This window comes from Papio anubis, chromosome X, assembly GCF_008728515.1.
Source record: "Papio anubis isolate 15944 chromosome X, Panubis1.0, whole genome shotgun sequence".
Classification (NCBI taxonomy): Eukaryota; Metazoa; Chordata; class Mammalia; order Primates; family Cercopithecidae; genus Papio; species Papio anubis.
Window position 1 is genome coordinate 130001819 of NC_044996.1, and position 252300 is coordinate 130254118.

Genomic DNA, 252300 nt, shown 5'->3' on the forward strand with positions numbered 1-252300 from the left:
GGAATCGCCATACTGTTTTTCCATAATGGTTGAACTGGTTGCAATCCCACCAACAGTGTAAAAGTGTTCCTATTTCTCCACATCCTCTCCAGCACCTGTTGTTTCCTGACTTTTTAATGATCGCCATTCTAACTGGTGTGAGATGGTATCTCATTGTGGTTTTTGATTTGCATTTCTCTGATGGCCGAGTGATGATGAGCATTTTTTTCATATGTCTGTTGGCTGTATGAATGTCCTCTTTTTGAGAAATGTTCATCTTTGCCCACTTTTGATGGGGTTGTTTGTTTTCTTGTAAATTTGTTGGAGTTCTTTGTAGGTTCTGGATATTAGCCCTTTATCAGATGAGTAGATTGCAAAATTTTCTCCCACAGTCACCAGCAGGTTGCCTGTTCACTCTGATGTAGTTTCTTTTGCTGTGCAAGCTCTTTAGTTTAATTAGATCCCATTTGTCAATTTTAGCTTTGCTGCCTTTGCTTTTGGTGTTTTTAGACATGAAGTCTTTGCCCATGCCTATGTCCTGAATGGTACTACCTAGGTTTTTCCTCTAGGATTTTTATGGTATTAGGTCTAACATTTAAGTCTCTAATCCATCTTGAACAATTTTCATTATAAGGGTAAGGAAAGGATCCAGTTTCAGCTTTCTACTGATGTGTAATTTTCCCAACATTTGATAAAATGGGGAATCCTTTCCCATTTCTTGTTTTTGTCAGGTTGTCAAGATCAGATGGCTGTAGATGTGTGGTATTATTTCTGAGGACTCTGTTGTTCTGTTCCATTGGTCTATATCTCTGTTTTGTTGCAGTACCATGCTGTTTGGTTACTGTAGCCTTGTAGTATAGTTTGAAGTCAGGTAGCGTGATGCCTCCAGCTTTGTTCTTTTGACTTAGGATTGTCTTGGAGATGCGGGCTCTTTTTTGGTTCCATATGAACTTTAAAGCAGTTTTCCAATTCTGTGAAGAAACTCATTGGTAGCTTGATGGGGATGGCATTGAATCTATAAATTAGCTTGGGCAGTATGGCCATTTTACGATATTGATTCTTCTATCCATGAGCGTGGTATGTTCTTCATTGTTTGTGTCCTCTTTTATTTCACTGAGCAGTTGGTTTGTAGTTCTCCTTGAAGAGGTCCTTTACATCCTTGTAAGTTGGATTCCTAGGTATTTGATTCTCTTTGAAGCAATTGTGAATGGAAGTTCATTCATGATTTGGCTCTGTGTTTGTCTGTTATTGGTGTATAAGAATGCTTGTGATTTTTGCACATTAATTTTGTATCCTGAGACTTTGCTGAAGTTGCTTATCAGCTTAGGAGATTTTGGGCTGAGACAATGGGGTTTCTAAATATACAATCATGTCATCTGCAAAGAGGGACAATTTGACTTCTTCTTTTCCTAACTGAATACCCCTGATTTCTTTCTCTTGCCTAATTGCCCTAGCCAGAACTTCCAACACTATGTTGAATGAGATGGTGAGAGGGCATCCCTGTCTTGTGCCAGTTTTCAAAGGGAATTTTTCAGTTTTGCCCATTCAGTATGATATTGGCTGTGGGTTTGTCATAAATAGCTCTTATTATTTTGATACGTTCCATCAATACCGAATTTATTGGTACGTTTTTAGCATGAAGGGCTGTTGAATTTTGTCCAAAGCCTTTTCTGCATCTATTGAGATAATCAATGGTTCTTGTCTTTGGTTCTGTGTATATGCTGGATTATGTTTATTGATTTCGCGAATGTTGAACCAACCTTGCATCCAGGATGAAGCCCACTTGATCATGGTGGATAAGCTTTTTGATGTTGCTGAATCCGGTTTGCCAGTATTTTATTGAGGATTTTTGCATCGATGTTCATCAGGGATATTGGTCTAAAATTCTCTTTTTTTCATTGTGTCCCTATGAGCTTTTACGGTATCAGGATGATGTTGGCCTCATAAAATGAGTTGGGAGGATTCCCTCTTTTTCTATTGATTGGAATAGTTTCAGAAGGAATGGTACCAACTCTCCTTATACCTCTGGTAAAATTCAGCTAATGAGAATCCATCTGGTCCTGGACTTTTTGGTTGGTAGGCTGTTATTAGTGTGCCTCCAATTTCAGAGCCTACTATTGGTCTATTCAGGGATTCAACTTCTTCCTGGTTTAGTCTTGGAAGTGTAAGTGTCAGGAAATTATCCATTTCTTCTAGGTTTTCCAATTTATTTGCGTAGAGGTGTTTATAGTATTCTCTGATGGTGAGGTTTTGTATTTTAATGGGGTCATTGGTGATATCCCTTTATCATTTTTAATTCGTCGATTTGATTCTTCTCTCTTTTCTTCTTTATTAGTCTTGCTAGTGGTCTGTCAATTTTGTTGATCTTTTCAAAACCAACTCCTGGATTCATTGATTTTTTTGGAGGGGTTTTGTGTCTCTATCTCCTTCAGTTCTGCTCTGATCTTAGTTATTTCTTGCCTTCTGCTAGCTTTGGAATGTGGTATGCGCTGCCTCTAGTTCTTTTAATTGCGATGTTAGAGTGTCAATTTTGATCTTTCCTGCTTTCTCTTGTGGGCATTTAGTGCTATAAATTTCCCTCTGCACACTGCTTTAAATGTGTCCCAGAGATTCTGGTATGTATCTTTGTTCTCATTGGTTTCAAAGAACATCTTTATTTCTGCCTTCATTTCGTTATCTGGGCATGTTCTTAACCTTGGCAAAATAAACTTGTGAATTGATTGAGACCTATCTCAAATAGTTTTTGGTTTACAGGGTCATATTGGTGTATAAAAGGTGGCTGAGTCTATTCTTGAGCAATGAGGAGGCCTCACAGGATATTGGAGGGGGTGGTGACATGATCCAAGTGGTATGAAATAAATTTGGGAACCTACTGAATAATGACCCCTACACCCACCTGAATGAAAATGTTCTTGCTAAGTTAAAAAGGACCACCATCTCATTGCCAAATGCAGTTCTTATCCCATTGGGCTATAGCAGCATTAGACAAGATTTACGAGTTGTCTTTCAAATGCTTTTTTTTTTTTTTTTTTTTAACCAACTTCCACATTGTCATACTTTTCCAGATTTCCTTGAACCTCTCTGACTGTACTTTCTCCATCTCCTCTGAATAATCTTGCTCTCCCTACTCCTTAGGTACTTGGACCTTCTATAGGTTTATCTTCGGTCCTCTTTTCTTGCACTCTATCCCTGCTCCATGGCCCATCATATCTACTTCCCAACTTACATGCTAATGATTCCCAAGTTTCAATTTGCAGCCCCTTCTACTATTTCTCTATCCTGGCAATACCAAACAGCTTGCAGTGTCCTGAATGCCACATTTCCATCCCTCTGCCCCTAAGCCTTTCTCATTGAGCACTAGGAACGTCAAGTTCTGTGCCTTCTCCCGGGCAAACTCCTGCACATTGATTAAGGTCCAAATTGCTCATTGCATCCTCAGTCATGCCCTTCTTGGTGCTTCTAGAGGACTGTGCCTATGTTCACTCATTTTTATGCTCAAGGCTGTGTGTACTGATCATTTATAGAGTACTTGCCTCAGAGTTCTTGTAGCAGAGAACTCTGCTTATCTGTCTTCCTGGTAGTCTATGAGCAAGAGAACAGGATTCAGCAGTGCCTATTGCTTTATATTGAGCAACTAGTACTGTTTCTAGGACATAAAAGGTGGGTACTCAAGATTCACTGGTGAGGCCGGGCGCGGTGGCTCAAGCCTGTAATCCCAGCACTTTGGGAGGCCGAGATGGGCGGATCACGAGGTCAGGAGATCGAGACCATCCTGGCTAAAACGGTAAAACCCCGTCTCTACTAAAAAATACAAAAAACTAGCCGGGTGAGGTGGCGAGCGCCTGTAGTCCCAGCTACTTGGGAGGCTGAGGCAGGAGAATGGCCTGAACCCGGGAGGCGGAGCTTGCAGTGAGCTGAGATCGGGCCACTGCACTCCAGCCTGGGCAACAGAGCAAGACTCCGTCTCAAAAAAAAAAAAAAAAAAAGATTCACTGGTGAATAAATCTTGGAAAGATGATTCATGCTACCAAAACCCCATACAACTCCACTGTAATTGTTAAATGAAAGTCAGTGAGATTCATTTTCATCTTGTCCATTTTCATGCAGGATCATTATGTGCACAAAGGTGACAATGGACGACTTCCTGACAGCTCATCATGAGATGGGGCATATCCAATATGATATGGCATATGCTGCACAACCTTTTCTGCTAAGAAATGGAGCTAATGAAGGATTCCATGAAGCTGTTGGGGAAATCATGTCACTTTCTGCAGCCACACCTAAGCATTTAAAATCCATTGGTCTTCTGTCACCTGATTTTCAAGAAGACAATGGTATGGACATTTTCTCATGGGTTGTTTTGGAGGTTCTTTAATCTGATACGGGCAAAGGTATCTAATATCTTATGTAGGAAATATTTACTTTTTGCGGCATAAGGTATAAGGTATTTACGGCTAACTGGAAGTTACTACTGGTGAAAAATTTTAAGTATATATCAGAACATGTCAACTTTCGGTTTTGTATTATTGAAAAGGGAATAAGAGAGGTAACTGAATGAATGGACTTGGGATCCTGTGAAACATCTAACAGAAGTTTTTTTTTTTTCTTTTTCTTAAAGATGATGAAACAGTCTCACAGAACTGAAATGGCTTGTCCAGTTAGTGTTCGGCATCTTTTTTTTTTTTTGAGATGGAGTTGGCTTGTCGCCTCGCCTCTGGAAGTGCAGTGTGGGGAAGGCAGCGATCTCGCTCACTGCAAGCTCCTCACCTGGTTCCTCCTGCCATTCTCCTGCCTCTGGCCTCCCCGGAGTAGCTGGGACTACAGGCTCTCGGCCACCTCACCCGGTTTTTTTCGTGTATTTTTAGTAGAGACGGGGTTTCACCGGCAGGAAGGAGGCATTCTATCTCCTGACCTCAGATCCTCAGCCTGCCTCGCCTCCCAAAGTGCTGGGATTACAGGCTTGAGCCACCGCGCCCGGCCTAGTGTCTGCATTCTAACTAGACCCCTCTGGTTATAGGTAAAAACTTCCCAAAACTTTAGAGTTGGAATAGATTCTAAAAACCATTCTATAGAGAAGTAAACTGAAGACAAGAGAGGGAAAGTAGCCTGAAGTCAAAATGCAATGTAGTGGCGGAACCAAAACAAGAACCTTAATCTGAAGCCTTTTCCATAATACTATGCAAAGCAAAGTATAGCTTTAAATTTTTGAATTCTTAAAGAACAGGTGGTTTAATATCAACATTAGAAGGGATTGAAACATTTTGTTCATCCTGCTGAAGCGTGAATTTCCCCTGTAACACCCCCTTAAATCTGTGCTATCCTTCAACATTTCTGCCTGAGGCAGCCCATTTCCTTTTAGATGGCTTGGACTTGATGGAACATGACAAATGTTCAGGAGATGGAATTTCTTCAGTGAGGATGCCATGGCTTTTGCTTCTTCCTCATAAAAGGAGGACAAATAAAGCCTAATACCTTCTTCTCTTCCATGTATTCTCTCCTCTAATTTTAGTTATTTGTGACATAAAGATCAGTTCCTCTGTCTGGAGCATTTGGTCGATGAGATCAAGGTCATGAGCTCCATCCTTGAGTAGACAATTCACTTTGCCTTGATCTCTGGTTCCAGATCCTTGGTGATCCCACAAGGGCCTGGGAGTAGGCCAGCGTAAAGCCTGTCATCATGTTTGAAATAGTTACTGTAAGCATAGTCCTAGTGGCTTACAGACCAGTAGCAGCATCCTCCCATGAAGAGAGTAACCAAGGTAGTTAACAGTAACCACACTTGCTTCCTAATTTTAAAATATCATTAATTCAAGTCAATGAACAGATATTTTATTATTTTAAAATATTCCCTGACAGCAGGTAAAAATGGTTGATGACTGTTTCTTAAGATGGTATTAGATCAGTGATGAAATAACCTGTACAACAAACCCTGTGACATGAGTTTACCTATGTAACAAACCTGCACACATACCCCTGAACCTAAAATAAAAGTTTTGCTTTTTTAAAGATGGTATTAGACATGATTAAACCACTGGTTTGGAAAACTCCTGCTTTTTTTCTTGACTCTGCCCCGATTTGTGAATAATGTTAAATAAATTCCTTTATTCCTTCCATTCCTCCCTCCCTCTTTCTCTTTCTTTCTTCTTCCTAACATATTTATTGAGCACATACTGTGTGCAAGACATTTTTCTAGACACTAGAGACACAGTGATGTGAAAAGTAGGTAACATCCCCTGCTTACATTTCAATACATTTCCTTTGTACACTAGAGATGAACTCCACTGCCTCTTTATGTCACTGATAAAGGATAAAATGAAATAACATGATTTGTTAAAGCCTTTTAAATTCTTGGTAAGGAAGATATCCTTATATTTAAAGTACATTGTACTTTCCACCATCCAGTGGATAGTGCCCTCCTGGGGGGCTCTTTTATTTCCCCTCCCTGATTTACAGGCTTTTCACTGAATCTGTTTAGCATTTGTTTATTTAACAAAGACTCACAGAAGGCATCACATAGCAGACGTGGGACTAGGTTATACAGTCTTAAATGAGACATTAACAGTCACTGACTTCATGGAGCTTTCCAGAATAAACAGTGTGACTGGGAAAGTGGATGAAATAGCTCTAATGAACTCTGATAAGAGGTATTTAAGGGAGGAAACCGAAACTAATGAAGAAAATGAGGATTAGAAGTAACTTTGGGTTTTTATTTACCTGTTCTGTTTCAGGGCTTCAACTTACTCCAAATCCCTTAGCTGAGAAAATAAATATATACATATTATTATGTATACTGTCAATTTTTCTCATGTATCCTTATAGTAAGTATATCTTGAGGAATAATATTTTGAGGTTAGGAAAATTATCTTTAACACAAAACATCCACTGTCATCTTCATCGTAATATTTATCAGTTTCCATTCTACTTTCAGAAACAGAAATAAACTTCCTGCTCAAACAAGCACTCACGATTGTTGGGACTCTGCCATTTACTTACATGTTAGAGAAGTGGAGGTGGATGGTCTTTAAAGGTGAAATTCCCAAAGACCAGTGGATGAAAAAGTGGTGGGAGATGAAGTAAGTCAATGAATATGTAATCAGTAAAATGTTTCTAATGAGTTTGCTGTGTATTTAAAAGCATTTGACTGGCGTGTACACACACACACACATACACACACACACAGAGGCACACATTAACTCCTTTTGGTATTTTTAGTTTGTTATATTTTATATTTTAGTCTCCATTTGGATGCCATCTCCTCAGATAAAATTTCCTTGGGTCAGATGACACTACTTCATACTCTATATTCTTAAGTATTGGCTTACTCATTAAACTATGATATTATGTTGAAAGTGATCAATTTATCCATTTTACATACTCTTTTATCCAGCCTTTTAAACAAAATGGTGACCCCACATTTTAGGCAAAGCACTGGGGATACAATGCTAATAATTTCAGGTATGGTCCTCAACCTGAAAAAACATTTAGTTTATGGCAGGGTGTGGAAAATTAAACCACTGCAATGTGTAGTGTTGTGATGGAAGGGTACAGGGTCCGTTAATGTCCAGGGGAGATCCAAAGCCCAACTGGGGGTGTCAGATGAGGAGAGGCACTTAAGCCCTGAGAAAGATGTAGGTGTATAGGGGGAACACAGAGAATTCCAAGCTAGAGAGAATCTGACACATTTGGGCAACAGTGACCATTTCCATAGTTGTAGCACTACATTACTCATTGCTGTGTCACAAGTGCCTCACACTGTGCCTGTCACATGCAACTATGAAATAAATAAGTTTTTGGATGAAGGAATTTTAAGAGAAAAAGGAAAGGAAAAAAAGAAAGAAGAGAGGGAGGGAGAGAATGGAAAAAAGAAAGAAATCTATCTTCTTTTTACCATCTTAGACCCTCGTCAATTATTTCTTTGTTTTTCTTATATTTTCTTTTTGAAGTGAAGATCTCATGTGTAACAAGCAGTTCCACATGCACAGGTTTAAAACAGTACACTTCTTCTGTCAAGATTCTCTCTGTTAACATACATCTTACGTGGGAGGAAATATGCAGCACCTATAAGAACTGTTTCTAGTATTTAAATATTACTGAAGTTGTGTCTACAGTGATCCTGCAGTTTTAAAGGAAAAATGTATTCCATTTAATCAAGGTCAAATACATGATTTTGCTACCTTTTTTTCTGGCTAGATTAATCTTTTGATCCCTCTTAGCTGATTTTAAAGGCACATGGAATCAGATCCTTAGAGTGATTCATTAATGCATCAATTGTTCCTTTGTTCAATAAATATAAATGAATTCTTTCCGCAGTGACAGGCACCATGTTTGACACTGGAATTAGAGAGAAGACCAAGACACAGCCCCACCCTCTAGGTACTCAAGTCTCTAGGGCAAGAAGTTACTATAGGTGAATAACAACAAAACGGGAGATAAATGGCAAAGGAGGCACAACTAGAGAAGGCTAAAGGAGATTGGGGGTTAATTCTGCCAGAAGGTGGATGGGATCAGGGTCAGGCTTCACAGAGGAGGGAACACTTGAGCTGGGTAGGCGTGGAGAGTAAGTAAGATTTCAATTTTATTAAATTCTCTCTGCCAGGAGTACATGAAGTGTGGTGCCTGAGAGGAATTATTAGGGCTTTCACTGTACACTTTTGGCCATGCAATGCACTTTATGAATTTTATTAAATTAGTCTTTTGAAGACATAGCTATTTTCTAAGGGTATATTCTGGCTGAATTAATTAAAACTAAGAGATAACCACATAATGAGCTTTACTCTGATTTTTAAAAAATTTTTATTTATTTTTTATTTTTGTAGGTGATTTTTTTTACATTGTTTCTATTTCACTCGACAACCATTTCTAATATAAATACCATTGATTGACTGGACACGGTGGCGCTTGTAATTCCAGCATTTTGGGAGGCTGAGACGGGTGGATCACTTGAGGCCAGGAGTTCGAGACCAGCCTGGCCAACATGGTGAAACCCCGTCTCTATTAAAAATACACAAATTAGTTAGATGTGGTGGTGCACATCTATAATCCCAGCTACTTGGGAGGCTGAGATGGGAGAATCGCTTGAACATGGGAGGCGGAGGTTGCAGTGAGCCAAGATCGTGCCACTGCACTACAGCCTGGGTGACAGAGTAAGACTCTGTCTAAAAAAAAAAAAAAAAAAAAGATTGATGAAACTGCACTAGTTATGCCCACCTGCTTGTGATGGGTGATCCACAGCTAATATATTGTTTTCTTTTCTCCCCAAAGGCGAGAGATAGTTGGGGTGGTGGAACCTGTGCCCCATGATGAAACATACTGTGACCCCGCATCTCTGTTCCATGTTTCTAATGATTACTCATTCATTCGGTAAATTACAGTTTTCTTGTTTCTGTTTAACTTCTAGGGTTTGTGGACAGCTGTGCTAATAATGACAAAAAGTAGGGATAAATGAAGTGATAATTATAATTTTTCCACCCGTAACTACCAAGCTCAATACAGATGCTCCTTGCTTTACAATGGGGTTACGTCCCAATACACTCATCATAAGCTGACAATACCTTAAGAATACACTGAATACGCCTAACCTATGGAACACCAAAGCATAGCCTAGTCTACCTTAAACGTGCTCAGAACACTCACATTAGCCTACTGTTGGGCAAAATCATCTAACACAAACCTTATTTTATAATAAAGTGTTCAATATCTCATGTAATTATTTAATACTGCACTGAAAGTGAAAACCTTTGGGTACTTACCATTAGCATACACAACTGAAAGCACTATTGTAAAGGCAAAAAATCGAAAGTCCAACCGTTGTAAGTTGGGGACTGTCTGTATAGATGATCGATTTCAATTCAATTTAAATTAACACAATTTATTGGGTTCAATTAAATTTGTGTGAGATCTTGTCCCTGTCATCAAGCAATCAATAGTATCACTGGGAGAAATAAAAAGTAGTTTTGTTTGTCTTCTTGTTACTGGCAGTTTACTGTGCATTGTAACAGAAAGAGAATTTTTAACTTGAAGTCCAAAAACATATGTTCTTCACCTAGTAACCCCAGTCCTTGAATTTGCTGGAGCTCAGTTTATTTGTAAAATGAAAATAATATTATTGACCTGTTATAAGGATGGATTCGCATCATTTATATGAAAGGGCTATTAATCTGTAAAACACAAAACAAATGTTAGCTAACATTTAACAGAGTAATATTGCCATGTTTATCAATGGATACATAAAATGCAAATAGGTTATGATGAGGGAAGAGTTCATGTCTGGAGAAAGAGATTCGATCAGTATCTCTTTGGTTACTTGGGCCCCATATTTAAATATATGCTCTAATCTATAACTCTAAGACAGTAAGTAAACATAGTACTGCTTTTTTGTTTTTGTCTCTTGTGCAGATATTACACAAGGACCCTTTACCAATTCCAGTTTCAAGAAGCACTTTGTCAAGCAGCTAAACACGAAGGCCCTCTGCACAAATGTGACATCTCAAACTCTACAGAAGCTGGACAGAAATTGCTGTAAGAAATACCTCAAAATGTTGAACCTCTCCTAGTATTCAATATTACTCATTTCCATGCCTAGGTTTGAATTTGATTTCTTTGTTCTAAAAAGAAAATTTTATGGCCTCAAAATGTCCTCATTTACAAACCAAACATTTAATTTGTGGTCACACAGGAACCTAGACCATACAACAATTGGATGGGCCACCTCTTTTCTCCCTATTGTAACTACAGCCCTCTCTTTGTGGTAATTGGAAGGAAAGAGCGGTTGAGGGAGGAATATATCCATTAATATGCATTATTTTCTTATCTGCCAGAAGCAAATTTAGCCAAGTCAAAGAGAAGAAACCATAGATCATAGATGTAAATATATGTATAGCTGGAACCCCTCAAAAGGCCCTGAACCCCCTCTTTTTTGTGTAGCAATATGCTGAAGCTTGGAAAATCAGAACCCTGGACCCTAGCATTGGAAAATGTTGTAGGAGCAAAGAACATGAATGTAAGACCACTGCTCAACTACTTTGAGCCCTTGTTTACCTGGCTGAAAGACCAGAACAAGAATTCTTTTGTGGGATGGAGTACCGACTGGAGTCCGTGTGAGTACACCCAGTTGACAAGTTTCACACCCATTCCTTGTCTACTTCTTCTAGTCTCCTTTGGCCCCAGTCTCATGAGGACTTGTGACACAGCTGAGAATGTTTTCTTTCTCTATAGTACCTGCTTCTTTCTCTGCTGTGGCGACAGCTGCCATTTTATGGCAGAAAAATCACAACTGTCGAGCACCTATGTATGAGACATAGTGAAAGTAACTGTACAAACACACACAGATGCATACACATACAAGAGTGTGTACTCTTTCAAGTCTGTTTTATTAACCTCATCTTTAAAATACATATTATAACTTTCTCCAACCAATTGTACTTGAATCCTGCTTTCCAAAGACAAATACTTTTTTTAAAAAACAATTTTAATGCTGTTATCTCTTCTTTCTGGCAGTCACTTTCATATTTCTAAATAATTTTCTTATATTGCTATTTTGTCATTGCTCAGTTTTAAACCTTCGCTTTGGTCTACTCTTCCACTTCCATTTCTTGCTCTTCCAATAAGGCCTTATAATGATTTTTGGTAAAACAGTTACCAGTGTTTACATCACTATGCCTGAAGAGCCAAGTAATATACTATTTTGTGTCCTTTCTTATGTGGCTTGTTGTCTAAAAGTTTCTACCTGCCTAAATTTTTTGGCCTACCTAATTTGCTATCTACATTGTATTTGTTTTTCTCCCAAATATTTCAACATATCTATTCTTTTCAGTCTCATTTTTTTTCCCCTAAAGACTTCCCTCTTGGAATCTTACATCCTCCTGTCCCAACATTTGTTGTTCTCCTGGGTTGAATCCACTGCTTCCTAGATTCCATGTCTTCTTTCTTGGATTACCTCTTGTTTTTCTGGAGCACAGCCTCCAACTGACTGTCTAAGCAAGGGCACAACAGATCAACTGTTCTCCAAAGTGGTTTTAACCACCCCCTGACTTCCATTCCTCTTCTTTTCAGCCCAGTATTATTTTCCCACCCTCACCTGTGCTTGAATTCCAAACCTCTTTTGGATTTTTTGGCTCTTTGTGGGTCTGTGCTCCCTCTGTGTACAAATTAGGTCATGGCTTCCTGTCCCTGAGAAAGCAGTTACCCCTCTCTCATCATTTCTCATTTTCCAAAAGTCTGTCGATACCTTTAAAAGATCCCTTTACTATCACTTTAGTGGGATCTTGGGAGGAAAAGGAAATAAGCACATGTGGGCAATCTGTCATCTGTAACCAGCAGTCTGCGATTTCTCTTTAATCAGATGCTGACCAAAGCATCAAAGTGAGGATAAGCCTAAAATCAGCTCTTGGAGATAAAGCAGTGAGTATTCTGGACCGTGAATTCATTATTTTTGAGTGCACAGTCTTCACATTAAATAGGACACAATAAACCCTTTTCAGGGTGATCTGAAAGAGGAGAGGCCGTGTGGTTCTTTTCAAAACTGTAAGTTCCAGATTCTGGCCTTTGGCTTTGGGTTTTTAAAGTAACACATTCCTTATTGGATACGCTATTCCTACTTTTTATTGCCTTGAAGGTGTTGTGAACTTCAATGAGAAAACATCTGTATCAATCCTTAAATATCAAATACCAATCCTTTCAATCGACTCTTGTCACCATTACTTTTATTCTAGAAAGATAACATAGTTGTATTTTGAAAGGTAGTTTGTTTTTAGAAGCAGTACAGTTAGGTTTTTTAAAATTTGTTTTGTTTTAGTCAATCATCTGTATCCTGGCTTCACTCAGGGTGTGCCCCATGGACCAGCAGCATTTGAATCACCTGGAAGCTTGTTAAAAATGCATAATTTCAAGCCTAGCCCTGGACCACTTAATCAGAATCTGCATTTTAGCAAGCCTCCAGGTGATTTGTACATACAATCAAGACTGGGAAGCTCTAATTTAGAACACGGCTTCTCAAACTTGGCTGCACAGTGGAATCACATGGGAAGTTTAAAAAATATTAATGCCTGGGTTATACACCTCCAGAGATTCTGATTTAATTGCTCTGGGGTATGGACTCAAGAGTTGGGCATCAAGAGTGTTTCAAGCTCCCCAGGTGATTAGTCGCAGCAAAGTTTGAGAACCACTTATTTAGAGAAATACATTTTGGGGGTAACAAAATATTTTACAGGAAATTATGTTATTTACCCCTTTATGTGAATTGTTTACTTAGCTATTGCTCTCTCCTTAACACCTGTCTCAGGTGATCCAGTCTGAGGAAGTAGTAGCTTTGATTGGGAAAGAGGAGAGGAAAGAGTAGTCTCAGGTAGATGGGGCTCAAAAGCCTGAGAGTGGGCATGACACCCTGAAGGTTTTGCAGGGTTAGAAGTCAATCTGGGACTATTGGATAAAATGGTCCAAGATGCTACAGCAAATTGTTGTCTGCATCGGACAGATCCAAAGATTGTGTTTCTACCCCCTTACCTTTCCTGAAAAGTTACACATTGTCCAAGATTCAACAACACTTTTAGCATAATTTTCATAGATAACACATCAAACCATAAATAACTCAGGAGTAAAAAGATGAACATTCAAGAAAGAAAAAATGAAAATGGAAGTGCATTTCTTTCCAATCATTAAGAGTTCAAGTTCCTATTTCTTAATAATCATTGGGTGATTGTGGGACTATTTCTCTGTCATATTTTTATTAGCTACTTCCTTGGCTTAATAAATTTTAATTAGTCTCGGCAGATCAGGACATTTTTCAATTATCTTTTTTTCTTGACATTTATACTCATCCTCTTTCCATGCAGTGAGGGTTGGTAGTGTTCAGCGGGTTTGATGCTGTAATGTTCTGAAGCCAATTCACCAAGCAACAATCTGTTTTGATGAAACGAGATCATATATTTAGTGCATATACACATCAGGGTCAGAATATCTGCTCAGTTCAAGCTATTTCATGGTGAATTCCAATCAGATCTATGGCATTATTTTGAGAACTCAGCCTTTAAAATATTTTGTATTTATAGAAATAGTAGCCAGACTGTTATTAGTGACAATATTAATAATGCTACCATTAAAGGAACTCCTCCAGACCTGGGTGAAACCAAGCTGAAGTGAAGGTAACAATTCTTTTGTGAAATATAATTTTTTTAAAGGGAAAGGAGAAACATACAACTAGTGCCATTCATTGATTCCTACTGCCAGCTACTGGAGGAAAGAGTGAATGCTTTCTTTTAAGTCTTTAAAAGCTATGCAAACATAAGCTATTTGTTTAGCACTGGAAAACAAGAACAGAGTAGTTTGCTGTTTACAAAGTGTTATTTTTTATTTGAACTTCAAGTTTTTCTTTTACACTTAGAGATAAGTACATTTCTGAGAACTTACTGTAAAAATAGTAAAAACTGATTTTGTCCACAACGTACAGACATTTTGCTGCAAAACCCACAACTTTTGTTTGACTCCCATGGGTAAACCTACACTCAAAGTGTTAATTTCAGTTTACATCAAGCTAAAGAAAAAGGACCCGTGAACCCAATGGTTCCTAAAGCATGGTCGCCTGACCAGCAGCATTACCACCACCTGGGAGTTTGTTAGAGATGTAAATTACTGGGTTTCATCTCAGGCTTCCTGAATCAGATGCTCTAGGGTTGGACCCAGCACTCAGTGTTTTAACTAACCCTTCAGGTGATACGGATGCACACTTACGTTGACGTCACTGACGTAATAAATAGCAGGAATCTCTGGAATATTAAGAATAATTCTTGAGGAGTATCAGATTATAAATGTGTCTTATGAGTCCAGCTGAGCAGTGTCTTTCTTCTGAATTTGCAGTATGAATGGAACGACAATGAAATGTACCTGTTCCGATCATCTGTTGCATATGCCATGAGGACGTACTTTTTAGAAATCAAACATCAGACGATTCTTTTTGGGTGAGTTGATTTGCTGGGTTCTCAGGTTACTCCAACTAGGATTTCTCTTGAGTCTGAGGAGATACTCTGCCTAAACTTTTCTTCAAGTGAAATTGATAAAAATCTCCTAGTAACTTATACTTACTTGGTGTCGTGGAATTTGGGCGACTCCACGGAGGGCTGATCGTGCCTTATTTGACTTGTAGATTGCAAGAGTATTGTTCTTACTAAACAGCTGTCACTCTCCTCAGAATGCTGTCACACACCCTCAGCACTGAAAGAAAAAAAGGCAGAACTTCCTGCCTTCATTGACCTATATTCTAGTATGTACGTTGTGTGTGTGTCTATGTGTGTAATATGTAAGTGAAATATAGTAGAATTACAAGGTACTAAGTGCTAGGGAGAAAAATATAAGAGAAAAGGGTCTGGGGAGGGCTGGTATGTGTGTGTGTGTGTGTGTATGTGTGTCTGTGTGTGTGCTGGGCAAGGGGTATGTCAATTTTAACCAAAATGGTCGGAAAAGACGTCACTATTATTTGAACAAGTATATGAAGCAGGAGAGAGAACGAAAGAGAGAGAACGAGAGAGAGCGAGAGAGAGCGAGAGAACAAGAGAGCGAGAGAGAGAGAGAGAGAGAGAGAAATGCAGACAATGGGGAAAGTGTCTCAGCTGGGGGAAACAGCAGGTGCAGACCCTGAGGAAGGAATATCCTCGGCCTGTTAAAGGAACAGCAAGGAGGCCAGTGTGGCTGGAGCAGATTAGCAGACAAGTGGAGACGTGGCCAGGATGATGTTAGGGCATAGAGGAAGAAGGGAGAGACAAAAGGTCATGTGGGCCTTGAGGGCCATTCTAAGGACTTTGGCTTTTATTCTGAGTTAGATGGGTAGTCACTCAAGGGCTATGAGCCACATGATCTACCTTATTTTGTGCTAGGATCACTTGACAGCTATGAGAGCACAGTCTTGTCACATCATATGGTAGACCCCACTCATTACCTTCACCCATGGGTGCAACACGACGTTTTCTGCTGAGTAGGACCAGGCTGTGGGTGTAAATCTCTGTGTGTGGTACTGAGCCATCTCTGCCCACCACATTGTTTGCCACAATCCTGGGCCACCAATTATTCCTTGTTGATTCTCCTGCTGTTTTCAGTTTGAAAATTTTCTATCATTGAAAAAGATGTGGGTTTTATATGAAGGCAAACAAATAGTGTCAAGACTTGATATCACATTTTTATGTAATTGATTTCAGGTGCTTTGGGCAGCATTAATTTTTTTTTTGACAATTACATCCTGCCATTGTTTGCCCTCCCCCATGTCTCTCTACACTGTGATCCTTTCTCTAATCTCCTTTTCACCCTCCCCCATGCCTCTCTACCCTGTGATCCTCTCTCTAATCTCCTTTTCACCAGCAGGGGAAGTCTTCATTCTCTTTATTGTGTCCTCTGTGCCACAAGTGAAGATGTTTGTTTTGTTTCTCTACAGGGAGGAGGATGTGCGAGTTGCTGATTTGAAACCAAGAATCTCCTTTAATTTCTATGTCACTGCACCTAAAAATGTGTCTGACATCATTCCTAGAACTGAAGTTGAAGAGGCCATCAGGTGACATTTTACTTTCATCTAAGGGCGAGGGGGTTAACAAATACAGCAACAATAACCAGTATTTTGTGCGTTCTTCCTGTGTGCCAAGCATTGTTCTGAGTCATTTACATGTGTTACTTCATGCTACAAACTCCATGTAATTCCAGAAGGATCCCACAGCAAGGGAATAATCTTGATTTGAGTTCCCCTAGATGTAGGCCCTTACAAAAGGAAAGGAAAACTGTAGATTACATGTTATCAAGCAAGTTACCACTACGGGCAGCTAGAGCTCAGTCCTGCTGGGAAATCTGGACAGACTGTGTAGAATGTGTACCTGAATTGTCCCATCAGAGGGCTGAGGAAGCTGGGGTATTTATTTACCACCTCCCATCAGTTATTGGCTGAGAACTGCTTCCAGGTGGCATTAATTCCCCAGCATTTCCGCCCTGCAGGCAGGGCAGATCTTGTGGTCTGAGAATGCTCTCTGGTAAAGGGGAGCAGGTGCTGGTTAAAGAAAGTCTGGCTAGAACTCATGGAAAATAGTAAGTGCAGAAGGGACATGGACAGGTATTGCCATCATTTGCTCTAGGGACTTTGATGTAGGATTCATTTAACTGCCCAAAGCCTGAAACAAGTTAGGCAAGTACAGCATTCCTTACATATTGCTTGACCTCTACGCTAGGTGAGGGACTTGCAATGAATGTTTAGAAGCACATTTGTTTGTCCAATTTGCCTCAATTGTTTCCCGCAACAGACAGCAGGAGTGAAAAATGGATCAACCTTGCAGATGGTTTCCTGTCATTATAAAAAGGCATAATATACCTCCTGCTTCTGGGCAACTCACTAGGTGGCCCTCTCGAGCTGCATCAGAGTCCTGTTTAATTTTGGAAGCAGATCTAAGACCTGCTGGGCAGGGTGTGCCTAGAAAATCTGGCTTGGTTGGAATGTATGACCCAACTGTGCCCAGAGACTCACTTACTGCCTCCAGAAGACTTGTGTCTGTCTTAGGGAAAACTTCTAGCTGAGATCTTTATGAAGAAGTTCAGCCTTCCTGGATACTCAGCTGCAAGCTACAGGGGACCTCAAACTCTCTGTTTCCAGGATGACTCTTTTCAGATCTTTTCTGGCTGAGGTTGCCAGGGGTTACCTGACTAATTTTGCGTTGCTGTCTCTCCCTCTCTGGTGGACTCTGACCTCCTGACCTGGGCTATACCCAAGGGTAGGAAGATGAGATGCCAGACACTTTGGTCTTTGATCCCCAGAATGTTCTCCATATCACTGTTTTGTTTGTTTGTTTGTTTTTCTTTAAACAATCTTTATCCTTTTGCCTCCATAAAAGTCAGCCATTTCCCATCCCAGTGCTGAAGAAACTGGCAAAGGTCCCTTTCTTATGTGCCTCCCCAGTGCTACCTCCAAATGCCAATACCTTTTATTTGGAAAATATTACTATAGAGATTTGGTCATAGGACCTGATTCATTTGTATAATAGAAGAAGTATATCCAATTATCCGTTTCCATTCTTTGATATAAAGTCATCGTAGATGTATTCTGACAGAAGGGAAATTCTTGCCAAATATGCTAACTTTGCCCTTAAACACAGCAGTCACAAATGAATAAATGCCAACCATTTATACATTTCCACACTTGCAACTCAGTTTTCCAATGGAGCTGTTGATGAACCTGATCTAGGTTGCAAGGCATGAAAGATGCATAATTGTCAAAGACTTATATATTTAATTAGACCTTATTTACTTTGCTACTGTTATGATTTTAGGTGTATATTCCTTTTTTTTTTTTTTTTTTTTTTTTTTTGAGACGGAGTCTTGCTCTGTCGCCCAGGCTAGAGTGCACTGGCGCAATCTCGGCTCACTGCAACCTCTGCCTCCTGGGTTCAAGCGATTCTCCTACCTCAGCCTCCCAAGTAGCTGGGACTACAGGCACGTGCCACCACACCTGGCTAGGTGTATATTCTTATGATAAGTTCTATTAAATCCTTTCAGGAACAATGATATAAAGAGTAAATAACTACACGCAATTTTATTTTGTCTAAGTGTCCCCTTTGCTATGTTTTGCTTTTGCAAATAGGATCTCCAGGAGCCGTATCAATGATGCTTTCCGTCTGAATGACAACAGCCTGGAGTTTCTGGGGATAGAGCCAACACTTGCACCTCCTTACCAGTCCCCCGTTACCACATGGCTAATTGTTTTTGGAGTTGTGATGGGAGTGATAGTGGCTGGCATTGTCGTCCTGATCTTCACTGGGATCAGAGATCGAAAGAAGTAAGTGGACTTTCCTAGACTTAACTATCTGAAAATAGAAAGATTTACAGAACAGTAACTGGAAAATTTTCAGTAAGTAGTAGATTGTATAGGCCAATTACTCAGTTGGACAATTTTGCACCTAAATACTCTGATGCATTCCCTAGAAATTTACTAGATGTCATCAGCAGTTCACCTTCCTAGTAAGCCCACACAGTAAGTATCTGGCCTGGGATTTATTAGCATGCCCTAGTAAACTCCATCCCAGCCACAGTGTCATTTCCCTCCTACAAAGAGGCACTGCAAACTCAGCAGGTGTGGTTGGGCTCAGGGAATGGTTCTCACTGCTCTCACTGCTGAATCCTTTTCAGTCTAAAAGTGGGGACTAGATTGTTGGAGACTGGATTGCTGATGGGTTTGAACCGTGAAATTGTTCAAGAATGGGCTGTGAGATTTCTTTCAAACTGCTACTCTTTTTTTTTTTTAATTTTTAATTTTTAATTTTTTTTTTTTTTTTTTTGAGACAGGATCTTTTGCTCTGTCACCCAGGCTGGAGTGCAGTGGTGCAGTCATAGTTCACTGCAGCCTCGATCTCCCAGGCTCAAGTGATTGTCCCACCTCAGCTTCCTGAGTAGCTGGGACTACCGGGGTGCGCCACCACACCCAGCTAATTTTTGTATTTTTTGTGGAGACAAGGTTTTGTCATGTTGCCCAAGCTGTTCTTGAACTCCTGAGTTCAAGCAATCCACCTGCCTCGCCCTCCAGTGCTGGGGTTACAGGCGTGAGCCACCGTGCCCTGCCCAAACTGCTACTCTTTACTCACCTTTATTTCTCATGGGGTAGCTCAGACTCCATATCATTCTCTCAGTTCATGGTTAGGCATGCTCTAATTTGTTCCTGAACTGAATATCAAAGCTCATTGAGGATTTAAATTACTAGAGACCTGATTTCTAGTCTTGCTTTGCTACTAGATGTTTTTCTTCTGTCCTTAAGAAATTGACTCTTGCTGGGCTTATGAAATGAAGGTTAATATTTTATAGCACCTAACAAAACTCTATGCACACCTCAGGTTGTTTAAACATATTCTTGATTGAATCTCTATATGTGCTAGTCTATTTTGCTCAATTTTCTTCACTATAGAGATTTTTCGGTTACCCACAATAGCTTCATCTAAAAAATTAGGCATAGAATGTGTAATACATTCATGTAGTTAAAATTAAAAAATACAAAGGTGAACATGAAGAGTCTTCCTTATCACCTTTTGCCTCCAAGTTCTCTTCCCAAAGCCAAACAAAATTATCAGTTCCTTGGAGACACACACACACACACACACACACACACACACACACACACACACATATATAGAGTTATATATATATAGTCTTTTTTTCTTTTTTCTCGGACATATATATATGTATCTGCTTTTTAGTATACAAATATATACTTTTTTAGTGTATATTGTGTGTATGTGCATATGTATATCTTATTTTTTAGTATACAAATGTTAGCAGGCTATAAATAATGTTCTGCATATTTTGTTTTCCACTTAATGGTTTTTGAAAATTTTTGTTTATATAGGAGTGATCCACCACACCCAGCCCACTTAAGGTGTTTTAGAGATCATCACACATTCGTTGCACAAAAACCTCCTTTTTTCTGGCAGTATAATTTCCCACTTCACGAATGGATTGTAATTTTGTTAAACAGTCATCTATTGATGAACTTTTATGTTGTTTCCAAATATTTGTGTTTACTTAAAAAAGAGTTGTGATGGCTTCATATAGGTAATTTCCTGTGTGTGCCAATATACCCGTAAGGTGAATCCTAGCAGCGGGAAAGCTGCGGCAAAGCACACGTGCAATTGCTGATTTTGATAAATATTGCCACATTGCCCTCAATAGCGGCGGTACCAATGTATACTCACATCAACAGTTTATGAGATTTCCTGTTCCTCCCACCCAGCCTCCTTAACACAGAGTGCCCTCAAACTTTTTGATCTTCATCAATCCGATTGATTTTAACATAAGTATATTAAGGCAACCTTGCTCTATTTAACAGGAAAAATCAAGCAAGAAGTGAAGAAAATCCTTATGCCTCCATCGATATTAGCAAAGGAGAAAATAATCCAGGATTCCAAAACACTGATGATGTTCAGACCTCCTTTTAGAAAAATCTATGTTTTTCCTCTTGAGGTGATTTTGTTGTAGGTAAATGTTAATTTCATGGTATAGAACATATGAGATGATAAAGATATCATTAAATGTCAAAACTATGAATCTGTTCAGAAAAAAATTGTCCAAAGACAACATGGTCAAGGAGAGAGCATCTTCATTGACATTGCTTTCAGTATTTATTTCTGTCTCTGGATTTGACTTCTATTCTGTTTCCTAATAAGGATTTTGTATTAGAGTGTATTAGGGAAAGTGTGTATTTGGTCTCACAGGCTGTTCAGGGATAATCTAAATGTAAATGTCTGTTGAATTTCTGAAGTTGAAAACAAGCATATATCATGGGAGCAAGTATTGGACCTTGTATGGAATATGGATGGATCACTTGTAAGGACAGTGCCTGGGAACTGGTACAGCTGCAAGGATTGAGAATGGCATGCACTAGTTCACTTTCATTTAATCCATTGTCAAGGATGACATGCTTTCTTCACATTAACTTAATCCAAGTACTATGGTGATTTGCCTACAGTGATGTTTGGAATAGATCACGCTTTCTTCAAGGTGACAGGTCTAAAGAGAGAAGAATCCAGGGAACAGGTAGAGGACATTGCTTTTTCACTTCCAAGCTGCTTGATCAACATCTCCCTGACAACACAAAACTAGCGCCAGGGGCCTCTGTGAACTCCCAGAGCATGCCTGATAGAAACTCATTTCCACTGTTCTCTAACTGTGGAGTGAATGGAAATTCCAACTGTATGTTCACCCTTTGAAGTGGGTATCCAGTCTCTTAAATCTTTTGTATTTGCCCACAGTGTTTGAGTAGTGCTGAGCACAAAGCAGACACTCAATAAATGCTAGATTTGCACACTCCTTATGCTTACTTATGTGCTGGGGCTTCTTTACATTTTGTCTGCTTTTCACTTCTATGAACAAAGTTATCATCTGAGTGTCTGGGGCTCCTGACCTCCCAAATGTCTCGTGATATATTGCAAATTCTCAGATCGCTTTATAGTACAAAGCAATTGTAAAATTAATCCCAAAAAAGTTGTGTACAGAGTGTATACACCACCAGGTTGGGAACCAAACCTGATGCTGCTTTTATATTTCTCACAGTCACTATCCCAGTGTGAGCACAGAATTTCTTAGATACCTGAAGATTGATTAAAACTAGATTAAGTAGATTAACATATCCAAACTCTACCCATTAACTCATTCTGTGTGGTGACCAGCATAGTGTTAGAATGACTTTGTACTTCATAAATTCTCTGTGGTAATGGTGGATCAATTAGCCAAGTCAGGGGAAGATGACTTTCATAATCTATAAAATAGCCTCAAAATAAGGATCATTTGAGGCTCTTTGATGTCTTAATTATCTGATACCCAGGTAGCAGAGATAGAGTTCTTTGTTATTTTGTGAGATACAATCAACATTTCACATCGCCATCTGTATCATCCTGCCATTCATTGGGCCCACAGCATAATTTACTCCTTGGCAAAGCAACCATTTCATAGACAGTTTCTTTCTTTTGTCTTGCCTATGTCCCATCTTCTCTAATATATCATGAAAATCTTCTTTCAAGCTACTGCTATCTAAACATCCTTTGTAGTTGCCACATGGTCTTTATGAAGTTCTCAGTCCTTGTCTTGCTTCAACACAGTGCAAGAATAATTTCTGCAGGAACCACTTTCATCATCTAACACCTTCAAAAGAGCCTCCTCAGACATGGCAAAGGACCCATGTGCATGTCACATAGTGTCCAACTGTAACACAGAAAGAAAAACCTGCTTATTTCCTTAACTTAATTTTGCGGTTTTCTCTAGAACAGTCCTCACTGTGCCCACCAGGTAAAGCTTGTGGTCCTTTTCCTGTGTAGGAGCATCCTCTGAAAGGATGGAGACTCTACAAAGAGGGACCGGTGCCTGGGCCTAGGATGGAAGTTGGCAAACAATGACCCAGGGGCCAAATCCTGCCCACCACCTTTTTTGTGTTGTTCTGTTTTGTTCTGTTTTGAGACGGAGTCTCACTCTGTCACCCAGGCTGGAGTGCAGTGGCACAATCTCGGCTCACTGCAACCTCTGCCTCCCCGGTTCAAGTGATTCTCCTGCCTTAGCCTCCCGAGTAGCTGGGACTACAGGTGTGTGCCACCACACCCAGCTAATTTTTTGTAGTTTTTAGTAGAGATGGGGTTTCACCATTTGGCCAGGCTGGTCTCGAACTCCTGACCAAGGTGATCTGCCTGACTCGGCCTCCCAAAGTGCTGAGATTACAGGCGTGAGTCATTGCACCCGGCCACCCCACCACCTGTTTTTGTCTGGTCTGTGAACTAAGAGTGATTTTTACATTTTTAAGTGGTTGAAAAAAATTAAGATTTCATGATAAATGAAAATGATATGAAATTCAAATTTCAGTGTCCATAAATAAAGTTTTATTGGAACCCAGCGACACCCATTCATTTTCATATTGTCTAGAGCTCCTTTCATGCTACGGAGCAGAACTGAGTAGTTGAAGTAGAGACGGCATGGCCCACAAAGCCCTTTACAAACAAACTTTGCCAAACCCTGGGCTATAAGGAAGCAAGGATTAAATGAAACTGCAAATGCAAAAGGGCCATTGTGGAGCTCACAGACCAGAGAAACATAGTGATCAGGCCAGAAAGGGCAGATGCTAGCTTCCTCTTCTCTGGTGTCTCTCAATGAACTATTCTTCCTCATTTGAGACCCTCCTCCCTCCACATTTAGGTAAAGATGGGGCCGTAGGTCCAATCTCTCTTCCTCATAAACCCACTCCCAAGATAGAATAAAAACTGAGAAACTCAACTTGCTAAATCTACTGTGTTGGAATCTTAATGAACTCAAGTAGATGTGAGGTGAGTTTTGCCAGACCCTCTTGACTTTGTGTTTGACTTCTGGCGGGTCAGAAAATGCTCAGGAAGACTGGGGAGCATCTGTTGGATTTTACCTAGCAAGTGACTTATTGGAACTTGCTCTGCAGCCTGCCCTTTGGGAATGTTTCTTACCACATAGTCTTCCTTTTTCTTCACTGCCAAAAGAGCGTAGGCAGACTCTTGGTTTAAGATAACAATAATAAATTCTGGATATCACCACTAAACACAGTTATACAGCATTAAAAAAATCATTATGCATGTTTGCAATACTATGAATAGTGTTCTTTTACTTGGCTCCTCCTAGCATCACTGGACTTGTTTTCTGATAAACCTCTAGTGGTACCTTAAATTGTTGCCTGACTTGATTTTTGCAGCTAGGCTTCTAAGCAGGGCTTTGGCCTCTTTTCATAGTAAACAATTCTGTATTGTTTGAATTTTTGCCACAAGCGTGTATTTTGTTATAAAGAGGATTATTTTTAAAAGGTAAATATACAAAAATAAGAAGAAGAGAGGAAAAAAATCTTCAAGAGGGAGACCAGAAAGACCCAGCTTGTGCATGAGCTCATCCTCTGAGTGGGGAAACAGTCTGTGGTGCAGGAAAGGCTGGCACCCCCATCGGACTGTGGGTCCATTGAGACAGAGGGTTTGGGTCACCTGGTCTTTCCTAAAGAACCTAGCATACAGTCAACACTACAAAAAAAAAAAAAAAAAACTACAAAAATAAAATATACAAATGCCCTAGTGATTATTTTGAGTTACATTTCATTATAAATTGAGATTTGTGTGCCTCTGTAAAAAATAGAAGACTTAACGAGTGTCAATTCTCTGTTGAAATGAAGGAATTATTAATGAAATGTCAAGAAACAAATAAGCAAGAGGGAGCATTGAAACTAGCTGGTGGCTGAAGGACAGAGTGGGATGAGAGAGGATATAAATGTCTCTGAGAGATTATTGACTGATCTCTGGAAAATAGCAGCAGGGTATAATTGGGGTGTCTCTTCATTGTAATGGTGCCCTCTACAGAATCGGTCTCTCCCTTCTTGACGTTATAGAAAAGACAAGGGAATACTCGGAAAGAGGTTAAAACCAGTGAGTTCAGTAGCAGGCCGTGACGAAGGGCATCCCCAGGTGCAGTTTTAAAGCTGAAATACTGTTTAGTAATAGGCATGAGAAGCTAAAATAGTACTTCTGTATTTTTATGTTAAGATAGCAGACTGATAACTTCAGTTTTCAAACTAGCCAGAAGCCCCAGATCCCCAAACTCAAGGATTTAAAATGATTAGAAAGCAACAATGTAATTAATTCTAGAAATCATACCTTAGCATCTTAAAAAATTTGCTTTATGTGCAACATATTTAATATATTATTTGCTATTATTTAACTTTAGTTTTATACATGACGTTAAGAGTCATTGTACTAATCTGGATATTAGGAGAGAATTGTGCCATTTGGATTGAATAATGGACCACCTAATGATACCCCACCATGTAATGTGGTCCCCTAGGGCAGTTCAGAACAACTGCTTCAGTAACATCTGGGAGTTTGCTAAAAATACAAATTCACAGGCTGCACTCAGACCTCCTCCGCCAGGTTTTATGGAGGTAGTTTCTAGGAATCTTTTCATAAACTCTGCATTTGATTATCATCATGCCTACTGAAGTTTGAAAACATTGAAATATGAAGACAAATGTCCACATTTCTGTACTTGGTAGTATATTTAATTGTTGTGACAGTGACAATATAAAGAAAAGAATGACTATCCAATAAGTAATTTTTCAATTCTGCCCAGTCTTTACACATGAACGCAGTCTCTATATTGCAATCTGAAAATGTGCTTCTGCTATAGGCTGGAAAGTGTTATATCAGGAGCAGCATAAACAAAATTACTGATTTGATCTAAATTTCAAGGAAATCTTTTGTTTCCTGCCTTGTTCATTTCTAAATAATATACAATACAGAGAACACTATTAAAAACTAGCTAAATTACATTATGCCTTGCTACTTTCCTTAAAATGAATGAAAATGCTGGCCAACATCTATATTCATTCTTATCAGCACTCCTAGTTTCTTCTTCAAGGCTTGTCTTTTTCCCGAAGTGGTTCAATGGAAGACAGGAGTTGCTGAAATGTGGGACGCTTTTCTGGAAGCTAAACAAAAACAACAAAAAAACCAGTGTTTTAGATGATGAAAGTTATGATCAAAGATAAAATATATAAAATATTTACACCTAAGTCCTAAAGCTAGCAACTTTTAAAATGTGGAAACACAATAGACATTTCAATTGAGGTCAGAAATAAGGCAAGGACGCTCACTGTAATAACCACTCTTAACGTTATGTTGAAGGTGTTAACCAATGCAAAACAATTAGAGCCCCGATAATTGGAAAAGAAAAAGTCTCTTTATTTGCAAGCATTTTAGTGTATACCTGGAAAATCTGAGAGTATCAATGTGAGAATCAACTTAAAGAATAAAGGAATTCACTAGGACAGCAGGATATAAAATTAAGATACAAAATCAATAGCCTTCACATATACCTACAGTAACCACTTAGAAGTTATCATGGAAGAGAAAACCCCATTTATAAAAACAACACCACCAAAATAAAACACTAAAAAGTCTCCCCCTCTAAAATGAGGACGACTTTAAAACACTGATGAAAAATGCAAATGTAGACTTGACTATATAAAAAAGCATCCCTGGCCAGGCACAGTGGCTCATGCCTGTAATCCCAGCACTTTGGGATGCTGAGGTGGGCGGATCACTTGAGGCCAGGAGTTCGAGACCATCCTGACCAACATGGTGAAACCCTGTCTCTACTAAAAATACAAATATTAGCCAGCTGTGGTTGTGCACAACTGTAGACCAAGCTACTTGAGAGGCTGGGACATGAAAATCACTTAAGCCTGGAAGGTGGAGGTTGCAGTAAGCCTAGATCATACCACTGCACTCCAGCCTGAGTGATAGAGCAAGACTCCGTCTAAAAAAAAACCAAACAAACAAACAAACAAACAAAAACAAAAATAAAAACTTCCTTTGTCCTAGACTAGGACAAGTCAGTATCATAAAGATGTCAAATTTTCCAACTTAAAATACAAACTAAATACAATCTCCTCAAAAATATGAATGAGTTTGTTGCAAGCTAAACAAATTGATTCTTTATAGAATTAAAAAATATGTAAAAATGGCGAAGAAATTATAAAGTAAGGTGAGCAATGAGGGCTGCTAGCCTACCTAGTATTCAGACATATTATAAAGTCTTTACAGAATCAGAGCAGCGTGGTGCTAGCATATGAACAAAGAGACCAGAGAACAGAAGAGGAAGTCTCCAAATAGATTCAAGTACATATGGAAATTTAGTATAATATTAGGGTGGCATTTCACCACCATTAAGGTGGTATCTCATTCCTGGTGATAAGATGGTCTTTTAATAAATAGGGCTGACAACAACAGAATAGTCACATAAGATTACATATTTGGAGCCATATTTGATACCATATACCATAACAAACACAAACTATATCGGAAACATAAATGGAAAAGAATGCAATCATAAAAGTACTAGAGGAAAATCCGGGTAAAAGTCATTATAATTTGGGCATGAGAAAGCCTATCTATGACAATTTCCAGAAGCAATAAAAACAAATATTGATATATTCAGCTATATTAAGAAAAACTTCTGCATGGTCAAAAAAAAAGAAAACAAAAACAAACAAACAAAAACAAAACCCACCCACCCTCAATCAAATAAAGCTGATAACTTAAAGTATTACTCTCCCTAATTTGTAAAGAGATCTTTAAAACCTGATAGAAAAAAAAGAAAAAAGACATGGTCTACTAGAAAGTTCCTATTAATCACAACACTTACATCTTCCCCTCAGGACAGTCTTCAGATAACCACAGGGGAAAGAACATTATTCAAAGGTGTGGTAGAAACCTCAGTTAACAGGCAGAAGATGAAACCTTAAGAGCATAGAATACATCTACAAATTGGGGAAGAGGGTGACCCTGGCTGGCTCTTTATAAAGGACCACAGTTTCTCCCTATGGACCAATACTCTCTACAAAATCAACTGTGCCTTAATTATTATTTATTTTAAATTACATTTTTATAGAGCTAGGTAGTACCTGATGCAGAAAAGCAATCACATAAGGAAGCATTTATTTGAAGTTTAACATGAAATCATACAAATAAAATGTATATAAACAAATCCACATTGAGTCATAACACAGATAGCAAAGGACAAAGTAAAAACAAAGAAAACTAATTGGCAGCTACATACAGTTGGACACAACTGTGTCTTGTACACTAGAAAGTCTTTTACAAAGTAATCATCTTAGATCAACAGAAGACCAATCTTCAATGTCGTCCTGCAAGATGGCTTACTTTAACATCTCATCCTATTTTCTCCAATGTTCTCCTTTAGTATGGCTGGTAATTGTTTTGGTGATTGCCACCCCCTCGAGATGCCTTGCCATAAGTGCTCTGTTGGCCACTGTAGTCTGCATATCCCTGTCCATATCCATGGTTCCCATAGTCAACATTTGGGGAAGAAAAAGGTGGGGAAATCTTATATACTGTTCCAAATGCCATAGGGTGGGAAATTACAGAGTGCTCATATTCCAGGTGATAATTTAAGGCTAAGCAAAAAATATTGTTATGTGATGCAATCAGCAACTCTTCCAAAGTGGGACTCTAGGCTCCAGTACAAGAGATTAGAAACTATTTAAGTTGTGTGTGACAATTTATTCTTAGCACCAAGCATACTGCCTGGTGCATAGGTGCTTTGTAAATACATATATACACACACACACAATATTAATAACAGACAAACAGAACTGTGTACCGGGCACTGTCCTAAGGACTTTACAAAGTTAATTCATTCAATCCACACAAAAATCCTATGAGGTAAGTATTACATTACAGGTAAGTATTACAGTACAGTGAAGCATAGAGATAATAGGAGGTTTGTACAAGGTCATATAACTAGTAAGTGATCAAGACAGGATTCAACCCAGGTATTCTGATGCCAGAACCCATAGGCTTAATCATTACACCAATTTGCCTTTTACTAGTGAATGAATGAATGCAGCATTAGGCCCTTTGTCATTGAGGAAGTACCATATAATGATTATGAACATGGGCTCTTAGATTAATGTTCTCAAAAGCCTCCTTTTATCATGTTACTGCTCAAAAGTCTTCAGTGGCTCCTCAATGCCTATAACAACCAAAACTCGCACTCGTCTCCTTGTTATTCACCTTGTAGAACCTGAACCAGACCTACTCTTCCAAACTTATCTCCAGCCCTTCCAACGATAGCACCAACCTATCATGCCATGCTCGTTCCTGCCGCCACACCTTTGCTTGTGCTGTTCTCACCTGGACACTCTTTTACAATGTCTCCACTCACATACTTAGGACATTTCGTAGAGATTTCCTGCTTCAGCTCAGGTACCAATGCATTCAAGAAGCTGCTTTATCTCAGGAAGCTGGTTTCTCTTTCCTCTGAGCTCTTCTTGTGTTAGATTGGTGCAAAAGTAATCACGTTTTTTGCCATTGAAAGTTATGGCAAAATCCTTGTCTTTCTAATTCTGGCACATAATTATAAACTGCTAGGTGTTTTCGGTCCCATTGTTTTGTGTGTGTGTGTGTGTGTGTGTGTGTGTGTGTGTGTGTGTATAAAGACTTTGAGTTCAGTAAGGGCACATATGGAGCCTCATACTTCCTTAACAACCTCCGTTAGTTCTATGAAGTTAGTGGATGCTTTGCAAATTCATCCCCTGAAACTTCAGCTCCATGTTATCCCCATAAGATACCCTTATCTTCTACCTGAATGGAATGCTTTTATTCAGTGTTTGGGAGGCAGGGGAGAGAAGACGGAATAGTGTCCATTATGTGTTCTCTACGTGTGGTTAGATGTTTTCTGCTACTCATTTTCTACTTGAGGAGCTCCATAGTGTTGCAGTTAAGAACAGGGACCCTGGCACTAGCCAGCCTACCTCTTACTAGCTATGTGACCTTGGGCAAGTCACTTAACCTTTCTGAGTCTTTGTTTACTCTTCTGTTAGTTTTAGCAATGATAATACTTACCTCAGTGTGTTTCCTGATGCATAAGTAAGTTAATATTTATAGTGTTCTTAGAACACTGCTGGATATAAGTTGTTCAGTACATTGTTTGGCACCTGCATGTTTTAGATTACAAACATTTTAGGGCAGGGGCTGAGAGCCATTTTCTCCTGCTCTGTGCCAGGTGCTTTCCCTCAAAAAAGCTTCATCCCAGTGGTGATGCGGTAATCACCCTGGATGTGCTTGAGACCCCTTCCAGCCCACCCAGAGGATACACTTGCCTCGTGCCAGCAGCTGTACATGATCTGGTAGATGGTGTCCGATGCCAGGTGGGGCCGGTAGAGCCTGTGGCCCTGGGAGACCTTCAGAACCACCTGGGAGTTGTCATACAAGTCATAGGGCTGCTTCCCCAGGCTGAACACCTCCCACATCAGGATCCCTGCACCGCACCAAGAGGTGGCCCAGATAAAAAAGGAAGAGAGCTGTCATCAGAAGGTACAGGGTTTGTGGAGTGAGTTTCACACAACAGGTCAGGAAGGCTATGGGTCAGAGCGAGGGATCCCTGGGAAATGAGTCCCAGCGAAATGAGCAGAGCTTGGAAGGTGAGCCCGTGCCATCGCTTCTGGAGCCTGGGGTTTCTTCCCCATGTTCCCTGATACCTGTACATCTGTGCTTGCTGGAAAATGGGTGAATGGCAAGGGCAGCCACAGAGGAACCGCTTAGGGCCAAGACATAATTCTTGAGCTACTCCTGGGAAGTGGCTGAGATTTCATTCAGCCTCACACAGCCTCACTGCAGCTACCTGTGTAGTGAGCCCCTGCTCCAACCCTTATGAATGAGTGGTTGATGTCCTCACCCTTCTGTCTCTCTGCTTTGGCAGCTGCGTGCAACAATTTCATTGCACAATCAGATTACCTTTCAGTGGAAATTTCAAGAGAAAGTCATTGACAACATTCTCCTTTCTATTGCTGCAGTGGCTCCTAATCTTACATGGGTCGGGGCCCTTTTGGGAATCCGATGAAAGCCACTGGCCACCTTTTGGAAAAGTGAATACACAGCATTTTTTGTGTTCAGTTTCAGAATGTTCACAGTCCCCCAAAACTCATCCAGGAAACTGCAGTCCCCAGGTTAAGAAATCTCGGTTCTGGTCATGGTGGTCAGGAGGGTGGCATTTGGGGTCAGTTAGACATGGCCTTTGAAGTTGACTTCTGTCACTTACAGGCAGGATAAGTTTCTCAACCCCTCTCAGCCTCAGGTTCTCTGTCTATAAAGTGGGGTATTTGCACCTCATGGACTTGCTGTGAGGATGAAATAGGATAAAACACATAGAGCATTTAAAAGAGCACTGAGATGTTTCAAGTGCTCTCTAAATGGTGGCAATTGTGCTGTGCTGGCCAAGGTCAGAAAATTTCAACAATCACCTACTTTCAAATATTTATAATAAAGCAACCTTACAAATTTTACGGCTGCTTTTTTCTTTTAAAACACACAATCTAAAACAACCATCCAAAAGAATGCAGTTTCCTCATAACTTTCTCTTTGAAAGGCTACACACTTATTTCAAACTATCTGTGGGGTTCTATTTTGGGAATTGCTATCAGAGGCCTTGATTCATTTTGGGTATCCTCACTGGGATATACGGTTTAAGAATGAATTTAGTGTTTATAAACAGCTGGAAAATATCTGGGGCCAACTTCTATGGCATACAGTAAATAATCAAGCTGGGTAATACTATTTTTTTGGTCAAAAACAAGCTGTAATTATTAAATAAGGGCACTGATTTTTTGGCATCATTTATAATTGATGCACGATTATCAAAACTATTTTTTTTTTAAGACAGTCTCTTGCTGTGTCGCCAAGGCTGGAGTGCAGTGGCACAATCTCAGCTCATTGTAACCTCTGCCTCCCAGGTTTAAGTGATTCTCGTGACTCAGCCTCTCAAGTAGCTGGGGTTACAGGCATGCACCACCATGCCCGACTAATTTTTGTGTTTTTGGTAGAGACAAGTTTTTGCCTTGTTGGCTGGGCTGGTCTTGAACTCCTGGCCTCAAGTGATCCGCCCGCCTCAGCTTCTTGAAGTGTTGGGATTACAGGCGTGAGCCACTGCACTCAGCCTCAAAACTAATTTTGACAACAAGGTACAAAAGTTAATCAGCACAACATGGCATCAAGTATTCACCAAAATGCTATCTTTGTGATTTTTTTTTTCTTTTTCTATGTGTATTTGATTATCTTTTTTCTTTTTTTTTTTTAACAACGAACAATGCCACTTTTACAAAGGGAATAGTTTTAAAAATTGTGTCACATAGAGAAATAAATGACTAAATTTTCCCCTTTTCAAAGGCAATCTTGTAGGTGACAAGCAGTAAATCAAATTACACTTATGAACTAAGGCATGAAATAAGTCTCAGTCACATTTGGATTACTTCTCCTGGGTCCATCTGACAGTGATTGAAAATAGCCTTGATATTCTCACAACATAGAAAAAATATCAGAAAATGTAGTCACAATTTAAGAATTGTTTCCCTTTTCTAATGACCTTTACTAAATTTTAATATAGATATTTTAGTAAAGTAAGAGTCAGCAAACTTACCCTATAAAGGGCCACATAGCATTTTAGACCTTTTGGGACATGAAGTATCTGTGGCAAGTACTCTACTCTGCTGTTGTAGCATAAAATGAGCCATAGACAATACATAAATGAATGGGCATGATTGTGTTCCAATAAAACTTTATTTACAAAAACCAACTGACCTGGTCCTGGGCTGTGGTTTGCCAATCCCAATCTAAAATATAAATTTTAACAGAGAGGAGACTGCTTGAAACTAGGCACGAATCAAGGAAAGTACCAAGTCATGTGTGGTATTTACACTAAGAATTGGTCAGTGCAGAAGGGAATGGCTATCACATTATTTTCATGCAGAAAATAGATGTCTTTTCAACTTTTTGGGCTTAGCAAAAACTCAGATTTAGCTTTCAATGATTCCTTTTAAAAAACTATTTGAAATCTTCACTGGAAAAACTTTCACCCCCTTTGATGTTTCTAAAGACAGGGTCTTAACTGTGTTGCCCCGGCTGGACTTGAACTCCTGGGCTCAAACAATCCTTCCACCTCAACCTCTGAGTAGATTTATCCCCTTTGATTTTATGAAAAAGTGCTAGCAGGATGTAAATTACAAAATGTGTAGAAGACATCCTAATACCAAACCCAAGAAAATAAATCACCTTCTTCAACCGCTTGCTTGTCTCAGGGTATATGTGTAACTTTTTAAGTGTTCAAGGGCCCTTTTAAAATGAACGTTGCTACTCTTGTGGTTTCCTGTTGTGGAAGTCAGTTTACGAAACAGGACCAGGTCGTATGTGGCCATATCCTTACCAAATGCCCATACGTCTGACTTGCTGCTGTATTTGAAGTAATGAAACACCTCTGGAGCTGACCACTTGACTGGAAACTTTGTTCCAACTGAACTGACATACTGGTCATCAAGAACATACCTGCGAGGGAAAACACATCAACACAGACCTTAAGCCGTGGTGGTACAGGCTGATAAAGGACACAGAAGCCACCCAGAATCTCAGTCGATTGCCTCAGTTTTCTGGAACTTTTGCTTCCTTTCAATGTGTGGGCTTAGCTGGAGGCTGCTTATGGTTTGTCAGCATTTAAAAAATAATATCTAACTGAATATAGCAAAACCTCAGTGTAAAATGTTTGGTAAATATAGAAAAACACAGGAGAGGGTGTGGAGAAATAGGAACACTTTTACACTGTTGGTGGGGTTGTAAACTAGTTCAACCATTATGGAAAACAGTATGACGATTCCTCAAGGATCTAGAACTAGAGGTACCATATGACCCAGCCATCCCACTACTGGGTATATATCCAAAGGATTATAAATCATGCTGCTATAAAGACACATGCACACGTATGTTCATTGCAGCACTATTCACAATAGCAAAGACTTGGAATCAACCCAAATGTCCATCAGTGACAGACTGGATTAAGAAAATGTGGCACATATACACCATGGAATACTATGCAGTCATAAAAAAGGATGAGTTTGTGTCCTTTGTAGGGACATGGATGCAGCTAGAAACCATCATTCTCAGCAAACTATCGCAAGAACAGAAAACTAAACACCGCATGTTCTCTCTCATAGGTGGGAACTGAACAATGAGATCACTTGGACTCGGGAAGGGGAACATCCCACACCAGGGCCTATTATGGGGAGGGGGCAGGGGGGAAGGATTGCATTGGGAGTTGTACCTGATATAAATGACGAGTTGATGGGTGCTGACGAGTTGATGGGTGCAGCACACCAACATGGCACAAGTATACAAGTATACATATGTAACAAACCTGCACGTTATGCACATGTACCCTAGAACTTAAAGTATAATAATAAAAAATAAAAAAATTTAAAAAATGGAAAAACACAAAAAAGCAAAAATAAAATTACTCAGAAACCCACCCTAAAGATAACCTGTAATTCTATCACTCCAAATACATTTTCGTTTGTACTTTCTGATCTTATTTCCCACATATATAAGTTGAATAAAATAGGGTTTCTGTTATATTGAGATTTGCTTTTATTTTTCCTTTAATGGTATATCATGAGCATTTCCCCATATGGTTACATTTCTACTGCAGCATCATGTTTAATGGCTGAATACTGTTCCCTCTTATTATTTCTTCTTATGGAAGGAATTAAACATAATTTGTTTAACCAGGTAAATGGCTTCTCATCTTCTGCTGTTATGAATAATGATGAACAAAAATATCCTATGGAGATATCAAAACCAAAATACATGTTAGGATGTTCACTAAACTCTTTGTTTGTAATAATGATAAAATGAAAGCAACCTTAATGTTCCCAATGTTGAGAAGTAATTAAATATATTATGGCACACTAATACAATCGAATAGCATGTAGCCATTAAAAAATGAGATGACTCTTTACCAAAATAAAAAGGTGCTCATGGTATATGGTTATGCGCAAAAGCAAGTGTGTATAATGTGATTTCACTTTTTTGTGTGTGGGAACAAATAGTAAATGTGCATATTTGTGTATATGATTGGATACACTTAAGAATGAGGTCTGAAAGGATACCCACCAAACATCTGAGCAGTGGTTACACCTAGCACTGAAAATGAGGGACGGATTCTGTCAGAGTAGGTAGCTAGGCAGACATGAGCAGGGCAGGAGAGGTCCCCCACCCCCAACCCAGGAATGTTAGGTGACCGTCAGGTAATAGGCAGTTGTTAACCGTCTCTCTAAAATAATAATTGGTCGCAGCTGGTGCCAGGGAAAGGCAGTCTCCCAAGAGATAGAAAATACTTGAAGCTGATGATCAACAGCTTCCTGATATGATCTCAGGAGTTGGGCAACTGGGGTCAAACATGCGCACTAAGAGGCAAAATGACGGAGTTTAACTGGTGTATGACCTTCCTCTAGGAATACCCAACTGGTAAAAGAAAAATGCCTCAAATGAGCATGAGCACAACCTAACTAAACACGCTGTGTGTGCAGCCCTTCCCAAGTGCTGGCAGGCTACTGCTCATGCAGACAGCTCACCCCAAGGGAAGAATCAGGGGAGAAAAGATGCAAATCTTGGAATTATGCCAAGGTATGAAACCCTAAGTCAAGAACCAAACAGGGCAGTTGGATCTCTCAAGTTGCCCTCTTGGCCCTCTTCCAAGTATACTTTACTTCCTTTCCTTCCTGCTCTAAAACTTTTTAATAAACTCTCACTCCTGCTCAAAAACTTGCCTCAGTCTCTCTCTCTGCCTTTTGCCCCTCAGACGAATCCTTTCCTTTGAGAAGGCAAGAATTTGAGTTGCTGCAGACCTTTATAGATTCACTGCTGCTAACAATTCTACTTTTTACTTTATACACTATTGCTATTTTTCTTATCATAAGTACATATTATTTATGGTATTGATAAAAGAGAACATCATATATTTGCCCACAAAAACCACAACAAAAACAAAAACATAATGACTCTTAATTAGAGAAAATAAAACAACAGGAGTTATGGCAATTGGAATTTTGGATATAATTTACACACCAAATGTTTTAGAGATCTCACTGTAATTTAAAACAGCTGACTGGGAAGATCATTCTTCTAAATATTAACAATAATATTAATAAACTACACTTTCATAGGATTACATACAGGACATTCCATACTTTTCTCCCCAGAACCCCTCAGTTCCCCAGACATTACCAGACACCCAGACACTGCCCTGGCACTCCTGGTTTGGGGATGCTTGTGGCTTAAACCTTCCTTCAAGCTAGTAGGAGCAAATGAAGTCACAGGCATCTAATTGATGTGGCCACAGAGCTTCATAAGCAACAGGGCTGGTACATGGCTTCCAGGATCTCTTACTCAGAGCAAGATCTCTTGTCTCCCTTTTCCAAAGCTACAGAGAACGTGACAGCATGTTCCCTGGATGCTGACATAACAGCCAATATTCCTGCTTTTAGAGTAAAGTTCCCTGGACCTGAGAGCTTCTCCCTGCTTTAAGAACCTGTCAGCAGATTATTTTTTCTTGCCCTTGAGAAAGCTACATGTTTGGAGTGTCAGTGTAGGGAACTCAGTGTATGGTGGTTGGAGTGATGGTAACTAGTACACAGCTAAAAGGACATCTTGCCAATATTTAGGGCTCCCAGAGGAAATACCGTATCTTCCATGGTATGTGCCACAGGGGTCAAAAAGCATCCCCTAACACTGAATTTTGGAGAAGACATTAAAAAAACAGATCCTCCTATGGCATTTTAGGGCCATGTTTGCTAAATATTAACCTGGCCTTGGTCAACTCTTCAGATCTCTTTTAAATGCATTATTCACCTTCAGAATTACATGTTGAGTCAGCATAACTTTATAGTTGTATCTTGTCTCAATGTCAGGGATATCTACTTACCCTCTAGACTCAACTGTGGTCATTTTGAGGGCAGGGACTATCCTATTCATATCAGTATCTCCTGCAGGACTGAGGTATTCAGTAGGCACTCAATAAATGTTGAATAGAAAGGTCTATGTATATGTCTTCATTTTCTATGTAAAACTATGAAAATTTGCTCTGAGGCTTAAATAGTATTAGGATTCAGGATAAAGGTAAAAGAAGACTTTTAAAAAACTATCATAATCAAAATAATTGTTCCAAATCATCAAGTGGTGGTAGAATGCCCATCAAGAGAATCTCAGAGTCTAGTTTTATGCCTTACTTTGTGATGCAGAAAATCTAATGATGTGACAACAAAAATTTTCCTAGCGTGAATGCTCTACCCATTTGAACATCAGGTTTTTTTTTTTTTTTTTTTTTTTAAATAACAAACAAAAAGAGCTAGCAGATCCTTGATTGAGTTAAAAAATTATAAATATTTATCCATTCTTTTTTAATGGCTGAGTAGTACTCCAAAGTACTTGAGGGGCTGGATACCCCATTCTCCATGATGTGATTATTTCACATTGCATGCCTGTATCAAAACATCACATGTACCCCATACATATATACACCTACTATGTATCCACAAAAATTAAAAATAAAAAAATTTAAAAGAAATTTTAAACATCCAATAATGTGGCTGTAACATACTGTATTTAAATTTAGGATCTTTCTGGAACTTATTTAGAAGTATAGAAAGTATCAGATTGTTGAAGGAACTAAAAGTGACTTCAGATAATTTCTGAAGAAGAATCCCATCTTATAAGCGAAGGAATGAGGCGAAACATGTTTCACAGGTAGTTAGAGGCAGTATGGGAGGGACTTAGGTTTCTAAGCCCCCAGTTCAGAGCACCTTCTATATCCCCACAAGGCCTTCAATTATGATGGTGTTCAAATGTGAATGGAAATCCCCCTTTCACTGGTTGCCCTTTTGGAATTGGCTTACCTTGTCATTCCAAAGTCAGATACTTTCACACAGAGATCGCTGTCCACCAAGCAGTTACGAGCAGCCTTTAAAGGAAAAACAAAATCACCAAGTAGTGAAAGTGACCAAGAATCTCCTGACATTTTCCTCCTCTTCAGTAGAATTCTCAGCAAAATCTAAGATTACCTAGCACAACCCCCAAATGCTCTAAAGTTGTCTTTTCTTTCCTTTGCAATTTTCAATTTTTCAAAATAAAAATATTCTCCCACGAGTACTTTCAACCAAGCATCCATCCTTATCAAACGACATGAAAAGGTATTACACTTTAAACACAGAACCTTAGCTTATCAAGGAAAGATGAGAAATTTCTAGAATCTGCCTTTCCACCACCAGATACTGTGCATGCATTCACAGATGCTTTGAAGGCATAAACGCTGCACCTGTGACTTAGGGAACATACGGGCCTGGTGTGAATGCAGGTCTACTGTTGAGTGCAAGAACATCTCTAAAGATAAATCCCAGTGAATACCAAACACAGCACTCCCCACTCCCATTCTGATCCAAAGACACACAAATTCTGTTTCCTTGTTTTTTTTTTTTTCATTTTCAGTTATTGTATCAAATGCCTGCTTTAGCACTAAGCCCTTTCTGAAATAAAGGTCAACTTGGGTTTAATGGTTTTGAGAAACACTAAATTGGCCAAAGTCTTTCCTTTCCATCTGTTCTCCTTCATACCACAACACAGCTATGTAGACCTTAACAGCTTATGTTATTCTCACTGTTCTTTCCACACTTCAAATATTTTTACATTGATTTTTGTAAAAATGTCATTTGCTTAAACAAGTCACAAGTGAGCAAAGCAAAAGTGATGGTGCCCTTCTTGCCTTCCCCACCAGTGACCCCATCTCCAGCAGTGGGAGCCATGGACTGCTTTCCTTTCTTTGAAATTCCAATGGCTTTGCTTACCAAGTCCCGGTGTATGAATTGGTGGCTCTCCAAGAAGGCCATGCCTTCACAGACATCGTAGCACATTTCTAAGAGCTGGGAAGGTTCAAGTCCTTTTCCATGACTCCTCAGGTAATTCAGCAAGCAGCCATTGCTTATATATTCAGTCACTATGTATATGGGGTATTCCTTTGAACACACTCCGTAGAATTTAACCAGCTTGGGATGGCTGAGTTTTCTGGAAATAACAGATTTTCAAAGTTCAATGCTCCACACTCCATTTTCTACATGTACTGAAAAAGAGTTGCTCTCAGATTTCTATTTGTTTTAATTTTCCCCCCTTTCACTTGAACAGAGAAAGAGAGGGAAAAGTTTAGAATCGTATATTGCAAGCACAATTATCTTTGGAGGCAAAAAAAAAAAAAAAAATTCTGCCTCATATCAGACATTGGTGACTTCAGCAGCAATTTAGCAGTTTGTGAATGCTGTATTCAACTTTCCTACAGAGAATCAGGGTAGCAATGGTCTGTTGCACCGGAAACCCTGTTTAGTCTCATGGCATCTTGGGAACGTCCATGACTTATTTAGAGGAAGTCACACCCTAAGAACAATCATTTCCCTTTTATTAACTTTCATATCTAAACATTTCATTCTAAAAAAGTATATCAGAATATGAAGGATGTAGGTTAAATGAAGTCAGATGAGGTTTGATTTTTTAAAAATTATTTTACATTATTATTTTCATTATTTTTGATTAACACATTTATAAAATACTAACCATACGATGTAGCACTTCTGGTAGGTCATGATGGTATGGACACTCAGATTTTTTTTAGTGAGATAATTTTCATGTTATTATGGCAGATGGTTTTACCGTACCTCTTCCCAGCACCCTTTTTAAAATGAGAAAGTTAAGTAGAAGAAAACGGAGCGTAATGTGGCTATGGGCTATTTATTTAGTAATCAGATGTTCCAGATGGAAGTGTTTAATCTTGCCATTGAAGAGTTCTTTAGTGTTTCTTATTAATTTAAGTAATATCAACCTTAAATTTTGTACTAGCCTAGAGCTTAAAAGAAATCAAGCAAACCTTCTTGTAAAGTGTGATTCTCCTACCCTAATTCCCTTTCTCATGATGTCTTTTCTCACCTATCTTGATGTTTTTTTCCATTTGTGAGATGCACAGGTTAAGCTAAATTTCTAACGGAATCTCTAGCAGTGTGCTGTCATATCACCTTCACTTCCCCAAACAGGCTCCCCAACCGCTGCTTTACTCTTTTTACTGTCTTCACGGTTAAGCATAAAGCTTTTGAAAGTACTTAGTAACTCCAATTACTCTTTATTCTCTGTTCTACATTGTATTTCAGTGAATTTGGACACATTTTTGGATTGGCATGTACTTTACTCTTACATTCTGAGCTGACTCTGAGTGATCCATTGTACAAACAAACAGTGCATTCGTATAGTTGTTAATGAGTTTGGAAGTATTAGCCTTGTTGGGGAGATTAGTCTTTTGTCTATAATATGAATTACAAATAATTTTGCCCAGTTTGTCATTTGTCTTTTAGCTTGCATAGGGTTTTTATTTTGTTTTCTTGTCACGCAGAAGTTGATTTTTAAAATTTTATTTTTATTGTACTTTAAGTTCTGGGATACATGTACAGAGCATGCAGGTTTGTTACATAGGTATACATGTGCCATGGTGGTTTGCTGTACCCATCAGCCCGTCATCTTCATTAGGTATTTCTCCTAATGCTATCTTTCCCCTAGCCTCCCACCCCCCAACAGGCCCCAGTGTGTGATGTCCGCCTCCCTGTGTCCATGTGTTCTCATTGTTCAGCTCCCACTTATGAGTGAGAACATGCGGTGTTTGGTTTTCTGTTCCTGTGTTAGTTTGCTGAGAATGGTGGTTTCCAGGTTCATCCATGTCCCTGTAAAGGACATGAACTCATTCTTTTTTAGGGCTGCATAGTATTCCATGGTGTATATGTGCCACATTTTCTTTATTCAGTCTAACATTGATGGACATTTGGGTTGGTTCCAAGTCTTTGCTATTGTGAATAGTGCTGCAGTACACATACATGTGCATGTGTCTTTATACTAGAATGATTTATAATCCTTTGAATATATACCCAGTAATGGGATTGCTGGGTCAAATGATATTTCTGGTTCTAGATCCTTGAGGAATCGCCACACTGTCTTCCACAATGGTTAAACTAATTTACACTCCCACCAACAGTGTAAAAGTGTTCCTATTTCTTCACATCCTCTCCAGCATCTGTTGTTTCCTGACTTTTTAATGATTGCCATTCTAACTGGCGTGAAATGGTATCTCATTGTGATTTTGATTTGCATTTCTCTAATGACAAGTGATGATGAACTTTTTTCATATGTTTGTTGGCCATATAAATGTCTTCTTTTGAGAAGGGACATTCAGTTTTTACAAGCTCATTAGCTTGTTCGTATATGATTAATCTAATTTTACTAATTTACAGGATTATTCTGTAATGTTCAAATGTGTAAAGAAGTCTAAATTTAACATGTGAAGTCTTAAATATTTTAATAAGAATTTATTAAATTTTAAGTTATTTTCTTCCTTCTTAGTTTAACTATACAGACAATGCTTATCATGTCACTCAAGGTGATGAGCTTGGGAGTATTCATCTTTTAGCACTTTTGGAGACTTGCATGGTACTCAACACTGCTCCCTTCAAAGGGAAGGCTTGCAATGGCACAAAGGTCCATCACCCAATAAAGGAATATTCCTTGAACAAATTCAGTCACTGCCCAGGCAGCTCAAGGTAGGGCACCATATTAACTGATACTCCTCACATGGTAGGCTTCAGTTTGACCCCTACATTTGGGATTAGACTTTTTCCCAGTGTGGCACAGTTTGACATCTTTCTTTATGATTAGGTGATGTTTTTAAATGACTTCTTGTGTGTTTTTTTTATGGATACCAGCTTGGTAATGGTAAAAATATGTTTTAAAGTTATACCAAGACACAGGGGTTACACCATGAGCCTGTAACCATGAGAAAAATCTGGCAGAAAGTTCCTATCTGGCAGAAATCTGTCCTACAACACGAGAATATCAAGGGCCCCCTTCCCAGTTTTATGACAGTCCAATCGCTGAAGGCAGAACCAGTTACATAACTGCAGGCACCAATGCGAAATGAAAATGCAGGAATCCTTGTTTAAAAATCACAAAGTATTATTTGAAGATGGCAACAGCAGAGCATTACACCAAGCACAGGGCCCTTCTAGGTACTGGGGGCCCTTGCAACTGTGCAGATCTCATATGCCCATGAAGCCAGCTGGGGTGAAAGGCCTATATTCACATAGCATCTCTGCTTCCAAATAATTGTACAATTATGGTAAAAGTGATTGTTCTGACTTTCCTGGTTCCTTGGGTCTTCATAAAAGAATGACTAAAGAAATGGACCCGAGAATGTCCGCCTGGGTTTGTATCTCTGCTTTTCCACTTTTACTAGTTTGCTGACTCTGGGCAAGTTATTCAACAGTTCTGTGCTTCAGTTTCCTGTAAATCTAAGATAACAATGGTACAACCCTCATAGGTTTCTTATGGGAATTAAGTGAGTTGATATTTATAAAGTGCTTAGAGAAATGCCTGTAAACACTGTACAGTATAACTGTTTAAGTAAAAATTTAAAAAGTGCTCTCAATCTCTAGCAGGTTAGGAATTTTTTTATTTCAACTATTTTTGACCAGAGACCTACTATAACATCATTTTTCATACCATACTGATCGAGTCTCTAAAAGTAGAGTGACCAACTGTCCTGGTTTGCCTGTGGCTGAGAGGTTTCCTAGGACACAGGACTTTCAGTGCTAAAACCTCCCAGACCTCGGCAAACCTGAATGGTGGTCACTCTGCAAAGTCTGATTTACTATGTTGACAAGAAGAGGGAGAATTATATATAACTGAAAGAGAGAGGGAGAGAGAGGGATAGAGAGAGAGAGAGAGAGAGAGAAGACACAGATGGAAAGAGAACACATATGTATTGCCAAGAATTGAAGGCTGTTGTGCTGGGAGCTGAGACACATTAGGAAGAGTATTAGACTGTATTGAAGGTAGCAAGATGGAAAAGGATATTGTTGGTAGAGCATTAGTTTTCAGTACTGCATTAGTTCTGGGTGGTAGCCCCACTCTGTTCTTCATCCCACCGTGCACCTCCCCACAGGGCAAGGAGGCCACAGGGCCAAGGAGGCATGCCTACTCAATTCCTATATATCCCTTTCTCAGCCACCCTTAGAGCACTGGGACTCTGAAATCACACATCCATGTAGTCCTGAGTCCTCTTTCAAGACCTGTGCTGACTCTTCCTTGAGGGGTCTGTCCACTTAAGGGTAAAGCACGCTACCCCTAGCCAAGATTATTAGCCACTAGATAACTGTTTGTGGGAGACAGAGAGGGAGCTTGTGTGTACTGAATATTCTGTCTGCACATAACTACTGAGGCCCCTTATAGTGCAGGACAGAGTTGGGTGTGGGGGGAGAGGGGCAGGGGTGGAGTTTGGAAGACCACAGGCCAGAGGCTGGTTTCTTTGTAGAGTCTTGGAAATTCTAAATTTGAATATGGCCTTTCAGGTTGTTATGAAGGTATATTTGTCAAAGTAGGAGCATAAGACTGATTTGATTTAACAGTGTGTTAGCCCGATTTATAACTTCTAAATATTTATGTCTATGATACAGTATGTGGACTTTTGCTCTAGGCCTTGCAAAGTTAAGAGCAGGCCTATTAGTGCTAATGCCCTCCCATGATAAGGGCTAAAGAGCCATTCCTTGGGAAAAACTTACGTCATAGTCTGGGCCTCCTGAAAGAATTCATCTTCTGACATGGAGCCCTCCTTGATCATCTTAACAGCAACATCATACTGCCCCTTCCACTTGCCCAGCTGGACCACTCCAAACTGGCCACTTCCCAGCTCCTTCAACAAGGTAATCTCTTCTCTTTTCAGTTCCCAGATTCCTAACAAGGCAAGACAGACATTCTTTAGGATGAGCATAGAAAGCTCTGGGGCTAACAGGTTCCCAAGTGATTTCTTCTCCAATGGGAGTTTCACAGTGACAATATAAACAAGACTTTTTATTTTAAGTTGATAAATTAAAAAAAAAAAACCTTAGTGATGTGGTCTTGTGGCTACTTGACGATGGCACCAGGACAACACTATTCTTGAAGTAGCTACAGTTATTTGACAAGAAGGCTCAGAGCAAAAACAATTTGCCAATCAGAGGCATCTTGGAGAGGCTCAGCATCAAAATGTACTCGATGTCCTTAGGTTGGTAAAACATTGTTAGATTTTTTTAAATAAAAAAATTAAACTCTGATCGGGGTGGATGTGATCGTCCTAAAACATAAGGTTGGATACTAGCTCTGCTGAGTGGGCACAAAATCCAGGAAAAAGAAAGGACAGTGGGGTGCTGGAGGCTAATAATGGGGTCTAATAAGAGAAAACAAATTGATGATCTTTTTGGTGATGCTAGAAGCTTACAGATTTAGGTTGAGAGGACAGATTTTTTTTTTTAAAAGAAAATCCTTCCTGATACAATCTGAGCAGAGGCCTCCTTCCTGTCTTTCCTCCTTTTTTTTTTTTTTTTGTCAGTAAATTAACCATATATTATTCAATCAAAAATGATGGAAAATGGAGTTTAAGAGTCCAGGAATGTTTCCATACCATTTCCCAGGGACACAGAGTCTGGGACTTTGTTGGCCTTTGTTGACACAGGGTGGCGGAGCCGTGTGATCATGCCTGCAATGGAATCAGCATCATATCACATCATTACATCATATCCCATCACATTATGTAACATTGGTTCACAACTAGTCTTTCTCCAAAGTGGCTGAAAAAGCAAAGAGTTCAGAATGTTGTAATGCAGAGAGAGAATCCATTCATGTTGTAGTTGTGCTTAACTTGACTAATTAGCTCAATGCAAAGCAAAAATTAGATGACTAAAACACTGTATGTGATTTTTAAAAATCCCATAGAAATTAATTGCATGATGGAATCTTTAAAAATTCTCTCCCTTCTTTTTTGCTATGTCTTTACCATCTTATGCTTAAATATGTATACACACAGCACATACATTTGACAAAAAATTCAAACAATACAGAAGGATAAAAAATAATAAGCCATCTGAATTTTTAAAAACTGAACCTATTACTAAGTTTCATTAAGTGGTCAAGTCATTTTAATTGTTTATATTTAGTTATGGTAAAACTGGGTTAAAATAATTATAAAATTTAATAGTTGCTTGAAAGAACCCATTACAAATATATGTATATATGTTTTTTGCTTTAAATGTGGAATGCTCTCCAAGTCAAGGGACCTATCACACATGTACTTTTCCCCTCCTTCCTTTTTCTATATATTTGTCTGGTTTTTATATGAGTGGTCTCCAAACTTTTAAAATCCTTCACTTTTATGTTTTTTTCTTGTTTCTCTGCTTGATAAAAATCCTTCACCTTTAATCAGCTTAATTAATTAATTAAAATATAAAAATTAGTACGTTTCTATAAAATATATATTTGGTGTGAATTATAAAAATACAATCACAAACAGAAAATGTAAGAGAATGAGATAAAAATCCAAATCTAAATAAACATCTTAATATTTCCTACTGATATCCTGTGAAGTTTCCTGTGCATCCTCTGCAGTGGAATCGTTTCACTTAGAGATGTCTGTTTGTCCAATACCTTTTCCAAAAGGTACTTCTGAGGTACTACAGGTTAAAATAAACATTTGAGGAAATTGGGGCAAAGGAAACACAACAGTAGAAACCAAAATGAAAGCCAGAAGTGAGGCCAATCTACTTACATGCATAGAATCAAGTCATATAAAGTAGCACAAATTTAGTGCTGAGCTTATGGCTTATTTTTACTCACTGTTGGAAATGCACTCAGCCACTGCTCTTAAGTGGAAATTGGAAATTCACTCAGCCACTGCTCTTAAGTGGAAATTGGAAATTCACTCAGCCACTGCTCTTAAGTGGAAATTGGACATTCACTCAGCCACTGCTCTTAAGTGGCACTATTCTAGAAAACAGAGGGTATTTCTAGATGTATTTTCATCAGTTGATTAGGCAAAAATTTAGAAGATTAATAACACCCAGTGTTGGTGAGGATGAGAGAAAATGTTGTTAGTAGGATTGTACATTTCTGAAAAGCAGTTGGCAATCTGTACATTTTAAGTATTCTTAGCCTTTGTCTCAGAAATTCCATTTCTAGGGATTTGGCTATAGAAACCACTCATATAGATGGACAGAGCTATGCATGCAGAATTGTGCACTGAAGCATCCATTATAATGTGAAAATATTGGACATGATCCAACTGCTAATCAACAGAGGGCTAGGTGAATAAATTATGGGGTAACTATGGTAGAATTCTATGCAGCTGTTAAATAGACCAAAGTAAACTCTTTGTATTCACATGGATAAACCTCTAAGACATGTTGAGGAAAGAATGCAAGCTGAGCAATATGTGTAGAACGATCTCATCTCTCTAAAAACGTAATGTATATACATAATATACAATTTCTATTTATATATGTAATGATTAGTAAGGGCTAGTGTCAGCATGCAAAAAACCCTGTCATAATAGACAATTGGTCCATGATCCAATGATATATATGTATATTTGTATAATACTTAAAATTTATAATCCTCTTGCTTCTATACACAGAAAAATCCTACAAATATTTTTATAAAGAGAATTTCTCTTTCTAAGTCACCTAGTTTACTCAATTTCATTCTTTCTGGCATTAAGGAGACAATCACGTTATATTCCTAGGAATGTAAGTTAAAAATTAGGATAGGCAAAAGACTTGAGAGGATTTTTTCCTACTTTCATGGTTCCTTATATAATTAAGAATATTAGGAGGGTCAGTATTATCCAAGAAAATTAATATTTAAGAACAAGGGCCCATAAAAGAAAAAACTAAAATAAGTTACCTGCTGAATTGTGTTGGTGATAATGAATAAGCTTTGGAATGGAATCAAAACAGTAGTTTTCTGCCAGGTATAACTTGTTCTCAGCATTTGTATGCACATGGTAATGTTTGACAGTTCCTTTTTTATCACTAATAACAGAGAGAATGTTAGAACATTTTAAATAAACAATTAAAACTTGATTAAGCAGGGTTAAATAATTATTTTAGATGCATTTGCAAATTTTGGAGAGGGAAGTCAGGGAGGGTTTCTCAGTCTTGGCATCTGGTGTTTTTCTCAGTCTTGACACCTGGTGTAACTATAAAAGTAGTTATGGAAGACAGTTCTTCTCTGAACCCAATGTATCTTTTGGTGCACATATAGAATTCATGTACAGTAAAATTCCAACTTTCCAGGCTTCTCCTCCCTGAGTAAGTGTATAAAACTGGAATCTTTCTTTGATGATCAAGAGGCTTACAGTTCTTCAGGATCATTATTCTGAGCATAAATTATCTTATAGGATAATAACAGAGGTGGAAATGAGGGAGGTAAAGGTGATTAGGCTGTTGGGTATCCTCACCCCAAAACATGGAAGGAGGCTCTTTTGGGGCATGCAGAATGAAGTAGGTGGGGATGTCCTTTAATTCCTCATGTGAACTTGTACCCTCTCCACATAAAACACTTTTTTCTTTTCCTCTGCTTTTATACAATAATGCTGACTTGATGCACGTTGATTTAAGCTAATCAGGAATGATACACCTGTCTTACATTGTAGACAATTACATAGTGGTCAAGAGCCAGGCTTTGATTTTAGTTCTATCACTCACTAGCTACCCTATATGGTTATGCCTGGCATATAAGAAACAGTTAATAAATTGTTGCTGTATAGAAAACTAACACAGGGACAGAAAACCAAATATCACATGTTCTTACTTGAAAGTGGGAGCTAAATGATGAGAACACATGGACACATAGAGGAAAACAGTGGACACTGAGGCCTACTTGAGTGTGGAGGATGGGAGGAGGGAGAGGAGCAGAAAAAATAACTATTGAATACTAGGCTTAGTACCTGGGGGATGAAATAATCTCTACAAGAAAGCCCCATGACAAGAGTTTACCTTTATAACAAACCTGCACATGTACCCATCAACTTAAAATAAAAGCTAAAAAAATTTAAAAATTGTTGCTGTAACATCAACCGAGTAAAAATTGCAAGTGCTAAAGGAGAAAGGGTTCTTCTCTTTGCTGCAAATGTTTAATCAGCTTTTGGTGTCAGCATACAATTCACTGAAGGCCATTGATGAGGTTTCATAAAAGAGGGCTTCTGTATTCATTTGATTCTTTATCTATTTGCTGATTTATCCACCTGGCTACCTTAAAAAATGAATCTGGAGTCAAGAAACTCGACTAGGAGGAAATCTGATACCAGGTTTGGCTGAAACTGCAGGGCCAGAGGACCACAAAGCTTTTGATACTCGGTCAACAAAGTCTTCTCCTGATTCTTACTGGGTTGGCTTTAGCCAGCATCCAGGTGTTACCATGTGAAAAATAATATATGAGATGCACTGGGGACGTGGATTCTGTCATTGGAAAGTGCTGTGGGACAATTCAGGGTACATCCTATTATCTCAAGTGTAGGTAGGCACTCTGTAAAAAATTTCAAAATAAAATAACGTTTTTATTACTTCATTATTATAAATATACATATATGCACTGTGGGGTAGGGCACATGGAGAAGGCACCAAGGCAGATGATCATTCAATATAGCTGCTAAAAAAGAGTCGCACACATACAAATTTTTAAAAAAAGATCCTAATCAGTATTTGACCAGATTCTCATTCCAAAATGTTGGGGGTTCAGTGTAAGCACAGAGGTGTAGGAATATGACTTGGCTATTGAAAGCCCAGCTTCAACTAGTCACTTATTAGCTCCAGGTAGGTCTTCACAAGCTCTTTTTGAACCTCAATCCTCTCATCTGCAATATGGTGTAAATAAAAACAGCTTTCCCATATGCTTTGGAGGATGATCAGAAGGAAAAAAAGAGCTAACTACCAATAAGAAAGTGGCTTGTAAAACTCTGGAGAAGGATTCTGATGATGATTTGCATGAGATGACTGTGGGGTGTCTTTTATGCCCAAGTGTTAGGGTACAGGGAGTGCAGTAGGTAGAACTACTCTTCCCCAGCAGCAACAACCACAATAATAGTAATTACTGTTAGTTTATTAAGTGCTTACTATGTGTCAGGCACTGTTCTGGATATAACATATGAATTAACTCACTCCACTCATGGAACATAACAATCATTATGTTCCCCTTTCAAATGAACAAGTTGAGGCACAGAGGCTGAGAAACTTGCCCAATGTCACAAAGCCCTGAAATAGTAGAGCCAGGAATTGGATCTAGAAATTTGGCCTCAAACAAGAACTTTTAGTCACACAAAGAGGACAGAGCCCTGGAAGGAAGCTGTGTAGAGAACACAGCGGCACTGAGTCAACCTTTCTGCTAACTCCGAACCCAGTGGAAGGACTTACTGAGAACTGGACACTGGAGTAGGCATCTTTGCTCAGCAGGTGGCTAGGGCTGAGAGTATAGAGTCTCCACTGCTATTTTTTTTTCTTTCTAGGCTTAGACCTAAATGAAAGGGAATCACCCAGGAGTCTCTTAATAAACATTTACTGAGGCATGCTGTGCTCTGGGTACTCTGTTACTGCCTAGGGTGGGGCAGGAGAGGATTAGCCAGAGAATGGCCTCTTGAAAGTAGTGGGGCAAGGATGGTGGGGCAGTGGGGTGAGGGTGGTGGAGGCAACTATAAATGGTCACATTCAACAGAAATACTTTGATTTGAAATTCCAGAGTTTAAAGATGATGTCTTATCCCAAAATGTGACTGTGACCAGCATATTCAAAGAATATATGCAGAAAGGTAAAAGAAATAAATCCTTATCATACTTACTTCACAGCCTTACTAAATAAGGACACTGTGTACATTCCCACTTGGCTCGAATTTCTAACCATAAATGCTCCTTCTTTTCCCTAAAAAGGAAGGAAAATATAGAAGGAACAGAAAATATTTTCATTATTCTCGAAAATGATTTTGCATGGTAGGTAGTTGGAAAATAAATCTTTTTGATTGACTTTATATGTCACAAAGGGCACAGGTTTCTCACTCAATCTCTTTACAGATCTTCCCTATGTGTGTGAACACTTCCTCTCCAATTAATGTTTAACGCTATAACATACTTTTCTCGATGTTGTGCTTATGTAAGCCTAATGTTTTCATCTTTAAGAAATGCAATTTCGAACCATGTATCACCGTATCATGCCCTTGGAAGGTTTTAGAAAACCAAACATCCAGAATAAATCAGTTGTTAAAGTTCTATACTCAAGCTGTCTTTCTCAATGACTTGTGCTAATACTAAGCGATGAAGGTTCAGAAAGAGCAGATTATAAACTATGAATGTGACAAAACACCACATGAAGTCATTACATTCTCACTAGCACCCCTCAAAGAAATAAGTGTAGTGTTTAGTGTTTTTATCAGGTTAAACTATATCGAAGTGTCATTTTTAGAAATCAAAAGAGTTTGCTACTGGCATTCCATACTAATTAGTAATAAAGTCAGATAAACATATACTGTATCACATCTGCTATACTCTGGTCTAGGTGCTAATGAGCAGTGACAGAGCTCAGGTTAATGGCTACATTGACAGCCTCCAATAAATCATTTCTTTTATTCATGCTCTGAGCAGTCCCTTCCCATACTGACTCTAGGCTGAGTCATGTGACTTGCTATGACCAACGGGACCTTAGCAAACACAACAAAAGCAGAGACTTGAAAAGTGCTTGCACCGTGGGGCTCGTCCTCTTCAACCACTGCCTTGAGATCACCATGCTGTGAGGAGGCCCAAGAAAGGCACATGGAGAGGCTGCTTGGGGAAGAACTGTGGAACTCCACTTGACTGCCTCAGCTAAACCCAAGCCCCCAGTCAACCCACCACCCAAATGCAGCCACAGGTGTGCCCCTAAGCAAAACCTGCCTAAGAACTGCTGGCCCAGCTGACTCACAGAATCACGAGATATCATAAATCCCGCTGCTTCAAGCCCCTAAATTTAGGAGTGGTTTATTATGCAGCAATAAATAATGGACACAGAAGTAGTGGCTAGACATGAAGAGTCGGGCAACCCACAGACTGGACAAGCCTCACTACAATGACTTGACTATGTAATTAGCAGCAAGGTTTCTATGAGAAATGCATCAGCCTCTGGACCCCAAAATACAAAGAGATTCTGTGAGGCTGTTTTAAAGACAAGACTATTTACCTTTTGTCTGAGTAACTGTTCAGATTGTGATCTGGAGATGTTACCAGCAAACCAGCTGCAAAAGGAAAAAAATTTATATGTGAGAATCAATAAGTTTTAGATTGTATAGCTTGACACTCAACTTTCTAATCTGTAAAATGAGGCATTGGCTTACCTCAGGGGTTTCCAAGCCTAACTGCTCAAGAGAATCATTTGAGGAGCTTTTCAAAACTACAGATGCTTAAGTCCCCATTACCAAATTCTGATGTTGGGGTGGGGTCTGTACATCTAATTTTTAAATGGGCTGGCATTTAGGAATCTTTGGTTTTCTTCTGGGTGACTTCTAAGTTTTCCTACATTTTACCATTTTGAGTAAGGGTTAGAGATTAGACCTATGAAGAATATTCCAAGAGGAAAGTCAGGGCTGCCGAGGATGAAAGCCCTTATCTTCCAGTCATATAATTTCCTTGTAATAATATGATGATAACATCTATTTTCAGATCAAATGCTTTTACTTTATATGTGGAGCTCAACAGGCCAAGAGCTGTTTCTCATGTGAGGGCAACAATGTCTGTGGCCTTTGGGTTTTATACAGAATGTCCTACTTAGGAAATGAGTAAAAGTAGGGCACGGGGTGGGATGTAGCATGGGTTTGGGTGAGTGGGAGGACCGACTGGCTAGAAGATAACATTTGCAGAGGAAAGAAGTACAAGAGGAGGGTGAGGGCAGAAGGGAGGAGTTGTAGGAGAAATTCAATGTAGAAGGTATCTCAGAACTTGGCAGGAATAGATAGGAAGTGATTCTCTGTATAATCTCTGTATGAGTTTTGGGAAGGGATGTAAGCTGGTGGACAGTTCAATAAAATAGAAAGAGCCTTAGGCCACCCAGCTTGGAGGTCTGGGTTCTAGGCATAACTTCCCTATGTGTAATTGTATGACTTCGAACAAGCCACTTGGCCTTGTTTGACCTTGGACTTCCCTGCCCGTAAAACTAGGGAGAGGGTTGATCTTGATAAGTCTGAAAGTCTCTTTCAACTCTACCATTATGGATACTGTATAACTAATACTTGAAATATTAACTGATAGGTTTTCTTATTAGTCAACATTTTAAGGTAATACTAGCTAATCAAAAGGCCCTTCAGGAGCTATGATACAGGATATGTACCTACAGGGGAATAGAAGGAAGAAAACCAGGAATCAGGAGAGAGACCTGGAGAGGCAAGGTGATATAACCTATATACCCTATACATTATACCCCACACACACATACAAACGTTGCCTGTGTCATAATTTTGCTGAGGCCTGCCTCTTATTGTTTTAAATAATATTTTAGTATTTCAATGACAGAGCAGCAGAGTCCTAGGCATAAGGGTTTTTGTTGTTGTTGTTGTTGTTTTGTTTTTTTTGTTTTGACAGGATCTCACTCTGTCACATAGGCTGGAGTGCAGTGGCATGATCTCGGCTCATTACAGCTTTGACCTCCCGGGCTCAAGTGATCCTCGCACCTCAGCCTCCCAAGTAGTTGGGACTACAGGCATGGGCAACCACACCTGGCTAATTTTTGTATTTTTGTAGAGACAAAGTTTTGTCATGTTGCCCCGGCTGGTATCAAACTTCTGAGCTCAAGCGATCTACCTAGCTTGGCCTCTCAAAGTGCTGAGATTATAGGTATGTGCCACTGTGCCTGGCCTGGCCTAGTCTAGTTCATTAACACATGATTTTCTATCTAAATCTCAGTGCTTAGTGCTTCTGTCTTTAATGGAATTGACTGGAATTGCTCATGAAATTATGGCCATAAAACAAAAACTCCCATGACACCGATAGAATAGGAAGCTGGGAGAGCATCAAGCACAATGTGAGGTGACTGAGTCCCAGATCCTATAGCCCTATAATCCCGAGCTCCCTTTGGTATCTTTTTGATTTTAAGAGGACAAGTCTTCCCTGAGAATTTCCTCAATGTCTGTCTCTCACACACCACTTGCATTCAGAAAAGATGGGAATAGAGACTGTCTAAATGGTCATATCTGGGCTTACCCAATCAGAGAAAGATTTCCAACTTATTTAAATGCTAAAGACTACAATCCACAATTAGAGGTTCACTCCCATTGGTTTAAGTCTTTGTGTTTCATTAAAGTGCAATTATCTTTGGAAATGACCATGGGTTGGTCATTCTCAGTCTTTTATGCCTTAGTATGAATTACTCCGTCAATGCTTTCCTGCGAATAGATGTTAGGGAAGAAAGTAAAGCTGAAAGAGAGCTAGAAAGTGGTAAAGAGACCATGCCACAAAGAGGTGGAGGGTACAGCACATCTTCCCCAATGCAACAGGTATGGCTAGGGCCAGGCTGGGTTAGAGATGAGAGGAGGAGTGAAAACAGTAGCACGTACTTTGGAAAAGTTCCTGTTTCACATGTAACCAATAAATCAATAATACAACACTTGTACAAAAACAGAACTGGAAATATGCATAATCCTAGTATCCAAGTGAATTCTGTGCCATTTGGTATCAAGTGTCTGAGAAATGCAATATGCTGTATTATTCCCACCACTTCTTAACACTAATCTTTACATCTAGGAGACAATTATTTGTCCCTGTTTATAGAATGATGGACCCTTAGATTTTGGAAGGAAACTTAGGCCAACCTCCTCAGTATATTTGGGGTGACCACACATTCTTATTTGCCCAGAAGTCCAATTTATGCCTGATGTCCAGGTGTAATTTTTATTTTAATTTTTGTGAGTACACAGCAGGTATATATATTTATGGGGTACATGAGATGTTTTGATACAGGCATGCAATGTGTAACAATCACATCATGGATTATGGGGTATCCATCCTTTCAGTCGTTTATCCTTTGAGTTACAAACAATTAATTATATTCTTTAAGCTATTTTAAGTGTATAATTAGCTGGGTGCGGTAGCTCACACCTGTAATCCCAGCACTTTGGGAGGCCAAGGCGGGTGGATCACCTGAGGTCAGGAGTTCAAGACCAGCCTGGCGAACATGGCAAAACCCTGTCTGTACTAAAAATACAAAAATTAGCTGTGCGTGGTGGCAGGCGCCTGTAATCTTAGTTACTCGGGAGACTGAGGCAGGAGAATCGCTTGAACTTAAGTGGTGGAGGTTGCAATGAGCTGAGATCGTGCCATTGCACTCCAGCCTGGGCAACAAGAGCAAAACTCTGTCTAAAACAAAAAAAAAAAACAAAAACAAAAAACCAAGCTCACCCTAAGAATAGAGATTTGTTGACATAAATATTGCCATGTTCAAGGTGTCATTTGTGCTACCCTGTAAAATTACTGCATCATTAATAACTTCTCCAAAAATATTACTCAATGTTAGTAAGAGCTTTCAAACACCACCTTAATTAGAGGTCTCCAGGAAAGAAATAACGAGCAGAAACATTATATGCTACATCTACAAAGACAAAGTAAAATGAAGGTGATGCTGGACATATGATAAATCCAATGAGTATTTGCAGCCAATTTAGATAATCCAGTTTTGGGGAAAATACTTTCATTGGTAACAACCCAGCTCATTGTCACCTGTCACCTAGAAAAATGACCCAGAACCTTACATGAGTTTACCCATGTAAATACAGCCTCCTGAGACAGTCTCAGTCATCTGTTTTCATGTCTTTGAGGAAAAGAGTAGAAGTATCTGTGTCTAGTTTTAGAAGAACCCATAAGACTTTCCATACTCACTCATAATCATCCAGGTTTGCCTCTTCTTCAGATGAACTTGACTCAGGGAATCCCCTTAAGAAAAGTTGAGAAAAACGTAAGTGCAAAAAAGCACCAAGAAATAATCCAAGTGCCTAGCCATGCAATATCAAATCCCACCCTGATTTTATCCACCTAACATTTAGATTGTTAGGTTTCTCCTTCTGCACCTGGGAAGGTATCAACACAGCAACAGTAAAGATAGAGTCACTCAAAAGTTGGGCTTATGCCAAGTTTTGATGAAAGAATGGTTCCTTGATACAGGAGATCTCCAGGAAGGCCCCAGAGGAACTTGTATTTCTTTTGACTTTTTCCAAAGAGTGGGTTCATGAAATAGATGAAGACTCCTTGAGAGATGGGTGTAGTATAAAGTTAAAAAAAAATTGGGTTGTGTATATAGCTATTCTTATGGAAGAGTTATTCAATTCTAGGTTGCGTTTCTTCCCTCTAGAGATGCCTAGGTCAGGTATACTAATGTCCGTGCTACTACTGGTGTATGTCATGGATGCTGGCTAGGAAAAGTCAGTGCAAGAAAAACTAGAACCCAAAAGTCATCCATTCAGGGTCTAGAGAGGCAAACTACATAGACTTTTTTGCTTTATATTTACCTTAAGTACAAAGCCTAGCTGCAAAATTATTGCAAGTTTGTTAAGTTTTCCTGAAAATGGAAGCATATTCTGGATGTAGAGGAATATCTGAATTTGATTTACCATGAAATCTTTGTGGTGGTGTGATTTACATTTCTTTCTTTTTGGTTACTACTTGCAACATCTTCACTGCTGCTGCTACTGCAAAAAAGAGACATTTTGTACGTTTATAAACATATGTCTACTTATAAATTTTAAATGACAGAAGTCATTTTGTTCATATATGTTTTAGCTTTATTTGACATTTTGACCCACACATTTCACTTGTTTGGGAAATTTAAGCTAATGAGTTACTTTCACATTTTGATTCTTTCAGGCATTCCAATAAAAATAAAAAAGCAGTAGTTTGGCAACATTCCTAAACAAAAGAAAATTGTTAATAATGGCTCATAATGACCCCAAACAATGGAAAATCTGGATTAATAAATCATCTTGATTGGATTTGCCCTGATTTTCTTATAGATATGCAAGCATTCTGTCACTTATATATTTTAAAATAATTTATTTTCCTCTTTGCTAATGTGACTACAATTAAAATTCTTGAAAATGCTGATCTTTTTACTCCTTCTGGACACAGATGGATAAGCAGGATTTTCATCATCCTCTGCCATAGATCATTTTATCTCTTTTATTTGGAGTATTAAGCAGAGCATGAAGAAGTGCCTACCTCTCAAAGTCTAACGGCTGTTTTATCTGGAATGTAGGACCTATTTCCTGTTTGCCTTCATAGTCCAGACTTTTTTTCAAAACCACAGTTCATAGAAACAAGCTTCCTTAGCAAGGAAATGCTCCCCTGGCTCTATTTCAAGGAATGCCTAGATAAAGCCCTTAAACTCTAAAATGCCAAACCTTCCCAAAGAGCCTTGCCCACTAGAATAGCTTTTATTTAGCCTTGTTGTTTCTAAAAACACTTAGAGAATGTCCATCAATAGTGCATCACTTACTTAGGTTTACCTAATAGCTATATAATGAGTACTTTACAGACATTAAAAATAATCAGGTAATTTGCACAACAATGTAAATGTACTTAACACTACTGAACTGTATGCTCAAAAATAATTAAGATGGTAAACTTTATGTTATGTATATTTTACCAAAATTAAATGAAAATGAAATTTTAAAAGTCAGGTGTATCCTCATGTATTCAAATAGGAAAAATGCTGAAGATGTCAAGTGAAAAGAACAAATGGCAAAGACTGTATCATGAGAACTTACTTGCTTTTTATGCACATGGCCACATGTGCATAGAAAACATTTTAGGGGAATGCAAATGGAATATTCTGTAATATTTGAATGATTTAATAGGAGCATAGATTATCTTACTAAACAGAAAACAGATTAAAAAGAAGCTCAGGGGAAGATTATAAGAATGACAGAAAGTTGATAAAAAGTATTATCCCACCATATATGAGCTGAGAATCATGGCTGCACTTTAAAAAGTCAAGCTCCATGAAGACCTTTTAGCAATGATTATAATTCACTCTCAGACACAATGCTGCTCATGCTAAGAGGTGATCAATCAATCCTTTGTTAAAATAACTAGATTCCTGAAGTTCTAGGGAAAATCCACAGTTGGGACCAAACCTAAGGAGGTGCAAATCTAAGGGAGTGTAAAAAGCTCAATAATCAAGATAAATAATATTTTAATGAACAAAATATTGACATTTTAAATAAAGGTTGGATCTGGCAATTTATGAGTTGGTAGCTGGGCAGCAACCCCATGTGAATCAACAGTTCTTCCTGGTTATTTGAAAACAGGTCAGTCAGTTTCACTTCACACCTCTCTCAGTGAATCACTGGAGTTTCTGTCAGGAAGGGGACCTGGAACACCATTAACACGACTTCCACTCTCCTTGCATCTGGGTTTACTGATCCTCTCCTTCCACAAGAACGGTGGGCTACAGGCACACAAATGTAATCCCATCCCTTGGGCACCAGGATTAATACACTAGGATTCTAGTTCCACTTTGGAATGAAAGGGACCATGGCTTATTATACTGAAAAAAAAAATCAAGAAGAATACACTTACATTATTTCAAATTCCGTATGGCCCTGTATTATTGAAACTTTGAGTAATTGGCTTTAGGCAAAAATGATGAGGATGGAAAGAACAAAGGAATAAAAGGACACAGGAAAAATAACTATGAAAAGAGATACATGGTGAGTGAGAGAGATGATCTGTATCCATTGTGGGGAAAGGCAGACATGACTTCCCTGCAGGGAGGCTGACAACCGAGTGAGAAGATGGCAGAGAGTAGACAATGTGATAGGAAGGAGGTCTGAGACAGGAAATAAGGAAGGGAAGTCACTTGACCCTTTCCATATGGTCATCTTGCAATTCAGTTCAGCATTTATTTGGCATCGAGTGTAGGGCAAATTCAGTGCCAGACCAAGAGATATATACATACACAATTTACATGTTGCCTTCAAGGAATTTTCAATTCTGGCTTTAGATAGAATCTTTAGGCTAAAAACTGTGAGAAGACTAATCAGGTCAGGAGAGGCGAGGTTGTACATTCCAAGAAGGCAAGCCATGGCCTTGCTTGAAATGCTATTTGCCATCTGGCTAGTGACACCGAAGCACATTGCAGAAGTAAGCCCATCCTAAGCTCTTTCATATAAAGGATAGATTTCAAAGATTCTGTATTCTGGAATGTGGAGATATTTGCGGGGAGAAGGAGGAGAAAGGGAAGGGAATACAATGATCATTCATTATTGAGATCATTAGATTGGATAATCTAAATGGAAAATTTATGCTTCTCAGCCCCAGTGGGGCCACTGCTTCCCCAGGCTTCTGGCTCAAGCACTGAACATTTTCTGAGAGGACAGCCTAAGGCCTGGATTAACAGCTTTGAGGCTGAGGTTCAGGGTAGCGGGGTAGTGTTTACTCTACATGCTGGGCAGCTGGTCTGAAAGCTGGGGATTACCTTTTCAGTTTTCTTTCTTGCCCCCAGTCAGGGTAGTCTTCTTTTGGAATATACTGCATGTTGAAGTTTGGCTGGGAGCCATAGATTTTCTTTGAGTTGCTGTCATATTGGGCTACAGTGGTACTTGAAGATGGTGGCTGGAAGCCATAGTTTTTCATTGATTCGTTGTCGTATTGGGCTAGAGTGGTACTTGAAGATGGTGCATCCATTTTGAGAACAGGAACTGCCCGAGGTATCTTCAGCTTTGGAGGGGAAGAGATTTTAACACATCACAGTGAGGCACAGATTCAGGTACCGGGAACTGACGATTAAGTATATCAGTTCTTGAAAGAAAGAGAAAGGAAAGAGGGAAGGGAGGGAGGAAGGGAGGGAGGAAGGGAGGAAGGAAAGAGGCAAGGAAAGAAGAAAGGTATGAGCAAGGATATGGAGCAACTGGAACTCATACTTTTGCTGGTTGGAGTATGAAGTGGTACAACAACATTGGAAATTTGTTTGCAGAATCTAGTAAATCTGGATGTGCATCTGGTCATACCCTATGACTCATAAATTATATGTATATATACCCAACAGTGAAACCAAAAGACCTGTAAAAGAATGTTCATAGCAGATTTTAATTAGATAAAAACTAGAAACTGCCTACATGCCCATCAAGAGAATAAAATAATAAACATGTTGTGGTTGTTGAAGGCTGAATAATGGTCTCCCGAACATGTTCATGTCCTAATTCCCAGAATCCGTGAATACCTTACATGGTAAAAGGGACTTTGCAGATTGTAATTAAGTTAAGGATTTTGAGATGGGGTGACTATTCTGGATTTTGTGGGGGTGGGCCTGATGTGGTCAAAAGGGCCCTTATGAAAGGGAGATAAGGTGGTCAGAGATTAGAGAGCTGTGAGGATGGAAGCAGAGATTAGACAGCAGAGGAGCTGCGACCTTCTGGTTCTGCAGACGGGGGAAGGAGTCAGAAACCAGTGAATGTAAGTACCCCTTAGGAACTGGAAAATGCAAAGAAACAGATTTTTCCCTAAAGCTTCCAGAGGAAACACAGCTGTGCAGATCCATTTTAGACATAAGATCTTCCAAACTATAAGAGAATAAATGTTTGTTGCTTTAAGCCACTAAATTTGTATGGTAATTTGTTAGAACAGTAATAAGAAACCAAAACAGTTGTATATTCACACAACTGAATTCTATACAATGATAACAGTAAACTACAATCACATACTTAAAAAAAGGCAAATCTCATAAATTAAAGAAAAGAAGACACACAAGAAATGACTATACACTTTATAATTCCATTCATATAAAAGTCAAAATCAGGCAAACAATCTATGATGTTATAAATCAGGTTAGCAACTACTTTTGGAGGGTAGTAATGACTGAAAGGGAACATCAGGGTGTCCCTGGGATTCTGTGATGTTGTGTTTCTTTATCTGAGGGTGGATTATAGAGAAGTGTTCAGTTTGTGAAAATTCATCAAGCTGAACACTTAGGATTTGTGTGCTTTTCTATGTTCATGTTATACTTCAGGTAAAAATTCACAATGTGTGTGTGTGTGTGTGTGTGTGTGTGTGTGTGCGTGTGTGACAGACAGAGATGCATTTAACATTTTTGTCATGCTGTATTTTACTTTTTCAGAAATTTCATTTACTTGGAGTTAAGGCTTTGACATTCTAGAAATTTTAATTATGCAGGACAGTGTTATTTATGAGCTGTGAAGTGGGCTATCTCCAAAGAAAAATGCACTGGGAAGTTCCTTAAATGGAAATCATTTAAGGAAATCTCTTAGAACAGAACAGCTAGAGAGCTGATTTTTATTTCCTCCATTCAGAAGATAAGCCCTCTACTGAACACTCTGGTAAAAAACAAAACAAAGAAAAACATACTTTACATGATACCCTCTGATCCATGGTTCATCTGGGAAGCTTATAATCAATACAGGCTTATGAACCCTTAGCCACTGATTTGCCTAACTGATAATTTTCACTACATTGGCCAAAAAAATTCCCTGCTGGAGACTAGATGCAATGGTTTCTGGCTCTTAAATTATCTTCTGCTCTTAGAGTTGTCAAAAACAAACTTTATTGGTAATTCATCCTTTTTAAAGTGCAGAATTCAGTGACTTCTGTAAATTTATCAACTTGTATAACCATCACCACAACCCAGTCTTTCCATCACTCCAGTAAGATCCCTCATACCTATTTGCAGTCAATTCCCATCCCTACTCTGGTCCCAGGCAACCACTGATCACCCTTTGTTTTTATAGATTTGCCTAATCTGGGCGTTTCTCCTAGGTGTTTTAGAGGACCATACTTTACAAGCTTCAGGACTGAAACATATTTTCAAACCCAAACAGCAATGTTGCCAATAACAAAGTAAAAACTCCTAACCATTATAATTGTTTCCTAGGGCTTCCATGACAAATTGCTACAAGTCTGGTGGATTAGAACCACAAAAATTTATTATTTCACAGTTCTAGAGGTTAGAAGTCAAAATAAACGTTTCAGCATTGCTGTATTTACTCTGAAGCCTCTAGGAGAAAATCTTTGCTTGCCTCTTCCAGCTTCTGGTCCTTCCAAGTTGCTATGGTTTGGATATTCGACCCCTTCAAATTTTATGTTGACGTGTGATCTCCATGTTGGAGGTAGAGCTTAACGGGAGGTATTTGGGTCATAGGGGCAATCCCTCATTAATGGCCTAGTGCCATTCTCATGGTAGTGAATGAGTTCTCACGCTATGATTTTCCATGAGAGCTGGTTATTGAAAAGAGTCTGCCACCTCCCTTCCCTCTCTCTTGTTTCTTCTCTCTTACCGTGCAATTTCTGTACACACTAGCTCCCCTTCCTTCCTTAGACTGGAAGCAGTCTAAGGCCCTCATCAGATGCAGATGCCAGTGCTATGCTACTTGTACAGCCTGCAGAACGGTGAGCCAAATAAACCTCTTTTCTTTATCAATTACCCAGCCTCAGGTATTCCTTAGTAGCAACACAAATGGACTAAGAAACAGGTGTTCCTTGGCCTGTGGTAACATAACTCCAATCTCTTCCTAGGTCTTCACATGGCCTTCTCCTCTGTGTATCTCTCTGTGTCCTCTCATCTTACTAGTCATTGGATTTATGGCCCACTCTCATCTTTTGTGTGATTTCATCTTGATCTTCAACTAATTATGTCTGCAAAGATCCTAGTTCCAATAAGGTCACATTCTGAGGTTGGTTCTACATGGACATGAAATTTGGGGGACATTATTCAGTCTACTACAATCATGGATTATTTTTGTCTTTCATGTTGATTCACAAAAATTATGTTGCTTTTACTTAGAAAGAGAGAAGTAAGTGTGTGTGAATGTGTGTAGCTGAAAATAAGTACCCAAGACACCATAGATCCAATAGGCGGGTGGAGATATCCCCTTGCTTTCAGGTGAACTTCTAGAGAACCACTGGGAAGCCATTTTGTGTGTATCCTGGCATTTGAGGAGGCTCACACCTGCCTGGGAACCCTAAAAACAGGAGGCTGTGGCTATGAATCTAAGAGAGCGGAGCAAAAAGAGAGCAGTAGCCTGTACTTCAAGAAAGAGCTACATACAGCTTAATTAACCAGAGCAATCAAGGTTTTGTTTGTTTTCTTATAGGCCAACTCCACCCTTGGGAAAAAGTTGGCTGACAGCCATCTTGAAAGGTTGAGGGCTGAAAATCTGAAAATCCAAGAGCTGAGGATCAAAATCTCTCCCCTGTCATAAAACTACATATGGATCTGCCCTTCAGTAGGAAATTCCCAAAAGTCTCCCATGAGATAAAGAATCAGTGCTGGAAAACTCACTCAGATACCACCACCACATCATGACAGAAACAGCTATGTGTGTCTTTTTTTAATTAGACCTCGTCTTCCTTGGAACTAACTCTGTAAGGGCCATGAACCTCAGCCACTCCAAAATCCCTCCCCAAAAGCAGGCTGCCAGGTGATGCAGGCCCAAGCTAGGTGAAGGATGTTTAACTTGGAATGATGTTTGCAGTCATATGATAATAACATTGGGTGGAACAATTCAGAGGCTGTTCTCATGATTACAAGTAATGGGGAAATTTTTTATCATTTCAGAGTGACTGCAAAACTATGGAATCTGGCAAAGACTTTATTTGGAAGCGGGGAAGAAAGCCCACTGAATAGTTTTGAAGGGATAATGGAGGGAAAGAATTATGTTGTTTTCTGCTTTTGTCCTGTAGAGTTCCATTTCAACACCAGGATACTTCCATGAAACAGTCTTGGCCATGTTGATGGTAGGGAAAGAATGACAGCTAATAACAGCTGCCTGTTATGTGTGATGCCATCTTAAGGACATCTCCCACATGTACACATTTTTTTGGTGACTATTTATGGGCTTACTGGCTAGGAAAAGACACAACAATTAAATACAAAAATATCAGATATTACAATGGTTCTATATTTGAATCCACTATTCAATACCACCCATAGCTATTGTCTGGAGCTCATGGTTTTTCTCTCTTTGCTGGGAAGTCTAAATGAATTCCACATTTTCTAGTCTTGAATCTGGCAACTCTTGATTTATTTAATATATCCTGACCATGAAAAACATTTTTAAAATATTGACTTACCACTCTGTCTGGGAAGGTAGGAACTCTGTATTTCTCTTCATTGACTGCAATATGCAGATTAGCATCTGAGCATTAAAACAAAGTAATATCAGAAGGAACTTTAAACAAAACAAAGAGAAACACTCAATGTTATGAATTAAAAGAATGAACCAGCTTGTGTGAGCAATACTCCAGATTAAGTGAATCCAGACACAACATCTGGAGTGATTCTGTAGCTTTCCTATATAAGGCCCAGCTCCTATGTAGGCCATGTATCCTGGAAAAAGGGTGGATCAAGGCATCTTGGACAAAAAGAAATAAAGACACCCAACTTTTTCTTTTAGTTGTTATGCCCATGGACTTCCTGGTAGCTCAGCAGAAGAAGCCAAGGGAATAAGTTGTACTTGGACAGATAGACAGTATTACAGCTGCTCAGGAACTGCAACACCTCTACACTCTAGTTTTCCTCAGAGGCACAGCACCTGTGGCACCCAGAACACATGCCGAGTGTCATCCAGACAGAGCCTAGGAAGGCAATCCCAAGGCAGTGCTCTCTCTGGCCTTTTTCCTGCTCCTTCCAGAAAGTTAGGGCATGGTCAAAGCTGGAATCTGACCTGCTAGGTAATGATAAAAGACCATAGACAAAACCACTGGGGAAAATGATTAACACCATAAGGAGACATTACTCCTCAGTCCCTTACAGTGGAGGGAAGGCCCATGTGCAGCCAATCTGTAGAGTTCATTAAATCACTATAATTCATGAGTATACAGAGCAATGTGATCTATTTGAGATTAATAAATATTCATTGTATAGTCTAATTAAGATGGAAAACACAATGAATACTTATTAATTGATTTTTGGGGGTAAAATGACCAGTAGTAGCATTAACATGATTGTTGGGTATCAATACCGTTATGAAGTGAATTTAAAAAATATTTTATGTGTCTGTATCTTTTCCAGTTCATGAAGTTCTATTCTGTAGCTGATCTCATTCAATTCTGTAAAGCCATTGTAATCCAGGCATATTTTGTCTAGGCTGGTAAAACTGTTACCAAAATAAGTTCTCCTATTTTGTATTTTTTGACAACTTTATGTTAAATAATTATAAACTTTAAATATATATAAGTCCCTCTTGTTTCCCTGGGAATACAACTCTGGATAGAATCTGATTTCACATAAAGCAACCCCTTCTCTCATGTCATTAAGAAATTAACACACATATACAGAATGGCAAACTGCTTTAAAAATATATTTTAAAAGTTGACCATCATTTTAGTATATATGGTGATGAAAAGTGTTACTTAAATTATATCTTTCTTTTTTTTTTTAAAAAAAAAAGAATGTTGTTTTTTCAATTTGTGATTTTTGTTATTTATAAGAAGAGCGAGCTGGTTTTCTTATCAAACTGGAAACCTAGCTGTTTGAACCATGATGACATATCCAACATATTCTACCTTTTTGGAGTTTATCTTGAACCAATAAAAATTATGGGAGGAAATAACAGCTCATTGCTTGATTAATGATTAAAATTTTTAAAATGTTTCTCATGAAATCAAAGAATGGCAGACGTTAATATTGTTATTATCTTAATGGCCATGACTCAATTGACCCTAGAATGAGATTTCATTTGTCACATAGCATCTGCAAGGCTGAATTTTCATGATGCCAACCAATCTGGCACATCTTGTTTTCTGGCAAGCTCTTCTGGCCTCTGGCAGGTTTAGCCTAATGGAGCACTATCCACCCAAGGTCCAGTCCAACAGAGGAATCACACATTACATGCTTCCCAGAGGGTACATCCTGGGGCTGCTTTACAACTCTGCTGGCAACACAGGAACTTCCCGTCCACGAAGAACCCACTATGGTACTTGATCAGCAGGTGGGGGTTACCCCTTATCTCTGAGGAGCAGACAGGAAGAAAACAAGACGTTAGCAAACGTTGATCCAAGAGGAGAAACATATTCAGTAAGTGCTGTAATCACAGAACAATAAAAACCCCATTTGGCCAGCAACCAAGGTAAGAGCAAATGGTTCCAGAAGGATATAGGTCTTTCACTCAACAGTTAATAAGCCAAAAAGAAAAAAGAAAAGTCTAACCATGAGTATGTTGAGAGCAACACAATAACATATAATTTTTGAAGAAAAAATAACTAGTAAAATGCATATACAGATCAGCCTGATGTTAGGATTTTAGAGATATATCTGTAAAGAAAGAGAGTGGGTTATAGCACATGGTGTTTTCTTGTGGCAGAAGGGGAAGGGTGGGGCTAAATTTTAGCAAAAAGTTCTTTAAAAAGGCCCAGATAAACATACACTTCTATCTACTTTTTATTGTGAAAATTTTCAAATGTACAGAAAAGTTGCAAGAATAAAATTAATACAATGAGCATCCATATGTCTTTTACCTAGATTCACCAATTATTAACTGATTGTCACATTTGCTTTATCACTTTCTCTCTGTACATATGTATTATTTTTTCACTTTTAAAATCATCATTATATTGTGCTTAATAATTTATGAGAAAGTAGTAGATTGTATGACCTAAATAATGTCATCCATAAATGCTTCAGTACATAACTTATATTAACAAGGACATTCCCTTATACAAATGTAATACAGTTATCAAACTCAGGAAATTTAACACCGATACAATGTGATTATTATTACTTTTTAAAATTTTTTAATTTTTATTTTACTTTAAGTTCTGGGATACATGTGCAGAACGTGCAGGTTTGTTACATAGGGATACATATGCCATGCCGGTTTGCAGCACCCATCAACCCATCATCTAGGTTTTAAGCCCCCCATGCATTAAGTATTTGTCCTAATGCTCTCCCACCCCTTGCCCCCCATCCCCCAACAGGCCCTGGTGTGTGATGTTCCCCTCCATGTGTCCATGTGTTCTCATTGTTCAACTGTCACTTATGAGTGAGAACATGCGGTGATTGGTTTTCTGTTCCTGTGTTAGTTTGCTGAGGATGATGGCTTCTAGCTTCATCCATGTCCCTGCAAAGGACATGAACTCATTCTTTTTTATGCCTGCATTTATTATTTAATAAATATTTCATCTTTAAAATTTTTCTAATTAGTCCAATAATGGCCTTTATAATCACTCACTTTTTTTCTGATCAAGGATCCAATTCAAAATCACACATGGCACTTTGCTTCCCTTAATTTAGAACTGCTTCTCATCCCTTCCTTGACTTTTGTGACTTTGACATGCTTATACTAAGGAATGAATGGTATATGGGGCTACTTTCCTAGGAATATGTGCATATTTTAAAAAGCCACAGGAATAGGGCAAAGTATAATTCAAATAAATGAAATTTTAATCTATAACAAATTAGCCTCTTTTGAAATTCAACAGAGAAACCTACAAAATCTTAGTATATTTTAAGAAGAGTATCTAGGTGAGAAGGGCTTGTTCTATGTGTGCCTTTAACTCTTTCTCTCTTGACTTAATGTTCGTCTTGAGATTTCCTTATGTTGATCCCAGGAGAGTTCTGCTTCTCCTTTACAGTCCTGACTCAAGGAAGTGTATGGAGATAATACTTACTTTACCGGGTCTTTGGGAGGCTGTTAGATAATGTATGTAAAGCAGCTAGCAGTGTTTGACCCAGAGTAAGTAGGTGTTCAATAAACAGTGGGCTTTAGTGATATCATTCCCTTAATTTAACTTAGCTCAGTTTAGCTGAAAAGCTGGCGTTTTCATGTGGCAGAAATCACAAAAGGCAAAAAGAGTTAAAATTATAAAATGTAAGTTTCTAATTCTGGTTCCAAATGGCCATTGCAATCTCTTGAGCACATTACTTGCCTTCCTACTCTCTAAGCTCCTGGCCTCCGCGTGTTGGGATTCCTATTATTTCCTTACTACATGGATTTGGTTTCCTGGGTAACTAATTCTTTTTCCAACCAAATCCAAAAGTCAACATTGCAACAATCTCACCACCTAATAATGACAATAAGAGGAACTCATATATTCATATATCTATAGGACTTTACATTTACATATTTTCCTTTACACATGTCCTCTAATTTAATCGATTCAAGAGCCTGAGGGGTAGCTATTGTTATTATACCTCTCACACAGTTAGGTAAACTGAAGTGCAGAAAGGTAGTACAATTGCTCAAGTTCACAAGCTTAATAAATAGCAGACCTGAGACTCAGCCTCAGGCTTTTTCTACTACATCACGATGTACAGGTGCCAACTCCTCTGCAAAACCCCCTTCTGTTTTAATTTTTGGAAGGAAGGGCACATTTTTTCCACATCTGGTTAGTTGAATTCAGAACCATGATAGTTGACACACACTCCACACTCCTATGTTACCACTGAATCAGCCCAAACCTTCCAAGTGTAGGTTAACATCTGGAAAATTCTGTCTTAAATGTCTACCTCAGTTTATAATGCTTGAGCCAAATAATAGACACAAAAGTCAGGAGGAGTCATTATAGTACAATGAAACTTTGTAGGGGAGAATATTTGAGCAGGAGAACCTCTTTGTTTTCCTGCAGCAGGTTGGTTGGCCAACTTGAGAGCAAATCCCATGCACCTCCTTTCTCACTATCTTCCAGCACAGAGACTGGAAAAAAAAGATACTGTCTCTAGCCTCCACATCAATGGCCATCAGATATAGTTCTGGATAATGTGACATAAGCACATAAGTTTGCAGGGAGGCTTCTGGGAAGATTTGGAATCTCTCCAGCAGCCTCTAAGGATAACAGAGCAGAAAGCTAGGAGGAGCCTGCATACCTACTGACTTCACTGAGTTGCTGCACTAGCCCTTGACTGACTGCCTACCTTTGCATTTGTTACTGTGGGAGAAGAACAAAAGTGGATTTGCTTCAGCAACTGTTTGATGTCTTTTTACCTGCAGCCCAAAGCATCACTAACTGATACAAACTACTTATTGTGCATAGAGACAAATCACTTATTGTGCATATGGCAGCTGTAGTGATGGGGACTCTCTGCAGTTTTATGAGGGGCTAGGAGATGTGTTTTTGCTTCTTTCTCTGCTCTTCCTTTACATTTCATATGTCTTCACATGAGCTGCTCAGGCACATGAGATCTAGCAGGGCATGACCAAGAGCTGCACATAGGACATAGCACCTACCGCTCAGGAAATTCCACCAAAGGAGACTAAATGGGAAGCAGAATCTTAGGGCTCCTCCTAGAAGCCCTAGTGTAACCACAGTGACTCATGTTTGTGCATAAGATATTTTAATATATTTATGAGTGCCTCATTTGTGGCTCATGACTGCTCTAGGAGAAAAGAAATGTGATCTCCTATTTTACAGGTCAAGAAACTTAAATCCAGAGATGTTAGATGATTTTATTAGGCGACACAGCAAAGCAGGACTTTGCTGCAGGTGTATCTAACTCTAGAGTGGTTGCCTTTCTCATTTCAATGAGCTGGTGGTGGGTAGAGGGAAGCTTCTGTCCCCCAATAGACCACTTGCTACCTGCAGAATGGGTTGCTAAACCTTTTTATGCAAAGGAAAAATTAAGCCCCATGTGTGAAAAGGGTATATTTGCATCAAAGTGGAGTAACTGCGTGTAATTTGAGGTGTACCGAGCAAGAATCATCATCTAAAACATAAATAAAATAAAATAAAATAAAATCTTCCTCAATCTAGGAGCATAATACCTGAAATTTCACAACAAACGGAACAATTCATTTGAGTTAAATATTGTTTTCACACCATTACCCATCTTTAAAATACCACAGAGGGAAATACTATAGTGCCAAATCATTAACAATGATTCTCTCCCTTCTACCAAAAGTTGTTACCAGGGCGGCCTAAACATCACTGAATAAAAGCGTCAGTAAATCTTCAGTTTTGCCTAGCATTTACAATGTATTGGTTAAAAAGTCAGGTTTAGGTAATTGAGTTCTGAGTCCCTCATTACTGTATCTATGACATTGGCCATGTTTTAAAAACTTCACTTGTCTGAGAAATGGAGAATAATATTACCTCTTTCCATAGAGTTGTTAAGAGCGTTACCTAAAAAAAATGTTTTACAAGTATTTGAAAAGTAGCTGGCAAAAGGTAAATGCTCAGTATAAGTATTAGATGTAACTTTCTATAAACATCAAAAGTCTGGTACCTACAGGACTTGACATATCCCCATGATGACCTAGACTTTCCCCCTGGTAAAGGCAAGCATACTGAGTGGAGAGCAGGTGGCCTGGCTTCCCCTAAGCTGCTGGGAAGGCACAATACTGGCTCTGTGCGGGACAGAGTATCCGATCCACAGGCTTCCTTATGTAACAATGCAAATGCAAAAATGAGGATGAGTCTGACACATTCCCTGATATTAGTAGGAAAATCAGTAGATTGTCTCTTGGCATTGAGTCTTTTTACTGCCATATCTTTCCTCCACCAAGCCTCAAAAAACGACTCTCTTTTATGATATTTTTTTGACCTTTCTCTTTCAACATTTCTTTTTTTGAATTACCTTTTTGTAATGCTTTCAACCACTGACTTCGGCTCTCTTCATTTGATGCATAGACATAGAGAAGCCCATCTTTATAGACAATCTGGAAAGGAAAATATTTGGTGTGTTTATATATAATTGCACTTAGTTCACTTTGGTGCACCTGCAAATTTTTTGTCATCCAAAAGAAACCTTGAGTTTGCTTATATAGTATACATCAGCTCTGGAATTAGATGGAAAAAAAATCTGCTTAAAAAAATCCTCCAGCTATCAGTTTGTTTTATCCCAGACACTCCTATACTTTGGAAAATTACAGCGATGATGCACCCAATAGTAGTAGTGAACACTGAGTTCTCATCACGGATGCCCCGGACTATGGACATTAATATGTTAGACATTACACGTGTCTTAGGATTGTTCTGGTCCATTTGCCTACCCAGTGCATGATTTCCTTACAGCCCACTGGAAAATGTTTAACTGCTCTATCTTTAAAAATACCTTCAAGGATGGAATGTTCTTTACTATGTCATCTCTGCCAATATGCATATATTCTGATCATTATACAGTTCACACTTACTTTGAGTAAAAATATGTCTCCCTGTTACTTCCATCTGTTTAATCATGTGGCACCCCAGGAATCCCCAGAATATATTTCTATTTCTTAAGACAAATGTTTGAACATTTGAAGGTTACAATATCTTCTCCAGATCTTTCTCTAGTTTATTCAACTCTGGTTGGTAAATATACACATTTGTTAAACACTTACTAGTTGCTGGGCTCTTTCCTAGCTACTTCAATATTTTAATCTTTTTTCAACTCTATGAGAAATGGAAGTTGAGTATGTGTTTATGGTTGCACAAGTATAAGTGGTGGGACTAGGAACTCTGGGGGGGCTCCAAAGCCTGTGATCTTTTGAGCACCCTGTGCCTCTGTGAGGTGAGTTTGCAGCATCTTCCATGAGCATGACTTCCCCTGGTTTCCCCCCATTGGGTAATTTTTTCGTGAAAAAAATGCTTATGTAGAGATGAGTTCTCACTATGTTGCCCAGGCTGGTCTTGAACTCCCAGCCTCAAGTGATCCTCCCTCTTTGGCCTCCCAAAGTGCTGGGATTACAGTCATGAGCCACTGTGCCTGGCCTGGTAATATTTTTTCCAAATGGGAAGTATGGGTTGTTAATCAACTGGATTATTGTATTTCATTTTTAGCCACAGGTTCCTAATACTAGCACAGGGTAGTCAGGCCATCTGAAAGACAATCCATCTACCTTTAGATCAGAAATGTAACTTTTTATGATATAAGAAAAGTTGGGCATGACTTAGATTAGGCCACTTCCAAAAGGTACTGTCAGCATACACTCCATACCATACCATTGTTTAAAATACTTCAGGATAAAATGAAAACTCCTTAGCATGGTCACCTCTCCAGGCTCATCTCTTTTACTGTCGCATGGACTTTTCTATTCATAGGGACTACTTAGTGCTCTCTAAACATGTCATACTATTTCACTCATCAGTGCCTTGACACCTTGACACCTGCTGCTTCTTTTGTCCCACTGTCCTTCTCATATTTGCTGGGCTGAATTTTACTTGTCCTTCCCAACTTGAGTGTCACCTCCAATAGAATATCTCTCTAGCCTCTTGGAGTGAGGAACGAAGCTTCCACATCCTGGGACTCCATGGATGCGTTCTGCTGACCTCCACCTGAACACGCACCCTCACTGCTTTGTAGTGGTCTGTGTATTAGTTTATTTTGCCACTTCCCTGTCAGTGCCTTGGGGTAGGGGCAGTGTTTCGTTCCCCATAGTATGCCTACTACTGTGTACCACATCAGAGATACTCAGCAATGTGTGTTAAAAGTGATGATCAGACCTGAGGCAGGTCAGGTCACTGCGACTTACACTCCTGCCTTGCTTCCCTTCCCTCCAGAGAAGGCAGACTGTGGACAGAATTTTAGCAAAATGCCCAACTCCCATGTGGGAATATTCCAAGCCTTGTTATTGTCTGAATAGATTATTTTGAAATATCCTTATTTTTCCTGGATATATTGAGTTTACAATAGAAAAATTAAAGGAAGAAGTATCCACCCAATGTAATGTTGTTCTTCCCTTTACCTGAAATGGGTACTGTCTCTCCACAGGCGTCTGCTCCTCGAGATTTACTTTCTCCACACATCTGATTTTCTTAATTTCGATGGATCCTTTTCTGCTGCCCCTTTTCTGAATTAAAAAACAAAATGTAAGATACCTCATGCAATACATCATGGTGCACAAGGAAAGGCATAAAGCTCAAGTCATGCTTGAGAGGGAGATTGGGGTAGCGGGTGGGCAATGGAGAGTCACTTCCCATTATCCCGTAATAGTCAAAATCCAATGACAACAGAATCTATTCCTTGAATCTGGACACAAACACATACATTCCAGTGGTTAATAATCTTGTTTGATTATCTTGAAATGTGTTTCAAATCACCTACCATGTGGTTAATATACTCAGGAAAATCAAGATTTAACTTCTGCAAAGCATCTTCATTTTGGTTCAATCTTATGACAGTATTTCAGTATTTTTACTATAGTAGAATTCTCAACTGCACAGGAATAGTCTTATTTCTAGCATTGTTTTAAGGCACTATTGCCATTTAAGGCTGGGTAATTATTTGTTGTGAGGACTGCCCTGTGCACTGCAGGATGGTTAGCTGCATTCTTGGCCTCTACTCGCTAGATGCCTTTAACACTTACTGTTCCTATCCCCCAGCTGGAACAACCCAAAATATCTCCAGTCTTTTCCCAATGTCACCTGGGGAGCAAAAATGCCCTCAGTTGAGAACCACTGTTCTAAAGTTATAATTTGCCTTAGTAAAGTTAACTAATGTTTTAAAATCCTTTATCTTGAATTCATTATACTTTCATTAAGAAAAGGTCATGTGATAAGTGGATAGAAGTGGCTCTTCACTGTGTACGCTAAGAAACCTGATATTCTTTCGTTATGATCAAGTACGTTGTGGAGACTTAGGAAAAGTAATAAATAGTATAAAAACAATGGAACACATGATGTCTCACCATTTTGTCATATTCATAGTAGGAAAGGTTTGTTTTGGTCAAAACAAAAAGCCGTTCTTTGTAATTATTTGGTGACATTTTCTTCTTTTGCTGTGACCTTTTGAGAAGAAGTTCTTCTAGAATAGATTTTGTATCCATATTATCATCCTAAACAAAATAAATAATTAAAATGAGTATTTGCAGCATCTAGGTAAGTTCTCTTTAACCTTCATATCTTTTCCTCAACTATTTCCTATTAAGGGATAATACAAATGCTAATTTTAAAAAAATGAGACTGACTTAGGATTATAGAATAAATTACACAATAGCTACAGTTTTTCTGCTGCCTTTGCTTCGGATTTTATAAATATGCTGATTTTTAAAAAACACTTTATACATTTGACTCCTCCTACTGTGGATAATAAATTCATCATCTTTGCCTCATTCTCCAGACCACCTTATCAAAATGTTCCTTACTCTTTAAACATTCTATACGTGTTGGTTGAATTGAATTGGATATAATAAAACTTTAAAAAATTTAACTCCAGACAGCTCACAATTTATGAAGTAATGGCCAGTAATTTGACCAAATTACCCAAACCACTATGAGACACTGACATTATTGTAAATAACACCTGCAGCCCCTGATCATGACCAGATATTTAACATAAATTACACAGGTATAATTTTCAATATCTATGAGAATTTAAAATCAAAGTGAATGCCTAAGATAAGATAAAATGAGGAAAATGTATGAGGGCGCAATAACAGATGCTATCAAAAGAGATTTAAAAGAACTGAAAAAATGAGTACATTTACAAAGTAAAAAGACCCTTCCTTTTTATTCCAAAATCATGTAAAACATTAAAACTTAAGCTATTTCTGAAAAATAAATGCATTCATTTTCTACTTCTACTAAGACAGTTACTTCATCCCTCAGTCTGATATCAGGTCTGATCATGAAAAGTAACAATGTTGAGCAGTAGACCAGAGAGACAAACTTCCTTATGTTCTTCTTTGCTTTGCGAAATTGCATTGTTATTTGAATTCACATGCCCAATAGTTAAGATCTTTCTTTACTGATAATCTGAAGGCTTTACTCACCTTAGACTCGCTAGAGCCGAAGTATACGTGTGGTCCTTACCTTTAACTCTCAAGCTCTAAGCAGAAAGTTACTGCTTTGAGGCACCATCACTCATATTCCCTCTGGCTATGCCAGGGTCATGCATTCAAAAGAAGATATTTGCATTCCACTTATCAGTCTTGATCAGGAAGCACCCACACAGGCATTGCTCTGTCTGCATGGAGGTGGGTGCCAAGTGAACCCATCCAATCACTAGAGGGCACTTCTCACTGGCCTGGGAGTATGATGGACCCACTATGGCAGAGAGTGAAATGAAAGGGAGACTAAGAAGTACAGCCTGGCATTGAATAAACCATGGTTGACTCCAGCCTGCTTTCCTCCTAACATAGACCACACAACTCTCAAAGTGGAATTAAGAAAACCAGCTTTTATTATTTACTACATAGAACAAAAGATTATTTATTAATTCCTAAACTGTCCTCCAAGGGCATTATTTGATTTTTAGACAGAAGTAGTGGAAACCTTATCCATTCAATATAATAAAGTCTTGGTTACTTTTTGCTTGGGATATTGTTTTAGCTATTTAAAAAGGATAATTCTTTCACAAAAGTAGAATGGGTTTCTTCTGAGTACAATGGGTGCTATTTGCAATGGTCACTGGTTTCTTTGTCCAGTGATCAAAGACAGGGCAGAGATCAGGGTATAGTAGAGCCTATGGAGGTAGGTAGCATGCCTTCCTTTTATCTCTGCTTCCATTGTGAACTCTACATATCCACCTGCCCCGATAAGCTTATTTTCTACACCCAAAGTCTGTGGCCAGAAGAGAATTTGCTCGGAGACTTATAGAAACCATGAGGGTCTACTTTTTTTGAGTGAAAGCCTCCTTTGGGGAGGCAATATCACACTGCACATAGTCGTAGGGTACTTTTGCCTTTTATATTTCTATATTTTACTAATGAGGCAGAAGGAGAAAGCTGTGAAAACTCTTGCCAATTTTTTATATCCACAGCTGAAATATCATTCCTCAAAGCAGAGTGCTAATTAAATGGATCTGATTAGTTGAATAGAAAATTTACTTTTTAATTTTTTTAGATGCTGAATCAATTTGTGACATTAACAACACTGTTTTAAAAATGTAAAAATCCCGAACAACCTGCTCCTGAATGGCTACTGGGTACATAACGAAATGAAGGCAGAAATAAAGATGTTCTTTGAAACCAATGAGAACAAAGATACAACATACCAGAATCTCTGGGACACATTTAAAGCAGTGTGTAGAGGGAAATTTATAGCACTAAATGCCCACAAGAGAAAGCAGGAAAGATCTAAAATTGACACTCTAACATCGCAATTAAAAGAACTAGAGAAGCAAGAGCAAACACATTCGAAAGCTAGCAGAAGGCAGGAAATAACTAAGATCAGAGCAGAACTGAAGGAGATAGAGACACAAAAAACCCTCCAAAAAATCAATGAATCCAGGAGTTGGTTTTTTGAAAAGATCAACAAAATTGACAGACCACTAGCAAGACTAATAAAGAAGAAAAGAGAGAAGAATCAAATCGACGCAATTAAAAATGATAAAGGGGATATCACCACCGACCCCACAGAAATACAAACTACCATCAGAGAATACTATAAACACCTCTACGCAAATAAACTGGAAAATCTAGAAGAAATGGATAATTTCCTGGACACTTACACTCTTCCAAGACTAAACCAGGAAGAAGTTGAATCCCTGAATAGACCAATAGCAGGCTCTGAAATTGAGGCAATAATTAATAGCCTACCAACCAAAAAAAGTCCAGGACCAGATGGATTCACAGCTGAATTCTACCAGAGGTACAAGGAGGAACTGGTACCATTCCTTCTGAAACTATTCCAATCAATAGAAAAAGAGGGAATCCTCCCTAACTCATTTTATGAGGCCAACATCATCCTGATACCAAAGCCTGGCAGAGACACAACAAAAAAAGAGAATTTTAGACCAATATCCCTGATGAACATCGATGCAAAAATCCTCAATAAAATACTAGCAAACCGGATTCAGCAGCACATCAAAAAGCTTATCCACCATGATCAAGTGGGCTTCATCCCTGGGATGCAAGGCTGGTTCAACATTCGCAAATCAATAAACATAATCCAGCATATAAACAGAACCAAAGACAAGAACCACATGATTATCTCAATAGATGCAGAAAAGGCTTTGGACAAAATTCAACAGCCCTTCATGCTAAAACGCTCAATAAATTCGGTATTGATGGAACGTACCTCAAAATAATAAGAGCTATTTATGACAAACCCACAGCCAATATCATACTGAATGGGCAAAAACTGGAAAAATTCCCTTTGAAAACTGGCACAACACAGGGATGCCCTCTCTCACCACTCCTATTCAACATAGTGTTGGAAATTCTGGCTAGGGCAATCAGGCAAGAGAAAGAAATCAAGGGTATTCAGTTAGGAAAAGAAGAAGTCAAATTGTCCCTCTTTGCAGATGACATGATTGTATATTTAGAAAACCCCATTGTCTCAGCCCAAAATCTCCTTAAGCTGATAAGCAACTTCAGCAAAGTCTCAGGATACAAAATGAATGTGCAAAAATCACAAGCATTCTTATACACCAGTAACAGACAAACAGAGAGCCAAATCATGAATGAACTTCCATTCACAATTGCTTCAAAGAGAATAAAATACCTAGGAATCCAACTTACAAGGGATGTAAAGGACCTCTTCAAGGAGAACTACAAACCACTGCTCAGTGAAATAAAAGAGGACACAAACAAATGGAAGAACATACCATGCTCATGGATAGGAAGAATCAATATCGTGAAAATGGCCATACTGCCCAAGGTAATTTATAGATTCAATGCCATCCCCATCAAGCTACCAATGAGTTTCTTCACAGAATTGGAAAAAACTGCTTTAAAGTTCATATGGAACCAAAAAAGAGCCCGCATCTCCAAGACAATCCTAAGTCAAAAGAACAAAGCTGGAGGCATCACGCTACCTGACTTCAAACTATACTACAAGGCTACAGTCACCAAAACAGCATGGTACTGGTACCAAAACAGAGATATAGACCAATGGAACAGAACAGAGTCCTCAGAAATAATACCACACATCTACAGCCATCTGATCTTTGACAAACCTGAGAGAAACAAGAAATGGGGAAAGGATTCCCTATTTAATAAATGGTGCTGGGAAAATTGGCTAGCCGTAAGTAGAAAGCTGAAACTGGATCCTTTCCTTACTCCTTATACGAAAATTAATTCAAGATGGATTAGAGACTTAAATGTTAGACCTAATACCATAAAAATCCTAGAGGAAAACCTAGGTAGTACCATTCAGGACATAGGCATGGGCAAAGACTTCATGTCTAAAACACCAAAAGCAACGGCAGCAAAAGCCAAAATTGACAAATGGAATCTCATTAAACTAAAGAGCTTCTGCACAGCAAAAGAAACTACCATCAGAGTGAACAGGCAACCTACAGAATGGGAGAAAATTTTTGCAATCTACTCATCTGACAAAGGGCTAATATCCAGAACCTACAAAGAACTCAAACAAATTTACAAGAAAAAAAACAAACAACTCCATCAAAAAGTGGGCAAAGGATATGAACAGACATTTCTCAAAAGAAGACATTCATACAGCCAACAGACACATGAAAAAATGCTCATCATCACTGGCCATCAGAGAAATGCAAATCAAAACCACAATGAGATACCATCTCACACCAGTTAGAATGGCGATCATTAAAAAGTCAGGAAACAACAGGTGCTGGAGAGGATGTGGAGAAATAGGAACACTTTTACACTGTTGGTGGGATTGTAAACTAGTTCAACCATTATGCAAAATAGTATGGCGATTCCTCAAGGATCTAGAACTAGATGTACCATATGACCCAGCCATCCCATTGCTGGGTATATACCCAAAGGATTATAAATCATGCTGCTATAAAGACACATGCACACGTATGTTTATTGTGGCACTATTCACAATAGCAAAGACTTGGAATCAACCCAAATGTCCATCAGTGACAGGTTGGATTAAGAAAATGTGGCACATATACACCATGGAATACTATGCAGCCATAAAAAAGGATGAGTTTGTGTCCTTTGTAGGGACATGGATGCAGCTGGAAACCATCATTCTTAGCAAACTATCACAAGAACAGAAAACCAAACACCGCATGTTCTCACTCACAGGTGGGAACTGAACAATGAGATCACTTGGACTCAGGAAGGGGAACATCACACACCGGGGCCTATCATGGGGAGGGGGGAGGGGGGAGGGATTGCACTGGGAGTTATACCTGATGTAAATGACGAGTTGATGGGTGCTGACGAGTTGATGGGTGCAGCACACCAACATGGCACAAGTATACATATGTAACAAACTTGCACATTATGCACATGTACCCTAGAACTTAAAGTATAATAATAATAAATAAATTTTTTAAAAAATGTAAAAATCCCAATGTCCAAGGAGCTATTCAGTCTTTCCCAGTACTACGTGCTGATATACATATTTTTCTGTCTATAGAACTTTCACACCTAGGCAGGGCACAATGTCTCATGCCTGTAATCCCAGCACATTGCACATTAGGAGGCTGAGGAGGGAGGATTGCTTGAGGTCAGGAGTTTGAGACCAGCCTGGGAAACATAGTGAGATCCTGTCCCTAGAAAATGTTTCTAACAAATTAGCAGACATGGTGGCATGTACCTGTAGTCCCAGCTACTAGGGAGGTTGAGATGGGAGGATCACGCCAGTGCACTCCAGCCTGGGCGACAGAGTGAGACCATGTCTCCTAAAAGAAAAAAAAGAAAGAAAGAAAGAAAAAGAAAAAGAAAAAGAAAAGAAAAAGAAAACTTTTACGTGCATGACACTAAAGGTGAGAATTTTTGGAATTTTATATAAAAAATTAATAAGATGAGTCATAGAGACCACTGACAAATTCACAAAGTTGCCTCTATATAGTGAAAGGAAGAACATTGAGTAAAAAGGAAGGTATTGAGCCCTCAAGCACCTTCTCCAGTAAACCTCCAGGGGTTTACAAGCGTTGTTACATCTGATGAAATATAACTTGTGAAATTTCAACATAATTATTCATTTCAAAATCCTGCCCTTTATACATTTTTTTGCTTTCACTTTAAGATTCATATGCAATATATGTTTATTCTATAAAGCCAAGAGCTACAGACAGGGAAAAGAAAAACACAGCACATCTCTAGATGTTTTTCTTTTCAAATATTTATGTGCATATGCTTATTTTCTCAAAGATGGGTTCACATACTGTGCACTTGAGTCTGTAATATGTTGTTCTCGCGTAACAAACACCTGAAGCTACAGATTTTTGAGGCACCCATCCAAGAGGAACAGTCCTTCAAAGCTCCACTCCCTAAGCTGGGCTACTGAGGCTTCCTAACAATCTTGAAGGACCCCGTCTTGATGACTCAAACTTTTTTTCATTTCCAGATCAGTTTCTTCTAAGATAAAACATGTGGTTTCTGCTTAGGCTTGGACTTGCCTTTCTCCTTCTATTTATTTCTGTCCCTTCCTTATACTTCTCCTTTCTCCTCTACATGGCCTAAATTCTAATTTGAAAACATTTCTGTGGTCTCTCTTGATATAGAAGGATAGTTGGATAGTTGCTGATGATTACTTTTTAGAAATGCAGTATCTTCCCCCCCCTCATATTTTGACAATAAATAAACAGGGCTCACTGTTAAGTCAAATGCCTGTCAACAACTAGCAAACCCTGCTCTTCTTATGCTTATTTAAGGAAAATTCAGTTGGGAAGGTGAAACAAAAAACCTTTTATAGTAAAATGAGATCCTAAACCCAGTCAGTATTAAAAAGAAATCTATTTCCATAGAGGAGCTAGTGGGATTTGGGTGGACTCTCATATTACCACCCACATAGAATAAATAGACCTATCAATTTGCTTACCAAATAGCCCAGGCTGCCTATTTTCATAAACAGATGAAACTAGGAAGCGATTACGGCACAGAGGAGACACAAAAACCTGGCAGAAATCAATATAGTATTTCCTATAAGGAAGCCAGCAGCCATTAGATAACCTCTTACATACATAAAAGGTGTGTGTTAAATTAACATGACTTGTAATCACTATAGTTTTTTAGGATTTATAAGGAAACGATGTCATGAGAGTAAGAAGTTCAAGTCGGCAGTTCTATTTGACACGCTTGATTTTGAACCCACAGTGTGTCCAACATTGAACGACTGGTTCCAGAAATAAAGATCAGCTGTCCGTGGCCCTGAGTGATGATGAACAAGTTTGAGAGATAGGCTGCATAACTAATTAATATGCAAGATTGCTGTGGGGTGGCAAACTTGGAAGGCATGGAGGAGGTTACAGAATTGTCATTTGTAAACCGTGTCACCCTGGCCAAACTCCTCCCTTGCACTAACCTTCAGTTTTCTGATCTGTAAAATGAGATAGGTAACGACTCTCTTACTTTAAGGGAGTTAAATGAGAAACCTTGTGTGAAAGTATTTGGCACATTGTGGGTACCAACTATGTTTTAAAAAAGAAAAGATGGGGAAAAACATGTAGGTGCTAGAGTAGAGTCCATTCACTTTGCTATGAAAGGTCCAAGGAAGACAAAGCTGTTTTTTTTTTTCTTAAGGTAACCAAGTAAGGTATTTTAGAAGGAAGCACATTGAAATTAGACTTTGAAGGACGAGAGTGATTTTGTGATAATGATCCTAGCCACTGCTTAAGGAGGGCTCACTATGTGCCAGGCTGTTTAGAGTTTACTGGTCACAAGTCCTCCATGGGGTAGGTCATGACACCTCCACCTTATGGGGTAGGCCAGAACACACACACTCTATGGGATATTTTGGGATACTCCCAGCCCATGGGGTAGGTTGTGACACAGTCACCTTATAGAGTAAGTTGTAACATCATTCCCTGCTTATAGCTTACGGAGCTGCAATAGATAAATAAATTGCCCAGCTCACACTGCTAGTGGGTGGAGCTGGATTTGAATCCTGGCAGTCTAACTCCACAGCCCATATTCGTGACCATGATTCTAATGCTAGAGAAGGACATGCCTGCTGTGCGACCCTCCTAAACCAGAGACTGCTCTAACCTAAATAAAGGAAGGCGGTCATAGGATGTCAAACCTTATAGGAAACTTAGAAGTCATTTTACAGATGTAACACTGAGCCCCAGCAGCCTAAGTGACTTAGCCAGTACCATTAACAAGTGATCTAAGAGGCATGGCCCTGGGAGCCAGCTTCAGGTGTCATACCTGTACAACGTCCACTCCACCGATGGCAGTAAACAGAGTAGGAGATATCTATGTGTTCAGCCAAACATACTACTGCTTTGCTAAGGGACATAGTTTGGTGAAACTACCCATGAATTTGAGTCTTAACAGACCCGTGCAAGAGACATTTTATTGGATATATCAGAACGATGTTACCTATAATCTTTCAATAGGAATCTCCTGCTGAAAGGCAGTGTTAAATAACAAAATTTGAAGCCACATTTTGAAAATAGGTAAGAACATACAACCTCAAAAGTTGGAATAAATTCTCAGTGGTACAGAAGAGGAGCAGGAGACAGGATACCAAGGGAGATAGGGTTATCTAGTTAAATGTCCATTGGATAGTTCCCTCAACCAGGAAGTGTATTCCCTCACTGGCTCAGCGTGGTGCCTTTAAAGATTTATCCTTTAAAATTCAGAGATAAGGATAGCAATTCCTTACCCTTTGACTTGGTTTAGTTATCCTCTCTTACTTTACATGCCATGTAGCTAAAGATTTTGGGAGGTATCAAGATGTTAAAATAATACATGTGGTGGGAAGGCAGTAGAGCAGGAAGGGTGGGAAAGAAAGGGAAGATGCTCCAAGTGGGGCAGGATCTGGAAGGGAAACTGGAGGGCCCTGTGACAAACTTGATCTTCAAATATTTGCCCAAATGCCAGGTCTGCTTATCTTCCTGCTAAATAACTGAACAAAATGTGATGGTAAGTTTAAACAAGAACAAAATGTTTGACTGATAATCAAGTAAAGTGGTTCCAAAAGTCTTATGATGCTGGCCAAAGACAAATACTGGCTTCACAGAACCTGACAGATCCTTATTTCCCATGATGTTATTCAGGAGAGGGAAAGTTAAAGTTGATCTTGGCATGATATGGACAGAAATCTTTTAACATTGACAGTCAAATTCTCAGCATCTTGGAGCATCACACCTTAATTGATCCAAAATGAGTGTATAAAAACCAGACACTTTGGGAAGATCATTTTCTCACAAAGGCAAGAATCTTAATGCTAGTCCTTTTGGAGCTAAGTTTTGCTTTAGGTGTGAGATTAATCTTCAGTGTCCCATAGAGCTTTTCTAAGTCTTTTCCTCTTTTCACTACCCTCTTTCTTTCTGCTCCCTCTCCTCTGCCTAGGGCACTCTCTCTGGGCACCTTCCTTAGGAGAAAAGCAAAAAGCAATAAATCCATGAGCTAGCATCTCATGCTGAATTAAACATGTTACACTGCTTATGTGATGCAGGTTGGCGTGAGTGAAAGCACCGAGCTGGGTTCGAATCCCTGCTCTGTCTCTGTGCAACCTGTCATGTTACTTAACCCAGCTAAACCTCAGCTTCCCCATCTGTAAAGGCAGTGAAACAATAACCACTTCGAAAGGTTAAGAGTAGTCGAGAAGATGGCAGCCTAATGCCCAACACCCTAGTAGGTGTCCTAAAAACTTATGTCCCTTCTCATTGCTCCATAGGCAAAGTTTTAAAAAAGACCATAGCAAAGTTAAAAAACTAAAGACAATGAAATGATAATGATCCTTAATGATAAAATTTTACTTCCCATCCCTCTGTCCCCAGCTCCTGTGGATAGGAGATAATGGGAGGCAGGAAGACCTTCTCATGTATTGTCATGTCAACACCAGTCCATAGCAGGTTTGTAGCAGACTTTCCAGCTTGAGACGAGTTACCATAAAATGAGGTTGAACCAGCCCCTTATTGACTGTGTATCTGTGCCACATATGTCCTACAAATAAATACTTGGATGTGACTCAAAGTGTGGTCCGTGCACTTGCATCATCCGGGCGTTCATTAGACATGCAGACTCTCATTTCCCACCTGAGACCTCGCACAGCCAAATCTTCATTTTAGCAAGATCTCCAGGCTATCCATGTGCACAGGAAAGTTTGAGAAGCACTTATATGAACCACAAAGTTGTACTCCTTTACAAATCCAATGAAATCATTGTGGCCCACAAAATCTTTTAAAATTATATGGATGTGAGTACAACTGTATGGTTCACCTCCCTCCCATCTGTCTATCTCCATCTAAAATACATAAAGCACTTGATTTAGGGAGACCTCAGGAACCTAAGAGCAAATATTTGTAGCTAAAGTAACATCATAAAAACACAGGTAAAGAAGGTACAAGGAACACTTCTATGTCTCTTTGTAAGCAGTTATGAGGCCAATATGAAAAGCTGTGGAAAGGCAATACCTAAAGAAGAGGATGGAGAAAATTAGCAGAGAATACAGCACAAAGTTAGATAGAACTGGTGGTGATATGTACACAACCTGATAGCTTCCCTAACTGAGATTTTGAGCAAGGAGTGAATTTTTACAGTGAAATTATAGCAGTTTCAGCCGTTGGCCTCCAAATTACCTGGTCCCATCTAAAGTCCCAGAGGAAGCCCTAGTAATTTCATATTCAAAATGTTGTACTATTTTTCTTAAAGTGAGCTTCCCAAAGTTTGTAACTTCAGGCCCCACAACACCGGGAACCAAACCTATTTTCCCCATAGTATATGACACTGAGTAGCCACCTGCCGCTTAAACGCACCATCTCGGCTTGTTCCGTGCTTGCCTGGGTCCGCCGTGGTGGTTGGTCTGCTCTTGCAGGAACACAGCCCCAGCTGTCCTGTTTCCAGAAGCAAATTGTTTCACATTTTCCTGGCTGCCGGGTCAGAAATGGCTACATTACTCAGTGCCCCCAACACATTTATTGTCCTACAGAGCCTTACACAATCCCACAGGAAACCACGCTCAACACTTAGCCAACACTTGTTGATCTGATTGAACGCAACAAAAACGGAGACAAAAGCATACTTCATAAAGGTTAAAATTTTGATAACTATAGCTCCCGCTTTTCCCAGGCAGCTCTCGGGTACATGTGATAACCCTGCCTTTGTTTGTAGAGCTCTGTGCTGGAAAGGACAAGAAAATATCTCGGCAAAACCCGACTGCTGACGCTGACTTCTCTCACACGAGCCAGGAAACCATTAGGTAATGCCAAAGCGCACAGAGAATATGCAATGAAAACTTCAACTCAACATTTGGACAAAGGAAGGCCAGAGAATACGTAAGAACAGTTCATATGATGGAAAAGGAGCTTATTTATATATTTTAAATTATTAAGACATCCAGAAATGGAAAATAGATTGTTTTTTCTAAGGTATGGTACACCCTGATCGCAATGAAAAAGTGTGTCACTTGACATCATTATGACAGACTCACAACTTTTGGCTTCCCCCATTCCACCATTTTCTCTGGTGCATACTGACTGGCCTTTTGTAATAAATCTAAGGGCATATTTTATGTCCTGCTACGGATAGCCAAGAGAAGTAATCATCCTTTTGCCATGCATTGACACACTGTGTTTACTTATAAATTGTTGCTTACTGTAACTTATTTGTAAGTATCTATGATGTGAAGAAGTCTTGGGTTGGCAGAAGAGAGTGAAGCTACTGACTTTCAAAGAGGTATTCTTTTGAGTGTACATGGAATTAGCATCATTTCTATTAATTTGTTCAGTCAGGTCTTATTTGAGAACCTGCCATGTGCTGAGCATTCCGTGAGGGCCTAGAGACACAAGAGCAAACAGAAGAGAAGCAGCCCACATCTTCAAGGGGCTTATGTGTATGTGTGTGGGTGGGGGAGCCACAAGTAATGGTTTAATTACAGTAGAGTGTGGGAAAAATAACTTGCAGAAATATTTTTTAATATTTCAGTTTGGAAACTGGAATTTTGGGAAGGGCAAGGAGTCCTTCACAAGAATTCAAAAGAGTGTAACTTACATTCTAATAGCAAATTAAAGTCACTGATGGATTCCAAATAGCTCTCTATTCTTTAGGAATATAGTAGGTAGTCATTCAAAAAATTAAGGGTGAAGCAGGGCAACAGTAGCATAACAACCTGGCCAAATAAATTAATTCTACACTCTGCTAATTAATTCCCTTTTCCACATGGCGATTGGTATTTACTTCACAACTTATATATGGTAATATGGCAAAAGTTCGATTCTAGAATAAAAAGTAAACTTAGGGCAGGGGAAGGAGGAGTTGGTGATATGGTTTGGCTGTGTCCTCACCCAAATCTCATCTTGAATTGTAGTTCCCATAATCCTCACATGTTGTGGGAGGGACCTAGTGGGAGGTAATTGAGTGATGGGAGTGGGTGTTTTTACCGTGCTGTCCTCATGATAGTGAATAAGTCTCACCAGATCTGATGGTTTTATAAAGGGCAGTTCCCCTGCACACGCACTCTTGCTTGCCACCAGGTAAGACATGCCTTTGTTCCTCTTTCACCTTCCACCATGATTTTGAGGCCTCTCAAGTCATATGGAACTGTGAGTCCATTAAACCTCTTTTTCTTTATAAATTACTCAGTCTTGAGTATTTATTCATAGCAGTATGAAAATGGACTAATATAGTTGGTATAACTGTGGAAACACCTGGGCACAATCTCTTGGGATTTCCATCCCTTCTTGGGGCATAAAACACCCAAGGGCAGCTGGGAGGAGTGGTTTCCTCTAAGGCAAAATGTCACAGATTTATTTACTTATTCTATTCATTCATTTCCTCCGCTACTTCTCCTGACCATTTCTTTAGCTCTGTATTTTCCATGAGTTTCGTTACATCCTAACTTTTGGCAATCTACTATTTCGATAATATGACTTCATTACTCAAATTATACTCTGCATTGTCATCTTTATTCAGAATTTTAGGAATTTTCTCCAAAGCTTGTTCATGCAAGCCTTTAGCAGGCAACAACTAAAGGGACATGGCATGGGATAATTTGACTTCATGATGTGAACAAGCCTGTTTACTTGTGCTTACATTTTTAAAATAAAAAAGAACCTGGTAGAATCCATTGTCAGAGAGAGAGAGAGAGAGAGAGAGAGAGAGAGAGAGAGAGAGAGAGAGAGAGGAAGAAAGAAAATGAGATCATCAGAGTCCTTCTGGCTTGTGGCTGACCTGTATTTTTCTCTCACTTTAAAAAATTCACTTGACTCATGGCTTTAAACATCATCTATATGCTTATGGCAGCCAGGACCTCTTCCCTGAATTCTAGACTCATGTTTGACCGTCAACTTGTCCATCTGTACTTGGGATATCTGATATATATGTCAAAACTTGTCCAAAGCTGACCTCCTGATTCACACCCCTACCCCAAAACTAGTTTTTCCTACAGTCTTCCTCTTCTCAGCTAATAGGAACTCTCCCCTTCCAGTTGCTCTGGCTAAAGAATATGGAGTCATCCTTAATTTTTACCCTTCCCTTGCACCAAACCTTCAATCCTTCATGAAATAAGGTTAGCGCTATCATCAAATGTACCCTGTTTGGCCACTTTTCAATACCTCTACTGCCACCTACTGGTCTGAGTTGCCACCACTCCCGGGGGAATACTGTACTAGTCGCCAGGCTCTTCTTACACTCTTGCCCCTGCAGTCTATTCTCCACTGAGGGGCCAGAGTGATTCTTCAAATGTAAGTCACATCTTAGCACTTCTCCAGTCTGAACTCTTCACTTGTCCCCCCTGTTCTGGTCCCCTAGGACTGTCTCTAACATCATCACATGATTAGTCTACTTCATCTTACCACTCCTAAAACTGGCATCTTTTCTATTCCTCCAATATTCTGAGCAACATCTGCTCCAGGGCCATTGCATTGGCAGTATCCTCTGCTTGGCAAACTGCCCCAGATATCTGACTGGCTCATGTCCTCATTTCCAGGTTCTGCTTCTAGTGGCATCTTCCTAATAGCCCTACGCAGACCACCCTGTTTAATATCACAGCCTCGCCCTCCACCCAGCACTCCAATCTCCCTTCCTCTGCTCTATTTTTTCTTTCTTCTACAGGACTCATCACCTTAGAGCATAATACGTAATTTACGTATTTATTACCTTTATTATTTGTCTCTCCTCACTAAAGAGTAAGACCACAAGGGCTCCAACAGCTTATCTCTGCAGTTTGAACTTTACTCATGGGCATCTCTTTTTTAGGGGCATCACTCCATTACCTCCTGCATGTATTCCTTCTGGTGCTAAAATAATCTGCTTGAAAGTTGGGATCTGATGTGAATTATTCACGCTTACTAGAATTGAAGATTAACATGCCACCTCTCCTAAGGGTGCTTGCATATCAAACCTCAGGTTCAGTGCCAGAACGAACTGCCCTGTTTTTTATGAAAGGAAATGGGTGAGTAGGAGGTGGAGGTAGACACAAAAATGTTTGTTGTTTCTTTTTGTTATCACCTATGTCCTGTCCTGTCACCCATGAAAGCTTTACATAGACTGTTGGCATTTTGTCAATCTTACTCCTATTTTTCTAGTGGAAGGTAAGTATTTGTGGTCTACATGGAGTTGGCGAACTATGAGCTCCATGAGTTTTTGTGAATAAAATTTATTGGAACACAGCCACTATTCCTGCCCCACGGCCTTTGCATTGATGGTACCCTCTACTTGGAAAACTGTCAAGTGTTGTCTATGTCTGCTTTCAGTCTACAATGGCAGAGTTGAGTAGTTGAGACAGAGATTGTATGCTCACAAAGTCTCAAATACTTACTATCTGGCCCTCACAGAAATAAATCACCAACTCATACTCTGGAAGCATCCTGCCAGCTTTGGAAGTGATCTTGCAACTTGGAATTTAGTTTAACAGCTCAATTCAACAGAGAGTCACTTCATTTACTGTGTACAAGGTGCTAGAGTTGGAAGCAAAGAAAGTAGACAAAGGGGTATAATGTTTTGGAATCCTTCTAGTCCTGATTCCCACGGTGACTCAAATTATATTTTTCCTAAGATTGTGTCATGAAACATTTCAAAATATAGAAAAGTTAAAAAAAAAAGTCAAAGCACCAATACACTACCATCTGGATTCTACAATTAACATTTTGCTGTATTTGCTTTGTCATATATCAATCCATTTATCCATCTCTCTATTCATCTACTAGTTCACTTTGTTGTCATTTCTATTATTACTGCTGCTATTGTTATTTTTTGGTGCATTCAAAGAAGTTGCAGACATCAGTACACTTAATCCATAAACACTTCAATGTACATAACATTAGAGGTTGTTATTCAAATTAGTTTTTAATTTTTACTCCAATACTGTGATCTCGAAAGCAGTCTTCATTCAGCCAGAAGACAGAACTTTACAAAAGTTGAACACTGAGAAACGTTATCAGGGTAATTGAGGTAAGTATCAGGGGAATCATTCACCTAAATTTCTCCAGTTTCCTGGTTCAGAGATGAATTGGCCTTTCAGGCCTGAGACTATTTTGCTTGTGATGGATTCTAAGAAAGTTCTGCGGCTCCAATGAAAGGGTCATAAGCTTTTTTTTTTCCTGAGACACTGCCAAAAACCCAAGGAAAAGATAGAGAAAAACACAATTATGAGTTTCATGCAACAGCTGATCACATGTAGCTTCTGGTTGAGAGCACCGGTCAATGGAACAGACCATGCTGTGCAGAATGCTCTCATGAGGGTGGATATGGGAGTCAGGCGTACTCATCTTTTCTGAATATCTTTGGATGTCTTCAACCAGCTAGTGTATTTATGGCCTTCGTAAACTAGCATTTACAAAATAATCAGTCCTTGACTTGGAGCCAATTGATTTCCTGGGTTCAATGAGTCTGAGTCTTTAATATGGAATATTTCAGAGACATTTGTCGTCTAATGAATAGCAGCTACACTGTCCTACACAAAATCTACAAGAAAGAATTTGTGAGTTGATGGTTCGAAGAAGAAAGGAACAAAAATAATGAAGTGTCTAAGATGTCCATGTACTTTTGTTTTTTTTAATTTTTGAGACGGAGTTTCACTCTTGTTGCCCAGGCTGGAGTGCAGTGGCATGACCTCAGCTCACTGCAACCTCCGCCTCCCGGGTTCAAGCGATTCTCCTGCCTCAGTCTCCTGAGTAGCTGGGATTAGAGGCATAAGCCACCACGCCTGGCTAATTTTGTACTTTTAGTAGAGACAGGGTTTCTCCATTTTGGTCAGGCTGGTCTCGAGCTCCAGACCTCAGGTGATCTGCCTGCCTTGGCCTCCCAAAGTGCTGGGATTACAGGAGTGAGCCACCACGCCTGGCCCCATGTACTTCTATAATATGTATCTTTGAAAAGAAATTCAGTAAGTTTTACAGAGGAGGAAAATGAAATTCTTGAATAAAAAAGAAAAAAGTCAAAGTGCGTCAATAATGTGGTTGTCTTTAAAGATTATAATGGTGTTATTTGGAATCATTTAGGGGAGGTTTTGTTCATTGTCATATCAGCATGAGTTTTCTTTATGCTTCCAAGATTCCAAAGGTGATCAACAGTCCATCTACACACTCATATATTTAGCCGCCTGCTCCACATCTTGATCTGGATGTCCATGACAGTGTGAAAAGTGCTCAAAGCTTCATATACAGGGTGACATTTCTCATCTCAAAACAGGACTCTGTTACAGTGAAACATTATACGCCCTTTGTTCATTTGTAAGAATTCTTCCCTCTCTCACCTTTGTTTCTCCTCATTTTAAGTCTTCTACCGTTTTAGACTTGTTCTTTTTTTTTTTTTTCCTGCAGGGGCCTGTAAATGGAATTCCTGCATCGCTCTAACTATGCACACCCTTGGACTTAGCTTTTACCTGTAACCGGCTTCTGAGAGACAAAGAGGAGAAACCTTCACTCCTAGTATACCTATTACAGCTGCAGAGGTGGAGGAGACAGTTGCGGAACTAGTTACAATGATGATAAGAAACAATACTTTGTTATTCCATAGCACTTTTAATGTTCATGTGTATTATCTCAGCTAGCCTTGAACCGCCTAAGTAAGGTGATGAGGACGGGTTTAAGCCCCACTGATATTTTAAAAGCCCAGAGAAAAGTGTTTGTTCCTCTACTAACCTGTTCTTTTAGAGCAGGGATCTGCATATTAAGCCTGCAGCCAAAATGAGTAGGTAGCCCACTACCTATTTTTGTATAGCCAGAGGGCTAAGAATGGTTTTTACATTTTAAGTGGTTTTACATTTTAAGATCAAAAGAAGGATAATATTTCATGACAAGTAAAAATTACATGAACTCAAAATTGTATGAATTTTATGAATTTAAATTTCCATACTCATAACTAAAGTTTTATTGAACTACAGCCACATTCATTTATTTACATGCTATCTATGGCTGCTTTCTTGCTACAAACGCAAACTGGAGAATGTACCTGGCCTGCAAAGTCAAAGTATTTACTATCTGGCCCTTCACAAACAAAGTTTGCCAACCTTATTTTAGGGACACCACTGTCTTTCCTTTCTCAAAACCAGGCAATGAGCCTTCTGGTGTTTAGAGAACAGAAACTGCAGCTATGCCTGTACCACTGGTTGATAATCCTAGTAATGAACTAGATCCCCTCACTGGCTTGTGCCAGCTCCTCATTCTTCTGGGAAAACTCTCCAACGCCGGCCCACTGTTTTCCAACAACATACAAATTCTTAACCCATTATCTCCCCATTAGAGTGTGCCTTCTCTTCAGGCAGGAATAAAGACGTATAGCTGCCCGTCCCCACCCCCGCACTCCCTTTCCCGCAATTCTAACTGACAAACAGCAGGCAACTTATCTATGGAACAAACGATTCTGTAGTGCTTAGAATGTGACAGGCTCGTTTAATTCTCATTGCAGCCCTATGAGGCTGGCACTATTATCATCACCATCCTCATTTTATAGAGTAGGAACCAGAGGCACAGACAGGCTGAGCCACCTGTCCCAGGTCCTGCCAAGTGGTGCCTCCCAGCGGTGGAGGCAGCACTGGAATCCGTGCCGCCAAGCTCCTCGGGTTGAGTGACATGGAGATTCCCGTTAAAAACAGATTTCCCACAAGACCGATTGGAGCACCGATCGGAGCACCTGTCCGGGCCACACATTTCCTCCTGGAACACAGCAAGTGCCCCCTAAATTACCCGATTGAGCATCTCTTCGTGGCACGAGAGGCAGGGAGGCCAAAGGGCCGCCAAGTTGGCCTGGGAGAGGCGTAGGGCGGAGCGAGAGTGGAGTGACATTCCCTAGGGCGGAGCCCCAGGGCCCTAGAGACCAAGAGACTCCCGCCTCCCTCCTCCCGCCTCCTCTAGGCCGTCGGCCGCCAAGTGCTGAGTCACGGTGAGGCGACTGGACCCGCACTCTCTTAACCTGCCCTGCCTGCACTCGCTCGCGGCGGCTCTTCGCGTCCCCCGCCGCCGCTAAGGCTCCAGGTGCCGCTACCGCTGCGTGAGTACCTGGGGCCCCTGCAGGGGCCCACTAGGTGAGGGAATGCTGGCGATCAGTTTGCAAAAGCCTGCCTTCCCCAACCCGCTTTAGACTCCTAAGGGAGATAACAAGAGATACTTAAATTGTACTACGGAATTTGGTGAAAATGGTAGACGGCTTTTCTTTCTGCAAAGCACTGAGATCTAAGTACTTCATCAGTTGTTCACATGCATACAATTTAATTGTAGGAGTCTGGAAGGACCCAGACATAATCTAGATGGGGATAAAGATACTTTCTTGTTGCTTTGGTGTAGGTGATGACCGGCCTGTACTGCTTTGAGTATTAAGCTCATTTCTGCGCCCTACATTCCATCACCCAATAAATATTTATTGATTACTATTCAGGGAGGATACATTTTAGGGTAGGCCTTGACTAAGTGGAGAGTATTGTGGAGTAGAGCCCTTCTGAATAGCAGCAGCTAACATTCTCATAGCACTAACTGCACCCCTTTGGGGAAGGCAGTCTTATCATTCCATTTTACAGATAAAACTGAGCCACAGAGAACCTCAGGTCACACAGCTGGTATGTGGTGAAGCTGAGATGCAAACCTAGGCTGTCTGGTTCCAGAGTCTGCTTTTTGCCAAAACACCTCTCTTCCTTTCAGTAGGAATCCTTGAAGGAATTGGGTACATTTCACTTGAAAAAAAGATTTAAGGGATTGGGGGTACTGTCTGCAAACACTTGAAGTGGAAAAGGGATTGATTATATTCCTTCTGGGATAGTCCATTAGAACCTACACCTCACAAGAGGAAAAGACTTTTGAATAACAAACACTCGCTATAGGTAAGTTCGGAAATATGAGATACATTGCCAAGAGCAGCTGGTCCATGACTTGCCTATGCTCTAGAAGACTTCATAAGTAAGTTGAAAGATTTCTTGCCCAAAATGTTGGCCCTGAACTTCAGGAATAGATGGGTCTTTGAATTCAATGACCCCCGAAGATCCCTTTTAATGCCAAGATCTTCAGCATGTTCTGGTAAGAGTTAGGGACCTCTTTGTTTTTCTGCGTGTTCCCTAAGGTGCCACACAAACCTCCCATCTGTCAGCCTCATTGGTAGCAACTACCTCATGGGTGCTACCAGTGAGGCTGACAGATGAGTGGCACTGGGGAAGGGATGGGACATCGAGAGAATTCAGTGAAGTAAGAAAGATAGAAGTGTTCATTGGAGGTTTTTAGTAAGTGGCCAACAGAGCTGCTAAAGTGATGCTTCACTTAACGATGGGGATATGTTCTGAGAAATGCATTGTTAGGTGATTTTGTCATTGTGCACACATCTTAGAGTGCACTTAGACAAACCTAGATGGTATAACCTAGGTGTGTAGTAGGATATGTGGTATAGCCTGTTATTCCTAGGCTGCAAATCCATACAGCATGTTCCTGTACTGAATACTGAGGCAACTGCAACACCATGGTGAGCATTTGTGTATCTAAACATACCTAAACATAGAAAAGATACAGTAAAAATACGCCATTATAGTCTTATGGGACTACTGTCATACATACAGTCCATTTATTGTTGACTGTGTAATGTTGACCTAAATGTCATTATACGGCAGGCACATGACTGTATTGCTAACCTTTGCACAAGATGACTGTAGGATTACATGAGATAATTGCAAATAATTGGTGGGGTACTGGGCACCTAGTAGGTATGCATACATGTTCACCATCATTATGGTTGTTTTAAATCACCTAACCCAGGCCCTGCACATAGTAAGACATCAACAAATTGTAGCTGCTACTATTTTGTGCATCTAATCTTAATATCATTTATTTTGTAGTCCTTGGATGTTCCCTCCTTTATGACTTCTTTTTTTGTTGTCCTTCCTTTAGCCCTCCATCCTCTACAGCTCAACATCAGAACACTCTCTTTTTAGACTCCGATATGGGGTCCTCCAAGAAAGTTACTCTCTCAGTGCTCAGCCGGGAGCAGTCGGAAGGGGTTGGAGCGAGGGTCCGGAGAAGCATTGGCCGACCCGAGGTATGCTAGTTGGGTGGCCGCTCCTTGTTTTCTTTTCAGAAGGGACTGGTGGGATGTTGATGGTGATTTGGGAAGAGGGGACCAAGATAGTCATGAGCTGGCCTGTGGGGTGCATAAGTGCAAACTTTAAAGTTTGCAGTCGGGGGGCCTATGCAAACCAGCCCCAGCCCAAAGGGGGTTTCTGTAATGTGAATACAGAGGTCTTGGGCAGAAGGTGCAGCTGAGCTTCAGGAAGTGTCTCTGCTTTTCTCTGCACACGGGCGTGCCGCCCTGGGCTGACGTGCTATCTGCCTCAGCATGCGTATCGCCAAACATGCCCACCACACAGCCCCTAAATTTATTTGCCCACACTTCAAAGAACCAGGGAGTAACTCTGATTCTCAATTCCAAATTCCCAGTAGAGGGAATCTGATTGGTTCAGCATAGGTCAGGTCTCCACTCCTGGCCAATCTGCCGTTGCCAAGGATTTAGATTCATTGAGAGACTGCTGGGACCCAACTTGTAGACCTCTGGTGAGGGACACGTGTAGATGGGTGTAGCTCTCAGAGAAGGTGATTATAGATTAGGTAGATGTCTTTCAACTTTAGAGAATGTTTTCATTTGAATATGGGAAATTTGGGATTTGTAAGGGAAATAAGTCTTATATACACAGAAAGGTATCAGATGGTGGTCATAGCCCAGGGAATATAGCCCCTAGTACCATATCAGATCCTCAAAACATTTTCTAATAGAAGAAATACATTACAGAGATGGATTCCATTTTGAAAAGTGAGACTGGTTTGTCCCTCTTCTTAAATTCTACTCTGATAATTTTAATGCTACTTTGTTGCTCAACCTAAGCTTTAAAAGGGTTACTTTCTCAACTTTTCGATCTCTGGGTTTTAAAAAACTCCTGGCCTTCCTCAATGAGTGCTGACCTACATTTTTGATGGGTTCAATATTTTTTAGTTATGTTTTAAACTGACAAATAAAAATTGTATATATTTATGATATACAAAATGATGTTTTGATAGGTGTCTATATTGTGGGATGGCTAAATCAAGCTAATTAACATATTCATTAGCTCACATACTTTTTTTTTGTGATGACAGCACTTAAAGTCTCTCTTAGTCAATTTCAAGTATACATTGTTATTAACTATAGTCACCATTTTGTGCAATGAATCTCTTGAACTCATTCCTCCCGACTGAAATTTTGCATCCTTTGACCAACATCTCTCCTTCCATATCCTCCCATCCCCTAGCTGGGGTAACCACCATTCTACTCTCTGCTTCTATGAGTTTGATTTTTTTAGATTTTGCATATGAGTGAGATCATGCAGTAATTGTCTTTCTGTGCCTGGCTTATTTCACCTAGCATAATGTTGATTGGCCACTAAGGGAGAGGAAAAACTGTCAATACAACTCTCCATCAGCCCCATCAGGCCATTTCTCTTTCCAATTAGCTTCCTATTTACACCTGAATGTCTTTTGAGGTCCATCAAACAGAGTTTTCTGAAAACAAGATTATTCTAATGGCTAAATGCACAGGGAGTGTTGGGGAGATGCAGATGGAGGTGGTATCATATTCTACTAGGCTACATCACCAACAGAACAATTGGAAAGAATTTTGGGGCCCCAAACACACCTGTTAGTTAGCCATTATTATATATTGAGGGTAGCTAACACTTTAATTAGCCCATCTGTCAGGAACACATCTCCTGAGAATTTTATTGTTTTTGTCCTGTGAATCCCTTTGGCAGTTTGACGAAACCTTTGGCAGTTTGATGAAACCTATTAATTTCTTCTGAAAGCAATGTTTTAAAATACATAAAATACATAGAATTACTAAAAGAAAATACATATGATTACCAAGGAAAACTTTTATACTGAAACATGGTTAGGAACAATTTAAAAAACATTTGGTGGCAGTTCTAGTAACTCCTGAATTTCAAAGCTGTGAAGAACATGAACAATATTTTGATATATCTACTAACAACTGTAATGTGATATGAAAATAACTTTGATTTCAATTGGTGACAAAGTCACAGGTACTGGTAATTTACTGTGGTGCATTGACTACATTCATAATTGAAGTTAAATTTCAGTCTGGAGATGACAGTGATGGTTGCACAATGTAAATATATTTAATGCCACAAAACTGTACTCTTGAAATGGTTAAAATGCTAAATTTTATGTTATGTATATTTTACCACAATAAAAAAAAAACCAGAAAAAAAATTAGTAGAGGTTAGTGACAATAAAAGTGTAATTTTTTAGCAGTCCAAGTTTACAGCCCTTCTGAGTTCTATCAGTGGTGCCAGGTAAGAGTCCATGGCTGATAACTTATGCTTTAAATATCCCCATATTTTACTGATTCAGGTCTCCTGTACCCCAGGAATGACTCTACCTTAAGGAAAAATACATGGATAGGAATCATTCCTAATCCCATCAGCCTGGTTTAATTACTATTGAGACAAAGGGTCTTTTTGTTTGTTTCCATATAATTGTATATTTTACCTCATGGGATTATATAGAATAAACAATTTTGTGTTCCAATGTTTTTTTATTTAACAATGGTAGTGTAAGGACTTCCTATGTTATTATAAATTCCTCATAAACATCATTTTAATAGTTATGCCTTTTCCTGTGTATAAGCATAGCATTATTCTCTTACTCGTGAATCTATTTTTGACCATTTAGATTGCTGCCATATTATTTTTGCACTCTACATACTACCAACTTGCCAGAAAGGTAGACTCGCTAACCCTCCCACCAGCAGAGAATGAAAGCATCTGTGTAACATCAAGAGGTTACTTTTCTTTCTTTCGGTTTTTTTTTTCTTTTCTTTTCTTTTCTTTTTTTTTTTTTTTTTTTGTCGTTGTTTCCCTTTTTTTTCCCTTGCTGTTTTTTGGCGTGATCTCAGCTCACCGCAGCCTCCGCCTCCCTGGTTCAAGCCATTCTCCTGCCTCAGCCTCCCGAGTCGCTGGGATTACAGGCATGCGCCACCACGCCCGGCTAATTTTGTATTGTTAGTAGAGACGGGGTTTCTCCATGTTGGTCAGGCTGGTCTCAAACGCCCAACTTCAGGTGATCCACCCACTTCGGCCTCCCAAAATGCTGGGATTACAGGCATGAGCCACAGCGCCCGACCAACAGGTTATTTTTCAAACTCTGCACCAAAGCTTCTGTCTCTAAAGAAATATGTCATAAACTTTGGACCCAGAGCTATTTTAGCTTAGTATCTACAACAGTGCTCAATATTCACAGCCGCAAGTGTTTTGACTCCTTTGACTGCAAATGTGGAGATAGAAGAGGAATTTACAGTGCTCTCACTGAGCCTTTCTGTGATTTAACAACAAGGAAGAGATGGAGTTGTGCTGGCCCACACCCTTCATCACAGTTATACGTGGGCCAGGCTAGCCAGATTGGAATTTGAATGGCTGAGTAGCATAGGTGCTAGGGAGTGGTTCCTCTGTGCTCCCAGCAGGAGGGAAATCCACTACTCATCTGCACTTGCCTCTATGCCCACTCCTGCTACCGGACACTCCTCGGTGGAATGTGATTCTCCGTGGGTCACTCTTATTTTTATTTTCTTAATGAAGAATTTCAATCATCATAGAAAAGTGGAGAAATGGTATAATGAATCTCCATGTTCCTTGCATCCACAATGATCAACTCATGGCAATCTTATTTCATCTATATTATCATCCCTTTCTCACCTCAAAGTATTTTGAAAAGAACTCCAGCCATTATTTTATTTCATTTATAAATATTTCAATTTGTATCTCTAAAAGATAACTTGAAAAAAAAAACACTACAATCTCATTATCACACTTTACAAAAATTTTAAAAATCCCTTAATATCATCAAATAGCCTTGACGAATCTTGGTCTTCACTGATTTAGCCTCTGTAGAAGGTGCTTTTCATTATCAAGGTCTCTAGATATTGAGTCAAGGAAGTGGGCCATAGCGTCACAGCTCAAGTCCATTCGAGGCTATATCTAGATCTCAGTCTAGGATATGTGCTGCGGTTTCCTTCTGCCTTCTCATTGTTATCCCCAGGTTCCAGTCTGGAGGCCAAGTACCCAGAAGGTAGCCGGAGGTGTTGGAGTCTATCTTGAGGAGCCTGTTACTTCAGCTGCTGCCATATTGTCTTGACGCAGGCTGACCTAGAATCTCCTGATTCTTGGCTACTACCACAGGCATTATTGCCCTTATGTCAGTTAGGATTAGGTTCAACTGTGTGTAACAGAAAGCATCCTCCAAAAACAATGATGTACATAAGTAAATTTGTTTGTTTCTCTTTTGTAAAGTGCCAAAATAGGCACTCCAGGGTGGTCTTCCACTCTTATCAGGGATCTGTGTTCATTCTATCTTAGGTCATAATTCTTAGTACATTCTTAGTGCATCATCTTATAGTCCAAGACAGCTGTTAGGGAAATGGGAACCATTTACCCTCTGTCACAGAAGGAGGAAGAGGGGAAGGGCAAAATGATACTCATCTGCTGTCCATCCTCCTCTTATAAGGAATTTTCCTAAAAGTTCCACCCTGCAACTTCTACATTGTAGCTAGATTCAATCATATGGACACAACTAGCTACAAGAGAGGCCATGGACCTAACACAAGTACCCCTCAGTATATTGTAGCGTACCTTTTATGTACACAGAATTATTGTAAGTTCAGTGGAGCATCGTAAAAAAGCATAGCATCGGCCCCATCCTCAAGGAACTATTATTCTTGGTAGTTACTTCCAGTGCTTCCTGATGTAAATAAAATGCCAGGCTTTATTATGGGAGTACTACATGCCTGAGGGTGGTGGCCGCAAGTTTTGATTGACCTTCTCTTTTTTTTTTTTTTTGAGACAGAGTCTTACTCTGTCTCCCTTCGCTCACTGTAACCTCTGCCTCCTGGGTTCAAGCGATTCTAGTGCCTTAGCCACCACGCCTGGCTAATTTTTGTATTTTTAGTAGAGACAGGGTTTCACTATGTTGGCCAGGCTGGTCTCGAACTCACAGTCTCAAGCGATCCATCTGCCTTGGCCTCCCAAAGTGCTGGGATTATAGGCATGGGCCACTGCGCCCGGCCTGATTGGCCTTAAGAGACTAAAAGAGGTAGATTGGAAGCTGCCACTTGAATTCAGCAGCTAAAGGACTTAGAACTATTTGAATGAAAAGAAATTCTCATGTAATTCAAAAACATTAATAGATTGTCAATTTGATATGTAGAGAGAGAAAGATGTGAATGAATTGGGGACTTAGTGAAAACATTTTAGAAAATCGGAGTTTTATAAATTAGGTCTTGTCTACAGATAACACATGTTTATTTTACATGCTATTGAATTCTTGCTAAATGTTTAGAGAATGTGAGGAAGTTTGATGAGGACTAATACCCAGTACTGCAAATAACACTTTAGTACGACAGTCTAATGCAAGATATTCTTACTTTTTTGAGGGAAAGTGTGTCTTACACATATCTCCAATTTTCTGGCAAGATAATCAATTCATCCCTCTGACTCTTACCTCAATCAGCCCCCTAACTTCTTCAGTCTCTTTCTTGTGCTGGCTTTCTTCCTATGTGTGTTCATATTTCATTGATTGGTGACCAGAAGGATCAAATGGGCAATAAATATGACAAATAGTACTGATTTGGTCTGAATCTATGTGTCTTCCCTACTCCAAACCTAACACCCAATATGACGGTATTAGGAGGGGAGGCCTCTGGGAGGTGTTAGGTCATGAGGGCAGAACCCTCAGGAATGGGATTAATGCCCTTATAAATGAGACCCCAGAGAGCGAGCTGGCTCCTTCCGCCATGTGGGGACACAGCTAGAAGGCACTCTGTCTGAACCAGAAAGTTGGCCCCTCACCAGACACCAAATTTGTTGGTGCTTTTATCTTGGACTTCTTAGCCTCCAGAACTGTGGGAAATAAATTTCAGTTGTTTATAATCCAACCAGTTTATAGTATTATGTTATAGCAACTCAAACAGACTAAGACAGAAAATTGGCACTGAAATTGACCATTGTCTTGAACAATAGGTCCTGGTTTCTGTTTTGATGTCTGACAAAGCTCCTTATTAAATGGTGAAATGGTCATCTGGCCACACCCTTGGTATTTTCTCCTGAACATGTTTCTCATTCTTTATAATATAGGTAGGCTGAAAATTTTTCCAAATCTTTAAGTTCTGCTTCTCTTTTGATTAACAGTTCTGCCTTTAAATTATTTCTCTCTTCTTTCATTTTTCTATATGCCATCAAGAGTAACCCGGTCCCTCAACGCTTTGTGCACAAACAGCATCAGCTAAACAACCAATTTCATTGCTTACAGGTTCTACCTTCCACAAAACACTAGGATATGAACACAGATCAGTCAAGTCATTTTGCCACTTTATAACAAGGGTAATCTTTCCTTCAGTTTTCAATAACATATTTCTGTCTAAGATCTCATCAGAATGGCCTTTACTGTCCATATTTCTACCAACAATCTATTCAGGATTACTTAGATATTCTTTAAGAAGATTGAGGCTTGGCACAGTGGCTCATGCCTGTAATCCTACCACTTTGGGAGGCCAAGGTGGGTGGATCACTTGAGCTCAGGAGTTTGAGACTAGCCTGGGCAACATGGTGAAACCTCGTCTCAACAAAAAATACAAAAATTATCTGGGCATGTTGGCTGGCACCTGTAGTCCCAGCTACTTGGGGCGCTGAGGCGGGCGCATTGCTTGAGCCCAGGAAACGGAGGTTGCAGTGAGTCGAGATCATGCCACCACACTCCAACACGGGCAACACAATGAGACCCTGTCTCAAAAAAAAAAAAAAAAAAAAAAAAAAAAAAGAAAAGAAAAAGAAAAAAAGAAAAGAAAAGAAACTTGAGACTCTTTCTACAGCCCTCTTCTTTTCTTTCTGGGCCCTCACCAGAATTGCTTTTAATGGTTCATTCACAGCAATGTAGGCTTTTGCTAGCATGACTTTAAGACTTCTAGCCACTATAAAGTTTAAGCAGTTCCAAGGCTACTTCCAGTTTTAGGTATTCATTACAGCAGTGCTCCAAGTTCTTGATAACAATGAATAAACTACTGTTCTGTGGGTGGTGGATGATGATAAGGGTAGGACTAAAAAGAGAGAACCTTTTGTTCTTCACAGTTTATTTGACAGCAGGGCATATTTACTCATTTAAACTTTTTGATACAAAGAAGCAATAAGTGTTTCTTTATCTCGTCTTTACCCATATTTTAATAGAACCACAACAACATAGAATTTAAAAGTTATCTTAGAGCTCCAAACACTTTGTTTGTACCTGGGGAAGTGATGGCTGTGATATTTATAGGACTGGTGCAGTATAACAGATTCTACCCATCTATGTAGAACCTACAGTGCTTTGGGCACAGACCAGGTGTGCTACATTCATTGTTTTCAATCCTTATAATCTTCCAAGGTATATATTATCATGTGAGGAGAAAGCAATGTATAATAAGGTATGAGAATTCTCAACCTCTCCTCCTACCAATCCCGTTTCTGTTCCTGGACTTTTAATAAGCCGATGTGGAATAATGAATGACAAGACTGAAAGGAAACAAATTTGCTTGGTTGATTTTCACTGGAAAGGGCAGAGACTTACTAGTGGAAGAGAAAAGAGTAAATACAGAAGGTGAGAGGAGAGAAGGAGAAAAGGAAAGAGGTGTCTGCAGATGGTTTGAAGTGATTTGAAGAGTTAGAGTGACAAAAAATGGAATCATGGGAGACAGATGTATACATGGAGAGGGGTAAGAGGGATTTTAAACATATATTTAAATTGAAGCCTCTTTTGGTGTTTTTGAGAGGATTCAATAAACAATTTGAATTTATTTTCAATTACTTTGAAATATTGGACTGGATGAAACACCAGGTTGAGATAGGCTACAAAGTGCCCCAGCTTTATATGGGTTGCAGTCCACATTTTCAAATGAAGAAATTGAGAATTGGTTAGGTTAAAAAACTTGCAGTAGCTTGTTGAATTTATATATTATATATAATATAAATATATTTTATATTATTTTAAAATATTATATTATTTTTAAAAATAATATATTATATATATTATATAATTTTATAATAATAAATATATATAATTTTATAATAATAAATATATATAATTTTATAATAATAAAATATATATATGCATATATAAGATATATAATTATATATCTTTAGTGATATATAATATATATAATTCTACAGCATGCATATATATATATATACTACATAATATATAATATATGATACAATTCAGGACACATGATATATTACACTTATATATCATACATAATATATATGTTATGTATATGAATGTGCATGTTTTTTCATAGAAAGTTAAAATAAGAAAGATAAAACCAGAGACAGTTTCATACTTTCATTTCTAGTAGTATGACAGAGTAGACATCCTGAAATAAATAACTTAAAAATTAATTAGCTGAGCTGCCAAGAGGTTGGTGAAACTCTTAGAGTATAAAAACAATAAGAAAGAAAGAAAAAATGGAAAATCTGAAGTTTCATAGCCATAATGGTAATCGAATGAATATTTTAAAAGTTCATAACAAAGACAACAGGACCAGAAGATTTTACAGACAAATTTTACAAAATATTTAAGGTGTAAGTAATTCTAATAATGCACAAACTCTCCAGGGGATGAAATCTAAGGAAGTGCTCCTCAAATCACTTCATGAAGCTGACATTGCCTGGCTATCGGGACCAGACAAGGACAGCTAATAAAAGAATAACTACATCATATTTATGAAAATGTTTGCAAGAATCATAGAAAATTAACCAACCAAATACAACAATGTATTAAAAGACAATATATCATGATCAAGTTTGGATTATCTGAAGAGAGCAAATTTGGTTTAATGTTAGAAAGTCTATTTGTATATTTTATTAAAATTAAGAGGTTAAAGGAGAAAAAAATCATGTAAGTGTCTCAATAGTGTGGAAAAGGCATTCAACAGAATTCAACATCCATTCATGTTTTAAAAAAACAACAACTTGGTAAACTAGAAGTACAAGGGAAACTCTTTAACCTTATGAAGGGAATTTATAAAACACCTGCATTAAACAACCAGATTACCAATAAAAGTTTATAAAGCAATCTATGTAAAATCAGGGAGAAGACAAGGATGTCTACCACCACCATTTCTACTCAAGACTGTTATAGAGATGCTCACTTGTAAAAATGCAAGGAAAAGAAATAGAAAATATAAGGATTGAAAATAAAAAAAAAATCCCTTCTTATTTGCTAATGAGCGTTGGTTGAAATATTACTACCAAATATTCACTCCTTCTCTATAATAGGATTTTACACCCACATCCATTTTTAGGTACATTATCCATGAGACACACAGGGAGGGATTAAGGGCCCTCCTCCCTGACTTTGGGCTTGGCCATGTCACATGCTTTGACCAATGGAATGTATTAATGTGATTGTGAATGGTTGACCTGACTTGCTTTTTACTCCTGCCCTTGGCTGTGAGAACATAATGCCCTTCATAGGGGCCACTGTTTCAGCTGGAGTCCCAGAGTGAGAAGACATGTCAAGACCAGCCAGGCCCATACAAGCCCAGAGAAATTGCAGTCTGCCACGGCTTTAATCCAATGCAAGACAAAAATTTTTTTGTGAACTATTAAGCAAAAGCTTATTGATACACTGGTGATATGAACATCTAAAAAGAAAACCCAAAAGAAACTACAGATGAATCATTAAAATTAATAAGAGGCAGGGTTCAAAAATCGCGTAGCATGTTTCTAATTTCCAGCAGCAAACTGTTCAAAATATAATGTGCAAATGATGCTTGCAGTAGAATTCCATTAAAAATACAAGTTAGCTAGAAAAATAATTTTTAAATATATGTAAGACCTTTATGGAGAAAATTGCAAATCCTTATTGAAATATGTTTAAAGACCTAAATAAATGGGGATAACCATGGTTCTATTGAGGAAACATTGAGGAAAACTCAATATTATATAAATGTCAGTTCTTCACAAATTGATCGATAGATTAAAACCAATTCCAATCAAATGTTCAAAATTTTTCTTCATAGAATTTGATAAATTTTCTAAAATTTATGCAAAATAACGTGGTCAAGAATAAGCAAGACAATAACAAACATATGGATGACAGCCAGATATGTTTCTACCTCTCATTTGAGCTGAGATTGATCTTTAGTTGCCTGCTAGCCTTTGCATAATATAATGTACACTCAATATTAATAGTTCTATTTATACAGATAACATTTATATGGATATATCAAATTCAGTGTGACTTAAAATGAAGTCACCATAGCTATTTCAAGGTAGCTTCTTCCATTATGTTCTTTAAGTGCTGAATGGCCCTACCATCTTCCCAGACACCATAGTTAAAAATTTGGGAGTCAGTTAATGCTCTTCCTTTTTGTCTCATAAATATCTACCCAGTCACTCAACCACTCTCCATCACTACTGCCATTGCCTTAGTTCTGGCCTTTGCCTTTGCTCAGACTATTTGAGATAAACTTCTAGATATTCTTTGTTTCCTGTCTTCCTTTACCAAGCCATCTTCCATAGAGTGATCCTTCTAAATCTGATCATATCAAACTCTGATGAAAACTCCCATAACCTTCAGGATAAAATCCAAACTCCTTTAGGATTTCTCCTCCATCATCTGCCCATGTATCTCATAATTCCATATGCATCTTTTGCCCCAACAGATTAGTTTCCCTTAGCTCTTTAAGCATGCCAAGCTGATTTTCTGCTTTTCTACCTGTAATATCTTTCCTTCTCCTTTTCTCCCATCTACTTGATTAACTCAACCATGTACTTCAAGACAGAGATTAAGTGTCATATTCCTGAGTTTTCTGACCTTCTCTGATCCCATCCCACTCTCATATTTGTAAAATTGTCTTCCTCCAAAGCATTTATCATCTTGTTGCAATAATTGATTTTCTAGTCTGTTCCCCTGTAAGATTATGAATCTGTTTAGGATACAGAATACATCTTGTTTGTACTTGACTATTTATATCTTAGATGATTATGAAATGTTTGTCCCTTTTTGTGCTTCTTATGAAATGTCAACTCTCTAACACAATCTGTGAATCCTTGTGTGTATGTGTGTGTATTAGTCCGTTTTCATGCTGCTGATAAAGACATACCTGAAACTGGGCAATTTACAAAAGAAAGAGGTTTAACTGGACTCAAACAGCTCCACGTGGCTGGGGAGGCCTCACATTCATGGTGGAAGGCAAGGAGGAGCAAGTCACATCTTACACGGATGGCAGCAGGCAAAAAAAGAGAGCTTGTGCCGAGAAACTCCCATTTTTAAAACCATCAGATCCTGTGAGACCCATTCACTATCACAAGAACAGCACAGGAAAGACCCATCCCCATGTTTCAGTCATCTCCCACTGAGTTGCTCCCACAACACATGGGAATTATGGGAGCTACAAGATGAGATTTGGATGGGGACACGGAACCAAACCATATCAGTGTGTATAAGAAGTTCTTCCTGGCCGGGTGCGGTGGCTCAAGCCTGTAATCCCAGCACTTTGGGAGGCCGAGACGGGCGGATCACGAGGTCAGGAGATCGAGACCATCCTGGCTAACACGGCGAAACCCCGTCTCTACTAAAAAATACAAAAAACTAGCTAGGCAAGGTGGCGGGTGCCTGTAGTCCCAGCTACTTGCGAGGCTGAGGCAGGAGAATGGTGTAAACCCCAGAGGCGGAGCTTGCAGTGAGCTGAGATCCGGCCACTGCACTCCAGCCTGGGCGACAGAGCAAGACTCCGTCTCAAAAAAAAAAAAAAAAAGTTCTTCCTGAAAGCAATTTTCATTGTAAAAAGTTGCTCATTGGCTATGTAGTTTTCAGTGAGGCTTGCTAGATCTGTTCATAAATGTAGCTCTTGGTAGTATGGCTTAAAAGACATACCTAATCTGCAAATTTTGCTTTTATTTCAGTTAAAAAATCTGGATCCATTTTTACTATTTGATGAATTTAAAGGAGGTAGACCAGGAGGATTTCCTGATCATCCACATCGAGGTTTTGAAACAGTAAGTACAATAATTTGATTGCAGAAGTGTGTATTTTGAAACATGCCTCTTTCTTCTAATAGAAAATTCAATTTTAAAAGCAATAAATAATGGGCTCAAAATTCATTTATAAGTTGCAGGCTATTTTACATAAGATATACTCAAATTTAAATATTTACTGTTTTTAGGATTCTTTGAATTTATGCCACCAAAAACATTCCTATTTGAGCAGTTAATAAATTGGCTTATTAAAATATTTTTATAATTAAAATAATGTATTGGGGATAGAATAAACTATTTGTGATTAAAATACTTTTATATAGAAAACCTGTTTCTAATCATGCCACTGCCTGGCAGTCTGGGCAACAGAGTGAGACCTTGTCTTAGAAAAAAAAAGAAAGAAAAAGAAAAAACATGTTTCTATCTTATTTCTACACAAGAATGTTCAGATGTGTGTAACCTCCTGTAATATTATAAACTCCAAAAGACAATCCAAGAAGTATATGAGTATTTATACTAACTTCTAAGGAATTATAGAATCAAGGGGCCTGAATATAACATAGCCTAAAAATTAGGATTTTAAGGACATACATATACATTTACTAGTTTAATTGCAAAATTTAGAGATTCTACTGAACACTTAATGTTCAGTTTTAGTTAGATACAGAAATAAAAATGTGTAACATAATATTGTGGCACTTTCAAAGATTCTCACTGTCCACACACATATATTCTGTGGAAGCTCAGGGATAGTTACTTCCTAGTTACAATGTTTAGCCATCTACTCACGAGAACAACCTGTATTCCTAGGGAAGAGACCAGGGCTTGTTAAAGGCTCAGTGTGTTTGTAAAGCCAATTAGTGAATGAGTAAATATTTATTGAAGGCTAGTGATATGCAGGCGTTGGTGTAGGGTGATCTTTTGTATGTTAGGGTGTGTTGAGTGTTGGGAAAGTGTGGGCAGAAGGCAGATGGAGGGAGGCTAAAGAAGGGTGAGGCATGATCCCTGCTTGCCTCCTATGTAGTCTAGTTAAGGAGGTTAAAGATGTTTGGGAAAGAGGGCACCACCACAGTGTAAAAGGATAATGAAGCAAGAAGTTTCTGGAAGTAGGATCAGGATAGTTGAACTCTTTTCCCTTCCTCATTTAGCCATTCGCCTTCCAGTTCCCTTCTCTGCTAACATGTTGAAGGCGCTGTGGCTTGCTTTGCAGCAGTAATGGAAGCCATTCCTTTCACCTACCCTACACTCGTGCTGGATTCTGACTCTGTTCCTGGAAAATGTCTCCACTCTGTGCTCCTGCTCGAGCTGCTTCTTGTTCACTCCATCCCATAGCTCCACTTACCACCTTACTAATCCTTCAAGGTCTTTTCGGGTATCACCATCTCCATCAAGTTTTGCAGACAATCCCAAGAGGATGCACTTTCTCCTTCATTTGGTCCTCATCGCATTATATTTTTACCAGTCTCATGCACATTATGCCTTTTTGATGACCTTGATTGTATACTCTCTGTCTTGCATTAGAATTAGGGATTGCCTCAACCTCCCCTCACATACCCAAGAGGACCATGAAATCATTCTCTGTGTTCTCTATGTGGAGATACTCAGTAACTACCAGCTGAATTTAAGTGAATAATAAAAAGTTGAAGACAATGAATATATATTTGAGATGGAGTCTCGCTCCATTGCCCAGGTTGGAGCACAGTGGCGCCATCTCAGCTCACTGCAAGCTCTGCCTCCTGGGTTCAGGCCATTCTCCTGCCTCAGCCTCCCGAGTAGCTGGGTACAGGCACCCACCACCACGCCTGGCTAATTTTTTTTGTATTTTTAGTAGAGACGAGGTCTCACCGTGTTAGGTAGGATGGTCTCAATCTCCTGACCTCGTGATCCGCCCACCTCGGCCTCCCAAAGTGCTGGGATTACAGGTGTGAGCCACTGCGCCCGGCCGACAATGAATATATTAAATAAAATGAATGATTAAATAGATTACTTTCATTTTCATTATGCAAAATGCTTTCTGGGGGGGAATGCTTTATAAATTATAAGGTACTCAGCTTTAAGCAACTCCCTGAAGGAGTGTAGCTGTAGAATATTGGTGTTTGGCTCTTTTGATTAAGAATTTTCCTTAAAACTGTAACTGTAATTATTTGTCAGTTCATTTACTTGCTAAAATGTATTGGTAACCCCCAAATCAGTACTTGTGGTGCTTTTGTGGTAATTCGTGGACATGTGAAAGTGGCAAAAATTTGAGCTGCCCGCTGCACACGTTCCCAGCTGAGGCTGAATGAAGCAATGCTCTTTTTTTCTTGTTTTACAAGAAAGTGTCCTTTCACAGTAAGCTTAGTGCCACTTTTTCCACACTTTCGTGCTTTGTGTGGGTAATTTCACTGTTTAAAATGGCTCCCACACACAATGCACTAATGCTATCTAGTGTTCCTAAATGTAAGGAGACTGAGATGTGCCTTACGGAGAAAATATGTGTATTAGATAAACTTTATTCAGGTATGAGTTGTAACACTGTTGGCCTAGAGTTCAGTGTTAATTAATCAACAATATCTGTTAAATAAGGTGGCTTTAAAGAGAAAGACACATAAAACAAAGTCATGTATTGATCAACTGAGCAAAATATTGTGACCAGAGGCTTGAAGGAACACAATCCTGTATTTATCCTAGGAGCAATGGTCTAGTGTTCTCTAATTCAGTGATCATGGCAACTATGTAGAACATTTTTCTGTAAAAAATGATGAGAATCAACTGTATCAGTTTTCCCCAGGAGTGTAGGTAAGCCAGAGACTCACGTGGTAAACCATTATCTCTTAATGTGAGCTTTAAAAGTCTGAAATTTAAAGCCAGGCCCACTTGTAGTCTCTCATCACCTCCCTGGAGCATTTTCTAAATTATGCAGGCTTGTAAATTTTGAAAATGCTGACTAGGATAAAGAACAAATTTAGGATCACCTGTGATGTTAGCGCACCATCCAGAAATAGCTATTGTTTTTATTTTGATATATTTTCGTTCAGTACTTTTTTTTCTGGTACCACGCTATTTATGTTTTGCATCTTTTTGTTAGCTTAGTATTATACCGTAAGCATTTAAAAATATTATTTAAAAAACAATTTTAATGGCCTCATTAAGCACCTGCCATGATGGTTGTACCAACTGCTATTACCGCAGTGCTGTGTTCTGAAGGTTCCTGTTTTCCCTCAACATCACCAACATCAATGTATTTATTTGACTTTTCTTACCTTTGCCATTTTTACAAGTGAAAAATAATGCTTTATGATAGTTTTAATTTATAGAATAGTATTTTCCACATTTCTTCGATCTCTTATTTGAGCGAGGTTGATTTTCTTTTCATTGTAAAACATTCATTCACCATATATATTTAATATTCTTGGCTTTTTTTTTTTTTTTTCCTGCCGGGTTGCTGGTATTCTTTTCATTATTTTATAGAAGCTCTTCACATATTAAGGAAGTCAGATCATTTTCAGTGACAGGAATTGCAATAGTGTTTGAGGGATTGGGCTTGTTTTGTAAGCCTCCAAAGGTAAACTTTTGAATACAAAGCATAGATACAAAATAGAAGGAAGAACTTTGTAACAATTAGTTATGCAAAGATAGAGTAACTAATATAAGCATGCACTGCAGCAACATAAGCGTGTACTGAATGGTCACATACTTGATGTGTTGTCAGGATCAACGTCCTCAAAATAGTGATGTGCTGGAGCTCACATTTATTTATTTTTTAATAAAAAAGAAATTTTACTAACACATGAGTATAAAATGTAACTAATATACATATTTTGAGCGCACACTCACATTTATTTTAACTGATTGAAGAAATGTGGAAAATATTATTCTATAAAATTCTCATTATCTCAGGTGTGACCCATGAACCAGCAGTGTTATCATTTGTAGCCTCAGTCTCCACTTCAGAGCTCTGAGTCAGAATCTACATTCCTACATCATCAAATGACTGATATACACATTACAATTTGAGAAATGCTGGCCTAGATCTTCCAAGTCAGAAATACGATTCTATAAGTAAGAGAGAGATCCCAATTTTACTGAGTTAATGGCTAATCCATTTTTAAACTTAACTCTTAGGTTTGAATAGCTATATATTTTTTATTAAAAATTTGCCTGAAAATTGAGAAGGCATACTGTAGGGAAGAGGCACAGCTGGTGGTCACAAGACAAAAGGAGAAATGCATTCAGTTTTTCCTACCAGGAGTTTGTTTTCTGGGGAGGATTGTTTTTCAAAAGGCCTGAGTGGTAAAGGGTGAAATAGTTTTGCATTTACCCTGTTTCTGGTCAGGCCTGATATTGTGATTTGTTTAGGGCAACTTTAGTTATCAGAAACAAAGAACAATCAGAGACATGGGAAAGTCCTGCTAAAGTTTAGCTCAAAAAAGGAGGTACTTACAGATCAGACTCCGTTGATGAACCTCTCACCTACCCTAGGAAGAAACATGTCTTGTGCCTTTTAAAATCATCCTTAAATGATAGCCTCTGGAGTTTTCAGGTTTTAGCACTGAAAGGCTCCTGTCCCCAGGAACCTCTCATTCCTTAGCAAACTGAGATGATTGGTCACTCCTGTTTAATTAAGCTTAAGAGCGATCAGGAGAAAACCATCCTGCCTGCTTTTCAGGGATATTTTAGGATGACCTTGTCTACTGGGTTCTCAATTAGGCTGAGAAGTGTTTTTAAAGTGTTTTCACTACAAGCCTCAGCAAGTTCTTTGATTTAGTTCACGAGAACAAAACCACCTTGTTTCCAAGGGTGTGCCCATCAGAAAAGCCACGCTCATATTTACTGGTTGGTAGCCGACAGTGTTTGCATGCAATGCCTGAACAATACCCAGGAGAGGAAGGGAAAGGTCCTGATGATTCACACCTAAAACTTATGACCGGATTCAAACCTCCCACCTCCCACATAGCCTGTATTTTTTCTAGCTTGCTGTGCACCACTTTCAAAAGCAAACTCTACCATCAAGGCTGAAAAAAAAGACTTGATTAAATTCAACATCCATTTTGGAAAACTGGGGAAGGATACTTTTTCAATATCATAAAGACTCTCTATTGTTCAGGGAGCATCTTTTGTTATATTTAACACTGAGATATTATATTCTTATTAATATGAAAAAGAAGACAAGACTGTCTACCAGTACCATCACAGTTTAATATTGTTCTGGAAACTCTGAAGCTGTTAATAAGAGTTACAGTGTTGGAAAGGAGGAGAAAAATTATTTGTAGGTAATAAAATAATAATAAAACTCACAGTGGCTTAATGTGGTTTTGGTTGGTGATACGGTTGGAGGAGGAAGGAAGGCTCAGGATTTGCCCTGAAGTTGTGATTACAGCGAAGCACACAAATCTTAGCATATATATTCATTTGGCATGATTTGAGAGTGAAGGTAACAGATATAAGAAGGAAGCTGGCTGGGCACGGTGGCTCACGCCTGTAATCCCAACACTTTGGGAGACTGAGGCGGGCGGATCACGAGGTCAGGAGATCGAGACCATCCTACCTAACACGGTGAGACCCCCCCCCCCTACTAAATATACAAAAAATTAGCTGGGCGAGGTGGCGGGCGCGTGTAGTCCCAGCTACTCGGGAGGCTGAGGCAGGAGAATGGCGTGAACCCGGGAGGCGGAGCTTGCAGTGAGCTGAGATTCGGCCACTGCACTCCAGCCTGGGCGGCAGAGGGAGACTCCGTCTCAAAAAAAAAAAAAAAAAAAAAAAAAAAAGAAGCAAGCTACTCTCAAGACACCCCTTGGCACCACTGTACTAAGAATGTCAACCAAAACCTATTAGTAAATGGCTGGATATAAAATAAGTATGTAAAAATCAATAATTCTCCTGCTTAAAAGCAATAATCAGATGTAATGGGGGGGTGTTAAAACGAACTAAATATGACCTGAGAAGGACTCTGTATTTCTATATTTGAGTCCTTGTGGAGGCACCGTAACCTAAGTTAATAGGTAGACAAGATTGAAAACCTAACTTAAGAGTATGTGCCTGTAACAATAGCTGGGTCTTGGCTGATCCCAGCAGCCATACTTCAACCACTCATATACTGCTGAGTGTTCAAACAAGGCAAACGCGTGTTTAAACCAATCCAGCTGTTTCTGTACCTCACTTCCGATTTCTGTACGTCACTTTCCTTTTGTTGTCTATACATTTGTTCTGACCACGTGGCATCCCTGGAGTCTCTCTGAATCTGCTGTGATTCTGGGGGCTGCCAGATCTGCTAATCATTTATTTTTCTTGGTCCATTAAACTCTGTTAAATTTAATTTGTCCAAAGTTTTCTTTTAACAGGGGAAAGCATCGTACTCATAATGGCCGTAAGAACCCAATATAATTCCCTAGAAAAAAGTTATTCTCCTTTAACCCAGTAATCCTACTTCTATTAATCTATTTCTGGGAAAAATCCAAAGTAAGAAGAAAGGCTTATTAACAAATGTTTATTCTAGTACAATTTTTAAAAAATAAAAAAGAGAGGCTGGGCACGGTGGCTCACGCCTGTAATCCCAGCACCTTGGGAGGCTGAGGCAGGAGAATCGTTTGAACCCGGGAGGTGGAGGTTGCAGTGAGCTGAGATCGCGCCATTGCACTCCACCCTGGGCAACAAGCAAGACTCTGTCTCAAAAATAAATAAATAAAAAATAAAAAATGAATTATTTAAAATAGTAGAGGAGTAATTACATATCTAGAAATTATCTACAAGAAAATTATTATATATTTGAAAGATGGAATGTTATGCAGCATTATCTATAAAGACAAATATTGTAGCCAATTTAAATATTCATCAATCATAAACTGTTTAGATTGTTTTTTCTTAACCAGCACAACTAGTGACTTTTTGGGTGCATAATTCTTTGCTATGGGGGGCTGTTCCATGCATTGCAGGATGTTTAGCAGCGTCCTTGGCCTCTACCCCCTCGGTGCCAATTGCATCTGCCTACACCTAGTTGTGACAATAAAAAAAGTCTCCAGACATTGTCAACTGTCCTCTGGGGGTGTGAGAGAGGGCAAAATCACCCCTGGCTGAGAACCAGTAGTTTAAATACATGTGTCCAATAGCATGGCTTACAGTCATTAAGGAGAATGACATGGCTTGATAGTCCTAATATAGAGCAATCTTGATGATATTTGGAAAGTGACAGAGGCAAGGTGCAGAATTCTTGTGGCATAGTGTAGCATTTATATAAAAAGCAAAAACTATGCCTTTTTTCTTTTTTAAATGACTTATTACCAAATTTATTGTGGGGAAGATGGATTATTATAATAAATGATTATTTCTACAGACCACCCTGATGCAAATCAAATAAAATTACAAAATACATGTTATAGTACCCAAAGAAGATGGTGTTTAGAGAGAAAATGAACACATCATAACAGGTACAAATATGTATTTACAAAGCTTTTTAAAAAGTAGTGGTTTATATTATATTTATAGGATTGTACAGCCATCACTGCTGATTCCAGAACACTTTCATCTGCCCAGAAAGTAAACCTGAACTCATTATCAGTCTTTTCTCATTCTTCCTTCCTCCAGCTCCTAGGAACCACACTTTCTGTCTCTACTTATTTGTCTATTCTATTTCATATAAAAGGAATCATATGGTATGTGGCCTTTTGTGTTTGGTCTCTTTCACTTAGCATAATGTTTTCAAGGTTCATTCACTTTGTAGCATATATATATTTTTATATGCCTGACTAATATTCTGTTGTATAGATATTCTATTGTATGGATAGACCACATTTTGTTATCCAATCATCCACTGGTGGACACTTGAGTTGTTTCCATTTACACCTTTATTCATGGACTTGCCTGGATTATCTCTGAAAGGACCCTCAAGAAACTCATATTGTGACCTCTAGGGAAGGTTAGTGGGTGACAAGGGAAAATTGTGGACAAGATTATTGGTTTTCACTGAACCCTTTTTTTCTCTTTGTACCTTTAGAATGTTTAGTTGTATTTGTTATTTAAGACATTCATGTTTTCAAAATTCCTTCTTCACACACCAGCCATTCAGATATTTAAAGATAAACTGTGCCCTTATGGTTAGTGAAGGTCCTGATGATCACTTGTTCTCCAGGAACTCTTGCTGAGGCCTCCCTCTCCAGATAAAGTGAACCTTACTTGTGTTCTATTCCTGTCAACCAGATAAGCTAATAATATACGCCAATGTGTAGTGGGGATGAGGACTTTCTCTGGAAAACATTTGTGCACCATTAGAGGGGCCCATGAGATTTAAGAGTGCCTTAAATCAAAAACATAACTTTATCCTCCACAACACATTCCCTAGCTGAAAGGAAATTAAAATAGTGAGTGCACTCATGAGTTTAGAAGTGGAGGCAGAGGACTTTCAATTTGCATGAAAGTTAGAAAATAATTAAGGAGGAACAAGATGGGTATAGTTGAAGAAGCTTCATGTTTTGAGGCAGAAGCTATCCCTTCTAACAGAAGGATCTGGGAGGGCTTCAGGGAAAATTTGGCCATTTAGTAAGGCCCTAACCAATAAGTAAGATTTGACTCTCTGGATAGTGGAGGTAGAGTGAAAGGTGCGGTATGGGATATAGTAGAAACAGTGAGTCGTCTAATTGGGCTTACAAATGGGATGTGGAAGGATGGGAGGTGGACGAGTATTATAGGGTCTAAAATTTTAGGTTGGGCCATTATTGGAGAAGGACTTCAAAGCCCAAGCTTGATCTCTGGCTATGGATGAATGAACAATATTTCACATCCTGAAACTGTCAACTTAACACAATTATGTTAAAATAAAACCATCTTTAGCCTAAAAGTTCTGCTTTTTGTGGAGTGCTGTCTATGTCAGTGGTTCTCAACTGGAGGTGATTTGTCCATCTGGGTCATATGGCAATTTCTCTTCCTTCCTTCCTTCCTTCCTTCCTTCCTTCCTTTTTTTTGAGACGGAGTCTCGCTCTGTCGTCCGGGCTGGAGTGCAGTGGCCGGATCTCAGCTCACTGCAAGCTCCGCCTCCCGGGTTCACGCCATTCTCCGGCCTCAGCCTCCCGAGTAGCTGGGACTACAGACGCCCGCCACCTCGCCCGGCTAGTTTTTTTTTTTTTTTTGTATTTCTTAATAGAGACGGGGTTTCACCATGTTAGCCAGGATGGTCTCGATCTCCTGACCTCGTGATCCGCCCGTCTCGGCCTCCCAAAGTGCTGGGATTACAGGCTTGAGCCACCGCGCCCGGCCCATATGGCAATTTCTACACTTGATCTTAGCCAAAAGCCTGAGAAGCGACTCATTTGTTAATTTCTGCAGTCGTTGCTGAGTGTTACAACTGGGGAGTGCTACTGCCATCTAGTGGGCAGAGGCCAGGGATGCTGCCAAACCTCCTGCAGTGCACAGGACAGTTCCCACAGCAAAGAACTAAAGCCTGGTCTGTATTAACAACGTAGGTCACATGAGGGAGAGTAGAAATTTAACTGAAATATTCTTTGAAAGTAGTCCAAATAAATTCCCAACAAATTTCCCTATACACCCCACCCACACCACATTGCAATTACAAACAAAAACCATTCATGTCTTAAAGGCTACATTCCAAGAGTTTTTAAGTAGAAAAATTGAGTGTTGTGGGGGTGGGGGGCTGGGGGTACCAGGCACGGTGGCTCACGCCTGTAATCCCAGCACTTTTGGAGGCCGAGGCGGGTGGCTCACCTGAGGTCAGGAGTTCAAACCAGCCTGGCCAACATGGTGAAACCCCGTCTCTACTAAAAAATACAAGAAGTTAGCTGGGCGTGGTGGTGAGCGCCTGTAATCCCAGGAGACTCGCTCAAACCCAGGAGGTGGAGGTTGCAGTGAGCTGAGATCACGCCTTTGCACTCCAACCTGGGCAACAAGAGTTAAACTTGTCTCAAAAAAAAAAAAAAAAAAAAAAAGAAAAAGAAAGAAAAAAGAAAAATTGAGTGGGGGGAAATGTAATAAAGACCATAAGCCAATTGTTAAAACATTATTTTATGTCATCAAAAATAAAGCTTTTCAAGTGAAACGAGAAATAAGTCCAAAATAAATTTACATAGATCATTATGTGATAAAAAGCTTCATGCAAATCGTCCACATCATTAACAAAGCTACTTCAGAGTCATCCAATCAATAGACTCTTAGAATCACAGGCCTGACTACATGGGATTAAACTTGAAGGAAATTTGCCATGCAATAGTATTAACTGCTGATTTATGAGAAGCTTCATATGTTGATACATTACTTGTAAGCCTCACAACAACCTTGAAAAGTAAGAATTGTTATCCCCCCATTTTACAGATGAGGAAACTAAGGTTCAGGGAGGCGGTGACTTGTGAAATTCACACAGGCCATACGGAGCAAGATTTGGTGGGCCCATATGATCCCAGGCCCACATTTGTCCACTCTATTTTGCCACCACTCTTTCTGGAACAAAGTTCCCTCTCTAATATCTGATATTTTCTCAATACTTTGGCACATTCAGATGATTAAAAGATTTTTAATACCATTAGAAATGAGATTGTACAGGTGACATAGATCATAAAACTATGAATAAACGCCCCATACTCCTTCTGCCACTCACTTAACTGTGGGACCTATGATTTCATGGTCCAGGGATCTGAATTTTCCTACCTGTAAGTGCAAAATAGTGCTCTCACTTGTCCTCTGAACTTCCAGTATAATGAGAAAATGGATTAGGTTGATTGTACCTGGCTATTTAAGGACAATCATTTACCTTGCTTCTTATAGCTGCAACACTGTTCATGATGTGGTGGTAACATGATAATAAATTCATGTTTTAGTTGCTTATAACTTACTACAACCTAATTTTTCCCTCTTTCCATATACATTTTCTTCCCACCCCACTTAAATTTTTTCCCCCAAATTTCATCTTTTTAAGAGTCACCTGGGAGGATTCCTCCTCCACAAATTATTCCCTCATTCCTCTGGATTCTTTGTCACAATCAATCTTTCCTCTAGATTCGCTTGTACTTCTCTTTAGCTTTTATTTCTCTTGTCTGCATATTTTAGTGGTTTATCTTCTGCTAGAGTGGTAGCTCCCTGAAGGTATGGAAGCAATGACCGCTGTGTTCCTTCTAGGTAATTCCTGACTTCCTGTTTGTGAGTTTGTAATGACATTTTATCTTGGGTGGGCCAGAACGAAAGAAAGAAAAAGAAAGGGGAGGGAGGAATGATTAGCAAAGTAGTGGGCCTTTCCTGGAGATACATTTATTTTATTTAAAAGATTGTTCTTTATTCAGATATTGCTATTCTTCCTTGTTTTGGTTGTTAGAATGGCCTTTCTTTTATAAAATGATGACCATAGTAGATAATTTTTACCTTTCACAATCTGAATTTAAAAGTTGGCACCACCACCCACCATTGAGGAGCATTGTATAAAATACTTCACCAGTAGTCTTCACAATTATCAAGCTCATGAAAAACGAGGAAAGAGTGAGAAACTGTCACAGATGGAAGAAACCAAGGAGACATGATGACATGGATCCTGGACCAAAAATGGATATTCATAGAAAAACTGGTGAAAGCCACATAAATGATATACTTGAGTTAATGGCAATGTATCAATGTTGGTTTCTTAGTCTTGGCAAATGTTCTGAGGTTATGCAATATGTTAATGGCAGGAGAAGCTGGGTGGACTCTCCATACTATCTTTACAATTGTTATGTAAACTTAAAAATTATTCCAAAATTTAACTTTTATTTTTAAAAGACTAAGGAAGGCAAAAAATTGGCATCCCTCTGTCAGACCCCTTTATTATAAAATGTTTTATTGCTTCTTGATGTCCAAAATCCTGGGACCTGGGGCCTGATAACATCAAGTACAATGATCACACTCACTAAAAGTTTGAGAAATTATATCTACAGTGAATTGAATCAGGGAGTCATAATAATAATGTGGCCATAAAAATGTGTCAGCTGCTTAATTAAATATAATGAATTTTTAACAAAATATTAAAAGGAAAATTGACATGAGTCTCTCAAACCTATTCCTCTGTAAGACCCCTGTGAGTCCCAAACCTGCCCAAAACCGTATGTGCAAACAAGTGTATTCAGGCACCTCATTCTTAGGTGTCTGCCTTAGTAACTTTCAACTGGAGACTGTACTGAGCAGAAGAACTTCCCTCTACGCCACAACATAGCTGATCCCTTAATGACTAGGTGGCAACCTGCCACAGTGACACACAGTCTTTAAGCAGAGACGACATACATGTGCTGCAAGACATATTTAGTAATCAGCGGATCTATTGGCAAGACATAGATCTGGTTTGGTGAGGTTTGATTTTAGGAAAAGAAGGAGCACACATCATTTGTGTCAGCAGAGGGCTCTCTTAAGCAACAGTAGTTCTGACTACCCGTTTTCTCCCTTAGGTACAGAGAGAACACTTTTGTACGTGGATATTTGGGTAGTCATAGAAGTTAGCAAACCATTCCCTTCAGGCCCCTTCAGTATAACGTGGGAATTAAAACAATGGAAATGAACATCTTGAGCACCATTTTGCCAGATGTAGGTGGTGCCAGTTAAGAAGTTGGGCTGCTGATTACATGGAGACCCAGGCGTAGCTTGTCTGAAGAGATATCCCAAAACATTTATTCCTGATCTGAGTTTGAATGAAAAGGGACATTCCTGGTCCTGGGGTTCTAGAAGCAGCTGGAAGTTTCGCAGGGAGTTTGTAATTCAGCTCTCTTGAGTAGTTAGGTTTGGGAATATGATTATCATAGAACCCTGATGTCTGTGTCAGAAATGTTAATCAGAGTGAAAGAAAAAAATAGGTTTGGGAGACTTGAGAATGGGAACAACATAAAAAAATAAGAGACAAATAAGTCAGTTGTTCTTCTCTTTGTAGTTAGATGTTAGGTAGAACTCTTTGATATCCACACCAAAGAAGGATTTCATGATCGCCTCATCTCAGGATCCTGTAGCTTTGGGATCGTCCATAAACCTCCTCCCTTCACTCAGAAATCATGAGGCCTATTTTCAGCTTTGTGTATATTAGCAGTAGAACCCTTTCTTTGCCTGAAATAGCCAGTTTGCCTGAAGCCACTGAAGTTGGCAAAGTCCTCTTGTTACCTGTGTGAAATCCTTGCAGTTCTGGCTCCTACTGCAATTGTCATGGGATTTCTCCTCTGAAACAAGCCCTGTGCTTCCAGCACGTACGTTACTGGCAATATGCCGTCAGCATTTGTGAGGCAGCATGGGAGTGGGGGAGTGAAAGTAGTTTTATTCTCAGGGACAGAAAATGTTGGTTTAGATCCTTGTTCTGCTATTATTAACTGTAACCTTAATCTCACTAAGCCACGATGTTTTCATCAATAATGTATAGGTGATCGCATATTTCCAGGATCAGATGCTTTGTAAATGCTGAAATGCTATGCAAATATAAGATGCTATTCATCCATCCATCCATCTATTGATTGATCAATTCATTCCTTAATTGAACAAATCTTCAGTGCCAGCTGTATGCTAGGCACCATTGTAGCTAAGTTAAAGAAGTAAGTTAAAAAAGTCCCTGCCTTCATGGGGCTTACATTCTCTTAATGAAGACGGACAATAAATGAATAACAAATAATTACATAATATAGTGTCCCATAGTGAAAAAGCTAGGAAGAAGAAACAAACCATGGTAGGAGGATAAAGAATTGGTTGATAAATTAGACCAGATGGGCTGGTTGGAGATGGCCTTTCTTAGGCAGTAACATTTGAACAGAGGCTTGAGTGAAGCGAGGAGGTGAACTGTGAGACTATTGGAGGGGGTGGGGGGAACTATTCCAAAAAGCATGAATGAAGATCCACGAATGGGATCTCTGCCCCACGGAGCTGTGGTGGCTGTGCCAACTCTAGAACTTACTCATCACCTGTTATGGGCCAGGTGCTTTGCACACATTACTCACTTACTGCTTACCACACTCGGAGACCTCACCTCCCAGGTCTGTTCTGTACATGAGGAGACTGAGCCTCCAAGAAGTGAAGGGAGTTCACCCTGCATACCAAACCGGGTAAATGGCAAACCCGAGGTTTGCACCAGAGCCACAAAGCCCGAGTAGTTTTTGGAGACAGGGCCACACCTGCAGGGGGCAGAGTGGCAGGAGTCTCTGAAGCACTGGTGCTTCTGCAGGGTAGTGGCAGGGACATGTAAGGCAGGACCTGGTAGAGCTTTAAAATACTTGGGTTTGTCCACTGGCCGAATACTTGAACTGTGTTGGTTATCTTTTCCTTTTTGTTAAAACCACCTTTTGGAACTTGTGACGGTGCGTATGCGGGGTTGGGATTGGGTGAGTCAATTTAGTGGGGTGATTTTCCAGGTTTCTACTCATGTCATGAAAACATTTTTATAAAATAACTTGAGTCCTTAATTGTATGGATTCAAATATCCTTGAAGACCAGTTAGCAGCTTCTATTATGCAATATGTTCCTTGCTGGCATCTCTCATCAGCCATGACCTCAACTCGTGTTTTGTTTTGTTTTTCTCTTTTTCCTACCAAGCCACTAGTAGACAAAAAAAAAAAAAAAAAAAAAAGCCCCTATTTTAAAGCAAATGGAAATTAAAGGAAACCATAGTTTTCCCTATAATATAAACATTTAACGAAGAGGTCTTGCATCTTATTCCCAAACACTGAATGAGGTACTCAGACTCTGCCTTCTAAATACCAGCCAGAAAGAGCAAACTATATTCTCCCTTGCTTTGTAATTCTTCAGAATTAATGTATAGCTCTTTGAGGTGCACCTTTCCTAAACTTCACATGGCAAGTGACACTTCTCTTTCATCCCTATTGTGTGTTTTGTCCTTCTGCCCCCAAACACAAACACACAAGGAAACAAGAACTGACAAGGAAGCAAAAAATATTTAGTAAAGACCCACGGAAAGAACTAGAAGGAGGAAAAGAGGAAGCGGGACCAAGAAGCACATCAAGTGCTTTAAGAAAACACCTGTTTCAGATTACAAATTTCTTACTTAATTACACACATGCAACTCTTGAGTTTAAACATAACACTCACAATTCGTCAGCCACCCACGGCAATTCTCCAGGTGTTTGTGATTATGTAATACCCTAAAACATCATCTGGATTGTGTCAACTCTCAGAAGTACTGCTTCAGTTTTTTAAAAAATCCTCTACAGACATTAATTGATACGTAAAGTCTCAGTCTAGCATTTACACTACTTAGCAAAAAAAAAAAAAAAAAAACAAATAAAAGGTTATAATAAGCAAAAGGTCAGTGGTTTCCTTGGTTTCTGATTTTTTTTCCCAAAGACTGAAAGTATGTTTTTTGCTTTAAGTAGTAAAAGGTAGGCATTTTGTATTCAATAAAACTTCATTGACCAGACTTCTCTAATTCAGATTTTATGATATTTAGGATAGGAGTAACGAGGTTTAATTGTATAACCAGGGAAAGGAACATCCACACTGCAAAAGTAGAGGAAAGGGGGGATAACTGTTTCCTGAATCTTTTTAGAAAAGTGTTGAAATTGCTTCCTAAAATCAAATTTGGAAAAAAAAAATCTTGATGTCCACTTAGATTTTCATCCTTAAATGAGTCATACGCACCACAATTTACTTTTTAAAGTTGCTTGACATATTTTTAGATGGTTAGCAACCTGAAAGCCCTTAGGCTTGGATAATTGAAAAATATTTGGGGATGGAAAAGAATATGATTTGAAAGGGACTCCTTTGAGAGCCCAAAAGGGAGCTTCAGCCCAAACAGAATGGAGATTGCCTTTCTCATGCAATTATTTTAATTAAAAATGCATGTGCAGCAGGAAAAGCAAAGCAATTCTAGACACCACCCCTTGTAGTTTGGCTGATGGTTTGAAATCTGGAAGCTTTTGTTTGTCCCCTTAAATTTTTAAGCTTTGTATTAGATCCTAAATGCTTTGTTTCTATTCTGACATAAACGCTGTCTATAAAAAATGCAGGTCTTCCCACACAGTAGCACATGTTAAAGTCGGAGCTGCATTGTCCTACATGTAATGTGGAGTTACCTTTCTGATTCTCAGTGTTTCCCCTTGTGTCTCACTGCCTTTCTATCCAGCCCCAGTTCGCTTAAGCAGGGAACAAGATATTCATCAGCATCTATGTAAAATAAACTATACCACTTACTTTCATCCACTGATTAGTGGCAGCATCTTTGTTTTTTCCAAAATAAAAATGTTGCTTTCATTGTATAAAAGCCAATTAATTATTACAGAAAATTCAAACTATCAGAAAAATGGAAAGAAACATATCTGAAATTCTACTATCTGGAGATGACCACTGTTCACACTGTGATGTATGTTCATCCAGGCACCTCCATCCATACTAACACAACTGGATAGTTTTATTTAAATGAGTCCATTTAAATACATTGTTTTATTTGTCCCCTTTAAATAGAATTGCTGTTCTGTAACCTGCTTTTTCAATTAAATAATATTTCATTTTTTTCCGTGTCAATAAATAAAGATCTATATCACTTTTTAACAATTGCATAGTATTCTCTTATATGGCTACACTGTAATTTAGTTGTGTTACTTATTAACCTATCATCCAGAATGTCCCTGTCTTTTGCTATTACAGTAAATATTGCAGAGAATAGAATTGTGCAGAAAATCTTGTATTTTTTTGTCTCCTTTGATTTAAATCTCAGAAGTGTACTATTTGCATTTAAATCCTTCATCTCTTTGGAACATGTTTTTGTATGTAGTGGGGGATTACTGTCTTTTCATATGGTCATTTGTTCCAACATCGTTCACTGGGAAATACATCCTTGCCCCACTGATTTGAAATTGCTACTCTCATATATTAATTTCGCATACAAATGGGTCTCTTCTATCCCTGTGCCAATGTCGCATTGTTGCCATTACTATAGCAAGTTCCCAGATGGGGGTTTTAGACTTCAAACCTAGAACCTCTAATTTTTGTAGCCATCTGCCTATGGCCTGCTGGGGTAAAGGCCCTGCCTAGGCTATTCTGTTCACAGTATACCTCAATGATATTGTTCTGCAGGATGAAACGTGGAGAGTCCTTGTGTCAGCCAGCCCTGATTTGCACTGTATTACGTGCTCTATAAATATTTTGATTCAAGAACTGGCATCCAGTAAAGTTAGTTCAGGAAGAGGTGAGTTTATTATAAATCTGCAATATAAAACGTCAACAACATGACAGTAGCAAGGCTTTTATGGCTTTTAGTTTAGGTATTAGGAGGCATTATAAATACTAACTTGTTCTCCCAGCCTGAATTCTCAACCAATTGAGAAAATGAAGGAGTAAGAAAGATGGCAGACAAAAATACCTTTATTTCGGATAAAGCTGATATTGGAGAAGGTAACTTATATCTGCAGACAGGTGGGCCTCTGAATACTGCACCTGGAAATAAGGCAGACTTACTCAGATCTCACCAGCTGTGCTAGACCCCTGTTGGCTACCACCATAGGTGCTAGTCACTCTCACGGAGACAGAGAGAGAAAGAGGGCACTTGCTTTCTGTGGGTGGGCTCACTGTCAAGAGGAGGAAGAGAGGAGGGGGCTTGGCTCTACAAACTCAATTTCTACTTTCCAATCTACCAGTCCTACTTACTGTATATCTTCCTCATGAGAATATAAGCTTCATGAAGACAATTACCGTATCTGTCTTCTCCACTTTTTTATCTCCCAACACAGTACCTACAACATTATAGGACTTCAGTGAGCATTTGTTCAATGAATGTTGTTGGTGCACTTACCTTCTCAATATATTATTTTAAAATTATTGTATCATAGCTTTTATATATTTGAATGGATATCTTATGATTATGTCAAATATACAAATGTGTAGGATAGAATAATAACCATTGCCATTTATGATTTTTTAAAACAACCTTTTGAATTTTCATATAAAAAAAGACTAGTTAGGTCTACTTTTTATGCCTTAGGATAAAGCAAAAACATAGACTACAAAAACAATCTGGCTTTGACATATTCGATGAGTGCTTGTATAGAGGAGGAAATAACAATTTTGTTTGTGTAAAACAGCAATATCTGATGTATATGCTGATAACTTCATAAATATTTTCTCTTCTCTTGCCTCCTGGGCATTTTTTGTTTTTCTTTCTTCTTTAAATCTTATAATGTTTCCACTCTGTTGTTTATTGTGGATTTAGGGATTTGTTGGTAAAAAGCATTGCTTATTCTTTTTAAGTACTGATTTAAATTGGTTTATTTGGTTGAATATATTTGAGTGAAAATTAGGTCTGGCTACATAATTACAAAATATGTTGGGATTTTAGTCAGAGACTACATTTTCTGGTTCACTCATTTAATAATAGTTAATAAAATTTTGAAGTAAAGTATCCAAGATTAAGAAGGATAAACACATTAAGTTTTAAAGAAAACATTGAGATAGCTAATATACAAAAATTCATCCAGTAATGATAATGTAAATGTTAGAACTTGTCGCCCTTAAGCTTAAGTTGGGGAGCCACATGTGTTTTGCAGATAAACATGGTTTTGCACATGCCTTTCAGAACTGTTTAGGCTGATTGGTATTTCTTGAAGGAGTTACAGATAAATTTTCCAAATGCATACAAAATGGATGTCGAATCCAAATAGATTATACAAAAAGAGCCCATGTCCTGACACACAACATTTTACGCTTTAAGTGCTAAATTATATATTTCAAATAACAATGTTACCATGTTCCCGAGGTAATTTTAAATTCTTACTAATTATTTGGTATCTTTTAATCTTTATTTGCTAGAGTAATCACAATAGCCTTAAAATGAGAAGTTTAGAGTTGCTTGATTTTTCCCTTTAGTAGAATAATGAAATAAGAAGGGTTTAATTTTCTTCTGCTTTTTAGAGTTGATGCGATTCTTGTTCTACCAAAAGGTACTGTGATTGCAGAAAGTCCTGGGAAGGTTTTTCTATGTACACAAAATGCCTACCATAGTTGACTACTGCTTTTCAAATTCATTCCATCTAAATCTGTGCTATCAAATGGAATTTTCTATAAAGATGGAAATGTTCTATAATCTGCACTATCCAATATGATAGCCATTAGCCGGATGGGGCTTTTGAGCACCCAAAATGTGGCAGGTGCACCTGAGGTGCTGAATTTTAAATTAATTTTTTTAAATTTTTGTTTTTGTTTTGTTTTGAGACGAAGTCTCACTCTTGTTGCCCAGGCTGGAGTGCAATGGTATGGTCTCGGCTCACTGCAACCTCTGCCTCCCGAGTTGAAGTGATTCTCCTGCCTCAGCCTCCCCAGTAGCTGGGATTACAGGCGCCTGCCACCACACCCGGCTATTTTTTTGTAGTTTTAGTAGAGACGGGCTTTCACCGTGTTATCCAGGCTGGTCTTGAACTCCTAATCTCAGGCGATCGGCCCATCTTGGCCTCCCAAAGTGCTGGAATTACAGGCGTGAGCCACCACACCCAGCCAATTTTATTTAATTTTAATTAATTTAAATTTAAATAGCTACGTGTTGCTAGTGGCTACTCTATTGGGCAGCATAGAATTTCTTTCCACTTTTAGATTTAGTATAGACATGTCCCTGGAAAAGTTGACTTTAATTTATATGAATTCATTTAACGTATTTTAGAAACATTTATTGAGCACCTAGCGAGTTTGTGTGCTTGGTGTCAGAAATACGTTTCCTTTGGATTTCCTGAGGCAGCTTTTTGGCGAAGGTGTGGAGACCTCACATATGTCATCCCACACACCTGTGTGAACAAGCCTTGGTAACAGGGACCCTGCTGGTTCAACAGGAGCTGTCTCTCTTTCACCCTCATCTCCAGGGCCCACCATGCCAGGGCCATCATCTGCTGGGCTGAAGGGGTGAGTGGTGGCTCTTTTCACTCAGCTGTGAGCTCTGGCAGGTTCAGGGATGCATCTGCCAGGAGGAAGGGGCACCTAGGTGGAATTCTCTCAAAGACATTTTATGGCTAATGTGGCCCAGTCACAGAGATTCTTTCTCTCAGTTTACTCCACCTAGTTGCTCCTGACACTTTTCTCAACAAATTTTCTGTGGAAAAAGCAAACACATCTTCACAGCTACCCAATACCTACTTTTTCTTTTTCCTTTTTTTTTGAGCTTTATTGAGGTATGGTTGACAAATAAAAATTGTTTATATTCAAGGTGTACAATGTGATGATTGATGTATGTATACATTGTGGAATGATTACCACAATCAAGCTAAGGTATCCATTACCTCACATAGTTACCTATTTTTATGGTGAGAGCACAGAGGATTACTCTCTTAGGAAATTTTAAGTTTACAATACTTACTATTAATTCTAGTCACTATGCTGTGATTTAGGTCTTCAGAACATATTCATCTTGTCACCGCAAGTTTGTACCCTTTGCTCAACATCTTCCCATGTTCCTACGTCCTGACCCCTGGTAGCTATCCTTCTACTCTGTTTATGTGAGATCATGCAGTATTTGTCCCTCTGTGTCTAGCTTATTTCGCTTAGCATAATATCCTCCAGGTTCATCCGTGTTGCTGAAAATTGCAACATTTCCTTCTTTTTTAAGGCTTAATAGTACTCCATTGTGTATATATATCACATTATCTATTTATTGGTCAACAGATACTCTAGTTATTTCCATATCTTGGCTATTACGAATAATGCTGCAATGAACATGGGAGTATAAAACAACTCTTTGAGATAGTGATTTTATTTTGTTTGGATATATACCCAGGATGAGATTGCTGTGTTGCATAGGAATTCTATTTTTCATCTTTTGAAGAACCTCCATATTCTTTTCTACAATGTCTATACTAATTTACCATCCCACCAGCAATGTATAAGGATTCCCTTTTCTCCACACCCTCACCAACACTTGTTTTCTTTTGACCTTTTGTTAACAGCTCTCCTAACAGATGTGAGATAACGTCTCATTGTAGCTGTCATTTGCATTTTTTCTGATGATGTTTACTACCTTTTCATATACCTGTTGGCCATTTGTATGTCTTCCTTGGAAAAGTGTCTATTCAAGTCATTTGCCTATTTTTTTTTTTTTAAATGAAAAGGCAACTCACAGAATGGGAGAAAATGTTTGCAAACTATATTATCCAATAAGGGATTAAGTTCCAAAATATACAAGGAACTCATACAAGTCAGTGGGAATAATTTAATAATAACCCAATTTAAAAATAGGCAAAGGATCTACTTTTTTTCCTGTTTGTTTTTCAAAGGTATCCTACCTCCTGGAAGGGGGCAGCATGGCCCATGAAGACTTCTGTGGACACACTGGTCAAATGAACCCAGGAGATTTGCAGGTATGGCCAAGGACAAGGAATTGCTGGTGGTTTAGTAGTTTTTGAGTGCACATGCTTGATCCTGCCCACTTCCAGTACATTCACCCTTTCCACACTCTCTCTGTTATATTCTTGACTTCTCCCTTTCTACAGATTCTTTTACTCAGCCTGGAAACCACACAGGTCTCTTATATTCTTCTTTCACACTTTCCTTGACCCCTCAATCACTTTTTAGTCCCCACCTAGTCTTTTTCTTACATTTCTCAAATGTTAGACCTAAAACCATAAAAACCCTAGAAGAAAACCTAGGTTATACCATTCAGGACATAGGCATGGGCAAGGACTTCATGTCTAAAACACCAAAAGCAATGGCAACAAAAGCCAAAATTGACAAATGGGATCTAATTAAACTAAAGAGCCTCTGCACAGCAAAAGAAACTACCATCAGAGTGAACAGGCAACCTACAGAATGGGAGAAAATTTTTGCAATCTACTCATCTGACAAAGGGCTAATATCCAGAACCTACAAAGAATGCAAACAAATTTACAAGGAAAAAAAACCAAACAACCCCATCAAAAAGTGGGCAAAGGATATGAACAGACATTTCTCAAAAAAAGACATTCAGGCCGGGCGCGGTGGCTCAAGCCTGTAATCCCAGCACTTTGGGAGGCCGAGACGGGCGGATCACAAGGTCAGGAGATTGAGACCATCCTGGCTAACATGGTGAAACCCCGTCTCTACTAAAAAATACAAAAAACTAGCCTGGCGAGGTGGCGGGCACCTGTAGTCCCAGCTACTTGGGAGGCTGAGGCAGGAGAATGGCGTAAACCTGGGAGGCGGAGCTTGCAGTGAGCTGAGATCCGGCCACTGCACTCCAGCCTGGTCGACAGAGCAAGACTCCGTCTCAAAAAAAAAAAAAAAAAGACATTCATACAGCCAACAGACATATGAAAAAATGCTCATCATCACTTGCCATCAGAGAAATGCAAATCAAACCACAATGAGATACCATCTCACACCAGTTAGAATGGCAATCATTAAAAAGTCAGGAAACAACAGGTGCTGGAGAGGATGTGGAGAAATAGGAACACTTTTACACTGTTGGTGGGGCTGTAAACTAGTTCAACCATTGTGGAAAACAGTGTGGCGATTCCTCAAGGATCTAGAACTAGAAATACCATTGGACCCAGCCATCCCATTACCCATTACCCTTGGGTACATCCCATTACTGGGGATATACCCAAAGGATTATAAATCATGCTGCTATAAAGACACATGCACACGTATGTTTATTGCAGCACCAACAGCAAAGACTTGGAATTCCAACAGCAAAGACTTGGAATCAACCCAAATGTCCATCAGTGACAGACTGGATTAAGAAAATGTGGCACATATACACCATGGAATACTATGCAGCCATAAAAAAGGATGAGTTCGTGTCCTTTGTAGGGACATGGATGCAGCTGGAAACCATCATTCTCAGCAAACTATCGCAAGAACAGAAAACCAAACACCGCATGTTCTCACTCATAGGTGGGAATTGAACAATGAGATCACTTGGACACAGGAAGGGGAACATCACACACCGGGGTCTTTTGTGGGGAGGGGGAAGGGAGAGGGATGGCATTAGGAGATATACCTAATGTAAATGACGAGTTAATGGGTGCAGCACACCAACATGGCACATGTATACATATGTAACAAACCTGCACGTTGTGCACATGTACCCTAGAACTGAAAGTATAATAATAATAATAATAAAAGTAATCAGGAATGATATCCCAACTTCCTTATCTTTCATTCATTTTGCACTTACTGAAATCAGATTTGGCCTCTCAGTAGCCCCTTCCAAATCTTTACTGAAGCTATTCAGATAATGGTCACTTGTGATGTCCCAATTGCCAAATTCAGTGATTGTTTCAGTCCTCATCTTTCTAGACCACTCTGCTGCATTTGAGGTAATGTATTATTTATATTCCAACTCATTTGCAGGGTTAGGTGTTATCACTTAAGACAATGACCTTGAGCCCTCCATCATCCTAGTCTTGTCTGAGATACGTTACAGTTAAAATGCCCCAAAATACTTGGGTCATGTTTGCCAGTTTTGTAAGTCAGAACTCTATACCAGGTACTTTCTGGGATTTTATATATATATGTTTTGAGGGATGATAAATTCACATATTTGAATCATAAGATTTCAATGAAAGTGAAATTTAAAGACAAAACAAAACCAAAGTCATGGCAAAAAGTCAATAGTGACCTCTCACTGGAGCAGAAAACGAAATGAAGACCACTTACAAAGCTAGATACGATGACTGGAAATGTCCTGTTCATGGAAGTGGTGACTTCCGCCATCTGCACCATGGAGCTGCCTAGCAGCCATACATGTGAGACACTGGTCAACACTTTTTCTACCACTATAACTTCACATTGATTAGGATGATGATTGCATAGTGTCTTTCAGTTTATTCAGAGTTTTCATATGCATGATGTCTTTGCGATAAGTATTATTATTATTATCATTTTGAGACAGGGCCTCACTCTTTTGCTCAGGCCGTAGTGCAGTGGTGCATTCACGGTTCACTGCAGCCTCGACCTCCCCAGCTCAAGCGATCCTTCCACCTTAGCCTCCCTAGTCGGTGGGACTACAGGTGCAAAACACCACACCTGGCTAATTTTATTTTTTTTGTAGAGATGGGGTCTCATTATGTTGTCCAGGCTGGTCTCAAACTCCTAGGCTCAAGCAATCCACCTGCCTTGGCCTCCCAAAGTGCTTAGGTTACAGGCATGAGCCACTGTGCCCAGCAAAAAGAAGTATAATATTATCCTCATCTCATTTTTAAAAATGAGGAAATGGGGATTTAAAGATGTTTTTAAAAACAGATACCCATGACCTCAGAGCTAGTAAATGATGAGGATGGAAAGAAAACCCCATTCTCCCCTTCCAGATCCCATATATAGGCCATTTTAAGTAAAGTATTACCAAACTAGCTCATATCTAAAAAGGATAACCACGGCATTGAAAATATAAAGAAATGAACTTTTAAGGGAAAAGGAAAATGCTTAAAAATGGGAAGATGTCTTTGCGGGGCACCAATAGCTATCATTAGACAGAAGAAATGCAGCATAAGAAGGTGTTTAGGTATACTTTATACTGCATTAGCGCAGGGTCAACAAATTTTTTCTATAAAGGGCAAATGAGCTTTGGGGGCCATATGGTCTCTGCTGCCGCTACCAGACTCTGTCACTGCAGCGTGAAAGCAGACATAGACCGTATGTTAATGAATGGGTATGACCAGGTGCCAATAAACCTTTACAGAAACAGGTGGCAGGTTAGATTGGGCCCCCAGGCTGTGGTTTGCCAACTCCTACATTAGAAGGTTTAACAAGCCTTTTCAAATGGGAGTAGAGGGAAATCTAGACTTCATAGAAGAAAAAAAATCTTTAAAGTGTGCATTGGCCTCCTTTCAGATCCTTCAACTAATAATGCTCATTCTTGTCTCAGAGTCTTTTTCACATGCTGTTATCTCTCCGTGGAATCCTCTTCCTGTTCCCCTTCCCCTGGCTAATTCTTACTCCTTGTTTGGATCTCAGCCTGAAGATTGCACCCTCAGATAAGCTGCCTTGAACTGAGCAGGACATTTCATGTGCTCACAGAACCCTGTCATTCTTTGAAGTGCCAAGCACAATTATAATGGCAATAATGATGCATGACATTGTTTGTTTAAGGATTATTCCCCCGACGACGGCTGTGTGGAAGATGCTGTTGATGGCCTGCCTCATAGCCCCTTGGCCCAACTGTGAGTTCAGGTGGCGATGGTCCCCATATGTGTACAGCACCATCTCAAGTGCTGCTACTCTGTCTGAGGGCTTTCTCCAGCCCACGTATTGGGCAGACCATATGTGTCAGTGATTTAACACTCCCATGGGAACTCTTGGTCAGTGAAGGATGGGAATTGGAGTCTAAATACCCTAGCTTCCCCTCTTCTCCATGCAACAATTTGAAAGCACATGTATGGTTCCCAGTGGGATTGAATTCCAGATGTCCACAGATGTAACCTTCTCATTAACAACTCTTTTTGGCTTTCTCCCTTGCCTCACTCTTCCCTACTCTCTCACTTGTGCTTTCTGCATCACTTTCCAAATAAACAACCTGCACGTGTCTTCGTCTCAGGAACTTCTGTGGGAGAACTCAAACTAAGATAGGAAATGCATCTATGATGTTCATACCTTCATCTCCAGATTCCAAGATTTAGGCTTTGGGGCTGGTCCCTAATCTGCTCTTAATAAAGATATGAACAAACACTGGAAGAATCTGCACAACAGTGGAGGCAATAATTGTTTCTCCAAGTAGCGAGGGTTCCGTTACTGGAAGTGAGCAAGTACAGACACAAGTTAACCACCCACAGTATAGTGGATACTGGGGACCTCCAAATGTATTTTTAGGCCCACATATTTATCCTCCAATGTCTGGGAACACTGGCTGCTGATGGCTCACAGCTGCTTCCCTCCCTAGGAACTGCCCTGCTTTCTACTTGGGGATGGCCCACAGTCAATGGTTTGCTGATGTGGGGATGTAAAAACTTGGGTCACATTGTCTCAAGCTGGGACAATTCTGAAGGTTCATCTCAACTCCAGAGCTCCCTGTTGGATTGGCTAAAGCCTCTGTAGTAACTGCATTGCTGGTCGGCTTCTCCCCCTGCCAAATCCTGCTTTTTTCACTTCTTAAGTTGTATCTCCTGAGAACACAGCCCAGTATACTATCTTCCTGCAACTCCGCGTCTTAGAGCTTAATCTAAGACTCAGGGATGTCAAAGACAGGATTCTTCCATTTGTGGGAATTTCAGTTCCGATGTGTTGATTTCAAGTGAGGAAACACAGGAAGCATTTGCAAAACTGGAAAGGGCCCCAGCCATTGTCACTGATGTTTATTATTCCTCTCAATGCCCAGGGGCTCTGATAGCAGCACCTGTAAGACGCCTCACTGCGTGATGGTGTTTTAATTGTTCCACCTGTAGACTTATTAGGAGCTTGGTTACATTTCCTTCTTGTTGGTTTGGTGTTTGCAGTGGATGACTGCGGGCCGGGGCATTCTGCACGCCGAGATGCCTTGCTCAGAGGAGCCAGCCCATGGCCTACAACTGTGGGTTAATTTGAGGAGCTCAGAGAAGATGGTGGAGCCTCAGTACCAGGAACTGAAAAGTGAAGAAATCCCTAAACCCAGTAGGGATGGTGTGACAGTTGCTGTCATTTCTGGAGAAGCTCTGGGAATAAAGGTAAGCCAGGCTGTTGTGTCTGTCTAACCTGAGGCATGCAGTGACATAAGGCTGGCCCCTTCTGGGTTGTCAGCTCTCACTAAGTTTACCAAAATTCATGTCCCATGGGATGGACTTGACTCATAGGTGTCAGAGTAAGTGCAACCTAAGAAAACTCAGAAATTTTTGCTGCATACAAACCCATAGAGTGAGGAAAATTACAAGAAAGCAAGCTCATATAAAGTTTGGTCAAGAGCAATTTTCAAAGTATGTCTTCATGTGTGTGCTGATTTAGCCTAATTCCTTTCACTTATAGTGCAGCTTTATGCTTTAAATTGTAGCTCCTCAGTACAGCAAGGTTGCTACCTTTAAGAAACAACCAAAAAGCAAGACCAAACTCCCCTTCACAAAGATTTATGTCAATTACTTATGCTTAACTTAGTAATGTAAGGAAAGCACACTACTACATTGCAGAAAGTTTATTTTTAAATTTTAACTTGACAATTTGTCTAACCCATACATGACATGCCCTGTACATTCTTTTCAACTGGAACTTTATACTCTTTGGGTTTATAGTCTCACCTTTTTGATCGAATAAATCAATTTAGGCTAAAGATTATGGATATATTTGTGGGAGGAAAGGGGTGGGGCAAACGCCATGTTAATTGCACACCAGAACTGCTTCTGGGGAGGATAAGATTCCTCACACCCAGCAATTTGAGGTAGTGGCAAGCTGGGTAGTGTACTCTCTGAGGTGGGGTTTCCCAGAAGCAGACCCTGAGATGAAGATTCCCATGCAAGTGATTTTTGAGTAAGTGTTCCTAGGAGAACAGTAAAAGGAATCAGGACAAATTGGGGGAGGAAGTGAAGCAAGGCTGCCATCTCAGGCAAAGTCCTGAAGAGGGTGGCTTTACCTTGATCCTGCAAGGCACTTTGGAGGATCAACGTGCCTCAGAGATGTCCGAGCCCATCCCTGGCAATGGAGCTGGGCTTTCATGCTCCCTTACCCAATGGTCATTAGTTATAGCCATTAACTTTGAGGTGGAGGCACAGAAAGGGTTAAAAGGGATCTGAAGGGATCTGGGAGAAGTCCTGACATCGGATACTACACATGGAACCTGGCACTGAGTGAATCAAGATAATGGGAGTTCCTCTGCCATTCTCCCAGTGCACAACCAGCACTTAAAACTATTTAAAACTAACTTCTGTAAATTTTATTTTTTTGATGTGCACCATCAGGGTTAATGGCTTGGCAGTGGCTACTAACCAACCACTCAATGGGATGCATGGGATGGTTAACAGATTGGTCATAGTTGGCCAGGCGCAGTGGCTCACGCCTGTAATCCCAGCTCTTTGGGAGGCCGAGACGGGCGGATCACGAGGTCAGGAGATCGAGACCATCCTGGCTAACACAGTGAAACCCCGTCTCTACTAAAAATACAAAAAATTAGCCGGCTTGGTGGCGGGCGCCTGTAGTCCCAGCTACTCGGAAGGCTGAGGCAGGAGAATGGCGTAAACCCGGGAGGCGGAGCTTGCAGTGAGCCCAGATCATGCCACTGCACTCCAGCCTGGGCGATGGAACGAGACTCCATCTCAAAAAAACAAAAAAAACGATTGGTCATGGTTATTGGTTGGGACTTACCAGTTTTTGTATTTCCTGAACTATAACCAAAGTTTTACTGTTTTTGTTTTTGTTTTTTTTACCTCTACCCTGCCTAGGTATATGGATTGTTTTGTTTTGTGTTTCTAATGCAAACAAAAGTGATTGAATACCATACTTTGCCATTGGAAAAAACCCTTTGTTGTGTTTCTGTGACTCGTTTCTGTTTTGCCGAGCATTGGTCAGTGAGTGCCCTTTTCAGCTGTTTGTGAAGAGTTTCCTTCCCTTGAGCTCTGCAGAAGAGGGTTAAGATCCTGTGAGGACTTCCTGGTGTAGCAGCAAAAGATATTGTTGGGTATAGTGTCAGGCAGAGCGGTCTAAAGGGAGCTGAATTAATACAGATATGAAGCTGCTCACTGCATCTCACATGGTATTTTCCTTCCCTGTTTCCAGGACTCTAAGGTTTTAGGGACATGCCTTTAGGGGATACTGAGATGGATAGTAGAGGGCAAGAAGCCCCCCTCTGTTTCAACCAAAGCACAAGACTTTGCCCAATTTCATATATTGGAATTGTCCATAAGATTTGATTTAGAAAAAGAGTCGAACTGTTGGCAGTTCAAAAGAGAAATCAGACCAGTGATTTAGTAGATTAGCAAAGCCAGTGATATCACGAATCCTTAGAGTTTACAACTACTTCTCATTTACAGAAATTGTAAGGCAATTTAAGGTTGGAGCCAGTAAAGCACTTTCAAGCAGCAGACCGTGTGGTCTTGTAATCACAGCCAAGGATAAGAGACCAGAGGTAATGTTTTAACTTTGTAAAATAATGTCTTAGTGTCTGCCAGCTTCTGTTATTTCTTTTTGTTGAGTAAAATCTCTGAAGTGAATTATATTCTCCTAAGTAAATGATCAGTCCTTCTTATGAGTGAATTTTAATAATAACGCCTCTTGGAACTATGGGCAGCATTAATGTAGATTTCAGGAGGCAGCGTGGTGCAGTGGTTACCAGCATGGACTCTGGAGATAGAATGCCTAGGTTAGAATCCTTACCATGAACTAGCTGTGTGGCTTTGGGGAAGCCAGTTAACTTCTCTGGACCTCAGTGTCTCATCTATTAAATAGGGTATTTTGCAAAGATTAAGTGACTTTTTATACATTAAACTCTCAGAATAGTGCCAGACACATTGTAAGCACTACGTAAGTGGCAGTTATTATTTTGATTAATTTATGGTAACTTGAACAGGAGCTGGGCTGAGATTTATGTCTGCCATCTAAGCTAAAGGGATTTGCTGTGATTTGGGAAAGGTGATTAACCTGCACTCAAGAAAGGACACCAGTAAGAGTCATTTTAAAGATGGGGAGCAACTGGCCATTTCTTTGTGGGTCTCATAAGAAACATCGTTGTGCACATCTGAAGCCTTAATATCTGATCAACAAGGAATGACTGGGTCTTCAAAGGTCTAGACCTACCATAAAAAGAAACTGAAGATTGTTTTGCATCAGGAAGATAATTTTAAGTTAAATGACAAGGTGAGGCTGAGAATATATATTTCAAGAGATTAATGTATTTACAACCAATACAGAATCAACAACTTCCATCTCCACAACTAAAATATCTAGAAAATGGAATTAGCGATCATTTCAACTTTTATATTCATGTGAATTACCTGAGGGTCTTGATAAAATGTAGACTCTGATTCAGCACATCTGAGGTGGGGTCTAAGAGTCTACATTTCTAACAGTCTCCCAGGTGATGCCGATACTGTGGTCTGGGGACCACTCTTTCGAACATGCATAATGGGCATGGGATCCAAGACACAGGAGTTTACCCATCTTGAGAAATCATTTGATTAAGCTCCTATAGAAGATGTCAAATAATCTGGTACTGTGGATTTTGGCAAATCTTATTTAGCTTTTCTGGACCTCAGTCCAGACATCCACAAAAAAGGTGTGTGTGGGGGGTTTGTATAAGATACTGTTGCTTTTATGAGCAACAAAACTGTTTTTTTGATACTACCAAGGGTAGCTGTATGCCTGTTTCCCAGGTTGTATGTGTCTGAGCATTTGTTCAACGCTTGGAAAGCCAAAGCAGAACAAGATTCTGCCAGGACAGCATGGTCAAAAGTGAAGACTGAACAGGGAGAAAAGGTTAAAATGGCATAGTTTGAATAGTTCCTGTCACTTTTGGAAGGTCACAATCACATGTTTATTTCATGAAAGTATGAAATTCTCCAAACCCCATTCCATCTTTATCAGACAACCAATCAGCAATATTTATTGCCAGCTCTCTTTGGGACACAATTCTTTTTCCAAAAACACGCCTCTACTTGCCTCCTGCTACTCTAAATTCTGTTGTCAGAACCAAACCTTGAGGAGGCCTCAGCCCCACTGGGGTTAGAGAAAGGCAATCTGGAACCAGATGGCCTTGGTTCAAGGTCAGCTCACCACTGACTCACTCTGAAGAAATCACTTAAGATTGCTGTGCCTCAGTGTTCTCATCTGTAAAATGGAGAAGATTATAATGACCCAGCTCAGAGGGTTGCTGGGAGAATTAGGTTGGCTATTACTTGTAAAGTACTTAGAACTGGTGCAGAGTAAGCCCTGTATAAGTGGTTGCTCTTTTCACTTCCATACAAAATCTTTGGGCAGTTTTCATGTGGCCTGCAAATGTAACCAAAAGAATCTTTCTTCTGATGGTCAGTCTGTGTATTCATGTGTTGGATGATAACCAAATTTAAAAAAATTTAATTTTCAAAAATGCCTGCTAAACATCTCATGTAATTCACTCAGATCGTACCACTGTGCACTTAGCACCAGAAACAATGCCTGAGACATAAAAGATGATCAATAAATATTTTCAAATGAGTAAATGAAATCATTAAAATATACATGGATGCTGGAATAAGAGAAATGAAGGTAAAGTAGTAAGAAGATAGACAATATAGGGATTAGGAATGAGTGAAATAAGCTTAAAATGAGCTTGCTAAAAAGTTAAGAGAACAATAAAATTAGCTAAACTATATGTTAAAGTAAGCTATTTAAGGGATTAGGAAGTAAGGAAATAAAAACCAGATTGATCTTTTTTTTTTTTCTTTAAATGTGGACTCTTTTGCAGGACCCAAATTGTTCTTGCAGGTTTCTTCAAGCAGTGATAATAATGGTGAACAGAGGTTCAGAGGCTTGTGGTTCCCCTTGGGAGTCCACAGGCAGGTGTCTTCTTATCTGCTTTAGCTTCCTCCATGTGGCTTTTCAGGGCATGGCTTGAGCTCCAGAATAGTGGATATACTTACCAGCTTTCTAGGCATTTCTTGTGGGTATCTCCCCTCCCTTGCCGGTTTAGCTCTACAAGCATTGGAAGACCCCATGTCCCTCGGGCAATTCTTTCCTAGTCAACAAGCAACCTGCCCACTAATCAGCGTCTGTTGGTTGTGGGTTGACAAGTAATTTATAATCAAGCCTATAATAATCCCCTGTGATTTGGAGGGCTGATGGAGTCTCCTGGCTACAGCAAGCCACTGGTGCACACACACGATTTTTCCTGTACCAGAACTAGAGAGAAATAGCTGCCCAGGACATTTTCCAGGTGTTGCTTTCATCCAAGAAACTTTTAGGGGCTGGATATTATTTGAAACACTTTATCACCAAAATGCAATTTTGTCAGTATTCCTTCTACCTTACCTTGATTAAAAATATATTTTATGTGGCTTTTAGGGAATTACTTTTATAGCACATGCAAATGGCAGTGGGTTTTGGGCAATCAGAATACTGGAAGGCAAACTTAAAACATTTTTGCATCTTTGTAAACTCAGAACATTTTCAGGGGAAATTTGACTTCTTTGATTATATTGGGCACATTTAAGGAGCTCCTCCCTCACCTGCCTTCCTGCATTTGCTTCTGTCCACTGTGTGATGTGGAGAGAGTTAGGATCTTCCCATAGGAGGCTGCTCTTTTCTTCTCAGGCTCAGGAGAACATTATTTCGGAGTAGCATTAAAAAAAAAAACTATTATATTGTAGAAACAGGTAACATATACACACACACTTTTTTTGCCTTTGAAATATTCCAGCAAGTTCATGGATCTAGCTAAAAAAAAAAAAAAAAAAAATCACAGATATTCTCCTAATGGCAGAGAGTGTGAGAGGGGCACGGGGTTTCTGACACACGGAGCTTGAGTCAACAGGCTCCAGCTGTCCCAGAGAGCAAGCAAAGGGAAAACAACACTTGCTCGGGAAGGAATTCTCCCTCCCAAAGACCTCTCTTTTAATTTATTGTATTTATAAATCAGAGCGCTCTGTGATACATTTAAAAACTGGATATTTCACAAATGTTCCCTTTGGGGTGAGGGTAGCAGGGATAAGGATGGACCTGAAACTTCTTTCAGTATGTCTTTTAATTTTTACTTTTGAAAGATAGAAATGCTTACATATTTAAAATATCAAGTTAAACCAGAAAAGAAAAAAGAAACAAGTCTTAAAATCAAAAACAAATAGAAACAAGTGAAGAAGCTAAAATTGGTGCAAAGATACTGGCAACATAACCACACAGAGAAAACATTAATTTGAAGGGCTTTTAAACATGATTTCCTGGCTGTACATTTGAGTGGGATATATTCTAAAGACAAAAAGAACAGCAAAAAATATTTTAAACTTTACTCCATAGTTTTTGTTGTTAGTGTTGGTTTTATAATTTCATAACAAGTTAATGTGTATTATGAAATAAAACAAATTAGTAAATTTGTTAATGTTTATAGGAATCAAGATTTTCAGTATAAGAAAAATGGATACAAATATAAAAGAGCTAAGAAAAATACTGTAATATTCATTGTTAAATTCAACATTAAATGGACATTTTAAAACAGTGGATGGCCATTATTTCTTTGAGGCAGTTTCTGGAAACAATATGATTTGATCATTTTTGGAGTCCAAGATTTTTGATGGTGCAATATATGTTTCTTTCTGATAACAACTCCATTCTCCACTGATTATTTCCATTGATTATTTTATGGTTCATGTTTAATTAAATGCTATGAGAAGTGCTTTAAAAAGTTCCACCTAAGAAATTCACAATCACCCTAATGAGTTCTGGTGAAATTCCCCTTTTAAGACATTCTATAACTATATTTTAATGGATAGATAGGGGGAGAAAGTAAAGGAAATATCCGCATGAATCAGAGAGCTTCCTGGTCTCTTTTTGACACAGGGCAAGGGAGGAAGCAGAACATTTTCTGCAAAATACTGTAGAAAAAAGGGGTTGAGGATTTCCCCATCTTCATCTCCTTGCTTCTGTGCACCAAGGTCCAACCCAGGTCCCCTCTCTTTGGTGCAGCCTTCTCAGCTGCCTGGCCAGCAAGCATTTCAACTTCTGCCAAGATCAACACAGCCATTCCGTCTTCATAACTCTTGAGATTTTGGGGCTGATGGCATTTAATTTACATGTCCCATTTCTCCTTAATTCCTATTAGGCACCTGCTGTGTGTACATCATGCAGTTCCCTGGAGATACAATGTGAATAAGATACAACCACTGTCCTCAAAAATGCTCACAGTCTAGCTTGGGAGAGAAACCAGCAAACAACAGTAGTATAATGTGACACAGGAAACACGAAAACAGCAGTATGTGGAAATCTCATGATACTCCAGAATAGGGAGAATCAATTCTGCTTGTGTGGATGGAGCAAGGGAAAGAAAAGAAAGATTGGGCAGGGATCACGTCTTGTAATGGCTTGTATAAAGACTTGGATAGTAAGAGTGCAGTACCTATTTAGGCATCCTGATGCAGGCTGCATAGGCAACCACATACTTGTGGAGTTGTGGCAGGGCAAGAGGAAGGAAATGATGCAAAATATGGGGATGGAGAAAAACCAAGTCTGTCTACTTCTGGATTTTGCCTAAGGCCAATATTTGTTGCATGCATATTCTTGCATCCTTCTCTCACAAGGTTTTAAATAGCAGGGCATGAGGTTAAGGTGCAGTGGCCTCCCGAGCATGCTATATGCAGTCCATCTCATCTCAGGTTTCCTGAAGCAGTTTATTCTATGGGATGTGCCTGCCACAGGCCATGTAGCCTCAGCAGATGATCAGCAACATTCCACAGACAAGTGCAAAACTTGGCTTGGATTCACTGTTGAGAATAGGCACAATTAGGTCTGTTAGTCTTGTTTAGTAAATAGGAAGACACCAAAGAAATGTACCCAGCAACTTCAAAGAACTTGTCTCGTGGTAGGCAGCCATAGTTGGCACTTCATTTGCAGTTAGGAATGTGCAAATAAACAGTGGCCAGGATCTGCTCAAATCAGCTGGACAAAAGCTCGCTCTTGCCCAGGGCAGCCCACTCACCCCAGAAATACCATTCTTGGTGTGTACAAAGGGTGCCAGATGTTCTTATTCATTCACGATGTCCCTGCTGACCTAATCCCTAAGAAGTACATTCCAGTCGTGGAGACAAGCCCTCCCCTTCCAGTGAATGAAGAATGGATAGGTGTACTTTTAAACCAGAAGTAACACCCTGTGCCATTCATACTTTGTTGGCCCTAGTGATCAGGATTGTAACTTAGCAGGGAAATTTAGACTAAGAGTATAATAAAAGCTATTAAAAAAACCAAGGTGTCAACTTCAATAAAGGCTAGTGATCACTTTAGTATATTATTGTAATCACTTCCATGGCCATCAAGACTTGTCCATTTAGGATATAGTACGTCTTTTCCCAGGAACACATTACATATTTTTTCTAACCACAGAAAAAAATGCAGGACAGCTTCAGAGAGCTGTCTTGAGACTCTTGCGTGTTGCATTAAAAACTGAGCTCTTGTGGATATAAATGAAGTGGATGTCAGTATTTTAAAAACTGGTATCAGCGGCCGGGCTTGGTGGCTCACGCCTGTAATCCCAGCACTTTGGGAGGCCAAGGCAGGCAGATCACGAGGTCAGGAGATCGAGACCATCCTGGCTAACGCGGTGAAACCTCATCTTTACTAAAAATGCAAAAACAAAATTAGCCAGGCGTGCTGGCGGGCGCCTGTAGTCCCAGCTACTCTGGAGGCTGAGGCAGAAGAATGGCGTGAACCCAGGAGACAGAGCTTGCAGTGAACTGAGATCGCGCCACTGCACTCCAGCCTGGGCCCTGGGCGACAGAGTGAAACTCTGTCTCAAAAAAAAAAAAAAAAAAAAAAGAAAAAAACAGATATCAGCATATATAAAACTATGCTGTTGATAGCTGCAAACACAGTACTTTATTTTGACCAAAGCAGAAATCCTTTGGATCATGTAGCTTTTGAATAATTTGATCAAGATCACACTCAAATGTGTTGAGCAAATTCAGGTTCAGATAAAATTCTGATTACTGGAAGCAGTAGAAGTTTATAATATGTAAATTATATCTCAATAAATCTGTTTTGAAAAAGAATTCTACTCCTGTGGACAGGTATAGGTACTCCAAGATAGCGAAGTATTTAGACATTTCAACTCAAATGAGCTCTAAATCATTGATAGTAACAATTAAAGGAATAGCATGTTCTGTCATAAAAATCACAGGGAATCTTTTTTTTTTTTTTTTTTTTTTGCCATCCATTACAGATCCAGGGGCTGTTCAGTATTCCTTTGGCTTAGTAAAATGAAATGAGGTAACTGATACTATAGTTCAGTTGAGTTCAGCAAACATTTACTGAGGACCAGCTGCATGCAAGACCCTATAGAGGTATGAAGGAGAAAAGGTGAAAAAATCAGGGGGCTGGATGGATGCAATTGAAGGGACAGACATACAAACTGATAGCATGAGTATACTGTGGTGAGTCAGCACACTAGAAATCATGGCAGGCTAATGGGAAAGCAGAGGAGGAGGCTCAGCCCAATCTGGAGGTCCAAGAAAAGCAGGCCTAAGTCTAAAGGAGAAAACTGACCTGGCAAAGAAGGGTGGGATGTCTAGATCAACTCGTTAGGGTTATTTGAATAACCTCATTATTTGAATAACTCGTGAGTCTTATTCAACTCATGGCTCTGGACAGCTTTGAATATGGCCCAACACAAATTTGTAAACTTTCTTAAAACATTGTGAGATTTTTCTTTGTGATTTTTCTTTTCTTTTAGCTCATCAGCTATCACTTGTGTTAGTGTATTTCATGTGTGGCCCAAGACAATTCTTCTTCCAGTGTGGCCCAGGGAATCCATCTTGGCCACCCCTGGTCTAGATGGTGCAGAAGGAGACAGCATGGGTAGAGGTGTTTCTGCACAGAGGTGTGAAACAGTGTTCAGTGGTATAAACCAATGCTTTAAGAAGGCCTTCAAAACACACGTTCATTTTCTTAAGTATGAAAATCGGAAAAGTTCTTATCTTTCCTATGTAAAATGTGTCTGGTAATTTGTGTGTTTCTCTCTCTTAGTTTTGTAAACTTTTCAAGTTTATTCTCTTTTGTTTTTAGAAGTATCTTGAATATACTGATGACATTTCACCTGGGCTAGTTGCTCGTGTGTGTTCTTTACCTTTTACCTCCCTCCCCGAGCCAACAAAACTAAAACAGAATTCCACAAACACAATGCTCTCACGATGCCATCTATTGGAGTCTTTTGTATCGAGAATATGGCTGTTATGTTTAGAATACAATATGGACTGATTAAGGTCTGGCTCCTCCAGGTTTGTTGAGAAATAAAACAATGACAATTTACCTCTTTTTCGTAAAATCTTAAAGCCCCCTTGCTCTCTTTGTTTTATTATTATTATTATTATTATTATTATTTTACTTTAAGTTCTAGGGTACATGTGCAGAACTGCAGGTTTGTTACATAGGTATACATGTACCATGTTGGTTTGCTGCACCCATCAACTCGTCATTTACACTGGGTATTTCTCCTAATGCTATCCCTCCCCCAGGTCCCCATACCCCGACCAGCCCTGGTGTGTGATGTTCCCCGCCCTGTGTCCAAGTGTTCTCATTGTTCAAGATGATAGTTTTTAACATTATGGAAGGAAACCATGATGGTCATAATTTTTCTACCCTAGATCAACTATAAATAGCAATTGGAGAAATTTAAATTTTTTAAAGGAAGCCATTTTGATGTCTAGAACAAGGCTCTTCTGTCCCACTGCCTTCAGTCACCTGCCTCTGATCCATTTTCTTCTCATCTCTGGGCTCGCTAAGAACAATGCTGGCTTCCCCACCCGACCTCCCACCCCCACGTGTTATTCTCTAGTTACAAAGAAGGGATACACGGGACAGAGGGAGAGCTGGACAGTGAAAAGGAGGAAGAAAAATAACGTGACACCGTTTCTGCACCATCTTGGTTCCTTTAACATTGATTTTTGGGCCTTTCCACCCTGTCTCCACCAAACAGATTTCTTGTAGACTGCTCCCTGCCTCTGTTCCATTAGGTTTTCTGCCAATTGAGTCCCTCAGCCAGATTCTTTTCCTCAGCAGCCTCCACTCCTGGCTGTGGCAGTTCTTCTTGTCAGGAGTCAGTACCCAGCTATGATTTTGTCTGCCTTGGGAGACTTTGAGTGTCTCTAAGTAACTACCAAGACTTGGCCGGTGGATTTTCCCAGCATCAGATATGAATTTGAAGCCATCTGTTACACGTCAGTCCAAAAGAAGTTTTGAGCAAGAGTTCTGCTGACTGTCATTAAGTGTTTTCGTAGGTTTTAACCGACAAAGTCTGTCAGCCCAACAAAAGCAGACCAGTTTATTGAAGAGGGCCTAGAATTCAGTGGAAGCCAAATGTAGAGAGTTGAGGTTGAGAAGACCAAAAGACAACACAGGCATATCCCAGAGATATTGTGGGTTCAGTTCCAGATCACTGTAATAAAGGGAATATTGCAATAAAGCGAATCACACATTTTTTTTGCTTCCAAGTGCATATAGAAGTTAAGTTTACACTATTTTGTAGTCTGTTAAGTGTGCAATAGCATTATATCTAAAAAAGTACATACCTTAATTAAAAAATACTTTTGTTGAAAAATGCTAATGATCATCCGAACCTCCAGCACGTCCTAATATTTCAGGTGATGGAGAATCTTGTCTCAGTGTTGATGGGTGCTGACTGATTAGAGTGGTGGTTGCTGAAGGTTGGGGTGGCTGTGGCAATTTCTTAAAATCAGACAACAATGTTATTTGCTGCATTGATTGACTCTTCGTTTCACGAAAGATTTCTGTGTAGCATGTGATGCTGTTTGATTATATTTTACCCACAGTAGAACTTCTTTCAAAATTGGAGTCAATCCTCTCCAACCCTGCCACTGCTTTATCAATTGAGTTTATGTGATATTTTAAAACTTTTATTGTCATTTCCACAATGTTCACAGCATCTTCACCAGAAGATCCCCTCTCAAGAAACTACTTTCTTTGCTTTTCGATAAGAATCATCTCCTCATCTGCTGAAGTTTTATCATGAGCTTGTAGCAATTCAGTCACATCTTCAGGCTCCACTTCTAATTCTAGCTCTCTTGCTATTTCCACCATATTTGCAGTGACTTCCTACACTGAAGTCTTGAACCCCTTAAAGTCACCCGTTAGTGTTGGAATCAACTTCCACCAAACTCCTGTTAATGTTGATATTTTGATCCCCTCCCATGAATCACAAATATTCTTAATGGCATCTAGAGCAGCGAATCCTTTCCAGAAGGTTTTCAGCTTACTTTGCCCAGATCCATTAGAGGAATCACCATCTACAGCAGCTATAGCCTTATGAAATTTATAATAATTATGATTATTATACTTATAATTAATAAAATAATTAAATTATTGAATATTAATTGTTAATAATATTATAATTAATTACAAGTCTTATCAGACTTGAAAGTTGAAATTACTCCTTGATCCATGGGCTGCTAAATTGATATTGTGTTATCAGGCAACATTAATCTCGCACATCTCCATCAGAGCTCTTGGTTGACCAAATGCATTGTCAATGAGCAGTAATATTTTAAAGGAATATTTTTTTCTGAATAGTAGGGCTCAATAATGGACCTAAATATTCAGCAAACCATGCTGTACACAGAATAGCTTTCATTCAGGTTTTGTTGTTCCATTTCTAGAACACAAGTAGAGTAGATTTAGCATAGTTCTTAAGGGCCCTAGGATTTTTACAATGGTAAGTGAACATTGGCTTCAACTTAAAGTCACCAGCTGCATTAACCCCTAACGAGACAGAGTCAGCCTGTTCTTTGAAGCTTTGAAGACAAACATCGACTTCTCCTCTCTAGCTATGAAAGTCATAGATGGAATCTTTCTCCAGTATAAGGCTGTTTCATCTACATTGAAAATCTGTTGTTTAGTGTAGCCACCTTCATCAATGATCTTAGCTAGATCTTCTGGATAACTTACTGCAGCTTCTCCATCAGCATTTGCTACTTTAGCTTGTACTTTTATGTTATGGATTTGGCTTCTTTCCTTAAACCTCAATAACCAACCTCTGCTAGCTTCCAACTTTTCCTCTGCAGTTTCCTTACCCCTCTCAGCCTTCACAGAAGTGAAGAGAGTTAAGGTCTTGCTCTGGATTGGACTTTGGCTTAAGGGAATGTTGTGGATAGTTTGATCTTCCATCCAGACCACTCAAACTTTCTCCATATCAGCAATTAGGCTGTTTTGCTTTCTTATCATCTGTGTGTTCGCTGGAGTAGCACTTTTAATTTCCTTCAGAAACGTTTCCCTTGCATTCCCAACTTGGCTAACTGGTGCAAGAGACCTAGCTCTTGGCCTATCTCGGCTTTTGACGTGCTTTCCTCACTAAGCTTAATCATTTCTAGCTTTTTATTTAAAGTGAGAGACACATGACTCTTCCTTTCTCCTGAACACATCGAGGCCATTGTGGGGTTGTTAACTGGTCTCATTTCAATATTGTTGTGTCTCGGAACAGGGAGACCCAAGGAGAGGGAGAGAGATGGAGAACAGCCAGTTGGGGGAGCAGTCAGAACACACATTTATCAGTTAAGTTCGATGTACCTTATGTGGGCACAGTTTGTGGTGCGTCAAAACAATTTCGATAGTAACATCAAAGATCACAGATAATAGATATAGTGATAATGAAAAAGTTTGAAATGTGGCACGAATTACCAAAATGTGACACTGAGACGTGAGGTGAGCACATGCTGTTGGAAAAATGACACCAACAGGTTTGCTCAACGTAGGGTTACCACAAACCTTCAATTTGTAAAAAAAAAAAACAAAAACACATATATTTACAAAGCACAATAAAGGAAGTGTGATAAAAAAAGGCATGCCTGTACATCTTTCTTTCCCTCCCAAGTTCAGAACGAACTGAGAGGGAGACCGAGGAGTTGACCAGATAGGGATCCACATATCATCTTTCTTACCAGTAAAATCTAGATAAAAGCACATGACTTATATCTGAGACCTGTTGGGCTTCTTAATACTTCCCGCACTTCATTAACCATGTCCAGGCAGAGGTGTACGCACAGTCCCAGGCATCTTCTTCAGAGGCAGGCTTACCTCTTGACAGAAGAAGAGAGAAAGAGAAAGAAAGAAAAAGAGCCCAGAAGGGCGTGAGCTGAGCATACTCAGTCCCTTGAATTACTCTTACCAGCTGGATCCCACCTCCTGCCTCCCCCTCACCCTCAGGGATTAGTGAGAAAGGCAGAGAACAGCTGGCAGTATTGCCTCATGGGGCTATTAGGGAGGGGTCTGGAGGCTCCTTCGAACATTCCCTGATGTTTTTTTCTATTAACATATTAGAGTCGGACGCTTAGCCATGACTGCCCCCTCAAGGAAAGAGATGAGAAATTTATCAGTGTGAACCCCCTCACATAAAAACTAACTTCTGTTCTCTGAGATCAATTTTACCCCCAGAACGATCTGAAATGTATATGGAGAGTTTTTTGTTAAATTCACACGAAGGCATATCTGTCTTCTAGGCTGCACATTCATTTTATCTAAGTATTAAAATATCACAAATTTGTACATAAACCTCTCCCATCATCAAACTTCTAAGACAAAAGTAAAGTTCTGATCTAAAACCCCTTGTCCTTATAAATCACATTAAAATAAATTAGAATTAAAATTACATTCTAAATAAGATGCCAAAGCATCTTTATCCAATTTTAACCCTGCTTTGCTTGGGTAGAATAAGGATTTTCTTTTTTCTTTATGAGCATCGTAGCCTGAGTTGCCTCCCCTGAACTGGATGTGACTCCATTAGGTCTGCCAAACTTGAATCCATTCAACCTCAATTCTCATTCGTTTCACTTTAGAAATAGTCCCAAAAGGTAATAAAAGACACATTTATCACAATACCAGTTTTGTTTCCGTGAAATTTTATTGCACAAGCAAACCTCCAAGTCCTAGAGCAGTTATATCTGCAGAGAATTGATGTACTTGGTCAGTCCAGAGTATTAACATAGTTGGGGAAACAAAACCATGTATCCATACCATCTCCACTCTCCGCGGGGAGACATTTCTGTCTTTGTGTAAGTTGTATGCTTGTGTTAGTGGTAACTCCAGGCACCAGATCTTAAGAAAATCCTGTACTCAACTATGGAAAGCTGATAAGAATATGAAGAAATGTTCCTTTCATCAATATGCAGAAAAATAGAAATTTGAATAATATGCTGCCACTTGACACCCTTCAAATTAAGAAAAAATACAAAGTTGGGTACTGTGAAGTGCTGGCAAGGATGGAAAGCAATGGAAACTTCATGTTTGGCAGGTGGGTGTAACTGTGTTCATTGTGGAGGGCAAGTTGACATTACTCAGTGAAGCTAACACTGCATACAGGGTATGTCCCAGAAATTTCACTCCTAATATTTATTCCATCAAAACTTCACCAAGCAGACATATGGCAGTGGTCATCCCAGCATTGTGAGTAATAGAAAGGAGTCAGAGTTGATATAGATGTTCACCACTGAGATAATGAATAAGTGAAATATGGTGGTTACATATGATGGAATATAGTGTAGCTGCCAGAAGCAATGGGCTATATTCACTTGCAGTTATATTATTAACTCTCAGGAAAAAAAATGAGGAATAAATCAGAAAAGAAAGCAGCTTAGCACACAATGCTACTCATTTTTCAAGGACACCCATCTATCTAAATAAATACACTGTGGGTAGATTGGAAGGATGTCTATTACATATGCTCAAGTGAGAGCCAATGGGGAATGGTCTTGAGATGGGGGATGATGGGGGAAAATAACACAAAACAAGAGGGGTGCCCATGGATGTATGATGACTCTGTGCCATGGAATATAGTGTACAGCCAATTCAATTCCATGAACCAGGGCCAGAGAGAGAGAGAGAGAGAGAGAGAGAGATTTGTGTCTAACACCAGCTTTTAACTTGGTTGGCAAAGGTGACCTCCTGTGTGGCTGATTTAGGGATTCTAAAAAGTCCAACATATGACAGAAAATCTTCCTGTCACGTTATTAAATCTGTACCATTAGAGTCCATCCTTCAACAGTATGAGGGATTGAAAGGAGCATAGGCTGTGGAGTCAAACACACCTGGGTTCAAATCTCAGCTCTGTTGTTTAATACATCTGTGACCTTGGGAAAATTATTTTGAGCCTTTATTTTCTCGTCTGCCAAGTGAGGATGATAATACACAGTCCTTGAGGGTTTTGTATGGTATTTAATGTGCCTAGCAACATAGAGGGTACTTAATAAATATTTATTTCCTTTTCCCTTATCTTTTCTTCTCCCACATTCCCTTTTATCATTAGTCTTTACTGACAGCAAATCTCTAGAAATTCTTGGGTTGGGAAATGAAAATGGCCAACATCTTTTATGGGCTTATGAGGTGCTAAGTTCTAAGTCAGAGCTGTCTGATAAAAATATAATGGGAGCAACATGTAACTTCAGATTTCATAGTAAACATTTAAAAACTGAAATAAAACAGGTAAGATTAATTTTAATAGCATATTAAATCCAATATATCCAAAACATTATCATTGCAACATGTAATCAATATAAAATTATAATGAGATAGCTCGCACATTTTGTTACCAAGTCTTTGAAATCTAGTGTGTATTTTACACTTGCAGCACATCTGTGCAGACTGGCCACATGTCACGTGCCCAGTAGCCACATGCAGTGAGTGGCAACTGTATTGGACCGTGAAGTTCTGAGTTCTTTATATGTGTCAATTCTTTTAATTCTGATTTAACTTGGGTTCTCTGGAAAACAAAGCCCAAGGCAAGTATTATTTGCAATCCCAGGGCAGTGGGAGTGAAGGAGAAGGGAAGTGAGACAGATGCTTGGCCATGTAGGATGCCTGTTCAGAAAGCTGTACCTCAGAACTTTCTAAGGCAGCAAGAGTTTGTCTGTTGCCCCACATCTTCCATTCCTCTTTGGTCAGTTTGCCCATGGGGAGCTAATTCCCTGCCCTTCTGGTTTGTGTCACCCAACCCCTGCAGACAGCCTCTGAATAGGCCACATGTCCCATTCTATGGCTTGGATCTGTATCCAAATGTGGGCATGAAGAGAGAATCCAGAGCCTCAGTAGGTCGGTTGGGTCAAGCCCAGACTCTGGAGCTGCTGGAACTCCCACCACTGAGAGGACAATCAAGACGATGTCAGAACTTGACAGTCAGCTAGGAGAGGCCAAGGCATCTGGCAATGTCAACAGTTGCAACAATGATGGCACTTACAGGTCTCCATAAGAGGCCAAGGGCTGAGGAGCTACAATGAGGCTGAGTGACTCTGAGGAGGCATGTAAAATGTATACAATTGAATTCTCACAACAACCTAATGAGATAGGGAACTGAAACAGTGAGATTAGCACCTCATATAGTAAATGACAGAACTGGGATTCTAACTGGATGGTCTGACTCAGGGTTTGTGCTCTTAATCACATGCTCACATAGGTCCTTCACCAGTTTGGCACAACCCAATAGAAATCAGATTTTTTGTTGAGAGAAGGTTTTGTCTTGGAAACTTTTAAAGACTGAAAAGGCTTAGGAGGAGAGATACATGTTGAAGCGTTCAAGAGGAAAATCTTGGCCCATCTGTGATTTTGCCAAGGATCTGACCACTCCCTATTTGCACAGGAATTCATGAATGATCCCTGACCTGAATTGAGGATATATACTGATCCCTTGCCTAGTGTTCCAGCCTTTCATCAGATTTGGTCAATTCTTCAATTTTTCTGAGCTGGTGCTGAATAGCAGGGAACTACCTCTCCTCTTGTTTGTGGATACACAGGAGGCCATATTCAATACTTTTAGGACCTATTTGAATACTATATTTAGATGGGTTGATGTGGTATATTTGGGGACTGGGGAGTTGATCAAGGAAGAGACAGTTTCATGAGAGGTAGTAACGTGCAAACTTTATTTGGGCAGTGCTCAGACAAGGTTGCATAAGAGGGAAAGTTCCTCATAGCTGGAGTTTTTCCAGAGACAGTGGCACAAGGCCACCACTCAGAAAGGAAATAGGGCAAGACACCTGAAGGAGTAGGGGAAATCAGAGAGAAGGATTACATGTCTAGGTGATATCACTCAACAGCAAGGTGAGGTTTCTGTGGATTAGAGAGCTCTGAAGGACATTAGCAGTTTGAGGTCTTATAGCTGGCTTGCAGATGTTGGTAATAGTTTATCTTATTTCTGGCTAGCAGATGTTGGGAATAGTTTCACAGTGTATATGAAGTAGGTAGACTCTAAATGGCTAAAATTTTGTTCATTTTGGAATATATTTAAAGCAATTCAATGTGTGAAAATTGGAGTTTGGCATCAGTGTGCTTTGGGATAATGGTCCTATCCTAGTGTAAGGAAGTAACCAACATGGGGGCCATTTTCACCTAATATACAGGGGCTGTCTCTGGCCCATTTATATAGTAGTTGTACAGGAAACTTTCCATTCATTCATTCAGCTCTTCCATTGCCATAATGGTGTGTTAGGATATGAACAAAGTTCTTAGGGCAACACGAATCTAGAATTCCTGATAGAATGAGATGCTTTTCAAAGCAGACCACCACTTACTGTTCCATTTTCTTCTGGTACTTTCATTTGAATCAGAATGTCAGGTAGCAATGGATACCAAAGATAAGCTCTCCAACTCCACCACTTTGTAAATGAGAAAACGGAAACCCAACTAGGCAAAAAGTCTTTCCCAAGGTCACACAGCTCGTTGTGGAAGAAGAACAGACCCAATCAGGTTTCCTGAATTTTTGCCCCATTTTATTTGAACATTTCACCTGCCTTAATCACACCATTCAGCCCTGATGCATAAGTTTGCTGAGTGTATCTATCTCCAGTTAGGGAATGCTTTAGCGCATTTTCATGGAAGGAAGGTTCAAAATGACCATGTCTCTTTCTACACCGAAAGGGTACCTTCAGGCACACGCCTCTGTAAGCAGACACCCCTGCCTGTCTGTGTCAGAACATCCTGCAAATGATTACATAGAAGGAGCCCTAGACCATAATAAAGTCCCTCTTCATTAATTTTAGTCATAAAATTGAAGAATCATATCTATATGAAGGTATCCGTACTCAGAGGTCTATGAAATCTTTGCCAATGAGTTTCCCATGTTACATCTTGATGCACTTTCCTACGAGAACTCTTAAAAATATTTTAGTAAATAGCAAATGTAACTAATAAACATTAGAAGCTTTGTGAGGAATATTCTAGCTTTGGTTAATAGATTTGCTGACTCAGTCTTGGAATACATTACCCATGGATTGAAGTTAACAAATAGGAAGGCTCTGTGTTAGTCTATTTGGGGGCCATTTGTGGTTTTATTATACTGTTGCCTTTATAGGGTTATACATGGATTATTTATACAAGACATAGGAATTTGTTCTTTTTCTGGTTTTAGTTTTCCAAGAAATTGGAACATCTGTAACCCAATTTCAGTCAAGGATGCTGACTCAAAGGGTGAAGAAATCAAAGTCCAGTTTCACAATTAACGTGTCTCTGGTTAAATTTCAGTACTGTGAGTCCCTGTCATCATCTTTATTCTCTTCCCCTTTAGTTCTTCTTTTCTCACTACTCTTCCCATAAATAAAAGGCGAGAAAGAGAAAGACAAGAGTATTACTACTGATTAAAGGGCTGCTTGAAAAAGAATACTATAGACTGAATTTGGCTATGTTCAAAATTCTTGGTCAGCTAGACAGCTTGGTGTTCAAGACTGTCCACAGTCTTTTATGGTTGATAGAAGTTAAAAATGTTTTTTGGCCCTCTCTAAATCCCTCCCTACGAAGAGTCATTGGCATTTTGCCTAAGAGTTCCTTGTCTTCTCTTTGTGTAGCACTTCATGTATATGTCAAAATATGATTACAGAGTTTTAATCCTTCCCACGATACCTTTGGCAGTGGAGATGGAAACAAATCTTTCCCACTGCTTATCAGAATTGTTTAAAATAATCAAGAATTCAGAAATCAAAGTGCTTTGGATTGGATACAGAAGACATCATTTTGTTGAAGAGCATCTGCCTATGCTAAAAATGAGTTAGAAGTTTGCTTTAAACAATATGATAAATCTACTTTTCTCTTCCTCAAAGCCTTACCATCTCCAGGAGAAATGAGAAAGTATGGCTCCCCATGCAGGGGCAATGGGATCTGGCAGTGAGTCTCCTGAGTGTGTATGGTAGTGCAGAGACTAGGTCTGTGCTGATGCATTTTTATCCCCAGTGAAAAGCCCAACAGATCACGGGAGTGGGAAGGTGATAGAAGGAAGATGAGGAAATTGGGAAGTCATAAGAACTGTACTAGATGAAGGCATGAGCTCCTTATGGAATAGATCTTACTCTATTAGTTGGGACTCCTGAGCTAGTAAATGAAGCGGACACTTGGTTTTCCCCATTGAGGCTCTTCCTTGTAAGTGGTAGAAAGAGAATCTACCTGAACTAGACCCATATATATATATATGTATATATACAAACTTAGCGGGGATAAAGAAGATTATCATCAACTGAGGAAAAGAAGAATAAGTCAACTGGGACAATTGGTTAACCATTTAATAAAAAGTAACCAGATTAGAGCTCATGATCTCACAGTTAATTGTCAAAAGAATTCCACATAGATTAAATAATTTTCTTTCTTTCTTTCTTTCTTTCTTTCTTTCTTTCTTTCTTTCTTTCTTTCTTTCTTTCTTTTTCTTTCTTTTTCTTTCTTTCTTTCTTCTTTCCTTTTCTTTCTCTCTCTCTCTCTCTTTTTTTTTTTTTTTTGACAGAGTCTCACTGGAATGCAGTGATGCAATGTCAGACCACTGCAATCTCCACCTCCCAGGTTCAAGTGATTCTCCTGCCTCAGCCTCCCAAGTAGCTGGGATTACAGGCACCCACCACTACGTCTGGCTAATTTTTGTGTTTTTAGTAGAGACAGGGTTTCACCATATTGGCCAGGCTGGTCCCAAACTCCTGACCTCAAGTGATCTGCCCACTTCAGCCTCCCCAAGTGCTGGGATTACAGGCCTGAGCCACTGTACCCAGCCATAGATTAAATAATTTTATTTTAAACATTTTGAACTAGAAAAATATACACAAACATTTATATGATCTTTGGATGGTGAAAGACTTTCTATGTTTAAAAGCATTGGAAGGAAAAGATTAATAGATTAGACCCACATCAGAAGCCTTGTAAATGAAATTAAAGGCCAAAAACAAACTGGGAGATAATAACCTTACTTTACTGGAAAAAAAAAAAAAAAAAAAAAAAAGAAACAAACCTCTCATGTAAATTGATGAGAAGCACCAAACTTCCCTGACTTCATAGCCGCCAATTTTCCATTCCCTCTCACAGTCACACATCACTGAAGATGTGTCTGCACATTTTATCTCCACTTCCCTACCTCCTTGATGTTCTCAACTTGACATCCACCCACACTGGTCTATTGAAACCAGTCACCACTGACTTCCATGTGGCCAAACCTGAGGTGGTAATCTTCTGTCTTCTTCTTCTCCTCCTCCTCCTCCTCCTCTTCCTCCTCTTCCTCCTCCCTCCTCCTCCTCCTCTTCTTCTTCTTCCTCCTCCTCCTCCTCCTCCTTCTTCCTTCTTTCTTCTTCCTTCTTTCTTCTTCTTCCTTCATTTTAGTATTTTCCATCATCCGCATCATCATCATCATCATCATCATCATCATCATAATATCATCATCATCATCATCATCATCATCATCATCATCATTTATTTTATTTTGTTTATTTTATTTATTTATTTATTTATTTTATTTTATTTATTTATTTATTGGCCATTTATCACATTTATTTTATCATCATCATCATTTATATCATATTTACATTTATTTATTTATCATTGTCATCATCATCATCATCACTGTCATCATTCCATCATCATTCCATCATTGGCTATATGTCATTTATTTATATATATATCATTTTATCATCATCGACATATCTTTGCATCATCATCATTTATATATCATTTAAATAAACATCATCGTTAACCATCATTGAGTCTTTACATCTTTATCATTATTTGGCTTCATCATATCGCTTAGGCCATTTTGCCATCGTACTTAATCATTTACATCATCATCATTGTATCATTGCCATTGCTCGTATCTCATTTCATCATTGCATTTATCGTATGTCATTGCCATCCTCCTCCCTCCTTCCTCCTCCTTCTTTCTCCTTCCTCCTCCTTCTTTCTCCTTCCTTCCTCCTTCTTCCTCCTTCCTCCTCCTCCTTTCTCCTTCCTTCTCCTCCTTCTTTCTCCTTTGTCCTCCTTCTCTTTCTTCTTTCCTCCTCCTCCTTCTTCTTTTCTTTTCTTTTCTTTCTTTGGTTCTTTCTTCATGTTACCTCTTCCTCTCCATGGCTTGATTGCTTTGTCTTTCTCCACAGCCTCTCTTTCTTTGGCTTCTGAGATGATACATTCTTGTGTCTCTGGTTGCTCTTTGCTCCTTCTCAGTTTCCTTTCTCCAGGTGACACTGTTTTCTTGGCCAGACCCTTAAACACTTGAGTTCCCTGGATCTCAGTCCTGAGTCTTCTCTCTCATTGAGCATCTGCCTAAGTGAGCTTATTTATTTCATGGATTTAGATACCATGTATAGTCTGACAGTTCCACATTTATGTTCACAGTACAAGCCTCCCCTTTGAGCTCTATGTAGATTAATATCTGCAACTACCAACTTGACATCTCCATTTGCATGGTGCCCAGGCACATCAAATTTAAAACAGCAAAAGTTGAAGTCTTGTTCTCCCCACCCTCACCTGTCTTGACAGCAAATAAACAACTTGTTTCTCTTCCAGTCTTCTCCATCTTAATAAATGGAACTGTCACTCATTGCTCAAAGCAGAAACATGGTGGTCATCCTTATACCCACTGCATCCAGTCCCTCAGCAAAACCTTTCTATCTCCAAATATATTATTTCAAATCTACCTGTTTCTCTCCCATCCCTTTCTGGCCCACTCCAGGATCCTCTTCAGGAGTCTCCTCTCCTCTATTCTTACTCCCTTCCAGTTCTTTATATAGTAGCTTAAGACATCTCTTTAAGATGAAAATTGGATCTGATTGTTCTTCAGTGTGTTCTCATTGTATTTTAAAGAAATCCGAAATGCCATACTATAGTCTATATCTGATCGAATCTTTCCTAACTTTCTAAACTTATGTCATTCTCTCCAGCAGCCACTTTGTGTCTGCCATGTTGCTCTCCTCCCAGTTTCTGAATACTTTAAGCTCTTTATGGATTCATGGCCTTCACACATGCTGTTCTGTTTTTTCTGCCCAGAAATCTCTTACCCTCAACTCTTCTTATTCAAGTCTCCATTTTAATGTAATCTCCCTAACGAGGACTTCCCTTACTCTCCTCATTTTATTTTCTCTCTCTGCATTCGATTTATTTCTTTTCTAGCAAGTACCACATTTTAAAGTTTTATATTTAATTTGCTAAATTATCTTTTTCACTAGAAAGCAATACTTCACAAGGGTTGTGCAGAACTGTTATTCAGCAATATATATGACTAGCGCATTATAGCTTCTCAAAGAATATTTTTTGAATGAGGAAATTAATTGATAAGTGAATGAAAAGTTAAATAGGTTAATGAGCAGATAGTTTACTAAAAGAGAAATGCAAGTGGTCTTAATTAATACATACGATGCCCCTAAAATAGTACCTGGTACATACTAAGCCCTCAACATATTTACTTATTGTTATTTTTATATTAACAGATACTATTATTTTTAAATTAATAATAATCATCACCCAAACTAATAGTCAAATTTAAAGAGTAAGGAGATACCAATTTCTGCTTTTTAAATGAACTACAATGAAAAAAAAAATCATCAACATTTTGATGAGATGGGCACTTTTTAAAGGTAGTTACCAAGTGATTTGACAAAACCAATTTGGATGAAAGCAAGTTAATTAGTATAACAAGTGATCAGATGATGATTTGTTCAAGAACAAATGCCGCTAGATGTGGGTTGTTGAGATAATGGTATTTGTACTGTGGAGGTGGTGCCTCTAAACTTTTTTCTTCAGGTTAAGCTTGTTTCCTTCCTTTTTGTCCGTTTTCCAAAGGTTTTCAGGGGGGTTATTTTTTAACGTTTACCTTTTTTCAGCAATTAATTTTTCCATTCTATGTTTGTGACAAGGAAACAAATGTGTGACCATAGGAGATCAGTTGGAATATGTTAACTTTCTAACAGTAGGAGACTGGATGGGAAAAAAACTATTTAGAGCACATAAAGAGTTGAGGCCGGGTGCGGTGGCTCAAGCCTGTAATCCCAGCACTTTGGGAGGCCGAGACGGGTGGATCACGAGGTCAGATCGAGACCATCCTGGCTAACACGGTGAAACCCCGTCTCTACTAAAAAAATACAAAAAACTAGCCGGGCGAGGTGGCAGGCGCCTGTAGTCCCAGCTACTCGGGAGGCTGAGGCAGGAGAATGGCGTGAACCCGGGAGGCGGAGCTTGCAGTGAGCTGAGATCTGGCCACTGCACTCCAGCCTGGGCGACAGAGCGAGACTCTGTCTCAAAAAAAAAAAAAAAAAGAGTTGAAAGGCTGCCCTGTGGTGTAGCAAAATTACCAAGACTAGGAAAAGCAGTGACTAGCAGCAGACATTTTCAGCAAAATTGCTGTTTAACCAGATGATTATGTTCAACAATTTGCTTTTGGCCACAATGTCTTAACCTTTGCACCTATAATTTCACTATGAAGGAAAAAAATAGAAATGTAATCAAAGATTTATGTGCAAAGAGATTCGTCAAAAGTTAACAATGACACACAAAAACACCATAAAACACAATGTCCAACATTAGGGGAGTTGTCCAAAATTGGGGTGTGTGTCTAGGAACAAGTAGAAACACTGTTTCTTTCTCTTACAGGATATTGGAGATTGCCACTCATTAATATGGTTACTTAGAGTAATTTCCTTAAGCAACATATTATAGTAAGATTGACAATTTGAGTGCATTTCCTGAAGAATAACTAAATCATAAAGAGCTTTTGAATAGTTCCCCCAAAGAATTGTGAATGCATTTATTACAGGTCTGACACATGACACTACATTGCTGCCACTTGCTTTTAGGGAAGGTATAAGATGGCAGTAAAAACAGCAGCATTTGGGAATCAATGGGCAGCAGTTATCTGTCAAAGGAGCAATGGCAAAATTCAGATACTTCCTTTGCCACACTCATAACATAGCAGCATAGCATGCTGCATTCTTTTTTGGGGGGAGATGTTTTTAAGCCACATAGCTTCCATGTGGAAGTGATTTCATCTCCTAATTAAGATCATATATATGAATAAAAGCAGAGGAAGGAAGCCAGCTTGACAAGGGTATCCTACCAAAAACCAGGGTAAATGGGAAGTCTTTGAAGGACATAAGGTGAAGGTAGTTGGAGTTTGGAAGGAAGTGGTTTTATAGACCATGTTTTGTCTTGGTTGTTTTGTGGTCATTATTGGAGTGGTGTCTGAGACTCATTATGGGTTTGGTTCTGACATATTTATAGGGAAAGAGAGACAAGGCTTTCCTGGATTTGGTAGCAGCCCTGTTGTAGGTTAGCCAAAATTTACCCTTAACCTCTTATGAAGAATTGAATTACTTACCTTCTAGAAATATTCCCTGCATAATATTTGAACCATAATATTTTAAGCCATTAGGCTTTTGAAATATAGGCTAAAACTTTAAAGGAAAGTTTCCTAAATACTTTCAACACAGGATTGTGAAATGGAAAGAAAGAAGAAGGGGGAAGAGCTTTGGATTTTAGTGCCTCTGCGGGCATTATTAATCAGAAGTGAAACAGAAAAAAAAGGAAAAAAAAAACAACAAATTCACTGATAGAATTTGAGTGCATTAGCTCTGTGCATGCTGCAACAGATTTATAGGGGAATATTTTCTTTTAGTTTCTTATGGACCAATTTGTTTGACTCTTGTGGAAATAGATTCAGTGATAGCTAAGTTTTAACCAAAAAAAGAATGATTTAATTAAATTATCATTCTATTTTGAGATTCTATTAATAGTTTAATACTATACATAAAAATAAACAAAACAACACAAGAAACAATGTACCTAATAGGAAGATTTCTTTATGGTTGAAAATCAGCAGTGTGTGTAATGGAAAGACGGAATCCAGGTTTGCTCAAGGTACATTTGAAACTGACATTATCACCTTTTTTTTTTTTTTTTTTTGAGACGGAGTCTCGCTCAGTCACCCAGGCTGGAGTGCAGTGGCAGGATCTCGGCTCACTGCAAGCTCCGCCTCCTGGGTTCACGCCATTTTCCTGCCTCAGCCTCCCGAGTAGCTGGGACTATAGGTGCCCGCCACCAGGCCTGGCTAATTTTTTTTTTTGTATTTTTAGTAGAGACGGGGTTTCACCGTGTTAGCCAGGATGGTCTCGATCTCCTGACCTCATGATCCGCCTGCCTCGGCCTCCCAAAGTGCTGGGATTACAGGCGTGAGCCACCGCGCCAGGCCGGCATTATCACCTTTGAGTTAAATGAACATAACTTACATTAGCTATTTCCATAGAGTTACCCTGGATGATCAAAATCAAATAATAAAACTTACATACTTTTCAAAAAATATATGTGTATATGTATACATACATACACCTACACATACACTTATAGGAACATCTTCCAAATTGAGTTTTGTCTCATTATAGATTATTTTAAATAGAATAATATACATTCAGTTTTGGAGGCTTTGGGGTAGTTTATTATTCAACACATATGTTATATTGACACCCTCAATGATCCAATTCCCAATAGGAAAAGAATACTAGAATTGGAATTCTGTTTTAGGTTAAAGATGTTGTAAAAAAACATCTGCAAAATGAATTAAAAGTTTCCTCTTAGACTTTTTCACACTGTGAGACAACAGAATGTATTTTGTGGCTTTATTAAAGTCTCTCATTGGTTTCTGTTTAAAATTTTTGAGATGAATACATAAATGAACATAGAACGTTCTGTGCGAGTGCGAATACACCTGCATGTGTGCTTGTGCCTGTGTAGTTGCAGTCTTAGACAGGTAGCTACTATTTTTTGAACAATATAGATTAGGTTGAGAAGCAAGAGACAGGAAGGAAGAAGGAAAAACAGCCAGCCAGGAGGGCAGACTGATGACTGAAGTTGAGGGCAAGAATACAGCGAGTTAACCAGAGCTTTCCCACCAACTCTCCACAGCTCTAGTTGCCCTCCCTCACCCCAGCCACATTCTCACTTCTCTTTAGCTCTAGTCTGAGAAATTGAAAGGGAATTTAAAAAATTAGAGTGTGGAGGAAAACATTACTTTTCTGAATCAGAATTTCAGAACCAGAAATAGACTTAAACAACAGCAAGTACCCTCACAAAATTTTCAGATGAGCGAATTAACCCAGAAGAAGAAAAGCGTTTCACTGGTCAGCAGAAAAAGCAATACCTCTGGTTGGGCATGATGGCTCACACCTATAATCCCAACACTTTGGGAGGCTGAGGCAGGTAGATGGCTTGAGCCCAGGAGTCTGAAACCAGCCTGGGCAACATGGCGAAACCCCATCTCTACAAGAAAATTTAAAAAAGAAAGAAAGAAAAGAAAGAAGGAAGAAAGAGAGAGAAGAAAAGAAAAGAAAGCAAAGCAAAGAAAAAGCAATACAGCATAAAAGACTCCTGACTTCCAGATCAGGATTATTTTTATGGCCACATTCTGGGAGAGTGCTAGCAAAAATTAAAGCAAGAACCTCTTTGTGATGAATTTCTTCTCTGTTGGAAGGGATACTGTATCTGCCACTGTGGCAGAGGTTGAGAAAGATGCTTAAACCAAACAGCGATCTTTATCTGAAGGACAGCGAAATATTGCCTGAATAGAGGAGTCATTCGATATTGTATGAAGTTTACCCTTGATCTTTTTAGAGGTAATTTTAGAAGTCCTCATCAGACAAAACCAGCCCCTTTCCAGATGGTGCCTTATACACCTAATGATCCTAGAGAATCAGATCCTGTGTCCCTTGTGTGCTGCCCTTCTTTTATGTGCATTTCAAGCTCTTCTGATTGATTGTGAATCTTTGGCCTCAGGTTGCAATTGATGTCACAGGTCTTTCTGGTTTCATTTACGTACGCACAGGGGAATTTGCTTTTCTAGTCTTTGAAGCTGTATTAATGCAGCTTGACCTTGTAAGCCACGCAAAACTCTACCAGACCATTTTAAACCCCGAAGCTTCAATAGGAGACATTCAGAGGAAAGGAAAAAATCTTTTGATAGTCAACATTATTCACGATTCTTTATTTCAAAATTTAATGTACACACATATATTTTGACCATACCAGATTCACCTGTCCTGAAGAGATGCATTTTGCTACATGTAGGTAAAGATGTTGATGAATACCCCATATATATATGTGTATACATACACACACACGCACACACACGTGTGTGTATATATGTATGTTAAATCCCATGTATAGTAATATGGTTATTGACAGTATATAGAATAGTAATACAGTTATTGACAGTATATATATATGTGTGTGTGTGTACTGTACTTCATATATACCTTCATATTACATATATCGACTGTCAGTAACTGTATTACTATACATGGAGTTTTCCATTATGAAACATCATTCGATAAATATTTATTGAACACCTAGTATTTGACAGAATAGTGGGTTGGCCCTGAGAATTCAGTGGTAACAAAGGCAGAAATGTTCATGTCCTCATGGAACTTGCATCATTACTCTCCACAAAATTATGCCTTTATCAAGGAGAGTAAATAATTCTGGGCTCCAGATTCTTTTTGTCTAAAAATGCATGTATTTAATGAATGTAATCTTTTAATTAACATGTAACGTATACACAGAGAAGTACACAGATCAAGTATACAGCTCAAAGAATGTTTACCAAGTAAACACACCCATAAAAGCAGCAGCCAGGTTAAGAAACAGAACATTACCAGCCCCCAGAAGCCCCTTTAAAATCCTTTTCTAGTTACTAACCTTCCCAAGGTAACTAATTTTCTGACTTCTGACACCATAAATTAATTTTGGCTTGTTTTGAACTTTGTAGAAGTGGAATCATATGGTGTATGATCTTCTGTGTCTGTCTTCATTTGCTCAATATTATGCCTGTGAAATTCACCTGAGTTATTGCATGTAGTTGAGTTCATTCATTCTTCTTGGTGTATAGTATTCCACTGTATATTACATTTCATTTATCCATTCTATTATTAAAGACATTTGGGCTATTTCCAGTTTGGGGCTGTTATCAGGTCTGTTACTATTAAGGTACTTGTGTCTGTCTTTAGGTGACTGTTAGGTATACACCTATGAGTTGGAATATTGGGTCATAGATTATGCATATATTCATCTGTACTACACATGGCCAAGCAGCTTCCCAAAGTGTTTATACCAAGTTGTCCCACCGTCAGTGTATGAAAATTCCAGTTACTACACATCCATGTCAAGCTTAAGGTTACGTGCTTTTTCATTTTCATGTGCATTTTAAGTTTAAAAAGTAGACTAGAACCACCGGAGCTTTGTGATAAACAATGAGACATCATAAAGTTTGTAGCAACAGTTCTAATCCCTTGAATTTTAGTCTATGCCAATGATTCAGGATGATATTATATTAAATTAGAAACTCTGCTTAACTCTTGATGGAATAAAAGTTACTGTTTACAATGGAAAATCCTGCAAAAGTTTGCCTTTCTTACATTTGGAGTTGTGGCTTTTTTAAGCGAGCAGTGTCGGACCATTTTTGTTAGCCAGAGGGCCAAGTAAGAAAAAATAAAAAATATGTACAGGTCACATTTTTAAATTTCAAAATGGAAATGGCTTTCTTGAGACATGGGGAAGAAACATACATTTGGTTGTGAGATAACCTACCATATCAAGTGGAAGACGGGAGGTGGGAAAGTTGGAGCAACTATTGGCCAGTAAAATGTTACTATTGGACCGTATTTGAGAACTGGCTGTAGGGAGACAGCTGTCATCCTGAAATTAACTTGTCAACCACACTGTAAAGGTAGGAGGGCTAACTTCCAGACCAAGACCATTAAGAGGGGCTGTTTTAGCAGCCCACCTCAGCTTTAACACTTCCCTAGGAGAAACTATAAATATAATGGATCCAGGCCCAGGCCTATTACAGAAGGGCCTGCTGAAGGAAAGAAGAACCTTATTCTTAGAAAAAAACACTGATGGTTTCCTTTTCCTTTTCAGTCCAAGGTTTACACTCGCACACCAACCTTATATTTGGACTTCAAATTGGACCCAGGAGCAAAACATTCCCAACCTATTCCTAAAGGTATGATGGGTTCTGGGGTTTAGTAGTCATGTCAGGAAAAAAAACAAAAACCAGCAAAGGGCTGTTTTCTCTGGAATGTACTTGTTTCTGAAACTCAGCACAAAGTTCTATGAACTCTGTTTATGTTTAATTGTGTTTAAATTGACAAATACTGCTGGGACCTTTCAAGTTAAGAAAATCAGGAAGAAGCCGGATGTGGTGGCTCACACCTGTAATCCCAGCACTTTGGGAGGCCGAGGCGGGTGGATCACGAGGTCAGGAGATCGAGACCATCCTGGCTAACACAGTGAAACCCCATCTCTACTAAAAATACAAAAACTAGCTGGGTGTGGTGGCGCACGCCTGTAGTCCCAGCTACTCGGGAGGCTGAGGCAGAAGAATCGCTTGAACCCAGGAGGAGGAGGTTGCAGTGAGCCGAGATCGCGCCACTGCACTCCAGCCTGGGAGACATAGCAAGACTCCATCTCAAAAAAAAAAGAAGAACTCACAGTATGTTAGGGCCAGACCTTGTGGGCCATACCTCTCGATTTACAGGTGTGGAAGGCCTAAAACATTGGTCACTTGCTCAAGGCCACCCAAACACTTATTGGATGAGGTAGGGCAAGGAAAATACCCCTGTCTCCTGACTTTCCAGCTCGTGTTGACTCACAGTGTTCCTGAAGGCAAATTCAGACCTGTGTTACTTATACACAAGTGCATACTTGATTGAGATACAGGTTTTGCTTGATATAGGTTACATAACATAACCTTGTTATGTAAAGGTTACCTTTAGATTGACATTTGCATCCAAAGAATAATTAGAAAATTCCCAAGTATTTAAGGCCTATTTTTTTTTTTTTTTTAATTCTGGCTAATTTTTATAATTTTTTTTTTTTTTTTCTGTAGACATGGGGTCTCACTCTGTTACCCAGGCCAAAGTGCAGTGGCATGATCATAGCTCACTGCAGCCTTGAACTCCTGGGCTTAAGTGATCCTCTTGCCTCAGCCTCCCAAGTAACTGAGACTACAGATGTGTGCCACTATGCCCAGCCAATTTTTTAATTCTTTTGTAGAGGCGGGGGTTTCACCACGTTGCCCAGGCTGGTCTCAGATTCCTGGCCTTAAGTGATGCTACTGTCTTGGCCTCCCAAAGCATTGGGATTTCAGGCATGAGCCATTGTGTCTGCTCTATTTTTAAATAATTTTATTTTTTTATTAACACACAATAGATGTACATATTTTCAGGGTACTTGTGATAATTTAATACAGTCATATAATTTGTAAAGATCAAGTCAGTATAATTAGGATATTCATTACCTTAAATATTTGTCTTTTCTTTATGCTAGAAACATTTGAATTATTCTTTTCTAGCTGTTTGGAAATATACAAAGATTGTTGTAAACAATAGTCATCCTACTGATCTATCAAACACCAGTTCTTATTTCTTCTATCAAATTGTATATTTGTACTCATTAATCAATTCTCTTTATCCCTCCCAGACCCCTACCCTTCGTGTCCTCTAGTAACCATCAGTCTTCATGAGATCTTTATGAGATCCGCTTTTTTACTCCCATATAAGAGTGAGAATGTGCGATATTTGTCTTTCTGTGCCTGGCTTATTTAACTGAATGTCCTCTCCAGGTTGCTGCAGATGACAGGATATCATTCTTTTTACAGCTGAATAATATTTCATTGTGTATTTATATCACATTTTCTTTATCCATTCATCTATTACTGGGCACTTAGGTTGATTCTACGTTTTGTCCATTGTGAATAATGCTGCAATAAACATGGGAGTGCAGGTATTTCTTTGATATATTGATTTTTTTTTCTTTTAAATATGTACCCAACAGTTGAATTGCTGGATTATATGGTAGTTCTATTTTTAGTTTTTTTTGAGGACCCATACTGCTTTCCATAATGGTTGTACTAATTTACATTCTCACTGACTATATACAAGGGTTCCCCTTTCTCCACATCCTCACCAGCATGTGTTATTCCCTTTTTGATAACAGCCATTTTAACTGGGGTGAGATGATGTCTCATTGTGGTTTTGATTTGCATTTCTCTGATGATTAGTGATGTTGAGCATTTTTTTCATACACCTATTGTCCATTTGTATGTCTTCTTTTGAGAAATGTCTATTCCGAGCTTTTGCCCATTTTAAAATTGGATTTCTTTTTGCTATTGAATTGTTGAGCTCCTTATATATTCTCATTATTTATCCCTTGTCAGATGGGTAGTTTGCAGATATTTTCTCCCATTCTGTGGGTTGTCTCTTCACTTATTATTATTATTATTTGTTTGTTTGTTTTTGTTTTTGTTTTTTTTGAGACAGAGTCTTGCTCTGTCACCCAGGCTGGAGTACAGTGGTGTGATCTCAGCTCACTGCAACCTCCGCCTCCTGGGCTCAAGCAGTTCTCCTGCCTCAGCCTCCCAAGTAGCTGGGATTACAGGTGTGTGCCACTACACCTGGCTAATTTTTGTATTTTTAGTAGAGATGTGGTTTAATCATGTTGGCCAGGCTGGTCTTGAACTCCTGGCCTCAAGTGATCTGCCTGCCTTGGCCTCCCAAAGTGCTGAGATTACAGGCGTGAGCCACCACACCCAGCCTCATCTTATTGATTGTTTCCTTTGCTGTGCAGAAGCATTTGAGCTCGATATAACATCATTTGTCTATTTTTGCTTTGGTTGCTTGTGCTTTTGAGGTCTTACACAAAATATCTTAGTCCAGTCCAATGTCCTGGAGATTTTCCCCAATGTTTACTTTTAGAAGTTTCATATTTTGAGGTCTTAAATTTAAGTCTTTAATTCATTTTGATTTGATTTTTGTTTATGGCAAGAGATGGGGGTCTAATTTCATTCTTCAGCATAGGAATATCCAGTTTTCCCAGCACCATTTATTGAAAAGACTGTCTATTCCTCAGTGTATGTTCTTAGCACTTTTGTCAAAAATGAGTTCCATTGGTCTATGTGTCTGTTTTTATGCCAATACCATGCTGATTTGGTTGTTATAGCTCTGTAGTATAATTTGAAGTCAGGCAGTGTGATGCCTCCAGCTTTGTTCATTTTGCTCAGGATTGCTTTGGCTATTTGGGGTCTTCTGTGGTTCCATATAAGTTTTAGGATTCATTTCTGTGAATAGGATTGGCATTTTGATGGGGATTGCATTGAATCTGTAAATTGCTTTGGGTAGTATTACCATTTTAGTGATATTAATTCTTCCAATCCGTGAGCACAGAATAGCTTTCAATTTTTTTGTGTCCTTTTCAATTTCTATCATCAGTGTTTTATAGTTTTCCTTGTATAGACTTTTCACTTCTTTGGTTGATTCCCAGGTATTTTATAATCTTTCTTCGTAACCATTGTAAATAGGATTGCTTTCTTGATTTTTTTTTTTCCGATTGTTCGCTGTTGGTGTATATAAATGCTACTAATTTTTTATGTTGATTTCATATCCTGCAACTTTACCAAATTTGTTTATTAGTTTTAATGGTTTTTTTTTTTTTTTTTGGTGGAGTCTTTAAGTTTTTCTTAGTATAAGACCATGTAATCTGTGAACGAGACTAGTTTGACTTCTTCCTTTTCTATTTGAATGCCCTTTATTTTTTTTTCTCTTGCCTAGTTGCTCTCGCCAGGACTTCCAGTATTATGTTGAATAAAAGTGGTTAAAATAGGCATCTTTTTCTTGTTCCAGATCTTAGAGGAATTCAGTTATTCAATTGAATTCTTTCAGTTTTTTCCCATTCAATATGGTGATAGCTGTGGGTTTGTCATAATAAGGCCTTTATTATTTTGAGGCACGTTGATTCTATATCCAGTTTGTTAAAGGTTTTTGTCATAAAGAGATGTTGAATTTTATTGAATGCTTTTTCAGCATCTATTGAAATAATAAGGTTTTTTCTTCTTGATTCTGTTAATGTGATGTGTCACATTTATTGGTTTGTGTGTGTTGAAACATCCTTGCATCCTTGGGATGAATCACACTTGATCATGGTGAACAATCATTTTAAGGTGCTGTTGAATTCAGTTTGCTAGTATTTTGTTGAGAGTTTTACATCTATGTTCATCAGAAATATTGACCTGTGGTTTTCTTTTTTGGTTGCGTTCTTGTCTGGTTTTGGTATCAGGGTAATGCTGGCCTCATAGGATAAATTTGGAAGTACTCCCTCCTCTTCAGTCTCTTTGAAGAGTTTCAGTAGGATTGGTATTAATTTGTCTTTAAATGTTTGGTAGAATTCAGCAGTGAGGCCATCAGATCTTGGGCTTTTTTTTTTTTTTTTTTTTTGTTTTGGTTTTTTTATAGATTATGGCCATTTTTTTTTTTTTTTTTTTTTTTTTTTTTTTTTAATGGGAGACTTATTATGGCTTCTATCTCATTACTAGTTATTGCTTTGTTGAAGTTTTCTATTTCTTCATGGTTCAATCTTGGTAGGTTGTATGTATCCAGGAATTTATCCATTTTTTCTAGGTTTTCCAATTTCTTGGCATATAGTTCTTCATAGTAGTCTCTAATGATTCTTTGTATTTCTGTGGTCTCAGTTACTGTGTCTTCTTTTTCATTTCTGATTTTATTTATCTGGGTCTTCTCTCATTTATTCTTAGTCCAGCTAAAGGTTTGTCAATTTTATTTACCTTTTCAAAAAACCAACTTTTCATTTCATTGATCTTCTGTATTTTTTTGTCTCAATTTCATTTACTTCTACTCTGATCTTTATTATTTCTTTCCTTCTACTAATTGTGGATTCCATTCTGGCTATTTAAGTACAGAAAAATTTTAGATTAATTCACTTAAACATAAGCCTTCACTATGCATGATTTTTATAACAATAAGTATACCTGTATGTGTGCTTTAACCTTTTAGTGCAGTGCTTTTATCTTTTACTTTTGAGTAGTTTTCCTCCAATCCCTTGTCCTCCCTTATCTATGTCCAGTACCCTTGCTATATAGATCACAGGTATATCCTTGAATTGTATCTTGCTGTATCTTTCTCCACACTTATTTTTCTACATATATGTGCATTCAAATATATGCAGATATCAGGTTATTTTGTCATTTTACTAAAATGGAATCGTAGCTACTCTTTTACATCCTGTTTATTTGACTGAAAAAATACCCCATGGAAATCCTTCCCAATTTACTTATATAGTTCCTTTTGTTTTGTTTTGTTTAAGAGACAGGGTTTCTCTGTGTCACCCGGGCTGGAGTAAAGTGGCACAATTATATCTCACTGCAACCTCGAACTCCTGTGCTCAAGAGATCGTCCCACCCCAGCCTCCCAAGTAGCTAGGACTACAGTCTCTCATCATTAACGGTAGCTTCTTTTAACGGTGATATTCTACATCATCTAAATACATGCTATGATGAATTTAGCTACTTTCTATCAATGAGAATTCACTTTGTTCGTAGCGCTTGGCTACAGCTAACTGGTCTGCAGTGAATACCCTTGTATATCTGCCTTCCCATGTGGAAATTTATTTTGATGAGACAGGTTTCCTGGGATGGTCACCAGGTCTGTGCATGCTTAGTTTTAAAAGACATTGTCAGGTTGCAATCCAAAGAGGCAGTCACACTTTCTATTATCACTATATAGAATACCAGTTTCTCCATGATCCCACTAGCAGGAAGTCTATGGTTCGTGTTCATTTTTGCTCTGCTCTCAGACATCACCTTATATTGCCTCCTGAGAGAATGTATATCTGTCAGTTTACAAAGGTGTATTTGCATTTTATTTTGTCATCATGAATTTTAAACCTGAGATTTGTTTTCAAACACGTTTTGTGGTTGTTGTTGTTGTTGTTGTTGTCGTTGTTGTTTTGAGATGAAGTCTTGCTCTGTCACGCAGGCTGAAGTGCAGTGGTATGATCTCGGCTCACTGCAACCTCTGCCTCCCGGGTTCAAGCGATTCTCCTGCCTCAGCCTCCCGAGTACCTGAGACTACAGGTTCATGCCACCATGCCTGGCTAATTTTTGTATTTTTAGTAGCGACGGGGTTTGACCATGTTGCCCAGGCTGCTCTTGAACTCCTGACCTCAGGTGATCTGCCCACCTTGGCCTCCCAAAGTTGGGATTACAGGTGTGAGCCACTGCGCCCACCCTCAAACACATTTTTTTGTTTGTTTGTTTGACATGGAGTTTCGCTCTTGTCACCCAGGCTAGAGTGCAATGGCACGATCTCGGCTCACTGCAACCTCTGCCTCCTCGGTTCAAGTGATTCTCCTGCCTCAGCCTCCCAAGTAGCTGAGATTACAGGTGCCCGCCACCACGCCTAGCTAATTTTTGTATTTTTAGCAGAGATGGGGTTTCACCATGTTGGCCAGGCTGGTCTCGAGCTACTGACCTCAGGTGATCCACCCGCCTCGGCCCCCCAAAGCACTGGGATTACAGTCATGAGCCACCACACCTGGCCTCAAAAATACTTTTATAGGGATACAACAGGAAATAGCTTAGAAATGCACATTTAGCATTGAGCATCTGTAAACCCACTTTAAACAAGTGTGTTATGAACCCAGCTATGAAGCAAAAGATCCTTTCTTTTCCAATACATCACTTTTAGTTACAGTGTTCTCTCTTTCTCAGTCTGTCTGTCTGTACCTCTCTCTCTCCCTCCCTCCCCTATCTCTCTCTCTTTCACAAACACACACACACACACACACACACACACACTCATCCATGCTTCCACTGCATTAGGTGACAAATACAAAGTTCGAAGTTTCTCTGTTTAGTGCCAAACAATTAATTCAAGTATTATAAAGTACTCATTATTTGCAGCTTTGATAGTCCTGGCTGCCTGTCGTGAGATATACTGGATGGTAAAATTATGCTGTATAAATTTTATTATGAAGTAATTCAAATCAAGGTCACCATTTGTCTTTTTTTCCCCACCTTTCCAGGTCAAATTCCATCACAAACTCCAAGGACTGTCCAAATTCTTTTTATTTGGGTGCTTTGTTGTATCAAATATTTTGTGAAATGTGTAGGCCATTGGCTGAGTCCTGGACATGTTTTGTTTATAGTATTTTGATTGTTTTGTTACTCATGGTAAAGGGATTTGACATGGATATCTGGGTTATGTTTGGCTTTTGGCATAAGCTTTGCAGTGTAACTAATTTAATGTTGACTTGGTTGTATCATTACCAGACTAATTGGATAGGAATAGAAGCATACACTGCTACCATCCCATCCCTGATACTGGGAAAATGCATATATCCCAAGGGAAATACAGTTAAGGGAGACTGAACACGTTTCTCATGAATCAGACTAGGTTTTATCTGAATTCCTCCCCATAAATACTATTTGAATCGATTTTTACCATCTCTTTATTTCCTTCAGGCTAGGCACGTTTCTCTTGGGTTGTGCTAATCTTGCAGAAAACAGATGTTTCATGCAGTGATGATTTGGAAGGAAGTATATATCAGGAATTGAGCTGGACGGTGCATCACTTACAAAGAATCTAATTTGTTGAGTCTCTGACAGTACCAGATTCCTTTCTCATTGGTCACACGTTTTTCATATTAGATCTTGGCTAAAATAAGAGTAAGTAGTTTTTTAATGGTGACTTTTACCATCTCTTGCAAGGCGCAAGGCAATCTGAATTTCCTTTTGCTGTAAACTGATATACAGATAACACTGTTTGTTACCATTAATTTTGAAGGACATAAATCTGTATTTCTAGGAAAACATCAACCTTTTCCAAGAAACATGTGCCTTCTGGTCCTCATGTCCCCCCTTGTCTTCTGACTGACTGTATCACAGTTTGGCCCTCAACAGCCACTCTGTTTATTTTCCTTTTTCTTTTACAGCACCTTTGCTTCTAGATACTTAAAGGCAGGATCTGGAATGTTAAAAATGGAGAGCTGTTATGGGAAAAACTTGATTTTACGAACCTTTTTGCTTTTCCTCACCTTATAACTTTTCCTTTACAGTAAATGTAGATCAATAAACAAAATTTCTTTATAAACCATATAGTCTACCCCTCTGTGGTAAGCAAAATAATGTCCCCCCAAAGATGTCCACATCCCAGTTTCCAGAATCTGTGTATATGTTATGTTCCATGGCAGAAACGACTTTGCAGATGTGACTAAGTTAATGCTGCTGAGATAGGGAGATTAGCCTGGATGATGTAGGTGGACCCAGTGTCATAATGAGAATCTAAATAAGAGAAACAGGAAGACGGGGAGTCAGAGTTAGAGAAGGACATGTGACAATAGAAGCAGAGGTCAGAGAGAGTGATTTGATTACTGGTTTTGAAAATGGAAGGTCCCACAAGCCAAGGACTAGTGGCAGCCTCTAGAAGTTGAAAAAGGCAAGAAAACAAATTTCCCCCTACAGCCTCCAGGAAGAATGCAGTTCTGCTTGATTTTAGATATATGAGGCTCATTTTGGGGCTTCTGACCTCCAGAACTGTAAGATAAAAGTTTTTGTTACTTTAAGGCACTAAGTTTTAGAGTAATTTGTTATAGCAGCAATAGGAAACTGATACACCCTTTTAAATGTTGTCAATATATTTTTGCTTCTGTGTTTATGGGGGAAAAAAAAGAAAAGGAGCTACATCTTCCTTGATTAAAAAGTAGATTTTAATGCCATACATACAGTAGCTACTTGGTAAGTCACATTAGTATATATTTAAATAAGTCTTATTGTATTAATGATCTATATGCTGCATAACAAATTACCCCAAAACTTTATGCCTTAGAACAACGTGTATTGTCTTGCAGTGTCTCACAACTTAGCTGTGTACTGTTACAAGGCTGATCGAAGTGTCAACTGGGGGCTGGGCGCTGCGGCTTACACCTGTAATCTTAATACTTTGGGAGGCTGAGGCGGGCAGATCACTCAAGGCCAAAAGTTTGAGACCAGCCTGGCCAACATGGCGAAACCCCACCTCTACCAAAAATACAAAAATTAGCCAGGCATGGTCTTGCGGGCCTGTAGTCCCAGCTACTGGGGCAGTTGGGGTGGGGCGCAGAGGGGTGCTGAGGCATGAGAATTGCCTGAACCTGGGAGGCAGAGGTTGCAGTGAGCCAAGATCACCCACTGCAGTTTTCTGTCTCAGAAAAAATAAATAATTAAAGTGTCATCTGGGGCTGTGGTCATCTCAAGGCTTGACTGAGAAGGATGTGCTTCCAAGCTCACACTCATGTGGTTGTTTTCAGCATTCAGTTCCTCAAGGGTTGCTGGCTAGAGTCTGCTCTCTGGTTTTGGCCATAAGGGGCTCTATATAGGGCAGCTCACAACATGGCCGCTGACTTCATCAGAAGGCACAAGGATGAGCAAGATGGAAGCCAGAGACTTTATGTAACCTAATCTCAGAAGGGACATTGCATCAGTTTTGCTATATTCTGCTAGTTAGAAGCAAGACTCTAGCCACAGCCCATACTCAGAGAGAGGGAATTACATAGGGCAATACGGGAGGCAGGTTCAGGCAGACGTCTTAGAGTCGACCTCCACACTTATGATCTTGGTTGAAAGTACCACACATTTTTCCATACGGTCAATGACTCAAAAACAAATAGTGATTTTTTTCTCTCTCGCATTTGTGACTTTTAAAAATGACTTGAGTAAACCTCGAAAAATGCATAGTGATTTTTCCACAGGCTTCTTGCCTGTTTTTTCATAGTCATTCTCTACTTTTAAGGAGAATGCCCCAAACATGAATGATTCATGTAGAATTTTACATTTTGAGTCTTGTCATAGAGAGAAAAAGCCTATTTAATTCATGAGTGATTTTTTTGCAGAGCTTTCTACTTCCCAGCAGTACATTAGGCTATTCAATCATGGTTCCCTTCATACTTAGAATATATACATAACAATTATGGATGTAAATCTATAGGTCTTCAGAACAGTGATTAACATGAATCAGAGCCTGAAATATAAAATTATTCGGGAAGAAGTTTAACATCATTTTCCTTTGACTAGGTTGTCTTTTTCATATTGATTTGTAAGAGCTCTTTATATATTCTGAATACTAGTCATTGTCAGTTATTTGTGTTGCAAATATCTTTTCTGCCTTGTTTTTTTTTTGTTTTTTTGTTATCTTTCTATACTATGTTTCTCTACTTTAATAAATAAAAATGCTTTAAATGTATCTATTGGCTCCTTAATGATTAGTGCTTTCTGTGGCTTCTTTAATCATCTTTCCCTAACCCAAGATCATAAAAATGTACTCTCTATTATAAGTGCTTTGTTGTTTTGCCTTTCATATTGATGTATTTATTTCACCTGGATTATTTTAAAATTATTTTTTAAATTGGTAAAATTGTATGTATTTATCATATACAACTTGGTGTTTTGAAGTATATATACACTGTGGAATGACTGAATTTAACTAATTAACATGCGTTACCTCACATAGTTATCATTTTTGTGATGAGAACACTTTATATTCACTCAGCATTTTTCAAGAATACAATACATTGTTCTTAACTGTAGTCACCATGTTGTACAATAGATCTCTTGAACTTATTTCTACTATTTAACTGAAATTTTGTATCCTTTGATGAAATTGGTTTTCATGTATGGTAAGATACAATTATATTTTTTAAAACATGGTTTGAAACACAGGAAAAAATGACAAAAATCCATGATGGAGAATGCCATGAACACTTTAAGGGGTTCACAATTCACTGAATCATCATATAGTAATAATAATCATTATAGCTAACATTTATTAAATGCCTATTGTTTGCCAGAAACTGCTCTAAGAACCTCCCCTATCCTTAGAATTAACACCTGCAATCCTCACAATCCTGTGAGGTAAGGATTATGATTATTTCATTTTTCAGATGAGGAAACTGAGGTACAAAGAGATTAAGTAACTTAAGATCAATCAGCTAGTGAGTAATGGGACTGAGTTTCTGCTAGGACTCTTAACTGCCATCTTGTCCTGCACCAAACGAAAACATGGACCTTTAGTGACCAGTACTCTATTAGTAGTGCCTTGGGCATATTGGTAAATAAATCCAAAATTTTGCACATAGGTTAGAAAAAGGACTATTCTTGAAAATGTTTAGATGAGTAATATAATCAGTATGAAATTTGTGTTGTATTTTTCTGTTATGTCACCTTTAGGAGAGAGCAGATTAAATTGATGATCAATGTAAAGTAAAAACCTATTCTAAGAATTTAAATATATTTCTATTTTGGCAGGGGTGTATTTTTTTTTTCATATTTTACAGGGGCTTTTAAAAATCTTTTTCTCAGGCTGGGCATGGTGGCTCACACTTGTAATCCACACACTTTGGGGGACTGACACAGGCGAATCACTTGAGGCCAGGAGTTCGAGACAAGCCTGGGCAACAAAGTGAGACTCTGTCTGTAATTTTAAAAAAAGACCTCTTTCTCTTAAAAACAGTTAGGTGTCCAAATACATCCTGAAGTAATCTTAGGGGTATTTATGACTTTCCTGCTAATTTCAGGTTTCTATTATTTTTTGAATATTTAATCCTTAAAATTCTGTATATTTTAGATCTTAATAGTCTATAAACTTGGCTTCAATCTAAGTTCGAATGCTTAAACTAGTTTCTGTTTTATAGTGCTAAATAGAATTTTATGATTATGTCTACATTATTTGAATTATTTTCTGATTTTTTTTCTGAGCAATTAAAAACCGGTTGTGAATACTGTATATCTGAAGAGGAGACAAGTTCTGTTCAAATAAAACCAAGAAATAGTAATAGCGTATATTACTTTAGTTAAAAATTGTATTAAATGTCTTGATGAGAAAACTTCAATGCGTCATTGTACACTTAGTCTCTAAAGAGCAGGATACAATTATTATGTGTCGATTTTAAACTTTTTTTAAAGAGCAGGATAAGCTTCTAGAGCATTCTAATACATTTTTAGTACTATTGTATTAGCAAGAAAATAATCAGCAGGGTTTACCCTCCAGTGGGCTAGGCTTCATTCTGGGCATGCAGAAGGCTGTATTCTGAGTTTACATTCTAAAGAGCTTATATTGCTTATACATTTCTCATTCAAAATGTTAAATTTCATTTATTTCTCAGCTTTCCTGTTAGCTTCTGATGCAATGAGTGTTCAGTATTATGAATGTGGACCAAACCATAAGACAGGGTTCTCCTATAGGCTACAGTTGTGCTTGCTTAAAATACGGGATCCTGAGGGATGGCTCTTAATGTTATATGCCCATGGCTTATAAGCAGCCTGTAGTGTGATCATTCTGTAATGTAGAAAGTGCATTCTGAGTCTATTTTATTCTGGAAAACCAATTGTCTCAAGTGTTTTGATGTGTATACCATTGGGTTATATAGTTGGGCATTTTCTTACTGGTGTCACTCATCAAATTTGGTAAAATGGGCATTCTCATTTGTTTCCAATGGAATTCCCACAAGTTCAGGTAATAACCTATCTCTTTTCCAGATTGCAGAGTTACAAAGTTGACATTTCTTTATCTTGCGGTTTATGTTCAGTTATAAGATGGTGGTTAAATGCCTATTCTTGGCAAGTTAGTAGATCTTATGGTGCGCTGTCACTTGCTGTATGATCAGGGCAACCCAACTTATGTCACCAATTCTAGACTGCAGTGTTTGGTGGGACACAGACAGCATCCTTAATGCCATGAGGTTCTCGATGAGGATGTTTTGGGAGAAGTCCCAAAATGTAGACTTCTTTTGGGAAATGATGACCCTGCTGAGCTTTGCTCAGCAGTCGAAGAGACTAATTGGCTTGGTGTGAGGGGGGTACAGCAGGGAGCTTGGGGCCATCTCCATAGCAATGACCCTTCTCTGGCCAGGGTCACAGCCTCATCAGAAGTGTGTAACCTCTCCACATGCACAAATTTGAAGGAAAGTGGAAAGAGAAGAAAGGGGCAGGAAAATGAACTGATATTTGTTAAATACCTCCTAAGTGCCTGGCATTGTATAGAGAAGATTAAAAACATGTAACACGCATATGTATATACAGATGTATATGGACATTTATATATGTTTATATAGATATACAATATAAACAGTATGTTTGATGTTTCCCCATTAGACTGTGTTCATCACAACTCTGTGTTATATGTATTCATTCCTTATTTTACAAAGCAGCAAACAGGCTTAAAGAGATGAAGAGTCTGGTCCTAGATCTCCCTGAGGGTGATGCGCTGATGTTGAAACAGAAACTTTCTGCCTGTAATGGTGTGTGCTCGTTTTTGTTGCTGTTTGGTTGCTTAGTTGGTTTGTTTTCCATGGTTCTCCACAAAGCCTCCTTTAAGGTTTGCTGCTGTGCTTTGTTTCCCCGCTCCCCAAGGGGGAGTTGCTTAGATAGAATTAAATATGGAGGCGGGGCAGGCAGAGGGGCCATGATACTAGAGAAATGTAGGACCATATTGAGACGAATCTGTCTGTCAGGAGTTTGGGCTTGTCCTGGGAGAACAGGGAGCCATTGAAGGATTTTAAGTGGAGATTCTAAAAAGGTGCAATTTACGCATGTAGAAAATGGATTGGCAGCAACCAGTTAGGGGACATTTCTTTCACCTGTATGGTTTTTATCTTAAAGAAAAGATAGATATGAAATAAGTATGGCAAACATATGTGTTCATTATTTCCTCCTTTGTGCTCTTCTGAATTAAAAATTTAAGTATTGAAAATAAATGAAAATTCTCTAAATCTAGGAGGGACAGGGATTAGCAAACAATTCAATCAAATGAAGAAACATCAAATAAACCCAAACTGAGGGACATTCTATAAAATAACTGATCTGTACTTATAATGAAAGAAAAAGACTGAGGAACTGTTTCAAATGAAAGAAGATTAGACATGATAACTAAGTGCAGCGTGTGATCGCAGATTGGATCCTGGCCTAGAAATTTATTTCTCCTTTTCCATAAAAGGCATTACTCAGATGATTGACACAATTTGAATATCTGTACATAGATAGTAGCATTGTATCAATGTTAATTTCATAATTTCCATAAGTGCACTATAGTTTTGTGAGAAAATATCTTTGTTTTTAGGAAATACATACTGAAAATTATTTCAAGGTAAAGGGGCTATGTGTCTGCAAATTACTCTCAAATATTTCAGAAAAAAAAAGAATGACATATATTTATAGCGAGAAGAATGATAAAGCATATATGTAAACATGTTAGCTTTGGGGGAAATCTAGGTGAATGGTGTACAATAATTCTCTGTAGTATTTTTGCAACTTTTTGGTATGTCTGAAATTATTTTAAAATAAAAATTATAAAGAATTTTATGGAAGGAGGAGCGGGAGGGAAGAACCAGGCCGGTCTGTGTCTTGTCCTAGGAGGCCAGGGTTGAGGTCCAAGATGAGGGAGTTACCTGCCAAAGCTGATGTGGGGACTTCCGGTGGGGTGGGGGTTGCGGGCATGGGAGGAGGCTCTTAGGAACCAGGGTTGCTTTGGGGTCTGGCAATTAGTGTGACCCAGAGTTTGTGAAGGGTTGCAATCTCTCCTTAGCCCAGTGCCCTTATCTCTGTTAATGGTGTTGGTGTGTCACCAGGCCATGTTTTTCTATTTTTTCTGCACATACAGGTGGTAAGGAATACTTGTAAATTCATTGGAATAATGAACTCTAAAACTGAGCAGAAGGAAAATGACCTGGGTTAAGGCAAGGAATGTAGGCTGAGGAAAGCTCTCACTAGGGACGTTTGCAAGAATTAGGAGCCTCCCTGGAAATGAGAGCAACTGTCACAGAAAATGATTTACATATTTTTTTAAAGTTTTGGGTTTTCAATGTTTGGCTAAAGGAGGTCTGACTTAAAATGCGTTGCTGACTTAACTGTCCTAGGGGGCCAGAACGAAAATGTGACCTCCTTCCCAACTCATTTTATTCGTCACTGCCCAAGGGAAGGCAAGAGCTTTTCGGCTGCAAAGAGACACTAGCTTGCAGACTATATTTGTAGAAGAAAGGAAAATGTAGCGGGGTGTGAACTCTGACAAAGCAATAAAAATTGGGGGATGGCATCAATTCTTGGTGCAGGACATAAAAGTGGGAGGAGAGGTGGGGGGAGAAAGAAAGATGAGAAGGAACTGAAAATCTCACAAGAGATCTCTTCGTTAATGCAATCCTGCTCTTAACAGGGAAGGAATTCTCATAAAACGCGGCTGTTGTTAAACATATAGTAAGCATTCATTAAATTTGGTATTTGTTTTCTTCTGCAGCAGGCTTAAGAAACAAAGCTTAGTGGAAATTAAACAAATTAATAGAAGCAAGTGCAGATAGGCATCATGCTAAAAAGAAAGAAAAAAGTAAATTGCCTTCATTCCTATTCCATGCCCTCTAACACTCTGTGCTTTCCAATCAGCAACATGAATTGTGCTATTATTGGCAAAGATGGACAATATATCCTAACAGAAGACTTTTACAAAGAGTAAAACTATATGAACGCACATAATAAATTGACTTGGCCATTCCTTTAAGCAGATGTTTGGACCTTCCAGATCATGTAAAAAGATAAAAAAGGAAAGAGAACAGACCTAGGCAATTATTTGTGGACCAGATTTCTGCTTGGAGGATGAACAGGAAGCAAAGCAGGTGGAGGAGAAATGAGATTAGAACAATCAAAATGAACTCAAATAAAAGCCTGGTTGAACTATTGAGAGTTTTGAGGTTTTGTCAAATGTGGTAACCATTTTTTAATACCTTTAAACCATGAATAGAGGATTCGTTGTGTAAATTACGACATGTGCTTACAATGGAATGCCATGCGGTTTTTCCCAAGGATGAGTTACTTCTCTATGTTTTGACATGGAAAGGTATCCAAAATAGAATATTGAGTTATTTCTAGTTTTTATTTATTTATTTATTTATTTTTTCGAGACGGAGTCTTGCTCTGTCACCCAGGCTGGAGTGCAATGGTGCTATCTCGGCTCACTGCAACCTCTGCCTCCCGGGTTCAAGAAATTCTCCTGTCTCAGCCTCCCGAGTAGCTGGGATTACAGGCACGTGCCACCACACCTGGCTAATTTTTGTATTCTTAGTAGAGACAGGGTTTCACCATGTTGGCCAGGTTGGTCTCGAACTCTTGACCTCATGATCTGCTCCCCTCGACCTTCTGAAGTGCTGGGATTACAGGTGTGAGCCACCGCGCCGGACCCAAGTTAGTTCTAGTTTTTAAGGAAATAACTTATAGTACATAAAAGAAAAAAAAAAAAAAAACTGAAAGCACAAATACCAAATTGCTAACAATATGTCAGAGTAGGAATGAAGATTGCAGAAAGATTTTCAGTTTAGATGTCCCACACTGTCATATTCTTAAAATATTTTTGAATTAATGTATTTTTTCATAATCAGAAAAAATGAAGCTATTGGTGCTCCGAAAAAGAAACTTAAACAATTGTCCGTGGAGAAATTTTTGAAAAAGCAGAGAAGAAATGAGTTTGGTTGTAGAGTATGATTATAAATCAGGCTAAATAGAAGTAGAAAAGCTCAGCATTCATTGGAAAACAGAGAAAGAAGTGTTCCAGCAGAGCCAGCCCATCCAGATAAGACATGGAATCTGGCTGTAAATTGTTAGCATGTGTTTTCAGCATCTACCATGGACCTCCCTGCATCAAAGGTGAACAATTTGCACACCCCAGTTATGCCTTATTGATTTTTGTATCTCTGTCTAAAGTACATGCCCATGGTAGATGTTCAGTAAATGATGGTAGACCAAGCTCGGAAGACTAAGTATGAGTGGGTTAATATGGGAGAAAAACGAGTAAGCTATGAATAAGTAACATTACTTTCAGAGAGTTTAAACTTATTCTAGTAAAATCTCAGAGAGGAAAAACTGTGAAATAGGAGGATGGGAAAATATTCTCTGGCACTTGCTCAAGTGCGTTTGTCTTGCCATCCTTCAGATTTTCTTAGTGAGACTTAATTTATGTTTTCTCAGTTATAGCTTTTCTTTTGTATCCAACTGGGCGTTTCAAGCCATCTGCCATGACAGTCATATCCTTGGAACATATTGTGGCCTCCTTGCTCCTTCTGCACTTGCCTTTGTTTACTCTGTCATCACGCTGACTCCTACACAGACTCCAGTGTGGGCTTTGTCCTTCCAGCATCGAACTGCGCCCTGCATTCTTTCCAGATCTCCTTTTCCACTGAAGGCACATGGAGGGATATCATGATTCCATTTTGACTGTGTCTTTTCTGGGTTCATATCTCTCAGTGGAAACATAGCATCTCTTCTGAGCCATAGATACAATATATAAACATCCATGAAAATCAGGTGTTGGTGCTGAAAGTGCAAATGGCCTATTGTCAGAGATTTTGATTTCTTGGCCCCATGGATCATGGTAGGAATCTGGTGAATCCTATGTACTCTCTTCCCAGAAAAATGTACATACTTGAAAAACTGTGTGAACAATTCCAGGGAATTCACAGGCCATCCTGGAGCCCATTTATACCCCAAAGATTATGTATCCCTGCATCCCTGGAACTGGTGCATATTCTATGTTAGGCTAGATAAAAAGAAGGAGTTCACTGGAACCAGAATGCAACTATAATGCACTGGAACTAGAATGCACTGATACTAGAATGCAACCAAGTACAAAAAAGCAGGCCGGATACGGTGGCTCACGCCTGTAATCCCAGCACTTTGGGAGGTCAAGGTGGGTGGATCACCTGAGGTCAGGAGTTTGAGACCAGCCTGGCCAACAGGGTGAAACCCCCATCTCTATTAAATAATTTTATAAATACAAAAATTACCCAGATGTGGTGGCGTGTGCCTGTAATCCCAGCTACTAGGGAGACTGAGGCAGGAGAATCACTTGAATCTAGGAGGCAGAGGTTGCAGTGAGCCGAGATGGCGCCACTGCACTTCAGCTCAAAAAAAAAAAAAAAAAGCGTATTTCTAGCATCATCTTCACACTTCAGACACTTTGGAGGCACAACAAATGGAAAATAAAGCCAGACTGGAGTGTTGCAGTTACTATCATAACATTACAACTGGAAGGAATAGTTTGTTTGACAATACAGCTTATAGCCTGTAGATACACAGCCAAGTGAATTGTACACTGTCTATTTTGGGTGCTTCTTAAATATTTGGGACCAAGTCATTTAGGTTTAGGGGTGTGTCTGTGTTTGTGTGTGAGAAAGAGAACAATATGAGTGTCAGTGTATATTTTAAACAGTTCACAGAACTTAAATCTTAAAATGTCTATCTAAAGGGAAGAAAAGGATTTCATCTCCAAGTTCATCTTTATGTTTGTAATACGTATATGTCTTTGTTCCTTTTGGCATTTGGACACTAACATTTTAATGTTGCTGGTCCTTTCCAGGGTGGACAAGCTTCATTTACACCATATCTGGAGATGTGTATATTGGTAAGTTATGGCTATGTCACTTAGGGCTCAATTGCAATTTAATTTAAACTACTGAAAGGAGAAAAGGTAGGATGACACCATTTTATGTAATTGAATACTATGCCACCTTCTCTCCCACACCAGCCCTCTCTATATGGCAGCACAGGTATGCCCAGGGCAGGGCGCCTCTCAGCTTACAGAATATTCAGTGAGGGAAGAGAATATGAGCACCAGTCATGACACACTCTGTGCACAGATGAAAGTCCAGGCACCATTTTGTGTTTTGATACCTCGCTAAGACATTGGCAACCTCCATACTAATAAAGGGATGGAGCTACAGTGGGCTCCAAGGGGAGCAGGAATCTGCCTATCTCCTGGGAGAAGGAAGTGGAAGGAGGTGAATTTGCAATGCTGGTTTCCTCTGAGAAATCTCGAAAGTGGGTTTTCTTTTCTTCCGAGGGTTGTATATGTGTTGCTTGTTGAGTCTAATCAAGAAAAGATGTTTGAGACCCAACCAATGCTCATTTTATAGATGAGGAAGTGAAATCTAAGAAAGTTGTTTAACTTGCCAGGGTTACACATTGGTAGGCGTGGGGCCAGAACCAAGGTCTCCTCAATCCTGCTTTAATGCAGAGATAGCACCATCTAACTTGTTTTTTTCAAGTCTGAATCCCTTAGCAAACCCAGCAGCAGCAGGGACAGAGCAGGTGGGAGAGAGAGGCTTGCAGAGCAGCCTGGCTCCTGCCTGCATCTACTCGCCTTCCCATCCTCCTAAAAGCAGCCATGGGTTCCAGTAAAAGGCTGTCTGTAGGACTGAGAGAAAACAGCTATAGCAGATGCTGTTGGTACCCACCCACACCCCTGGGCCCTTACTTCCTGAGTGCCCACTGACCAACTAACAATAGCCAGTATCTGTGTCACTTTGCCTGAAGGCTTTTCTCTGAAACCAATCAGGGTAGGATGAAAGTACTGGAGAATTAACATTCCCAGAAGCTACCTGACCCATCAGGCAGGATAACTCTGAAGCCTGCGTGAAAGGGAAAGGCCGTTTACTAGTTTCCCAGTGGGATTACAGCCAGGCCACCTGAGTGTGCTTGATGACACACCCTTCATTGTCTGTCTTCCCTTTTCTGTCTAACTCTCCTGCCTCTGGACTGTCGTTTCCTGAGATCACCTCCGAGATAAATGACTTGTACCAGAATATATGCATCTCCAGTTATACTTCTGAGAAAACTCAGAGAACCGGCCTCCCGTTTTCCCCTCCTCATCCCCACAGACAGTTATGGGGTGGGGCATCTTAAGGTACAGGCCAAGAATCCCCATTTCTGAGACCCTCTGCAGTTGGGTGCTCTCCACCCACTCCTGCAGGGATGCCAGCACGGAACTTTCTGGGGCCCTAACATGGCCACCTCCTTGGGCAATACACTCCCAGCTCCAGGCGGCTGGCTTACAGATAACATCTGCTCAGGGATAGAAGGCCACACCCAGAGCTATTTAAACCATTCCTTTTATTCTCCAAAAACGATGTTCAATTGCCTGAAATTATTCTTCTGGAAAATAATGGTAATGCGAACTCATGCATTTTGAATTTATTCCTAATAAAGTACAAATGGGCTTAGTTCCCTTTTCAGTGAATAGCTTTTCAATTAGGGGTCAGGAGCAAAATTCATTTATTTCAGCACTGGAGAAAAGTGTGAAAAAAAGTCTTGTAGTAGTATCATAAGTTTATATGTACACACCTTAAACTATATTAACCATCTGGAGGAGATGAGACATCATTTGTTTTCATGATCTTCTGAAAATCCTGAGAAACACATAGTGCTTTATAAAAATAGAGAGAAAAAAACATTTTTATGGAGGTAGTGCTCCTGATTTATGATTTCAAGAGCAACAAAATAATCTGCACAAATGGAAATAAAGAAAGCACGTGAATTTTAAGGTGGTAAGGATAACAGAAATGTTTGTGCAGAATGAGAAAACGCAGGGAGAAGGAAACTTTCTGTAAAAGGACAGATAGCAAATATTTTCATCTTTGCAAGGCATATAGTCTCAGTTGCAACTACTTGGCCCTTCCCGTGTCGCACAGAAGCAGCCACAGATGATACATAAACAAATTGGGTGGCTATTCCAATAAAACTTCATTTATGGTCACTGAAATGTGAATTTCATGTTTTTTCATGTGTCACGAAAGGCTATTTTTTAGTTTGTTTCAACCATTTATAATAGTGAAAACTTTTCTTAGCCTGTGAGCTCTACCAAAGGTGACAGTTGATTTTGGTTTAAATGAATTGCAGAAAATGAAGGGGAAAGAAATTAACAAGTAATTGCCAAAACCTGTTTTAAGCAGTGGTTAGAGCCTTGTTTCCTGACAGACCTTTAGCCTGAGAAGTTAACAAGTGAAATGCTCTGCAGTTCTCGGGGTAAGAATGACCCACACATCCACTTGTTTTTCTTGAGATGAGGCAGGATTTTCCTGAGTCATTTCTATTTACTGACCCGGTCCCCCCTCGTGACCATGGACCACAGTGCAAAACATCTGGCAGGCAATGGGTCTGTAGCCTTGGAGCAAAGTTGCATCTGTCTAGAATAAACTGGACCGTGAAGAGAATCCAGCTCACAAAACTGGCCTCTTGGGACTGTGCTTTAACCAGTGAGTGGCTGGCTAAAGGACCTCATTTGAATTTTATCTCCTTCCCTTCCTCCTACCAACACCCTAAGGGGCGCTTAATGAGAAAAACAAAAGGGCAAGAAGAAATCATCAGAGAAAAAAGAAATGATGAAACAGAAATAGCTCTTGAATATGTACTGACTTATAAAATCAATAGAGAAAGTCCAGAAAATGTTTTCTGACTTTACTGCCTCAATTTTATCTTGCTTATAAAACTAGGTTGGCACCAACGAACCACAGATGGCAGGAAGTGATAAGCAAGGAATTGTCTTTTTCAAAATGTCAAATACGTTCAGTTGAAGTAGATGTAATGAATATATATATATACACTTAGTGTATCGGACTGGAATAAATGGGCTGCAACTTGGGTTGAGGAAACAATCTGAGGAGACTGCATAAAATGGAAATTTAGGAGGGCAATTAAAATATTAACTGATTACAGGAAGTGCTTGAAAGATTTAGTTTGACTACAAACAATTTACTTTGACTACAAAATTTAGTTGGACTACAAACAAGTGGAGTTTTGAACACTAGAAAATGCTGGACAGCTGGGCATGGTGGTTCACCCCTGTAATCCCAGCACGTTGGGAGGCTGAGGCAGGCAGATTGAGGCTGGGAGTTCGAGATCAGCCTGGCCAACATAGTGAAACCCCTGTCTCCAATAAAAATACAAAAATTAGCCTGGCGCGGTGGTGCACGGCCGTTATCCCAGCTACATGGGAGGCTGAGGTAGGAGAATCACTTGAACCCGGAAAGCAGAGGTTGCAGTGATCCAAGACTGTGCCACTGCACTCCAGCCTGGGCAATAGAGCAGGACTCTTGTCTTAAAAAAAGGAAAAAAAAAAAACAAAAGAAAGAAAGGGGGGGAAAAATGCTGGATGTCTAACTAGTTGTCAAAGTCAGTCAGTCATTTTAAAGGTAAAGGTAAGTATTGTGAAGCTATGTAAGTGTCCTCTAATGACACCCTGAAGAAAAATAGTTAACAGAGCTAAAATAAGACTAGCAGAATTCTCATTTTCTTATTCAAAGAAAGTATTCATTTGAGACTCATCTGAAAGTACTCACTTTATGCTTTTCAAGGATCTTCTTAATTTTTAATATATTTGCTTTTTCCAACAATGAAGAGCCTTCTAAGCTATTGAATAGTAATTTTTAAAAGTGTGCAATAGAGGCAGAGACCTTTGACGACAATCTTTTGCTGAGGCAAAAAGTTCTTTGACTAGCCCACAGCTGGAATCCGTGCATCATATGGTAAAAATAGAAGTCAAAAGAAAGTAAAAAAATACATTGTCAGAAAACCAGTATATCCCATAGATACCAGTACCAAATCTCTTCCCTGCAACTGCGCTGAAAATCACGTTACACATTAATGCAGAGATCAAAAGGATAGAAAAATTTACATCCTGTATCCTTGAAGCTTGGTACAGTTTATCAGCTTGAATTCTAGTCCACTAGAAGGCCTGATATCAAGTATACTGTTGATGCTTAGAAAATATTTAGAAATCTAAAAACATTTGTTTGTGTTTATTGAATGAATCTGGCTTACAAAGGCAGTAAAATGTTTTGAATTTATTTAAATAACTAATGATTCATGCTTAGTTTGTGCTAACCTTTTGAGCGCAAACCTCTGTGCTCTGGTTTTGGGTGATATTAAGCAGTTTGAAACGGGCTCTGGATCTTGCAGTAAAGGCAAGGAGACACAAATGTGCACCAGCAGCCCTCATAATTGACCTCCATTTATCCAGCTAGCTGGATTGCCCGGTGCTCTTCATTCTATGGTGAATACTTTGAGGAAGGTGCTTGAACACCCAGGGTGATCAGCTCCTCCCTGGTCTGCCTGCCCATAGCTGCTCCCATCAGCTGGGTTGTAGTGGACTTAAAGGCACCTGTGTTTGTTCTCAGTCCATGTATGCTAATTGCACCAATAATTGAAATTATGTAATTTAATTAAACAGTTGTAAATTAATGAAATAAATGTGAAAAGAGAGTTGGTGGTTCCGTAACAACTAAGGCAGATGCTTTGTAAAAGTGAATTGCTAAAGGAAATGCCTTTGACACAGAAGGACAAACATCACATGTTCTCAGTTCTCTGTGGGATCTAAAGATCGAAACGATATGAACTCATGGACATGGAGAGTAGAAAGAAGGTTACCATGAGTTCATGAGACTGGGAATGGTAGTTGGGGGGCTGGGCGGGGGAAGGTGGGGATGGTTAATGGGTACAAAAAAATAGAAATAATGAATAAGATCTACTATTTTACAGCACAACAGGGTGACTATAGTCAATAATAACTTAATTGCAAATTTTGAAATAACCGAAAGAGTGTAATTGGATTGTTTTTAACACAAAGTATAAGTGCTTGAAGAGATGGATACTTCCTGCGCCCCATGATGTCATTATTCTGCATTGCATGCCTGAATCAAAACATCCCATATACCCCATAAATATATACACCTACTATGCACCCACAAAAATTAAAAATTTAATAATATGAAAATGCCTTGGAATTTGTGAAAGATTTGGGGAAACTCTCATAATCTAATGCGTGGTGCATAGTGGGTATGCTTTAAAAAGAAAATGCTTCAATCAAGTCAGTAAACCCACCTTAACTGTATTTCTTTCTTTTTTTTTTTTTTTCGGTTCAAGCACTCCTCCCACCTGTCTCCTGAGTAGCTGGGATGACAGGTGTGCACCACCACGCCTAAAAATGTTTTGTACAGACAGGGTCTCCCTATATTCCCCAGGCTGGTCTTGAACTCCTGGGTTCAAGCAATCCTCCTGCCTTGGCCTCCCAAATTGCTACAGGAGTATTTCTAAAAATCTACAAACAAATGCACATTTATGCTTTAATTTAAAATAAAATGTTTGAGGTAGTTTGACTGTCTTTTTCAATTATCAATCTCATTTGCATCAGATAAGAAGGCTTCAACTACACATGTAAAATTGATGATATCAAACCTATGATAGAAGTACTGGAGTGTATAGAACAGAGAATAAATAGGACAGCAATTCTTATAAATAGAAAAAAAGGAAAAGAAAAATTGGCATTTGCAGAAAAGTTGTACAGCAATTAATCACACACTGAAGATGCAGCACTAACTTTAAAATAGGTTTTGAAGTAGTTCGCCCTTTTATGACTGTTTAGGCAAAAAAATTGCAATTAAATTGTTTTCAGTTAATTTTTTCCTTAACTGTGCTATTAGATTTAACATTCTTGGCAGTGATTCCCAATGGAAACTATTTGTTATCTGATTTGGCTCTATTTATAATTGAAAGTAGTCAGAAACAATAAGATACATTTTTTGAGATTTATTTTAGGTTCAGGAGATAACCAGATGGATGAATAACATAAAAATGATCTGGAAATAAAGATAGAATCAGTCTTTGCTTTCTGTGACCCTGTTTTAAACATTTCATGTAATGATACAGAAGGTAAAAGTACACTTGCAGTTATTATTAACCTGGAACCCTGACTCCAGTGTCTATAAGAGAGGTTTACCTTGGCTAGGCGCAGTGGCTCATGCCTGTAATCCCAGCACTTTGGGAGACTGAGGTGGGAGGATTGCTTGAACCCAGGAGTTTGAGACCAGCCTGGGCAACATGATGAGACCCTGCCTCTACCAAAAAAAAAAAATTTTAATGAGCTGGGCTTGGTAATGCATGCCTGTGGTCCCAGCTACTTTAGAGGTTGAGGTGGGAGGGTCACTTAAGCCCCGGAGTTTGAGGCTGCAGTGGGCTGTGATTACACCACTGCACTTCAGACTTGGCAACAGAGTAAGACTCTGTCTCAAAAGAAAATAAATAAATAAAAATAAAGATTTACAGTCGAATGCCGTGGCTCACGCCTGTAATCCCGGCACTTTGGGAGGCCGAGGCGGGCAGATCACGAGGTCAGGAGATTGAGACCATCCTGGCTAACACAGTGAAACCCCATCTCTACTAAAAATACAAAAAATTAGCCGGGCGTGGTGGCATGCGCCTGTAGTCCCAGCTACTCAGGAGGCTGAGGCAGGATAATCGTGGGAGGCAGAGGTTGCAGTGAGCTGAGATTGCACCACTGCACTCCAGTCTGGGTGACAGAGCGAGACTCCGTCTCAAAAATAAATAAATATTTACCTTAGAGTGGAGCATTTCAAATGACCTCTTTGGTACCAACACTGAGATTGCAAAGAGAATGGGCAGAAGTTGCATCCCACGTACAATTAGAGTTAGAGCCCTTTAGACAAGCTGACCTCTGTTGCTGAATTAAGGTTTCCTCACAGACCAATGAACACCATAGTCAAGCAAGCTCCCCTGATACGGGGTGCAGAGAAATACCAATTCAGCATTATTTTTGAGCACTCTTTTGCCAGCTCACTCCATTAAAACATAGCGAAGGGGTTTATAAACTGTTGTGGTATATGTATCACGAAACATCCTACATGACAAAATTAGGGGCCAGGAGTGGACCACGTGGGTAACGGGTGTTAAATATGAATTAGTTGAAGATAAAGACATGGTTCATTGCTCCCAGGGGATCTCAGTAAAGCACACTTAATAAAATGCTCCTCTGTATCACAGTTAAAAATGTTACTCAACTCTAAATGAGATTTTTTTTTTAACTCCCAGACCTCTCTTTTATTGCCAAATCCCTGCATAAGTGGAAAATCAGTGGAGTTCTATCATTTGTTTCCATGACATTTGTTGACCTAAATCTTTGATGGAGGAGAAACCTTTAGTATTATGCTGGGCCTGGCTCTTGCTAGCTTGCAGGAGCTGATTGTGTGGCCTGGCCTCACATTAGTAGGTTGAAATTGGCCACAGTGGGAGTATTTACACCACAGATATTGGCACACACTTACAAATCAGGTTAGTTCTCCCCGTTACTCCTGAAAGCCAACTGATAAACATTATCCAGCACACCACTTCCTCTGGGACAGAAGTTGTCAATCTTTTTACTGCCATGGACCTTTTTGACATCTGCCAAGCCCCCTGCCTCCTTAAATAATGTTTTTAAAGACAGTGCAGTTATGAAAATGTTAAAAGAACAGGTTTAGGATATAGCTATATGTGTGCTTCTTTAATGACATTTGACATGACATGATCTAGTAGCAGGCCTGCTCTAAATTTTAAAGTAATAATTAACATAAACTGTATTTTGAGATATCTACAAAACCATAAAGTGATATGAAAATATCTATGATTTCTGCTGCAGACACAGTCATCAGCCCAGCTTATACTACTGTGGCTTGTTGGCTACATTCACGATTGAAGGAAAAGATACGTTTCAATTTAGGTGTTAGTGAAAGGAAACATGTAATTTATCTCCTATCCAAGTCCACCCATGCCCTGAATTGTATCCATGGACCCCTTGGGAGGACATTGACTCCACGTTAAGAACTCCTGCTCTGTTAGAATCCTATTTCATGTTTGCAAGCATCAGAATGAACTCTGCTGCCTCATATTGATTATTTCCAAAGTGGAGATGGGAAGGACTTCTCTAGAAAATATAGTTGTTTGGACTCCAACCAGTATGTCCAAAATTCACAAATTATGTTTCTGTTTACATAATAATTGCTAAGCTATTGTTTTCATTTAAATAAGCATTTCTTTATTGATTATTCAGCTCCAGCTTGTCACATGAATGCCCTTATTTACATCCCAAAAGGGCATGCAGGGATATCTCCCAAGACATTTTATGGGCTACTCACTCAATTTGAAATATTCTTTCTCTTGCCCATTAACATATCGGGGTTTTTCCCAACTGAAAGACCTAGTCCAAATCTCACCCCCTCTCTACAGCCTTCTGTGGTTCACTTTGGCCTCTCCACTCTGCAGCCTCCTCTTGCAGAACTACTCTTGCAATCTTCAAGTCACTACATTCTTCTGCTCCTAGGGAGAATCATGTTAGACTTTTCTCTCTCCCACTGTGGCCAAATCCTTTAGATTTCTTTTTCAACTCCACCTGTCAAATTCATCCCTATCTTTCTGTTGCCACTTTCTCAATTCAGACTGTAATTCATCTTCACTTAGACAGTTACAGCAAACTCTTAACAGGTCATCCTAACTTCAGTCTTGTCCCCTCCAATTCACTCCACATTCTGCCATCAGAGTTATTTCTCCAAGACACAGATCTGGTAATTTCACACACACACACACACACACACACACACACACCCCTCAAGGGCTGTCAATTTTATATGGATAAACATGGGTTTAAAGGCTTTCCCTGATCTGGAGACAGCTTATATTTCCATCGTTCTTCCCAAAAGACTGTTCCAGGAATGGTAGAATTTTCACCACAATATTTTCTCTTGGCTAGAATGCCCTTTTCCCCAGATTTGCCTCTTATGGTTTAATCCTACAGAGCTCTGTTCAAGTCTTACCTCCTGCACGACAAATATCTGTGGTCCCTAGACCTGCACAAGCCCCCATCACCCCTATTCTCTTATTGAACTTTGCTTACAAATTTATCGTTGCCTTTAAGAGACGCTTTCATTTGTATTATTTTATTTGTAAACCTCAGTATAAAAGGGATGGAAATTTATCTATCCTGAATATTCCCACAACATTTAGAACTGGGTCTTATTCAGAGTTCAATAGCTGTTATTCAATAGCTATCCAACTTACTTATTTTTCAGTTGAATTATTCTCTGATTATTTTGTGTGTATAGATGTAGTTTGCTCCAACGGGATTTTGAATTATTTCTATGAAAGGAATCTACTTTGCATGTCTCTGTATTGTCCCATAGTACTAGGCCATTGTAGGTACTCAATTAATACTTGTGGAAATGAATGAATTATGGCATTTGATACTTTTTCTAACTATTCTTAATTCTTACAAAGTTTATAATTTACCTAAGTAAACATGAGCACATAATGCCAAGGACTTTGCTTATCCATTAAAGTGTAAATGGAAACACAACCCAGGATTCATCTCCTTGTCCTTTTTCAAAATTGAAAACAAACTAGTTTCAGGCTTTAATAATAGCAAATATAATTAACCAAGAGATTTAAGGAAATTACTAAGTCTGTTATTTCTCAAATTAAAATAAATATTGTGGTGTTATATAGTTAACCAAATAAGTAACCATATAACAAATGTACTATAATGGGTATTAAATTAGTGGGTCATTGGTTTTGTAGGGCCCGATGATGCACAACAAAAAATAGAACCTCATCACACAGCAGTGCTTGGAGAAGGTGACAGTGTCCAGGTGGAGAACAAGGTAAGTATGTTCTTTTCCTTTAACTTTCTTAACATGTACTTTCTACTGGTTTCCAAGAAAATGCCTAAATGTTGTGGACAACTGAAAGTTTTTCTCTCTTCCTTGGAGAATAAATTATATCAGAAGTTTATCATGTCTTTTCATTAATTTCTGCTATTTCTATGGGTTTATTTTAAAGTTTTATCTGTATTGATTCTTTATCTTCAGAAATCATATAAAGCCCCTATTGTTTACCCCTGGAAATTTGAATCTAGAAACAACACATCTTTGTTGTCTCTTAATTTTCTTTATTTATGCCATTGATTTATTTTGTTTTTAGCATAAGTGAAAATAGATCAGCCCTATAGAAGTAGAAATATAGATCTACATGCATACTCACATAGAGCCCTTTGAAAAGAATCCCAACTTTGGCCGGGCGTGGTGGCTCACGCCTGTAAACCCAGCACTTTGGGAGGCTGAGGCGTGTGATCACGAGGTCAGGAGATCGAGACCATCCTGGCTAACACAGTGAAACCCTGTCTCTACTAAAAATAAAAAAAATTAGGCAGGCGTGGTGGCGGGCGCCTGTAGTCCCAGCTACTCGGGAGGCTGAGGCAGGAGAATGGCGTGAACCTGGGAGGTGGAGGTTGCAGTGAGCCGAGATTGTGCCACTGCACTCCAGCCTGGGCGGCAGAGCAAGACTCCGTCTCAAAGAAAAAAAAAAAAAGAAAAAAAAAAAGAATCCCCACTTTGAACTGAGAGGAAAATATTATGCATTTCATAGTGTTTTTGTGATGAATCCCTGCTCTTTAAGTAAAGTTTCTGATATTTTAGGAGTTTTCGGAGGTTTTTATTCCCAAGTTTCCAAGTTTCTTTCTCATGTCTATGTCATGCCCTTGAGTAATTCAGTCACCATGTTGTGAGTCTGTTTAGTCAATCTGACTGCTTTATGTCATTCTTATAAAGAGGATTGAGGAGAAAATTGTGCAAAAGCTCCTGAAAAAAACAAACTTTGAAAACGATTTCAGTGTGCGGATGTCTAGTGCCGAGGCAGTCTGACTGACTTCTGGCCCTCTGACCCTGCCTGTTGTTATAGAACACAGTGGATTTGAGGAGTTATTAGATCTTAGCCCACTTTTCTGGCAGCAATCTACTGCTGCTTTAATCATCTATAGCACCACCATGAACTGTGAGATCAACAGAAGAAAAACCTCATGAGCCCTAGAAAAATGCATATGTCAGGGTCAGTGCCCTTTAATATTAGACTGAGCCGTATGAAACTGCCACTTTTGACCTATAAAAATGTCTATTTTCTATCTTTCAATCCAATATAGGAAAGAGGCATGAAAGCTACACATAGGCCAGAACCTACTGATATCAGTTGTTTGTAACATTATCTGGTTTAACTTGGCAACCTCAATTCTTCCTATAATACACAGAGAGCACATTGCAGATGAGTTGGAAGCTAAAACGGAACACCAGAAAGAAGTGATGAAGTGAGTCAGAAGAACAGGTGCAGCCAACATAGAAAAGAGTCAGCTGAAACCGTCAATTCACTGGCAAGCAGCACTCCTGGCGCCAGTGGCATCATTCTGCTATGTGCAGTTCTGTAATTGTTGCTGTGTATAAGCATAGCCTGAGCCATCAAAACCTTAGAAAGATTTCTATGAAAAAAATTGATATTAAAAAATCGGCACTTAAAGGCGGCACGTGTCACTTATATCCACACAATGGTAGAAGGTCCCCTTTAGATTACAGCAGAAAAGAGATTCTGAAAGTTTGAATCTTGGCTTTACTACTTATTAGCTGTTGTGACTTTGGACACATTTGTAAAGCCCTCTGAGCTTCAGTTTCTTTGCAAAATTAAAATAATACTACCAACTACAAGTGATTGTTAGAAAGAATATTTGAAATTACATACAAGTCTACTGCAGATTGAGCATGGGGGTCAGTAAATTATGTCCAATAGGCCAAATCCAAGCCTTTTTCATAAGGTTATATTGGACCACAGCCACACCCATTCATTTCCATATTGTCTATAGATTCTTTTATCCAATAATAGTGGAATTGAGTAGTTGCGACAAAGCCTAAAACTCTCTGGCCCTTTGCAGAAAACACTTGGTTTACTATGTTGTAAATGCTCAATAATGGTAACTGGAAAGTTTATGAATCCAAATATCTAATTTGATAGTCATACCACACACATGTTACCTAATAAGGATTTATACAGTATACTTGAAGGCTTAGGGAACATAACAGTTTCTACAGGTAGAAAAAGGCTCCAAGATACCCTGACTCACTCAAGCTCCAAGCCAGTGTTATCCTCACTTGGACCTAGCATTAGCCTGAGGATTTGATAAAGAAGGAAGATGTGACTGCCTAGTGCTGTGCCAATCCCATTTCCACTAAACTGTGATCAAGAATGAGAAGCTGATTTTTTGCCTGGCTTTTTTCTGGCTCTGTTCTTCCTGTGCTTTTACTACTCTTCCTTTCTGTGTTCTCCACCATCACACCCATTTGACTACTGGTTGACCAGTAGTATGGGCAGTATCTCCTATAGTGGCCAATCTCCAGGACAGAAGAAGAGGACAAGGAAGGGATGATGCAAAAGACCACAGCTTCTTTCTGCTCCAGGTTTCCCTGTTCCATCTTAGAACTTTTTCAGAGTTCTTAGAGACCGGAATCAACTCCAGACTACTCTGGACATTTAATCCTGGGCTGGTACCAGTCATCCCAGAATAGCTTCTGTTTCAAGGGCTAAGGCTTCCTGTGCTGCTTTGACCTACTGATGGTACTCTGGACTTTCTCTTAAGATGATGGTTGCCCTGATGGCTCCACGATCAGGAGTACAAGAGTTTGATATGAAAGGCTCCATCTCACCCTTAGGCTTATGTTTATAGTGGTATCCTACTGAGAAGGTCTTAAGCCTCATGGATTAGCAAGCTCACCCGTAGTGGACCAAGGAAGATAATCAATACCTCATTGGCTGTCATCAAAGCCATACTTCAGAGTAACAGTGCTTTTTAACTGGCACTATCCATGGAAAACTTATTAATATAATAAAGATTAACATTTGACTATATATAGCATTTGATTAAAATAAACATTGAAAGACAGAAATAAAACAAAACATCTTATTAAAACTAGAGACAACTTTTTTGCTTGTTTATGTGTAAAAGTTCATGATGAAATAAACCACTAAATTTTTAAGCTGATAACAGTTAATTGTTTGATCTTTTCATTGGCCCAAGAAGTATAAACAATGAAGTCTGGTAGGAGCAAATGCCTGCAATAAGTCACACTAAAGCACAGTTTCTTTCTGGTAATTTTTTTTCAGGTAATATATCACTATAATCAATGTTATTGATGCAAAAACATGCCCTTTTATCAGCCGTCCCCAACCTTTTTGGCGTCATGGACCAGTTTCATGGAAGACGATTTTTCCTCAGACAGGATTGGCTGGGAATGGTTTGGGGATGCTTCAAGCGCATTACATGTATTGTGCACTTTATTTCTATTATTATTACATTGCAATATATAATGAAATAATTCTATAACTCACCATAAGGTAGAATCAGTAGAAGCTCTGAATTTGTTTTCTTGCAACTAGATGGTCCCATCCGGGGGTGATGGGAGACAGTGACAGATCATTAGGCATTAGATTCTCATAAAGAGTTTGCAACCTAGATCCCTCACATGTGCAGTTCACAATAGGGTTTATGCTCCTATGAGAATCCAGCATCACTGCTGATCTGACAGGAGGCAGAGCTCAGGTGGTAATTCAAGCAATGGGGAGTGGCTGTACATACAGATGAAGCTTCACTACCTCACCTGCCACTCATCTGTTGTGCAGCCCAATTCCTAACAGACCACCCATTGGTACTGGTCCATGGCCTGGGGGTTGGGGACCCCTGCCTTAGATTCATACTCAGAGTCCTACTGCCATCTTGAGCTTTATATTTATAGTTGATGAAACAAACTGAGTAGATACTCGTAATTTAGAAGTTATCAGCACATTAAGTGAACCATAAAACTTTCATCTGGGCTTTGATCATTTATTGTTGGTATCAGTGGAACTCGAGACATATCTTTTTTTTTTTTTTTTTTTTTTTTTTTTTTTTTTTTTTTGATTCTGTGTTTTTTTCTGTTGCCCAGGCTGGAGTGCAGTGGCACGATCTCGGCTCACTGCAAGCTCTGCCTCCCAGGTTCACGCCATTCTCCTGCCTCAGCCTCCGGAGTAGCTGGGACTACAGGTGCCCGCCAGCACGCCCAGCTAATTTTTTTTATTTTTAGTAGAGACGGGGTTTCACCGTGTTAGCCAGGATGGTCTCAATCTCCTGACCTCGTGATCCACCCGCCTCGGCCTCCCAAAGTGCTGGGATTACAGGCGTGAGCCACCGCGCTCGGCTGGAACTCGAGACATATCTTGGCAAAAATACTTACGGAATAACAAGAGCAATTCAAAAAAGTAAATTATTAAGTAAACCCAGAAGAGCCTAACTCTGTAGCAGAAGCTCTGAGAAGGTGCATCAAGGCAAAAGACATAGTCTGGGCACCAAAAGATGGTGAATGTTAGTTGGGGTGAAGTAGTAAGTGGACCTCTGCTACTTTTGTATGGGTTTTTAAAATCAAATCCCATAAAGGCATTAATTTAGAGCCATGCAAGGACTTGGGTTTTAAATAGGTCTTTAATTCTCTTGGCTTTTGCATGATTTTCATCATTTGACACCATAGACAAGGTCATCATAAACAGGGACTTTTCAAGATAACGGCAACTGAGACTTTCAGCCACATCACTGTATTTTCTGGAATATCTGGAAAGATTATTAGATTTCACCAAAGAAGGTGAGTTCAGGAAAGAAAATGTCATCTAGGTTCATGTTTGCATATTTTGATAGCTAGTTGGGTTATGGATAAGTAAAGTGATGGTACATAAATAAATATAGGCCTTGAAATGGTTAAACAGAGACTTTTTTAAATGTAAAGAAGTGATCAAAACATCATAACTGAGTGGATGTATTAAATGTCCCAGCCCTGGGATTGTGGGGAGTAAATCAAGACTTTTGAAGAAACCATTCTACCCTACAGTCCCATTTATTTTTTAAGTTGAAGGCAGGAAAGGGAAACAAATTTCAGACATGTGAAATACGGTAGTTTTTATTAAATACATGGAAGATTAAGGAATTAATTATTAATTTTTATTGAATTCAGTAATAAATCTTCTGGAACTAGTAACATCATAATAATTTCTAATTAAAGAGCTTTGCATTAGTAGAAGTATGATATAGTATAATATTGACTTACATATTTAGAAATATGCTATATTATTAGAATTGGGGTGAAGTTTCAAAAATTTTGAAGGCTTCATTTTAAAGTGCATAGTCATTTTGGCTTTGTTTATTGTTTTATTCTGAATAAGGTAAACCTAAAAGAAGGCTGAAAAGAAATATATAATGTTCATTTATCTATTAGTGAGTAACTACGCTAAAATTTAGTGGCTTAAAATAACAATCATTTATTATCTCTCCATGTGGTGGGGAGTTCTGCCAGTTTCTCTGGGGTCACTCATGTGGCTGGCAGGCTGGGAGCTGGGCTCTGCTGAGGCTGTTGTTTAGAGGTGCCTCAGTTCTACTCTAGGCGGCCCCTCCATTTGGCTAGCTCGGGATTCCTCGCGAGAGGGCAGTCACAAGACAGCTTCCCAGAGAGGGAGCATTTGCATATGGGAGGAGCTATGGAAATAAAGATAGAAAAGCAGAAGCTGGGGAATGGGAAAAGTCACCAACCTGTTAATCTGGAATGCCAAGCATATCCAGGCACTAAAATGAGGCCACAAAAGAAGTCTAGTGGAGAAGTCTGTAGTTCTGCAGCCTAGTGTCTAGGGATGGGGCTGCAGCCGCTCTTAGCAGAATTAGCAGTCAGGAAGAAGAGCTGGACATGGCATGCAGGAGGATGAGGACAAGCCAAGGTCTAGCAGCACCTCTGACTCTACCTGTTATAACTAACCGCCACGTTGTCTCAATTAAGTTTCCAGGGCACAAAACACCACATATATCTAAGTATATATATAATTCACTTCTGACAGAACTACAGTTCTCCTTAATTTCAAATCAAACACCCATTTCTAATACATAAAATTACTGAAAAGTGTATGTGTATATATATATGTGATATATGTATGATTTTGATAAAGATAGGACTCTTATAATTATAACCTGTGAATTACTTAATATACTTAGTTTTATATAATGAAATGCTCTAATGATTGTTAAACCAGAAATGCATTTGATTATAAAACAATTCCCCAAACACGAACTTTAGAAAATATTTATTTTATGTTTCTTTTTAACTTTTAAAATTAGCAAATTTTTGTAGCTATTTAAAAAAATACAAAAAGCATAAAGAAGAAAATAAAATTTGCTTTAATTCCCATTATTCAGAAATAATAAATGCTAACATTTTGGTATTTTTAAACCATAGTATATACATGCCATTTTGTGATATTTACAAAACTTACAATACATTATGAACATTATGAACAATACATTACACACTTAAATATTTGTTGAGAAATGAATGAGAAAATGAATTTTAATGGCCACATGATAGTTTTTCTTATAAACATATAATTATTTAACCAACCCCTCGTTTTTGGAGAAATGTTTTCAATTTCTGCTGTGATAAATAGTGCTACAATAGTGAAATTCCCTTACACTATATTGCTAAAACTGTCATTACTGGATTGGAGGACATTAACAATATTGGGGGTTTTGAGTCATATTGTCAAATTGCTCTCTGGAAGGATTACTGCACCAGTTGAAAATCTCCCAAACGATATATGAAGGTGTATTTTTCCCTGTATCCATACTAGCACTGGATATTGTGGTTAATATTTTTTCCAGTTTCAGAAAAAAAATCGAATCCTTAATTCTAAGCAAAAACTTTTAGAGACTTTAACGTAATAGGACCCTTTTGGAGGGAAATTTGCTTGAGCAGATATCCCTTGGATGCTCTGTTTTTATAAGGTTCCATTTAGTGCAATATTTCTGGGGTATATTTTACATTAATAGTAATAATTTTCAAAAGTAATAACATCTTATTTTGGATTTGCATAACGAATCTTCCCTTTTAAAAATTATATGGCTACTGAGAAATCATAAATCCCATGATAAGCCAGTTTAATCACATAGTTTGTCATGAAGATATTTCCAGTTAAAGAAATCTTAATTTAAATTCTCCTTCTTAAATTTGAGAATGTTAATATTTTGGTGGCCTGGACTTATTCTTGAGTTCTACTTGCTAGTAAACAACTTAAGAAATAAACATTTCCATATTGAGTGTTGCACAGAAAATATTTTTGAAAATTATATTCAGAATTAGGAACATCGCTCATTTGGCTAGCATGTCAATTTCAAATTATTCACAATTTGACCTTCGAAAATGCCTGTTTATTGTTTGATGTTTTCTTTGTTAACTTTAGGATCCCAAGAGAAGCCACTTTGTCTTAATTGCTGGGGAGCCATTAAGAGAACCAGTTGTCCAACACGGTAAGACCAAAATGACGATGATTTTCTTGGTTGATTCTCTTTTTCTTTGAAAACAGTGTACATGTATAGTATTGTTGGGAAGAATAGCTGGATTTTTTTGGTCCTGTCTCTCCATCTACAAATCTGAGGATTGTTTAATTTTTCTGTCATCAGAGGGAAATATATACATGATGTTTATTCATCTGTTTTTTTAAAAAGAAACATTTCTTAAATACCTATTATGTGTAGGATATTGAGTTTGGAACTGTAGGAAGAACAAAAATCGTATTTTTGTATTATGTTGTAGGGAATTTTAACTTGAAAGAAGATTCTACAGTCTATTGGGAACTTTAACATCCTTTTTATCTTTATCAAAAATAAAGGTGATTTCAATACTGTCCTGTAGTCTATTGCATTTTTAGCAAAAAAAAATATGAAACTCTTAGGAATAGTATTTTTAAGAAAATAGTTATTTTTTGTTTATTTAAGAACATGAGTAGAGGTGACTGATAATAGCAGAAATAGTACTGTACTAAGAGGCAGAAAATCCTGACTTAAGTACCCATAACGATTACTTCAACTCTTTGGGTGTTGACTTCTTAATATCATTGCTGTTTGATTAAATGAAGGAACATCTAAAAGCAATTAAAACACATTTTATTATTTAGATAAATGCTTACAAAACATATATTCACTTCACCAATTATTAAATTCAACATACATTAAAATCCCGTTGCATTTCCCTGCCTTGCATGAATTCCCAGATACACACAATGATTGCAGATAACCACCAGCTGCTCATAAATTTAAAGAACACAGATTGCTTTAAAAATATTCTTTTTTGTTCTCCTAACTACTTCAGGGGGAACATTAAATTGTACCCTGCCTCGGCCTGTAGCATTTGACAACCATTTTGTATGCATCTGATTTCCATTCCAAAGGTTTGTGGTTCTTATTTCCTTTTCTCTCAGCTGAACAGCACTGCAATATTATAGTTTGTTTTTCTGGAAAAAGCCTTCAGACAAACTGAGTAGGGTCATAATCTTTATTCCTAGTAACTAACATTTAGGTGGGAAAAAGATGTGTGAGATGGAAGTCTTATTTTAGGCAATCTCCTCAGTACCAATAATGAAAAACAAGAGTCTAACTGAATTAGGTGACAGATCAAAGGAGTGGGACTGCTCAAAGCCATCCTACACTGGGGTCGTGTGGATCCTCTCCCAGTGGCTTGGAATACAGGGACACTAGGTATCCCTGCACATACAAACTCAGAGTAATCATACAAAATAAATATGTCCCTTGAAAGCTCAGTTACTGAGAAGCAAAGTGTTTTGTTTTTGTTTCTTAACTTTTAAAAACTCAGACATTTAAGTTTTTCTTTTACTTATGTGTGTTTAAAGGCAGCCACAACCATCTTTTGACTGGGAACTTGTACAAATCTCATGAGTTAGCTAAGACCCTTTCTCCTCTTATCATCGTGTGTCCTTAATTATTTGTCCACAGATTAAGCACAGGAAGTCATAGAATGTTAGGATAGAAAATACGCTTAGCCATGATGTAGTCATGCCTCTTTTATAGATGAGGAAAATAAAATCCAGATATTTTATTTATTTACTTAACAGATACTTACATAGAATTTACTATTTCCTAGACATTGGTTAAAGCACTTTGCTAATGTTAATCTGTTTAACCTTCAAAACAACCCTGTGAGGCTGGTACTCTCATGCCCATTTTACAGATGAAGAAGCAGAAGGTCAAAGGTTCATTGGCTTACTCAAGGTTACACAGCTGGATTCACACTCAGGCTGTCTGTGTTCCAAACACCCTGCCCTTCTGCCTCTTACCATGCTGGTCATCTGTTGCTCTGCCCTGTAGCTTCTCTAATGGAAAGTGATTGTTAGCAGTGGAGCCGGGACTCGAACCCTAGTCTCCTGACCCCAGGTCTTATGTTCTCTCCACTATACCAAAGTTCTACATAACAAGAGGTTAGACGCACGATTTTATACAAGAGAGGGGCTTCAGAGGCTTAATTAGAGAAGTGATGAAAGCTGTAATTTGAAAGAATTATAGATAACTATCAAATAATTTTCTTGTTCACAACCCTTGTAGTTGATCAATTTAAAAACATGCTTTCTGGATTCAGTTTTCTCCTTGAAGATTTGAGGAGATAAGCTTCATCAGTTAGCTTTAGGGGACTCCAAGCTTCCAATGCTTCCCTGTATAACAGAGCCTTGTTTCCCTAAAGCGTGGTCCATGGACCAGCAGTATCGGCATCACTTGGGAGATAGTTAGAAATGCAGAATGTCAGGCCTCACTCCAGACCTCCTGAATCAGAATCTGCATTTTAATAAGATTCCCACCTGATTCATGTGCGCATTATAAATTGAGAAACATGGCAGACTACCCCGGAAAGTGTCAAAGTGGAAGCCTAGAAGCACACCATTCTTACAGAAACTAGTTGGGGATGGGAGTACTGCTCCACAAGTCCCAACCATAGCAAAATTATGAGGCACAAGAATTGGGTCCTTGACTCAGTACCTGCTCCCATCTTCCAAGTTGCATTTCCCTTTCCCCTGCGTGTCCTTTAAAAAGTTGTCTTTCCCAGGCTACCCTCTTGGGTTTATTGTTTATTCTGCATATGATAACTCTCTTATTCTTTCCTACCTAATATAGTCCAAACCTCCATTTCCAGATGAAATTTCTCTCACGAGCTCCAGATCCATAGTTTCAACAATGTACCAAAAACATCTGCTTGAGAAACCGCTTTATTGTCTCTAGTACCTCTATGTTAAAATATCCAGAACCGGGCCGGGCGCAGTGGTTCACACCTGTAATCCCGGGCACTTTGGAAGGTCGAGGCTGGTGGATCACTTGAGGTCAGGAGTTTGAGACCAGCCTGGCCAACATGGTGAAACCCCATCTCTACTAAAAATACTAAAATTTAGCTGGGTGTGGTAGTGCATGCCTGTAATCCGAGCTACCGAGGAGGCTGAGGCATGAGAATTACTTGAATCTGGGAGGCGGAGGTTGCAGTGAACCAAGATCGCACCCTTGCACTCCAGCCTGGGCGACAGAGCAAGACTCAGTCTCAATAAAAAAAAAGAAAGAAAGAAAAAAGAAAAGAAAAACAAAAAATATCCAGAACCAAACACCTTGCTCCATCCAAAGCCTCCTGTGTCCTGTATCTCAAATACCCTTAACAATTCCACCATTGACTCAGCCTCCCAAGTTAGACACTTGATGCCAAAGTTTTCCTTAAAAATTATAAATCATTATATTACTCCCTACTTAACCTTACAGTGATTCATAATCACCTGCAAAAGTAGGTCCAAACTTCTTCCTGTAGATTGCATCCAAAGCCCAGAAGGGTCCGGTTTCTTCCTATATTTCAGATCGCCATTTTTCCCCCTTTGATCCCTCCCTCCACCACTGTACCCCTATCCCCTCCAGTATTCCTCCAGCACACTAATCTTGAACATGCCTTTCCTCCTTGTGTGACTGCTCAAACATCACTCCCTCTGTGAATCCTTTCCTGGATTTCTCCTCCTCCCCCTTTCTGTGCTGATTTTATAGTTTTTACACTTTTATCCTTCCATATTTCACACAGTTTTGTAATGATTTCTTTTCATATCTGTGTGATAGATTTGAGTCCTTGAGGAGAGGGAGTCTGTCATTTATTTGTCTTTCATCTTTATGTCTCTAGCTTCTAGCACAATGTCTGTCATTTAATGGGCATTCAATAAATACTTAATAGATAGGTAATGAATGAATGAATTTAGATGCCTGGGTTTTTTCTTCCTACTTGTATTCTATTCCCCACATCCTCTCCAAAGATTTCAGCATCATCAAGACATATCATCCTGTGTCTTCCTTCTCAAGATTTAAATTATAGTGATCACCAAATCCATGTTGATATAACAGTGGTTAAGAAGTTTGAATGTGTTATTTTCTCTAAGCAATACAGTTATGTATTAATCAGAATCTCCCAGAGAAAGCCCCTTAGAGCAGGCAGTTCCATAAAAGGAATGTCAGGAACTTCTGCAGACTGGATGAGGACATGTACTGAGTGAACAAGTCTGTCAACTGCTCTAAAGACACTGTCAATGCCATAGAAAAGCTGGCCTTGTTCATCTAGCAGATCATGGGAGTGAGACAGTCCAGTGCCTCTCTACCCATACAATATATGAAGAAAAGGGAAGAAACACACATTGCCTCCTGGTAGATTAGGGGAGGACTTCTTGTACATTTTTAGCAGAATCTGAGTTCAGACCCAGCAATTAGACAAAAGGGTCAGCAAACTATGGTCCATGGGCTACATCTGCCCACTGCATATTTTTGTAAATGAAGTTTTATTGGGACACAGCCATACCTATTCACTTTTGCATTACCTCTGGCTGCTTTTGCACTTTGATGAAAGAGTTGAGTAGTTGAGACAGACACTGTTTGACCCACAAAATCTAAAATACATACTATCTAGCCCTTCCTAGCAAACATTTGCCAACCCTAGAAAACTTTTTAAAGATGATGCTTTTTGACTAGAAATTTTTATAATCTTCTGTTTATTGTCAATAGGTGCTGCCAATTTTCAAAAAATGACTTAGAATCCTCAAATAAGTATACAGCCTTATATGCTGCTTAGACACCAAAGCTATGATAAGATTTGTCAGTTCTTTGTATCACATGGGTTCAATTCTTGACATCAGCTAATGTTATAAAAATAACTACAAAAATGGTTGTAATAGAACCAAATCTAAGACTCTTTTTAATAAAACAGATCACCATTGCTGGTGAGAAACCTCTACTGAATGGGTGAGATGCCATTGCATTTATCTGAAGTTTTGTCTTTATAATCAATAATCATACACAAACCTAGTCAAGAAACTCATTTTATAGTCCTTGGGGACTGAACACTGTGAAATAAACTTTTACTCTTCAGATGTGCTTGGATTTTGTTTTAAATTAAGAACCACAGAAATACATACCATTTCTAGTGGTAGAGGAAAATATTGCCACCCAGAACTTTCTGAATGTCTCTTTCTGCCCTAGGTCCATTTGTGATGAACACCAATGAAGAGATTTCTCAAGCCATTCTTGATTTCAGAAACGCGAAAAATGGGTTTGAAAGGGCCAAAACCTGGAAATCAAAGATTGGGAACTAGTGGAAAGCAGAAGAGCAGGTCTCGAAGTGTCCTAGAATTTTGCCATTTATGAGACTGAGCCGTTGAAGGCATTCCATTTCTAAAGCTTATTTAGCCGGTGCTTCTAAAGAATTCCACACTAAAGTGATAACATGGTTTTTGTAACAAGAAATGTAGTATATTTCCTGGCACATGCAAATAAACCTAATCATTGTTTCTTTAAAAATCAGTGTTTTTCATTTGAAATACCTAAGTTACTAAGCTTCTGTTTAAAAAGTCATTTTGTGTATGTTTGCCTTTTTTTGCATGTATGGATGGATGTTTTTATTATTTTTGTGCACGTGCAGGTTTTCCAAATCATATTTGATTGCTTTCTGTGTGTCATTGGCAGCAGATGGATGAGCATCTGAGGTCCCTTCTTAAGCAATCCTACTGAGATACAAAGGTCAAAGCTTTGTGCTGGGGTTTCATGTTACAGGTTATCTGCTTTACAATAACGGCAGCCCTGAACATTTGAGTCAGTTCTTAAAACTGCCCTGCTATTGGTAGGGACGCAACAGGATTACAGCCAAGACTTCTCTGCATTTTCTGCCAAAATCTGTGTCAGATTTAAGACACATGCTTCTGCAAGCTTCCATGAAGGTTGTGCAAAAAAGTTTCAATCCAGAGTTGGGTTCCAGTTTTCTGTAGCTGTAAGCACTGGTGGCCACACCACCTCCTTACAAAGCAACTGGAACCTGCGGCATACGGTGGAGAGATTTTTTTTAATTTGCTGGACATGAAATAAATTTACAGTGCTTTCTGATTTCAGGTAGAAGAGATGTCCACCTTCTGATTATTTTTGGAGCATGAGAACATTTTAATTTTTTTTCATCTCTCTCTCCCCACCCCTAAGATTGTGCGAAAAAAGCGTACCTTGCCTAATTGAAATAATTTCGTTGGATTTTGATCAGAACTGATTATTTGGTTTTCTATGTGAAGTTTTGAGGTTTCAAACTTTCCCTCTGGAGAATGCCTTTTGAAACAATTTTCTCTAGCTGCCTGATGTCAACTGCTTAGTAGTCAGTGGATATTGAAATATTCAAAATGTACAGAGAGTGGGTAGTGGTGAATATTTTCATGATGTTGTACGTCCAGCTGGTGCAGGGCTCCAGTAACGAACATGGACCAGTGAAGGTAGGTGAGCTCAATTTTTAATATGATGAAGTTCTTTTTATTGGCTCATACAGAGGACTTTCTTTGCCCTCACTATGTTTGAAACCATATAAAAATGCAGAACCATCCTAGTAGTGGACTGGACAGGATATATCCTGCATTTGTTAGTGACTGTTCTGTTCCTTAGTCTTATTAAACTTCTGGCCATGAGTATTTGAAAATGCTGGGGTGGGGTTGGTTGTGTTTTGAAGTTATGGTAGAACATGAGCAGTCCGGGATCTTTTTGGATGGAGAAGTTTCTCCTCGGTTGCATATGCAGATGGCACAGTGGTTTTTTAATGAAACATTGATTTGTTTTTATGACTGATAACTTTGTGGGCCATTTAGTTTCAGGTCTTTGTGAGCAGCAGAGGTTAGTCTATTTGTTTGGTAAATTGAAAATTGCAGTGCTTTCTATGGACATTTTCTGTCTGCTTTTGCAAATCACCAATTGCCGCCATTCAGAAAAATGTGTTCTCAGAGAGTGTTTGGTTTTTTTGCTTCTTGAAGGGTTTAAAATTCAACACTAATCAAATCTTTGGTTCTATGAGCAAGCATCAAATAGAGCTTAACGAATGGAGAGTAATGCAAAAAATTAACCAGAACGTTACTGACTGCTGGAACAATATTTAGCCCAATTTTATGCATTTCCTAGATTGTATATATTTTAAGCTTCTATTTTGAAAATGATTCGGATGTAATTGTTTTGACTGAAGTGGTGCTAAATCATTATTGATTTAGGAACTTCTGGCCTTGAAAAGACAATTAAATGTGAGTTTGAGTTTTTGTAGCTGTTGTTTAGGACATGCATTTTCAACAGGGATGATATCGCCCCCAGCAGGGGAAATTGGTTCGTGGAGGGCTGAAAAAGTTTTACTCTTTTGATACATCACACACAGACGTACATAGAGTACATATGGTATGTATTTTAAAATACGGTATGCATTCAAATGTCGTAGGGGAAAAATGTCTTAAAAGGCTCCTGGCTGGTGTTGGTGGCCTGGCGAAGGTGGGGGTTAAGATTAAAAAATGTTGAACACTGAGCTGGAGGTGAGTAGGAAGTCACCTTGTTTGGTAGCCAGCACTTTTCTAACTTTTCAAATTCCAAATGTACACGGGAGAACTCACAGTGTTCAGCTCCATTGTACTGCCACCAGCCTTGATATTGGATCTCAAGGCCAGACTGTGGGTCAATGGGAGTGTGAATGTAAGCATAGGTAACAGGAGAAAACTGTCTGACTTGTTTGGAGCAAGTAAGACTTTTCAGACTGTCCAGCTTTGTCGTAAGTTCATAAAACGGAAATCCTTTAGATGTGCTGGGCTCCTCGAGTTTTAAAATATTTCCATTTCCCTTGTAAAACATTACTTTAGCTGATGGTATAGCAAAGGAGACTCTGAATTGTTGGACGTAAGTCATATTCTTTAGGTTTCTCAGCTCTTTTAAAGAGTGCAAGCACCAAGAATGTCTCAGGTCTCCTGGGCACTGTGAAGTTTTATTTATTTATTTATTTATTTATTTATTTATTTATTTATTTAAGACGGAGTCTCACTCTGTCCCCCAGGCTGGAGTGCAGTGATGCAATCTTGGCTCACTGCAACCTCCGCCTCCCGGGTTCAAGCGATTCTCCTGCCTCAGCCTCTCGAGTAGCTGGGATTACAGGTGCGTGCCACCACGCCCGGCTAATTTTTTGTATTTTTAGTAGAGACGGGGTTTCACTGTGTTAGCCAGGATGGTCTCGATCTCCTGACCTCATGATCTGCCTGCCTTGGCCTCCCAAAGTGCTAGGATTATAGGCGTGAGCCATCGCGCCCGGCCGGCACTGCGAAGTTTTAAATGCTTTGAATGTATTGTTAATATATAAATTTGTTGAATGGAGCAACGAAGGAAAGCAGCTGAATTTGCATGTGACAGAAAACAAGTCGTTACGCGTGGAGGATGCAGCATTATATATTTACTAATATGATTAGCAATTTTTTTCATTCTATACTTACTAATACGATTGGCATTTTTTTTCAGAATATATCAGAATTTCCTTTAAAAAGTGAAGCTACATATACTGAACTTATATCCACCCAACCCCTCGCCCAATTAAATTATTTCTGATATGAAGGAAAGGATTGCCTATAGTTAAACAGAAATTTTGGCATAGATGTGACAGAGTGGTAAGCGATAGTGAGATGTATAATATTGGTCATAGTTTTCTTTTTCCTCAACTTTTAAGAAAAGAAAATCTAAGAGGAAACAATGTTTCTAAACATTAAAGTTCTTCTTGTTAAAATTAAAATGTAGTGTGAAAACATATTCATGACGGTAATGGTTTAGGATGGTGGTATTTGAGTTTTTTTTGTTTTTACTTTTTGAAATAAAATGTTGTATTTATTATAAGGAATTTCCATGTTCTTCCTCAGTACTTGGTCCATGTGTATTTTTTTCTCCTCACCCTCTCCTCTTCTAACCACCTCTTTTCCAGAATGGATGGTGATGCCCATTTTGCCCCTAGGTTGTCCTCCAGCCACCCCTAGTCCAATTTTCACTTTCTAGCTTTAAACATTGCCCACTTTTCCAGCTTAAGAGTAGCATTGCCTCTATGATAGTTCTATGTGTCTGTGAAGAATTGTTTTTTTCCTGTAGCAATCATGAAATAGCTACTAGTACTCTGGACAATTGTGCTTACTGCCATTTGGGTGTAAGGCCTCCTAATTTCATTAGTCTTGCCACTTGTGCTTGCAAGGATAGCTGTTTGGAGTCAGCAGTGCCTGGAACATGTGAATTGAGACAAATCTGTTTGAAAATCTCAACTTAAGATTTCAAATGTACTGTGTATACTGTTTAGCTGTTAAGTTTCTCAGTCTAAGAAGAACACGTTTTCCTCTAGAAATAAGGTTAACCCAGTACCTATGCATGGTTCATTAATATAATCAGATTATGGCCTAGATGTGGTATTTATTTCTGTTTCTATTTTCTCCAGTTTTTTAAATACAGCTCAGACAGTCATATACAGTTGTACACGATGTGCACTGCACAACTCTAGGGTGCTCCATGCATATAGACACATCTGTATGTGACAGCCCTAAGTGCAATGTGGTAGACACTCTGGACATTTGGTAAATAAGTATCTACATCCTCACTCTCCTGTCATTCACATTGGTCTTCTGGCCAGCACTATTTCTGGTTTATTTAATAAACAGTTCTTGTCCACAGAAATTTTGTGAGTCATGAAGACATGTCACTATTGCAACAAAGGAACACCAGGCCATGGTAGGCTTTCACAACTTTTTTCTGACAGAATTTGTTTCTTTTTGCTTTATCTTCCCTGTATACTACCTTTTTTTTATCCACCCGCTTTCTTAATTACACTGGTAGAAGAATATTGGTGGGTGATGGAGTCATTCACATTCTGTGTAAGACTAGAATCAGTCCAAGATCCACAGGAACGTGGGATACTTCTAACTTTCATGAGAAGCCACATGGCTCACAAGATTTCTTTACCTTTGTGTCGCTTGCCTTCTCCTGAAATCGTCTCTACAGTGAATTGAATAACCAAGGACTGAGGTGTATTTTCCATATTGAATTCCAGGAAGCAGTCCCCCTCCTACTCCCTGCCCTATTTCCAGTTCCAAAGTCATGTACAGGGAAGTCCATTGACTTTGATGTTGGTCAAATGGCCCAGCAAACTCTTGTCCACTTTTCTGTCAGGCACAGTCCTTGGCACAAAAGACATCTGAAATACTTTCCATTCATTTCTTCTTTATTTATGACCTTGTAGTTAAATGTGTTGAATTATATGCTTCTATACACATCTGTTTTAATCCAGTTACTCACTTATAACTGGTGACTGAAACTTATATCACTATAGCATGTTATTGGTACCCAGGATACAATAGAACCCTCGATATCTTACATCTTCAATATAGTATTTCCTTGTATGACTTATTTCTTAACATAAAAATCCTGTTTTAGACCTGTGGATAAACCTTTACTATAAATCCCAAAGACAATTTCTGGAATGAGAATATGGTATTTGCACACACACACACGATTCCATGTAGAACTTGAGGTAATAAGATCTGGGACTCCCAGATACATTTATTATTACCACAAATGAATAGCGGTGCTACAGAAATAGGCACAGAAATGACGGTAAAATTGTTTCTGAGCACATTTCTAGGCTCAACTTTTTTCTATAACTTAGGATGAACAGAGACAGTGGAAACTGTATATAATTGGGAATGTGACTGAGATGAGACAAAGATGAGATGGAAGCATTTCTTCTTCCCTTGCTTTTCTGGTGGTAGGTTCACTTTTCTGTCTTCCTTGCCACTAGTTCTTGCAGTCCCTACCAAGACACTAGGGCATTATACAGCAAAGACACCCTGAGGCCCCCTGCTACTGCATCATGAAGCCTTAGTTGGTTGTGATGTCTTAGTTCATAAACAATCTCCCTTGTCTGTCATTAGAGCTTTCCAATATTTGACAATTCATTCATTTATTTTTTTCAACAGGTATTTATTGGGCACCTGTATATCTAGGCACTGATCTAGTGGCTGAGAATGAAGCAGGAAATAAGTCTAGGGGCTGGGAATGCAGGAGGAAATAAGACAATGTTTCAATTCTCTTGGAATTTGCATTCCAAGTATGGTGGGTAGAGGCAGACAATATGCAAATCTGTAACATGTCAGGTGTGATAAATGCTATGAAGAAAATCAAGTAGGGGGAGCGGATACAGTACTGAGTAAATCAGAGGAGACCTTTCTGATTCAGTTACGTCTCTGCAGAGTCCTGAAGGAGATAAGAGAGACAGAAGCAACCATCAATGCAGTGGCCATGGTTGGCACAGCAAGTTGGCTTTGATGTCTGGGTATTAGCCAGGGAGCTGGTGTAGCTGGAGGTGGGGTGAATGGAGGCCAGAAGTGCAGTTGTTGAGGTTGGAGAAGTAGCCAGGGAAGATCATGTAAGGTGTGACTGTGCTCCCATCAAACTTTATGGACACTAAAAATTGAATTTTATGTAATTTTCCTGCATCATCAAATTTTTTAAAAAAAAATTTGTTTCAACCATTGGAAAATGTAAAAAATTGTTCTTAGCTAACAGGCCATACAAAAACAGGCTGCAGGTTGGATTTGGCCCATGGGTCATAGTTTGGCAATTGTGTTATTATATAAATCGTTACACTATTTTATCTCCATCATGGTACACATCCATACCTGACATGTTTTATTTGCCTGTGTATACATTTATTGCTTTGTCGCCGTCTACTAGAATACAAGCGTTTTGAGAAAAGGAGCTCTTAATTGTCTTGTTTACTGCAGCATCCCAATCACCAGTGAAAAGCCTGTAATAGAGTAGATACTAAAAACAGTATTTGTTGACTGATTGATGGACTAGACCTCAGGATTTTTAGATGTCCAGGATCAGGATATGAACTACTGCATTAAATCATCTCCAACATCTACTCTTATGATGGCTGGTCTGACTTCATGATTTAAAAAAAAAAATTCTAAAGCATTTTTAAGGCAGTATATTCACCCTGTGCTATTTTCCTGTGGGCATAGGATAGGATTTCTGTGGATATATCAAAGACTCCTCCAGTGTCCTTCCAGGCACAAGCCATCCTATAAGGCGTTCCCTTTTAGGAGCCACAGGTATAGAAGGAAGTCATCTGAGCCCATTATTCCAGCCTGTTGGTAACACAAAGAGAGATGAGCAAAGCAGCATCTGTACAGGGGTCTGGACAAAACTTCGACATCTTGATGTTTTCCTTCATCCCTGAGATCCTTAGAAATGCTACCTATGCTTTCATTTTATGCTAGGTGGTTTGTAAAGTCATGGTAAATTATGGCAAAATACTCTGGTCAGATACTTTATCAGGCTAGGCCAGGATATGCTGTGAAAACAAGCACCCCCAAAATCTTGGTGGTTCATAAACAACAGCGACTTATTTATTGCTTATACCACATGACCAGCCTGGTTCATCCAGGGTCAACTCCACATGGGGATGAAGCTGACTGAGTATCTGATCTTGAATGTTAGGAATCACTATGACAGAGGAAGGGAGAGCCCCAGAGAGCCCCACCCTGGCACTTAAATTCTCTGACCCGGAAGTGACACATATTACTTCTAGTTGCAGCCCCTTGACCCACTGCCCCATCTAGCCACAAAGGGCCAGGAAGTGTAATCCCACCATGCGCTCAAAAGGCAGCAAGATGGAAATATTTGACAAACAGTATTCATGACTGTGACACATAGTGAGTTCTTCGCATTGGTAACTTCTAAGTGCTTCTGAACACACCTTTGACTGTAGAATGTCAAAAACATTCCCAATTTTACAGCAGTGCTGGAAAATGAATTGTATTGAGACAACTTGGGAGGAGTAGGAGGCGACAGAATAAAAAGAAAAACTTCACTGATTTCTGTCACGCCTCCTTTAATGCATGGAAGAACATATCCATTGCTTAGAAAATCACATTACCACATTCAGAACAACTTCAGTGAAGATGGGAAACAACCATGGCTGGCCAATGGGGTAAAGCGTGCTGAAGGAAGACAGATTTATTTCTCAGGAGGCATCTTCTCCCTGGGAAAAAGAAAGACACATATTCATCTCAGTAAATATTTGTGGAATGTCTACCATGTGCCAGGCATATGAGTGAAAATGATGTTTTTATAAAATAAAGATGTCTTAAGTATTGGCATGTCTTACTAACAGTCAGGGAGTTCCATTTGGCCAGTGGGAAGGATAATTTTATGCCTGAAACTTTGGTAATGTAAATTCTTATGCTGATTCTCTTTTTGTCATTCACTGAGTATTCCTAAGTAACTATAACACTCACATATTGGAGATAAGTATCGTTTTCCCGAAATCTAGGTTTGGCTAACATTGCTTCTGGAAAGAGAAAATGTTGAATGTGTTGAATGTCCCTGTGGCAAATTCTTGCTGTTGCTTACTGTTCCATTATGGAGAGTGTTAGAAAGAGTGTAATTTTGATTGAATGACTATGCTAAAAAAACACCCTAAATAAGAAACTGCACAAAAAGAACAGAGTGGAATGAAAAAGTGAAAACAACTTTGCAATGGTGTGCTTCATTTACAAGTACATTGTCACAGCAAGACTAGGGAGGATTGGGCATCTTAGAGAGTGCAGAGGATGTTGATAAGGAAGAGGAAGAGGAGATCAGTGGATGTTGATGTGGGACACTAGATCCTTAGTGAAGAAGCGTGAAAGAGGGTATGCTGGGCTGTCTGCCACTGGCATAGCAAGGCTGCTTTGTAGAAGGGACAATAAAGTTTTGCATAAGGATCCTTTTCCCATCCAATGGATTATGCTATACTTTGGCGGGAATAGGGCTGTAGCAGTTAACCATTGCCACAATAATGCCGTGTAACACAACAGTCCAAATTTCAGTGGCTTAAAACATCACTACCTTATTTTCACTTATGTCTCTGAGTCAGCTGGGAGTCAGAGGATTAAGGCTCAAGGCATAGGTTGGGTGCAGGTCAGCCCCACATGTCTCTCATCCTTCTTTGATCAGTGGGCTAGCAGAAGCATGTGCTTGCAGTGATGGTGGAAATAGAAAAACGTGCAATCATAGGTGAGTTTCAAGCCTCTCCTTGCATCATGTCTTGTAATGTCTCATTGGTCAATAGGGCTGGGAAATATATCCCTCCCTCAGAGAGTTAGGAGTGGAAATGAAATTGTTTTTAACAATAGCCTAATCACCATAAAGGCTTTGGGTGGCACATTGGGCCCTTGATCTTGGAGATCAGTGATAGACTGTAACAGACCTCAGGAACCCCTTGGGGTTGTTCAGAGCATACTTCTAGAGGGTCTGGGGTTGTCTTGCCATTCAAGTCCATCCCACACCCATCTGCCCCCACATATCCTAAGCACAGTTATGTCAAGTGAGAACAGAGGCATTTGAGTGGAGCACAGATTTCAAACACAGAAAGGCAGGACATGGCCATCTCTCCCAGTGCTAGATGATCTGGCTGGGAGAAAACCACAAGCAGTCTTCATCAAATTGGAGGAAGTGGAGGTCCCAGGCATTTAGCCCCCTAGTATGTCCTTAAAAAACCCAGACAGCTTTGGGAGGCCAAGACAGGCGGATCACGAGGTCAGGAGATCAAGACCATCCTGGCTAACATGGTGAAACCCCGTCTCTACTAAAAAATACAGTACCAGCTACTCAGGAGGCTGAGGCAGGAGAATGGCGTGAACCCGGGAGGTGGAGCTTGCAGTGAGCTGAGATCCGGCCACTGCACCCCAGCCTGGGCGACAGAGCGAGACTCCGTCTCAAAAAAAAAAAAAACAAAAAAAAACCCAGACTGCCATGCACACACCCAACTCACAAAATGCACACGCACACACACACACATTCACACACACACTCTTTTCCTGCATTTGTAGTTCCTTTCCTCAGTCTAAGTTTAATTAAACAACCTGGATTTCATATATATTCATTTAAATATAGAATTGCATAAAGGAAAGAGCCACCGGAACCACCAATGGTAGCATGAGGCCTCTGAAATGAAAGACGAGCCCACCCCAACCTTAAATGACCAGGTTTCTGGATTTCAGAGAAGCAAGATCAGACCCTTGGCAGGTTCCATCTGAGAAGCCACAGCAGCCATAGCTACAGCAATAATTACTAGCAAGTGTGCGTTCTCCCTGCCCTAGTTAGTACACCCTATACCCTCAGGTGTCATCTGTTCTAGGTAAAGTCAGACCCTAATAACAAAACACCAAAATGTAAAATGTTGGTTGTTTTTTTTTTTACACACTTCTAAAGACATGTAAAGCCTGAGCAGATACCTTAAAATTCATCTTCTATCTGAAAACACCTCCTAGAACCATTTTTAAAAGGAGATGGAAGCAAGGTGGAGAAAAAAAGTTTGTCTTTGATTTACCCTGGGAAAGTTGTCTTTTAAAAAAATTTTAATGTCTATTTACTGTGATTGGAGTTGCTGTGTCTTGCTCTTTTCAAGCTCACCACTCTGGCTCCTAAGGAATATCAGGGCCCCTAAAACACAGACTTCTAAACCCCAACACATAGGACACACCTATGTGTGGAAAGAAAGGAAAGAGGAAAGAAAGAAAGGAATGCAACATTTATTGTGTGCCCACCGTACACCTGACCCTTTCCTACATATGGCCTCATATAATCTCTTCATCAGCTTTATGAGATGACTATTATTAACAATGCCACTTTATAAATGAGGAAATCAAGCCTTAAGGAAGTCAAATACCACATCCTCAGTCAAATAGCTAAAAAAAAAAAAAAAAAAAAGTAGTGCCTAGATTCAAAGACAGCTTATTTTTTTTTAACTTATAGAGTAAAATGGATTTTTTCCCTTTTGGTGTGTATTTCTATGAATTCTAACACATGTATAGATTTATATAACCACAATAGTTTTGTAATTAGGATACAAAACTATTCCATCACCCCCCAAAAATTCACTTACATTATCCTTTTATAGTCAGACCCTCCTCCCAGCCTCCCAACCTCTGGCAATCACTGATCTGTTGTCCTTCACTGTCGTTTTGTATATTTGGTTCACTGTCATTCTGGTTTTTTGGGAATGTCATATAAATGGAATCATACACTATGTAACAGTTTGAGATCAGCTTCTTTCATTCATACTGCCTTTGAGATTCTGCCAGTGTCCCAGTAGTTCATTCCTTTTTATTGCTGAGTAGTATTCTATTGATTGCTGAACCATTCACCCATTGAATGACACATAAATTGTTTCTAGTTTTTTGGCTATTGTGAATAAAGCTACTACAAACATTCATGTACATGTATTTATGTGAACATAAGGTTTCATTTATCAAGGGTAAAATCCCCAGAAGTAGGACTGTTGGGTCGTATGGTGAGCATATGTTTATAAGAAACTGCAAACACATTTTCCAGGGTGTTATACCATTCAAAGCCAGTTTTGAACAATTCAAATCTATGCTTTCTCCTTTCCAGTAAGCTGTTTCTCCAGATGACAGAGTGGTTTACTATATTAGGCAAAGCTTCATCTTGGGGAGTGTTAATTCCAACTGAGAGCTATGGGAGGCAAAGTTACAAAACTTCAGCTCAGACTCACAAATCTAACTTGATCTGGGAAGATACCTCGACAGGTGGGGGAGGGAGAACATCTGCTGAGGAAGGCTGGGAGTGGAGTGAGACTTTGCTACTTGGACCCCAAACCAGGAAAAATTTGGTGGTTTTGGTTTAGCCTGAACCATCAGGTTAAACAGGAAATGCAAAATGCTCTTCCAGTGAAACAGAAGAAGCCGCTAAGAGGTAGAGGGAACATGGAACTATTTGTATTGCAACCGAATCCACCTCCCCAAACCCACTGCAAAGGGAAATTGCTGACTGCAGTGTCCCTGAACTCCAGGGGGAGTAAGAAGAGAACCACGCCCCCAGGGAACACTTGTAAATCTGTAAGCAAATCTAGGGAAAGTTGTGTGAAATGTGTCCCTTCCATAACTCACCCTAAAGCTTCTGGGTATTCTAAACATACAAATTCTATTCATCACACCCTTTTATCACCAAGCTTCCTGAAGGCATATTGCCAACACAATTTGACAAAGAAAATAGCACCAACAACTTTTCAAAGCCTTGGAAGGATAGTCTCAGACCCACGGCTCTCAAGAGTTCCAGGGATGAATTTAGCAAGGCTGGCCTCCTTTTCCATATATATAGAACAAGAGGATTGTTAATAGCATGGGATTGGAATGGCTCAAGAAAAGCTTTTTGCAGCTCTTTGAGAAAAGTAGCCAGGGTTCCCCCTTAAACCTTCTTTGTTGATGGCCTTATAGCTCAAAACCAGCATTGGAACTGGCTATGTACTCCCAAACCAAAGCCTCTTCCACTTGGCATGTATGTTTATATTCTCATTTATATCTTCTTTCAAATACCTTGTAGGATTGCCTTTTGAAAGGATTATAATTTATACTTTTTTGTTGAATTCAGTAGGTTAAAGCAGTACCTATTTAATTTTATTTTGAAAAATCGGTTGTTCTTGCTTTTTGGGAATTTGAGAGGCAATTTAGTCTGTCATTTAGGATGGCGTCATATAAAGCAGCCAACTTCATCATGCTATTTAGCCTGGAAAGCGATATTGTTGATCTTCAACCTTGAAACCTTGAAAAAGTCATACAGGTTGGGAACTGACCTGCAAACGGTCAGGTATCTTGAGATAGGAAAAGGATTTGCAAATCCAGGTCAGCAAGATACTCACACAAATATTTTGAACCCAAGGTATACATCAAATAGATTTAAAAGACTAAGACTATTTCTGAGCATGCATCGACCATTTGAAGACTAGTGGACTTGCATGAAGTTCAGGAGTTAACCTGGGTCTTGTAACTTAAAATCAGCATTTCTCATGCCCTAAATTAGTAGTAGAGAGACAGTATAGAGAGTTCCTATATAACCCTCACCCGTCTTCCTCTAAGGCTAACACCTGGGAAGTTTTTTAAAAAAAATCCTGATGGCAAAGCTGCAGCCCAGATCCAAAAAAGGAGAATCTCTGAGATTAGGATTCGAGCGTCAGTATTTCTTTGAGGCTTATTCCCAGGTAGATTCAATAAGAAGCCAACATTTTGAACCCCTGCTTTATTTGTGTGTGTGTGTGTGTGAGAGAGAGCTTTAATGACACAAGATGCTTATAGCTACAAGTTATACATGTATTGTAAACTGTATATAACGATATAAAGTGCTAACTAAATAGATGAAGAATGCATAATCACTTTGGCTCAGTTAATCCAATAATTTCCACAATGGGTTCATGAAAAAACTCATCTGACTGGCTAAGTCTTCAATTCTCATTTTTTTTTTTTTTTTTAGAAGAGTACATATTTTTACTGCAATCACGGGAACTTGTTGCACTTTCCAATGTGCAAGTTTGTGCAGTTTTGCTCTTGATTCTATTTACAAATATCTTAAGCCAGTTTTCATCAAACGTATGAAAAATGAAGCCTGCCTTTTTGTCCCCAAATCGTAAACAGGTGTAAAGCTTTTAAAACATTAATCTCACAGTTGCAACAATTAATTGTTGAATTCTCCTTTCCAATACACAATGTTTTCGTTCAACACAGATCTGGGGAGCAGTAAAACGTTCATCCCATGTGTTAGGGCTTTAGATACATACTACATGCTTTCATAATAAACTCTACTGTGAGGATGTATCCAGGTTTTAAGTGATTTTCCATAATTTCACTGATGCTTTAAGAAAAAGAGCAACACTATGTTTATTTTTAATGTTGAAAGAAATAGTAAATATACTCAGGTTCAATGGCACTACTGATAGAACTGCTGCTGAATTTGGAAAGAGTGCTGTAAGAAGTCACTTTCAGGTAAAGAATAATTTTACTTTTCCCTCCTGTAATGCCAAATGCATACTGTAGCAGTTTAGCTAGTCAGTTCTCCTAACTCTGTGGCCTTTCCAGTTGTATTCAGGCTTTTCAAAAATCAGTGAGCCATCAGATTTACTTTCTTCCCAAAGAAATTCAAATACGGGCCGGGGCGGTGGCTCAAGCCTGTGATCCCAGCACTTTGGGAGGCCGAGACGGGCGGATCACGAGGTCAGGAGATCGAGACCATCCTGGCTAACACGGTGAAACCCCATCTCTACTAAAAAATACAAAAAAACTAGCCGGGCGAGGTGGCGGGCGCCTATAGTCCCAGCTACTCGAGAGGCTGAGGCACGAGAATGGCGTAAACCCGGGAGGCGGAGCTTGCAGTGAGCTGAGATCCGGCCACTGCACTCCAGCCTGGGTGACAGAGCAAGACTCCGTCTCAAAAAAAAAAAAAAAGAAATTCAAATAGGTTATAGAAGGCAAATCAAGTGTTATCAGGTTTAAGAATAAGACAGAAATATGGTATAATAAAAAGATGTCCAAAATTATTTAGACATCAACTACAAGAAAGAAAAAAGAAAATTACTTGCAAAACTATTTAGGATATATCATCTTTCTTAAAGATAGCCAGCTATATTCTTGAAAACAAGATAAAAATTTTCTTGTTTAATCTGCATGTTATTTTCCACTATAACACATTAATTTTACAAACATTGATGTGAGAGAGAAGAGTTAGATAGTTTCTGCAAACTGGCAAACCTGGCTGTCATAGTGTTTTTATTCAAGTTGACCTGATGCACTTCATAGATTGCTAGTTTTAAAATTAACAATGTGAACCCCTGCTTTAAACCCTTCTCAAAGTGCAGTCAGCCAACCAACAGTATCGCCCGCGCCTGGGAACTTGTTAGAAACCACTTTGTCAAACTCATTTCCTGGTATGACAATGAATCTGGCTACAGCAACAGGGTGGTGGACCTCATGGTCCACATGGCCTCCAAGGAGTAACACCCCAGGACCATCAGCTCCAGTGAGAGCATGAGAGAAAGAGAGAGGCCCTCGGCTGCTTGGGAATCCCTGCCACACTCAGTCCCCACCACACTGAGAATCTCCCCTCCTCACAATTTCCATGCAGACGCCCTGAAGAGGGAAGGGCCTAGGGAGCCCCACTTTGTCATGTACCACCAATAAAGTTCCCTGTACTCAGCAAAAAAAAAAAAAAAAAAGAAAAGAAAAAGAAAAAGAAATAAAAAAGAAAAAGAAATGCAGCCTCCTGTCTTGGCCCAAACCCACTGCATCAGAATCTGCATTTTAACGAGATCCCCAAGTATACACATTTAAGTTTTGAGAAGCAGTACTATATATAAAATATTCAACAGACCACACAAACCTGGGCCCAATTGCTATTTGTCAGATACATGCATGTATTTATTACTTATAAATTCCTTCATCAGAAACATATTACATGCTTATTACTTTAAAAAGAGGAATCAGACACATATCCTACCTTCAAAAAGATCTCAGTCTAGGAAGGGAATACAATGTGTTCATAAATAATATAGTCTAAGTTAGGGACTTCATAAAATGCTTGATGGAAGAAGTGGCATTTATTTTGGACCTGGAATGAGAACTGAAAGAAGATATTCAAAAGACAAGTGATTTAGTGATGTAGTTTGAATACATGAATAATCTCAAGGTTACTTTTTCTATAGCTTTTGGTGAATCAAGTTGTTTTACTTGAAATTAAATTCATACATTTAATAAATATTTATTCAGCTCTTACTATTGCTATAAGACAGATACCATTACTGCTCAAGTGGCTTTTACAACCTAGTGGGGAAGACAAGCAGATAACAAGAAATGACACAATTCATTAGTGTTACTGGTAGTGTTATGAAGGACAAGGATGGGGTGGCTAGAAATCCATGTGACAGATCAGACCTAGGCAGGGGTGGGAGTTGTGGAGGAGGTTTCCCTGAGTAGATAACATCTAAGCTGAGAAAGATTTAGTTAGACAAAGAGTGAATGGCATTCCAGGCAAAGGAAACAGCATGGACTAAGGTCAAAACAAGAAGAAATCAACCAAAGAACAAGTTGATAAAATGGATGTCCAGTAATATTCCATTGTTCAACTATGCAACATTTTTCATTGCCTCCCAAATTGGGTCAAAGTAGCCCGGTCTTCACGCCTCCAGTCCTTCCTCTTTTTAAAAATTTTATAGAACTATATTGATATAGAATTTGCATACTATAAAATTTACCTTTCGCTTGTTTTCATTCAAGAATATTAGGAAATTTACTGAGTTGTATAGCTATCATCTACATAAGGTCCATTATGCCCCTTTACAATGAAACCTCCATTCTCACTCCCAGCCTCAGGCAGCCAATAATCTATTTTCTGTCTCTAGGGGCTAGAAACTTAAGAGTGGAATTAGTTGGTGTATAATAAATTTAACTTATTAGAGAACTGCTGAACTCTTTTCCACAGCAACAATACAATTTTACAGCTTCATCAGCCATGTATGAGGGTTCCTGTTCCTCCATATCCCTTACAACACTTGCTATTGTCAGTCTTTTTGTTTACAGCCATTCTACTGGGTGTGAAGTGGTATCTCATTTCACCAGCCCCTCTTCCTAACTTCTTTGCCAGATTCCCCACTCCTAAACCTGCTCTATGCGCAACCAAAGTGAATCCCTTGCTGTTTTGTTTTGTTTTGTTTTTTCACTGAGGCTCGTTGATATCCCCAAATTATGCCTTTCTTCACTCTTGGAATGTGTTACTTGACTGGACATTTTTTTCTGGTGAAGGAGAGGGGCTGGGCTGGAAATTGAGAGCTCAAATTAGTAGGAGTACAGAAGGTCTTTGACTTCCTCACAACATGGGACACTTCTAAGTTTCTCCTAAAAACCCCACCACCATACTTTTCCAAATATCTTGCCTGCCATCTTGGTCACACATGACCTAAATTAATACTTAAGAAGCTATGAAGATGCTCGTGCTTCCTCAGGGGAGAATGCTGTGTAAACTTAGAAATTAACAAAAGGAGAAACGACTACCCTTGAAGTTGTACCACAGAAAGGAGCATACATTCAAATGATGGTGAAGTCTTATTAAAAAGACTTTAAGCGGCCGGGCGCGGTGGCTCAAGCCTGTAATCCCAGCACTTTGGGAGGCCGAGACTGGCGGATCACGAGGTCAGGAGATCGAGACCATCCTGGCTGACACGGTGAAACCCCGTCTCTACTAAAAAATACAAAAACTTAGCTGGGCGAGGTGGCGGGCGCCTGTAGTCCCAGCTACTCGGGAGGCTGAGGCAGGAGAATGGCGTAAACCCAGGAGGTGGAGCTTGCAGTGAGCTGAGATCCGGCCACTGCACTCCAGCCTGGGCGACAGAAAACGAATCCCGCTCATTTCAGTGAAAAAAAAAAAAAAAAAAGACTTTAAGCCTCCCAATTTAGAAGCTGGCTTGTGGTAGCCAAGACATTAGAGAATGATTTGTTATTTAAGAGTGAAATTGCTAGTAGTCTTGGATTAATTACCATAAAAAAGCTGCCGCTGTAATAAAAAGCAGAGATCTGGTAACCCTGCTTCACTTCCTTTCTCTTGATGAAAGCCTTTTAATTATTTTAATTTTGATTAGCACTTCCATCAGAAAATAGGAAGAAATTAGGAGCAATTGGCAAAGGTTTAGTAATTAAAACCACTGAAATCAATGGTTTAAGTATGTATTTGGGATAATCACACTTTTTAATTTTTATTTTTGTCTTACTCAAGTGGTTAACATAAAGTTCATTATACAAAAATCAACCAGTGCAGAAAGCCGATTGGAAACAAACAACCATTCTTGAACCCTTTGAAAATGTATGCCTTTGATGAATTAGTTGCCAGGTTTCTACTTATGTTTAATTGTTAGTACTTCCACTTAAAATAGCAAAATGACTGTCTGCAATTTCTGTTATTTCAAACTAGGTTTTAAATTCTGGGGTTGAAAGTAAGCTTAAATAACTCTGAGTACTTGAGTAAACACTGCATTTTTTATGATGAGGCAAGTTGCATGAACCATTTAATTACTTTAATTCAATCCAGAGATTTGATATTTTCTCCTGAGTTCTCACAGTTTGATAGTTTAAAAATATTTCTAAGATTGAATTGAAACCTGTAAGAACTATAATAAAACTGTCTTTTTTCTTTCTCTCTCTCTTTTTCTTTCTCTCTCTCTTTTTCTTTCTTTCTTTCTTTTCTTTCTTTCTTTCTTTCTTCTTTTTCTTTCTTTCTTTTTCCTTCCTTCCTTTCCTTCTCCTTCCTTCCTTCCTTCCTTCCTTCCTTCCTTCCTTCCTTCCTTCCTTCCTTCCTTCCTTCCTTCCTTTCTTCTCTTTCTTTTATTTCTTTCTTTCTCTTTCTTTTTTTTCCCAAGATCTCGCTCCGTTGCCCAGGCTGGAGTGCAAGTGGCGAGATCATGGCTCACTGCAAGCTTGACCTCCCCAGGCTCAGGTGATCCTTCCACCTCAGTCTCCTGAGTAGCTGGGAGTACAGGCATGCACCAGCATGTCTGGCTAATTTTTGTATTTTTGGTAGAGACAGGGTCTCACCATGTTTCCAGTCTGGTCTTGAACTCTTGCGCTCAAGTAATCCTCCTGCCTCGGCTTCCCAAAGTGCTGGGATAACCAGTGTAAGCCACCATGCCTGGCCTTGTATTTTTGGATAGTATTGAGCGAAATTTGCCTCAATAAATACAAATCCTTTCAATATGCTTCAACTTTAAAATCTTCAAAAAGCTGCTTAGTTTCATTATTTTCGTGTGGAAGCAGCATTGTCCCAAAGTTTTATTTTGAAGACTGAATTGTGTACGGAGTACTGTCCAACTAGAAGAGAATGAATAATCAGGAAAAGAGAGACTATTGAAAAATGAAGCTTAATGGAGAAGTGTTGAATTTCAAAGCTGCCAGAGACATTAGCAATTGTTCAGTTTCATCTCCAGATTTCTTAGATGAAGAAGCTGTGGCAAGCCAATTTCACAAACCCGATCTATGATCCTCATGCTCCCCACTCCTCTCACTCCCAGAATTTTGCCTTGATCCAAACTTTACAGAAAAGTACAAAACCACAGGTATGAGTTCACTGAGCTTCCCAGGCAGTCCTGCCATCTACAAACCCATGTCATTCTGTATTTTCCTCTTGTTTCTGAGGGTGATCCTCTCAGCTAGTCACACTATGTCCACTTATCTCTGGCACTTATGTCAAAACAACCCCTCTAGGTCCTGCCTTAGCTCTCCTGCATATACTTTCTCTTTCTTCCTGTCTGTTGCCTCTTTCCCCCAGCTTATAATTCTCCCGCCTTTATTAAAAATATGCACTCACAGACACACACTCACATCTGGATTCCCAGGTACGATAACCTTGTGGATTCATGTTTTCAGATCATTCTTAGTCCATAGAATATAAAATTGATGGAATGATGGCAAACATTTGCAGATGACAATCATTTACAGAAATGGCACTAAAGTCATGAAGCTGAAGCTGCAGGACTTATGGATCTGAGCTAGAAGACAGGGACCATCAAAAATTCAGCTTCAGCTGGAAATGGGCTCTTTGAGTGCACTACATCAGATCCACGAAAGAGGAAGGAAGAGTTACTGCTCATTGCTGCCTGGAGCTGTGACTTCTATGAAATTACTTAACTAGGGGCAAAGGAGGAAGCAGATACTTCCTTGCAACTAGGACTTGAGCTGAGATGATCCCTGAATCATAAATAGTCAACAAGATTCGGATTCAGGACCCAGGGAATCACGGGGTACAACCATAAAACTTCTAAATGTTGGGGAAAGAATAATGAGAAAGAAAAATGAATCTCTGAAAGAAAATGGAACTACTAAACAAAATTCCAAATCACGTTAATATAATTGCTACTAAGAATGACAGCAACAAAATGAATAATCAGGATATGTCATAACTATAAAGTTAAAAATCTAAAATAATTTGAAGAAATACTTAAATATATTTAGAACCCTCAAAGAGATAAAGAAAGAAATAATATTCATAAAATTAAAATGACAAACTAGGGGCGGGGCGTGGTGGCTCACGCCTGTAATCCCAGCACTGTGGGAGGCCGAGGCGGGTGGATCGCAAGGTCAGGAGATTGAGACAATCCTGGCTAACACGGTGAAACCACATCTCTACTAAAAATACAAAAACGAAATAAGCCGGGCGTGGTGGCGGGTGCCTGTAGTCCCAGCTATTTGGGAGGCTGAGTTGGGAGAATGGCGCGAACCCAGGAGGTGGAGCTTGCAGTGAGCCAAGATTGCACCACTGCACTCCAGCCTGGGCGACAAAACTAGACTCCGTCTCAAAAAAAAAAAAAAAAAAAAAAAAAAGAGACAAACTAGGAAGAATATACAGAAATGACAGAAATGTAACAGAAAGTAGATAGGAAGACGAATGAAATAGAAATACTTGAAATTAGAAATATGTTGATTGAAATTAAAACTGTAACAAAGTAAACTCTAGACTCACAACAACTGGAGAGTTGGTGATTGGAAAGATGAACCAATTAATTTACCCAAAACACATTAGAGAGAGGCGAAGGGGAAAAAATAGCTAAATATAGAAGCACATTTAAGAGACATGTAAGATGATTAAAAGCCTCCAACATTTTTCAAAAAAGAGAGTAGAGACAATATTATAGGTGGAATAATGAAAATGATAATGGCTGAGAATATTAAAGAATTGAGAAAAAACAGACAAGTGGCCTCAGATTGAAACTGCCATGAAGGTCTCTGTCTCAAATTCTCAACTCTGCTTTTGTAGTATGAAAGCAGCCATAGACAATAAGTAAGTGAATGCACATGGCTGTGTGTCAATACAACTTGATTTACAAAAACAGGCAGGCAGCAGGCTAAATTAGGCTGGGATACCATAGTTTGATAGCTCTTGATGTAAAGAATAACCATTGTTGGCCAGGTGCAGTGGCTCATGTCTGTAATCACAACACTTTGGGCGGCCAAGGCGGGCAGATCACTTGAGCCCAGGAGTTCAAAACCAGCCTGGGCAACATAGCAAAACCCCATCTCTACTAAACGTACAAAAATTAGCCGGGCATGGTGGCACGCTCCTGTAGTCCCAGCTACTCAGGAGGCTGAGGCAGGAGAATCGCTTGAACCTAGGAGGCTGAGGTTGCAGTGAGCAGAGATGGTGCCACTGCACTACAGCCTGGATGACAGGGCCAGACTCGGTCTCGAAAATAAAGAAAGAAAGAATAACCATTGTTTACGTTTTCATGTATATGTCACCAGATGTTCTTCATATATCCATATAAGTATGTATATATGATGTACATAAGTACCTAAGTAAAAATACATAAGTAATTTTAAAAGAGGTTATATCATAGCTGAATCACACATGACTCGGACCACACTTGCTCTTCTGAGTACCTACTTTTGGACAACTCTCAGTGTCCACTAGCATGTCTAAAAAAAAAAGTCTACTCCTAAAATGCTAATGCATGATGTAGATTTTAACTACAGCTTTTGAGGCTCAGTGGAGGAGGGTGTACATCACACGACCCAATGCAAAGCTTTTTAACAGCCCCTTTTGCTCATCTTTGTTTTCCCCCACTGTTCCTCGCCCTGCAGCAGGCAGCTAACATTCACCTCTCCCTTCCACTCTCCTCTCTCAGCACTGGTCCTTTGCCTCCTCCCTCATCCCAGCTCTACAAATGGCCTCAGCCTGCATACTCCAACCTCCCAGCAAAAGAAACATCTAGTAACTACAGGGTCAGCAAGAGAGCATCTGAGGCCCTAGCCATAGACAGATCACCTTATCATTTCTCCAGCACATTCCAGGAAGGATCTCAGTTCGTTCTGTCCCAATATACCTCTACATCCTTTGTTTTAATGATCACATAGAATTTGTTGTATGCATATATCATTATTTATATAACTAAGCCCCCAATTTTGAACAAGAGGCTACATACTGAAAATTTTTTATCTACCAAGTCTTTTTTTTCTTACAAACCCATCCAATACAGTTGCACTGTATCCGCCAATACAGTTCATGCAACTGTATGGAAATCAAACTCTAGAAGAGTATTTTATAGTTCTATAAGAGTATTAAACTCTTATACTTCTAGAGTGTAAAACCCCAGAAAAGTATTTTGTCAGAAAAAGATTGTGTTTTTGAAATAGTAGGTTTTAAAAGAAAATAAAGAAAGAGGGTTAGAAGTAAGAAAATTCAGGTTATCAGGGGCTTGATATCTTTATTTTGTGACTGTAGGCAGGTTACCCAGGACTTTGTAGATCAATTTCTCAAACAAATAACAGAGATGAAATCAACTGTCATTAGCTACTGTCACAAAAATAATATGACAAACATCTATTCAGTTCCTATGGCTGCCGTAACTAATTATCACAAACTTGGTGGCTTAAAATAACAGAAATTTATTTTCTCACAGCTCCGGAGTCTAGAATTCCAAAATGGAAGGATCAGCAAGGCTGCACGCCCTCCAAACACTCTTGGAGAGAGTCTTTTCTTGCTTCATCCAGCTTCTGATGGCTCTAGGCAATCCCCCACTTGTGACTGCATCACTCCAGTCTCTGCCTCCGTCTTCAATTGGCCTTCCTCTGTGTCCCTGTCTTCTCTTCCGTCTCTTATAAGGACACTTGTCATTGTACAGTATTTAGGGTCCACATAGATAATCCAGGAGGATCTCATTTTAAGATCCTTAACTTCATTACATCTATACAGATCCTTTTTCCAAATTAAGGTAAGGTTCACAGGTTCTGTGGGTTAGGATGTGGACATATCAATTTGAGGCCCACCATTCGATACACTACAGTTTTCTTTGTAAGTGTTCTGAGAACCCAGGAGAAATAAGTAAATCCTTTGATTCAATCAAAAATGAGCAGAATGTGAATCAACAATACTAGAAGATATCCTTTTTCCTAGGCACTGGCATATATTTCAATAGTATCTCTAATTAATTTACAGATGTATTTATGCTTCTAAGTGTCAGCAATGAAGATTATTATGACAAATTTAAAATTTAGTAATTTGTTTTTAAACTGGTATTTTTGTTTTTTTAAGCGGTCATCTCAGTCCACATTAGAACGATCTGAACAGCAGATCAGGGCTGCTTCTAGTTTGGAGGAACTACTTCGAATTACTCACTCTGAGGACTGGAAGCTGTGGAGATGCAGGCTGAGGCTCAAAAGTTTTACCAGCATGGACTCTCGCTCAGCATCCCATCGGTCCACTAGGTTTGCGGCAACTTTCTATGACATTGAAACACTAAAAGGTAGGTGTGTGGATGTGGAGACAAATTCTTTCTCTTTATCACATAGTGACAAATACACTTACTTTCTCCAAAACTCTGCGTAGGGCAGACACGTGTCAGAGGGAGAATGAAAGTCAGTCTTTGATTTCATAACTTCAGTGTTAGTGCAGAATCTTGATTTTTTAATATTTACTTCACAGAGAAATATATGCGATATGATTTTGAGATAAAAAACACAAAAGAACATTTCAAAATATAAAAACAAATTTAACTCAAGGATGTGGGGGCAAAGAAAACCCAGGAAGACTATTGTTCTCAATAGAAAAAAAATCATAAGGTTTACATAGAAAATAAAACCTGGGGATTCATCCACAAGGAGTATTCTACTGCCATACATACATAGATAAAAACCAAAAATGGCCAGGCATGGTGGCTCATGCCTGTAATCCCAGCACTTTGGGAGGCCAAGGAAGGCAGATTGCTTGAACCCAGGAGTTTGAGACCAGCCTGGGCAACATGACGAGACCCCATCTCTATAAAAAAAAAAAACAGAAAAAAATAGCAGAGCATTGTGGTACGCGCCTATATTCCCAGTTACTTGGGAGGCTGAGGTGGGAGGATCTGCTGAGCCCAGGAGGTCGAGGCTACAGTGAGCCATGATCATGCTACTACACTCCAGCCTGGGCAACAGAGCAAGATCCTGTCTCAAGAAAACCACCACCCCCGAACCAATAGATTAGATATAGCTTTTTGGTTTTTATTTCTGCAAAGTTGTGTGATTTTTAATAAAGTGAAAAGTAAAAGTTGGACACTGAGTTGTAATATTGGGTACTGGTATTGCTAGGAGAATAACGAAGGGAGAAAATTCTCAAGACAAAATGATCAAAGCTCCAGACTAGAAAATAACATAATTTGAAATAAGGTTAATGATTGTTCCCTAGTAAGGTATGAAGATTCTTTAAAAGAAAATCAGGCCGGGCGTGGTGGATGACACCTGTAATCCCAGCACTTTGGGAGGTCGAGGTGGGTGGATCACCTGAAGTCAGGAGTTCGAGACCAGGCTGACCAACATGGTGAAAACCTGTCTCTACTAAAAATACAAAATTAGCCGGGCATGGCGGTGCATGCCTGTAATCCCAACTACTTGGGAGGCTGAGGCAGGAGAATTGCTTGAACCTGGGAGGCAGAGGTTGCAGTGAGCTGAGTTTGCGCCATTGCACTCCAGCCTGAGCAACAAGAGTGAAACTCTGTCTCAAAAAAAAGGAAGGAAGGAAGGAAGGAAGGAAGGAAGGAAGGAAGGAAGGAAGGAAGGAAACCAGTGTGTGTAGGTACTGTGCCATAATGAATAAAAAATGCTTGTCAAGTAAAGTTCTGTGGTTTCTGATTAGGCGTTAAAGTTTTTGATGACATGTCAAAACAACAAAAGAAGCTGCTACAGCATTGCTGATCTAGCATTCTAGATTTGATTAACATGATTACCTGGTAACTGATTATATATATAGCATAATTCAAATTAACCACTAGGCCAAAACTATTTTTTTCTTTCTACCTAAAATCGTATTTGTTTTTTCCCATTTGTAAAAAGATGTTGGGGTTGCACAGACCTCTTGTTGGCGGTGGGGAAAGCTGTGCATAGATGGGGAAATATTCTTTGGTAGCACCTTGGGCATAAGTGTGAAAAGGCTTCTTTGTGTTCATGTGTATGACTGTGTGTCTAAGTGAGTTGACATGGTGGGAACCATAGCCTTGAGCTCACTTCAGACAGGAATTTGAAGCTCTAGATGTTTCTATGTGGTGAATTAACATAGCCTTCATGAGAACAAAGGGTTGGCACCTCATCTAGAGGTCAAAGGCCTTAACCAGATTACCTGACTGAAGGCCTGAGGTGAGCCTGGAGCTATTTCATGAAGATGAATGTTACCATAAAACCAAGACTAGGTGATCTAAAAAAAAGTCAATGACGGCCGGGCGAGGTGGCTCAAGCCTGTAATCCCAGCACTTTGGGAGGCCGAGACGGGTGGATCACGAGGTCAGGAGATCGAGACCATCCTGGCTAACACGGTGAAACCCCGTCTCTACTAAAAAATACAAAAAACTAGCCCGGCGATGTGGCGGGCGCCTGTAGTCCCAGCTACTCGGGAGGCTGAGGCAGGAGAATGGCGTGAACCCGGGAGGCGGAGCTTGCAGTGAGCTGAGATCCGGCCACTGCACTCCAGCCTGGGCGACAGAGCGAGACTCCGTCTCAAAAAAAAAAAAAAAAAAAAAAAAAAAGTCAATGACATTGACATTTTCTAAGGAAAAAACCATTAAAATATCACAGAATTTGCAAACCCTATGAATTTATCTCCTAATTTCATAGGGAATCATCTAAAGTTATTTACTAAGTTAGAAGCAGTGAATAATGAAATCGGCATGTTACACCAATTAGAATTTGTTATCAAGTCTCCCTTGTGGATTTCAAGGTAATTTCCTGAGGCAGAGCAGTCCTGCTGGGAAGTAGTAAAGAATAGTAGAGTTATGAAGCCTTTAATCAGTGATGTTGGTCATAATTGCATATGATTTTGATTAAAAGCTTACCACTCCAATTTCAAAACTTAGTTTTATAAAAAGAGAAAAAGCAAATGGAAAGCAACATTTAAGCAGAATTTTAAATTGGGAATATTTTCATAGGTTGGTTTCTTGTTTTTTCAAGGATTCATGATTAATTGCAGTGAATTAAATAATAACCATAATAATACTTAATTGAGTAATTTATCCCTCATGTGCAGCATTCAGGCTTTTTATATAAATATTAATAATCGGAAATGTTTAAAAAGGTTTCTTAGGGGCTGGGCACAGTGGCTTACACCTGTAATCCCAGCACTTTGGGAGGCCAAGGTGGGCGGATCACAAAGTTAAGAGATCAAGATCAGCCTGGCCAACATGGCGAAACCCCGTCTCTACCGAAAATACAAAAATTAGCTGGGCATGGTGGTGCATGCCTCTAATCCCAGCTACTTGGGAGGCTGAGGCAGGAGAATCGCTTGAACCCAGGAGGTGGAGGTTGTAGTAAGCCGAGATCACACCACTGCACTCCAGCCTGGCGACAGAGCAAGACTCTGTCTCAAAAAAAAAAAAAAAAAAAAAGAAAAGAAAAAAAGTTTCTTGGGATAGAATGTTTTATTATGAGGAAAAAACCCCAAAGTTTAGGTAAACTGTGTAGTATAATGCAGTGCTCCAGACAACCCATATTATGTTTTCGGTGATTGAAGAAGCAACATATGAAAAAAATTGGTATTAAGGGATGAAAAAGGAGAAAGGATATGGAGAAGATGTTATAAGGGAATAATTTAGGGACTAGGGTCACATCTCAAATGGTAATATTGTATTGGTATACTTCAAGCAGAGGTCTTCTCTATCCCTTCTATTCCCATATATGGGAACTCAGAATAATCTCAGGAGAGTTCTTGAAAATGCAGTAAAAATAAAGGACAGTTTGTCTATTGTTGCATAACACATTACCACAAAACTTAGCTACTTAAAACAATATTTATCTCAGTTTCTGTGGGCCAGAAATGCTGACATGGCCTAGATCAGTTTCTCTGCTTCAGATGTCTCCAGAGGCTGCAGTCAAGATATTGGCCTGGGCTGCAGGCATCTTAGGGCACTGCTTTCAAGTTCAGTCAGATGTTGTTTGCAGGACTCAATTCCTCACAGGCTGTTGGACTGAGGGTCTTCGTTCCTCGCTGGCTATTGGCCAGAGGCTGCCCCAAGTTCCTTGTCATGTGGACCTTTCTAACATAGCGGCAAACTAACACAAGAACAGAAAACCAAACACCGCATGTTCTCACTTATAAGTGGGAGTTGAACAATGAGAACAGATGTACACAAGGAGGGGAACATCACAAACGAGGGCTTGTTGGGGGGTGGGGGACAAAGGGAAGGAGAACATTAGGACAAATACCTAATGCATACGGGGCTTAAAACCTAGATGACAGGTTGATAGGTGCAGGAAACCACCATGGCACACGTACACCTATGTAACAAACTTGCACGTTCTGCACATGTATCCCAGAACTTAAAGTAAAATAAGTTAAAAAAAAAAAAAAAAAAAAGCCTGCAAGTGGAGAAGGAGAGAAAGAGTGTGTGTGTGAGAAAGTGAGACAGAATAAGAAAGAAGAGAATTTGCAATAAGTAGAAACAAGATTGCAATCTTTTTAAACTTCATCATGGAAGTGGTATCCCATCACTTTTTCTGTATTCTCTTCATAAGAAGCAAGTTACTAGGTCCAGCTCACACACAAGGAGAAGAGATTTACACAAGGGCATGACTATCAGGAGGTGGGGACCACTGGGGGTTAGTTTCAAAGCTGCCTACCACAAGAGATTTTCACCAGCACCACACCCCCACATATAAACTCTACAGTTCCATGGCAAGCTACAAGGAAGTCTTTGTGTTGTCTTTATCATAAAATTGAATCTTTCCCCCAAAACACCTGTAGAAAGGCTATGCAGTATTAAGTACCAAAGGGTCAAAGTTGAATTTAAAAAGTAAAATATGAGAGAAAAGCAAGTACTGTTTTATAAGAAAGTGTATAATTTTTTTTATTCCCATAGGCTTGTTTCTTTTTTCTTGTTACTTTCAAATTAACTATGGCCAAAGGATTGCTCATTCCATTAATACGAACAGGCTTATTTCATCATTTATATAAATATCAGTATCGGGCACTTGCAAATGAGAAAACTCTGATTTGAGGAAGGATTAGTTTCACTTCAATTTCCATTTATGCATTTGCCAAGTTTAAATCCTACTGTAGTTACTTAAGCAACCAACAGAAACATATTTCTTGATGATGCTAAAACCTACCTACACCTGGCTTTAAGCAGAAGAAATGCTATCCAGCTGTATCTAGTAAATTGCTTGATAAATAATATTTACATGTTATTTCTTTACATGCTTCTATTTACTTCCCTATTAGCCAGCTTCTCCAGATGTATCCAGTGTAATTATGTACAGGACATGGTGTTATACCTCAAAGGGAAATAAAATACTTATATTCTACAAAGGTATGGTATAAATGGGAAAGAGCACAGAGATTATTGTAACTTCTCTGCAAACAATCTTGGTTAAAGGACTGACAAAAAATATCCATCTAGTAAAAGAAACAAGCAGTAGAAATGTGAAAATGACTATGCTCACCGTAACCCTGGCACACGCTGGCACATCAGGGCCATTCCATCTGCTAGCCCCAGTGAGCTTTCTCTCTGCAGTTATAGATGAAGAATGGCAAAGAACTCAGTGCAGCCCTAGAGAAACATGCGTGGAGGTGGCCAGTGAGCTGGGGAAGAGTACCAACACATTCTTCAAGCCCCCTTGTGTGAACGTGTTCCGATGTGGTGGCTGTTGCAATGAAGAGAGCCTCATCTGTATGAACACCAGCACCTCGTACATTTCCAAACAGGTATGAGGACATCGGCAAGCCTGCTATCTCTAAAGCCCTGATTATAATAGCGTCGATCGCTACAACAACCTTGTTGCCAAACACTGTACTAAATGCTCTGTGTGCATAATCACATTTAATCTTTGAAACAAGCCAAGAGGGTATTTTGTCCTCCTTTATAGATGAGGAAACTGGGGCTCAGAGAGGTAACTTACTTATCCAAGGTTACATGGCTGATAAATAGCAGAGCTGGGATTCAAACCCAGGTCTGTGGGAGGCCAGAGCCTGAACTATTATCAGTTATTGTCTCTCTGTTGCTATAATGTCAAGACTCAGAAAACCATATGGAAGTTACTAGGATAGGATGTTAAAAGGAATGAAGATAGCTGTGCTGTCTTGTGTATCCATCAGGTTCTGTGTTGCTCAAAAAAAAGTTTAATGAAGGTTGTGGGCAGAATTGGGGAAAGAGGGATGGGACAGTGAAGCACCTGAAGCTAGCAAAAAGGGGGAGACTTCCCCACCCTTAGACTGAGGAGACAAGGGGAGGGAACAGTTACGGGAACCCAGAGGGAAAGCGGAGAAGAGGGTTGCTGGACTGGCCACTGTCAGCTCTTGGCCTGGCAGGGAGTTGGGGCAGGGGCTGGGAGAGGCAAGAGGGTTTATAGATGTAGCCCATGGAGGGCAGCGTCCTGGGGCACAGAGCCTGATGGGGAAAGAAGGAGAGAGGATGGTGTCTCTGGAGGGGCAAAGAGAGAATACCTAGCACAAAAGACATTTGGAAATAATTCTGCAGTCCCCATGAAAGAAATAATTCAGCCCTCTTCATCTTATAAAACTCCCTTTGCTTAGGTAAGTTTTCCTTTCTCTGGTTACCATGTTTTTAATAAATGTCGCATATGAGAGCAGTAGTAACACACTTGGGAAAGCAATATTTAAAAACTGTGCATCAAACTACATTCTTTTTGGTATCTGTTGCAAATTCCTTGAATGTTGATATACTTATTTGTCAGTTTGCCTATATGATTTATTCTCCTTTTAATTGCAAAAAGAGGTAGTACAAGAAAATTTCATGCACTGAACATATCCATGTTAGGTAATTTTCTTAAAGCTGATTTGTTTTGTTAATAGATTTACTTATCCTGAATTTTGTTCCTCCACCCTCTAAAATATCCTTTAAACTGGAGAGTTTCTTTTTCTAAATTCTTTTAGAGAATCTTGGAGCTTGTGCAAATTTTAACCTCTACTATTTGACAATTAGAAAAAAAAATGACCCAAGTAGGGCTAAGCATCAATTCTTAGTAGAAACAAAGCTTGCATAACGTAAGAGGGTTTAGTTCATGATCATGTGATTCCCTAGAGCACAACCAAAAAATTGTGCAAGAAGATGAAGTTTATGCAAAGTAAACACTACAAAAACACTCTCACTTAGACTCATGGAAGTTCCATTACATATTGAGAGGTCAGAATAAACACAGCCTTAATGGATTGCTTCCACTTAATAGATAGTTGAGTACTTCATTTTGACTGCTGTACTCAACAAATGATTAATTTCATAGAATGCACTTAAGTGTAAGTGTACAGCAGGTTTTCTTCCAAATATGAATTTTTGAACATGTTAATAGTAGTTTTTAAAAAACTATCTCTCGGCCAGGCGCGGTGGCTCACGCCTGTAATCCCAGCACTTTGGGAGGCTGAGGCAGGTGGATCACAGGGTCAGGAGATCAAGACCATCCTGGCTAACACGGTGAAACCCCGTCTCTACTAAAAAATTAAAAAAAAAAAATTAGCCAGGCGTGGTGGCGGGCGCCTGTAGTCCCAGCTACTTGGAAGGCTGAGGCAGGAGAATGGCATGAACCCAGCAGGCGGAGCTTGCAGTGAGCTGAGATCATGCCATTGCACTCCAGCCTGGGCAACAGAGCGGGACTCCATCTCAAAACAAAACAAAATAAAACAAAAACTATCTCTCGCCCCAAAGTTATGGACTATTTGGCAAACCACCTCTTAGAAACAAAGTGAACAAATGAATACTCTATGTAGTAAGGACTACATGGAATGATGATTGAATGGACAATACATTAAAATCAACTTCAAACTCATCCACACATCATAGAACCACTCAAGAAAGTTGTACCATCTCTCTGTACGTCTGTTTCTTCACCTGTAAGATGGGAATAATAAAAACCCACCCCATAATGCTGTTATAAGGGGTAAATGAGGTAACATGAAAGCACTTACAACAGGGCCTGGCCCACAGAAAGCATAGAAAGAATGATATACATGTTAGCTATAATTATTTGTTTGGGCATGATGATCTTGTATCAGCTATTAATACACAATGCTGCATAACAAACACACTAAAACTCAGTGGTTCCAAACAACAATGATTTATTCTCACTTATGTATCTGAGGTTCAGTTAGTTTAGGGTGGGTTCAGCGGGGCTTGACTCTAAGCTGCAATGTGAGTCCAAGTCAACTTCTATGTTTCCCATCGCTTGGACCAGCAAGCCTGCCAGATTACGTTCTTTTCGTGGCTACAGCATAAGTTTGAGAAAACAAGCCCCATAAAACACGCACAGTTCAAATTTGTACTTCTGTCGTGTCTGCTAACATCTCACTAGCCAAAGAAAGTGACGTGGCCAAATACAAAGTCAAGAGATAGGAAACTATATTTCTTCAATAGAAATGGTATGAGAAGGGATAAGTAAATAGTTTGAATAATAACCTATTCTAATAAAATCCTAAAGAAACTGCATAGCTTTAATCTCATTTAATCCTTATGATTTACACTCAAATGTAAAGCAGGAGTAGGGATTAACAGTACCATTTTACAAGGGTATCAATGATCAAAAAGTTAAGAGATTTGACCAAACTTAAACACTTCATAATGTTAGATGAGCCTGTTTAGTTCCATTCTTAATGGACAACTCGGCTAAAGTCATTGCCATAAATGACAAAGGCAAAAATTCAAACTAGAACAATTTAAAAAGTAATATATAAAATTAAAAAAATATATTGTGTTTATCTTTCTCTGCTGTAGCTCTTTGAGATATCAGTGCCTTTGACATCAGTACCTGAATTAGTGCCTGTTAAAGTTGCCAATCATACAGGTTGTAAGTGCTTGCCAACAGTCCCGCGCCATCCATACTCAATTATCAGAAGATCCATCCAGGTCCCTGAAGAAGATCGGTAAGCACTTTTTTTTTGTACTGGATTATGTTTGTTTTTGCCTTGCCAAAACTGTGTGTAGAGGATATTTCATTAATATAGAGTTACCAATTTATCTTCAAATTATTCATATTTTAGCTTCTAACCTGAATCTACTGGTAATAACTGGCAAATACATATTTTTATTAGATATTAGATATATATTGTGGTAGGACCAAAACGCTCAGTGGTATGAGCTCGTCATGTCTACTCACAGACACATTTGTTCTTAATATGCATAGTCTAATGCAGGTGTAAAACCACTTTAACCTCAAATTTAGCACATGTATCCTTGTTCCAGAACAAGCATTAAATAAAACTTATTTCAGGCTGTTTGTATATTTACATCCTGAAATGAGAGAAAAAAAAGAAGATTCCTGGGGTCATTGGGAAGTGACAAAACTAGCAGCACGTGAGTTTTGCAGCTTTCTAATCTTTCCCCTTAAGATTACCAAATGAAAAACCCTTGTTTTAAATTAAAATGACTTAAAATTAATTTGGCTTTGAAATTCTCTTGAGATTAATTTTGTAATTGTTTATAAGACAATGGACGAAACCAAAGGTAAGGATCACTTATCTGAAGAAAAAAAAAGATTTAATATAAAGAAACAAGTAAAGGGTAACTGAATGAAAAGATCATTAGTTAGGTACTTAGATTTTGCAAAAGTAAAGCAATAAATATATTGCGGGAGTGGCAAGTAAAAGAGTAAGCTGGTGATTAGTTAACATTGAGCCAAGAAGACACCTCCGCCTCTCTCCAGCAGAAAAGAAAACTTGTAGAAAAGCAACATTTACTCTCAAGATGTTCCTATTGTCCTGGCCAATGCTTTTATCTTTATTTTAAAGAAAACAATCTTAGGGGCCTGGCACGGTGGCTCACGCCTGTAATCCCAGCACTTTGGGAGGCTGAGGCGGGTGGATCACGAGATCAGGAGATTGAGACCATCCTGGCTAACACGGTGAAACCCCGTCTCTACTAAAAACACACACAAAATTAGCCGGGCGTGGTGGCGGGCGCCTGTAGTCCCAGCTACTCGGGAGGCTGAGGCAGGAGAATGGCGTGAACCCGGGAGGCGGAGCTTGCAGTGAGCCGAGATTGCGCCACTGCACTCCAGCCTGGGCGACAGAGTGAGACTCCGTCTAAAAAAAAAAAAAGAAAATAATCTTAGGAGGTATTCTTAGGAGGTATGTTAGAACATATATAATTTTGGTAAATAAACTGTTGACAGCTATAATTTGCATAGTTTTAACATACATCTTCTTAAGAAGATTACAATTTCCAAAATTACAGTTTAGTTTCTAAACATTTCCACATAGAATATTTATAATTACAGAATCACTATCTAGTAAGATGCAGTTCATAAATACAAATTAAGCTCCTTTAAAATCTTTTTTTTTTTTTTGAGACGGAGTTTCACTCTTGTTGCCCAGGCTGGAGCGCAATGGTGCAATCTCGGCTCATTCCAACCTCCGCCTCCCGGGTTCAAGCGATTCTCCTGCCTCAGCCTTCCAAGTAGCTGGGATTACAGGCATGCACCGCCACGCCTGGCTAATTTTGTATTGTAGAGATGGGGTTTCTCCATATTGGTCAGGCTGGTCTCAAACTCCCGACCTCAGGTGATCTGCCCGCCTCGGCCTCCCAAAGTGCTGGGATTACAGGCGTGAGCCACCGTGTCCGGCCCGCTCCTTTAAAATCTTAACTCTTTTCACATCCTTATCATTTTGTGGTGAGAACATTTGAAATTTACTCTTAGCAATTTTGAAATATACAATACATTATTATTATTGACTGTAGTTACCATACTGTGCAATAGATCTCAAAACCTTATTTCTCTAAACTGAGAATAAAAAGCAAAAAATAAATTTTAAAAATCTTAACTATTCTCTATCAGGAATTGATTTAATGTTCCAAAGTTTTGATTATGCTTGAAAGCTTTTAAATCGGGTTCATTGTTTTCTTTTCCTAGCTGTTCCCATTCCAAGAAACTCTGTCCTATTGACATGCTATGGGATAGCAACAAATGTAAATGTGTTTTACAGGAGGAGAATCCACTTGCTGGAACAGAAGGTAATGATAGTAGTAGTAAAATAATAACAGTAATAATAAAAGTAGTAACAATAGCAGTGAACATTATTGAGTACTTAGTATGACCAGGCAATGTTGTAAATCTTTTATATGTTTTAGCCCATTTAATTCTCACAACAACCCTATAATATGCTATTGTTATTTCTTTTTTACAATTACAAAATGGACACACCAAGATATCAAGTAATTTCCTCAAGGTCACACAGCTGAGAGTGATAGAAGTGGTCAATTTCCAGAACCCTCTGTACCATAATCATATAGTAAGTCCATCAATGCATCACTCTGCTTTCTAATCTCAAAGAAAAGCCCAGAGTTACTGGAGCATCTTGAAGCATTGAAATTGAAAGGGGATGTTAAACTTGAATGAAAGCTGCTTCAGAACTAAATACTAGTCAACTGCAGTTTACTAATTTATTTGTATGAAAGTCTCACAGGAACATAAAGTAATTTTGGACTTGGTTTCTATCAATTGCATCATACGAAAACATGCCAGTAATTTGAAAAAATAAATGGGGAATAAGAGAAAACTTTTTCTGGAATTAAGGCAAAGCAAAAGCAAAATATGGCTATTGGTCTAAGGGGAGTTGGGAGCAAAATGAGATATAGTCAATTGTCATAGCTCATAATCCGTAATTCTGTGACTTTGGGTGATGAACATTTGCTTGAAAATGAATGCATTTTAATTTATTTTCCAGAGAGCTTCACATAGTTCCACCAAAAAAAAACAAAACAAAACAAAAAAATCACAAGTAGTCATGCAGTTTTACCCTTGCTTGTTTTACACTATAATCTACAAGCAAGAACAGTAAGGGCTAAACTCTAAGAAATCTGTCCTAAAAACTGTAAATAGCAACCTACTCTCCATTCTTCTGCCTCTCAGCTTCCTTCTAAATGTTTTCACGAAAGCTTGACCCAGAGCATGTGAGGAAATTTAATATTTATGTAGTTTAAATGCCCATGCTGATCTTGAATGTTCTTTACACCCTTCCCACCAAGTGTTCAGCCATCCTCTACCAGAACATACATCAGTTATTTGGAGACTCGCCATCCAATGGGGCAGCACCAAGGGGTAGACACACTCCTGTTGTTATACTGAACTGAAATCTCTCTCTAGAACAGACCAGACTGCCCAATGGAATACAATAAGAGTCATATATGTAATTTACATTTTACATTACTCATATTAAAAAGGTAAAAAGAAACAGGTGAAATTTATCTTAATATATTTTATTTAATCCAATCTATCCAATATACTATCATTTCAACATGCAATCAATGTAAAAAAATTTATGCGCTAGCCTACATTCTTTGTGCTAAGTCTTTGAAATCCAGTGTGTTTGTACACTTACAGCACATCTCAATTTAGACTCTCTATTTCATGCCCAATAGTCACATATGGCCCATAGCTACCTTGTTGGACAGCCCAGCTCAAGAGCATCAACTCATTAGTTCAGGTTTTACCCTATAGAGCCATGTAAAACAAATCTAATTCTTTCTCCATGTGACTCATGTTTTAATAGTGTTAGAAAATTATTGTGGGGTTGACCGGGAATGGTGGCTCATGCCAGTTATCCTAGCACTTTGGGAGGCCTAGACGGGAGGATCACTTGAGGTTGGGAGTTTGAAAACTAGCCTGGCCAGCATGGCAAAATCCCATCTCTACTACTTAAAAAAAAAAAACAAAAAGAAAACAAACAACAACAACAACAACAACAAAAAAAACAGCTGGGCGTGGTGATGTGCGCCTATAGTCCCAGCTACTTAGGAGGCTGAGGCATGAGAATCTCTTGAACCTGGGAGGCAGAGGTTGCAGTGAGCCGAGATCATGCCACCACACTCGGGCCTGGGTGACAGAGCGAGACTGTGCCTCCAAAAAAAAAAAAAAAAAAAAAAGAGAGAGAGAGAGAAAGAAAGAAAGAAGAAAAGAGAGAGAGAAAGAAAGTTACTGTGGGAAGGGCAATATATTTAGAACTTAAAGGCTCTAGCTGAGGATTTCCTGGCACAAAGCCTCTGAGACAGTTTTATATGGAGGTTTGTAGGCAGGCACAAGGCATTAAAGAGTAAAGAGAGAGGCAGCTGACCACAATGCTGTTGCTAAGAGGCATCAGCCTAAGCCAACCGGAAGTTGAAGCTGGGAACCCCTGTGGAGGTAAGTCTCAAATCTAGGTGAGGAGGCTGAACCCTGTAGACCGTTCATTGGCTGCCTTGGAGAGGGGATGCAGCCTTAGGTGAGGCAGCTGATTTCTGCTGGAGATAATTCTTGGGAAGGCACTCAGCCAGTACACGTGTGTAGAGGGTGGAAAGAGGAATAGGGAAGAAGAGAAGTGCTACTCTAAGCAGGGGGGATCTGAGCACTCAGGGCTGGAGGTGAAAGAATATACTGGAAAAAGTTCAGCATGGTGGGAATATAACGGGTGGGGACATAATGGGGAAGGGGTTGGTTAGATGTGAGAGAAGAAGCTGGACAGGCTCACAGGGACAAAGCAGAAGGACCTTGTAATTCTTGCGTGGGAGCTTGGATGTGATACTAAGGACAAAGGGAAACCACAGAACTGGCTCAAGCAGGAGAGTGACAGTACCCATTAGAATTTCAACAAAATCATACCAGCAACAGTGTAGAAGAGGATGCGTTGACTCAGGGCAGGGAAAGAGGCAGGAAACCTTTTGGGAAGTTGTAGCAATGAGGTAAGCGAGAGGCGCAGGGTGGACTGGATCACAATTGTTTCTCATTCTCATCTCCCATAAGTCCCCAATGTGGACCAAGTTCACATTCTTTTCTCCAGTGGCCCCATCAAATTGATGGCATTTACTGAGCTTACTGCTCACTATACTTTTTTTCCATACATGTGACTGTTAAGCCAACTGCCTTTTCTACAATGACTTCTCTTGCCCAGATGAGCACATTTAGGTTAGTGAATCCAAGTCTAATTTAATTGCATCTTGTTAGATTCAGGTCATTGCTCTAAATTGTTAAAACAAACAATCCAAAAAAAAAAAAAAAAAAGAATAAATCGAGGAGGTCCCAATTCTGTATTTTAAAATACTTAATATATCCCTTCCTTCTTGAAGACAGCCACAATTTCAAGAATTTATTTTGAAAAATTCTATCAGTTTATTGATAAAAATGGTAGAAGGAACAAAGCTGAGAACAGAACATATCGTCAAACTCCCTAGGAATGGAAATCAATACATAATACTTCAGGATATCACCCTCAGCTACTTGCTGTTTCACCACCAGTTCTCTTGCATCCAGTTTTTGTTCCTTTTAACTTGGCTATGAGGACATGAGCACAGCGTCTGCCTAACAGCCTGCTGAAGTTCTGCAAACACCTTGTGGATTGTGTTTCCCTAAACCACCCTGTCCAATAGTGGCCTTGGGCCTGTCTGAAGTATTCTTAGTGAACTTCTGCTGCCACCTAGTGATCACTGAGAATTTTTAAAGAGCCTCTGTCCTTTAACAAGTTATTCTTGTCTTGCCCCAAAGCGACATCTGCCTCTCTGGCGTGTGACTTACAAAGCTCACATTTTTCCTCTTCACAAAGTTCAAAATGGGGACTTCTCAGATTTAGCCTTCCAGCACCCATTCTCAAACATCATCCATTAGAGAACAGTTTAAACTATAAAGTTGAACCACACGAGATTGTCATTTTGATATGTCATTAAAGTCAGATATTGGCAAGAACAGATGGTTTAACCCAATGTCTTGGAATGCTGGGTGAGATTCTCAGAACCTCCATACATAAACCTGCTTCAGGACCCTTTTATTACACCAGATAAACCCAACAAACATCCATCGAGTGCCTATTTTATAACAGAACAATGAGACCTGCTCTTTCCCCTTCAGGACATTTTACTTAATGGGGGAAATGTACAAGTAAACAGACAAATGTAATCAGTGCAAGAAAGAATCGGACGGAAATATGCACAGGATAAGGACACTTAGCTAAACCTGCAGACATTGGGAAAGATGTCAGGGAAAATGGATGGCAGAAGGAAAGACAAGGCCAAAGGCATGGGACTGGGAGGCACTGGAATATCAGGGCAACAGAAAGTGCTGTCATTTGGTGTAAATGGAACACACAGGATATATGAGAGCGAGAAACAGAAGATGAGTCTGTGAGGTTATTATGGTCCAGTTCATGGAGGGCCTTGTATGTCCTGGTGGGAAAATTGGTTTTTATTGTGAGAAGGGAAACTTTTAATGCATCCAAAGCAGTGGAATGAAGTGATTTGGTTTGCATTTGTTAATCGTGTGAAGAATAGGTTGGAGGGATAAAGCTTGTGGTGGCAAGATGAGCGACAGAGCGACAGCCATCTACACAAGAAACACAAAGTACAGACTGAATTGTGGCAGTGGCAGGGGGATGGAAAATAAAGAACAAATTTAGAGAATCAGAACTGAGTGGACATGATGCTCAGACTTACCAGAGCAGGCGAGTCAAGAATAATGTCACCATTCCCTAAATGAGGCAAACTGGGAGAGAAGCAGGTTTGGGGAGAAAACTACTAAACATGTATGTCCCTCCAAAACCTTCAAGAATGCTAAAGGGACAGAGTCAAGTTCTTCCAAAGTTTCTGTCTCTTCCATTTATTTTGCAATGAATTTCAACTTGTTAATCAGAAATGGATTTGAAGTAGTAGCTATTCAATTGTTTTATACACCTTCTAGAAGAAATATCTGTCAGCCGAGTATGTCAGAAACTTCTCAGACCCTCCCCTTTACCTGAATGTATCTTCCAGCAGATGTTGGTGGAATCAAAGTTGATTGTTGCTGTTATATCTTTTATACTAGTGTTATGATCTGCAGTGAGAACATGCATTACTATTGCTACCCCTGGTCTGGAATGTCTGAGGTGTATTTCTACAACACCAATTATTTTGTATGTCTCTCCTTTTAATCTCCACCAAAAAATGGAGACAGCTAGACTCATAACCCCTTAGACATCCTATATTTTATTACTAATACTTGGTTGTGGAAGTTTGCATTTTAAACAAGTCATCAACATAGAAATCTCTAAAAATATTTTATCAAAAACATTCAGCTTATGATATTTTAAAAATCACAAACCTAAGAAAACACACAAACCTGTGTTTGTATTGTGAAATCAGAGGCTAATCTTCCTCACCTTGTAAAAAAAAATAGGGGTATAAATCTATAGGAAGGAGATTGGGTGAATCCAAGTTACTCACGGATGACGTAAAATATACAATCAACTTTGGTGATCCAATTATCCACGCTACAACTATCTGACCAATACGTTTCTGTTCCTCTTTAGACCACCCTCATCTCCAGGAACCAGCTCTCTGTGGACCACACATGACGTTTGATGAAGATCGTTGCGAGTGTGTCTGTAAAACACCGTGTCCCAAAGATCTAATCCAGCACCCCAAAAACTGCAGTTGCTTTGAGTGCAAAGAAAGTCTGGAGACCTGCTGCCAGAAGCACAAGCTGTTTCACCCAGACACCTGCAGGTAAATGCCTTGAGTTGTCTTGCCTTTACTCATGACATTTAATGTAAATGCCATTTTAATTTGGTGGGATTCTTTAGTAAGCTAATTTTTCCCTTTAGTGCCTAAGTCCCTTTTGGATAATAGAACAGAGGTTTGGCAGCTAAGGAATAAGCAAGGGTATACAGAGTGATGATTAATCATGAAATTAAGAAAATCCTGCCTGTTATTATGGGTTTAGAGTGTTTTGTTTGTTTGTTTGTTTGTTTGTTTGTTTTTTACAGAGTCTCGCTCTGTCTCCAGGCTGGAGTGCAGTGGCGTAATCTGGGCTCACGGCAACCTCCAACTCTCTGGTTCAAGGGGTTCTCCTGCCTCAGCCTCCTGAGTAGCTGGGATTACAGGCACATGCCACCACGCCCAGCTAATTTTTGTATTTCAGTAGAGACGGGGTTTCACTATGTTGGCCAGGATGGTCTCGATCTCCTGACCTCATGATCCACCTGCCTCGGCCTCCCAAAGTGTTGGGATTACAGGCGTGAGCCACTGCACCTGGCCTGGGTTTAGAGCTCTTAAACAACAATGAAGTTGGTAAAATTTAAGCAATTATTAGGATATTGCTTAATAATAATATTTTAGGAAGGGGAGGTTTCAGATCATCAACCTCTTTAGTTCGGTCTCTCATTGTATATGTCAATATATGTTTGTTTTTTTTCTTTAATGGAGGGAATATCATTGGATTTATATAGCAAGGAATTTATTCATGAATAGAACACTTGGAGGTTACTGATTCACTTTAATAGATTTTGAATCCATGTGGGATAACCATGCAGGATTTTATACTGACATTTTAAATATATGTCTGAAAAACTGCCTCTGAAAACTTAATCAAATCAGAACACAGTTATTCTTCTGAATCCAGTCATTGATTCTGAATTCTCATCTTTATTTTCTTTGGCAACAGCTGTGAGGACAGATGCCCCTTTCATACCAGACCATGTGCAAATGGCAAAACAGCGTGTGCAAAGCATTGCCGCTTTCCAAAGGAGAAAAGGGCTGCCCAAGGGCCCCACAGCCGAGAGAATCCTTGATTCAGTGTTCCAAGTTCCCTATCCCTGTCATTTTTAACAGCATGCTGCTTTGCCAAGTTGCTGTCACTGTTTTTTTCCCAGGTGTTAAAAAAAAATTCGTTTTACACAGCACCACAGTGAATCCAGACCAACCTTCCATTCACAGCTAAGGAGTCCCTGGTTCATGGATGTCTTCTAGCTGCAGATGCCTCTGCACACCGAGGAATGGAGAAGAGGGGACCCATGTCATCCTTTTGTTTAGTCTTGTTTTTGTTTTTGATTTTTGGTGAATGAGAAAGGTGTGCTGGTCATGGAATGGCAAGTGCCATGTGATTGATTACTCAGAGCAGATGAGGAAAACTGTAGTCTCTGAGTCCTTTGCTAATCGCAACTCTTGTGAATTATTCTGATTCTTTCTTATGCAGAATTTGATTTGTATGATCAGTACTGACTTTCTGATTACTGTCCAGCTTATAGTCTTCCAGTTTAATGAACTACCATCTGATGTTTCATATTTAAGTGTATTTAAAGAAAATAAACACCATTATTCAAGCCATAGAATTTTATGTTATTTAATATGTTTCCACTCTATATTTATGCTAAAGAAAAAGTGTTTTAAAGAAAGAAAGGAATTTCGAAGTGGAAGGTGCAGGGAGACACACAAACACTGAACCTCAGTTTTGGGAAACCAAGGGAATAGCTCTCAGAAAGGTTAAGATTCTAAATGAGGCTAAGCAAATGCGACCCAAGAATCCACTGCGAGTCACTCTGTGCTTTGAGATTAAATGGAACTTGACCTGATCCCCATCCCATGCCCTTGACCTCTTTGAGAGTTTGCATTTCTTCTGGCCACCTCTGGCTCCAAGTTTCTGCACTTACTCAAATCTCAGTGTCATGGACATCCCAACTCTCATGGCAACACAGTTCTTCTCTCTGTTCTACAGCTATCGCATTGTGTTTTTGTTTTTGTTTTTGTTTTTTTTAAACGGAGTCTCACTCTGTCGCCAGGCTGGAGTGCAGTGGTGTGATCTCGGCTCACTCCAACCTCTGCCTCCCGGGTTCAAGTGATTCTCCTGCCTCAGCCTCCCGAGTAGCTGGGTCTACAGATGCACGCCACCACGCCCAGCTAATTTTTGTATTTTTAGTAGAGACAGGGTTTCACCATGTTGGCCAGGATGGTCTCGAACTCTTGACCTTGTGATCCACCCTCCTCGGCCTCCCAAAGTGCTAGGATTACAGGCATGAACCAGCACACCCGGCCACATAAAGCCTTTTTCCTCAAAGTACTCCTACATCTAATTTGTTGGTGACATAGACTTCATTGAAATTTTGCCATAACAGAGGGAATTTAGCAGCATTAGCAGAGTTAAGTTATGTATTAAATAACTTAAAATTAATCCCTGCATAGTATCTTGCATAGATAGATATGTATACAGACACACACAACCCATTATGGTACTTACAACACATTTGTGTAAATAGCTGTGTTTCTGTTTATCTCCCCACCATACTGTAACCTCATTATGACTGGAAACTGTGTCCTGATCAAATTTGTGTAACCCAGGTTTCTCAGGCCAGAACACCCTGGAACAGTACAATCAAAAGGAGAAAGACAATGATAAACAAAGGAATAGTAAACAAATGTAGCCCATGGTAGTGGCATTGTTTGATCCTGGCCTAAATCCCTACCCTTCCTCTGCCAGGGTTCCTAAGCAGTTCCTGAATTCTCCCTTCATTCACTGAAATTCTCCGAAGCCTGGGGCTCCAGGTCCTTTGATGCTTCCCTGGCTTTAACTCTCAGTCCCTGCCCTGGGGACACGAGCTAACCTTCACCTGGCCTTGGAACCAGTCCCCACTGTGCTGCCATTGTCATTGCTCTTGTCATTTACTGGTGCCAACCCAGTCACTCCTCTTCTGCCACTGTTCTTCTTGCTCTCACTTTATGACCTTGATGTCAACAGGCTTCTTCCTTCTCATTTTACTGTATTTTTAATCAGGCTTCTGAAAATGCTTGCACATAACTTAGTTTTTGGAAACATACTCAGCATTCGACTCTTTGCTTTGCCTTTTCATTCAGTCTCTACCACTCCCCACTTCTCCATGATATTTGGTTAAATTCCTTTGAGATTTGGTGCAGAAGACAATTCAACGATACCACACAATTAAAGGAGTTACTTTGCTTATCCTCGACTGGCAAAAAGAGGGGATGAATCACTGAGGAGAAAAGACATGAATTTAAGGACAGACTCTGCCACCTAAACACATTGTAAGCCTGAACAATGTCATCAAGCCTCAGGTTTCTCATCTGTCAAATGTAAATGATAATCTTATTTCCCTAAATCTCAGAATTGATAATTTCATTAGAGTTAAAAAATTGAACAATACAATGTATCTTATAACTCAAAGGAATTATTCTGAAGGAAAGAAGGGAGACTGAGCAAATCCCAGAAGCTTGGGACCTCTGAGATGTTCTTGGCTTATACTGGATCCTTGGATCTGTCCTAAAACCAACTCAAACCATGTTTTGGCTCTAAATGCCTCTGGCTTCATAATTGCCATTTAGATGGAGATTATCATAAGGAATTCTAAGCTAAGCCAAAACTCAATGTGGTCTGGCTTTGTGCTTCTAAAACCCCTCCCTCTGCTTCCTCCTTAATTTCCAATTACCATCAAGATCTGCACTTGGATCCCTGAGGCTGGGTCAGGATGGGTCTGGTCCTTGAGGGCGGAGGTGGGGTAACTGGCCTGTTGCTTTATTAGAGTTCACTAGACATTGCATGGAAATATTTGTCATACTAACAGCCCTGGAACATGAGTTGAAAATTCTCAACTTGTTGCAAAATAAAAGTATGTGAGAAACTCCAAGAGCTTTAAGCAAACACAATAAATGCCAGCAATGCATGATGTCCCTGATTATACCACAGGGCCAGAGAATTATTAATGTGACAGCACACATCATAAATCTGTGACTAAAACGGTGTGGCAGGAGGCCCTTTAGAGATGGAAACAGATTAGGCAGCACGATGATCAGAGTTGAATGAAGATTAAAATACTGTCTGAGAGACTTGATAAAGGAAATTATACAAACATTACGTTTTAAGGCCCTTAAAAAAAGCCATAGTTCAGTGAAAATTGTGAGCTTAATAGATTTGGTTAGCAAGAGCTGGACTTTGTCTAATTTAGTCTTAATCCTCAGTGTGAGAACAATGTCTTGCATATATTAGGTACTCAATAAATAACTGTTTAATAAATAATAAATTATTACATTGATTTTGTGACGAGCGAATGAAATTATCTCTTTAAAAAGTGAAGAGTAATTTTACATAACTCATGTTTTTCAAACTCAGCTAGATTATATGCATGTCTGAATTATTCAGATGTTGCAACTCTAGAAAGCAATTTAATCTATTCTCAAAATATTTATGAAGTGAAAATGAGCAAAAAAATTCTGTTATTTGACCCTTGTTAATGGCTTAGTGAAAGAAAGTCTGTCTTTGGTAATTTTATCACTGATATTGTTTGTTCTGAAACAGTGGTCAGTAAGCAATGGCCCATAGGCCAATTTCAGCTCATTGCCTGTTGTTTTGGTAAATACTGCTTTATTGGAACACAGTTATGCTCATTTGTTGATGTGTTGTCTATGGCTACTTTTACTCTACAACAGCAGAATTGGGTATTTGGGGACAGAGACTGTATGGCTTGCAATGCTGAAAATATTTACTCTTTGGTCCATTACAGAAAAAGTTAGCCAACCCTTTGTGTAAAAATACTTCTTATTTTATCACGTGTCATCAATGAACATTAAATATAATGAATTAGACTGCTTCTTGAACCCCTATAAAAAAATGACACTGTTACCTGGCCTTGATCGATTGTTGGAATCATCTGACCTCACCTTATTTCATTGTGTAGTGTGTAACCCAATGAAGCTAAAAATTTACAATGATTTAAATTTCAGCTTTCCACAATTTAAATAAAGTCATGGATACATTTATTGATGGGTTCTAGTTATGTTCGTGGTATATCTCTAAAATGTTAGTGTTGCTGGCGTGGACTCTAAATAGAGATAGCGCATAAACACGTTAGTTTTGTTTGTTTGTTTGTTTTTTGTTTGTTTTCTCTCTTTTTTCCAATGCCCTGGGTAAAGTAAATACTCCTAAAGAGTTAGGGGATTTTTTTTTTTTTTTAGTTTTTTTTGGAGACAGAATCTCGCTCTGTCACCCAGGCTAGAGTGCAGTGGCACAATCTCGGCTCACTGCAACCTCCACCTCCCAGGTTCAAGTGACTCTCCTGCCTCAGCCTCCTGAGTAGCTGGGATTACAGGCTACAGGCCCCCATGCCCAGCTAATTTTTGCATTTTTAGTAGAGACGGGGTTTCACTATGTTAGCCAGGATGGTCTTGATCTCCTGACCTTGTGATCCTCCCACCTCAGCCTCCCAAAGTGCTGGGATTACAGGCGTGAGCCAATGCGCCCGGCCTGGGATTTTTTTTTTTTTTTTTTTTTTTTTTAAAGTGTAAGCCCACAAGGACAGGGTGAATGATAAAGTCAACAGAAACAACAATGTTCTGAAAGCTGAAAAGCACGCAGATAAGTTGTAAATGATTTGGCCAACCTGAAAAAAACATAATTTAAGCCAAAAGTTGGGAAAGATGAGTTCCCAAAAGGCTCAGAAGTGGGTGTCCCAAGCACCTCTAGAAGTGGGAAGGATGAGAGGAGTGCTAAAATGAGGTTCAGTCCAAAAATCTGTATAAGAAACAGTTTGATCCCAATCTTCTCCCACATTCCCTGTGGTGGAGTGACTGCTCCTTCCAAGCCCAGGCAAAAGATGGATTATTAGTCATTTGGCTATGGTAAAAGAGAGAGCATCCAGAATGGGGGATGCCTGACATCCATGAGGGCAGGGTGCTGAACTAACAAGAGGGTTAAGTGAATGCGTACATACTAGGTGCAACTACAATTCAGGCAGTTGGATCTGTACTTGAAAAGTGTTTCTCTGGGGGGAATCTTACCAGCCTAAGAGAAAAGACCTAAAAACAACTAAAATTAGCTGGGGGAGGGACTATCAATGGAACAGCCCAATCAGGTCAACAAGCCCCATTCCTGGGCTCAGACCTCAGATCAGCTCCTTTGTCCCTTTCTTTTAAATATGAGCAAGCAGCCATGAATTCCCAGACATCCAGAGAAAATTTCTAACATGAAAGACAGAGAGTAAAACACACAGAAAAAAGCAATTTGGATGAAACAGAAGAAAACTTCAAATCATTAATAGCCAGGGGGTGAGGGAAGAAGGTGAGACAATACAACTAATAAATAAAATGAAGGTGTTATTAAAAAAGAAAATGTCAGAGGACATAATAGAGCCCTAGGAAACTAAAACTATTATAATAAATTAAAAATTCAATAGAAAAAAAGGAAGACAGAGTTGAAGAAATTTCCTAGGAAGTAGAATAAATAAGAAATTAAAAGTGAAAAGATAAGAAGGACTAACATCAGAATAACTGAAGTTACAGGAAATGAGAAGAGACACAATAGGAGATGTAATCGACAATTTAAAAATTCAAGAGAATTTCGAAGTACATGAGTTGGCAAGCGAAAAGGCTCCCTGAGTCCCTAGTCCAAAAGGTGAAACTATGCCTATACCAAGGCACAAAATGATGACATTTCAGGACACAGGAGAATAAGAGATAATATGTAAGTTTCCAGAGTAAAGAAAAATTATGATAATTTCAAACAAAGGGCCAGGAATCAGAATGACATTAGACTTCTCAATAGCAACACCAAAAGCTAGCAGGCTAGAGCAATGCTGCTAAACTTCTGAAGGAAAATAATTTCCGGCCTACTATTTGGCACCCAAACTATCAATAAAATTGGAGGGCTGAAAAATAAATTTTCAGACATCCAAGTTCTTAGAAAATCCCCCCATCTCCCATGCACTCTTCCTTAGGAGGCTACTGGAGGATGGTCTTCAAAAAAGGGTGCTAAAACAAAAAGGAGGACACTGCTCAAACAAATCCCAATATCCTGTGATTTTCCTTGTCTCTCTCTTTTTTGTTTTTTATTGCCACGAGAAAACATCGGGTCCTCATTGCCTCTAGTCTAGAGCTGGTTTCTTAAGCTATAATGTACGTACTAATCATTCCAGACCTTGTTAAATTGCAGATTCTGATTCAGCAGGTCTGGAGAACCTGAGGGTCTGCATTTCTGACTAGCTCCCAGTTGCTGTTGTTGATCTACAGACCCTACTTTAAATTGCAAGGAGGCTTCCGGACTACTGAAACAGCCTAATTGGTCTCTTCTCCAGCTGTGCCACTCTTTCACCTTCCTTTTCTCCAGTTCTTGGAACAATCTTCCTAGGACAAAGCTTTGATTGTGGTTTGACATTTCACCTCTATATTCTGCATCAAAAAGAAGTAACTGCCTTAGTTACTCTTTCGCACCACACTAACCTTTGTTTCAACAGTGTGTCGCCTAAAGTTTATCAATATAACGAGTTTTTAAAATGCTAGTAACATCTTCATGTTCGAGGTATCTAATTGATTCTTTTATATCCACTGGTGTTGAATTTCTGCATGTTTTTATTTCCAAATTCTTATTCTTTTAAAAAATGTAATTTCAAAAATTATTTGAATTGCGTCTAGAGTGAATTCTTCTTCCATTGTTACATTTGTGTGTTGTCTTTCTTAGTATTATATGTCTTCCGTTGTTTTTGAATTTTGGTTTATAAACCAATCTTGAGAGCTCTCTCTCTCTCTCTCTCTCGCTCTCACTCTCTTACTCTCACTCTCTCTTACTCTCTCTCTCCTCTCCCCGTGTGTGTGTGTGTGTGTGTGTGTGTGCTTATATCCCCCAGACTAACAGTGATAGTGGAAAATTGCAAATTATGTTGCTTGGCTCAGTTCTGTTAGCAAAGTTATATCCCCAGACTGTTGGCAAAAAATTCTTTCAATGTCTCTTCACAAGTAGGGGAGATAGTTAAGCAACGAGGCTTGGTTATCTATTGCTATATAACAAGTCACCCAAAAACTTCGTGTTTTGAGAAAATAATGATTTATTATTTCTCATAATTATGTGGGTTAGTTAGGATGAGCTAAGTGGTTCTTTCGTTCCACATAGTATAGGCTGAAGTCATTCCAGCGGTTATATTAAGTTGGGAACTCACTTACTGCTGGAATGCCCAAGATGACCTCTCATTCTTCAGGGCTTCTCTCCATGTGACTTGCCATTATTCAATGTCTTGTCTGAGCTTCACAGCATAGCCATTGGCTTTCAAGAGGAAAGGTTCCAACAAGACGTATCCCAGTAAATATACACTTATTAAGCATCTGTGGTATCTCATTTACTAATGTCTCTTTGGCCATTCCAGTCACATGCCCAAACCCAGAGCCAATGTGGGAGAGGATTAGACAAGGTTGCCAATATGGAATACTGGTTTATTGAAGGTCACCATTGTAACAGTCTCTCACAAAACTGGTTCCTATATCAAGCCACACACGGAACCCTGCTAGTCTATTATTCTACAGGAGCTGAACCCTGGTTCACATCTTCCTGCTGCCACATACAGAATCCAGGACCTATGTGACTTTGTTCCTGATCATCATTTTGCATATTTGTTCTGTTTCTGTTACATGGAAATGTTTATCTTCTTGTTTAAATCACAGCTAAAACATTAAATTTTCTCGTTTATATTGTATCACTTATTGTTCTATTTGAAGCAGAATCGGGAGTTAGGAGTCTCAAAATACTAATTGAAAATGTGATCTTGGCTGGAAGTCCACCTCAACATCAAGCCCGTTTTCCTTAGTAAGATCTTCCACTAGTTTGCTCTAACCTGCATTGAAAATGCCACTCTTCTTCTATCTGCCCACTTTCCCTTCTCTTTTCCTTGTCATCACAAAGCAGTGTTTGCTGGACAGCGCCTGTCTGTACCTCATTCATGTTGTTCTTGGAATTATCGTGTTCCCAAGAGTTGCACGACTCCATCTACTTATTCTTCTAGCTAAATGCTGGCAGCTAGAAATACTCTTTCCCTTTGAACTCCCAGTATCTTTCTTATATTTATCTTATGGCATTTATCACTTCCTGCTTTTTATCATAGACATTTACATATGCCTTAACTCCATCTTGGTTCCTTGCAAGTAAAGCTCGTGCCAGGTTTTCTCTGCATCGTGCTTTGTACACAGATAGTAGGCTCTCAAGACATATTTGTTGCCTTCCCACTCCAAAATTATCCCAAAGAGCTAATTTACATATGAAGTTACGAAAAACTGAATTTCAAGGGAAGATGGTATCTACATTTATTTTACATCTTCATCATCTCAGGTCATTTAATACTAAAACTGGTACCAATTGCCCTCATATTTTATTAAGTGCAATCATAAGATAATGCTTGTAAGTATCTTAGTCTAATTTTAGTGGTTCCTGAGAAAATTTTCTCAGGACATACCTTGAGACCATATATTTAGGCAGGACACTATAATTACAATCATCTCCAGATTTATATCTTAATCTTGCTTCTAAAAATTTCTTTTCACTTTTTAGAATATAGCCTTAAATGGAGACCTTTACTTAAGATTTAACTGACTATAAATGAAGTCATGTACCCAGGTGAGACTGTGAACCCTTGGGAGTTGGAATCATGATTTATTTACCTTTTAATGCTCAGTGCCTAGCACAGAAGCTGGAGCTTTAAATAAATGTTCAATGTTTTCAGACTTTGTTGGAACAGCCTGCAGGCTCCTCAACACCCTTCCCCACAGATACTCAGCAACACTGTGCCTCTATTAATATCTATTTATAAAGGTCAGCCTATTCTATATTTGAAACACAAAGACCTTTTAAGAAAAGTGGATTTCTTTTGACTATTGATAACATGTATAGGAAAAGCTAGAAAAAATAAAAAGCTGTTGAAACACAGGGACTATGCTTAATATTCCTTGTATTCCCCACAAGGCCTTTTACAGAGCAGACACTCAGTAAACGTTTGATGATAAAAATAAGAAATATTTGTTATATTTTGAAAAAAGATTCACGGTGGAATTTCAAGTGTGGATTGTGATCAGAACTATGGCAGGGGCAAACCAGGGGCTCAATAAACGAGGCTTAACCCTCATTTATACCTTCCAGGATTTCTACCCCCCTCTTTGTCTTAAAACCTATTACAAAAATGAAAAGGAGACCAAAGCAATGCTGTACCTATCTGGTAGTGTCGCTGTTATCTGTGAAACCAACTACAAATTATAAAGCTTAATTAAGTGTCCTTGAGTCTTCATCCTTGTAATTCTCCCATGCTTCATCAATATCAACACAGGGCAAAGTATCTATTGCTACTCTTGCCTTACTCATCAACTCATTCATTCGATTCAAATCCCACAACTAAAATGCTCTTTCAATGATGTTATTGCACTGTAATTTGCATAAGGTACACTCCATGAAATACTTTCAATACGTTTTATTGGGTGTCTAATATGTGTCAGGGAGCGTGCTGACATTGGGTAAAGAAATTCATGTATTAAACTAAAACTTACTGAACATCCATTACCAAGAACAGATCCTGCCTCAGCTTACTATCTGGCAGGGAAGGCAGACATTTAACAAGCAAATACAATTTCCAGTTTTCAGAAAGAAGTCCATGTGAGATCTCAAGAGACAAGTAATCAAGGATCAGGGTGAGGAGGGAGAATGCAATCAGCAAACAACTTGAATATCATCTGATAAATGTTATACCAGCACATGGCCAAAGTACTATTAACACTAAAAAGTGAGAGTATTTCGTTCTCTAGAGGCTTGGGAAAAGCATCAGAAAGGAGCTGACATTTTCAGGGATGAATAGGCTTACACTAAGCTTAATAAAATGGGTGCCAGTAATGGTGGCGGTGATAGTGCTCAGAAAGGAATTTGTTCTCGAAAAC

General features: G+C 39.2%; 4 protein-coding genes across 12 annotated transcripts in view; 3 read left to right on the top strand and 1 right to left on the bottom strand.

The window, feature by feature from the left end:
• The window catches only part of ACE2 (angiotensin I converting enzyme 2), a 54763-nt gene extending 32975 nt beyond the window's left edge, over positions 1-21788 (top strand). For both annotated transcript variants that reach the window (XM_021933040.1, XM_021933041.2), the window contains 10 exons: positions 4087-4313; positions 6908-7052; positions 9241-9339; positions 10375-10497; positions 10903-11075; positions 12320-12378; positions 14830-14930; positions 16394-16510; positions 18575-18769; positions 20807-21788. In XM_021933040.1, the coding sequence (XP_021788732.1) occupies positions 4087-4313; positions 6908-7052; positions 9241-9339; positions 10375-10497; positions 10903-11075; positions 12320-12378; positions 14830-14930; positions 16394-16510; positions 18575-18769; positions 20807-20915 (1348 nt within the window). In that variant the 3' untranslated portion in view covers positions 20916-21788. The remainder of the gene's footprint in view (positions 1-4086; positions 4314-6907; positions 7053-9240; positions 9340-10374; positions 10498-10902; positions 11076-12319; positions 12379-14829; positions 14931-16393; positions 16511-18574; positions 18770-20806) is intronic.
• Positions 21789-25493: 3705 nt separating this feature from the next.
• BMX (BMX non-receptor tyrosine kinase) lies at positions 25494-83555 on the bottom strand. Of its 6 annotated transcripts, none has more exons than XM_021932409.2 (19): positions 83195-83555; positions 72294-72440; positions 71352-71456; positions 69263-69344; positions 64583-64702; positions 62824-62867; positions 58217-58458; positions 55353-55430; positions 54625-54678; positions 50942-50996; positions 49575-49654; positions 46647-46774; positions 44374-44448; positions 43496-43667; positions 38702-38918; positions 37757-37821; positions 33241-33359; positions 30146-30303; positions 25494-25948 (listed from the first exon to the last, which is right to left on the bottom strand). In XM_021932409.2, the coding sequence occupies exons 1-19, from the start codon at positions 83195-83197 to the stop codon at positions 25874-25876; spliced, it is 2019 nt and encodes a 672-aa protein (XP_021788101.1). In that variant the 5' UTR covers positions 83198-83555; the 3' UTR covers positions 25494-25873. The 6 variants fall into 6 exon arrangements, with proteins under 6 accessions (XP_021788101.1, XP_017809584.1, XP_021788102.1 ...); XM_017954095.3 differs by having other exon boundaries at positions 62824-62888; XM_031660515.1 differs by having other exon boundaries at positions 25502-25948; positions 55353-55427; positions 62824-62888.
• A 6910-nt stretch (positions 83556-90465) lies between these two features.
• Positions 90466-202577, top strand: PIR (pirin). 2 transcript variants are annotated; one of them, XM_031660517.1, is made up of 10 exons: positions 90466-90900; positions 92741-92888; positions 104827-104919; positions 126063-126146; positions 131196-131402; positions 161515-161599; positions 179811-179855; positions 189629-189711; positions 197168-197234; positions 202260-202577. In XM_031660517.1, the coding sequence occupies exons 2-10, from the start codon at positions 92793-92795 to the stop codon at positions 202370-202372; spliced, it is 873 nt and encodes a 290-aa protein (XP_031516377.1). In that variant the 5' UTR covers positions 90466-90900; positions 92741-92792; the 3' UTR covers positions 202373-202577. The 2 variants fall into 2 exon arrangements, with proteins under 2 accessions (XP_031516377.1, XP_021788099.2); XM_021932407.2 differs by having other exon boundaries at positions 90466-90866.
• A 96-nt stretch (positions 202578-202673) lies between these two features.
• VEGFD (vascular endothelial growth factor D) lies at positions 202674-242948 on the top strand. Of its 2 annotated transcripts, none has more exons than XM_003917435.4 (7): positions 202674-203527; positions 224976-225186; positions 230416-230606; positions 233623-233771; positions 235757-235857; positions 241152-241347; positions 242285-242948. In XM_003917435.4, the coding sequence occupies exons 1-7, from the start codon at positions 203438-203440 to the stop codon at positions 242409-242411; spliced, it is 1065 nt and encodes a 354-aa protein (XP_003917484.1). In that variant the 5' UTR covers positions 202674-203437; the 3' UTR covers positions 242412-242948. The 2 variants fall into 2 exon arrangements, with proteins under 2 accessions (XP_003917484.1, XP_031516376.1); XM_031660516.1 differs by having other exon boundaries at positions 230422-230606.
• The last annotated feature ends 9352 nt before the right edge of the window (positions 242949-252300 follow it).

Bases quoted from the DNA above. Each gene is read 5' to 3' on its own strand.
- BMX (XM_017954095.3), bottom strand. The intron at 43,668-44,373 runs GTATGGAAACAT...TTGCCTTGTTAG, and splicing joins CTCTGTGTCCCTGGGAAATG to GAATCTGGGAACTGAAAAGA. The intron at 37,822-38,701 runs GTAAGCAAAGCC...TTTCCTTTAAAG, and splicing joins AATTCATACACCGGGACTTG to GCTGCTCGTAACTGCTTGGT.
- PIR (XM_031660517.1), top strand. From the start codon at position 92,793: ATGGGGTCCTCCAAGAAAGTTACTCTCTCAGTGCTCAGCCGGGAGCAG. The intron at 179,856-189,628 runs GTAAGTTATGGC...TTGGTTTTGTAG, and splicing joins ATCTGGAGATGTGTATATTG to GGCCCGATGATGCACAACAA. The intron at 189,712-197,167 runs GTAAGTATGTTC...TGTTAACTTTAG, and splicing joins GTGTCCAGGTGGAGAACAAG to GATCCCAAGAGAAGCCACTT.
- VEGFD (XM_003917435.4), top strand. From the start codon at position 203,438: ATGTACAGAGAGTGGGTAGTGGTGAATATTTTCATGATGTTGTACGTC. The intron at 225,187-230,415 runs GTAGGTGTGTGG...TTCTCTCTGCAG, and splicing joins TGACATTGAAACACTAAAAG to TTATAGATGAAGAATGGCAA. The intron at 233,772-235,756 runs GTAAGCACTTTT...TTCTTTTCCTAG, and splicing joins CAGGTCCCTGAAGAAGATCG to CTGTTCCCATTCCAAGAAAC.